The 285,142-nt window shown below is 50.2% G+C and overlaps 6 protein-coding genes, 1 long non-coding RNA gene and 1 pseudogene across 15 annotated transcripts; 3 read left to right on the forward strand and 5 right to left on the reverse strand.

The window, feature by feature from the left end:
- Positions 1-1,003: 1,003 nt before the first annotated feature.
- On the forward strand, positions 1,004-21,425 carry IDUA (alpha-L-iduronidase). The gene is given in 16 exon segments (XM_037829191.1): positions 1,004-1,257; positions 1,918-2,058; positions 14,694-14,779; positions 14,906-15,013; positions 15,186-15,281; positions 15,376-15,578; positions 16,072-16,251; positions 16,323-16,539; positions 16,949-17,161; positions 17,339-17,460; positions 17,599-17,724; positions 17,809-17,885; positions 18,013-18,046; positions 18,048-18,114; positions 18,235-18,415; positions 20,727-21,425. Coding segments are annotated over 16 exon segments (2,028 nt in total). The 5' UTR covers positions 1,004-1,114; the 3' UTR covers positions 20,761-21,425.
- Positions 1,720-9,223, reverse strand: SLC26A1 (solute carrier family 26 member 1). 4 transcript variants are annotated; one of them, XM_037829184.1, is made up of 4 exons: positions 8,867-9,223; positions 7,826-8,031; positions 4,693-5,276; positions 1,720-4,265 (listed from the first exon to the last, which is right to left on the reverse strand). In XM_037829184.1, exons 2-4 carry the CDS (start codon positions 7,920-7,922, stop codon positions 2,760-2,762), a joined length of 2,187 nt encoding a protein of 728 aa, XP_037685112.1. In that variant the 5' UTR covers positions 7,923-8,031; positions 8,867-9,223; the 3' UTR covers positions 1,720-2,759. The 4 variants fall into 4 exon arrangements, with proteins under 4 accessions (XP_037685112.1, XP_037685114.1, XP_037685113.1 ...); XM_037829186.1 differs by having other exon boundaries at positions 7,826-8,080; positions 8,867-9,215; XM_037829185.1 differs by lacking the exon at positions 8,867-9,223 and adding an exon at positions 8,523-8,772.
- A 14,764-nt stretch (positions 21,426-36,189) lies between the features above and the next one.
- Positions 36,190-38,196, reverse strand: LOC119529142. The gene is made up of 3 exons (XR_005215813.1): positions 38,087-38,196; positions 37,312-37,589; positions 36,190-37,125 (listed from the first exon to the last, which is right to left on the reverse strand). It is a non-coding gene; the product is annotated as an uncharacterized LOC119529142 (long non-coding RNA).
- A 1,746-nt stretch (positions 38,197-39,942) lies between these two features.
- Positions 39,943-51,515, forward strand: FGFRL1 (fibroblast growth factor receptor like 1). Of its 4 annotated transcripts, XM_037829203.1 has the most exons (7): positions 39,943-40,027; positions 40,625-40,719; positions 47,606-47,878; positions 48,970-49,071; positions 49,158-49,442; positions 49,511-49,864; positions 50,102-51,515. In XM_037829203.1, exons 2-7 carry the CDS (start codon positions 40,641-40,643, stop codon positions 50,500-50,502), a joined length of 1,494 nt encoding a protein of 497 aa, XP_037685131.1. In that variant the 5' UTR covers positions 39,943-40,027; positions 40,625-40,640; the 3' UTR covers positions 50,503-51,515. The 4 variants fall into 4 exon arrangements, with proteins under 4 accessions (XP_037685131.1, XP_037685130.1, XP_037685134.1 ...); XM_037829202.1 differs by lacking the exon at positions 39,943-40,027 and having other exon boundaries at positions 40,608-40,719; XM_037829206.1 differs by lacking the exon at positions 39,943-40,027 and having other exon boundaries at positions 40,608-40,719; positions 49,158-49,373.
- A 20,716-nt stretch (positions 51,516-72,231) lies between these two features.
- RNF212 (ring finger protein 212) lies at positions 72,232-201,825 on the reverse strand. 2 transcript variants are annotated; one of them, XM_037829217.1, is made up of 12 exons: positions 201,638-201,825; positions 197,095-197,156; positions 140,381-140,455; positions 119,744-119,800; positions 118,027-118,085; positions 103,364-103,416; positions 103,208-103,268; positions 100,909-100,954; positions 95,752-95,815; positions 74,278-74,350; positions 72,864-73,054; positions 72,232-72,420 (listed from the first exon to the last, which is right to left on the reverse strand). In XM_037829217.1, the coding sequence occupies exons 1-12, from the start codon at positions 201,744-201,746 to the stop codon at positions 72,383-72,385; spliced, it is 888 nt and encodes a 295-aa protein (XP_037685145.1). In that variant the 5' UTR covers positions 201,747-201,825; the 3' UTR covers positions 72,232-72,382. The 2 variants fall into 2 exon arrangements, with proteins under 2 accessions (XP_037685145.1, XP_037685146.1); XM_037829218.1 differs by lacking the exons at positions 72,232-72,420; positions 72,864-73,054; positions 74,278-74,350 and adding an exon at positions 90,634-91,227.
- LOC119530660 (protein tyrosine phosphatase type IVA 1-like) lies at positions 166,891-170,484 on the forward strand. The gene is made up of 3 exons (XM_037831542.1): positions 166,891-166,986; positions 167,080-167,374; positions 170,462-170,484. Exons 1-3 carry the CDS (start codon positions 166,891-166,893, stop codon positions 170,482-170,484), a joined length of 414 nt encoding a protein of 137 aa, XP_037687470.1.
- Positions 201,826-202,057: 232 nt separating the features above from the next.
- Positions 202,058-223,809, reverse strand: LOC119529122 (annotated as a pseudogene).
- A 5,798-nt stretch (positions 223,810-229,607) lies between these two features.
- Positions 229,608-252,080, reverse strand: SPON2 (spondin 2). 2 transcript variants are annotated; one of them, XM_037829216.1, is made up of 7 exons: positions 251,633-251,647; positions 251,279-251,365; positions 250,522-250,747; positions 249,951-250,174; positions 249,602-249,793; positions 248,852-249,023; positions 229,608-230,200 (listed from the first exon to the last, which is right to left on the reverse strand). In XM_037829216.1, exons 3-7 carry the CDS (start codon positions 250,742-250,744, stop codon positions 230,016-230,018), a joined length of 996 nt encoding a protein of 331 aa, XP_037685144.1. In that variant the 5' UTR covers positions 250,745-250,747; positions 251,279-251,365; positions 251,633-251,647; the 3' UTR covers positions 229,608-230,015. The 2 variants fall into 2 exon arrangements, with proteins under 2 accessions (XP_037685144.1, XP_037685143.1); XM_037829215.1 differs by lacking the exon at positions 251,633-251,647 and adding an exon at positions 251,751-252,080 and having other exon boundaries at positions 229,982-230,200.
- Between the last annotated feature and the right edge of the window lie 33,062 nt (positions 252,081-285,142).

The raw sequence follows: 285,142 nt of genomic DNA on the forward strand, positions 1-285,142 counted from the left end.
ATTTGGGGGACACAACACACTCAAACCGAAACAGGACCCTACTGGCTGCAGGATGCTGCAGAGACGGAGGTTTTTCACCTCGTTGTGAAACCTGGTTTCTGAGCTATGTGATGCTCTAACCTATTCGGTGTATATGTGATCAGTACACACACAATTTATGTTCGTATTTAAAACAGTTATATCTCTGAGCCCATCTCCCGTGCACCACAAAAGACACGTTCACGTCCCACAGCCGCTCCTGTGGTTGTCAAGGCTTTGTAAACACGTCCTTTGAAGACGCTGTTCCCGGCTGAGGCGTGGCCGGCCTGAGTGGGGCCCTCACGGCAGAGGAAGTTCCCACACGGGCAGGGAGCTGAAGCCACGAGCCAAAGAAGCCGGAGGAGGAAGCCGTCGCCGCGTGACGGAGGCGGCGGGAGCCAGCGCCAGGTCGCTCCGGACTGCAGGGGAAGCGCGGCCCCCGCGCCCTTGGCGGTGGGCTTCCAGGCCCCGAACCGCCCGGCCGCCGCGCGCGGTGTTCGCGCCGGCAGCCCTGGGGCGCGGGCCGGCCCCTGCACCGCTCTTGGGAACCGCCACCCGGCGCGCACAGGGAGCCGGCCGCGCAGACTGCTCGCTCACGAAGTCCCCACTTCGGAAAAGGGTCACCCCTGCCGCCATCCCTCCCTTCCAGCCCGCACATCCAATCCACTAGCGAGTCCCATAGCTCTCCCTCCAAGCTGCGGGACCCCGGCCCCACCGCCGCGGGCGGCCCCGAAGGGCGGAGACCCTGTCTGAGCGCCCGCCGTGCCTCCAGGCCCCCGGCCTCCGCGGCGGGGAGGGACAGGCCGGGAAGACGCCGCCTTTCAGGGCGAGCCGCCGCGCCTGGCCCCCGCCCCCTGCGCCCCTGCCCCCCACGGCCCGCCCCGGCCCCGCTCCGCGCAGGTCTCGCCCCGCCCCGGCCCCGCCCTCGCCCTCCGGGAGCCCCCCCCCACAGGCCCGGCCGCTGCGGGGGTCACGTGGGCGCGCGACCCGGAGGCGGAACCGGCCCCGACGCGGCGCTGACCCGCTGTCCCGGGAACGCGGAGGACTGGGCCGGGCCGGGCCGGACCGCGCCGGGAGTGCGCCCGCGCGCCCTGCCATGCGCCCCGCGCTGCTCGCGCTCCTGGGCGCGCTCCTGGGCGCGCCCCCGGCCGTCCCCAAGGAGGCCCCGCTCCTGGTGCGCGTGGACGCGGCCCGCGTGCTGCGGCCCCTGCGGCGCTTCTGGAGGAGCACCGGCTTCTGGTGAGCGCCCGCGCGGGGCGACTGAGGCTGGAGCGGCGCACCCCACCACCCCCTGCCCGCGGGCTTCCTGGGACGGCCCTGGTCGCACCCCCGTTCCTCGGGGATCTTGTGCCCGTCACCGGCCAGGGGCTCCGAACCCTGGGTCCAGCGCAGGATCGAGGGCGGCGGCCCAGCCCGGAAACAACTCGGACACCTCACGATCGGCCCTTTCCCTGGGGTCCACTCTCAGTCGGGGAGGGGTCTCCCCCGGGCGGTGCGCGGAGTGGGCGCCCGCAGGTGGGGGTGGCTCACCAAGGAACAGCCCCAGGATTTCCGCTGACCTTGCAGTGGAACCACTCCACTCCCCGCCGCCACGCAGCCTTGGAGCTGGAAGCCCAGTCGGGAGTGGGGCCGGTGGGACTGGAAGTGTCCGTTTGTCCTCCAGGAGCCCCGACCCCACAAACACAGGCCTTCACCCAGTCCTGGTGTCAGGGGTCATCTTATTACATCTGGGACTAAATGTGTTCCCAGTGACTCTGACTTGGAGAGGAGACAGGACAGCACACAAGTAGAAGCTGCCAGGGCCGCCTCCTGGAGCCCCTATCAGGACTGGCAGGCTCCGGAGTGGTCCCCGAACTGGAACCTGGGACTCTAGCAGCCCCCCACCCTGTCTGTCCCCAGCCCCCCACTGCCGCACGACCAAGCTGACCAGTATGACCTCAGCTGGGACCAGCAGCTCAACCTCGCCTACGTGGGCGCCGTCCCTCACGGGGGCATCAAGCAGGTCCGGACCCACTGGCTGCTGGACCTCGTCACGGCCAGGTGGGTGGGACCCGGGCTGAGAGAGGAGGATGGGGCTCCCAGTGAGGAGGGTGCAGGGGTACCTGTCTCCTTGAGGGGGCTGTGTGACCCCGGTCCCTGTCGGGGAGGGGAGTGGGAGGACCCCCTGGGCTGCCTCCTGGGGGCCCTGGGGCTGGGCTTGGCTCCTGGATGGTGAGGGGCCCAGGTGGCAGCCCAACAACAGCCTCAGCAAGTGGACCTGCAGCACCTCATGCTGTGTGCCGGGCAGGGGTTCACCGTCCCCAGGGCTGGGCCGAAGTGCGTGGTGGCCCCACCTGCCTTTAGACTTGAGGCAGGAGGGGCCAAGGGCCTGGGCCTGAGGAGCAGTTGGTTGTCGGGAAGGTGGGGCCGGTGCTGGGCAGGCCTTCGGGCGCCTGGGAGGCCTGATCTGTGGGGCCCAGGGCAACAGTAAACATAGGGCTCCTCGTTCAGAGATGAAGACCTTGCAGACAGCTAGGCCAAGCGCTAAGCCAGTCGCGCCCCGTGCACTGTGCCACCGCCCGGGGTCAGGCCCACGGCAGCCATGCTGTGTTCTGGACTGGCGGGGGTCTGGGGTCCCCTTTCCCAGGAGGAGCCGCGGTTGCTCCAAGCGGCACAGCCCCTGGGAAGGAATGTGGTGATCGTCTGTGGGTGTCTGCCCGGGGCTCCCGGGGGTGTGAGGCCTGCTGGCAGGGGCTGCCCTGCTAGAGCGTGGAGTTGGCCACCGCCAGTCCGCTGTGGTGGGCTCGGGCCGCCAGCACGGCTCGGTGCACGCTGAGGAACAGCTGCCCCTCCTCGGCCAAGTCTCCGGGGTCCTCCCCGAGGAAGCCGCCCCTCCTCAGCGTGTCCCGCACCGCCGGGCTGCAGCCGGCCAGGAGCAGGGAAACGCCCAGGGCCTCGTAGTCCCGGCGCAGGTCCTGCAGCGTGGCGAGCCCGGCCGCATCCAGAAACAGCAGCGGGGCGCAGTCGACCACCACCGTGTGGAAGGCAGCCGCGGCGGGCAGCAGCGCGGACGCGGTGCTCGTCCAGTCTGGGGCCCCCTGGCCGGCCCCCGCCCCGGGCCCCTGTCTGCTGGCGGCCGCGCGCCCCGCGTCGAGCCCCGTGAGGCTGTAGAGCGAGCGCAGGAAGAAGTCCTTGTTGGCGAAGTGCAGGGGCCCCCCGAAGCGGAAGACCCGGACCCCCGGCTCAGGGACGAGACCCTCGAACTCGGCGGCGTCCTCGAAGCAGGCGGAGTCCCCGACGCGCGCGAGCAGGGCGGCGTGCGGGCGCCGCGTGCGGCCCGCCAGGCTGAGCAGCGAGAGGAGCGCGCCCGCCAGCAGCCCCGCCTCGATGCTGAGCAGCACGCACGTGGCCGCCGTGGCCACCCAGACCAGCGCGTCGGCCCGGCTCAGCCGCCACAGCCGCGGCACGTCCGCCGCCTTGCGCAGCGCCCCGCGCAGGCTGACGACGATGACGCAGGCCAGCACGCTCCGCTGCAGGTCCCGGAAGAGCGGCGCCAGCACCAGCAGCACCAGCAGCACCACGGCCGCGCTGACCACGCTGGACAGCTGCGTGCGGCAGCCGGTGGTCGTCTTCACCAGACTCTTGGCCAGCGCTGCGCTGGTGGCAAAGCAGTGGAAGAAGGCAGGCACCACGTTGCAGAAGCCGATGGCCAGGAGCTCCTGGTTGGCACGCACCGAGTAGCCATGGCTGCGGGCAAACATCTCAGCCAGCGAGACTGAGAAGGCAGAGCTTACGAGGGCCAGAGCCACGGCATCCAGGGCCACACGTTGCATCAGCATGGGGTCAGGGGCCCGTGGGGCCAGGAAGCCGGTGGGGATGTTGCCGGCCACACTGGAGCCGAAACGCTCATGCAGCCGGCCAAAGTGGGACACGAGCGTGGCCACCACGATGACGGCCAGCTCGGTGGGCAGTGGCACGTGCAGGCGGTGCCGGCAGCGCTCTGAAAGCTCCTTGGCGGCCAGCAGCACTGCCAGGCACACGGCACTGGTGAGCACGTCGCACAGGTTGGCCTGCCCAGCGTGGCGCAGCAGGCTCAGCCATGTGCTCACCACCATGCCGGGGCCCTGGTGCCGTGGCACGTGTACACCCAGCAGGTGCCGGAGCTGGGAGGTGAGGATGGTGAGAGAGGCACCCATGGCGAAGCCGTCGAGCAGGGGCTGCGAGAGGTAGGCAGACACGAAGCCCAGCCGGAGGACGCCCATGAGCACCTGCGGACGGCGCACGGTCAGGGTGGCCTGAGCCTGTGCCCAGCTGTGGCTGCTGTCATCCACAGCCGGTGCCTGGGCTTATGTGCAGCCAGGAGGACACTCCCACCCTCACCCATGCCAGGACTGTGCGATTTTGGGAACAGAACCTGTTTTTTGTGCCCGGGTGGGCTGGCCGTCCTGGAGCAGACAGGCCTAGGACACACAGGGGCCTGGTGTGGGGCGGCCATGGGAAGGGCAGGACAGCCCTGTTGATGCCAGTGGGAGGCCACACTGTTTTGGCCCCTGCGGTGTCTGCCGTTCAATCCTACAGTGCCCCTCACACGGTTGCTCCCACCCTGAGGCTGGGCCAGAAGCCTCTTCTGGGCTCTGCTTCTCTGGGGCCCGTTCCTGCCAGGAGTCCTGGCATGGCAGGTGTGCCCGCCCTCACCTGGTAGATGCCGGCCATCAGTGTGAGGGCCGTGGCCACGCGGATGGCGTAGCAGTCCCGCCCGCACTCCTGCAGCCCAGGTGCCAGCCCAGCGGCTGAGGTGTTGAGGGCACCTGGGGCGGGGTCGAAGCCTGCCAGCTGCAGCTCGCGGTCCACCACCTGGCCCACCATGAGGCAGAGCAGGCTGAAGATGCCCACGGACACGTGGCGGGAGGTGCCCAGCAGGAAGTAGAGGAGGTTGGCGAAGAAGGATGTGTAGAGGCTGTACACGGGCTGCAGCCCCGCCAGCAGTGAGTAGGCGATGGCCTGAGGCACCAGGATGATGCCGATGACCAGCCCGGACATGACGTCGCCCACCAGTGCCTCCCGTGGGCAGTACCGAGGCAGCCAGTGCGTCACGGGGACCAGGGCCTGCACCAGCGCCCAGGCCCGCGCCCAGCTGCACACGCAGCCCCGCCACAGCCTGCCCTTGAGCGCCTCGCGCAGGCCCCGGGGAGCTGGTGGCTGCCGCCGCACCAGCACTGGCCCTCCGCCCTGCGGCACGCGCTCAGACGACATGTCCGTCCCCGGTGCCTCGGGCTGACCTGCAAGGAAGAGGCGGGCACAGAGGCTGAGCGGGCACAGGCCGGAGCCCGGGTCCGGAAGAATTCAAACTGAGGCCTGGGCTGGGGCGGTCCCCCAGGGCACAGGTCAGACCTGCTGCCCGGCGTGGACAACAGTTCCCGCCTCCGCCAGAGTGGGCAGCAGCTGACCCCAGGCTGCCCAGCCTAGCTGGCACCGGTGTTTCCTCTGAAGTTCTCTGCCTTTGGGGGTGGAACGTGGTTACGACAACCACAGGCCAAGGTCAGGGGCACTGAGAGACATGAGGGCGTGAACCTGGCCCTGTTCACTCAGCCTGCGGCTCCTGGCCCTCACTTGGTGTTTGCTGTCCTGCCGTCGGGCGTCTCCTAGCCCCTGCCCCAAGGAGCAGGATGCCCCAGCTCGGGGTCAGGAACGTTCCTGACCTGGACACACAGGTGGGCAGAGCCCAGCCCACCCTGTCCACTGCCCGGCTCAGCGAGGGCCTCCCTGCCTGCCCACCACTCCGGCCCCTTCACACCGTGAGCTGCTGGCCAGGAGCCTGCCTGGCGTACTCCTGCTGAGCGATGTGATGCTGAGACGCCTGGCCATGGCGATTCCTGGAGCCCTGGGAAGGGTGGGCCCGGGTGATGGGCGGGAGCTGGGTGCCTGGGTGTCTGGCAGCCAGGCCCCTGCCAGGCGCCCCCTCCCCGGGTGTGAGCTGAGGTTCAAGCCGCCACTCCCTGGTGAGTCTCGGGAGGCCTCTCTGGAACGGCACGAGGTTGCCCATCAAACACGGTTTGCCGGCCAGGCTGTGCCTGCAGTCCCGAGTGCAGCTGCCGCCCGGGCCGCCCCTCGGTTGGAGGCACTCCTGACCCCGAGTGGTGTTGCCAGGCGGCGTTTAGAGGCCCGGGCTGCTGGGCAGGCTGCTCCAGAGGACACCAGGTTGTCTGCGTCACCCTCGGGCCACATGTAGTGGCATCTCCTGCCCCAAGCCCCGGGCACCCAGGTCTGGAGGGCAGGGCCGTCCCTAGGCTGGGGGTGGGCACCGGCAGGTGGGCCCAGCCCTGAGGGGTTGAGGGTGGCAAGGCCTGGCCCTTCGAGAACTTACGGGGTGCCTTCCCTTTCCCCAGAGTGCCCACCCACGCAGCTCCCAGGGATCCAGTTGTGCAGGGTAAGGGTGGGTTATCAAACCAGGGGTCCCCGCTCCTCCTCCCAGAACCCTGGCCCCGCGGGGTGGGGAGCATTTCCATTCACGTGTCCTGGCCAAGGACGGGGCAGTTTCGGTGTCCTTCTGCCTGTGAGCCGGCCGAGTCCTCTGACGGGAACCCCAGAGCAGCTCTTACCTGTGGGATACCACTCGGGGCTCGGGGGGCACCGGCCTGTGGCCAGCTCTGCGGCAGGCGGCTGAGTGTGAGGCCGTTCCGGGCGTGCGGTTAAATCATTTACCTCGCAGGGAGCTGAGTCACGGCTTCCCCCAGATGGGGGCTACCTGGGCAGCTAATCGGGCGAGTTGTACTGTAATCGGAGGCCCACGGGCCTGGGAGCTCCCAGGGCGTCCCCAGAGCAGGGCTCAGCAGGATGCTAGCGTGTGCACCCCCTCCCTGGCACCCTGGATGAGGCTCAGGGGCAGGCGGTGCACCCAGGGCTGGTGTCCTCGTCTGCGTCCGGCTCCCCTGTCCTGCCAGGAGCTGGGGTCAGTCCTTGAGTGGTGACGGGGCGAGGGCCTGTGACTGAGCCGGCTCAGTGCCGGGTGGGGGGTCCAGCTGGCACCCTCCTTTCTGGTCCGGGTGGCTGCCAGGCGTGCTCTTCCCACGGGGGCTGGGGTCCCGGGGCAGACACCCAGCCTCTGGCCTCATTCCCCACGGTGGCCCCTCGGTGCCCACCACACAGGGCCAGCTTGAAGGTAGACGACCCACAGGCACCAAATCGAGCTGCTCCTTTAAAAGCCACCCAGAGCTTTGGGGGCCCTCATCTTTAAAATGAAAAAATGAAAATAAAACCTGCAACTGCTGGATGCTTGCGGGTTAAACTGGGAGAGTGGACACAAAGGGCCCCTTGTCTAGGGCACAGCCTGGGGAGCTCTGCCATCCCAGGGGCCCACGTGGCTGCCGGACTGGGGACTGGGGATGGGGCCGGGGGCTGCCGGGAACTGCAAAGGGCCTGACATGCTGGCAGGTGTCCTCAGGAGCCAGCTGGGGCAGGGGTGTGGCCCTGACGTCAGCTGCTGGTCTGGGGGCTCCATTCCAGGGCACGGAGACAGCCAGATGTTGAAGGGGAAGTGGGGGGGCAGGGCCCCAGAGGGAGGGGACTCCTGTCGGGGGCCCCTCGCCACTCAGCCAGCTCTTTGCGGGACCCTCCCTCCTCCAGGAGCCCTGTCCCAAGGGGGTACCAGAGCCTGGGAAGCAGCAGCGGCTGAGCTGGGGCCCCAGGCCTGGAGAGGTGGGGTGAGGGCTGGCCAGCGCACCCCACAGCTTTGGGGACCCCCCCAGCTGAGCTGCTCCTTCCACCATCTCTCCAAACCTGCCCCAGGGAACCAGCCCCCTCCCCTCCCTCACTTCAGCCCAGGACCCACTCAGCCCTGTGGGTAGCCGTGGTGGGGTGCGGTCTCGGTTCAGGGCCTCAGGGCCCGCCCCAGGGCAGATGGGGCTCCGGGCGAGGGGGGCGGGCATAAAACGCTGGTCTCCCAGCCCGGCTGCTGGCAGACGGTCACTCCAGAGAGGCCCTGGGCCGGTCCTCCGAGCAGAAGCAGTGGGCCCGGCGGGCTGTGTGTGGAGGGTCCTGGGGGCAGAGGGGGGCCCGGTGTGGACGTGCACACCCGTGGAGGGGGCTGTGAAGGGGCAGTCGCCACTCAGAAAGCAGGACACACACACCTGGCCTGGGGGGGGTGGTCTGGGAGGCTCTTGGTGGGATTTTAGGCAGGTGGGAGAGGCTGGGCAGGGCTGTTCTCCGTGTGCTCAGTCTGGCCCGCCAGCCTTTCAGCTGCCTGGGAGCCCACCCTGGCTGTCCTCCGTGGGTGGCAGGAGTGGGGTCACACACCCTGCCCCCCAGGCTGGCGAGCAAATGAAACGGAGTCATCCTTGCCCTCTGGGAGACTCCTGCTGACCCCTGGGCCCTAGGCCGCCCGGAGCTGCTGTCCCCTGCCTCAGTTTCCCTGTGTGTGCGTGGGCTGGGTGTCTGGGGCCCGCTGAAGAGGACAGCAGACTGCTCCCTCTCGCTGCGCCCCTGTGGGGCAGGGGTCTCGGCCCCAGAGCCCTCCCACCTGCCCCCACCTTCACCCCAGCCTCCCCTGTGCTGGGTCTGCTCCTTGTTTCCCTGCAGCCGCTCTCCAGTGCTCTGGGCTCGGGATCAGACCCGCCGTCCTCCCCAAGGCCCCGCCGCTTTGCGGGGTGGGGTCCCCGCCCCGGGACGAGGAGGCGGCGCCCCCAGAGGCCGGGGGACGTGCGGGGCGGGGGCATCGCCGGCTCGGGTGCTCGGGCCGCACCCCCCAACCCTGAGCCACATTGTCCCAAGCGACGGGGCTGCGGCCGCCGGCCCCGCCCCCCGCCCCCGCCCCCGCCCCGGCGGCACGCGCGGTCCCGGGCACCCCCGGGCACACCCCCCCACACACACTCACCCGCTCCGGGCTCGCGGCGCACGCGCTCGGGCGGGGCCGCGCGGGGAGAGGCCGGGGTGCGGCCGCCGCGGCCCACGTGCCCGCCCGGGAGCAGACGGGGGCGGCCTGCGCGCCTCGGGGTGGGGCTGCGGGGCCGGGGGCCCCCAGGGCAGTTGGAGCGGGGTCGGGGCCGCGAGCGGGGCTTGTGGCGGGCGCGCGCTTCCCGCCGCGGCCTCCCCGGCCCCCGGCCTGGGTTTCTCGGCTTCGGGTCCCGCCCGGACCGAGCTGGCCGGCGCCTTGGAGACCCGGGCGCACGCCTGTCCCCGGTGGCGCTCCCGGCGGCCGCGGCGAGCGGCGCCTCAGGCCCCCCAGGAGGACGGGCTCCCGGGGCGGGGGCAGAACCTTCGGGTCACCCACCCGCGGCCCCACTGGGGCTTTGGAAGCCGCCCAGGGCGCCTTTAATCTTTACCCGGGGCAGGTTAACTTTTGATTGCTTTGCCACTGGTTGTGACCTTTGGACAGACGGAGGAGGCAGCGCGCTGGGGGGAGCAGGAGCAGCGGCTGGGCCGGGCTGGCCGTGACCTTGTGTGCAGGGCCGAGGGAGGGCGTGCTGAGTTTCGGACCGGCCTTGTGTCCAGGGGGCGGCCGCTGGCTGAGGCACGGGATGGGGACAGTGCGGAGGGCTTTTTTAGGACCAAACCCGGTGGCCTGCCTCCCACCCCCACTTCCGCCAGAGTCGAGGTCTTGTCCTCACGCGAGGCTCCGTGGGGCGAGGCCCAGCCCCGCACCCCACCCTCATCCCCGATGACTCCCCTTCCTCTGCGCGGGCCCACGAGTGTTGGTCACTGCGAGCTCTTCTGAGCTTGGAGCCTTTGCACATGCTGGCGCTCAGGTTCCCCAGACATCCTGAGGGCTGGTTCGCCCCGTTACCATGTCTTAGACATCACCTGCTGGGAGAGGCCCTCTGTCGCACCCCAAGAGGGCTGTGCCAGTCCAAAGGCCAAAGAAGACAATGAGCATCCTCTGATACATGAACTTTTATTCAGGGCTTACTGACAGCATGAGAAGTCATGGAGGGATCATGATGGCTCTCTCAGTCCGAGCAGGCATCGTGTTCACAGGGAAGATGACCCAGCCATGCAAAGAGAGCAGAAAGCCTTTATATGGGTTTAAGACAAAGGCTTTCCTAAGGGTGGGGGGAGCATAGCTGCAGGAACAGGTTACTTTGACCTGGGGGATGGTGTGGGAAGGACTAGAATAACACTTGAACAGTTACATTTTGCTCTTTCTTGTGAGACTAAGAGCCTCTCACTTCCTGCCTGCTTGCATAAGTTTATATTTTAAGATCAATTTACCCTTTTTCTCTTCACTGGTTTAGAAAGACAATAGGTTAAACATTTAGCTGCCTATGTCATGCAGGCTGTGCACGAAAGATCTGCAGGCCTGATTTGCTCAGGCCACGGGTTGCTACAATCCACCCCTGCACAACAATTTGCATTGATCATAGGACAGGCTTTACATCTATAATTCACAACAATACATTAAACAACATAGTAATAATACACTGTTACAGAGAGATAATAAACCTATTAGCAAGTGGTACTACGGCCAGGTTAATGAGTTTTACCTTTTAGCACAACTGCCTGGGCCAAAATAGCTAAAAGATAACACTACCAGGCATTCTGCTTTATTCTAATATCTAGTTTTTACCATTTTTTTCAACCTTGATCACAGAAAAAATTTTTCCTGTTCTAGTTTGCTAATGCTGCCAGAATGCAAAACACCAGAGATGAGTTGGCATTTATAAAAGGGGGTTTATTTGGTTACACAGTTACAGTCTTAAGGCCATAAAGTGTCCAAGGTCATGTACCTTCAATGGAGGGTGGCCAATGGTGTCCGGAAAACCTCTGTTAGCTGGGAAGGCACGTGGCTGGCATCTGCTCCAAAGTTCTGGTTTCAAAACGGCTTTCTCCCAGGACGTTTCTCTCTAGGCAGCAGTTCCTCAAAAATGTCACTCTTAGTTGCTCTTGGGGTATTTGTCCTCTCTTAGCTTCTCCAGAGCAAGAGTCTGCTTTCAACAGCCGTCTTCAAACGATCTCTCATCTCCAGCTACTGTGCTTTCTTCAAAGTGTCCCTCTTGGCTGTAGCTCCTCTTCAGAACATCACTCTCAGCTGCACTGAGTTCCTTCTGTTTGTCAGCTCATTTATATGGCTCCACTGATCAACTTAGACCCACCCCGAATGGGCGGAGCGACACCTCCATGGAAATTAGCCAGAGTCATCACCCGCAGCTGGGTGGGGCACATTCCAAAGAAACACTCAAAGAAATACAATCTAATCAACACTGATAACATCTGCCCACACAAGACTACATCAAAGATAATGGCGTTTGGGGGACACAATATATTCAAATGGACACATTTCCTTCTCCACCAACTTTCTGCAACTTTCTATATTTATTCAGGTTTTGTTCCATATCCCCTATTTTTCATTCTGATACAACCATTTAGGAAAAAATGACTTTTTTTTCCTTCAATAATTAAAAAAAAAAAAAGACATCCCTCATATTCTGTACATTCAAGTTATCAAAATGCCAATTTTGGAAATTGTTCTTAAGCATTTCACAACATGTTCTTACCAATAACATTACACTTGTTAGAAGGCTAAACACTAAAACATTTTATTAATACATTTTTTTAACAAGAATTAACAACATGTGTAGGCATTAAATTGGAGAGCTGAGTCTTCATTGTAGATAGAAGGGTTCCAGGTGAAGGGATTTTAATTACCATGTTTCCTCCTCCTGCAGGGAGCCCCTCAGTGTCAGATCTACAGTTAGTTTCCTCCGTAATTCTAATACCCATGGGCTTAGGATTCTCAACCACTGTGGCTGCGTGGGCCAGAACCAGAGCCAACTGACCTTATTTCCCCCAGTTTGTAGTGTCTGTGGCACAGGCAAGAAAGAGTTATTATCATTGCCCCGTTGTTGCTTGAAGGCAGCCGGCCCCTTTATCTGGAGTTAATGCTGATACAGTCGAGTCCATCATTTCTATCATCCTTTAAGTGTTTATGGTGTATTTATGGTGTATTTATGGTGGTGAAGGCGTATTCTGTCCCTTTGGACAGAAGAAAGGGGCCATTATAGTTTACCTGCCACCAGGTGACAGGAATCTGGTGTCCTTGGTGCCCAGTCTTCCAGCACAGCCATTCAGCCTCTTCATGCATCGTTGGTGTTAGGCCGTGGAATTTCGCTAGGGCGTCCGCTTCTGTGCCACCTGGTAATGAATTGGTGTTATGGGCAGAGACATGAAAAACAGTTACCTTACATTTGTGACAGGCAGTCCAGATGTCTGCCCACCAGATGGTGTCAGCGCTGGGCTGGACAGTCACGGCTGCCCAGGTAGCAGGTTGCCCATGTGCCAATCCGTGCAGGGTCAGGTGTGTTTCCTTGTCTGTCAACGGTGGGCACGGGAGGAGCCACCTCGGGAGGATCCACAGGAAGCAGGGCATGCTGATCTCTCACATAGGAGGCCGGTCCTAAAATTTCATGCATCTCTGTTTTTAAAGAGATGTTGTCAAAGATGCCACGTCGTAGGAGGTAGACTTTCCACTCTGTCAGTGTGCTCACCTGAGCACTCCCCAAGTGGGGCTTATTTATAATGTCACATATCTGCATACCTGTATAGATATGGTTATCTGTAAGGTCACTGGGCACCTAAGTTAGACCTTCAACCCTTGCAACAGAGGATTACAAACTGTGCACAATTGCTCTTTTAAAGGGCTATATCTGAGTCCTGTGCCCTTCCATAGTTGGGACCAGAATCTAACAGGTACACATTTAGCTTGTTGCCTTTGCCACAAACCCCACCGAAAGCCAATATTGGCACTGGCCACATCCAAATCACAGGGTATATTGGAGTCCACCCCGCTTAAAGCCTGTGCTTGCAAAATAGTTCACTTAGTCTTTTTAAACACAGCCTGCTGTGGAAAATCCCATTCCCACACTTTTCCTTTTCTAATTAGGGTATACAAAGGTTTTAATATTCATCCTAAATAGAATATAAACACTTTCCAATAACTTAACAACACAAGAAAAGCCATCAACTGTTCAGAAGTAAGCAATGTGGGATAACTTTGCATTTTAACAACAGCAGCTGAAGGAATAGCCTTAGTTTTACCCAACCAGACAAAACCCAAGAACTTGGTAGAGCAGTCAGGCTCTTCTGGAGGTTTCCACATTTGAAGGTATTCTTGGGGAAGCACAGCAAATGTCCGTTGCTGTTTTCCCCATGTGAAGTCTAACACAGGTTGACTGGAAAAAATCTAAAAATATTCTAAATAACATATTAGCAAGGTTTAACACAAAGTTAAACAGGAGCAACCACTTTGCTAATGGCTCTCTAGGTTTTTGTCAATATTGGTTACTAATATCTCCTTATTCCCTTGGGGAAAAGTCCCAGGATGGAATGGGCACCCTGCGGTCAGAAGCTGCTGCCATGCCCCACCTTCCTCCCTCCGTGGGGGGTCAGGGTGCTGAACTTCCTCTGCTTTAAGCCTTTGTTGGACCAGAGGTTGAGGATGTCGCCTGCTTTCCTTAGTATCAATTTCGCAGTCAGACAGGGGCTCATCTTTCGATGAGGAATCAACAGGGTCCTACACTTGACGGTTCCAGTTATGGGAAGCCAGGATACGCCTGACTTGCCCTTTGGGCAGCTTGTGCCCTCTTACTCTAGTGGGCTGGTGTGCCGGTATTTCTACACATTTATCCAGAGCATCTTTCAATCCCGCTTGTGCTGGCCTCACATCTTTTTCTAGCTTTAATTTACCTCCAGGTGGCTTACGGCCACCTTGGCTGCTAAAGCTTCCTCAGTAGCGGCGCATACAGCCTCTAACACCGCAGCCGCAATCTGGCAGCCCTTTTTTTCTTTCTGAATCCCCAGTGGTCCTGTGGCCTGATACAGGATGGCTATTTGTCCAGCCAGAGGGTTATAAACCTTTCCATACTCCCTCGGCAGATTCCACTCATCTAGGAGGGGAGCCACCCCTCCTCACATAGACATCCATTCCGCTGGGAGGGTGGGCACCCCTTCCCACATAGACATCGCAGGCCTCCCTGGTATCCCACCCGGGGCCTTCTCCTTTCCCCTCCCCAAGTTCATGTCATCAGTGCCAGGATCTCCTTAGTCTCTGGCTGACCGAGCAATGCAAAAAGGGCAGAAAGCCTTTTATAAGGGTTTAAGACAAAGGCTCTCCTGGGTGGGGGGAGCATAGATGCGGGAACAGGTTACTCTGACCCGGGGGTGCTGCGGGAAGGACTAGAATTAACACTTGAACAGTTACATTTTGCTCTTTTTGTGAGACTAAGAGCCTCTCACTTCCTGCCTGCTTGCATAAGTTTATATTTTAAGATCAATTTACCCTTTTTCTCTTTACTGGTTTGAATAGGTTAAACATTTAGCTGCCTAGGTCACGCAGACTGCTGTGCACCAAAGATCTGCAGGCCTGTTTGGCTCAGGCCACGGGCTGCTGCACCCCCATTCCTCTTGTGGCATTGACATGTTCTTGTAGGTTCGTGTGGCCGCCTAAGGACGTTGGGACACCTGCACCCCACCCTGTGCTGCTAAACCTTTCCCTCAGCGCTGCCCGGCCCCACCGCATCTCAGAGCCCCCACCCCAAACCTCCCATCTCCTCAAGGCTTGGGGTCAGGGGTCTTTGTGTAGACACGCTGGTTCACACTAGGCTGTGAGTGACTGATAGGCAGCCACGGCTGATGCTTCCAAGGCGGGGGCACAGTTCTGGCTGAGAGGCGCGGTGGCCGCCGCACCTGACCTGGATGTGCTTCCACAGGGCGGCGGCTGGGAGGGGCCTGAGCTACAACTTCACCAGCCTCGATGCCTACCTGGACCTTCTCAGGGAGAACCAGCTCCTCCCTGGTGAGCCCGTCCGGGCCTGGGGGTGCTCCCTGGTTGCCCCACAGGCCTGGCCCGGGGCTGGAGCGGTGGAGGAGTGGGTGCGTGGCGTCGGCGGTGGGCAGCGACAGAGCCCCTGATGTGCTGCAGGTTTTGAGCTGATGGGCAGCCCCTCGGGACACTTCACTGACTTTGAAGACAAGGAGCAGGTGTTCGAGTGGAAGGACCTGGTCTCACTCCTGGCCAAGAGATACATCGGTGGGCTCTGGGTGGGCTCTCCCCGACACGTGGGCTGTTGGGGGCAGGGCTCCGTGCCCCTCGGACGGCCTGGCCCAGGCATCCAGCCTTGGGAGCTGGCGATGGGCTCTGCTCTGCTCCACCCAGGCGTGGGGCCCCGGCGACAGCGGAGCCCCCCGCGTGCCTTCTCCAGGTAGGTACGGGATCGCACACGTTTCCAGGTGGAACTTTGAGACCTGGAATGAGCCGGACCACCACGACTTTGACAACGTCTCTATGACCACGCAGGGTGAGTGGCGTGTCCTGGAGATCACCCTTGGGGGTGGGAGCAGTGCCCGGCAGGCCCCCGGCAGGCAGTGGTCCCCACGGTGCCCTCCCCCCAGGCTTCCTGAACTACTACGACGCCTGCTCCGAGGGTCTGCGGGCCGCCAGCCCGGCCCTGCGGCTGGGTGGCCCCGGCGACTCCTTCCACCCCCCGCCCCGGTCCCCCCTGAGCTGGAGCCTCCTGGGGCACTGCCACAACGGCACCAACTTCTTCACGGGGGAGACGGGCGTGCGGCTGGACTACATCGCCCTCCACAAGAAGGTGCGGCGTCTCTCCTCCCAGGGACCCCTCCCTTTTACTGGGGACCCCTCCTTTCCTCCCTGGGACCCCGCCTTTCGCCACCAGCCATGTCACTCAAACACTGAAACTCACTGCTGCCGTCTGCAGACATGGGGCGAGGCCTGGCTCTGTGTGGGTCCTGTGCAAGGGCGTCTGGGCTTCTGTGGGGTCGGCCCCCTCCTCTTCCCCACCGCTGACAGACGGGCTCACCACCTGGGGTAAAGTTTTCTGCTGGGGCACAATGAGTTCAGAACCTCAGCCTTACCTTCAGGCTACTTCATCCATCAGCTCCCCAAACTTAGCATCCTCCTCCCAGCCCCAGGCTTCCTGAGCCCCGCTCCGTCCTTGAGCTCAGCCTTTGCCTTCTTCACACCACCATCCTCGCGAGGCCAACTCCCATCCATGCCTCTGCTCCGGGACCCTGCCTGGCCCTCGGCACCGGCCCTGCGGGTCAACCTGGCCGCGCTGCCTGCAGGGCGCTGGGAGCTGCAGCTACATCCTGGAGCAGGAGAAGGCGGCCGTGCGGCAGATACAGCAGCTCTTCCCCGGCTTCGCCGACACCCCCATCTACAACGACGAGGCCGACCCGCTGGTGGGCTGGTCCTTGCCGCAGCCCTGGAGGGCCGACGTGACCTACGCGGCCATGGTGGTGAAGGTGGGCCGCGCCCCTGGGGGCTGAGGGGTGCGCGGCCCCGCCGTGGTCCCAGCCGCCCCCACCCCCCGCAGGTCATCGCGCAGCACCAGAACCTGCTGATCGCCAACCGCAGCTCCCCCATCCGCTACGCGCTCCTGAGCAACGACAACGCCTTCCTGAGCTACCACCCGCACCCCTTCTCGCAGCGCACGCTCACCGCCCGCTTCCAGGTCAACAACACCCGCCCGCCCCACGTGCAGCTGCTGCGCAAGCCCGTCCTCACCGCCATGGGGCTGCTGGCCCTGCTGGGTGAGCCCCGCGCCGGCCCCGGGCCCCCGTCCCGTCCTGTCGGGAGCTCACCGCCAGCGGGTGCCGGCCCTGCTGGCGAGCCGTACCTTGGCACCCTGCGCACTAGGCCGGACCCGGGTTGGAGGCATGTGGGTTAGGCAGGGGGTGCAGCAGCTGCGGGGGGGGGGGGGCTGGGCGAGCCCTGCTTGGGGGAGGGGGTAGCTTCTTTCAGCAGAGCCTGGTTTTCAGGGACTGCGCCCTCCAGCCACCCCGCGCCCCCCAGCTCTGAGGCCTGCGGAGGCTGTGATACAGCGGAGCCTTCCGGCCGGGAACCCTTATTACGCACAGCACGGGGTGCCGATGGTGGGAGCCAGGCCCGGGGAGGGTGGAGGAGCAGCCAGCCGCGTGGTGACACCCCCACCCCCTGCAGACGGCGAGCAGCTGTGGGCGGAGGTGTCGCGGGCCGGGTCGCTGGTGGACAGCAACCACACGGTGGGCGTCCTGGCCAGCGCCCACCGCCCTGCGGGCCCGGCCGACGCCTGGCGCGCCTCGGTGCTGGTCTACGCGAGCGATGACACCCGCGCTTACGCCAACCGCAGCGCCGCCCTGACCCTCAGCCTGCACGGGGTGCCCCGGGTCCCCGGTGAGCAGCGCGGAGGAGTCCTGAGCTCGGGCCCGCAGGGGCCGGGGCCTGCGGGAAGGGGCGGGGGCGGACGAAATGGGGGCGGGGGCGGGGCCTGCGGGGCGGGGCGGGGCGGGTGGGAGTGGCCGCGGGTCCCCGGGTCCCCCGCCGGCGCGGCCCCAGCGTGCGGCTCCGCAGGGCTGCTCTACGTGACGCTCTACCTGGACAACCGGCTCTGCAGCCCCCACGGCGAGTGGCGGCGCCTGGGCCGGCCCGTTTTCCCCTCGCCCGAGCAGTTCCGGCTCATGCGCGCGGCCGAGGTTCGCGGGCGGGGAGAGGGAGTCTGCCCGGGAACGGGCGCGGGGGTCTGGGCCTGGGGCGGGGGGCAGCCCCTGAGGTCCGGGGGCGGGACGGCCTCCGCGCCACGAAGGCCCGTGAGGACCGGCCGGTGTCCCCAGGACCCGGTGGCCGCGGCCCCGCGCCCCTTCCCCGCGGGGGGCCGCCTGACGCTGCGCCCGGAGCTCCCGCTGCCCTCGCTCCTGCTGCTGCACGTGTGCGCGCGCCCCGAAAAGCCGCCGGGCCAGGCAAGTGGCCGCCCCTCCCCGCCCGGCCCACCGCCGCCCTGGCTCGCCCCGCAGCCGCGTCACGGTGTCGGCCTCCTCCCGCAGGTGACCCGGCTCCGCGCCCTGCCCCTGACCCGCGGGCAGCTGCTGCTGGTCTGGTCGGATGAGCGCGTGGGCTCCAAGTGCGTGAGTGCGGTGCCCCCCGCCCCGCGCCCCGGTTCCTGCGCCCTGGGTGCCCGCGCGCTCACTGCAGCGGCTTCCCCTCACCCCACCCCCTCCCCTTTCCCGTGCGCACCTGCCCCTTTCCAGGTGCCTGTGGACATATGAGATCCAGGTCTCCCGGGGGGGGCCAGGTGTACACCCCCATTAGCAGGAAGGCGTCAACCTTTAACCTCTTTGTGTTCAGCCCAGGTGAGCCCACCACTGTCCGCGGCCCGGGCCCCAGGGCATCAGGGGGTGGGCTTCGGGCAGGCTGGGGTTAGGGGCCAGGTGGGTGCGCGCTCAAGAACCCACGTGCCTTTGCATCACCAGACACAGCCGCCGTCTCCGGCACCTACCGGGTTCGCGCAGTGGACTACTGGACCCGCTCGGGGCCTTTCTCAGACCCCGTGAAGTTCCTGGAGGCCCCACCCCCTGAGGACTGCTCCGGGACCCCCCAGCACCAGGTGGTGCTGACTGGTGAACCCAGTGGGCCTGGAGCCAAGACCAGCCTGTGAGCGTCAGTTGCAATGGCCCCTGTCCTCCTTACCCCTTAAAGCGCCTACTGTGCACATTTGGACTTGGCCTCAGACTCGTGCACTGAGCTGGGCCTGGGCAGCCAGAGGGTACAGGGCAGAGCCCAAGAGCCTGAGGGCCGAGCTGGGGCAAGGCCAGTTCCTCCCGCCCTTCAGCTCTCCTCTTCCAGCGACCCCAAGTCCCCCACCGACCCGAGGGATCCTGCTGACTGTGCGTCCCTGGGGTGCCGGGTTGGGTCCTGTCTGCCCAGTGCAGGGAGCCCTGCCCCACTCTGCCCACCCTGGGGTCCCTGGTCACCACCGGGTGAGGCGAGCCGCTGCATTCTCGGTTCCCTTGCAGAGCCAAGTGGGGTCCTGGCAAGCCCCTTCCTGAGGCTTCCAGGACTGCCTCTGCCCCGTGCCGTAGCAGAGGGATGGGCATGGGGAAGCAGTGAAAGGACAGCAGTGTCCTTTCCAGCGTGTGTGTCCCTGCTCACTCCTGGTCAGCCTGGGCCGTCAGGGGCCTCGGAGGAAACAACCGGCTCGCTTGGATGTGGAGGAGCCGAGGGGGGTTGAGTAAGGGGCTGTTTCCAGAGATGCGGACAGGCAGGAAGCCATGGGGAGAGTCGGTGCCTCTCCCACCAGGGGCAGGGGAGGGGGGCTCCCGGGGGGCAGACAGGTGTGCCGGCTCCATCTCACACCAGAAGTTGGGGAGTAAAAGACCCTGACTCCCCCACCTCTCCCCAGCGTCCTCCCGGGCACCCCTCAGCTACATTTGGCCAGAAGACGGAGCCTGGGGGTCATCCCCGGAGGCCACTGTCCTGGGGTCCGAGCAGGGAGAAGGGGAAGAAGACCCGGGAGGCCAGGGGAAGACGTGGCACCAACTCCACTTTACCTCTGCACACTGGTCTCTGTCCAGGGGAAGTCCACGTCCCCCACGTGTCCCCAGCAGGGCCGCCAGTTCCCATCAGCTGCCACATCATGTGGGAGACATGTCCGTCTGACCATTCTTCTGTCCAAAACCCAAGGCTGCCATTCCCTGCCCCCTCCGTGCCCTGTGGGGCACCCAGACTGACCCGCCCGGGGACCCTGGCCCCTCGTGCCTCGGCGGCGGCCGTGGCTGCCCGCTGACCATTGCCCCTGGACACCATTAGCAGGTGCCACCCTCCCTGCACAGTGGTGCAGCGGCTCTCTCTCCGTGGTGGTCGGGGCTGGGCACCGCAGCCGGGAACCACCCCTTCCTTGCCTGTCGGTTCAGCAGCCCGAGGAGCCCCAGAGGCCAGGGCCCCTCTATGTCCAGTTTAACGGGCGGGGACTGGGGATCCTTGGTGGGCACATCCCTTCCTTGGGACCTTCAGACCCACAGCTCACGGGTGGGGGGGCCGGGGGCGGGAACCCTGCAGGTGGGCGTTGGGTGGGGTGGCAGCACATGAGGTGGGCACCTCGCTGTGCTCGGGAACAGCTGCCCCGGGGCCCATGTGTGGAGCCAGTGAGCTCTGACATGAGCCTCCAGCCATGGCTGGAGCAAGCCCCTTATCTGGGGACAGCCTGGGGGAGCCACGGAGCCCACAGGTACACAGTGGCACAGCCAGGCCATCAGGGAGGGTGGCAGGCCCGGCCCACTCTACGTTTTCCCCAGGGGGATGCTCAGCCGCCACCCCACTGGTGTAAGGGGGCTCCGGGGGGCACGTGCTGACCCCCACAGCGGCCTCCCAGGGTGGGCACTGGCCAGCCCTTGGGTGCTGCCGTGTTGAGCCTTGAGGTCTGCCCACTGGGACTCGCCCTGTCCCCCAGGGCCTCCCACACTGGGCTGTGTGCAGAAGCCCCCCTGTTCCCAGGTGGAGCTGGCCCGAGGCGGGCCTTCCCTCCCACGGGGCCTGGGCACGGCTGCTGGATGGCCGGCTGGAAGGGGCATCCTGCTCGGGCAACTGGCCTGTCCCCACGGGTGCCACGTTCGTGCAGGCCCTTCAGGCTGCACAGCTCATGCAGTGACTGACAGATCGGACCCTGCGGGGCCCTGGAGCCAGCGAGGGGCTGCTGCTCACCCCGAGAGCTGCAAGCAGGAGGGAGCAGCCGCGGGCCGGGGCTGCCGTGCTCCTCCAGTGCAGACACTCCAGGAGCGGCCCTCACAGGTCCTTAGACCAAGAGCAGTGGCTGCGCCCGGCCTCAGCAGAGCCTCACTGCCGGCGTCACCGAGACCCAGGAAAGGCTCTGCTCTGATGTGGCTGATGTTGCTCCCGAGCCCCCCCAGCGCTGTGCTTCCTGAGAGCAGGCCCCGTACGGTGCAACGACTCACCTCCTTGTCAATAGGGTGTCCCGACAGACCCAGACCACTGGGCCCTAAACCCCACCGAGGGCTCCTGGGTTGCGTGGGCCCCACCGAGCGCTTCACCAGCACACCTGGTGCTGCCACCTTGTGTCCCCGGCTTGGCGTCCTACAGCCACCGTAACAGATGACCACGGGGGTTCATTCTTTCAGTTCCGGAGTCTGAAATCGAGGTGTCAGCGGGGCCGTCCCTTCTGGAGGCCGAGGGAGGAGCAGCCCACCCGCTTCCAGGCTCTGGGGCTGTGGCCGACATTGGATCCATGGCTTGTGGCCCCTCTGTCTCAAGCACCGTCTCTGGTGTCCTCACTGGCCTATTACTGGTTTAGGACCCCCCCGGGTCCCGAGTGAACTGGGTCGTGATGCCTCAGTTACGTCTGCAAAGACCTCGTTTCCAGTGCGGGCCTCGTCCTGTGGCTTCGGTGGACGTGAGCTTTTGGAGGACACACTTCACCCGGGCGCTCTCCAGTCAGGGTAAAGTCTTCAGAAAATCAAGACGCCCGTGGGTTATGGAGCGACCGAGCGCAGGCTGCGGACCCAGTGTCCGCTGGGGCTGGGGTCCTGGTCCGGAGGCAGACAGCTCCCGGTTTTCTCTGCACAGACAAGAACACCTTTGGCAGGTGCTGCCTGCCAGCACCAGGGGCTGGTCGAGTTCTCCAATAAAGATACTTTGTTCAGACAACTCAGAATTGCCACTGGCGACGTTGTGACTGTCTGGCAAGTTCTATGGAGAATATGGAAGGAACCCCTCCTCGCACCTTCTGATTTTTTCTGTTGGCACTGACCCCTGCAGTTTCCCTGGGAAGTGGTGTTACCTTTGTTACCACAGTTCTACTACTGGGGGCAGTTCCGGGGGCTTCCGCGTTAGCACCTGTGCACATCCCCACCCGGGCAGGGAACCAGCATGGGGTTCTGCCGGTGGTGAAGTCTGGGGGCTCCCACTCTACATTCGGGGATGAGGGAAGTACCCCCAGGATGTGGCAGGACTTGGGGGGCTCGGGCCGACCCCCTCGCAGCCACGCTGGCCAGGGGTCCCGGTGGTTCTTGGGTCCCAGGATGCTGCACATTTCCCTCCCTGGAGCAGTCGCCATGGAAAGGGGCTGCAGGTGCGGCTCGCACACCTGGGAGCACGTGGCCGAGGCCAAGCTGCGGGGCCTTCCCGGGAGGGTCGGCCTCCCCCAAAGCCGAGGGCTCCAGGGCCGTGTCCTGACTGCAGCGTGGGTGCCGGGCACTGTGGCCGCTGGCGCCAGGCAGACCCCCAGGCTTGGCTCCTTCGGCCTGCGTGTCTCCGAGCAGCCCTGGCGGGTGGCCCACCTGTTTTATTTCTAGAGACTCCCCTTTAGTCCTCACCCTGGGCCCGGCAGGGTCCCCTGTGCCCTGCGACGACTTCCGAGTCAGCCGCACGGGTCACCCAGGCTCCAGCTAACGGGGTGGGCGGCCGCCACTTCTCCGGGGAACTTGCCCCCCTTTGGGGAGCGCCCTGGGGCCTGTCCAGGCTGGGATCTCACTCTCCTGTTGGTTCTGGGGGGCAGACGAGTGGCAGGCGGGTGGTTGGAGGAGGCACTAGCTTGGGAGGCAGCTGCCAGGCATGACAAGGGACAGGGACCCTGCAAGGCTGTCCAGACACTCAGTCTCCTGCCCGCCTGTCCGTGTGTGTCCGTGTGTCCACATGGCCCGTCCCTGCTCAGCGCCCCCCCCTTTTCTCCTGGCCAACCATGCACCTGGGGGGCAGCACGGGCCTGGGCCTACCTGGCCGGCCCCCCATGTGCTCTCGGCGGCAGTCGAGGCTCTCAATTTCACCGTTTCCTTTCCAAGGGCTGTCAGGAGGAGCCAGGTGACGCCAGTCTTTAGAGGCACTCTTGTTACCATAGCAACCAGGTGCCAGGGCCCCGGAGCCCCGCCCCCACCGTGCACCTGCCCCAGCAGGGGAAACCTGAGTAACCCCGAGGCTGGTTCCCAGCAGCAGGAGTCCCGCCCCGGGCACCTCAAATTTCCAAGTTACCTGATGCCAGCACCCCATTTGGAGGGTCTCCTCCTGGGGACACGTCTCGTGGTGACCCCCCAGGCAGGGGCTGGGCAGAGGCACCTGGCACCCAGCACCCATGGTGCACCCACGGGGAGTTCCAGGGGAGGGACGGGTTGCAGAGGCACAGGAGGCTGCACAAAGCGGCTGGGAGTGCCCTGGAGGCAGAGCGGCAGGGTGGGGGAGCCTCCCCCCAGGTCAGAGGGAGGGGGGAGTGGGGGATCGGGGGCAGGAGGCAGCAGGTGGCTGGACAGGGCGCCCGCCAGCCTGAGACCTCTGACCCTGCAGGGAGGGGCCTGAAAGCACCTGCCAGGCCTGCCCCCGCCCTGGGGGTCTGGGGGAACCTGGCCCTGGCAGACACCCCTGCCCCTGTGGCTGTGTGGGACCCCAGGAGCAGCCACCCGGCAGAGCATACCTGTGCCCCACCCTTAGCCGCACAGGAGGGGAGCTGCTGCCGGAGGCTCAGGCCCATGCAGACCCCCCAGCTCAGTGGCCACGGGGCCTAAAGCCCCTGCTGGCCTTGCCTTCCGGGGCCTCGGGGGTCCAGCGTGGGCCAGCAGGGTTAGGGGGTGGAGGGAGGGCATGGCTCCCCAAGATCACGCCCAGCACTGTACCCCGAGATGGCTCCCCTCATGGGAAGGAGTGGCAGAGAGCACTGGGGGCGCTGGGAATGGCAGCTGGGAGAGGCTGGGAGACACACCCACCCACCAGCGTCCTGGGGGGACAGTCCCCCACGGGGCCCGCCTGCCGGTGTGTCAGCAGAGGCTTTAGGCCGCATGGGGCACCTTTTGAACCCGTTACTGCCTGCTGTCGAGTGACATTACACCACTTCACCTCCAGGAAAAGGCCCTTCGGAAGCCCTCTGTCTCCCCAGCTCCATCCTACCTTGTGCCCCGCGATACATTGTTGCTCTTTGGCTTTAAGCTGTCAGCTGTTGAAAAGAGACTCCACAGCGAGAGGGCAGGACGCGATCATCCCTTGTCTTGGCTGGAGGGACCCTTCAACAGATCTCGTAGTGGGGTCTGCTAGCGACGAATTCTCTCAGCTTTCTAGGCTGGAAAAAGTCTTTATTTCACCATCATCTCTGAGAAACTTTTGCTGGGTAAAGAACCCTGGATTGAGGCCTCCAGGAAGATGGCGGAGTGGGTGAGGCAGAGCAGGCTCCTCCTCTCCATGAGAGAAACCGGAGCGGGGCTGGAGGACGCCCAGGAGCGCGGTTTTGGGATGTGACTGAACATAGAAGGCCCCCCACAGTACACGAGTGAGACGATGATTCCAGGGATGGGGGAGCGTGTTCCTGTCCAGCAGCAGCGAAACGGCCCCCAGGCGAGGGAGTGAGCAGCTCTCCACCCCCTGCACCCACTGTGAGAGTTAGCTGGGGGTGATCCTCCAGCCAGACAGCAGGGAACTCTGTGAGGGGCCCCACCAGGCGCTGACTGCTCCCCCCCACCCCGCCCCGTGGAAGACGGGGGTGGGGAGCGTGCAGGTGAGAAGCAGGCAAGGGAGATGCAACACTCCAGCCACCAGGAGCCCCTCCCACACCCCAGAGACTCGTGGGCCCAGGGCAGGTGGAGAACCAGCAGGCAGGGCCCAAGTCCCACCTGCAAGTGCCATCCATCAGGCTCCCTGCCTACCTGCTCCTGGCCGACGCTGCACCTCCAGGACAGGCAGTCCGCAGGGCACACGGAGATCCCGTGCACTGATTGGTTCCCACCAGTGTGGACTCCGCCCACCACACAGGAGAAGTTTGGGGAAGACCTACTTGAGAGCACCACCTGCTGGTAGGTCAGGGAAACTGCACCTCAGCAAACCAAATTATATGTAAAGGCTCAATTAATTCTGCACTTTCCAAAATGACCCTACCAAGATAAGCAAATGCCCCGAAGCCAACAGAAAATTACAAAGCACTTGAAGGATATATCGACAAGCCAAATAAATAAAAAGCCAAAAAAGACACAAAACCTGGAGCAATTAAAGAAGTGCAAACAAATCTCCAAAACAACTTGAACAAGATGGCTAAAGACATAAAGGAAATCAATAAGCTCTACAAGAGCATAAAGAATAATTTGAAAGAGTAAATTAAAAAATAACAGAACTTATGGAGATAAAAGACACCGTGGATAGAATTAGAAATATACTAGAAACACACGATAGCAGATTTGAAGAGCCAGAAGAAAGGATAAGTGAACCTGAGGGCAGAGTAATTGAATGTGGGCACACAAAAGAAAAAATAGAAAAAATAGAAAACAAAATGTCAAGTGGCGCTCAGAGAAATGATGGACAACATGAAGCAAACAAATATAAGAATCATTGGTGTCCCAGAGGAGAAGAGAAGGGTAAAGGGCTAGGAATAGTGTTTCAAGATATAGTTGGGGAAACTTCCCAACACTTCTAAATGACATAAATATACAAATAAAAGTTGCCCAATGAACCCCAAATAGAATAAATTCAAATAAACTTATCCCAAGACATATACTGATTAGATTGTCAAATGCTGAAGAGAAGGAGAGAGTTCCGAAAGCAGTAAGAGTGATTCACCACATACACGGATAATAACATAAGTCTAAGTACTGACTACTCAGCAGGATCTTGTGACAGAGCCTGAAGAAATAAAAAAGCTCATAAGAGGATACTATGAACAACTGTGTGCCAACAAGCTACACAATTTAGAGGAAACGGACAATTTCCTGGAAACACATGAACAGCCTAGACTGACCAGAGAAGAAATAGAAGACTCCAACAAACCAATCACAGTTAAAGAGATACAATCAGGCATCAAAAATCTACCTACAAATAAAAGCCCAGGGCCAGATGGCTTCACAGGAATTTTACCAAACTTTCCAAAAAGAATTGACACCATTCCTGCCCAAACTCTTTCAAAACACTGAAGAAAAAGAAACACTATATAGCTCATTGTATGACGCTAATATCACTCTGATACCAAAACCAGATAAAGATACTACAGAAAAGGAAAACTATAGGCCAATCTCCCTAATGAATATAGATGCAAAAATCCTAAACAAAATACTTGTAGATTGAACCCAAAGACCCATTAAAAAGTATTATACACCACGACCAAGTGGGGTTCATTTCTGGCATGCAAGAGTGGTTCAAAATAAGAAAATAATTAACGTAATTCACCACATTAACAAATCAAAAAGGAAAAATCAAGTTATCATCTTGATAGATACTGAAAAAGCATTTGACAAATTCAACATCCCCTTTTGATAAAAAAAACTTCAAAAGGTAGGAATTGAGGGAACCTTCCTTAATTTGATAAAGGGCACATATGAAAACCCACAGCCAGCATAGTACTCAGTGGTGAGAGACTGAAAACCTTCCCTCTAAGATCAGGAATGAGACAAGGATGCCCGCTGTCACCACTGTTACTCAACATGAGCTAGAAGTTCTGGCCAGAGCAATTCACCAAGACAAAGAAATAAAAGGGATCCAAATTGGAAATGAAGAAGTAAAACTTTCATTATTTGCAGATGATATGATCTTATATTTGGAAAATTCTCAGAATTCAATGACAAAGCTACTTGAGCTAATAAAAAAGTTAAGCAGAATGGTGGGATGTAAGATTAATGCACATAAGTCAGTAATGTTCCTATACACTACTAATGACCTAACTGAAGAGGCAAGCAAAAAAAAATTCCATTCACAATAGTAACTTAAAAAATCAAGTACCTAGGAATAAACCTAACCAAGGCCATAAAAGATCTCTACACAGAAAATTACAAAATTTTACTAAAAGAAATTAAAAAGGACCTAAATAGGTAGAAAAATATTCCTTGCTCATGGATAGGAAGACCAAACATTGTTAAGATGCCAATTCTACCCAAACTGACTACAGATTCAATGCAATTCCAATCAAAATTCTAACAACCTACTTTGCAGACTTGGAAATGTTAGTTATTAAGTTTATTTAGAAGGGAAAGGGGCTCCAAATTGCAAAAAAAAAAAAACATTGTAAAAAAGAAGAACAAAGTGGGAAGATTTACCTTTCAGACTTTGAAGCCTACTATAAAGCTACAGTGGTCAAAACAGAAATTGGCATAAAGATAGACATATCGATCAATGAAATTGAATTGAGAGTTTGGAAATACACCCCCAGATATGTGGTTGACTGATTTTTTATAAGACCCCCAAATCCACTGAACTGAGAAAGAACAGTCTTTTCAACAAATGGGGCTGGGAGAACTGGATATCCATAACCAAAAGAATTAAAGGGAGCCCTACCTCACACGCTATATAAAAATTAACTCAAAATGGATCAAAGACTTCAATATAAGAGACATCACAATAAAACTCTTAAAAGAGAATATAGGGAAACATCTTCAGGACCTAGTAATAGGAGATAGCTTCTTAGGCCTTACACCCAGTGCACAAGAAACAAAAGAAAAAAAGTAGATAATGGGAACTCCTCAAAATCAAAAGCTTCTGTGCCTCAAAAACTTTGTCAAAAAGCTGAAGAGACAGCCAATGCGGGGACTGAGCTTGTGCCTCGACTTACCAGGCCTGGGCCAGGGGACTTGATATCACCCCCTGGGGAGGGTAGTAGGTACGGGCGTGAGTGCCCTCTGCAGCCCCCCCGAGCCTGAGGAGCGAGGTCAAGGCAGCTCCCTTTTCCTCACCCAAAATGCCACTGGCAGGGGAGGCTTGCCGGAGGAAACCGCCTTTCTCCCAACTGCCCTTTCCCCACTTCCTTATCTTACCCACTCGCTCCCTGGTGCCAAGGCCACTCCTGCCACCGCCAGTGCGCATGCACCGTGGCCAGAACAACCCCCGCCCGCTGCAACGGCTCCTGAATCCTCTCAGAACCAATCCTAGCCCCTCTCCCTTCAATATTGCCATTTTAGGCTACTTCACCTCCTTTCCAGCCCTGCCCCTCTTACCAGCCTATATAACCTGTAATCACCCCTGAATAAATCTCTTTGGCGCATACCCCTACTGGATGAAGAGTGTTTTTGTCCTTATCGCCGCCCTCCTTGCACGCCTCTCGCCGAGGACTCTGGCCAACGTCCTCCGCCTCGCCCTCGCCTCCGGGAAAGAGCCCCCGCCGCCGGTAACCTTTAAGCAGCCCCGAGAGCTGAGGGCTCGGCTACCGGCCGCCACTCCCCCTAGAAGCAGTAACCCCGACCGCAACTGGTGCCCCGTGTGAGGAACGTCTCCACACGACAGTTTGGCAGGTCACCCGCTCGCCCGGACGCCCCTCCAGCTTCCCATTTCCTCGCCTGCAAGGTAGGGCCGCCTCTCCCTCGCCGCTTCCGGAGCCGTGTGAGGTTCCTTGCTCCGAAGCCGCTCCTCCCTTCCCCCACGCTCTCTTCATCCAGTAGGAACTCCTCCCTTCCCCCACGCTCTCTTCGTCCTCTTGTATGCGCACTTCTATGACCCCCGTCCCTCCTAACACTCTCCCTCTTCCCCTCCATTACTTTGCTGTAGTTCTTTGTATCTTTATTTCCTCATTTGGTGCCGTGTGCCTCTTTGCAACTGCCCCCCCTGACTGCTCTCGTTGCCAAAGGGCACTGCTTTCTGCTCTCGCCGTCTCCTTCGGCCTTGCAGCCACAGTTTATCTCATTCTCTCTGCTCAGTAAACTACTCCTCCGTCTCCTCCCTGCCAGCCGGCCGGCCCGGCTCGGGAGCAACTCCCCCTCCTCTCCCCTCAGCTATGGGTAATCGTATATCTACATGTCAGGCACCTCAAGTTCGTGCTCTAGCGGGTCTCCTAGATACGCATCGCTGTAAAGTGTCTGTCCGGCAGCTGCAGATATACTGGGATCTCCTGCTGCCCTTTAACCCATGGCTCACCACTTGCCATCTTTGGGACCCTGTTACTTATGATCGCCTTATTGATCGAGTCACTAATGCCATGGAACATGAGAGCAAGCACTTCCCTCCCGGCTTGCTCCCCACCTTGATAACCATCCGCTCCTGCCTTCAAGGCTCCCTCCCCCCTGATAGAGGCCCCGTTAAATCCAAAGAGGCTCTATCAACCCAGCCAACAGACTCAGATAGCGATACTAATTCAAATCATGACTCGGACACGGAGTCCCTAGTCGAGCAGATTAACAACGCGCTCGAGGTGACTCCCAAAAAGCAAAATAACACTGCGCCACGCCAAGATGGCGAACTTCCTCCTTCTTCTTCCATCGAGGGGAGGAAATGCTCCGGTGATGACATCAGCCCTAAGCTGGGCCGGAAACCGCATACGCTTTACCCCGCCCTTCCACAGGGCGGAGCTAGTCCACCATCTTATGCCTTGAACCCCACCCTTTCACAGGGCGGGGCTGATCCACCATCTTGTGTCTTAGCCACGCCTACCGCGCCGCCATTTTGCGACGCTTGGGGCCTCCCACTCCCGCCTCTCCCTCCGGCGAGCTCCCCCTCGGAGCCGCTACCGGCAGCTGCCGCCGCTCCTTCCACCCTGCCGACTAACAACCCCTGGCTGCCTTCTGCACCTCAAGGCAATCCTTGGGGCAACGCTCCCCCTACCCCCACTCCCGCGCCAAGTCCTCTGCAAGCGTGTCCTCCTTTCTCTCGTGCTTTTCGCTGTTTTCCTCTTAACCTTGCCCCCACCCCACAGAGGCCGCATGACTGGTATCCCATTGACTTAGATACTATCAAGCAGCTTCGCAAGGCCGTCAAGGAGGACGGGTTAGGTAGCCCATATGCTTCCCAAATACTACAGGATCTCGCCATGAACTATTGTATCCCCCAAGACTGGGCCTCGCTTGCCCGTTCAATTTTTAACCCCGGTCAGTTTGTTGACTGGCGTGCTCACTTCCAGGCAGAAGCAGCTAAGCAAAGTGAGCAAGATGCAGCCATTGGAGTCTATCATCCCCCCGAAGCCTATATGGGCACTGGAGCATTTCTAAATGCGTCTGCTTATATTAATGTCCCTGCCACCTTCTGGACTATCCTCAGAGGCATCGCCTTACGCACGTTTGCCAATTGCTCTGCCTGTCGGCCTAATAAATTCACCAAGCTCTTTCAGAAACCGAGTAAGCCTTTCGCCACCTTTGTCTCCAGAGTCGAAGAAACCTGCGCCAGGAAGGTAAGTGATCCCCAAGCCCAATATTACATGTGCCCATCCTCAAATCCTGGAAAATCGTACTGTAATTCCCCCAACAAGTACTACTGTGCATACTGGGGGTGTGAAACATTAGCCACTAATTGGAAGCCTCCTGTTCCTGATCATTACCTTACCCTAAAGTGGGCCCCTACAGGGTGCAAACTCCCTACTGTTAACTGGCTCGGCCAAGAAAGTGAAAAATCCTGCACACATCTTAATCTTACAGTGCAGCTCCCCACTAATCCCTCCTGGTTACTCGGTCAAACTTGAGGCTTCAGAATCTATAAAAAAGGAACCGACCGAGGATCACTTATTCTAATAAAAAAGGAGGCTGTAAACCAACCAGGCCAAAATACTGCTTTAAAAACACCCTCTGGCATAGGTCCCAATAAAGTCATTAACCCCCTTTTTCCACAGCTCTCCAGCCGCACCTTAGTTCCAACTAAACGCACTTCAACTACATCTCAGACTCCACCACCCCAGCTTCCTCTGCCCCCTTCTCGTTATTCCTCTCCCCTCCTCAGCCTCATCCAAGCCGCCTTTGCCTCAGTGAACTTCTCCAACCCCAATTTTACCTCCTCCTGCTGGCTCTGCCTCTCCACCTCTTCCTCACTGTACGAGCCCGTTGCCTCCAACCTCTCCTTTTCAGAAAGCACAGAAGACAGCCCCTCGGAATGCAGTTGGAATACCTCTGCCGTCCCCCTGACCTTTCATTCAGTCTCCTATACGGGAAAGTGCGTCCGCCCTCGCTCCAGTAACTCTCCCGACCTCACTGCCTGTGCCAGCTACTCATCTCCCAGCAGCTCTGCAAAATTTCTCATTCCTCATAACTCCTCCCAATGGCTCTGCTCCTCTACAGGACTTACCCCCTGTCTCAGCACAAATATCATCAGCGAATATAAAGAAACTTGCCTCCTAATTGTCCTTATCCCTAGGGTCTTATATCACAGCGAAGAAGACTTCTTCCTCCGTCTGGAAAGAACTGCAGCTCCTGCCCTTCTGCAAAAGCGAGAGCCCATCACCGTCCTTACAATTGCCTCCCTCCTAGGTCTTGCCGGCGCTGGCACCGGAATCGCTGCACTAGCCAGTCAAGGCTCCGCCCTAACTCACCTCAGGGCGGCTGTTGACGAGGACATTCGCCACTTACAAAACGCTATTTACCATCTAAAAAATTCTGTCAATTCCCTCTCTGAAGTCGTGCTCCAAAACCGCCGAGGTCTTGACCTTCTCCTCCTCAAAGAAGGAGGCCTCTGCGCCGCCCTAGGAGAAGAGTGCTGTGTTTATGCCAATTCCACAGGTCTCGTCGAGGACAGCCTGAAAAGGGTCCGAGAGGGACTGGAAAAGCGTAAAAGAGATCGTGAAGCCACCAGTTATTGGTCCAGTTTTTTCACTCCCATCCTCCCATACATCCTTCCTTTTCTTGGCCCCCTATTAATAATTATTCTAGCTCTCATCTTAGGACCCTGCATCATACGCAAAATTGTCCAGCTTGTAAGAAAACAAACAGATGCCATTTTTTCCTCGTTCGTGCAAATCCAGTATCAGCGACTCGCCACCTCTGACACCCCCCACTCCAAGATGACAGCCAACCCTCCGCGACCTCAACGCCACCGGTCAACCCGCCGACCGCGAGGCCCTTCTCAATCACCTGAACATCGCTCTCACCTCGAGTTCCAGCTTCTCTGAACCCATGAACTTTAAACCCTTGAACTTTAAACCCATGAACTTTAAACCCCTGAACTTTAAACCCCTCACCTTCTCCCAGCCTGCTGCAGCGGAGCCATTGTCAAGCGCCCGGGCACCACACCAACACTGAGCTCCAGCCTCGCTGAGCCACCGTCAACCCCTTTTTCCCTTCCCTGACCTCCCCCTTCCCTCACCCTTAGCGGGCCTCTCCGGTAAAGCCTCTTCCTCTAATTAGAAAAGAAAGGGGAATTGCGGGGACTGAGCTTGTGCCTCGACTTACCAGGCCTGGGCCAGGGGACTTGATATCACCCCCTGGGGAGGGTAGTAGGTACGGGCGTGAGTGCCCTCTGCAGCCCCCCCGAGCCTGAGGAGCGAGGTCAAGGCAGCTCCCTTTTCCTCACCCAAAATGCCACTGGCAGGGGAGGCTTGCCGGAGGAAACCGCCTTTCTCCCAACTGCCCTTTCCCCACTTCCTTATCTTACCCACTCGCTCCCTGGTGCCAAGGCCACTCCTGCCACCGCCAGTGCGCATGCACCGTGGCCAGAACAACCCCCGCCCGCTGCAACGGCTCCTGAATCCTCTCAGAACCAATCCTAGCCCCTCTCCCTTCAATATTGCCATTTTAGGCTACTTCACCTCCTTTCCAGCCCTGCCCCTCTTACCAGCCTATATAACCTGTAATCACCCCTGAATAAATCTCTTTGGCGCATACCCCTACTGGATGAAGAGTGTTTTTGTCCTTATCGCCGCCCTCCTTGCACGCCTCTCGCCGAGGACTCTGGCCAACGTCCTCCGCCTCGCCCTCGCCTCCGGGAAAGAGCCCCCGCCGCCGGTAACCTTTAAGCAGCCCCGAGAGCTGAGGGCTCGGCTACCGGCCGCCACTCCCCCTAGAAGCAGTAACCCCGACCGCAAGCCAACTCAGTGGGAGGAAATATTTGGAAGCTATATATCTGGTAAGAGACATCCTGCATATATACAGAAATCCTACAACTCGTCAACAATAGTTCAAACAGCCCAATTATAAAATGGGCAAAAAATAAGAAAAGATATTTTTCCAAAGAGGAAATATAAATGGCTAAAAAACACATAAAAAAAAAAAAGATTCATCTTCACTAACTATTAGGGAAATGCAAATCAAAACCACAATGAAATACCATCTCACACCAATAAGAATGGTTGCCATTAAACAAACAGGATACAACAAATGCTGGAGAGGATGTGGAGAAATTGGAAATCTTATTCATTGCCTGTGGGGATGTATAATGGTACAGCCACTGTGGAAGACAGTTTGGCAGTTTCTCAGAAAACTAGATATTGAATTACCCCATGATCTGGCAATCCCACCTCTCAGTATACAACCAGAAGATTTGAAAGCAGTGACACAGACAGACATTTGTACACTGATGTTTATAGCAGTGTTGTTCACAATTGCTAAAAGATGGAAACAATCCAAGAGTCCTTCAATAGATGAGTGGATAAACAAAATGTGGTATTGTTCTGATTTGCTAATACTGCCATTTTACAAAATACAAGAAATAGATTGGCTTTAATAAAGGGAATTTATTTGGTTACAAATTTACAGTCTGAAGGCCATGAAAATGTCCAAATTAAGGCATCAACACAAGTACACCTTCAGCAAAGGAAGGCCAATGGTGTCTGGAAAACCTCTGTTAACTGGGAAGGCGCGTGGCTGGTGTCTGCTGATCCTGGGTTGTGTTCCAGCTCTTCTCCCAGCTCCTGTGCATTCTTCAAAATGTTGCTCATGAGGCATTTTGTCCTCTCTTAGCTGCAGCTGCACTGAGTTCCTTTTGTTTGTCAGCTCTTTTATATGGCTCCAGAGATTTAACTAAGACCCACCCTGAATGGGTGGAGTAACACCTCCATGAAATTATCCAATCAAAGGTCTTGCCCACAGTTGATTGACTCACATCTCCATGGAAACACTCAATCAATAAGTTCCAACCTAATCAACACTAATACATCTGCCCCCACAAGAGTGCATTAAAGAACATGGCATTTTGGGGGGACATAATATATCCAAACCAACACAGGTATATACATACAATGGAATACTACGCAGCAGTAAGAAGGAACAAGGTTCTGAAACATATGGCAACATGGGTGAACCTTGAAGATACAATGCTGAGGAAATAAGTAAAACACAAAAGGAGAGCCATTGTATGTTGGCACTATTATGAACTCTTTGAACAACGCAAAATCATTTATAAGGTAAGTGATTGGGGCCTAGGGGTAGAAGCTAGTGAGGGGGAATGATAGTCTAATATGTTCAGATATGCTAATGAGAGTGAATTCAAAGGTATGGAAATGGTCAGGGATAACGATTGTAAGCATCAGAGCAGTAATGAAGGTGATTTGGATTGAAAGGGGTTGTTTAAAGGCATGTTTCCCACAGATCAGCACCACAAATACAGATAGGGGCTTGCCTGATATACTTCTACAGTATGACACTAGCACAGAGAGTTGACAACAGAAGGGCTTATGGAAAAAATCTACCTATTGCATACTAGAGACCTTAATTAACAGGAATACCATACTACTACCACTCAAATGCTAGGGACAAATACTGAAGGACTGACAAGAACTATGAGGTGTTTGGGGTCCTGAGAATTGCTTTACATGGAGAGTGATGAGGAGTGTATAACTAAGTGATGACAATGTGAGATATGGATGGATTATTGTGGACATAACATATGCTATGAACTTAGGAACCCCCTACTTTATAAGTCAAGCCCTTGATCTTGAGGCTTGCTTGGGTGAAACTTATGGCTGTAAAGAGGAGGCTGAGTGTGCCAGTTTGAATGTATTATGTCCCCCCAAACGCCATTATCTTTGATGTAATCTTGTGTGGGCAGATGCTATCAGTGTTGATTAGACTGTAATTCTTTGAGTGTTTCCATGGAGATGTGCCTCACCCAACTGTGGGTGATGACTCTGATTGGATACTTTCCATGGAGGTGTCACCCCACCCATTCAGGGTGGGTCTTGATTGATTTACTGGAGTACTTTAAAAAGAGCCACACAGGCCCAGATGCTTGCTACAGCCAAGAGGGACACTTTGAAGAATGCACTGGAACTGAGAGAGGAGCTTCAGCTTACAGAGACAGTTTGAAGATGGTCGTTGAAAGCAGACTCTTGCTCCAGAGAAGCTGAGAGAGGACAAACACCCCAAGTGCAACTAAGAGTGATATTTTTGAGGAAGTGCAGCCTCGAGAGCATCCTGGGAAAAAGCCATTTTGAAACCAGAACTTTGGAGCAGATGCCAGCCACATGCCTTCTGAGCTAACAGAGGTTTTCCGGATGCCATTGGCCATCCTCCAGTGAAGGTACATGACCTTGGACACTTCATGGCCTTAAGACTGTAGCTGTGTAACCAAAAAAAACCCCTTTTATAAAGGCCAATCCATCTCTAGTGTTTTGCATTCCGACATCATTAGCAAACTAGAACACTGAGCCCAGCTGTAATTGTGCCTAGGAGTCACCTCCAGAGAACCTCTTTTGTTGTCAAATGTGGACTTTCTGTCCCGAAGCCCAACTCTGCAAATAAATTCATCACCCTCCCCCGATGTGGGACAGGACCCCGAAGATGACTGAGTCTCCCTAGTGATGTGGGACATGGATTCCAGGAATGAGCCTGACCCTGGTATCGAGGGATTGAGAGTGCCTTTTTAACCAAAAGCGGGAGAAGAAAGGCAACAAAATAAGGTTTCAGTGGCTAAGAGAATTCACATAGAGTCAAGTGGCTGTCCTGGAGCCTACTCCTATGTGAGCTTCAACTAGATATGCAAATGACCACAGTACGATAAGCCCAAGTCAACAGTAGTCCTGACAACCTTAAAAAATACCCAGATCCCTATCTGACACTCTATAAAAGTTACACTCACCAAATTTATTCTTCAGAAACATAAATCCTTCAGGGAACCCCTATGCCAGCTAAGTCCCAAAACCCAGAGGCAATAGCCTCTTCAAGAACGTCAACCAGATGTGTCCCCTTTTCTCATAAAGTTGACACCCCTTTCCAACATGAGCAGGTTAGGATGGTCACTGCCTAGACATCCATGAATATCAGGAAAGTGATTAAACTAGAGGAAGGGGTAGCAACAGACAAGAAGGAATTCAACAAAGGATGATGAATCCTGAATCTCTATATAATTTTCTTCTTAGTTGCTAGGGTATTAGAATAGCTAGAAGGAAAGAATTGAAATAATGGAACTCTAACCCATAGCATCCTTTGAAATTTGTTTATAGGTACTTGTTAAATTATAATTTGAAAGCTATCACCATTTTGTACATATGTTGTATTTCACAATATGACATTCTTAAACTATTATATTGTAACTCATAACAACTTTGGAAATTTCCTATATAACTATTTGTTAAATCATACTTTGAAGATATCTTTTTGTATATGTTATACTTCACAATAAGGAAATAATTAAAACTTTGAAATTTGCTATTAACTTGTTAAATTGCTGTTGGAAAGTTATTAGTTCTACATATATGTTATAGACTACAATAAAATATATGATTAAAGGGAAAAATTTTTTTAAAGTAAAAAAAAAATCCTAGGTTGTAGGTTTTCTTTTTTCAGTATTCTGAAAATGTTTCTCCATTTGCTGTATTTCCAAGGAAGCATCTTCTGTCTTCCTTATCTTTTTGGCTTTAAACAAAATGCATGCTTTTTTTTTTTTCTGGGTGCTTTTAAGATATTCTCTTTATAACGAATTTTAAACACTTTGATAATGTCATGCTGTGGTATACATATATTTTTTCATGTTTCTTGTGCTTGAGGTTTGTTGAGGTTTTGGAACTATGAGTTTATATTTTTCATCAAATTTGGAAAAATTTGGCCACTTTTTCCAAATGTTCGTTTCCCAGCTCTGTCTCCTTTCCTTCAGGGACTCCAATTATACTTGGATTTCACCACTTAGGTTGTTCTACAGTTCTCTGTTGCTTTCTTCATTTTTTCCAGTCATTTTTCTCTGCTTCATTTGAAAGGTTTGAATCGCCACGTCTTCAGCTTCACTAATCTTTTCTTTTGCAGTGTCAAATCTGCCATGGATCCCATCCAGTGTATTATCTCAGACGTTAATTTTCACCCCTAAACATTCACCTGGAGGCTTTTAAACAATACTTTCTGCGATTCTACTTATGCTGTTCAACCCCTCCTCTAGCATCTGATGCATGTGGAATGTAGTGACAGTAAGTGTGCATAAAGGCCTGTCTACTAAATCTGCCATCTTAGTCACTTCTGGATCAGTGTTGATTGATTTTTATCCTTGGTGTAGGTTATAACTTCCTGCTTCTTTTCATGCTGATAATTTTTAATTGGATTCCAGGCATGAACTTTATCTTGTTGGTGCAAGATGTTTTTGTTTTCCTTTAGATATTCTTATTTCTGGGATATAGTTAAGTTACTTGGAAACTGATCACTTCAGGCTTTTTGAGGCAAAACCAGAACTGCATTTTAATCTAGGGTTGTAGAGGGGAACTCTACAGAGGCAAGACACGTCTCTCTCTCCTCTGGCCGATGTCCATGCGTTGTGAGGTTCTCCACGCAGTCACCCCCCCTGCCCTGTGGGACCTATGAGAGCAAACCCTCTCAGGTGGCTCTTTCCCCGCCTTGGGAGTTTCTCCACCCTCTTGCACCCGCCCCTACCCAGCTCAAGCCTTGAGGGGGCCCGCTGTGGATCTCGGGTTCTCTTTGCAGCTCTCTCGGGCGCTGGCCTGTGGATTCCGGCTGCCTGGACTCCCGCTTCTGTCCCCTCACCTTGGGCAGGTGGCTGGCTCTGCCTGGGCTCCACCTCCCGGCCAGGACTCCACTCTCTCCAGGCCAGGACTCGGAGCAGCTCCCCGCGCGCTCCCCTCTCTCAAGGACCACGATCTTGCTGCTCAGGTTAGGGTCCTTTTCCGTCCGTTCTTTTAGCTGTGAGCACTTCATCTTGAGGGGAAGCGGGTGTCACTTCTCACGGCGCTTTTCACCGCCTGCCACTGGCCTTGTCCGGCCCTACACCCCCATCTCCAGGGAGAGGGGCGCTGCGAAGGGCCCTGGGGGAAGGAGACCCGCGTGACGCCGCGCGATAATCCCCCCGGCAGCCCCGCCCTCCGTTTCGGTTCGGAAGGGCAGGGGCTGGCCGCGGGCACCCTCGCTCCGGATTCCGAGCCAGTTGCGGCGAAGGGGCAGCGGGGCGGAGGGCGGCGCGGGGCGCGGGGGCTCCGACGTGGCCGGGGCGGGGCCGGGCACCCTCGGGAGCCGCCGCGCCCCACGCGACCGCCAGAGGGCAGCGGGTCCCCGCGCAGGGAGTCCCGGAGCGTCTGCGGTCCCGCGGCCCGAGGCCCTCTGCGCCCCCCGCCCCGCGTCGGCCCTGGCGGCCACGCACACCTGGGGCCGCCTCCCGCCCCCGCCCCCCTCCCCCAGGGCTCACCTGCCATTGCGACGGCCACCCTCACCGGCCCGCGACCCCTTCCCCACTGCCCGCCTTAGCCCTCCCCACTCCCGCCTCACCCGCCTGTTGCTGACACCTCAGAGCCACCTTTTCACACACCTGCCCTTCACAGCCTCGCGCACCTGTCGGACCTCTTCACGCACTGGTGGCCTGAGGTTTGTGAGGTCTGCAGCTGCGTCTGCGTCAGCCAGGGGCCTCCTTGCCCACCTGCCCACTTTGCCGTGGAGCACCTGTCTGCCAGCCCAGGCCGTGCCCAGGTGGGCCCTGAGACCCTGTTCTGGCTGCTCCAGGAGAGGCCTTGGCTTCCAGCTGCCCTGCCACCTGCTGGGACCCCCACTCTCACCGCCTGTGCTGGGGGGTCTTGAGGTCTCCCGGCCGTCACCCTGGTGCAGAGCAGCAGTAGCAGGGACTCGCGGGGGCTGTGCTCTCCTTGACCCACCTGTCCACACTGGCCCAGATTTGGGGTTGAAGGGACCGGTCTGGGAACCAGCTTCTCACCGCTGGACCAGCTTGGGGTGGGGGCAGCTTGGGCCTTGGTGGGCCTCAGGCACAGGGCAGCTCAGTTCTCTTCTGCCCCAGAGGCACTGTCCCGCCAGGCCCTCCGATTTCCATCTTCCAGGCAGGGTCTCTGACAGCCCAGCATCGGCACAGTTCTGGAGAGGAAGGAGAGGGTGCTGCGGGGGTGAGGGCTGGGAATGTGGCCATAGCTGAGGGGTGAGATGTGGGAGGTGAGCAGGCAGGGATCCCGAGGTTCCCAAGCTGTGGGCTTTGTGGTGAGGGCACAGGTTTCAAAATGACAGCTCTTAATTCGGGTGGACAGGTGATGGTGGAGGAGGACCCCAGGTTGAAGAGGGGGTGGGGGTGTCAAGCGGGGGTCAGAGAGACCCTTGTGGGGGGAGGTGGGGAGGTGGGGAGCGAGGGGGACGCTCAGGGGAGAGGGCAGGCTGGGCCGGGCCGGGTCCTGTGCCTCTTCTGTGCCCGGCTCTCCCTGCGCACCTGGGGCGTGAGCACACCTGCCTCTCAGGGGTCACGGAAGTGGCGCGGGTGTCGGCTTCTGCTGTTCTTACTAGCATCACAGTTACTATCGCCGGCGGGCGAGAGCCCAGGGAAGCTGCCCGGTGGGCGGTGGGTACAAATGCGCCCTCGGTCTAGGCGATCGAGGGGGCGGCGGCGCCCGGGGTGCGGCCTCTTTGTTCTCCACCCCCCGGCCCTGGAGCCTTGGGGGTCAGCGCGGGGTCTTGATTCTCCAGGCTGCTCCAGATGGCCCCCGGGGATAGGGGGAATCTCGGGCCGGGGACGCCCCTGGGGCGGTCCAGTCCCACCTCCCGGTCCTGGGGAGAAGGCCCGGACTGGGGACGGGGCTGGCCGGGGGCTGGACCTGGGCAGGCACTGGGGGCCGGTCTGAGCCCCAGGCCCGCCCCCCTCCCGGTGCGGGGTGGACTCCGCGACACCGGCCGGGATCGGGGACTCGGAGAGGCCGCGCTGGCCGGGGGCAGAGGCGGGACCGGGGGCGGGCCGGGGTCGCGTCCTGGGCAGCCGTCTCGCCCCCGCCGGGGCCGCCCGCGCCGCGAGGGTTAAGGCCCGGGAGCCCGGCGGGGCGGGGGCGTGCGCGCGCGCGGATTGGAGGAAAGTTTGGCGGCGGGGCGGGGTGGGGGGCGGGCCGGGCCGCGCGGGTTGGCGGGGCGCGGGGCCGGGGGCGGGGCGCGCGGCGGTCTCGGCGCTCGCTCCGGGAGAGTTGACAAAGCCCCGCAGGGAAGGACGCCTCGCGGCGCGGCGCCCCGGGCCCCTCCGCACCCTCCGCGCCCCCCGCGCCCCTCCGCGCGCTCCCCGGCCCCCGCCCCAGGTCCTGCACCCGCACCCGGATCCCCGGCCGCACCGCACCCGCGCCCAGGTAGCGCCCCCCGCCTCCCGAGGTCGGGCCCGCGGGGCGCGGGATGCGGCGTCCGGGGCGGCGCTGAGCGCGGGTGGCGATGACGGCCGAGCACGCCCCGCGGGCCCGGCCCTGAGGCCCGCCGGCCCGCCGAGCCCCCCGCCACCGAGGTGAGCCCCGCCGCGCGCTTTTGCGACCCCCCGCCCGCCCGGCGCCCGGGGAGGGCACCTGGAGGGGCGCGGAGCCCGGGGGTCCGGGCGGGGAGCGAGGAGGGCTTCCCGGGCCTCGGGGTCCTGGGTGCGCCGCGGCCGCTCCGGCCGGGCCCCGCGGTCCTGCCCGCGCCCCGCCCCCGCCCCGTGTCCCCCACGTGGGTCTCCCCCACCCCCCGGCGCAAATTTGTCCGCTAATGGCGCAGGCGATTATCTGCGGGGCCGCTCGGTGTTGTGTGTCCCGCGGGCAGGGCCCGAGTTACAAGCGCCAGGAATCCAGACGGTGTTTGGAGAGGGGGGAAGGGGGGCGGTAATTAGTGTCAACCCTTTGTCTGCCTTTGATACCCGCAGCTTCTCCCCGCCGCGGCTTCCTCCGCCCGGAGCGCGGCCCGAGGTGGGGTAGGGGGCGCAGGGGGGCCTGTCCCGCGGCCCAGAACGGGGGCGGGGCGGGGGCAGGAAGCGGAGGCCCGGCCCCCTGAGCGCCGCGGCCCTGAGCCCCCGGGCGGGGGGTCTCCTTGCTTCCAGCCCCCGGTGACCCCCGTGCCCCCCGCCCCCCAGGTCCGCAGACGCCGAGATGACTGCGAGCGTCGCGCTGCTGCTGCTGCTGCCGCCGCTGCTGCTGGGGGCCCTCCCGCCGGCCGCCGCCGCCCGAGGTGAGCCCTGGCGCCTGGCCCGGCTCCGCCAGCGCCGCCCCTTCCCGCTGGCCGTGAACCCTGCCACAGTGCCCGCGCCCGCCCCCGACCGGCTCTGCTCACCCAGGGGACACTCAACCCCTCGCTGGGACCCAGGGCTGCGCCCCGGCCCCCAGCACCCCTGGGCTCTTGCACATATGTCCGTGCGTTTCCCAGCACCTGGGGGCCCTGCAGGTGAGGGTGGTGGATCTCCCTGGGGATGTCTGGGGAGTGGGCTGCCTGTGGCCACACTGGGCCCCAGGAGGCCCCTGGAAATCTGCAGAGCCCTCAGTGGGGCGGAGCCTGGGGGCCTGGTCGCGGCCCTGGTGGTCTTCCCGCCGCACCCGGAGGGTCTAAACAAGGGGACCTGGTCCTGCCCTCCCAGCCCACTCCCAGGCGGGCATGCAGGGCGGGCTGGGGGCCAGGACATGTCCCTGCACGGACCCCCAAGGCCAGCCGCTGCCAAACACTTGTAGGCCGTGTGCTGTGTCCGCTCACTGGACACCCAGGTGGGCGGCCTGGGGATGCTTGCGGAGGGACCCCTGGGCCCAGACCTCAGGGTCGCCCCTGCTCCATCCACCTCGCCACTGGCACCGCGGCACCCCTCCCCTGTGCGGCGGCGCGCTGAGCCGGACAAGGCCTTATATGGCCACGTTCGGGTGCTGGGTGGCGGGCGGCGGCCCAGGTGGGCCTTATGCCACAGCACCCCCCCGCCCGCTGGGGACTGGCCGGCTGGCTCCCGGGCGGCGGCTGTCCCGAGTGCCTGTCCTGCCCACTGCGGGCACTCGGGCCGTGCCAGGCGAGCCCCCCCGCGGCGGGCGGGCCGACTTTGATTGCTCTTTTATCTACTTTGGGTCTCCCATCCCTGCACCTGCCTGTCCCCTGGCCTCTGGGCGGAGGGTGGCTTTGGAGGCCGCCGTCCTGCCCGTGTCGCTGGCCAGGGCCCAGCCCGCGTGGGGTGGGGGCGGTGGGCGGGCAGGGCCTGCCTGGGCACCGATGGGCCTCGGCCGCCGCCCCTGCAGCCCTCGGTCCCCCTTGGCCGTGGCCTTGAGGCCGGGCCGGGTACTGGGCCTCCGGCCCCGCGTGCGGGCCCTGGCGGCAGCAGGAGCTGCTTTCCAAGGCCCTCTGCGGTTTGGGGTGGAGGTGGGGAGGGCAGAAGGGGCGTTTTCCCTGAATTGTGCTGACTTTTTCCCTCCAGGCCCGGGTGGCCTGGAGGGGCCAAGGCGTTGCAAACACCTCTTTCCCCGCCACCAGGCAGACGCTTGGGGCCTCGGTTTGGGCCGTGGGACCCGCGTGCGGCGTTGTGGTTGTTTTTTGGAAGCCGTTTTCCAGCGGTGTCACAACTGCTGGAAGCAGCACATCTTCAGACTCAGAGCACATAAAAAACGTTCCCTTTTCCCCAAAGTTACACAATCTGGTGGATTGGTTTTTAACTTTTTTTTTTCTACTTTAAAAAAAGTTGGGATTTGGCTTTCTGCATTTCCATCTTGTTTCTCACTGTGGGGACTTGAGAGAGTCAGAATGAAATGCCCTTCGGGAGGAGGTTCACAGGAAGCCGTTTCAGGGTTTTCTGAGGAGCGCCACGTCCAGATGCCTCCAAGGAGAGCTCCTTGGCTTGGTGTCCGAGCGGCCAGCCGGGGTCACTGCCCTGGCCGCTGGCCCCGGTGCCGAGCCCCCTGGTGAGCTGGTGGGTGGCAGCCGAGGGCAGGGGCTGGGGCACCGGGCGGCATCCAGGCATCATCGGGAGATGGTGGGGACGATGGTCTCGGGGGCTGGCTCGGCCTGAGGTGAGGCCGCTGGGTTGGGAGGGAATCTGAGGCCCGAGTGGCCTGGGGGGCCGCGGCAGCCTGTATGCCACGTGCTGGTGGCCTCAGTGCCTGACCGGGCGGCCGGGACCCCCTCCCTCCCCCAGGCTGGGTTTGTGGGGTGCGTGTGCTGGGGCTGAGGTGGACTAGCGGGAGCCTGGCCCCTCCTGGAAGGGAGAATAAATCACTGTCCCCTCTGGGGGGAGGGGGATCTGCGAACAAAGTCGCCTTTGGCCGGGGCTGCACATCCCCCACGGGCAGGGCCTGCTCTCACAGTCGCCTTTCAGCCGCCCCGCAAGAGCAGAAATGTTGGTTTTGCCCCCGCCGGGGCCCCTGGCCTTGGGCTTCCCCAGGCCTGGTCCGGCGCTGCCGACGGTGCGGGAGAGGCGGCCGCAGCGCCCGGCTGGACCCTTGCTGTCGACTCGGCTGTCCTGTTCTGCACCCACCAAGGGGCCCTGGGCGTTGTCCGGGCACCCCCGGTGGTCCCCCCCGTGGGCAGGCGTACAGCCTACGGGTGCTGGGTGTGCTCGGGCACTCTCCCCAGACCCCCGGTGCACACTGTACTGCCCTCCACCCGCCGTCCCTGCTGCCTGCCCTTGGTGGTGCCCCCGGGGCCCGGGCAGGCTGGGGCCACCTGCGGGACCCCGAGGGGAGCAGAGAACAGTCATGGGCTGCTCCGAGGTGAGGCTACAGGCTGGGGTGATGGAGCAGCGTGGAGAGGGCAGAGGGCCTGCCCGGGGTGGGGGACAGCGGTGGGAGAGACCACCGGGTGGGGTGGCGGCTCGCCGTGCTGGTGGACGTCCAGGGGTCTGGGACAGGCAGTGGGTGTGGGGCAGAGAGGCAGGGTAGGGCCTGGGGTGCAGCCTCTGCCAGCCCTGGGATCTGGGCACCGGCAGGCCAGGGGGTCCCCGCACGGCCCCTCGCTGGCCTTGAACGTCCACCCTGCTGTGGCGTCAATGCAGCCGAGGTGGGAGGGCACGCTGGGCTCCGAGCTGTTGGGAGTGGGGCCCCCTGTCTTGGCAGGAAGCAGACACTCTCCTGCCTGGCAGCTTGTTTTGTGAGAGGTTCACAGGAGCCATGCGTCTCGTCGGGTGGCTGAGGAGTGGACAGGGCGGCTGGAGCGGGGAGAGGGGCTGTGCTGGGCCCAGGCCTCCTGTGCTGGGCAGGGGACAGTGGGGGTCTGTGGAGGCGGCTCCTTGGCCGAGGCCTCTGGCCTTGGGCTTCGGGGACGATCCCAGACGGGGAGTGACCAGGACCGTGGGCTTGTCCCCGAGCCCATCACGGACGCGATGGCTACGTCTCCCGGGTGGTCTAGGCCCTGTGGTGTGGGAGGACCCTGGGGGTTGGGGGGATGGCTGTGGCACGGGGACCTGCCTCCAGGTGAGGGGCTGCAGATAGGGAAGGCAGATGGCACCTGCGGGAGCGCCAGGGGCCCCGTGGGGACAGGGTTCACAGGGTGGCTGCGTGGCAGGGCCAGGGGTCGCTGGGAGCACAGTGATCTGCGCGATCTGGACACAGCACGGGGCGGCCAGGGGTCATTGCTGCTTGGCGGCCCTCGCTGAGGCCTTGCGGAGGAGGCTGCGGGTCTGGAGGGGCAGCCGTGTCCCCAAGGCCAGCTCTGTCTGCCTCCCTTCACAGGACCCACTTGTCTTTTGGGTCCTGCCCCTGGGTGCCGTGTGGGAGCCTGTGTGTGTGAGAGTGTGCGTCTGTGTGTGCATGTGTGTGTGGTGTGCCCCTGCCCTCGTGTGTGTGGTAGGGACCTGAGCCCTGGGGGGGGAAGTCTCTGTTCTCTCCCCCGGGCGCTGGCTCTGGGCAGAGGGCCTGGGCGGGCGCAGTCAGCACGTGTGGGTGCCACCCTCCACATCGGTAAACGGGGTGAGGGGCCGAGCGGCACGGACCTGGGGCGTTGGTTGCTTTGCTCTCACCACGGCCCCCGCCCCGAGACGTCCCCACCTGCCCAGCTGCTCCCGCCCACTGCCCCCACTGCCGCGGCCAGGCCCATCCCGTGAGCTCTGCTGGAAGTGCCTGGGGTGGGGGTCCTGGTCCCAGCCCCTCCATCGAGGCTCCTCGGTGGCCCCTGGGCAGAGGGCAGTTCACCCTGGCCCCCTGCAGGCCTGGCCCCGGGGCTGCCATCATGTCCTTACCATGTCCTCAGCAGGTCCCTGAGCTGATGCTGCAGCTGCCGCGTGGGGTGCGAAGACCCCATGCATCTTCCCCCAGGCCACTCCCTGGCATCCCCACCGGATCAGGGCTCCTCTGGGTCCCCAGCGGGACCACTGGAGCTCTGCAGAGGGGCCAGCCAGCCGGGCTGCACCTGGGAGGCTGGTCGGCGTGTGCCCCCGGTGTGTGGCCCCCGCATGGTGAGGGCCCTGAGCCCCTGAGCGGATGAGCAGGCGGCTCCAGAAGAGCATTACAGGGTTTGCGGCTGCCTGGCTGCACGTACGTGAATGTGTGCGTATGCGCACGCAGGTGTCTTTGTGTGCATGTGTGTATCCGTGTGTATGTGCGTGTGCAAGCGTTTTGTGTCTGCACACATACGCTGGTGTGTATACGTGCCTGCAGGTGCACTCGTGTGTGTGCTCGTGTGCGTGAAGGGGACGTGTGCACACGTGTGTGCATGTGTATCTGTGTACACACACTTGGGCACCCCCTTCCTCGTGTTTCGGGTGCCATGTGTTCTAGGCCCCAGACCAGGCCGTGAGCACAGCGAGGGCCTCGGTGGGCTGCTGCCTGCTGGGTGGGCACGGGCGGCACGTAGACACGTGGGGGGGATGGGACGGGGGGGCCTCGGTGTGCAGGGTCAGCTGCACTGGCGGTGGGTGTCCCTGCCCCCCAGCACCCAGCAGGGCCCGGTGGGGGGTGCTGGCGCGACAGGGCCTTGTTTCCCTGAGCCGGGCCCGAGTCACGGGTGCTCCAGGCCAGGGGGAAGAGGGCACAGAAAGTGGGGGCTGCCAGAATGGGTCCCCCCATGTTCAGAGTAGGTTAGTGTCGGCAGGAAGGGGTCAGCCTCCCTTGGCTGTGCGTGTGCAGTGTGGGTGTGCGCTGTGGGGCCAGTGTGTGCGTCGGTGTGTGTGTCACGGAGAGAGTTGGGGCAGTGAGTGTGTCGGGACAGTGTCGAGTGTGTCGGGGCACAGTGAGCGTGTCTGTGTCAGGGCAACAAGTGTGTCGGGAGACTGTGTCAGGGGACAGTGAGTGTGTCAGGGATGGTGAGTGAGCCTCGGGACTTGTGCACACGCCAAGCCCGTGTGGTGGGAAATCCTGCCCCATTTTCAGGCGCCGGGGCCTGTCCTGTGGCCCCTGCCCCGCGGCCCTGGCCGTTCCACAGCTGGGTGGGGGTGGCAAGGGCCCTCCCTGCTTGCCCCCCTCTTTTCCACCCCTACTGCCCCCCCATCAAGAAGAAGGAGGCCTGCCCCAGCCTCAGTTTACCCCTGCTGGCTGTGCGTGTCTGTTGTCTCCATTTGGCCGTCCATCTGTTGGTATCTGTGGCTTCCCAGGGCTGTGGTTTGGGCTTGTGAAGGGCTGGGGACTTCCTGGAGGAGGCAGCCTCGGGCTGGGGCCTAAAGTGCTATCAGGGCCCCCCATGCCACCCCAGTTGTCTCCCCCACTGGCCTTTCCTCCAGGGGTGGGGTGGAGAACCAGCTGCCCCCTCCCTCATGCTCCAGGCCCCGCTGGCCTCAGCTCCTGCCTCAGTTTCCCTCGGGCTGGGTGGCCCAGAGGCCCCTCCCAGGTGGACCGGTGGGGCCTCTGTTTCCCAGGCTGACCGAGCCCCCGTGGCCACCGCCATTCCCGGGCAGCCTGGTACCAGGGTCCCCACGCAGAGCCGGGGCCTGCCCAGCTGTTTGCTTTAGGATAAGGCGGCTCCAGCCGGGGCCTCCTGCACAGCCGTCCCGGGCAAGCTTCCGGCCGCGCCTGGCGGTCACTCACTGCGCCCCCGTCGGCAGCGGCTGTGGGGGGCGCCCCGACTCCCTGCCGTCTCCCTGCGGCCCCCGGGTCAGGAGGGGCCGTCTCAGACCCACCGCCCGTGGGTCCCCCCAGCTGGGCACCCCAGGATGGCACGGGGGACGGGCACACCCCGCAGGGCCTGCCCTCCCCCTCCGCCCTGTGTGTCCGGGTGTGGCTCAGGTCGCGGCTGTGTCTGTGCCTGGCCGCTGCCCGGGAGGCCCTGCTCCCCCCGGCCCTGGGGCGGGGCCTCGGGTGCCCCTCTTTGTCCTGGCAGTGACAGGTGGTGGATGGCGTCTGCTTGGGAGTGGAGCTGGGGCCCGGGGTGGGTGTGTTGGGGCCACACTGCAGCCGTGCACCCCGGACCTGAGCAGGGACAGGGAGACTCTGGACCCAGAATTTCCCTCTCCACTCCAAACCCCAGAGAAACCCCCACTCTCGGGGGCCGACAGTCACTCCACCCAAATAGGGGGCTGCCCTCCCCCCAGCACGCCCAGTTCAGAGACTGGGTGAGGGTCCTGCCCAGTGCCCTGTTTCCGAATGCAGGAGGGAGCACGCAGAGAAGCGGTTCCTTCTGATTCTGGGGAGACCTGCGGGAGCACCTCGGACGAGGCTGGGGCAGCGTGAGCACAGCTGGGGAAGCACCGGCTGCCTGTCTCGGACCCGTGCTGGGCTGGCCTGGCAGTGGCATTGCAGCCTTGCCCGGCGCCTCTGGACGCTTGTGCCCAAGCCCCAGGGCCAGCGAGGCTGGCAGGCGGGGGTCCTCGGAGCCCCGCACCCCTTGGGCTGCCCACGACGGTCTCTGGTTCGGGGAACTCAGTTCACTGGGGGACCCCTGTGTGGCCTTGGTCTCTGCCCCTGCGGCTGCCACGGCCACTCGGGTCAGAACGTGCTGGTTCCAAGTTCTGAATCTTTGTCTCCCAGCTGGGCTGTCCCCACTGCACCTGGCCCAACCCCAGAGGCACCGGGCAGGGGGTCAGGGGTTGGGCCTGGGTCTGGGCACCCGGGGAAGGCGGGGGGTGCTGAGCCCGCACCCGCCTGGGGGAGCCCTGCAGCCTGGCCCCCCGGGCTCCCGCCCCGCCCGCCTGCACTGCCCTCCGCTGACCACACCCTCTGACCCGCAGGCCCCCCGAGGATGGCGGGCAGGGTGCTGCCGCGGCAGGTGGCCTGGCTGGGCCGCACGGTCCGGCTGCAGTGCCCCGTGGAGGGGGACCCGCCGCCTCTGACCATGTGGAGCAAGGACGGCCGCACGGTGCACAGTGGCTGGAGCCGCTTCCGCGTGCTGCCCCAGGGGCTGAAGGTCAGGGAGGTGGAGCGTGAGGACGCGGGCACCTACGTGTGCAAGGCCACCAACGGCTTCGGCAGCCTCAGTGTCAACTACACACTCATCGTGATGGGTCAGTGTGCCCCATGGGTGGCGCGGGGGCAGCGGCCGGGCGGGTGGGAGCGGAGGGGGCCGTGCACCCACCTGGGTTTCAGGGCCCCTCACCTGGGCAGGGCTGGGCCTGGGCCGCACCCTGAGCCAACCTACACCTCTGACCCCAGGACTCAGCCAGGCTTGTCACCACCCAGGGGTGGGGTCCCCAGGGCAGCAGCCTCCAGCCTTGGGCCCCTCCTTCCTCGAGCCCCCACCCACCACAGGTTCCTGCTGACCTGGGGGAGCCCAGGCGGACTTATGGGCAGCAGGAGTAGGGCCGGGGGCCCCCGTGGGGTGGTCCCATGTGGGGGTGGGTGGGGCAGGGGCAGTGGGCAGGCCTGGCAGGCTGCACCCTGGCAGCAGCCAGGGCTTTGAGGCTCAGGTTTCAGAGTTCAGAGGGGCCGCTGGGAAGTGAACGGCCTCTCTGTTCTCTGCTGTCCCCTGGGCTGGGTGCTGGGGACTGGACAGGTGTCCCCACTGCCCCACCTGCCCCACCATGGCTCCAGCCACTGTCCCGGCCCCTGCCCTGGGTTCTCCACGGCCCTGTGGGGGGCTCGGGGAGGCCTTTCTGGGCACCAGGCCCATTTCACAGAGGACCCAACCCCAGGCCGGCTGTGTCCCTGCTCTTCCCTGACCTGAGCCAGGGCCCAGGGCCTGGGTCCCCAGCCCGGGGGTGGGGCTGCATCACGGGGTCCCCCTGGCATGCTTGCCCCCCCCCGCCGTGGCCTTGTGGCCTTCCCAGGCGTGTGTGCACCACCCAGGGTCGCGGCCCCTTGATGTGGGCTAGGGTTACCGCAGCTGCCGCCAGCCCCTTGTCCAGGCCCTGCGGACCCCCCGGAGCCAGGGGGAGGGGTGGGGGGTGGGCACCCGCCTGTCCCCCTGCCTGTTGGGGTCACCTGCACCGGGGAGAGGCTGGTGGTGCTGTGGCAGCTGTCTCTGGGATTCTGGGCAGGGCTCAGGGCTGCGGCTTCCTGGGCTTTCCCAGTTGGGCCAGGGCTGGGCCGGGGGCTGGGGTGGGACCCCGTGCCGGGCTCCTGGGCCTGAGCTGTGCTGCCCGGCCCCTCCCTCCAGCGGGTCCTTGCCTCCCTGCAGATGACGTGGGCACTGGGAAGGAGGCCTCGGGGCCCGGCGGCTCCACGGGGGCCCAGGAGGACCCGGCCGGCAAGCAGTGGGGTGAGCCTGGGGTCGCCGCGCTCCGGGGCGGGGGTGGTGAGTGTCCCTGGGCTCCAGGACACCCCCTGATGCCGTGCCCCCCGCAGCGCGGCCCCGCTTCACTCAGCCCTCCAAGATGCGGCGCCGGGTGATCGCGCGGCCCGTGGGCAGCTCCGTGCGGCTCAAGTGCGTGGCCAGCGGGCACCCGCGGCCGGACATCACGTGGATGAAGGACGACCAGGCCCTGGTGCAGCCCGAGGCCGGCGAGAGCCGCAAGAAGAAGTGGACGCTGAGCCTCAAGAACCTGCGGCCGGAGGACAGCGGCAAGTACACGTGCCGCGTCTCCAACCGCGCGGGCGCCATCAACGCCACCTACAAGGTGGACGTGATCCGTGAGTGCCGGGCGGCGGGCGGGCGCGGGTCGGGGCCCCGGGCGCGGCTGACGGCGCGCCCCTCGCAGAGCGCACCCGCTCCAAGCCCGTGCTGGCCGGCACGCACCCGGTGAACACGACGGTGGACTTCGGCGGCACCGCGTCCCTGCAGTGCAAGGTGCGCAGCGACGTGAAGCCGGTGATCCAGTGGCTGAAGCGCGTGGAGCACGGCGCCGAGGGCCGCCACAACGCCACCATCGACGTGGGCGGCCAGAAGTTCGTGGTGCTGCCCACGGGCGACGTGTGGTCGCGGCCCGACGGCTCCTACCTCAACAAGCTGCTCATCGCGCGCGCGCGCCGGGACGACGCGGGCATGTACATCTGCCTGGGAGCCAACACCATGGGCTACAGCTTCCGCAGCGCCTTCCTCACCGTGCTGCCAGGTGGGCGGCGCCGGGCCACGCCCAGGCCGCCAGGCCACGCCCCCACGTCAGCCCCCGGCCCCACCCTCTGGGCCCTGGCCACGCCCGGATCGCCCCCGCCAGGTCACGCCCCCGCCCCGCCCCACCCCTCCGGGCCCTGGCCACGCCCACCCTTCCCGGACACGCCCACTCCCTTCCCCCCCGGGCCCCGCCCCGCCTCACCGCCGCCCCCTCCCCGCGCTCCCCGTCTCCCCGCAGACCCGAAGCCGCCCGGGCCTCACGTGGGCCCCTCGTCGCCGAGCAGCAGCCTCCCGTGGCCGGTGGTCATCGGCATCCCGGCCGGCGCCGTCTTCCTCCTGGGCACCGTGCTGCTGTGGCTGTGCCAGGCCAAGAAGAAGCCGTGCGCGCCCGCCCCGCCCGTGCACCGCGCGCCCCGCGACCGCGGCGGGGACAAGGACGCGGCGGCCCTCGGTGCCGGCCTCGGGCTGTGCGACGAGCACGGGGCCCCGGTGGGCCCCCAGCACCTGCTGGGTCCCGGCGCTGCCGCTGGCCCCAAGCTCTACCCTAAGCTGTACACGGACGTGCACACGCACATGCACACGCACACGCACTCGCACACGGAGGGCAAGGCTCACCAGCACGTCCACTACCAGTGCTAGGGGCCGGCGGCTGCAGGGGGAGCCCTGGGCGTCACCTCTGGGTGCCACTGGGGTGGGCCTGGGGGCCCCAGGGAGGAAGGTGGAAGGGAGTGGGGAGACGGGACCCCAGGCGAGGAGATGCAGCCAGCACTGGGGCTCCCGTGAGGACACGTCCACACCTGGCCATGTGCCAGGACACGCATACACACAGACGGGCCTCCTTGGACACACACACACATGCACACACACACACACATCTTCATGTACACACACAGGGATGCACACAAACACGCCACACATGCAGACATGTCCGGAAACCCCCCAGGCTCACAGGCAGGCACACCGGGACACCTGGACAGACACACACGTACCTACACGTGCCCCAACACGCACACACACATGCACACACGTGCCAGGCCAAGGGCCACTGTAGAAGGTTTGTGTTTTGTGACTTTGCAGTGCAGATGCCGTGGTGGGCAGTTGATGAAGGAATTCCCCACACCAGCCCCCACAAGGAGGTTCCCGGGGCAGCCCTCCTTGCGGGGAGCCCTGGGAGCAGCACCCTGGCTTTGCAACCCCCCAGCTCCTGCCCAGCACCTCCCACCTGTTCCTGCCCAGGCCCCGGCAAGCGGGCAGCTATTTTTGCCACCACGTGTCCAGGAGCCCGTGGGCACCCCGGGCCCGGGGGGCATCAGGCAGGTTCTGTCCTTGAGAGGTGGGAGCCCCCTGACCTGCCCCGCCAGGCCCCCCAGTGCCAGAGAAGGAGCCCCTTGGGTATTTATATTTAAGAAATTAACATAATAATGAAAGGAGGGACAGCCTCCATGAGGGCTGGGTGGGGGGCTCTGGCCCCTCCTGAGCCCGGGGGACCCCTTGTCCCTGAGGCTGCGGCAGGGTGCCCGTCCCCCTTGGGGCCACCCGCTGTCCTGTGGCCCAGGGCGGACCCACACCTCCGCAATTTTATAGAGTCTAAGACGAAGCCTTGTATATTTAATTTATTTTGTTAAACAAAACCGTGCGTCCTTTTCCTCTGAGCTGTGCCTTGCCCCTGTCTCGTGTGTGTGTGTGTGTGTGTGTGTGCCTGTGTGTGCGCATGCGTGTGTGCACGTGTGCGTGTGCGTGTGTGTGTCAGCCTGGCGCCCCTCGGGCCTGTTCTCCCAACCGCAATGAGAGGCTCCTGGGGGGCCCATGGCTGGGCTGAGCCCCGAGGGATTGAGACGGGGTCTCCAGGACTCCTGCAGAGACCTCAGTTGTTCACAGTGGACGGCCACAGTTGGGGGCTCACGGGGGGCCCGGGCTGGCCTGGAGTGCGGTTGAGCTCCAGGTCTGGTTGGGGGGCGGGGGTGCCAGGTGCCCTCCTGGCATGGCTGTGTGAGGGCCCCATAGCCCTGTGTGCACCCCCCTTGTCCCCAGAGCCCGAAGGAGACTCGGGCCCCCAGACCCATGGCCCCTTCTGCCCTGCCCAGCTGGCGTGGGGCTGCGGAACTGGGGAGACACAGGGACCCTGCAGGGGACATGAGACCCACCCACCCCCACCCTGCTCTCAGAGCTGCGTGCTGCCTCTGGAGTTGAAGCTCCCCCATTGCCTCTCACCCCACGCCCCTAAATCCCTGGGCTTCTGGAGCTCGGACTCCTGGAGCCACCAGCCCCCCACTCTCCGTTCGTGCTCCTGCCTGTCTCTGGGACCCACCCTGGTGGCCTTTTCAGGGGTGCCTGGGGAGGGATCTCTTTGTCTCCAGCTGGAACCCCACTGCTGGCTTCAGCCCCTCCCGTTCTCGCTGGCCTCTGGCCCGACCCTGCAGCTTCTCGGAGCCCCGGTGGGTCCCCAGCACCCGCGTCCCACCCCCACCAGTCGACTGTGCCTGCCCTGCGGCTGCCACCCCTTGTGCCTGTGCACCCCTATTTTTCACGTCTAGGGTGGCTCTCGGAGCCCAGCCCTCACCCCACATGCAGAGGGAGCAGCTGAGGGGACGGGGGGAGGGCCCGGCCGAGGACTCGGGAGGCACCATGGGGTCCTGGGGCGAGGCAGGGGGTCAGGGGGCAGAGAACGGGTTCCCCGGGTGTGGAGGGCACGGCCCAGAGAGCCTCCCCAACCTCCACGCAGCCCGTCCGCTCCCGGGGGGGGACACGTGCCTGCCCCCCGACGCCTCTGCACCTGACCAGCCCGGTGCAGGGCCGGAGGGCGCACGGCTGCCATCTTCCGAGGGGGCGCGGGTGGGTGCAGGGCCCGGAGAGGCGGCTGGCGTGTCCCCGAGGGGCTCCCTGCCACCCCTCATGAGCCAGGCCCAGCCAAGGCCGGCGTCAGCTGCCAGCACCCCGACTGGGGACAGAAACACGAATGCCTGTGTGTCCCCAGCACCGCAGCAGGGAGGCTGCCAGGGCAGGGGGGGGTGGAGCCAGGCGAGTGGGGGGGGCGGGGGGGGAGCAGAGCCGGCCGCGATGCCGCCCTCCCTGCCCCCGCCCCACGTCCTGGGCTCTGATAAGCCGGGCCCCATAAAGCCCAGAGAACTTGAAAGGGCCGCAGGCTCTGACACCCTTGGGTGTGACCGTCCCCCCACCCGGCCCCAGCTTCAAAGGGGTGTCCTTGGAGCCAGCTCGCAGCTGTCCCGGGGGGGCGGTGGCCGCATGAGCAGGGCGCGCCGAGGGGTGTGGGCCGTGGTGCGGGAGGGGCCTGGCAGGACATCAGAGCCTCCGGGGCCTGGGGAGGGGCAGCGGATTTGGGACAGGAACCCAGGGGGAGCGGCCCCGAGGGTCCAGGACAGGGCCGGGGACACCACAAGGACGGGGGCCCAGGCCTCTCCACACAGGTGACCCTGGCCACGTGCCCGAGACGCCCATTGGCTGGTGCTGTGTGGGGCTCGCAGAGGCCTGGGCGGAGCCGGAGGGACGGACCCCTGTGAGGAGCTGAAAGGCCAGCACTCGGGGTGACCTGGCCGAGCCCACAGGGCCCAGCACCAGGGAGTCCCACGTGAGGGGACCGACGGGCCATGGGGGCTGCCGCGAGGGGCGGACAGTCAGGGCAGGCTCCCCGCTGGGCAGGAGTGTGGGAAGCAGCCCCCGCCCCACGCTGGGCTCTGGCATCTGGTGAGGGGCTTCAGGGCCCCCCTCGGGCACCTGGGGGTGGGGCCGGGGCCGGGGGCCTGGCTGACCCTGTGGAGGATCTGGACAGGCTCAGGCCTTCGCGGGGAGCTGGGAGAGGGTGACCCCTCGGTGACCCAGGCATGGCATTTTGGGGAGTCACAGGACTGTCCCCGAGGAGAGAACTATTTGCTTGAGGGGCGTTTTTCCTGCCCAAGACTGGACTCTACCAGTCGCCGTCCTGTGGGCAGAGTGGGCTGCTGTCCCTCCCTGTCTCAGGGCCCCCTGATGATCCCCCATTCCAGGCCCTGTAGCCCAGCACCCCCAGCCCAGTGCCCCCTGCCCCATCTCCCGGGTGGCCCCCCTCTGGCATCCCCTGCCTCGCCCCTGTGTGTGGGTGCTGCCTGGCCCGGGCCAGTTGTGGGGGGCGGGTGTCCTTCCTCGCACCCCCTGCCCAGCACCTTGGGCAGCCCGGGCCTGGGGGGTCCTCTCCTGGTGCAGGTTCAGCCCTGCGCAGGCTGTTGGGGTCCTGGGAGGCCGTCCCTCGGTCCCCTGCACACTGGGCCCAGCAGCCGGGGTTCACTCCAGGTGACAGACCTGACACCCTGGGGGACTGGCCAGTGGCCAGCTGAGTGGCCCGAGGCTCCGAGGCCGCTCCGCCCCAGCCCCACCCCGGGAGCAGGTCTCCCTCCTCTCGGTGGCAGGGGCCAGTCCGCCCCCCGAGGCCACAGCCACCCACCCCCACCGCACCTGTCATGCTCAGTGGCGCTGAGCTCACGGAACACCTGGTTCTGAGGCACGACCCCCCCGACCCACCCCACGTGCCCAGCATGGGCCTGTGACATGGAGCCAGCCCCTGGGGACCGTGCCTGGCAGGAGGGCGGGGGGAGATGAGGAGGGGTCCTCACCCTCCAGACCCTCAGCAGCGCCCCCTGGTGGCTGGTGGGGGTGATGGATGTGCAGCAGCTGAGGGCTGGGAGGGTGGGCGAGGTGAGGAGGGGGCTCCGCTCCCACGGCCCGGCAGCTGCTCATCGGCCCCTCCCAGGCAGCCGCCCGGCGTCTGTCCCAGGCCGGCAGGTGGTGACAGCTGCCAACAGCTGGCCAGAGGGGCCGGAGCCGGGTTTATCCGGAGCCAGCGGGGAGGGGTCCGGGCCCGGCTGCAGCCCCCAAGGCTCTGTTCAGAGCTGAGAGGGACGCGGTGAGTAAATGGGGCCCAGGAGGGGGGGTCTGCCCCGCCCCACGTCCCGGAAATGCTCACCGCACTTGGCCTGGAAGCACCTTCTCAGAGAGAGGACCCCAGGGACCGGGGACGGCCAGCGGCTGGGGTCTCCGGAGGCTTCTGCTCCTGGGGGCTCCCCGGGGCTGGGGTCCTCGGGCAAGGTGAGGGAGGTCTGGGGGCTGAGAAGTGCGTGGCATTGAACGGAGAGCAGGGTGGGGGGACAGGGTCCTGGTGCCCGCCCAGCAGTCTTGGCTAGAAAGCAGCAGCCCACCCAGTGGGGTCACGGCCGGGGGCGGAGCAGGGCAGGGGTGAGGGGAGGGGGCACAGGGAGTTCTGGCCACCCCTTATCACCCACCCGACCCCTGACCTTCCGGAAAGCTGTTCCTTTCAGGCTTGGGGCGCGGCAGGGACACCAGCCGTGGGGCTCCTGCCGCCTGCCCCCAGCCCTGCCCCAGAGGGTCCAGCAGCCACTTCCGGAAGCCCCCAGCCCAGGGCAGCCTGTCCACCAGCTGGCTGCACCTGAGGACTAGGTGGGGGGGTGGGCTGGTTCCTCGGGGAACTCGGGGCCCCCGACTTTAGCAGAGACCCAGCGAGTGAGTTGGGGCCGTGCTCGGTCCACTGGCCCGTCCTGCTGGCCGCTCGCAGCCGGGGCCTCCTCTGCAGGACAGGACTTCACAGCCCGTGCCCGGGGCCTGGTGAAGGGCAGCAGACGAGCCTCCGCTCTGGGGCTCCGACGTGTGGGGAGGAAGCGGGAAGGGCCTGGAAGCTGTCCCCTCACCCCGGGCCTGGGCTGCAGGGGAGGACACGACTCAGCCCCCCGTGCGCTCGCTGCTGGCCTTGCCCGAGCCCTGGACGGTGTGGGCGGTTCCCCCACCACTCTGACCCTCCCTCAGTCTTTTCATCTGCGATGTGGAGGTGGCTCGGGACCGTGGGAGTCCTCAGTGACTGCATGGACCCCCAGAGGGGTCCTTCCTGGGGCACAGGAGGGGTACACGGAGCAGGCCCAGGCCCCCGGCTCTGGCCCCGGCCGGGAGGGGCGGGCCAGGCGGGCTCCTCAGAGGCACATTCCTTCTCCGCTCACAGCTTTTTCCTCTATTTTTCCCACTTTCTTCCAAAAGCCGTTCTCCACCGCTCCTGGAGCCCCTCCAACAACAACCCCCGCTGGCCCGGCAGCGACACACAAAGCCCCTTTGACGGCGGCCGGCGGAGGGTGGGGGGGTTAAACCAACAGCAGCGGGCAGGGGCCGGCGTGGGGAGGGTCTGGGGGCGGCTTCTAGGCGGCTCCCGCAGGGGTGCAAAGGGCCCTGGGGCAGCCCCGGACGTCGATGGGGTGAGGACCCCCTCCCCTGGCTGTGCAAACTCTGCCCCTGCCCCGCCCTGCCTCGGAGCTGCCTGCTGGGGCCCCGCCCCCCCCAGCAGCACCAAAGTGCAGCCAAACACACACACAGAACTGTGCTTACACGTGTGTGAGCGTGTGCAAGGCGTGTGCACTCAGCACCTGTGTACGTGGTGGGCTGTTGGGGTGTGGTCAGCGTGGCCCGAGGCATGTGCACGTGTGGTGGGTGGCCTGTGTGCATGCATGCACTTCTGTGTGTGCATGTGTGCACGTGTGTGCATGAGTGGGAGGGCACGTGTGTGTGTGCATGTGTGTGCATGTGCACGTGTGTGCTGAGTGCGTGTGTGCACGTGTGAGCATGTGCATGTTTGTGAGTGCACGTGTGTGTGCGTGGTGTGCCCTTGCAGTACCTGTGCTCGCACACCCCCACCCTGCTGGAGTCGGGTGAAGGCCCCAAATGCTCCCCAGGGAAGCGGGCTGGGGGCTCTGGGGAAACGTGCCCTTTTTTCTGTCCCTTGGGTTGTCCCCACGCCTGAAAAAACACTGCAGAGGCAGCACCAGCAGGGGCAGCAGTGTGGACAGGCCGAGGCCCAGCTGCGGCCACCCCTCCAAGGGCTTCCAGGGCCCCAGGTGGTTTGGGGTTCATGCTGCCCCCACGAGATGGGTACTCCGTGCGGTGCAGCCACAGGCCCCAGCCGCCCTGAGGTACGGGTGTGTGTGCCCGTGAGCCATCTGTCCCACACTGTCCCCCAAACTCCCCCTGCCCGTGGGCTCTGCGGGCCGGTTCTGGTGCCCTCCCAGCGCCACAGTGAGCCAGGGGCGCCCCAGAGCAGGCAGCCTGCGATGGACGGCCGAGAGTGGCCCATGGGGCCAGGGCTGGGCGCACAGTCCAGGCTTTGTTCCCGCGCCGGGCTCAGCCTCAGCCAAGAGGAAACGGGCAGTGCCGCCCTTGGCTGCCAGGGCCCAGCACAGCCACAAGCCCGCCTGGGGGGCAGCAGGCCTGGTCCTGCCCCAGCCCCCAGCCCGGTCGGCACTGCGGGGCCCCCATGAGCCGCCCATGTCCTGGGGCTCAGCCTCCCAGGGGCTCTGTCGCCAGCAAGGCCCCGACTGTGGCCTGGGGGCCTGACCCACCCCGGCCCCTCCTGGGCCAGACCCTGCCCAGCCTGTCCTGGGCCGGCGAGGAGCTTCTTCTCTCGGGGGTCCTCAGCTGCAGAGTCCCAGCCCCCAGAGGGGATGGCAGAGGCAGGACAGCCCAAGAGCCCCCACCCCAGCCTCAGGATGCTCTGAGGTCACGGCCTGGTGCGCTGTACCCCACCCCCCCATGCCCAGGCCCCCAAACCCCCCACAGCCCGTCCCTTCACCTGCGGCCTCCCTTTGCCCCTCCCCACTTCTGGCAGCTGCCCCTGCAGGTGAACAGGGCCCCCAATCTGAGGGCACCCCCAGTCTGGTGTGGCCTCTCACTTCAGAACCCCTTTTCCTGCCCCCTGCCCTGATAAGCGCCTGCGTCTTCCCAGGCTGAGAACACGGGGCGGTGGGAGATCAGGGGTCTGGGGTTGGGGAGGTCGCTCAGCCGGGAGGCCCTCCTCCTGCCTCCCCAGGGCCCCCCCAGGGTCAGATGCCAACAGAGCCCTGAAGGGCTGAAGGGTCAGCCAGCCGCCTCCATGGCCAGCCGGGCGCCTCTGCTGACCGTCAGCCTGTCCTGGACGGGGAGACCCTCCCACACCAGCCCCTAGGCTGCCGTGAGTGTGTACACATGTGAGCATGCTGCACGTGTGTCTGTGCACATGCATGTGCGTGTCTGTGCGTGCCTAGGTGTATTTACATTTCTGTTAGTGGGCGTGTCACTGTGTGTACACCTCCTCCCCTCCCCCAGCCCTCCCTTCACTGCCCCAGGCGGTCTTTGGGTGGGGCCTGGGGCTCACCGGCGGGAGGGGCAGGGTGCGGAGCCCCTCACACTGACCCAGCCCCAGGCCCCACCCAGTGAGCCCACCCGGTGGGGCAGCCAGGAGGGGAAGACGCGGTCAGCCTCACCTGCGCAGGTGTGCACCAAGCTCCGGAGCTGGCAGGCCCGCTGAGGGCTGGGGCCGGCCTTGGCCGTGGGAACCGAGCCGCACGAAGACCGACTGCCACGGCTGTGCCGGCCCGGCTCGGTGGCCACATCCCCGCCGGCTGGGGACAGAAACCCCGGCGCCCACGGCCCCTCGCAGGGGGCACAACTGGCTTCCGTGTCTTCAGCCAGGAGACCGGTACAGACCCTCTGGGCAGCCTGGGCCCGACGACCCCAGCTGGTGAAAGGCCGGAGCTGGGGCAGCGTCACAGGCTGGGGACACACGCTGCACGGGGGCCTCCGCGGCAGCCTCCAGGCTCAGCCACAGGGACGCGGCTGCACTGCGCAGGCCGGGACCAGCCCCGCTGCCGAGGGCACCCCGGGGAGGGCGGGCTGACGAGCGGCCGGCCCCATCCAGCCCGGACACAGGCAGCTGGGGCGCCGCCCACTCGGTGCTGGCCCCACGGCCGGGTGGGGTGTCCCTCGGGGTGGACCGAGGGGCCGGGGCGCCAGGAAGCGGGAGGAGGGGCCCTGGGGTCTGCACGCCTGGCCCCGACTGGGGCTGTGGAAGGGTCTGCCCTGGCCTGGGTGCCCCGGGTCCCCCGGGTGCTTGTTGAGTGCACGTGCCAACGGCAGCTCACGGCCCCGGACCCTCGGCCTCGGGCTGCAGGCCGGCCCCGCTGAGCAGGCCTGAAACGGGGGCCGGGGGCTCCCTGGGGCAAACAGCCCGGCCCATCCTGCCCCACCCCTGGGAGGTGCTGTCCTAACCCAAGACACAACCGAGCTGCACACAGAGGCCCTGGGGTGCAGGCTGGTGACTGTCCCACTCGTCTGGTGGCTTCTTGCCTGGGCAGGGCCTGGTGACGTCCCTCCGCACTGCAGGGTGCCCACCTCAGGCACCGCACTGGGGTCCCTGGGAAAAGCCCCTCACCCCCGGCTCCTCCCACCCCGGTCGCGGTCAGGCCACGTCACTCAGTGTCCGTGTTTGTGACGCGGCCCATTAGCTAAATTTACTTGCACCCCCTGAACCGACGCTGCGGCGAGTCTGCAGTCTCCGCGGGCACGCACCGTGGGGAAACCGAGCCCGCCCCGCCCGCCGCCCCGCCCAGCTCGCATCCTGCAAACAGGTGTCCCCTGGCGGTGCATTCGGGGCCTGGCTTTGGCATTTTGGGGCCTTTTGTTTTGATTTTGCTGTTTGAAATGGCCCCAGGCGTGGGGCTGTCTCGGGTTCCTGAGTGGGGGACGCTGTGAGGGCCTCATGAGAAGACGCACGTCAGGCGAGCGCCGTCCAGGCCCAGGGCTGCCGCTCCCTCTCCTGAGCCTGCAAAGACCCCGAGACCCCCGCTGGTGGCTGCAGAGCGCAGCGCCCGGGCGCCCAGCCCACGTGGGGTTTCGCGTCAGTGAAGGGGGCGTCTGGCCGGGCAGGTGAGACGAGGGAGCGGGGCTGCCCCAGCGTCTGTCCCGGGCCCGTGAGGGGAGCCTGCGGGGCGGGGCAGGGCCGCCCACCCCCCTGGAACCCTCTCTCTGGTCAGACTCACTCGTCGCAGGCCCCCCGTCCGGCACTGGCCTTCCGGAAGCTCCCAGCCCCTGGCTCAGCTGCAGAGTAGCTCGTTGTCTGTTTCTGTGGAAGCCGAGCGGCAGGACAGGCAGCGGCTCTCCAAGGGGTGCGAGCGCAGGCAGGGGAGCCGGGCCTGCTGGGCGGGGCCTCGGGGAGATCCCGCGGCCGAGGGTGGGCGACAGGGCAGGACGTGAGGACAGTGCGCTCGGGCCGACGAACCCACTGCCCGGGACGGCTGGACGTGGCCGCCCACCCAGGAGGCAGAGGCGCTTGGGACACAGCCCCACCCGTGAGCAGGTCTCACGGCTCCCCCTGCATGTCTCAGCCACGAGGTCACAGGTCACGGCCACGAGGTCACAGGTCACGGCCACGAGGGCGCAAGGTCATGGCCACAAAGTCACGGCCACGAGGACGTGGTCACGAGGTCATGTCCACAAGGGTGCCTAGGTCACGAGGTCACGGCCACGAGGGCACCCCGGCCACACCCGAGGAGTTGGGGCCCAGCTGGACGGGACCCTCGGGGGAGGAGCCTCTGTCTGGTGCTGGTCAGCGAGGCCTGGGGCCCAGGTGGCTCTGGACTTCTCGGGCGTGTTCCGGGTGGAGGTCGGGCTGGAGGTCGGGCCCCGCGGCACAAGGGCTGTGGCCTGGGAGCTGCCTCTTACCCACGTGGGCAGCCGGGCGAGGGTGCCGGGAAGGACGGCCGGACGTGGGCTCCACTGGAGGGCAGGCGGCGGGGGAGGCGGGCGGCGGAGGGGCAGCCTGTGGTTTCCGTGCGAGGAGGGACGGCTCTCACATTACAGTTTCCACTGCAAAAACAGCCCGTTTCTTCTCAGGTTGGCTCCAAGTTGTTAAAGAACTGCAAACAGATCCAGTTTCTGGAGCTGCACTCCCAGCAGAGGCCGTGGACGCTGCTGGCTGCCGGGTGCGGGCGCCGTCCCGGCTGGAGAGACTCGCGGGGGCGGGAGGGTGCGGGGGCGCCGCCGGGGAGCGCGGGAGGCAGCGGCCCACACAGGGCAGGGCCCGGGGGCAGGGAAACCAAGGCCACCATGGCCCTGGGGCTGAGGGCTGGCCCCGAGGGTCCTCGGTCCTGGGGTGCTATCCTGGGCGTGGAGGTGGCACCCCAGTTCCCGGCATTTCCCGGGCATCACCTCTAGCAGCGTCCCCATAGCTAGATGTGCTCCTGCCTCAGACCCCAAGAAGACCCTTAGCCTCCAGGGACCCAGGGGTCTCCTGACACAGCCCAGGGGCCGGGGGGGTGGGTGTGCATGGCTGAGGACAGGGCCAGCGCCATGGGCAGCCACGTGGGGACCCTGCTGAGAGGGTGGGAAGGGGTGCGGAGGGGGCCAGGGGCGGCAAGAAGAGCCAAACATGGGGACAGTCTCAAAAGATGCTCGGGGCTCGATGCAGGCCCCTGGCCCGGAGGCAGGGGGTCCTGCCTGCTCCCTCCCAGGACAGAATTCCACAGAAGGCAGGTGCAGACCCCCGGGGAGGAGCCAGCCTCCTGCTCCTCACGTGGAAAAGGCTGGGAGGCTCTGAGCAGCAGCTCCCGGGGCTGCGTACTGAAGCTGTGTGTGTGCATGTGTGGGCACACACACACGTGAGCATGAGTTTGTACGTGCACATGTGTATGCAAGTATGAGTGTGCACATGCATCGAGTGGGCACTGAGCATGCATGTGTGTGTGATGTCAGCATGTGTACAAGCACAGTGCGTGCTTAGATGTATACACAGGTGTGTGCAAGTGTGCAATGTAAGCGTGCACACGTGAGCATGCACACATGTATGCATGAGACTGAACACGGTGACGTGTGAACGTGTGTGCATGCATGCACACACAAGCACGGCAAGTGTGTGCACGCGATTGTGTACATGAACAAGCATGTGAATGCACGTGTGTGCATGTTAGGGGCCTGTGTGAATGAGTGTGCCCAGGTGTGTGCATGCACACGTGTGTGTGTGACTCCTGCCTCCCCCACTGCTCAGGGGCCTGCCGGGGTGGTGGCATGGCCTGGATGGAAACCTGACTTTCCAGCCCTGCATGCGCAGGAAGGGGCCCAGGGCCGCCCCCGCCTCGCTGGACGCCCCCTCCAGCCGTGCCCTCCCACCCTCAGTGGCCTGCTTTCCTCGGAAAGTGGGGAACATTCTTTGGGCAGGACCAGCAAGCGCTCCAGCCCCCTACTCAGCCAGCGCCCCGGGGTCCCTGGGAGGTGCTTTCTGATGCCGGAAGCCTCTGCAGACAGCTCCAGGGACTGGATTTGAGCTCTTGGCACCTGGAAGTCCCGGCAGCGCCCAGGCGGCCGCGAGCCACTCCTGGCCAGAGCTGCTTTCTCGGGGCGTGCGTGGTCAGAATCATCGGCTCTGGGGTTCTTGGCAGGCGGGGAGCATGGTGACTCAGCTTAGAAGGTTCTGGCTCTTGGCAGAGGCTCTTCTGGGGCAGAAGCTTGAGATGGTTCTAGAAGGTCAGACCTGCTTGCGGTCGGGGAGGCTGAGGCCTTCCTTCTTTTGGCCATTTGTCCATCCGCAGTTCTTGGCGCCAAAGACTCCTCTCAGGTCTTCCAGGTGAGGGGGCAATTCCGCGGAGAGTTCTAGAAGTCACGGTTGACTCCTCTGCTGTCTGCCCCACCCACCAAGGGGCTGAGGAGGGGCCAGGCCACAGGGAGGTGCCCCCAGCCCCGGGGTCGTGCGAAAGGGGCCCTGCTGCGCCGGGAAACTGCCCCCGCCCGAAAGCCATCCCAGCACCTTTGTGCTTTCCCACAAAGGGAGAACATGATCCGCCTCGTCTTCCTGCGCTCCCACGGCCGCCACCGCCCAGGGCTCTCCGCCAGCGCCACGCAGACCAAGAAGGGGTCCTGGCTTGGAGAGACCCTCATGCAAATCGTCTTTCGCTCAAGTTCAGTCTAAGATGAAACCGCACCAGCCCACGCGCGCTGGGGCTGCGCCGCGGGAGGGACAGAGGCTCCAGGCCCTCGCCCCGCGGTGGGGTCCCGGCCACACCCCTGCTGCCGGCCCAGGAAGCACGCGACACGGCCCCCCAGGGGTGAGGCCTCGGGCTGCCGGCCCCCTCCTCGCCCAGGCTGTGCTCCAAGCCCACGTCACCCGCACTGCCCTCAGCCCCGCCTGGGCCATGCCGCGCTGACTCTCGGGGCACGGGGTTGGCAGGAGAGAGCCGTGCCCCAGCTCAGGCCGACACTGTGGGCCACTCATCTTGCCACGCAGGGCTGTCATGCGGCCGAGGGGATGTCGGTGACCAAATCCGACGGCGGGCGTGGGGTGGGGTGGGGAGCCGGGACCCGGCTGTGTGGGCCCTCGGGCTGCGAGGCTGACAGGGTGCCTGGAGTGTCCTGAACCCATCCGGCAGGTGTGCGGCCGGCTCCCCACTTCACTCACTCATTCACTTGCTCATTCATTAACTCGGTTGCTTGCTCATCTGCTCACTCATTCTCTCGCTTGCTCGTTCACGCATTCACTCACTCATTCACCCACTTGCCCCCTCCCTCACTGGCTGACCTTTGGCTTCCCATTTGGGATCAGCCTCCCAGGGGGAGATGTCCGACATGACTTTGAGGACTCAGAGCCTGCCTCGAGGCTGGTGGGGACCCAGGTGCAGCTGCAGGGCGGGAGGGAGGAGAGTCCCTGTGCACAGCCAGGCCACGGTGGGATGCGTGGAGTGCGGGTGCACTTGCAGAAACTTCTCCTGCAATTTGCCAGAGCAATTTTATGCCTGTTGAATCTACTAAGAAAAAAACTTGGGTTCACATTTTGTATCTTTTTACATTTTCATTTTTTTGGTAATCCTTTCTTGCTGTTTTCCAAAAGTATCAATCAGTACGTGGCAGGGTGGAAGTGTAGACGCACGGCCTCGGCCGTGGTGTCCGGGGAGCAGCGTCAGGGCATCTCAGGGTGTGTCTGAGGGTGTGCATGGAGGGTGTGTGCGCACACACACGTCAGGGTGTGAGCATGTGCACACACGTCAGGGTGTGAGTGCAAACGTGAGGGTGTGTGAGCATGTGCACACGTGTGTGAGGGCATTGTGCGAACGTGTGAGGGCATGCATGTGTGTCTGAGCATGTGCACGTGCATGACGGTGTGAGTGCGTTGTGAGGGTGTGAGCATGTGCACACGTGAGGGCATTGTGTGAACGTGTGAGGGCATGTATGTGTGTGTGTCTGAGTGTGTGCACGTGCATGACAGGGTGTGAGCATGTGCACACGTGTGTGAGGGCATTGTGTGAACGTGTGAGGGCATGCGTGTCTGAGCGTGTGCATGTGCATGACGGTGTGAGTGCATTGTGAGGGTGTGTGTGCACACACGTCAGGGTGTGAGTGCAAACGTGAGGGTGTGAGCACGTGCCCACGTGTGTGAGGGCATTGTGTGAACGTGTGAGGGCATGCGTGTCTGAGCTTGTGCACGTGCATGACTGTGTGAGTGCAAACGTGAGGGTGTGAGAATGTGAGGCTGTGCCATGTGGGGGTATGTGAGTGTGTGCACACGTACGTCAAGGTGTGAGTGCATGTGTGAGGGTGTGAGCAGCACAAATGGCACACAGCACATTGGCACACTGTCCACAACAGGCCAGTGATGGTAGATGGTGTTTACTGCATCAATCTTGTAATTTTTCTGTAAATTTGAAATTATTTCCTGATTAAAAGTTGACGGGCACCAAGAGATAAAGGGACGGACTCCGGATCAGGCCTCTGTGCCAGGTGGCACCCGCCACCCAGGCTGGCCGGGCGAGCTCTGCGTGACAAGTTTGGTGGACACCAGGTCTGCCCCGAGGGACCCAAACGACACGGAGGTCACCGCTGGGCTTGGAGCTCGGGTGCCAGCGTGGCCGTCCTGCTGGGCCTTGGAGAACTGGTCTGTGGATGGGGAGAAGGTGGGAGGAGGAGCAGCCCCAACGCGCCCCCCAATGACCAGCCAGGCTCGCCTGGGCCTCCGCCGGCCCGAGGGGGGACACAAGCCGCCGAGGAGGACGGCCGCACCCAAACCTCCCCACACCTCCGCGAAGCCCACGTGGAGCCGGCACAGTCTTGGATTTACAACCTAAGAATTTTAGGAATTTCCTCTCAGTCTGAAAAGAACACTTGGTCAAAACATCTCTTCGTATTTATAATTTCTTGGGATGGGGGGAATTTCTGTCCTCTCGGAAGCTGCCGTCTTCCTGGCAGTGAGCCTGCAACGGGCGCTGCTGCCTGGCTCCCGTCCGGCTGGGGGCCCCAGGAAGGCGGCGCTGCCCGTGTGGACGCCTGGTCCCTCCCCGCCAGCTGGGGTGTCCACACAACCTTCTGATAGGATCCACTTCTGCCAGCCGGGGGCCACCGGGACACACTGTTGGGTTAGGGCAATGCAGGCTCGGAGCTGCCCGAGCAGGTCCGTGGGGGTCCCGATGGCAGAGAGGCAACGCGATTCCGACTAAACCACAGCGCCCGGCTTGGGGGTTTCGTGATGCAGAGCTTGGGGTTGGAGCCAGCCCCCAGGTGCCCCGCCTCTCCTGCCGTGGCCTCCCCCCCCAGGAACCCAGGAGCCCCTTCCCAGCTCCCGTGTCCCCGGCCATCAGGATCCGGAATAACAGTTGAGGGGTCCAGGCTGCCCTGTCGGCAAAGATATCCGAGAAACCTTTCTCCACATCCCCTTTGTCTGTCTGTCCATCCCTCCCTCCCTCCAGCTGAGGAGTTGCCGGGCAAACCCAGAGGGGAGCAGCCACGTGTCCAGCCCCAGGAGGGAGGCCCCCAGCCCTGGCACAGAGACCAGCAATCCCAGGAGAAGCAGCTGAGCCGAGCCTGGCAGTGTCCTCAAGCCGCGTCTAGACAACTGACAAGGAGCTGCACAGGCACCGAGGGAGGTGGCTGGACGAGGCCCCTGCAGCAAGGGGGGCTCATCCAGCAGCAGCATGTGCAGGGCTGCCGGGCATGGGCCAGGGCGCCCCGAAGGCTCCATGGAGACACACACGAGAAGCAGCAACGCTGGGGCACAGGGCCGGGCAGCGGGGCTGGGCAGGACGGCGGTGTGGGCCAGAGCCCCTGTGCGAGCCCTCGTTGGCCTTGGGGTATCCGGTCTGCACCCCAACCAGGGCCCCTGCATTCTGTTGTCCTCTGGACCCCTGTGCACCTTCCACTCTGCTGCCCACCGAGGGTGCCTGGGCCTGTGCCGGGGTGTCCCCTGAAGGGGCTTGTTTGAGAGGCAGTGTGAACAGGGAGAAGCCAGAGGCTGGGGCTGGGGACCAGGTCCGAGGAAAGACCTCACAGGGCAGGGCGGGAGACACCAGCCCCAGCTTCCCCAGGTCCCCGGTGGCCGGGGCTCTGTCCCCAGCCTTCCCCATCGCCCCGGGCTCCCTGAGCGAGTTCCCACCTGGCAGGGTTGGAATCCTTACCACCCCAGGGGCTCTGTGAGGAAGCACCGGGAGCTGGAGCCCGAGCGGGAGCTGGTGGGTGGTCCCGGAACCTGGTGCCCGAGGGAGGCAGCAGGCAGCCAGGACACACTTTGCAACAACCATGAGGGCATTTCTCAAACCTACACACGGATGCAGGATTTGGGAAGATGATGCGGAGGTGGCTCAGCGTTTGGAACTTCTGAATCCCCCACAGAAACCGAGGGAGCAATGGGGACGTGAGACAGGGCCACGACACGCCTGTCACCCAACGGGGGCACAGCATCCTGCGGGCCAGGACCAGGGCACGGAGAGCGGCGGGCACAGCGCGTCCAGCTCGCGGCTGCTCAGGGAGGACGGCTGGGAGCACACGGGTATCCCGCATTTTACACCCAGAAGAGCAAACATGAGCTTCCAGCTCCTCCGGGAGGACGGGACAGGCGGGCACAGAGACGATGTCAGCCTCTTCCTTTCGCAGACTGGACTCTGAAACTGTGTAAATGTATTATACAATTATAAAGGAGATTCAATTGAAAAGTGACAGCCGAGAACGGACAGTAAACGGAAAAAGAGAAAAAGCCGCCACTCTCCCCGTGGACCTGCCGTCTGATGTGCAAACTTCCCCGAGGTGCAAGGGGCCCTGCGGGTGCTGGGGAGCGAGAGGAGCCCCCAGAGCTGACCACCGGGCCAAGGCCCAGCCGTTCTCCCACCCTGGGACACACCCCACATTCCCCTCCAGCCTCTGCCCCGTCCTGCCCTCCGGGAGCCCCATTTTCTGCCTGGCCCCTCTACTTGTTGCCCCCCAATGCCACGCTCTTCAGAGCCCTGTGCCCCTTGTGCCTCCGCTGCGCCCCCTTTGCTGGGCTGGGCGCCTCCACCGGCCCCTCCTTGCCTTCCCTCGTGTTTCCTGCCAGCAGCTCCGGGTGGGCCTGGCTGTGAAGCCCCTGCAGTGGCTCCCTCAGGGCCCCCACGGGCACCCCGGCCCCCATACTCCCAGGCCATGCGCCGGACGACGCCCAGTCCCCCCACCCCGGCCCCGCCTGTGGCACCCCCCATGGGGACAGGCCGAGCCCCCGCCGCCCCCACGGGCATGTTGGCTCATGGCCTCCTTCTCGGGCGGCTGCAGGAAGCAGTTTCACGTCCCTGTGACCCTTTGACCGACACTGTCCCCTCACCAGGATGTGAGCTGGCAGGTAAGCAGACAGGTGTTCATTTAGCACTTAGATGGATTCTGTGTGCACTGGGAGGACAGTAACTGGCACATCTGAACATAGCAAGCGGAACGCGCTGTGAGCGGCGGAGAAGGTGGCGGTGTGTCTCATCTGATATTCTCATTCGCCCCGGTGCCTGGGGGGAACTTGGGAGGTTTGCCCTAACCCGAGGGAGGAGAGGGGAGGACACCGAGGCCCTGGGCACCGGGCTCAGCCCGGATGATTTCCTGCCTGCCACGGACACCTGCGTGCTGGGCGTTCCGCACCAGTCCCGCGCCCTCTTTGCTGCCTGGAGCCCCGTTCCCTCCTGGAATCGCCGACCAGACGCAGAGACGTTGGCCGACGGACGTGCTGTCTTTCTCCAGTGTGAATCGAGCCTCCAAGTCCTACCATGTGGGCCAGTTTGTCTTGGTAGCTTTCTTCACTCGCTCAGTGGTTTTCCAGACGCCATCAGAGCAGCTATGAATAGACGGCTTGTTTCCCATAAACTGGAAACCGGTCGAGGCTCCGGGCGGCTGGGAAGCTCGGGGTCTGCCGCCCTCCAGTGGGCCTCGGCGGGACTGCAGCCGGGCGGCTCCAGGGCTGCGCTGCTGCGGGGAACAAGGGTGCAAGGGCGGGCCGGGCCGCAGCCTTTTCCCTGCCGGTCCCGGATCGCCAGAGAGCTGTCAAGGCGACCGTCTCACGCTGCACCTAAAGAGCATCGTGTGCCGTCCGCTCGTGTGCATCGGGGGCACTGTTCATAGCAGACTCTTTGGGAAAACAATGTTTGGCCGATCTGCCCTGGAATGATGCTGTTTTCCCCAGGAACGTTTGATGCACGGCTGATCTTGCTCCACCCGCCAACCACTCCGCGCGGCTGGTGGCGGGCACCCCTCCCGGCTGAGCCCACACGGCCGCCCGTGCACACTGATTCTCAGCACACTGACTCGTTTCCCGGGTCCCACTGCAGTCACAAGGACGTTCACCCTTCCTGGCACGCCTGGGAGGGTTTTGTGGGATGTGCCACAGGGTGTGGAGGACAGACGCCAGGTTCACCCTTCAGCGGCTGCGGGGGCCCTCTGCCCTGCAAGTGGGAGGCCGGGCCCCAGGCCCTCGGGCACAATTGACATGGTGGCCATGGGATGGCCTCCAGCACCCACAGGGCCACCCCCAGCGACACTGGTGGGAAGTTTAAAGACTGACTAGGTTACAGTCTCCAAAATGGTCCAAAGGACACACAGCAAATGCAGAAACATGAATTCCAGGAAATCTACCCCGTTTTGGTGAGGAGAGCGTGTGCAGTATTTGAACTGAGACCCTCCCTCTCTCGGTGCAGTGAGGGGACCCTGGCTGCGGCAGGACACCGGCCCCTTGCCCGCTGCCCAGGCTGAGTTCAGGTCCGTGCAGGCTGCGCTGCTCTGCCAGTCCCTCTGCCCGCTCGTCGGGGTTGCTCCACGCTGGGGAGGGGCCACTCAGGGAGCAGCTCAAGCTGCAGGGGTCTCTGGTGGACAGCGGCCGGAAGGAGGCTGCAAGGCTCAGGGAAGACGCAGGCGAAACCACAGGCCAGCTCCCTGGAAGGAAAGAGCCGGGAGATACGGCAGCTGGAGGAGCTCTCCCAGGTCACAGCACACCTCAGACAGCGACCTCAGGAGCTGCCCCTTCAAATCTGATTGAATTAGTCTGTACAGCAATTTATGCCCCACTAATAACAGAGCAGTCGGCTGGGAATTAGCAGAGCTCAGCAGCTGGATGTGGTCAGGAAGGAGCGGAGCAGAGGCCGGGACCACTGCTGTCCCAGGGTGACTGCCCCGCGGAGCAACATCAGGGACCCAGTGCTGCGTGTGCAGGAAACGGCTCCACAAGGAACCGGCGGCCTCTCCAGCCCAGCACCCTCCGCCTCGCCGCACACCCACGGCGCAGGAGCCCAGGAACCGGGCAGGGGGAGCGCAGGCGGGCGGAGGGGCTGACACTGCCGTGGGGCCGCCCACTGCCCGCAGTGAGCCCCTAACCTGCAGCCGGGCCTCTCCGTCTCCACACGGCACGTGCTCGCACACATGGCCTCGATGCCCCTGGCCTGTGGTTTCGTGGCTGAATCTGGGCCTTCATCCTTCAACTCATGAAAGAATGTTCCGGCCTGACGTCTCTGCTGTCGGCCGAGCATGTGGCCGTGGGGGTGCTGCCACTGTGGTCTATGCAGCACGGTCGCTGCAAGCATGTGAATTTGCAATTCAATTTTCCCCTTTTCAAAAAAAATAAGAAATTGAAAATACAGATGTGCTGTTGTCAGTGACAACAAATTGAGATAAAAGAGAAATTATTCCAGGTGCTGAATGTGGCAAATGTTTCATCTCTGCAAACACTCATAAGTCTTAGGCTGGCTGAAAAGAAGCTCAACTATACGAAAAATAAAAAAAAAAACAGAGAACAAGAAATGCTAAAAATACAGTGTTCTGGTTTGCTAGTGCTGCCATTATGCAAAACACCAGAAATAGATTGGCTTTTATAAAGGGGGCTTATCTGGTTACAAATTTACAGTCTGAAGGCCATGAAAATGTCCAAATTAAGGTATCAACAATAGAGTACTGCTCTAGTTTGCTAATGCTGCCGGAATGCAAAGCACCAGAAATGGATCGGCTTTTATAAAAGGAGGTTTATTTGGTTACACAGTTACAATCTTAAGGCCATAAAGTGTCCAAGGTAACACATCAGCAATCGGGTACCTTCACTGGAGATGGCCAATGGTGTCTGGAAAACCTCTGTTAGCTGGGAAGGCACGTGGCTGGCGTCTGCTCCAGAGTTCTGGTTTCAAAATGGCTTTCTCCCAGGACGTTCCTCTCTAGGCTTCAGCTTCTCTCCAAAATGTCACTCTCAGTTGCTCTTGGGGCGTTTGTCCTCTCTTAGCTTCTCCAGAGCAAAAGTCTGCTTTCAAAGGCCATCTCCAAAATGTGTCTGTAAACTGCAGTTCTTCTCTCAGCTCCTGTGCATTCTTCAAAGTGTCCCTCTTGGCTGTAGCAAGCTTGCTCCTTCTGTCTGAGCTTATATAGTGCTCCAGTAAACTAATAAAGGCCCACGCTGAATGGGCGGGGCCACACCTCCATGGAAACTATCCAATCCAAGTCATCACCCACAGTTGGGTGGGGCGCATCTCCATGGAAACAAAGAATTACAATCTAATCAACACATGTTGGCCCACACAAGAGTACATCAAAGATAATGGCGTTTTGGGGGACATAATACATTCAGACTGGCACAGGTACCTTCACCAAAGGCAGGCCAATGGCGCCCGGACTCTGTGAGCTCAGAAGGCACATGGCTGGCGCCTGCTGATCCTAGGTTGTGTTCCTTCTCTCTCAACTCCTGTGCATTCTTCAAAATGTTGCTCTGGGGATGTTTTGTCCTCTCTCTGCTTCTCTGGAGCAAGTTCTGGACTAGCAACTCTAAAGTTTCAGCAAAAGTCTGCTTTCAGTGGCTGTCTCCAAAATGTCCCTCTTGGCTGCTCTGAGGTCCTGTTTGTGAGCTCTTTTATAGGACTCCAGTGATTAAATCAAGACCCACCCTGAATGGGTGGGGTAACACCTCCATGGAAATTATCCAATCTCAAGTCACATCTCCATGGAAATACTCAATCAAAGGATTCTAACCTAATCAACATGAATATGTCTGCCCCCACAAGACTGCATTAAAGAACACAGCATTTTGGGAGATATAATACATCCAAACCAGCATATACAGTCTCAACATTTCTGTCTAAAAAGCAGGTGACACAGTGGGAGGAATAGCAAAGTTTTTGAATTGGGGATTGAATTACGTACTGAATTATGGACTGGCAATCAATTACCACCCCCCCCAACACCCCACAATCCAGCTCTCCCAGTGCAGAGAAGAGCAGATGGACCAGACTGCAACTGACGGTGAAATATTTTTTGGCAGATTTTTCTAGAAAGGTCCGTAAGTCCTATCACAGTCACCATGTCAGTTTTCCATCTGACACCCTCAGACCCCTTTGCAAAATCACTACCAGCAAGTCTACCTTCCCAATCTCAAAACTGAGTTTTCTGCTGCTAAATGCACAATGTGATGAAAACAAGAGAACTAGAGTTTGAGGTAGGATATTATTTTAAAATTTAATTTTTATTGTCTATGTTTCAAATTTAGTCTACATTTTAATGTTTGAAATAATCACGTCTACATTATATAATACGCTATGATCAGGGGCTTTATGGCATCCTGACTTACCTTCTGGGGATGGAACTGGCTTACACGGTGTCCATGGACCTCCCTGAGGTTTCTGGGCCCCTGACATCAGCGTCTCCGGAGCCTGGTGAGCTCACAGGTGGGCACAGCCTGTGCATGTGCTGTGTGCCTTCTGGAAGGATGGCCCCTTCCTGCCCAACATCCCCTACTGTGGGGCAGCATCCTGAGCACCTGGCGGGGGCGGCCGCAGCTGGACTCGGGCAGGATGTGTCACCTGCAGTGAACGCACTGAAGAGCACCTGCCCGAGCCTCGGGCCTGAGGTCTGCAGGGCTGGACGGCCCTCTCCTGTGAGACTGACCCAATGGAGAGAATGCAGAGAAAGTTCTGTGCCCATTTTCATGTGAACGCAGCACACCAGGTTCTAATGAACCAACCAGTTGTCACCTCAACGACTTGGGGGACGCAGCCCTGGCTCAGCGCGGGACGTGGGGGGCTGAGTGGGAGGCCCCTCTGCAGGGGCTTCCCACCTGCCTGGCGGAGAAGAGGCTGCACCTGGGCGGGTCTCACCGTTGGCGCCACAGCCAGGGACGAGCGCTTCTCTGGAGGAGACTCTGGGCCCTGAACACCAAGGTGAGGGCCTGCGTGCGGGACGGGGCGTGACATCCTTCCCGGGAGGAGCGGTGGGACCGACCCAGGGGGCATTTAAAGAAGTTCTACAGCGTCAAGAAGAGCAAAGTTCAAATGGTGCAGACGCGCTATGCCCAGAGAATCAGAAAGACACTTTAATTATATTACTTAACTATTTCATCAAGAAAAAAGCCGTATAATTCTGTCTTCTATCTAACGTGCAGGTCGGCAGGCTGGCCACAGAGCCCGAGGAGAGAGCGGGGAGCGTGGACGTGGGAACCTGCTCATCTGTCCTGCAATGATCCCCCAAGGCGGGCGAGTCCTAGAGAAGCATCAAGTCACAAGGAGAGTCAAGAAAAAGGACATTTACTCGGCCTCTGAAAGGACTTCAGAATTTCACACTCTTGAAGAACATGAGAACAAAAATGTCAAACAAGAAAATAAGCTGGGGAATAGAGTTAGTTTAAATATTTATATATTTAAATGATCAATGTTTGGTTTTGAATATGGGATTTAGTAAAATAGCGTCTCAAATGATAAATGTTAAAGTATATATTTTTAAAAACTCACGTCATGTTAATCTTTGGAGTATTACTGAGTACTGTTTTACATCATAATTTAACAATCCATAGTGAATAAAAAAGCATTACTCATTTTCTGAACGACTAACAAAAGCCCACAAACACAATTCTCGAGACTATTCGGTGTTCTGTGCCTGATGTCCTGCCGGACGTGTATCTCTCTACAAGCTGGCGGAGCACTTGCCTGGGTGCTGCCTCTGCAGGAGGCCCGAGATGCTGATGGGCTGCCTGGCCCCTGGGCCCTGGGGGGCCAGGCACGCCTGGGGGGGCTGGGAGCCCCGGGGGCTGGGTGGCTCCACTCCTGCCGCTCGGCCGGGAACCTGGGAGGCTGGAGTCGGTGGCGTTCCCTTGTAGGGGACTTGTAGAGACGGAGGCCTAGGAATAAATCCAACATACACAAAATCGTGAGCACTCCCAAATGCCAGTGGCCGCACGACAGTTCAAGCCCTGACTGCTTTCAGCCTTAAGGCCTGTCTGAGTCTCCGGGACCTGCCCCCGAGCAGCCTGCACAGCGGGGCTCTCGCTGGGCCGCTGGACGCCTCCTGCCACTCCAGGGCCCCTTTCCCTGCCACCCTGATCTGCCAACACTCTCCAGCCTTCCGCCCTCCGCCCTCCGCACTCCTGAGGTGTCCACTGGCTCCTTCCCACCACGCCGTCCGGGCTGCCAGGTCCTGACCAGGCGTCCCACCCAGGCCCCCCCGACCTGTCCAGGGCGGGTCTCTCCACCTGGCCCACTTCACATAGAACCCACTCTGCTTGCACTGTCTGTCCGTCCACCAGGCACCGGAGGACAGACCGAGGACTGTGCCCCGCCACCTCTCCAGGTGCTGCGAGGTCAGCAGGCCCGGCCAGCACGCTCGTGGGCTGGCGGAGCAGGAAGGGCAGCATGAGGGGGTGCGGAAGGGCGGGGAGCCGGCTGGGACCTCACGTTGTGGTGGCAGGGGTAGCCCCCCTCTCCGAGAGCCCACTGTGTAAAAAGGGCTGACCCTGGCCCCACCTTTGCAGGAGCTCTGCCTGCAAAGACCCAGAGGCGCTTCACTAGGAGACAGAGAAGTAGGGGCGCCCAGTGTCCAAGCACAAGGGCACGGGGAAGTAAACTGCGGCCTCTGCTGGGGTCAGCAGACACGGCCCATGTCCCAAATCCGGCCACCACCTGCTTCTGTGAATACCGCTGCATGGGAACACGGCCATGCCACTCACTCATGCTGCCTCTGGCTGCTTCTGCAACACCAGGCAGAGCAGAGCGGCCGCGGCGGAGCCCGCACAGCCTTCAGAGCTGGAAACATTTACCATCTAAGCCTTTACAGAGAAGGTAAACGCGGCTGACCCTGGGCCCTTCCTGTGATAAAATATCATGCAGCCAAAAAACGGATTTTTAGTGTTTTCAGTAACAGGGAAAATGCCTGTTATATTTTAGCTTTGGAAAAGGCAAAATAAAAAGTGGTATCACGATATTATCTTGCCCCCCCAAATATAAAGATAGGATTAAAAAGAAACGCATAAGTCTTAACAGCAACTATCTGTAGGGAGTCGGGCTGAGTGTCTCACTCGGTCTGTTCCCTTCTCAGCTTCTGGAGGCAGCGGCGATGCGCCCCTACCTGAGAGCCTGCAGTGTGCCCGTCGGGCCGGGCGTCAGTCCCACGTGCTGGGGGCCTCGGGAGGAGATGCTTCCTGCGGGGCAGGGGGTGAAAGCCACGCTGGTCACTGCAGATCCCCAGCCCTCCCCTCCGCGAGGGCCGGCCGCACTGCCAGCATGCAGACCCTGCCCCCTTCACCCGACGTCCACGTGGACAGACACGGCCTCCGCCCGCTGACACCTCGGAGCCACCCAATGTGAAAGCGGCCCAAGGTGCCACACGCTCATCTTTCCCCCTTTACGCACCCGAAAAACCTGGAAGATACGTAAAGCATCTGAGTAAATTCAGCAGCCCGATCCTCAGACCTGAGCTGGGACCCGAGCAGTTGAGCCGCGGGTGTCCTCTGGCCCAGGTGCCATCACCCGCCTCCCCGGGCCAGGGGCTTGGCCGCAGCTTGCTGTCCGCTCGGGAAACCACTGGAGGACACAAGCCCTGTGCTGCCAACAGCCTGGCGCCTGCTCCCGGGAAAACCAGGTCCAGAGCGCTCCCGGCCCCGGCGCGAGGGCAGGAGAAGCTGGCGCAGCAGCGGGCTGCCTCAGGCGGCTGGACGAGCGGCTCCCTCCTAATGAGCCTCTGCACTGCCCAGGATTCGGTTCCCTGGGATGTTCTGGGTTAACACAGAGCTTCTTTTAAAAGTGTCAACCGTCCTTACCCATCCGCATCAGTCACGCTGCCTCACGCTGCACGGCAGCTTTCCTAATACCACGATGCCTCTGATGCAGGTTTTGAGAACTTTAACAGAAAAAAGGCAGAGCAAGACGGCAAGAAAAGCACTTAAGGGCTCAGCTTATGTGCCGCATCAGTTAGGGCCCTACATGTTCTTTCAAATTCTGCCCCTTATAACTGAAAAACCTGGACCAGAGAGGGTGAGCGGCACTTCCAAGGCTGCACAGCGGCAAGTGGCCAATCTAAGGGGCTGTCCACGCGGACTTTCCCTCACACACCCTGCCTGTCAGAAAGGGAGGACGGGAGCAGATGCTCTCTGGAGTGGATACAATCAGGAACCACCTCGGGGATGAGTGGGCAGAGGAAATGCTACTCAGGACCCAGGAGACCAGGAGAGGACAGAATCGGGGACAAGCTGCACGGTCTCATCTCACTCACCCACGGACCACCTCGCTACAGAAAACACAGAGAACCCCCTGCCATCCAGGACACTGCGGGCACAAGCACCAGCAGGACCAGCCTTCCTCTCGCAGGAGATGCTGGCCTCTGGCTCGCCTTCTCCCTCAGTCTCCCTGGCGACCTGACATGACAAATGGGCTGCGTGGCAACACGGCTTAAGGTGAAAAGGAACCCGCCGGGTGGGGGCCCTGCTGTGGCCCGAGCCAGGGATGTCCCGGAGGATGCTGGCTGTGGGGCAGGGGCCTGGGTCTCACCTCCACCCAGTGGCCCAGCCAATGTGCACTGTGCCAAGTGGGCCTGTGACAGGCCTGGGGTCTGCAGGGGTAGGACAGACCCTGGAGGGAGTCTTGGAACTGCCGAGAGGCGGGAAGGCAGCCCTGTCCCAGCAGGCACGACGTGCTGCGCTCTGCCGGGACGTTCCCTATTCGTGAGTCTGTGTGGTAACTGTCACCCTCCGTGGAGAGGAGGAAACTGAGGGCCTGAGAGGGCTAGGGCGCACCCAAGGCTGGGGGCAGTGCCGTGAGAACCACCACGTGGCCATGGCCCCCGACCCAACCCCAGGGACCAGGAGCCATCAGCCCTGCATTAGGATCCGGTCACACTGGGCTGCAGATTTCACTCTGCTGGCGGTGACTCGAAAGGAGACGGCTGGGGGCGTGAGAGGAGGGCACACCAAGGCCGCACGACGCTGGACAGCACCACAGGGCCGTGGCACCAGCGCCTTCGGGCCAGGTGCAAACAGGTGGCCGGAGGGTGCCTGTCACCAACAGACAGCCACAGAGGATGCTCAGTAATTTCCCCTCGGCACAGCCATGCTATTTCATGTACTGTGGGAGGATCTGTGTTGGAAAATTTTGGAAAAAGCATTACGGCACTTAGAAGAAGTTTCACTATCTGGGATAAGGAAACATGTCACCCTGTGCTGGCAGTTAAACAAGGCTAACATTTTGGATGAGATAATGCGGTAACACCACAGAAGCAACTGCTGCTGGAGAGGACTGGGGAAAGGTGGCGGAGAAGGGAGCTCCAGGAAGCAGCGCCTCCACCAAACAACCACCGAACCAGCAGGAACTGTCCAGATCAGCTACCGTGTGCGGTCGCAGTTGATTCGTCTGGGGGAGGGTGGCGGCCGGTTGCTAAATCCTAGGCTCCCAGGATTGCTCCGAGGGTACCGGTGGCGGGGGCTCTTTCCCGGAGGCGAGGGCGAGGCGGGGGACTTGGCCAGGTCCCCGGCGGGAGGCGTGCAAGTATGGAGGGCGGCGAGAAAGGAACAGGCGGGACACGTTTCTTTTAGGATGATGAAACCAAGAGAGAGAGAGTTTATTAGGGGAGAGTACAAGCTTATATTGGGCGGTTTAGAGGGCGGGGTAGCTGTAAGGGTTAAAGGCTTGGATTGGTTCTGAGAGGATGCGGAAGCTGTTTGTCACGGGCAGGAGTTGCTCTGGCAACGGTGCATGCGCACTGGCGGTAGGGGAGTTGCTCTGGCAACGGGGAGTGTCCGGGCAAGATAAGGGGGTGGGGAAAAGGCGGTTCCCTCCGGCAAGCCTCCCCTAACACTGGTATTTTGGGTGAGGAAATGGGGCCTGCCTCCGGCCTCACTTTCCCAGGCCCGGGGGGCTGTGGAGGGCGCACTCACCCGTACCCACTACCCTCCCCAGGGGTGGATCCGGTCCCCCAGCCCAGGCCCGCCAAGTTAAAGCACGTAATCAGTGTCCTGCAACCGTGGAACTCGGGAGCCTAGTGGGGCACCGTGTGGCATCCAGGGAGAGCTGGAGGAAGAGGCTGGAAAATTGTGGTAAACACCCATGAATCTCACCCTCTGTGCAGGGGCGATAACCCAGATGAAATGGACAAATCCTAGAAACATGAATTATCTGAACTGACTCAAGGAGTAAAAGAAAATCTCATCAGAGGTGCAGCAAGTAAAAAGACTGAGTCAGTTAGAAAAACCTCGCACCAAAGAAAATTCCAGGACCAGATGGCTTCACTGGTGAATTCCACCAACCATTTAAAGAAAAATTCACAGCAATTTTCTGGAACTTTCCAAAGAAAGTTCCCTACATTAATGTATGAGGCAGGACCCTGACACCAAAGCCAGAGAAAGACAGCTCAAAAAGGAAATTACATACCAACATTCCTTATGAATAGATGCAAAAATCCTCAACAAAATACTGCAACAAAATCCAACAATAAGTTAAAAAGATTATATGCCATGACCAAGTGTGATTTATTCCAGGAAAGCAAGGATGATTCAAGATAAGAAAATCAACCGACGTAATACACATTAATAGAATGGAAAGGAAAAAACCACATGATCTTCTCAACTGATGTAGAAAAACATTTGACAAAATCCAACATCCTTTTATGATAAAAACATTCAGAAAACTAGGGATAGTAGGGAACTTCCTCAACATGATAAAGGGCATATATGAAAAACCCATGGCAAACATCACACATGATGGTGGAAGACTGAAAGCTTTCCCCCTAAAATCAGGACCCAGCCAAGGATGCCCACTGCCACCACTGCTCTCAGCACTGCACTGGACGTTCTGGCCAAGCAATTAGGCAAGGCAAGGAAATAAAAGCCATCTAAATTGGGAACCGTTATTATTCACAGATTGTCACAGAAAATCCGAAAGAATCAACAAGAAAGCTACAGGAGGTAATAAGTGAATTCAGCAAGTGTCAGAGTACTTGGAAAACCTGGAAAAAGCAGCTGATCTGAAAAGAAAATAAAGAGAAAACTCCATTTACAATAACACCAAAAAGAACAAAATACCTGTGAATAATTTAACCACGGTGTCGAAAGATATGTTCACTGAAAACTACAAAACACTTCTGAAAGAAATTAAAGACCTTAATAAGTGGAAAGACGTCCTGTGTTCATGGATTGTTAGACTTAATATTATGATGTCAACACTACCTAAAGCAATCTACAAATTCAATGCAATTTCTATCAAATTCCAGTAGCCTTTTTTTGCATAATGTAAAAGTTGAACCTCAAGTTCATCTGGAATTGCAAGGGGTCCCGACTAAACAATCCCACAAAAGAACAAAATTGGAGGAATAACCAAAAACTTATGGTAGAAGATGGCGGCATAGGGAGGAGTGGAATTTAGCGAGTCTTCTAGAGCAGCTAGTGAGCAGCCAGGAACAGCTAGTAAATAGTCTGGAACAACTGTTGGGGGGCTCCGTGACCGGACACACACCGTACACCAGCCAGGAATGAGATCGCAGCACAGAACTGTAAGTGAAGCTCCCAAAACTGGGGAGCCAGTGCCCCTCCCCCACGGGCACTGCAGGCTGAGTTGGAACACTTCCCTGTGGGAAAAAGAAGCAGACTACTAGGAGCAAGGGAAGGTAGCTCAACCAATTTCCAACTGCAGTTTTAATGAACAAATCTGGACTACTGAATACAGCTATGAGCACAGATAAACCCAGAGCAAGCAGGAAAGGAACTGGAGGTTTGTCCCAGCAGAGAGAAGGCAGGGCTGATGGACAAAAAAAAACACAACAAAAACAAACAAACAGAAGTTTTTGGAGTCAGCTGTGTCAGAACACTGGAAAGGGGCTGTGCCCCAATAAAAGGGTCACATGGAGCTAGGTACCAACTCTGGCTCTTGATTGGTAAACCTTGAGGGCTGGGGACTGACTCTGAAAAGGGAATTTCTTTTTTTTCTTTCTCTCTTTTTTTAAACTATTGTAAGTAGTTCATTAGAGAAAACCTCAGGTATTTTCAATTATCAGCACTGACCCAGGCAAGGGTGGAGTTAAGATAGTTAGAGAGAAGGAAGAAGTAAAGTGCAGGAGACAATACCCTAAAGGGCTTATCTTCCCTAAGAAAAGGTGCGGGGGGGGGGGGGTGCAGCTCAAGTGGCAGCCCTGCCTCAGAGAATTCAGACCCGAGGGCCTGGGCAAGGGGGGACAAAAACAGCCTAAGTTTGGCTTCTGACACCCTCGGCCCCTGAAAGGGACAGGGTCTGAAGAAAATTAAAGGCACTGCACCTCTTTACGATGGTGGGGAGCTGCAGACTGACAACCGCCCCCTGCTGGGCAGGACAGGAAAAGCACAGACTCTAGAGGCCCCACAGAAAAGTCTGACAACCTGCTGGGTCTCACCCTCAGGGAAACCTAATACTGAACACAGCCTCCTCCTGAGACCTGGGCACATCTGGTCTGGGAAAATCTGTTTGGAGTCGATCATATCTGGGTAGACCTTCCTTAAAAAGGTTCCACATAGGCAGGGCAAGAACCAGAACAACAAGGGCTGAAAAATTCTGATCAGTTAAACAGAAGCTATGTTAGAGGTCTAGAATTAGTTGATCTGAATGCCAAAAACCAGATAGAGAACAAAGCCAACCAAAAAGAACCCTAGGTAAAAGAGTGAAAATGAGTTCTAGAATAAACTAATCAAGGAAACCAGATGCCTAGACACCAACAAAAAATTACAAGTCACACTAGGAAAAACAAAGATATGGCCCAGCGAAAGGAAAAAACTAACACTTCAAATGAGATACAGGAGTTGAAACAACTAATTGAAGATGTTCAAACAAATATGCTAAATCAATTAAAAAATCAAACCAGTGAGTTGAAGGAAGACATGGCACAAAGGATGAAGGATATAAAGAAGACATTGGGTGAAAATACATAAGAACTCAGAAGGTTGAAAAAACAATTGGGAGAACTTATGGGAATGAAAGCCACAATAGAAGAGATGAAAAACACAATGGAGACATACAACAGATTTGATGAGGCAGGAGAAAGGACTAGTGAACTAGAGGACAGAACATCTGAAATACTACATACAAAAGAAAAGATAGGGAAAAAATGGAAAAATATGAGCAGAGTCTCAGGGAAGTGAATGACAATATGATGCACATGAACATATGCATCATGTGTGTCCCAGAAGGAGAAAAGAAGGAAAAAGGGGCAGAAACAATAATGGAGAAAATAATCACTGAAAATTTCCCATCTCTTCCTATGAAAGACATAAAATTACAGATCCAAGAAGCACAGCATATCCCAAACAGAATAGATTTGAACAGACCTACCCCAAGTCACTTACTAATCAGACTGTCAAATGTCAAAGACAAAGATAATTCTGAAAGCAAGAGAAAAGTAATTCATCACATACAATGGAAGCTCAGTAAGACTATGTACGGATTTCTCAGTAGAAACTATCAAGAAGGCAGTGGTATGATATATTTAAGATACTGAAGGAGAAAATCTGCCAACCAAGAATTCTATATCCAGCAAAACTGTCCTTCAAAAATGAGGGAGAGTTTAAAGTATTTTCAGACAGACACTGAGAGAGTTTGTAAACAAGAGAACAGCTCTACAAGAAATACTAAAGGGAACACTACAGGCAGATAGGAAAAGACAGGAGAGAGGTTTGGAGAAGAGTACATAAATGAAGACTATCAGTAGGGGTAAAAAGAGAGAGAGAGAAAGAAAAAAAATAAAACAGGATATATAAAATCCAAAAGACAAAATGGTAGATGGTAGCACAATATTGTAAGCACACTGAACAAAACTAAGTGTGAGTGTGGTTGCATAAGGAAGGCTAGGGGCATGTATGACACCAGAAGGAAAGACAGAAGATAAGGACCGGGACTGTATAACTTAGCGAAACCTAGAGTGGACAATGATAGTGATTAAATGTACAAATATAAGAATGTTTTTACATGAAGGAGAACAAATGAATGCCAACATTGCAAGGTGTTAAAAATGGGATGGTAAATGGAAAAATACAATCAATGCAAATTAGAGTCTATAGTTAACAGTAACATTATAAAATACTACTGTGAAATGTACAAAGGCAATATACAAAAGCTAAATGTCAATGAGTGGGATACAGGGAGAGGTACAGGATTCTTGATGTTATTGTTGTTTATCCTTTCTATTTTATTATTCTTCATTTCTTTTTCCTCCTCTTTGTGGGAGAAATGGAAATGTACTCATATAGATTGTGGTGATGAATGCATAACTATGTGATTCTACCAGGAACCATTGATTGTTTACTTAGGATGGATTGTATGGTATGTGAATAAACTGTTTAAAAAATAAATAGAAGGATACAAGTGCTGGAGAATATGTGGAGTGAGGGATGTACCTATTCACTTTTTGTAAGGAAGCACAATGTTGCAGCTCATCTGGAGGGCAGTGTGGTGGTTCCACAGAAGGCCAAGTGTAGGGCTGCCACATTATCCTACACCCTGTTATTAGGAATATACGTGGAAGAACTGAAAACAGGGACATGAATGAACATTTGCACACTGGTATTTATGGCAGCAGTATTCATGATTTGCAATGGATGGAGGTGGCCAAAGGGTGCATCCACTGATGAATGGAAAGGTGAACTGTGGTGTATACATAAAATGGGATACTGAGTGGCTGCAAGAAGGAACGAAGTTGTGAGGTACGCAACTAGGCAAACGGGTCCTGAGGACAGTATGTTGAGGGAAATAAGCCAGAAACAAAAAAACTAATATTATAATGCCTGACTAATATGGACTAACTACAATGTGCAAACTCAGAATAGAATTTGAGAGCATATGGTCTCAGGGGAAGTCTTATTGCAAAGGTTCCTAGATGGTAAGCTTTTATAGCAGTCACAGCTATTCCTAAGTTGTTACAGTTTTTTTTTAAATTCTGAGGTGATGAGCTGTTTGTGTATAACCTGGTCATTCCCTGTAACTTCGGGTATCTGTGTGACACCTGAGACTCAGAGCTAGAGTTCTGCAGCTAGGAAAGTCAGTATTACTCCATATAGCAACTGTTAAAGAGGCTAAAAAAGAGATCAGACTTCAATTAGAGATATGAATGAAACTGATCTGGTTAGGATGAAGGCAAATCAGACTAAAGGATAAAGGATATTGACGGTGTCTTAAAACTGCAACTTCTGTTTGAGATCAAAGGAAGAGATGTTTATTTGGTACAAAATTTATACTTTCCGTAGCACACTATCCGATTTAAACTTGTATGGTCAGTTTATTTGAACACTACTATTACATGGGACCTTGAATAGGAAGTGAGATCTGACTGGTTTGTACCAGTTAGTATAATACCCTGATACATCCCAGAGTAATTTGGGCAGAGAATAAAAATGTATTTGCATGGCCCCCTTGAGGGATTGGGGGGAAAATGTGGAAATACTAAACTTCCCCACCTGGGAAATTCCTGATATTCTTGCAAGCAGTGGGGACTGCCAATTTAGAAGGCCAAGCCCTCGCTCCCGGGGCTTGCCCTTATGAAACCTATACCTGCAAAGGACAAGTTAAGCCCACTTATAATTATGCTTAAGAGTCACCCCGGAGAGAACCTCTTCTGTTGCTCAGATGAGCCTCTTTCTCTCTACTAACTTTTCAAATGAACTCACTACCCTCTGCCCTATGTAGGACATGACAACAGGGGTGTAAATCTCCCTGGCAAAGCGAGACATGACTCCCGGAGATGAGCCTGGCCCTGGCATCATGGGATTGAGAAAGTCTTCTGGACCAAAAGAAGGAAGAGAAATGAAACAGAACAGTTTCAGTGGCTGAGAGATTTCAAACAGAGAGGTCATTCTGGAGGTTATTCTTATGCCTTATACAGATATCCCTTTGTGGTTTTTAGAGTACTAGACTAGCTAGTAGGAAATACCTGAAACTGCTGAACTGTAACCCAGTAGCCTTGATTTGTGATGATAATTGTGTAACTACATAGCTCTTAAGGTGTGACTGTGTAATTGCAAAACCTTGCGACTGACACTCTCTTACCCAGTGTAGGGACAGATGAGTAAGAAAACAAAGACAAAAATAAATAAATAATGGAGAGGGGGGAGATAAGGGGTATGGGGTGTTTGGGTGTTATTTTTTATATTTTTATTTTTATTCTTATTTTATTTTTTTAGTAATGAAAATGTTCATAAATTGATTGTGGTGATGAATGCACAACTATATGATGATACTGTGAACCAGTGATTGTACACTTTGGATGATTATCTGGTATGTGAATATATCTCAATAAAACTGCATTAAAAATCTATGGTAATGGTACAAGGACACACACAGCTCGATGGAATAGAATTGAGAGAAAAGAAATAAACCCAACTGTGCCAGTTTGAATATGTTATGTCCCCCCAAATGCCATTATCTTTGATGTAATCTTGTGCGGGCAGAACTATCAGTGTTAATTAGATTGTAATTCTTTGAGTGTTTCCATGGAGATGTGCCCCACCCAACTGTGGGTGATGACTCTGATTGGATAATTTCCATGGAGGTGTTACCCCACCCATTCAGCATGGGTCTAAATTAAATCACTGGACCATATAAATGAGCTGACAAACAGAAGGAACTCAGTGCAGCTGAGAGTGACATTTTGAAGAGGAGCTACAGCCAAGAGGGACACTTTGAAGAATGCACAGGAGCTGCAGATGAGAGACAGTTTGAGGATGGCCGCTGAAAGAAGACTCTTGCTCCGGAGAAGCTAAGAGAGGACAAACAACCCAAGAGCAACTAAGAGTGACATTTTTGAGGAACTGCAGCCTACAGAGGAATGTCCTGGGAGAAAGCCATTTTGAAACCAGAACTTTGGAGCAGACGCCAGCTACGTGCCTTCCCAGCTACAAGAGGTTTTCTGGACACCAATGGCCATCCTCCAATGAAGGTACCTGATTGTTGATGACTTACCTTGGTTACTTTATGGCCTTAAGAGTGTAACTGTGTAACCAAATAAACCCCCTTTTATAAAAGCCAATCCATTTCTGGTGCTTTGCATTCCGGCAGCATTAGCAAACTAGAACACCAACCATCTATTTCCAATTGAGTTGACATGGGAGCCCAGTCCACTCAATAGAAGTCTCTTCAAATAACGGTTCTGGGGAAACTGCATATGCAAAATGCAGATGAGTGGATATGTATTACCTCACATCATACACAGACATTAATTCAAAATTATCAGTGACCTAAACATAAGTGCAAATCTGTAACAGTTTAGAAGAAAATCTAGGGAAATATCTTCATAACCTCATATTTGGCAAGGATTCACAGAATTTACACTGCAAGCACAAGGAAACAGAAGATTAAAGGCAAAGACAAATTGCACTTCCTCAAAACTTTTGTGTATCAAAGGAAATAAAAAAAGTGAAAAGATAACCTATAGAATGGGAGAAAATATTTGGAAACCATATATATGATAAGGGTGTAATTCCCAAAATATATAAAGAACTCCTAAAATTCAACAAAAAGATAAACCAATTAAAAATGTGCAAAGGATTTCAAAAGACATTTCTCAAAAGAAGATATACAAATGGACAATAAGCACATGAAAAGATGCTCAACAGCATTAGCCACTAGAGAAATGCAAATTAAAACTACAAAAGATACCACTTCACACCCACTAGGATGGTTTTTATTGAGTGAATGGAAAAGAACAAGCGTGACAAGGATGCAGAGAAACGGGGACCCTAGAGAAATGGGGCAGCAGCTGTGGAAAATATTTCGTCAGTTCCTCAAAATTTGTGACCTAACAATTCCACTTCTAGTTATTTATCCGAAAGAATTGAGAGCAGGGACTTGAATGGATACTTGTACATCAATGTTCCTAGCAGTATTTTTCCCAATTGCCAAAAGGTAGAAGCAACCAACTACCTATCAACAAATGAAGGAATACACAGATGTTTCCATCCACATAATGGAATAGCAGTCAGTCATAAAAAGAAATGTGGTGCCCACGAGGCCAAAACATGGACAAAGTTGAAGACATCGTGTTGAGTGAAATAAGCCAGATACAAAAGGACAAACATTGCATGATCTTGCTGATATGAAATTAGAAAAAGGAAATTCACAGAATCAGAATCTAGACTACGAGTGACCAGAGGCTGGCAAGAGGTTAGGAAATGATGACTTGATATCTAGTTGGTACGAACTTTGGGTGGATGGAAAAGCTTCTTTAAAAATTTTTTTATTAATAATCTTATTAGAGAAGCCATAAGTTTACAGAATATTCAGGCAGAAAATACACCCTTCCCCTACATGCCCCCCCCCAAGTTATTAACACTTTAGAGCAGTTCCCTTATTATGTGGTAACCTTGTCACAACTGATGAAAGAACATTCACTGTCTGGTAACTACAGTCCACAGTTTACATGGGGGTCACTGTGTGTCCTACAGTCCTACGGTGTATTTAAACATTTTTATTCTCCTCTCCAGTGCAGGGCCCACTGACTCTGCCCCAAGCTGGGTGCCTCCTGGGACACCAGCCACGGTGGGGTCCCTTCCCCTGCTCCTTGGCCCCTCTGAGCTGTGTCATAACACGGTCACCTGCTCAAAGTTCCTGTTGTGCCTGAGCCTGTGTTCCCAGCTCACTCTGCAGATCCTGGTGTGGTGAGCAGGGAGCACAGGGGAGGAGTGGGTGGGTTTTTGGTGGGTCTGTTCACTGCTCTTGTGTTCCTTTTGTACAGGAGCATCTCGGGCAACAGCGGTCTCACATCTCTGTGGCCTAACTGAGGGAATGCCCCTGCCCTACCAGCCTGGGTGGGACCTGGGGCGGGCTGTCTCCGTCCTCTGGGGAAAGGGTGATGATCAGTGGGGCTCTGAGAGTCCCCCAGGAACGTCAGGGTGTTGGGCAGCTGCTTCCGCTGAGATCAGTGAGGCTGGGGCTTCCAGGACCCGGTGAGCGTGCCCCTGGCTCCCGGCCTCTCAGGTCTCTTCTCATCCTGGAACAGGCAGTCCCGCACTCGGCCACCCAGACTGCCCTTGTGGTCCGTGGGAGGCCGGACATCGTTCAGGAGACTGTCGGAACTGAAGACGGGGACCCAGAAGTGAAAACAAAAGTGTGATCTTTCACAGAAGAGATGGGGGTGGACAGAAGCCTGGAGGGACCTCCTCTCACGGCGGTCCCAAAGTCACGGGGAGGACACTGCCGTCACCCTGATCAACCAGGCTGCAGGTGGAGCCGGAGGGAGTTGGGGGGGGGGGTGTGGGGAGAGGGAGCAGCCGACGGTGAAGCTGCAGAGGCGATGCAGCCCCTCTCACTGGGTGCTGCAGGGAGTCTGAGACGCATATCCCACTCCAGGGTACCCTCTCCAAATCCCAAGCCTTGGAGCAATGAAGAGAAGTTGCGGTCACCCTGCAACAGCTGCATGTAGGTGCATGGATGTTCTACCCCACCGGAGTAGGTTTAGTCCCTGACCCCGCTTCGCAGCAGGACATCGATGACTTGATCAGGAAGGACCCCTGCATTGGGCGACCATCTGGTTCTGCTCCTCACCTCAGGGTTTCCCCTGGGGAATTGACTGAGTGGGTTTTGTACCCTCCTGACTTGGGCCAGGGGCTCCCAGATGAGGAGGGCAAAAGAGCCCTTCTGGAGCAGCCCCTGCCGGCCTCTCGATGTGGTGGGCCCTGAAAACCAGGGCAGGGGCTGCCAGCCACTCGTTCCTCTCGGGGTCCCCACCTGTCAAGCTATCTTCTTGTGGCTACTAGAGCAGGGATCCCAAAGGATGTCCCAGATGGGATCTCCAATGGAGAACTTCGGGGGACATGTAAAAGAGGAGGGCCATGGGCTCAACAGGGGCCTCTTTACCCAGATGTGACTAAACTGAAAATGACCTTGGGGTGCGGACAAGGGCAGCAACCACCCTCCAGGGGGGCACAGTTCGGAGGTAAGGAACAAACCACTACAGTGCTTGTGGATTCAGGTCACCGTCATTCTGGAGATGCAGAGGTGGGGGCGCTGAGTGGCGCTGGGAAGTCCTGGGCATCCACATGGGTGTGGGGACGAGGTTGCTGCCACCCCGTTGACCCCTCTGGCCCCGTGGCCACCTCTGTGGTCGTATTCCCACTGGGGAGTGCATTATAGGGGCTGACAGCCTGCTCCTCTCCCCGTGGTGACTGGAGGACACGCTTCCACCCCAGCAAATTCTGGCCATGGTGGTCAGGCTAGTGATGGAGTGCGCACCCCCAGTGCTCCCCTCCTCGCCGCGGGGCCCAACAGCACAACACTGCCTCTCGGAGGGGAAAAGCACATACAGGGCCTTCTGTCTGCAGTGTCCCCTGCTCCCCTACCAATGTGGCCAGCAAAAAGAGTGTGTGGAGCCAACGGCTGACCACAGACGACCAGGGCTTAACTGCACAAGTGCCCCCTTGGTGACTGTGGTCCCAGACATTGTGCTATTTGCACATCGGCACCAGCCTACTCCTTATCTTGATATCCTCCTGGCACCCCCGTATCAGGCGACACAGAAAGCAGGTGCTTTCCACTGGGAACAGAGGAGCAGCAGGCCCAACAGAAGTTAAAAGTGGCTGCTCCGTCCGTCCGCCTCTAGGACCTCTAGAGCCAGGATCTTCTGAGCTACAGGCTGCTGCCCCTGACTGGTCCCTCTGGCAGGAGGATGGGCTCCTGGGGCATTGGACCAGGAAGTTCTCAGGTGCAGCCCAGCACTGCTCCCCGGCAAGCAGCAGCCTGTGGTGTGCCACTGGGCCCTGGTGGCAAGAACCCCCGAAGCCCTGGGTCCTCCTGAGCCCAGAAGGGCCCCTTGTGTCCTGGGTGCCGGGAAATCATCTCCAAATGGAAGGGGAGTGCTCAGGATGGGTATCCTGGGGACCCCAAGTCAAGATGCCCCCCAGACACTCAGCTGGTTCCCCGATGGGTTGGCCAAGCGAAGGCGCCTGGCACTCACTGGGCAGCCCCCTGCTCCCCTTGCCTCAGCAGACTTGACACCACCTCTGGCCCTGGAAAAAGGCACCAGCCTGAACTGCAAGCTGCCCTCGTAACACGGGACCCAGCACCCACAGGCACCTGGCTACTGACTCATGGGCTGTCACCAAAGGCTGGGTGGTCTGCTCGGGCTCACGGACAGAACGCTCTCGAGAACCAAAGGTTCCCCAGTGAGAGGAACGGATGATGAAGTGATGTCTGCCCAGCATGCAGTGACATGAGGTCAACTACAAGCCAGAGCCTGAAAAGGGCACAAAGGGCATTTGGTGGCTGGCCCCGAGGGGCTGCACCGGCCCTCCCCCACCACCCCAGGTGAGGCCTAGGCCTTGGCTGCAGCAGACGCCTATTCGGGCCGTGGCCTTGCCTCTCTAGGTCATCGTGCCGACACAGGACACACACGGGGCACCCGGGAAAAGTGGCCTGTCCAGCCCTTCAAGTACCCAGGTGACACCTCCTCTGCCCAAGGACCCCACTAGATGATGGGCTCGGACCCAAGGACCAGATAGTCTCCCACACCAGCCCCACCCCCAGGCAGCCAGCACTGGGGGGACGTCAATGGAATCCTGAAAAAGGAGATCTGGTACCTCACCCTGACAACTCTTACTGGACAGACTGACCGCCTTCCTCGGGCCCTCCGGAAGCTGGACTCAGCAGCTCCCCGAGAGGGGAACCCGGCCCTATCCCGCTTCCCGGCACAGGGAGGGCGAGGGTGGGGAGGAACCCAGGCTTTGCTGCACGTCCGCAATTACACCCGGAAAGATGAGGATTGGCCCCGAAAGGGGGACCAAGGACACACCACTTGTCTTCTCAGCCCATCAGGGGATCGTCCTTTTACCTCATTACACCTTCCGCAGGCCTAGCCCGTGGGTGGCAACCAGGGGGCGGGGCCCGCAGCCCTGACCCACACATGCTGGAGGTTAGGGGGTGATGTCCGTCCCTGGTGGGCCACCAGTCCCCTCGGGGACAGTCACGGACACCTCTGAGCCGTGCCGACAACATCATCCGCTAGGTCTGGCTCCACACCACACAGGGAAGGGTGCCATTAGCTTCCACCATTCAGAGCTCTGTTTTCTTGATTCAGCACTCAGTCAGTTACCGCAATCCTTTAATAGTTTCCAGAGTTTGAAGGAAGACGGCTCTGCCAGTTTTTGCTAATTGCTCCAAGATTCTGCGGCAGACAGCACCTTGGAGTGTGTAGAGTGCTCAGGCCTCCGTCTGTGTTGACCAGGACTCCAGAACGGGTGTGGAATGCTGTGGGAATGGACGGTGGCAACGGTACAGCAACATCGTGAATGTAGTTGACATCACTAAATTATATGTCTAAATGCAGTTAAAAGGGGGAAATTTCAGGTTTTATATGTTACTAGAATAAGAATTAAAGCAAACCATAGGATTGTACAACAGAAACAGCAAAGTCTAATGAAAACTATGGACTGTGGTCAACAGAACAGTTGTAATATTCCTTCATTACTGTAATAAAAGCACCACAGTAATGCAAAATGTTGATAATGGGGTGCATGACGGCTTGAAGCTGTTTGTACCTCAGAAAAGCCTGTTCTTAAACCTAATCCATTCCTGTGGGTGTGGACCCATTGCAAGTAGGACCTGTGGAGGTTTGGCCCAGCCCAGGCAGGACGGGTCTCAGTCCTCTTACTGGAGTCCTTTATAGGCAGAATGACATTCAGACAGACACAGAGAAAAAACCACAGGAAGCAAGAAGCTGAAATCAATGAAACCCAGAAGAGAAGGACCAGGAGATGCCACCATGTGCTTTGCCATGTGACAAAGGAGCCAAGGTTCGCTGGCATCCGGTCTTTGGGAAGAAAGCAGTGCTTTCATGATGTCTGGATTTGGACATTTTCTGGACCTCAAAACCATGAATGAATAAACTCCCATTGTTTAACCAAGGCCATTTCATGGTATTTGTTTTGAGTAGCTTAGGAAACTAGGGGGTATATGGGAGCTCTGTATTTTCTGCACACTTTTCCTGTAAACCTACAACTTCTATTAACACAAAAAAAATTAAAAAAAGTAAAAAAGAGTGATTGAGAATTGGCTGAATGCTGAATGCACTCCCCAGCACCGTGTGGTAAGAGAGGTGGAAGCTTGAGGGGAGCTACACATTTCAGCACAACCTTGGACCAAACCACTGGCTGACCACTAAGTTATCAAGACATAGGAGAATGGCCAGGAAGTAGGCTAACATATAAAAATTTGAGCAGAGACATCAGTAGACACATATCATGGTAGAAACAGATTCTGCAGGTTAGGTCCAAGATAGCTACAAGCTCAGATAAAACAACAACAAAATCCCAAAAAGAATCTAAAGTTGCTATTGTGTGTTGTCTAAACTGTCCAGATTTTATCCCAAAATTATGAGACAAGCAAAAAAAAAAAAAAAAAATAGGTACATGTGAGCCATAATCTGGTAAAAAAAAAAAAAAAAGCAGTCAATAGAAAATGCTCTGAGGGGGTCTCCATTTACTAAAGACTTCAAACAAGTTCAAAGAATTAAAGGAAAAGATGATGACAACAATCCAATGGACAGGGAATATTGAGAGAAACAGAAAATATAAAAAAAGATTCAAGTTTGGAACACTTTCTAACTAACTCATTTCATGTGTTAGCCTAATCCCAAAACCAGACAAAGACATCACAAGAAAAGGAAAGTACAGATCAGTATTCCTTAGGAGTATATATACAAAACCGTCAACAAATACTATCAAACCAATTCAGTAGCATGTATAAAGGATTATAAACCACCAAACAGGACTTATTCCAAAAATGCAAAGTTAGTACAAAATACAAAAATAAATCAATGCAATATACCATATTAAAAGAATAAAGGGCAAACACGATATGATCATCTCAATAGAAGCAGAAGTCATTTGACAAAATCTAATACCAATTCATGATAAAAACACCAAACAAATTAGGAATAAAGGAACATCCTCAACACAGCAATGCTGCCTTTTACTGGGGTGTGCCTCGAGGCCCCTTCTTGGTGGAGCAGTCTGTGTGGGAATTCTTCTGCATCCTTTGCCTGCAATTCTCTGAAAATTATGTTCATAATCATCAACGCTAATGTCACCTTAAAAAAAAAAAAACAAGAGAAGGAGAGTGGGAGGGCATTTCAGGAAGAGAAAAACATTTGATCAGGGCATAAGAGTGTTGGGATACATCAACTAGTGGGAATTGGTTAGACGATGGGTTTCTGTAGGGAAAAGTAAGACCACAGGGTTCCTGGGGGCAGTTTATGGAGTTTCCTTCTCATGTGCTGCAGGTCCCACCTCTCAAATCCTGTAAAACTAACCCTAAAACCCCCAACTTCACAGGTATGGTGAGAGCCCAAGGCAAAAGGCAAGGGAAAGAGCTGGGGTAGCCGCAGGGCCCACTCCCCACCCTCCCACCTGGGCCAGTGGCAGCACCAGGGTTACTGGCCTCCAGGCAGGACAGGGCACCTGAGAGCAGGTGTCGGAAGGCCAGGGCAGTGCCCAGGAGCAGCCCGAGGGCCAGGTCCCCAGGTGAGGGCACCCCAGGAGAGCTTTTCTGGCGACTGTGCAGACAGTATCAGCTCTGATAGGACTCTCACAACGAAGGTGAACACACAGCCCAGAACCACCCAACACTGTAAACGGCAGCCTCAAAACACCAGGGAGATGGTGTTAACAGGAGAGGCTGGGCAGGCCTCGAGAACAGCTGTCCTCGCAGAGGTGGGCTGGGGACGCCACAGTCATGAAAACCAACTAAAAATGGAAATGAAACATCTGGTCATGAAGATGGGGAGTCAACAAATGGGGTGGATGGCTGAACAGACATGAGAAAGATGAGCTCAAGTTCTCTCACAGCCAGCACAACAGGACTGAGATGAGAAAGAAGAAAGAAGAGCTCACCGACATGGAGGAGATGACAGGGAACCCAAAAGGAAAGGACGGAGAATGGAGGCAAGGAAGAACCCAAAGAATGACAGAGAAAACTTTGCAGGCCAGCAAAAAGCTGAGTGGTCACCCTGAAAGGGCCCTGCGCTGCCCTCTCTGTGGGGCAGGTAAGAGCTGACACCGAGGTGTGTTACGGCGGAGCTTCAGAATGCCAAGGTGAACACATACCCCACGGCTCCCAGATGAAAACCCATCACCCAAGGATGGCAGAGGGAGACGCTTCAGGGCTCCGCTCCCCTACGGAAGCTTTGAACAGTGAGTGAGAACTGACAGAAACGGCTTCCTCACAGCTCTAGTTAAAGGGCCACAATCACAAAGCGAGTGCCGAGTCGGAAAAAAGGCCACATAAAAGCGGGAGGACCGTGTGGCACCCCATCTGGCCCGTGCCCTACCCCTCAGCGGCTCAGCGTGGAGCTGGCCTCATTCCCAGCGCAGATCCCTGGTTCTGGTTCCAGAGAGTGCAGAGCAGCCCCCGTGCACACGCTGGGAGCACGCCTGCCGGGCCCAGTCTGTATAAAGGATTATAAACCACCAAACAGAACTCGCTGCCCAGAGCTTCTGCTGCATACGTAAGGTGGCCCCAGAGCTCTCCTACAGAACCCGGTGGGGAGCAGCCAAGTCGTGCATGCCTGGGCAAGGGACTGGTGGCTGTAGGACACAGTGACCATGAGGAAACTGTTCCCCAGGGAAAAGGGGACATTTGGGGGAATTCCAAGGGCCACGTGTGCATGCTCAAGACAAGGTGCATGCTCGGAAAGGACCAGGGAGGCCCCTGCGCTTTGGCCTAGAGCTATTCTCTAAACTCATCATAGGGATAAGCCCCAAGGAGAGCACTCACACAGGTCAATATGCAAACACTGGGAAAGGTGTTTTCTTTTTTTCTTTTTTGTTAGCTCCTGGCATTCCTGGAAAGCTCTCTCATAACACTAGCTGGATACAAGCTTAAGGGAAAAATGCCTCATAGTCTAAATTCCAGTGATAACACATTGAGATAAAATGTTCAGGTTTCAACACAAGATTACAAAACATACACAGAAACAGGGAGTGATGGACAAGGCAAAGAAGACTAAAGCATCAGAAACCATCAGTGAGGAAGACCAGACCTGGGACATTCCAGACAAAGAGGTTTTTTAAAATGGTCCTAAATATGCTCAAAGAACTAAAGGAAAACATGGACAAAGAGCTAAAGAAAACCAGAAAAATAACAAATGAACACAAAGAAATTATCAACAGAGATGTGAAAAACATGAAAAGGAACCAAACAGAGCTGAAGACCACAGTAAAAGAAATTAAAAATTCCCCCGAGGAGTTCAATAGCAGATTTGGAGCAGGGGGAAGAAAGAATGAAAGCACCTGAAGGTAAGATAATTGAAACCATCCAGTCTGAGGAGCAGAAAGAGGAAAGAATGAAGAAGAGTGAACAGAGCCTGAGAAACCTATGGGACACCATCAAGCATAATATATGTATTGTGGCATCCCAGAAGGAGAAGAAAGAGTGGAGTAGAGTGAATATTCAAACAAATCATGGCTGAAAACTTCCCAAATTTAGCTGGTGACATGAATATACATACCCAAGATGCTGAACGAGTTCCAAACAGGATAAACCCAAATAGACCCACATCATGCCATGTTACAATCAAACTGCTGAATGCCAAAGACAAAGAGAACTCTGCAAGCCACAAGAGAGAAATGATGTGTCACGCTCAAGGGAGCCTCTGTAAGATGAAGTGCCAATTTCTCATCAGAAACCACGGAGGTAAAAAGACACATTTAAAGTGCTGGAAGCAAAACCTGCCAACCAAGAATTCTATATCCTGCAAAACTGTCTTTCAAAAATGAGGGAGGGATTAGGACACTCCCGGATAAACAGAAGCTGGGGACTCGTCACCACTAGAGCAGATCTACAAGAGATGCTGAAGGGAGTTGTGCAGGTTGAGAGAAAGGACAACAGACGGTGGACTTGGAGCCACGCGAAGAACTAAAGAGCCCCAGTAAAGATAATGAGAGGGGCAAACACAAACACCCATATGCTTTATTTGTGACTCTGCTTTTCACTTCCTACAGGATCTAAAGGGCAAATGTACAAAATGTAATGATAAATCAGTGGTTTTGGACTCAATGTATAAACGTGTAATGTGCGACAAGAACTGCATAAAGGTGGGGGTTGAGGGGATGCAAGCACGGCTGGTTTGTGCTAATGAAGTTCAGTTGGTATCAAAGCAGAAGAGACTGTTACAGATTCAAGATGCTAAATTTAAGCCCCAAAGTAGCTACAAAGAAAATATCAGAGAATACACAAGTTCTCAGATTCAGAAAATAGAGGACAGGTTACCAGGGGTGGGGGACAGGGGCAATGGGGTTAATGCAAAATGAGCGTAGGGTTTCTGTTCAGGAAGAAGGGAAAGTTCTAGTAATGGATGCTAGTGGGGGCACCACTAAATTGTGAATTTTATTTACCCCCTCGAATAGTATGCTTGAGACAGTTGGGAAAATTTTTGTTTTAAATATATATATATATTTCCACAATTTAAAAAAAGAAAGAGAAATTAAAGAGATAGTAACAATTAAATACAATACATGGTCCTGGATGGGATCTAAGGACGGAGGAGAAAAGGCTCAAAAGGACATTACTGGGACATAAGAAAAAACTGGAATACAGAATGTAAGCTTTAAATCAATGTTAAATTTCTTGAATTTGTTAACTGCACTAAAGGTGATTCCAAGTAAGCGACTATCCTTGTTTGTAGGAAATGTACACGGAGGCATTATGTGTTCAAGGAGTATGATGCATGTGACCTGCTCTCAAATGTTCAGAAGAAAGATGACAGATACACAGATAGACACACAGACGGATAGATGGATACGGCAGAGGTGGCAAAACAGTAAAGTTGGTGGGTCTGGGTATCTGTGGGGGAGGTAGGGTAAGCTGTAATTCTCTGTATGGGGTCAATCCTAGTTTTGGAAGTGTCTTGTAATTTTGAAATTATTTCAAAATACAAAGCTAAAAATATTTTTAAAAAACATAATACCTACAAAGGAATGAGATCAGGCTGCTCTCAGACTTCTCAACAGAACAAAAGTGCAACAGGACGGTGGCGCAGTGGCTGCAAAGAGCTGAAGGAAATCACTCTGACCCAAGACTGTCTCCGCACACCCAGGGTGGCCCAGCCTGGGGGCGAAGCAGAGACACCATCAGAAATGTCATCAGAACATCCACCACCTGCTGACTCGGCAAGAATAAAAATACACCCGAGAAGTGGGATGCAAGACACAATGGTGGGAAAGAAAACAGGAAATCTTAATAGTTGAGGCTATACAGGCTTTATTCTAAGTATAAACGTTTCCACTACGACACTAAGGTCAAACTCCCAAGGGTGGGGTGCCGGCTGAGGGTGCACCGGGGAAAGGAGGGCGTGTGTGGGAAGGCCGCGGCGGGGAAGGGCCCAGGGAGGGGGCGAGCCGCCAGGCTCCCCGGCCCCCTGCCCTCCAGTGGAAACAGAACCATGAGCAAAGCCGGCCATCTGATTTCTGTTCAAATCCAGGAGGGCCGCCGAAGTGGGACACGGTCCTTAGGAACGCTCCCCATCCCGGTAAACCCAGAGCTCCGGGAGCTTGGGTGGAACCTCACCTTTACGGGCTCTATCTTAATGAGCGTCCACCTCGGGTTGTCTACTCACCCATGCGTCCATCCTGCGGGGGACTGATCAAAGAGATCCTTGTCGGGCCAGCTGCTGTCTCAGGCTGCATCGTGGGGAAGGAAACCGAGAGGTAAAGTTGCCAAGCTGCCATTATGAGAAGCGCCGTGGTTCTCAGGCGCAGCCCGCCCGGGACCTGCAGTCCCCGCCCAGCCTGCAGTCCCTGCCTGGTCCGCACACCCCGCAGGGCCACGCGCCTCTCCTGCCCTGAGGGGAGGACAATTCTGGGGGCCCGCAGGCCTCACACGGTGAGGGATGGAGGAGGCCACCGCTCAGAAAACAGAAGTTCTTGACTGTGGCCAGATATTTGAAAATCCTGAACAAAGCTTCATTTTGGGATCATGATTCTGTCACTGTAAGAGCCAGATGCCGACAGCCATGGACGCGGGGCAGTGGAGCCGGGGCCTGGCGTGAGCAGCTGGCACACCAGCTCTTCCCACTCGCTCAATACCCCAGGGGCTCCCAGACAGATTGGGCACCCATCCTCCACCATCCACCTCCACAGCCACAGCCCTGTCCTGGCATCCTCCCCCGGCTTCTGCCCACACCCAGCCCCTCCACCTGAGCCCCCGTCCCAGCAGACCCTCCGCTGCTGCGCTCCTTCCAAAACACTGCTTCCCAGCATCCACCCCAAGGCCCTTCGGCCCTACAGGGGGCCTCAGTTCAACAGTCCTCCTGTCCCCCCAGCTCCGAGACCGCCCTCCGCCAGCACGTTTACCCCAGGCCTGCCCCTGGGCCCACAACCCCAGCAAGGCTCTAACCCTGGTGAACCCCGGCTGCCTTCCATGCTGTCCGCATGACAGCGGCTGCCACAGATGCCAAAACCACACAAGGTTCTGCGTGGCCTCGCTTCCCGCTGGGGCCATGTTTTGCAAATGCCGCCTGCACTGCTGGACAGTCAACATCAGCTGCTCATAAATGAGCTTCCCCACTTGGCACTGCCCCAGCCCTCCTCAAACTTCCACACCCGCTCTTCACCCTCCACTGATGCCCTCAGCACACGCCAACCAGACAGGGGCCTCCTACTTGCACCTGGGCACCTCCCTCGCCTGCTACCCACTGCAGATGGCAGAGGCATCCATGTTCACCAGGCAGCACCCTCCTCGGGCTCTGGAAGCTTCCTCATTTGTATGCTCAGAACTGCTCCATCCCATTGTTTCTGGATGATCCCTGTCTGCTAGCACGCCTTCAATTAGCTCATCTTAATGAAACCTCCCTGACCTCACATCCCTTCCAGCTCACGTTCCACGTTGCAGCTCCATTTTGGAGTAAAGCTCCTTGAAATCCTTGTCTGCTCCTTGCTGTGTCAGAGGGCCTGGCCAGCCATGCCCACCACAGGGGCTCCGCCTTTGTGCTGACAGCCAGGTGCCCAGGGCAGCTGCTGCTCACCTGGCAACCAGAGCACTGCGGACGGGCCCTGGACATGGATGGTGACATGCTCAGTGCCAAATGCACAATGGCCACTCACACCAGTCTGGACACTGGACAGCGATCACCCTTCCAGCCCCGTGTGTGCATCACTCGCTCACACACCAACCAGCTTCCTATCTGTGTCTCCTCCTCAGCGGCCTCCTGCCTGGGTGCCCACTTTGAGACCCTCCTCTCCGACTTGCTCTCACATCACCCCTGGGTATGTAAAGTTCATGCCAACTTTAATCAACCTGATACATTGAAACTTTAACAGAGAAAAATTATTTCCATGAAGTGAGGACCAAAACCACTCAAGTATGAACAGATTAGCTAAATTAGTTAATCCCCTCCTCTCCCTTAGCCGCCACTAAGGAAGGATTCCCATTTGCCAGGCGAGTTCCTGAGCCGTGTTTGGGGCAATGTGGTAATGGGTGAAGAGGGGGTGGTGCCCGAGCTGCCCCAGGCTGCGGGGGCTCCCACAGGCCTTGCAGAGCCCCGGCCACGGGGCAGACCCTGCGCAGGCGGCAGTGGGCAGAGGGACTGAGGGTGCACCCGTGAGCGCTGCATCACCCCTCATCGTGCTGGGCTTCCACCCTGGGCTTCGTGGAGTAGGATACTGCGTGCAGGCTGTATACAGGAGTACGTTTTGGGAGTTACCATCTAGGATTTGGGGGTGTCAGCCGTTGTGCTTGGCTGCACCCGGAGTTCAGTGGCTGCTCTAGGCCCACATTCAGAGATTTCGCTCTCACTGCCAGGCGGTGAAGAGCAGGACCAGCTGCGATCCTACACCGGGGTGCCAGAGAGGCCCCAGGGGATGCCCCAGCATCAGGAGGCTGTTTTGGGGTGAGTAGACATGCAGTGAGAGAATGAGCCTCTCTGAGATGACGCCACACAGCCAGCTCCTGACTCAATTCCAAAACACATCCTCAATGCACAACAGACCTTCCCGAAACCCTCTTCCTCCTGGCGCCTTCACATGTCGCCATAGGATGGCAGCCGCCCCGCAACCTCTCCCCTGCCCTTGGCTGCCAGCCCCATGTTCGGCTCACCCTGACACCTCCCTGACCGTGTGTGCAGCCAGCACAGTGAATGGGCACGGTTCGCAGTATGGAATCGAAGGGCAATTTTATTGTTGTCTCCCACTGTCTATTTAAAACTTAATCAGTCAAGGACGTTTACCCACACCAGAGAATGAAAGTTCTGGCTCCCGTGACTTTTCTGATGTCAGGAAAAATTGTGAAAGACTCTGAAATGGGCAAGGAGGTTACTGGGCACTCCGGCAACGGAAAAGGAGGTGCTGTCTAAAGCAGCCCTCAGGGTTACTGGATTCCATGGGGCTTGTGTCTGTCTTGCAGCGACTTCACAGAAAACGAGCAGTGACGCAAACGCTTCTTGTCCACCGAGCACCAAGTGAGCCGTGTCTGGTGATGCAGGTGCCCACCACTCTGAGGAGGAAGCCAGCTTTGCACCCGCCAGCACTCTCACTCCAGCATTCCCGACGCCGTGACGGGTCTGCTCTTTGGATTCTCCTTGGAACCTGTTTTCACGTTTTACTGGCTTCCTTCTTTAATTAATGAGTTAAATAAAATCTGTGACAAGCGTTTACTTATGTTTGTATAACTCAGAGCTTTACCTTTTAGAAAACTCTGCAACGCTGGTCACCTGGACAAAGTGGAAAGGCCTGTGCTCCGAGGAGCCTGACCCCGAGGCCGTACGGCCAGGCCGGACTCTCCATCTCCGTGTCCACCTCCACAGGACAGAGGCCTCCTCTGCCTCGGCTTGGGCCTGTAGGTGGCCGCCGCTTCCAGGCAGGATGGTGCAGGGGGCTCTGCTCCCTGAGCCGCCTCTCCTGTGTGCTGGGGGCTCCCCACCAGGTGGGCATGGCCCCTCCTGGGGCTGGCTGCTTGCGCCCTCACCTCCGACAGGCCCCCCTTGGGCAGGAGCCCTGGCACTCCCTCCCAGGCTGCCCCTCCCGGGGCACGACTCCCTCCCCTGCAGCAGCAGCTCACGTCCCTGCTCTGCTGCCGAGGGCCCACCGCCACCCCGGCCCCTGGTCAGAGGGTGAGCCCCAGTTCCCTGCGCCTCCCTGACACCCACGCTCAGGCCTGGGCTGCTTAGGGAGCCCCTCTCATGCCACGCTGTCAAGGGGGACCCCCGGCAGAGAAGCAGCTCTCGTCAAGGAAACCTCTCCATACACCCACTCCAGGGGTGAGACGGAGTTTCAGGAGGCGAGCAACTGGTTTCAGACACTTTCTTTAAAAATGTACACTTTGGTCTAGCCCACTGCCTCCTTCTGCTCACCAAGTTCTACAGAACTCGGCCACGGCCATGGCCACTTGTTTGCACAGCCCACGGTGCATCTGCGCGTCATGGCACAGCCTGCTGGCTGCAGCCAAGACTGTCCAGCCAAGTCTAAAACAGCTACTCCCTTCCCCGTTACAGAAAATCTCTGCTGACTTCCGGTCTAGCTCTCACTTTGGAATTTCAAAACACTGAACAGCTTCCTGGTCTCTGCCTGAGATTTCCGATGTGACACCCGGGACAGGCGACTCATCTGGCCCACAGTCTACAGGGCCCGTCCTACCCCAATCGTGCACCTTCTCGGAGGAAGCCAGGACGCTGCCCCGCGGGAGAAAATTACTCCACACTACACCAGGGACAAGGACGCTGTGAATGCTTCTCACCCTCCAACAAGGCCACGAATGGCGCCCACACTCGGTCCCAGCTGGTGCTGAAGTACAAACACAGGCAAGAAGGCGCCCCAGTGGCCTGCAAGCTCCCGGCAGAAGCGGAGTGTGGGGGTGGGCAGGGGTCCAGGGCCAGGGAGGGCAGGGGCGAGGCCGGGTGCCTCCCATCGGGAGGCTTCAGGGCTGGCCTGACTCGGACCTGGGGTGGGGTGGGCAGGCGGGGAGTGGGCGGGAGGCTCAGGAGCTCTACCCTCCTTTTCGATAGCGCCCATCCCCTGCCCTGGGAACCGGCCCAACTCCCCCCGCTGCGCCTGCATAGCAGCGTCCACTCTCGGCTCCCGGGATGACCAGCTGAGCTCACCTTATGAGATGCCCGGACAGTGCGGCCAAGAAGCAGTGAGCTATGCAACGTGACCCCAAAGGAGAGTACAAATTAAACACAGACACAAATGACCAACAGCTGAGTGTGCACCAGACACCCCTGGAGTTCAGAACACACTCCCCCGCCTGCGCGACATCTGGAGGCACCTTCCCCTCCCTGACTCGCTGTCTGAGGCCAGCCCGAGCTACCCCTGCCTCTCTGGGTTTGGGGCCTGGGTCTCTCTGGCCCCATCCTCTGCAGTTGGAAGCTGCCTGCCTACAGCTTTCCCAAGAGTCCTTTCCTTTCAAACCCACTTCCTTCTCTGGGCGATAGGGTTTTGTTCTGATTTTCTTTGACAGGGTTTTGGTTGTTCCTCGAGCTGCAGGTGAGGGCAGGAGCCCATGGGCCTGCCCCACTCGACCCTGAGGTGCCGCTCCTCCGGGGTCCTGGGCCAGGGCAGCTCCCAGCAGGGCGGCTGGCACGGCCCACCTGCCCTGGCTCCCCCTGTGCCCACCGCGCTGCGGCTGCTCCAGGTACTGTCAGGCCGGACCTGGGTTAGGCACCAGCTCAGCCGCCAGTGAGGAGACCAAGCCAGGGAGGCGGTGCACGGAGGGCGCAGAGGAAAATCACCACCACCACCCACTGGGGCCTGGGAACAACTGAGGAGACGGCTCTACTTACTTTTCTCACTGGGGAAGGGGTAAGATCAACGTCCATCATCTGTACCCTGTGGAGCAGACAGTGAAACATGTTAACCCAGCTGGACCTTGTCCAAATGGCCTAACATGGCCTCAGGCACACCTGGATGTACCGAGATCTGGGAACGTCCTGAGGCAGCCCCTGGCTCCACGGCACTGTCAGGACACACGGGGAGGCAGCCGGGCCGGGGCACCGTGCCGGGTACGCTGCAGCCACGGGACAAGGGACAAATTGGGACACCCCCATGTCCCTTCTTCTCCTTTTTTTTTTTTTTTTTTTAGCTTAATTTACTGCTATTTATAAAACTTTGGGACCAAAAGAGAATGGCACATTCTTTTCAATCATCCATGAAACATTTACAAAAATGACCCCTCTTAGGTAATACACACCCACACTCATAAAATTGATAAATTCCAAAAAGTATGGAGGTAAACTACAAGAAGAAAGAGCCAGAAGAGATGAAAATGGTTGTCGAGGCCACAGTATAAAATGAAACAAAACAAAAAACTAAAACTTAAAAAACAAAAGCATATCCAAACTTAAGTACTTGGAAAGAAAAAAAAAAATTCTTCCAAAGAATTCCTGTGATAAAGAAGAAATAAAACCTGAAATTACTGAAAATTTAGGAAAGAATGATAACAGGAGCATTACTTACTGCGACCGAGAAATTAGGATTTAAGGGCTGCTGATGATGACCGACATCATTACAGAGACATTCCTTTTTACTTTCTGGTGTACTAGAGTAGACAGAGGGAAATACCTGGAACCTGAAATGTCATCCAGCTGCCTCAATCTCTGATAATGACTGTATAGCCTTTATCTTGTGCCTTTGTGATTGTAAAAACCTTGTGACTGACTTTCACTTGTACCCATTTATCCAATTTTTTCACTTTAAAGTCTTATGATCTAAGTCTTAAGCCCAGAACTAACCCACCCCAAGTCCAAAGTTATCTTGATAACTGAAGCCGTATCTAACCAAAATGGGCCGCCTGACATGCGCAGTAGCTTAGACTTTAACCCACACGTCCCCTACACCTCATTATAACACTAAAAGTGACGCCCATCATCACAGTAAAGCCGTTTTCTCACGTACTTTCTGTGACTCTACATGTAACCAACCGGTGCCTGCTCAACAACTGCATCACCTCTAATTACATCATCTGGCCCATCTCCCTTCCTAAAACTCTAGCGGAGACACACTGTCTTTAAAATTAAACACAAAACCCCCTCCAGAGCACGGAAGCCGCCCACCTGCCCGACTGGCCCCCTCCCCTGCTCCCCCTCTCCCCGCCTCCTCCCTTCCCCGACGCTGCAGCTCTCACTCCTGCAGGAGGAACTTCTGACTCCTCTTGGCTGCACTCACGGCCTGGCCCACCAGTGCTGAATGAGACTGAACTCCTTCGTTCACCAGCACAAAGCTTGGTGGGGAGACGTCATTCGGGCATCCCCACAGGGGAAACAAGGCAGAAAGAGGAAAGAGAACGAGGGAAGAAGCGAGAGAGCACTTTCCAAAAGCAGGTGCAAAGCAAGTGCCCAGGTGTCAGGGAAAGGGCGGGCGAAGCAGCAGCAGAGCGCGAGGGACACCACCACCAGCTGCCTCGAGTGACCACAACCCAACTCACTCTGAGGAGGAATAAGGAGGAGGAAGGCATTGGCTCCCACAGCAGAAAGCTCCATGGATGGAGCTCCCCCACCCTGCAGAGGGGGGACCGGCCGAGTCCAGCTGTCCTGGAGCTGGTGGGTCTCTCTTCTCTGACGGCTCCACATCCCCACATGGGCCACATGAAGGCCCCAGGCCACCCACTCTGGCCACAGGGCTGGCTGCTTGTGCCAGGGGAGGGGAGGCCAGCAGGCCACAGGGAACCATGTCCACTGGGCCACGGTCACCCCAGAGGCCCTTGAAAGCTCACACACACGTCTTGTGTGGCATTTTAGCAGCCTTTTCTCTCCTTAGCGTTCCTTCTACACTGAGAAATGAAGCAGCACCTGCACAGCTCCCCCCGAGTCCCAGAAGATGCCCCCCAAGCAGCTCTGCCTTCCCTATTCATTCCTCCAGCCCCCCTCAAGGTAGGTACTCAAAGGGGCTGGAATCCAGGTACATGACTGCATCACTGAATGTCCAGCGAACCGTCTGATATCTGGGTTCCTTAGGCTCAGGGATCTGGATCGTGGACTAATGGGATGCGAAATGTAGGAGGGTCTGAAGGAAGGACCCATGAAACACAGACGCTGGAGCAAGGGCTTCGTAAACAAAGACCAGCCCTACCAGACACATACACACCTTCCGGACGCTGGCAGTTTAGGTGGTGGGAACACATGTCCATTTGACTTTGCTGAAGGAGCTATGATAAAAAAATCTTAATGTTAGGCATTATTTAGTGTATTTCAGCAGCATTAACCTTTAAATTCTTCCCCTTTTAGGCACTATTTCACTTACCCGATACCGAGGTTTTTATTGTGTTGAAAGCTGTTTGTTGCAATGGTCTCATACTAAATAGATGGAGAAAAGGAATTGAATTAAACCATAAAAGTTTACTTTCAACTAATTTATTCCAACTGAAAATATAAGAAGACTCTGAAATAGCTCAATGTATTTATCAGTCTTGCATAAGGGCATAGCAAGTTGGCCAGTTCTCCAAAATGTTCTACAAGTCTGACTTCCCCACCCTCCCCAACCTTGAGAGCAAAATGAAACCCGCACTCTTACTATCGACATGACTCGTTCTGCAAAATGGAACTGTCGCTGGGAAAATGGCCATCTGCAGGTGTGAAATCTACAAAATGAACTCACGAGTGCAGGAGATGCCAAGTTGTTAAACAATTTTTAAAAGTCACGAATGAAGTGCCGCCGTGGAAAGCCTACTTGGTTGCTTTCTAAAGTCTATGGAAGTTCTGGATCTACCTCCGTGACACAGTAGGGAGTGGGGATGGTGGCAGAGACGCCTGCCTGAGGCCAGGGGCTGGCACCCCAGCTCAGAGCCTTGCTGCGCTGCCCAGAAAGCTCCTGCCGTGGGTGCCCCATCCTGGTCAAGGGCATGCCCCTGCGTGGTCCCCTCTTTTGTTCAATGCTGTCACACGAGGGGGATGCAGCGATGTGGAGGAAAAACTCTCCTGGCCCCTGGGAGCCCAGTCTGGGGATCACCCCGGCACAGAGCAGGTAAAACAGGGGTTCGCTAACTCACATCTTCAAGGGCCTTCCAGGCACCTTTTCCCGCTTGCACCCCTCACCAGCTTCATTTCTCCCTACTGCGGCCCTGTCCGTCATGTGGATGTTCACCCTCTAGCCCTCGCTCAAAAAAGGTGAGCTTGCTGAGGATGGGGAGCTGCCAGTTCTGCTCACTCTGAATCACCAAACTGGGAGCCACCCTGGGAATACACGAGGTGCTCAATACAGGCCTGAGGGAGCCACCCTGGGAATACATGAGGTGCTCAATAGAGACCAGAACGGAGCCACGCAGGGAAGACGCTAGGTGCCCAACAGAGGCCTGAGTGGGGACTGGGCGGTGAAGGGCCACCGGCAGCCTGTCTTCAGGAGAAAGATACTGTGTTGATGCCGCCTTGATCTGGACATTTTCAGACTCGGAACCGTCAGCTTGTCGCCTACGCAGTTCCCACTGCTAAAAGCCCGCCCATTTCTGGGGTATTGCGTTCCGGCAGCCAAGCTAACTAAAACAAGGGTGACAACTGGCATCCTCGCCTTGTAGCTGATCTTAGGGGAAAGGCTTCTAGAATTTTAACCATTGTGTATGATATCTGCTGTGCGTTTTTCATAAATTCCCTTTATCATGTTGAAGTTCCTTTCTATTCCTAGTTTTCTAGTGCTTTTATCACGAAAGGATGGTGGACTTTGCCGAATGCTTTTTCTGCATCAACTGAAATGATCACGTGGTTTTTTTCTCTCATCCCACAAATGTAGTATATTACATTGATTTTCTTATGTTGAAACATCCTTACATTCTTAGAATCAATCCTATCAGGTCATGGTGTATAATCTTCTTGACCATACTGTTGGATTTGGGTTGCCAGTTGTGCCGGTTTGTATATATTATGTCCCCCAGAAAAAGCCATATTCTTTGATGCAGTCTTGTGCGGGCAGACGTATTCGTGTTGATTAGATTGTAATTCTTTGATTGAGTGTTTCCATGGAGATGTTCCCCACCCAACTCTAGGTGATAACTCTGATTGGATGATTTCCATGGAGGTGTGGCCCTGCCCATTCAGCATGGGCCTTGAATAGCTTACTGGAGCCCTATAAAAGCTCAGACAGAAGGAGCCAGCTTGCCACAGCCAAGAGGGACAACTCTGAGGAATGAACAGGAGCTGAGAGAGTAGCTGTAGCTAAGACAGACATTTTGAAGACAGCCGTTGCAAGCTGATGCAGACATTTTGGAGAATGCCATTTTGAAATGCAACCTGGGAGCAAGCAGACACCAGCCACGTGCCTTCCCAGCTAACAGAGGTTTTCCGGACACCATTGGCCATCCTCCAGTGAAGGTACCAGACCGTTGATGCGTTACTTTGGACACTTTATGGCCTTAAAGACTGTAACTGTGTAACCAAATAAACCCCCTTTTATAAAAGCCAATCCATTTCTGGTGTTTTACATTCTGGCAGCATTAGCAAACTAGAATACCAGTAATTTGTTGAGGATTTTTGCATCTGTATTCATAAAGGATACTGGGCTGTAATTTTCTTTTTTGTGTGCTGCCTTTGTCTGGTTTTGGTATCAGGTTATCATGGCCTCACAGAACAAGTTAGGAAGTAATCCCTCCTCTTCTATTTTTTTGGAAGAGTTTGGGAAGGATTGGTGTTAAACCAATGTTTGATAGAATTCAGCAGTGAAACCATCTGGTACTGGGCTTTACTTTGTAGGGTGGTTTTTAATTATTGATTCAATTTCTTTTCTTGCAATAGGTCTGTTGAAATGTTCTATTTCTTCTTGCATCAGATTAGGTTTCAAATACTTTGTCCATTTCATCCAGTCTTTCTAATTTGTTGGCATATAATGTTCATAGTACCCTTTTATAATCCTTTTTATTTCTGTAATGTTGGTAGTAACGGCCCCATTTTCATTCCTGATTTTAGTTATTTGTATTGCCTCTCTTCTTTTTGTAAGTGTGGCTAAAGGCTTGCAGATTTCATTGATTTTCTCAAAAAACCAATGCTCCAGTTTGTTAGAGCTGCCATTACGCAAGATACTAGAAATGGATTGTTTGTTTTTGTTTTTTTTTTATCTTCATTTTATTGAGATATATTCACATACCACGCAGTCATACAAATCGTACTTTCTATTGTTTACAGTACCATTACATAGTTGTACATTCATCACCTAAATCAATCCCTGACACCTTCATTAGCACACACACAAAAATAACAAGAATAATAATTAGAGTGAAAAAGAGCAATTGATGTAAAAAAGAACACTGGGTACCTTTGTCTGGTTGTTTCCTTCCCCTATTTTTCTACTCATCTATCCATAAACTAGACAAAGTGGAGTGTGGTCCTTATGGCTTTCCCAATCCCATTGTCACCCCTCATAAGCTACATTTTTATACAACTGTCTTCGAGATTCATGGGTTCTGGGTTGTAGTTTGATAGTTTCAGGTATCCACCACCAGCTACCCCAATTCTTTAGAACCTAAAAAGGGTTGTCTAAAGTGTGCGTAAGAGTGCCCACCAGAGTGACCTCTCGGCTCCTTTTGGAATCTCTCTGCCACTGAAGCTTATTTCATTTCCTTTCACATCCCCCTTTTGTTCAAGAAGATGTTCTTCGTCCCACGATGCCAGGTCTACATTCCTCCCCGGGAGTCGTATTCCACGTTGCCAGGGAGATTCACTCCCCTGGGTGTCTGATCCCACGTAGGGGGGAGAGCAGTGATTTCACCTTTCAAGTTGGCTCAGCCAGAGAGAGAGGGCCACATCTGAGCAACAAAGAGGCATTCGGGAGGAGGCTCTTAGGCACAACTATAGGGAGGCCTAGCCTCTCCTTTGCAGCAGGATTGGTTTTTATAAAGGTGACTTATGTTACAAATTTTAAAGTTCTAAGGCCATAAAAGTGTCCAAATTAAGGCATCAACAAGAGGTAGATACCTTCACTGAAGAAAGGCCAATGGCATCTGGAACACCTCTGTCAGCTGGGAAGGCCTGTGGCTGGTGTCTGCTGGTCCTTTGCTCCCAAGTTCTGGTTTCCAAGTGGCTTTCTCCAAAATGTCTCTGGGCTTCTATCTCTCTTAGCTTCTCTCTCTCAGCCTCTGTGCATCCTTACTTGCCTCCCAGGGCATTTCTCTCAAAGCATCTGGAGGGTCCTCTCTTAGATTCTCTGGGGCAAACTCTGGTCATCATATGTTATCTTAGCATCTCCAAACGTCCTTCTGTCTATATCTCCAAGCGTCTGGGTCTGTACTGGCTCTTAAATTCTCTTGGGGGCAAACTGTGGATTATATATCTTAGCTTCTCTCCAAAATGTCTCTCTGGGCTCCTCTGAGCTTAACTTCTCAGTGAGCTCTCTTAAAGGACTCCAGTGATCTAATCAAGACCCACCCAGAATGGGTGGGGTCATACTTCCATGGAAATAACTGAATCCAAGGTCTCACCCACATCTCCATGGAAATGAGCAAAAATTTCCATCAAATTAGACTGGATTGAAAGATCATGGCTCTTCTGGGGTCAATAATAGTTTCAAACCAGCACAACCAACCTTTGTTTTTGTTGTTGCTCTACCTTTTTTTTTCTTTTTCACTTCATTCATCTCTGTGCTAATCTTTACTGTTAACTTCCACTGACTTTGGGTTTAGTTTGCTCTTCTTGTTCCAGCTTCTTTAGGTATGAAGTTAGGTTAATGATCTGCGAACTTTTTTAATGTAGGCATTTAGAGCTGTAAATTTCCCTCTGAGCATTACCTTTGCTTCATCCCATAAGATTTCATATGCTGTATTTTTGTTTTCATCTGACTTAAGACAGTTCCCAATTTCCCTCGTGATTCTTCTTTGACTTACTGGTTGTGTAATACTGTGCTGTTTAATTTCCACATATTTGTAAATTTTCAGCTTTCCTTCTATTATTGATTGCTATTTTTATTCCTCTGTGGTCTGAGAGGATACTCTGCATGTTTTCAACATTTTAAAATTTATTAAGATTTGATTTGTGTGTGTCCTAAAATGATCTATTTCTAGAAAATGTTCCGTGTGCACTTGAGGTGACTGTGTACTCAGCTGTTGCGGGTGGAGTGTTCTATATGTGTCCATTAGGTCTAATCAATTAGCACTGCTCTTCAAGTCCCCTACTTCCTCACTGATATTGTTTTTAATTTTAGTCTTTTCTCTTACCCTTATTTTTTATACTTTACCAAATAATAAAAATACAATTCAAATAAAACAACACAAAGGAATAAGAAAAACAAATAACCTAAAATAACTACATTGCTTCCAACATGTTCCTACCATACCGCAAGAAGATTAACAAACCATAGTCATTCCTGAGCATTCCCATATCATTAACATTACTCCCCATATCTTATCTGTTCTTATTAGATTATCATTCCCCCTTCACTAGTTGCTGTCTATCTCTAGGTCCCTTACACTCTATAATAGAAAACATTTATTTTACATTTTTCACAGAGTTCACATTAGTGGTAACATATATATCCCTCTTTTTGTGTCTGGCTTATTTCACTCAGCATTATGTCTTTAAGGTTCATCCATGTTGTCATGTTACATGACCTCGTTCCTTCTTAACTGCCATGCAGCATTCCATCATGTGTATATACCACATTTTGTTTATCTACTCATCTGATGAGGGACATTTGGATTGTTTCCATCTCTTGGCAATTGTGAATAATGTTACTATGAACACTGGTGTGCAAGTACCTGTTTGTGTCACTGGTTTCAGATCTTCTGGGTATATACCAAAAAGTGAAATTGCTGGATCGTAGGGTAACTAGATATCTAGTTTTCTAAAGAACCATCAGACTGTCTTCCAGAGTGGCTGTACCATTATATAGTCCCACCAGCAATGAGTAAGAGTTCCAATTTCTCCACATCCTCTCCAGCATTTGTAGTTTCCTGTTTAATGGCAGCCATTTTAATTGGTGTGAGATGATATCTCATTGTAGTCTTAATTTGCATCTCCCTAATAGCTTGTGAAGATGGACATTTTTTTCATGTGTTTTTAGCCATTTGTATTTATTCTTAAGAGAAATGTCTGTTCATATCTTTTGCCAATTTTATAATTGGGTTGTTTGTACTATTGTCCTTGAGTTGTAGGATTTCTTTATATATGCAAGACATCAGATACATGGTTTCCAAATATTTTCTCCCATTGAGCTGGCTGCCTCTTCACCTTTTTGACAAATTCCTTTGAGGAACAGAAGCTTTTAATTTTGAGGGGTTCCCATTTATTTATTTTTTCTTTTGTTGCTTGTGCTTTGGGTGTAATGTCTAAGAAGCAACCTCCTAACACAAGCTCTTGAAGATGTTTCCCCACATTATCTTCTAGGAGTTTTACGGTACTGTCTCTTATATTGAGGTCTTTAATGCACTTTAATTTTTGTGTAGGGTGTGAGGCTCCTCTTTAATTCTTTTGGATATGGATATCTAGTTCTCCCAGCCCCATTTGTTGAAGAGACTGTTATGTCCCAGTTCAGTGGGTTTGGGGGCCTTAAAAAGATCAGCTGACCACAGATCTGGGGGTCTATTTCAGAATTCTCAATTTGATTCCATTGATCAATAAGTCTATCTTTGTGCCAATACCATGCTGTTTTGACTACTGTGGCTTCATGGTAAGCTTCAAAATCGAGAAGTGTTAAGACCTCATACTTTGAATTTCTTTTCTAGAATGTTTTTAGCAATTTGAGGCATCTTTCCCTTCCAAATAAATTTGTTAACTAGCTTTTACAAGTCTGCAAAGTAGGTTGTTAGAATTTTGATTGGAATTGCATTGAATCTGTAGATGAGTTTGGGTAGAATTGACATCTTAATGACATTTTCCTTTCTATCCATGAACACAGAATATTTTTCCATCTCTTTAGGTCCCCTTCTCTTTCTTTAAGTAAAGTTATGTAATTTTCTATGTATAGGTCTTTTACATCTTTGGTTAAGTTTACTCTTAGGTACTTGATTTTTTTTTTAGTTGCTATTGAGAACGAAATCTTTTTCTTGAACGTCTCTTCAGTTAGGTCATTTCTAGTGTGTAGGAACATTACTGACTTATGTGCATTAATCTTGTATACCACTATTTTTCTAAATTTATTAGCTCAAGTAGCTGTGTCATTGATTTCTCAGGGTTTTCCCAATGCAATATCATATCATCTGCAAATAAGGACAGTTTTACTTCTTCTTTTCCAATTTGGATGCCTTTCATTTCTTTGTCTTGCCAGATTGCTCTGGCTAGCAGTTGTAGCACAATGTCGAATAACAGTGGTGACAGCCAGCATCCTTATCTCATTCCTGATCGTAGAGGGAAGGCTTTCAGTCTCTTGCCATTGAGTACTATGCTGGCTGCGGGTTTTTCATATATGCCCTTTATCATATTGAGGACGTTTCCTTCAATTCCTACCATTTGTAGTGTTTTTATAAAAAAAAGGATGCCGGATTTTGTCAAATGCTTTTTCAGCATCTATTGAGATGATTGTTTGGTTTTTCCCTTTTGATTTGTTAATATATTGAATTGCATTGATTGATTTTATGTTGAACCATCCTTGCATGCCTGGAATGAACCCTACTTGGTCATGGTGTGTGATTTTTTTAACGTGTCTTTGCATTCAATTTGCAAGTATTTTGTTGAGAATTTTTGCGTCTATATTCATGAGGGAGATTAGCCTGTAGCTTTCCTTTCTTGTAGCATCTTTACCTGGTTTTGATACTGGAGTGACACTGGCTTCATAAAATGAATTAGGTAGTGTTCCATTTTCTTCAATTTTTTGAAAGAGTTTAAGTAAGATTGGTGTCGGTTCTTTTTGGAAAGTTTGGTAGAATTCCCCTGTGAAGCCATCCGGCCCTCGGCTTTTATTTGTGGGAAGCTTTTTGAAGACTGATTGGATCTCTTTGCCTGTGATTGGTTGGTTGAGGTCTTCTATTTCTTCTCTGGTCAGTCTAGGTTGTTCATACATTTCCAAGAAATTGCCATTTCCTCGAAATTATCTAGTTTGTTGGCATACAGTTGTTCATAGTATCCTCTTATTGTCTTTCAAATTTCTTTGGGATCCACAATAATGTCCCTTCTCTCATTTATTGTTTTGTATATTTGGGTCTCCTCTATTTTTTATTTTGCCAGTCTAGCTAAGGGCTTGTCAATCTTGTTGACCTTCTTAAAGAACCAACTTTTGGTTTTATTTATTCTCTCTATTGTTTTTTTGTTTTCTACGTCATTTATTTCTGCTTTAATCTTTGTTATTTCTTTTCTTCTACTTGGTTTAGGATTAGTTTGCTCTTCATTTTCTAGCTTCTTCAGTTGTTCCATTAGTTATTTGATTTTAGCTATTTCTTCCTTTTTAATGAATGCACTTAGAGCTATAAATTTCCCCCTCAACACCACCTTCACTGCATCCCATAAGTTTGGTATGTTGTGCTCTCATTTTCATGCATCTCTAGATATTTAGCAATTTCTCTGGCAATTTCATCTTTAACCCACTGATTGTTTAGGAGTGTGTTGTTTAGCCTCTACTTATTTGTCAATTTTCTAGATCTTTGATGGTTATTAACTTCTAATTGTATTCCATTGTGAACAGAGAATGTGCTTTTAATAATTGTGATCTTTTTAAATTTATTGAGGCTTGTTTTATGCCCCAGCATATGATCTATCCTGGAGAAAGTTCTGTGGGCACTAGAGAAGAATGTGTATCCTGGTGATTTGGGATGTAATGCTCTATATATGTGTGTTAAATCAAATTCATTTATCACATTGTTTAGTTTTTTAATTTCCTTATTGATCTTCTGTCTGGTTGATCTATCTATAGGAGAGAGTGATGTATTGAAGTCTCCCACAATTATCGTGGAAACATCTATTGCTTCCTTCAGTTTTGCCAATGTCTGTCTCTAAATTATCTAGTTTGTTGGCATACAGTTGTTCATAGTATCCTCTTATTGTCTTTTAAATTTCTTTGGGCACCTTGATTGGGTGCACAGAAATTTATGATTGTTATTTCTTCTTGTTGAATTTTCCCTTTTATTAATACATAGTGTCCTTCTTTGTTTCTCATGACATCCTTGCATTTCAAGTCTATTTTATTTAAGATTAATATTGCTACCTCTGCTTTCTTTTGGCTGTAGCTTGCATGGAATATTTTTTCCCACCTTTCACTTTCAATTTCCTTATGTTTCTCAGTCTATGATGAGTCTCTTGTAAGCAACATATTGATGCTTCATATTTTTTTATCCATTCTGCCAATCTATATCTTCTAATTGGGGAGTTTAATCCATTCACATTAATGTTATTACTGTGAAGGCAGTTCTTGAATCAGCCATCATATCCTTTGTTTTTTATTTGTCAGATGTATTTTTCCTTCTCTCTCTTTATTTCCTTTAAGGTACCCTTAATAAAGCTCTTCTGTTCTGTGCCCTTCTCCAGACCTCTCTGTTCTTTCTTTTTTTCTCAGCTGGTAGAGCTCCCTTTAGTACTTCTTGTAGAACAGGTCTCTTGCTCGTAAATTTGCTCAGCAATTGTCTGTGAAAATTTTAAACTCTCCCTCAAATTTGAAGGACAGCTTTGCTGGATAAAGAATTCTTGGTTGTCAATTTTTCTCTTTCAGAATTTTAAATATGTGATATAACTGCCTTCTCACCTCCATGGTGCCCGCTGAGCAGTCACTGCTTAGTCTTATGTTGTTTCCCTTGTATGTGGTGAATTGCTTCTCTCTTGCTGCCTTCAGAACTGTCTCCTTCTCTTCAGCATTTCATAATCTGATCAGAATATGTCCTGGGGTGTGTTTATTTGGATTTATTCTATTTGGAGTCCGTTGGGCATCTATGATTTGTGTATTTATGTCATTTAGAAAGGTTGGGAAGCTCTCCCCAACAATGTCTTTGAATCCTCTTCCTAGCCCTTTACTCTTATCTTCCCCTTCTGGAATGCTGATGATTCTCACATTTGTGCACTTCAAGGTGTCCACTGTTTCCCTGAGATCCACTTCAAATTTTTCCAGTTTTTTCACCATCTGTTCTTTTGTGCTTTCACTTTCCATCATGCTATCTTCCAGTTCGCCAATTCTTTCCTCTACCTCTTCAAATCTGTTCTTACGTGACTCAAGAATCTTTTTAATTTGATCACCTGAATCTTTTATTTACACAAGATCTGCTGTATTTATAATTTACTCTTTCAGATTCTTCTTTATGGTCTTCTTCATGTCCTTTATATCCAGAGCCATGATACTGATGTTGGTGAGTACTTCTTTGACTACTTGCTCCAAACTATGTGTCTTCTCTGGCTTTTTGACTTAGGCATTTGGATTATCCATATCTTCTGGTTTCTTCATATGCATTATAATTTTCTGTTGTTTTTGGCCTCTTGGCATTTGCTTATCTTGAGAGGGTTCTTTTAGGATATGTAGACTTATTTGAATACTTATTTGTAATTTAACAGAACTGCAGGTTGCATTTTCCCTGAGCTATCAGCAGATGGAGCTCCCGAGCCACCTCTTACCCTCAAGCCAGTTTTCCCCAACTTCATCTATGCACTAAATGGGGGTCCAAACCATGTGGGTGTGCAGTGGGGACGGCCAGCCCTGTGAGTGGGAGGTGTGCCCTGTGCAGTTTGGCAGGGAGACCACTTCAGGACACAGTGATCCCAGCCTTTCCAGGGGCTGCAGGTGGTGTACACTGAGGCTGCAGACCTGTGCATCTGCCCCTCCAGTTCAAATGCCCTGCAGTCCCTCTCTGTGGAGTGCCCATGCATCCCTAGGATTAGGGGAGGGTTCCTGGCACTTCCATGTGGCCCTCCTGCCTCTAGGCTGTGCACACCACAGGCTCCCGTGGAGGAAGGGTGGACACTGTCGCAAGCCTGCCAAATCCCAAATTTCCTTTAGGAGGCTTTCGGCCCCGGCACTGTGCAGAGGTGTCTCCCAGCCAGCTGCAAAGATGGCTGCATAGGGTGTGGAGAGCTACCCTCTTTTACTCTTCTCTGCCTGCTGCAATGGCCTGTCCCTGGCATGGGAGTTCTTGGCTGTGGGTCTGCTGGTCTGTGGCTCAGCTGCCCTTTCCCCCTGCAGCTTTCCAGCCCAGACCCTCACCCACTCGTCTACAGCTTGGCTCCCTGCTCCCCTGGCGGCTTTCCAGGATGAACACTCACTCACCCATCTGCCTGATATGATATTTCTTCTCTTTCTTCAATATGGCCTTTGTAAGGTCTTCCCCAGTCTATATCCTCCTCTCGAGTTTCAAACAATTAAATTGTACTTTTCCTCCTTGAATCTCTGGAGAGAAACTTTCAGTAGCTGTTTACATTGCCATGTTGATGACGTTCTCTTTGGTATTCTGTTTAGATGTTCTATCAGTTATTGAAAGTGTACTGAAGTCTCCAACTATTGTAGAAATATATGTTTCTCCCTTTGATTCTGTCAATATTTGCTTCATACATTTTGGGACTCTGTTGTGAGGTGCATATATTTACAGTCATTACATTTTCTTGCTGGATTCAACTTTTTATCGATATACGATCTTCTTTGTCTCATATAATCATTTTTTGACTTAAACTCTTATTTTGTCTGACAATAATATAGCCACTCCATTCTCTTTAGATTACTGTTTGCATGGAATATATTTTTCCAATCTTTTACTTTAAACTCTTTGTGTCTTTGTACCTGCAATGTTTCTTGTAAACAGTATATAGATGGATCATCCTTTTCATCCAATCTGTCAATTTCTGCCTTTTAATAGGGGAGTTTAAGCCATTGACATTTAAGGTAATAACTGAGAAGGAAGCATTTACTTCTGCCACTTACCTATGTTTTCTGTACGTCTTTTTTCATCACTAATTCCATTTCTGCTTCTTAAATATTTAGTTGATGTTTTGTAGTGTGACATTTTGATTCCCTTCTTTCCTTTTTCTCTATTTTTTTTAAGTTATTTTCTTAGTGGGTACCTTTGTAATTACAATTGACATATTAAATTAACACCAGCCTAGTGAGACTAGCACCTATATAGTTTCAGTAGTATAAAAACTGTCTACCTCCATATATCTTCATCCCTCTCCCTTTATATAGTTACTGTCTTAGATACCATCTTTGTTCATTGTATGCCCTTTGACATCAGTTTTTATTATTATTTTACATGTTTGCCTGTTAAATCATATGGGGGGGAGCAGTTATAAATCCACAGTACAATAATACAGTAATTTGTATTTACAGATGCAATTACCTTAGCAATGTTCTTTATTTCTTATTATGCCTTGAAGTCACTGTCTACCGTCCTTTTGTTTCAGCCTGGAAGACTCCTTTTAGCATTTCTTGTAGGGCAGGTCTTCTCATAACAAATTCTTTCAACCTTTATTTGTAAATGTCTTAATTTCTTCATTTTTGAAGGATATAAATATAGAACTCTTGGTTGGAATTCTTCTCTTTAAAGACTTTAGTCTTCTGTCCTCCATGGTTTCCAATGAGAAATCAGCTGTTAGTCTTATTGGGGATTCATTGTATATGACAAGTAGCTTCTGTCTTGCTGCTTTCAAAATCTGTGTTTTTGGATTTTGACACTTTTGCTATGTGTCTTGGTGTGGAACTCTTAAGAGTCTATCCTGCTTGGAGTTCTTTGCACTTGCTGGGTGTGTATATTCATATCTTTCATCAGATTTAGGAAGTTTCTTCCATTTTTTTATTCAAACCCAGTGTTCCTATCCCTTTCTCTTGTCCTTTCGGAACTACAATGCATTTGTTAGTACGCCTGATGGGGTCTCACAGGTCCCTCAGGTTCTGCTCATTTTTCATTTTTTTTCCTTCTGCTCTTAACACTGGATAATTTCAATTGTCATATCTTCAAGTTTACTGATCCTTTCTTCTGCCTGTTCAAATCTGCTGTTGAATCATCTGTCTAATGAGTTTTTCATTTCAATTACTATACTTTGTAGCTCCAAAATTTCTGTTTGGTTCCTTTTTATCATTTCCATCTCTTTATTTTATTTGGACTAATTTCCTTTAGTTCTTTGTATATGGACTCCTTTAGCTCATTGTACATATTTAAGACAGTTGATTTAAAGTCTCTGACTAACAATTCCAATATATGAGCTTCCTTAGGGATGGTTTGTGGCAAATTCTTTTTTTTCCTGTGAATGGACCATGCTTTCCTGTCTGTGTGTTTTGCAATTTTTTTGTTGAGTAATGGACATGCTGTGTATTATGCTGTTATAACTGGAAATCTAGCTCTCCCATTCTTTTGGGATTGTTAGTTTTTTAAAAAGTTTCTTGTTGAGGGCTGGAGCCAAGTTTTCCACATTATTTTTGCTCCCAAACAGAGAACAGAGAGACAAAAGAGAAAAGAGGGAGGCGAATTATGGCCTTGTTGAGACTCCTCTGCTGCTTCTGTCTGAGGAGGGCTGGAACCATGGCCGCCCTCAGAGCCGACCCAGCGATCTGAAGCAGCTGATCCACAGCAGTGTTCAGACCACAGTCATCTCCCTCCCCGCCCTGGCCCTGGACTTTGGAGGTCGAGGTCCGCCCAGCCCACCCTGGCACCAGCAAGCTGCACAGGGGCCGGGGCTGCTGTCCCCACTGCTGCCTGCCACGGGACTGGGGGATGTGGTGTGGCAGCCTCTGCACCAACAGTGAAATTCACCAGTATTTACCACAATTTACCAGCCTCTGCATCCGGCTCTTCCTTGACATCTGCACGTGTTCCACTAGACTCCAGAATTTCAAAATAGTCAATTCAGACAGCTCCTGCCAGTTCACAGTTGTTTCAGTGGAGGGACTGGTTCCTGGAGCCTCCTACTCTGCCATCTTCCCACAATTCTCTGTTGAATATTTTATTTTATTTTTTTTAACAACCCTTTAAGAATGTAAAAGCCATTCTCAGTTTGGCTGAGGTGGATCTGGCCTGCAGTTTGCTGACTCATATTCACAGAGAAAGTACACCGCAACTCTTGAAACCCAAAATAATGATGGCTGAAACCAGCTTTTTCATCCCAGACAGGCTAATTCTTTCCCAAAGCAAAGGCTCAGCCAGCAGCAGGGGCACTATCTACGGGGTCTCCTCCTGACCCCGGCTGATGTGTGGGAGGCCCACCGACATCCTGGGGGGCACCGATGCAGTGCAGGCAGCAGCAGCCCCAATAGGGACATCGCCATCTGTGACCTTCAAGTTCAGACTTGACCTTGAACCTACCCAATTCGGACTTCCGGATGTTGAACACATTAAAAAATGTTTAACTGAAGATTATACCGTATTTCATAAAATCTAAGACATCACAGACTCCTTAAGATTTGCTGTATTTATGTAGCACTATGGTAACTGAACTATGTCATGTTTCTGATCCAAATTTCAGGGATGTTAGATGAAAAAAAAAAGTCCATTAAGAATAGATACAATGTGGTAGACTCACTGATTAGCTAAAATGGACAAGTGAGAATTTGAAATGGGTCGATTTTCCAGATATTGGAACTTAATACTTCCAGTCACTGTGTTTGGTTATTTTTAGCAATGTCTGATGTGTCTTTGTAGAATGTATCACCTACTCACTGCAGTGCCTGTATGAAGAGAGACTGGATGTGTGGCTAACACTGCTAACACTGCTGGCAGGAGACGGGCCTGTCCCCGCCTCCCTCTGGACTCCCAGGTCCACCAGCTGGGCCCTTCCCACGGCTTCGGGGATCACTGGGGATCCCGCACATCCCCAAAAGGGGAACCGTTCACCTCCCTTTCCTCCCCTTCAGCTTTCCCACAGCACTTCTGCTCTGACCAAAGTTTCTAGTAAATGAAAAAGCTGTTTTCTGCTCATTTGGTGCATGGCCAAGGCTGCCCTTTGGTTCTTCTTCATCAGCTCAGGGAGGCCGCCCCTGAAGACGATCTGTTTTCATTCTGGACCATGTGGTGAGACAGGGGCCCCAGATGCCATGACCAGCGTATGAACGGCTCGTCTCGTGCCCACTGCTGCCCCCGTGCACCCCGCGGAGCACCTTACCTCCGGAGCTGTTCCACCTGGAGCACCGACCTCCTGAGGGCCTCCTCCAGCCTGGAGATCTAGACGCAACAAATGGTGCTGGCTGTCAGGGTGGCGACGTGGAGTAACAGCTTAGAGAAGACATTCTGGCTGTTTAAACTCCCTGAACCCTGCGCCAATGGGTGAGCTACATCAAAGCCACCCCCAGGCTGTTTATAAATTCCCATCAAGCCCAACGCATGAAGCACTCATGAAAGTGACCTTTGGACCCACCGCTGCAAGGCACACTCGGCTTCCCACCCTCCATGCCAGTGCACCTCCAAGGTGGGCAAGGAGAAGCCAGGTGAGCCTCCCTGGTCAGGGTTTTATTAAAGCTCATGAAACGGCCTCAGAATCTCAGAGGCATCCAGACAGAGCAATCTCAGCAGCATGTCTGCACACACATCGGGTCTGGACCCTGGCTCTGCCACTGTGTAGCTGCGGGATTCAAGCAGCTCCCTGGAGTCTGCTGTGTGTGTCCTCATCTGCCGAATCGGGTGGGCAGCGTCTCCCTCTCAGGCCTGCTGTGAGCAGATAAAGATACAGACGTAAAGCTCTCAGCCCAGGCGTGGTCCATGGCAAGAAGCCAGCAGGAAAGCAACATGCTCAGGATGCCTGCAGGTTTCCAGGCTGCAGTGCTGCAGCAGGGCTGGACTGGGAACGGGGGCAACCAGCAGGGGCAGGGCAAGCGGAGACTGTCTCCTCCTGGGAACTCCTTCCGCTGCAGGTCCTCCCGACCCCAGCTCGGCCTCAGGGGGGCCGGCAGGAGGCAGGAGGCCCGGGGCTGGCTGTGCTCAGAAGAGCAGTGTGGACATGCGGTGGCCTCAGACCTGGGGGCCCAGCCCTCGCAGGGTCACATCCCCACAAACAAAGGGCAGCGCAGCCCTCAGGACAGAGCCCAGGCCGGGGGGACAGGGACGTGGCCACTCAAGAAAGTGGCCCCAGGATTCTATGGCTCCAAAGCTCATGTCCTTAACTTTTCTTATTCCAAATCCTTCAAAATTCTCACAAAAAGAGCTTTTATTTCAAAAAACAAGCAAAAAATGGTTGACTAGAGGAGAGTATAACTCATTCTGGGGCTCCCTCTGCCCAGGAGAGAGGACGGGAAGCGTGGGGTGGCTCTGTGCCCACCCCCCAGCCCGGCTCAGCCTCTCACCTGAGCTCTACCTGCCGCTCTCTCAGTCTCTGTCCACATGCCCCGCCCCCCCCCAACCGCCAGAGCACTACAACCCGAGTCCTGGGGACTGAGGCACGCTGTACTGAAGTTCATCAGCTGTACTCAAGTTCTATCCTCCCTCTTCTGGCTTAAAAATCAAGTAAGGAGGATATTTCATAGCACAAATGAATAGGTATTTCTAATTTCCTTTTGCAATGATTAGCCAGAGCATGAAAAAGTATCTAATGAGTTTCAGCTGTAATGGCGGGTCAGTATTCCAAAGAACTAACATCCCTGCATTCCCATGGCAACACCGTGCCCAGGTTACCATATTGTAGGGGAAAACCAATGGGGTCACCCTTGAGACGTGGCCAGCCCCAGACGGGTACCACGCAAACAGGCTGACGGTCTGGAGCCAGCCTGGGGGAGCAGGAAACAGACTTTGTGGCGCCGGCCCATCACCTCAGGGGCATAGCATTAGATAACACATCTACCATCAAGCCAAAAAGCCAGGGGATTCAAGAAGCAATAAACCAGATTTACCTTTTCTCTGTAGAAGGTTAACAACCTCTTCCTGTGCTTTTCTTGAAATTCTGAAACCTGAGAACAGAACACACTTCAGTGGCTAAAACTGTACATCTCTCCTGCAGATCACCTTGAGCCCCATTTGATAGACCCTCCTCCCTCCCCCCAGCTGCGGGCCCCCGGGACAGGGGCTGCTGCCTCGCCACCGCTACCAGCACCTGGCCCAGAGGAGGCGGGTTTACTGGCTCAACACGGGAGCTGATGAAACGCCTGTGCCCACTCTCCCTCCCCTCTGGGTGGTGGGAGCCGTGGCCCTGACCCTGGCCCGGGGCTGGGCCAACAGGGCACGCTGCCCTCTGGCAGCAGCGACTGCTCACGGAATGAACAGCCTCCTGGCCAAGCAGTGCCCAGTGGAGAGCAGAGCTGGGACTGACCCACAGACCTGCCCCAGCCCCACCCTGGCCTCCCACCACACGAGCCCGAATCCCACTTTTGCCGTGTATGCAAGTTTGCACTGGGATTCTGAGAGCACCAACATAGCTAGAAAAGTGCTGTACTCAGAAGAGGAAGGAACTTCTTCATGTCAGTTTTTGAGTCACAAAACTTACCCCTTGAAATACCACAGGGTCACTTCTTAAGCCTCATTCCTGCCGTCTTCTGCCCACAGAGCGCCACTGCGGCCCTGCCGGCTGGCGGCAGAGCTGACGCAAACACCCCACACACCTGTCACCCGCTGCAACCCAGTCCAGGAATCGGCTCATGAATCCTGAACACTGAAGAACAGTTTGCATCTTTCCCACGACTCTCTGGTCTAGTACAAACAGAGGGAAAAAATGCCCCTTTGGAAAGAAAAACAGCCCAACAAGTGACAGAATTTCCATTCCCTACTCTTCCGGCACGCGCAAAGCACGGTCTCCAAAGCAGGGGGACCGCAGGCAGAGAAACCGTTCCAGACAAGGGCAGCCAGCACCATCTTCACATCTTCCTTCCCGAGCTGCTTGGCGTCTGCATTTTCAGGACTCCAGAGCTCGAGTGTGCACAGTAAGCTGCATCTTGCTGCTCGATGAACCCTCCCCACTCTGCTAACAAAGGTGAACACACCCTCCGGAGTGGGGTGACTGGGACCCCAGTGCCACCCAGTCTGGGGGACCCTCGACCAGGGAAGGACACTAAAGGACTCCTCACTTTCACTCCACGGGTCCCCGTCCCCAGGAAACCTCCCCTGACTGCACCAGTGTTCTCGATGCCTGTCCTCACCAAGTGAAGAATTTCTACTCCTCCTTCAAACCGGCCTGGACACCACTTCTGCCATCAAGCTTCCCAGCAGCGCCCGGGGCAGAGCCAGCCACTCCCTCTGCGGGGGCAGGGACACACGGGGACTTGAGCGGCAGCGCCCGCCCGCTTCCTTAGCAAGACTGCTCCCCCGGTCTTTGGGGGACGCCGCACAGTCCTGTCTGGACTGGTGGAGCTCATCCACCTTTGCGCCGTGACCTTCCCTTTCCACCCAGACCCGCGCACGGCAGGCGGGCCCCCGGGCGCGTGCTGAGCTCTCCCTCAAGAGGACGCCCGCGTTCCGGAGCTCAGGCCGGTGCGACCGGCAGGAGGGCCACAGCCACGCTCCCAGCTGCCTCTGGCGACAGGGCTGATGGCGAGGCCCCCACTGCCTCCTCCGTCTCCTTCCTCAGTGGGTTCCACGCCTGCGCGGGAAGAAGGGAGGGCTGTGCACTGACTTTAAAACCTGACGCCTTGGTGCGGGCTCCAAACCCTGAGGAACAGAAAGCACCAGCGCGGAAGCGCTCACGGAGAGCGAGGTTCTGGTGGGCCCGGAGCGCGGCATTTGTGCCGTGCCTCGGTGAGCGCGCGGGGTCTTGCCACCGGGGCGCCGCCAGGCTCCCTGGCCGGGATGGTTCTTCTCACGCAGGCAGGTCACCCCCCGGAGCAGCGGAGCCCAGGGACGGAGTCCCCTCGGCCGCAGGTGGAGGCACCCACACTGGGCCCTGGGTTCCTCCAGGCGGGCGTGGGGTTTGACTAATCTCGGGACAGGGCCTCGGGCTCAGAGGCTGCAGACGCTGGCTTTACCTCGGAAGGGGGACAGATTTTATTATTACAACAAAACAAAACCCAACAAGACAAGGGACCAGGGGCCTTTACTTTAGAGAATACTCCTTCTGGGAATGGGACAAAGGAACCGCTTAATGGAATTACTACAAAACCTAAAGGCAGGTAAGTGAAAGGCTGAGTCTGAGCTCGGCCTGGGCCAGGCCTGCGGGGACGTGCAGGAGCTCGGGCTGCTCTTACCGGGAAACCGGGAGAATGAGCAGAGAATCGGGCAGTGAGCTGACGGAGCTGGGGGAGGAGCAGCGTCCCCGGGCAGCGTGGGAAGAGGGTGTCACTGCGAGTGGAACGCCGGTGGCCTCACCCATGAAGGCTGCCGTGGTGGATTCACATCCTGACGCGCACACCCCACCTCCTGGGAGCAGCTCCTGGTCTGCAGACCCAGGGCTGTCTGGCCATTTTCGGGCAGGTAAGAAAGGGAAAGCAGGTACTTCTGTACTGTAGAGAGGCTGTCAGCAGCAGGGAACACTTTAAATTGTTCTAAACCAGATCAGAAAGGGTGATTGGGGCCCAAAAACATCTAATAGCTTCACGTAAGAACTGGGGAGTCTTTGGCTAAAACAAATGTGGAGTTAAGCAGACACTGTCCTCAGGGGCAGGCCCATGGGCCTAGACAGTGACGCTCACTTTTCACTTTTTAATTGACTTTATTTACAAACACTCCATATCCCCCAACCATACACAACCCTTTCCTCCATCCTCAGGTAGCCTCTAATCTCCTTACTGCCTGAAAATTTCCTATTTCTAGACATCTCTTGTAAGTGACATCATACAATATTTGTCCTTATGTATCTTGCTTATTTTACTGAGCGTAATGTTTTCAAAGTTCTTCTACGCTGCAGTGTGGCTCAGAACTTCCTTCTAATGGCAGAGTAACATTCCATTGTGTGTACAGACCACATTTTGTTTATGCACTCACTCAACGATGGACACTTGGGTCGTTTCCACCTTTTGGCGATTGTGAATAATGCTGCTAAACACTGGAGAACAAGTATCTATTTGAGACCCTGTTTTCACTTTCCATGGGCATATACCAAGAAGTGGAATTGCCAGCTCATACGGTAATTGTATATTTAACTTTCTGAAAAACTACCACTCTGTTTGCCATGGTGGCTGCATCATTGTACATTGCCACTAATAATGTTCTAGAGTTCCAATCTCTCAGCTCTTGTTATTTCCTGATTTTTAAAAATACTAGCCATGCATATGGATGTGAAGCAGTATCTCATAATATATATAATAATATATTATTATATTTTGATTTGCATTTACCTAGTGGCTGATGACGTTGAGGATCTTTTCACATGCTTATTGATCATTTGTATATCTTTGGAAAAATGTCTACTGAAATCCTGAGTTTATTTTTAAATTGAGTTGTGTTTTGTTGTTGAGTTGTAGGAGTTCTTTATATTCTAGATATTAAGCCTTATCTAATATATGGTTTGCAACTATTTTCTCCCATTCTGTACATTGTATTTTCACTTTCTTGATGATTTCTTTTGATGCAAAAAGTTTTCCATTTTTATGAGGTTGAATTCATCCACTGTTTCTTTTGTTGACTGTGCTTTTGGTGTCATAGCTAAGAACCCATTACCAACTCTCAGGTCATGAAGATTTGCCCTTATGTTATCTTCTAAGGGTTTTATGGTTTTAGCTGTTATATTTGGTCTTTGATCTACGTTGAGTTAATTTTTGTATATGGTGTGAGGTAGGGGTCTAATTTCATTCTTTTGCATGTGACATCATTTTCCCAACACCATTTGTTGAAAAGACAGCTCTCTCCCCATTGCACAGACTTAGTAGCCTTGCTGAAAATCACCTGGCCATAGATGTGTGGGTCTATTTCTGGATTTACAGTTGTTTCATTGGTCTGTGTGTTTGTCTTTATATCAGTCCACACTGTCTTGATTACTGGAGCTTTGTAGTACAATTTGGAGTCAGGCAGCATGAGTCCTCCAACTTTATTCTTCTTTTCAAAACTGTTTTGGCTATTTGGGGTTCCCTGCAGTTCCATTATCAATTTGAGGATCGACTTTTCCATTTCTGCAAGAAGGCTTCTGGGATTTTGATAGAGATTGCACGGAATTTGTAGGTCACTTTGGGTAATGCTGACATCTTAATATTAAGCTTTACAATCCATGAACATGGGATGTCTTACCATTATCTAATTTGCTTTTTTTAATTCAATTTTTGAGGATATATTCACATACCATGCAATCATCCCCACTGTACAATCAGTTGTTCACAGTACCATTATATAGTTGTATGCTCATCACCACTTTCAATTTCTGAATATTTTCATTACCATACACACACAAAAAATAAGAATAAAAGTGGAAAAGAACACGCAAAACATCCCATCCCCTATTATTCATTTACTTTTTGTCCTCATTTTTCTATTCATCTGTCCATACACTGGATAAAAAGAATGGGAGCCACAAAGTTTTCATAATCACACAGTCACACAGTGTAAGCTATATGGTTATACAATCTGCTTCAAGAATCAAGGCTACTGGGTTGCAGTTCAACAGTTTCAGGTATTTCCTTCTAGCTATTCCAATTCACTAAAAACTAAAAAGGGTATCTATATAATGCATAAGAATAACCTCCAGAATAACCTCTTGACTCTATTTGAGATCTCTCAGCCACTGAAACTTTGTTTTGTTTCATTTAGCTTCCCCCTTTTGGTCCAAGAAGATTTTCTCAATCCCTCAATGCCAGGGCCAAGCCCATCACCGCAAGTCATGTCCAACATTGCCAGGGAGTTCCACACCCCTGGGAGACATGTCCCAATGTAGGGGAAAGGGCAATGAGTTTACCTGCAGAGTTAGCTTAGAGAGAGAGACCACATCCGAGCAACAAGAGGTTCTCTGGGGGTGACTCTTAGGCACCATTTTAAGTGGGCTTAGCCTCTCCCTTGTAGTAACAAACATCATAAGGACAAGTCCCAAGGCTGAGGGCTCAGCCTTCTAATTTGGTAGCCCCCAATGCTTGTGAGAATATCATTAATTCCCCAGGTGGGGAAATTAAATATTTCCACATTTTCCCACAGTCCCTCAAGGAGTGGGACTTCATTCTCTGCAAGACTTCATTCTCTGCCAGACTTGTTCCAGGATGTACTGGGGCTTCACACTAACCTGCACAAACCAACCAGACCTCACTACCCAATCAATGCTCCATATAATTATGTTGTTTGAATAAACTGACCATACAAGTCAAATTATATAATGTGTTACAAAAAATACAGATCTTGCACCTAACAGCTATCTCTTCCTTTGGTCCCACACAGAAGCTGAACCTTCAAAAGTGCCATCAATAACATCCTTTACCCTTCAGTCTGATTTACCTTAGTCCTAAGCAAGTTCATTCTGTTTATATCTCTAATTGAAGTCTGATCTCTTTTTTTCAGACTCCTTAACATTTGCTGTATGGGGTAAAGCTGATATTCATAGCTGCCGGACACTGGCTCTGAGTCTCAGGTGTCAAGTCACACAGATGCCTGTAGTTCCAGGGACTGACCAGGTTATACACAAACAGCTGAGCATCTCAGAGTTTAGAAATAACCATTAGAGCTCAGGGACAGATGTAACTGCTGTAAGAGCTTACAGTCTAGGAAACTTTACAGTTAGCCTTCCCCTGATAACCTATACTCTCAGACTCAATCCTCAGTTTGCAGATTATATTTAGTCTATATTAGTGAGACATTATAATATTTTTCTTTTCATTTCTGGTTTATTTCACTCAACATACTGTCCTCAATGTCCACTCACCTCACAACTTCACTCCTTCTTGTAGCAGTTCAATATTCCATTCACAGATTGCCATTTCATTGCTCAATGTACCTTTAGGTCATCTCCATCCACTGAAAATTGTGAATACTGACACCATAAACCCACTGTGCAAATGTCCCTTCATGTCCCTCTTTTCAGTTCTTCCAAGTATATACCCAATAACCAAGTTGCAGGACGATATGGCAACCCCATGCTTAGCTTTCTGTGGAACCACCACATTGCCCTCCAGATGGGCTGCACCATTCTACTTCCCCACCAATGGTGATTAGGTACATCCCTTTCTCCACATTTTCTCCAGCATCTGTATCCCTCTGTTTGTTTTTTGGATAGTTTTATTTACACACCATACATTCTATCCTAAGTAAACAATCAATGGTTCCCTGTATAATCACAGTTATGCATTCACAACACTATCTATATAAGGACATTTCAATTTTTTCAACAAAGAAAGAGGGAGAGGTGAAAAAAGTAAAAAGAAAAAAGAAAAGAAAGTAAAAAGGTGACAACTAAAAAGCAATAAAAGAAAAATTAAAATACAATACAGAAGTCAAGTCACAACACCAATACCAAGAATCCCCATACCCCTCTCTTATATCCCCCTCTTACAGACATGTAGCTTTGGTATAATGCCTTTGTTACAACCAGTGGAAGCATACTATATTACTGTTAACTATAAACTCTAGTTTGCATTGATTGTAATTTTTTCTCCAACACTATCCCATTATTTTATTTATTTTTATCTTTTTATTGAGATTGTTCACATACCATACAATTATTCAGAGATCCAAAGTGTACAATAATTTGCCCATGGTAGCATCATACAATTGTGCATACCTCACCACAGTTAATTTTTTTTTCAACTTTTAGAATTTTCATTACTCCAGAAAAGAAATAAAGACACACAGAAAAAGGAAACTCAAATCCTCCCCATACTCCTAACTACACCCCCTCCATTATTGATTCATAGTATTGGTATAGTACATTTGTTACTGTTGATGAAAGATTGTTAAAATACTACTAAGTGTAATACAAGTTTGCAATAGGTATGTATTTTTTGCCTATATGCCTCTCTATTACTAACTTCTAGTTATAGTGTCATATTTCGGTCTAGTTCATGAGAGAGATTTCTAATATTTGTAGTTAATCACAGACATTGTCCACCACAAGATTCACTGTTTTATACATTCTGATATTTTAACCTCCAACTTTCCTTCTGGTGACATACATGACTCTGAGGTTCCCCTTTCCACCACATTCACACACCGCTCAGCACTGTTAGTTATTCTCATAATGTGCTACCATTACCTCTGTCCATTTCCAAATGTTTAAGTTCACTCTAGTTGAACATTATGCTCATAATAAGCAACCACTCCCATTATTTAGCCTCATTCTATATCCTGGTAACTTATATTTCATGTCTATGAGTTTACACATTATAATTAGTTCATATCTGTGAGACCCTACAAAATTTGCCTTTATCTGTCTGTCTTATTTCACTCAATATAGTGCCCTCAAGGTTTCTTTATCAACCACTTTCTTTTAAGATGGTTTTGTTCACGCACCAAACGTTCCATCCTAAGTAAACAATCGTTGGTTCCCTGTATAGCCACATATTTATGTATTCAGCACCATCGCCACTATCTGTATAAGGACATCTCCATTTCTTCCACAAAGGAGGAAGAGTCAAAGAAGGTAGAGAGACAAAAGAAAAAGAAAAAAAGAGAGAAACAAAACAAAACAAAACAAAACATGACAACAGCTAGGAAGCAACAAAAGGAAAGACAGTATTAAACTAAAGTAGAATAAAGAGTCAGACGACATCACCAATGCCACGAGTCCCATACCCTTCCACTAGGTCCCCACCCCCCGCCATATGTACTTAGCTTTGGTATTTTGCCTATGTTATATTAAAGGAAGCATAATACAATGTTTCTGTTAACTATAGTCTCTAGTTTGCATTGGTTGTTTTTTCCCCCAATCCCACCCCATTTTTAACACCTTGCATGTTGACATTCATTTGTTCTAACTCATGTGAAAACATTCGTATCTTTTATCACAATTGTTGAGCACCCTACGTTTCACTGAATTATACAGTCCCAGTCTTTATCTTTCCTTTTTCCTTCTGGTGTCCCACGTGCTCCTAACCTTCTTCTTTCAACCATACTCAGTCATCTTTGTTCAGTGTACTTACATTGCTGTGCTACTATCTCCCAAAATTGTATTCCAAACCTCTCACTCCTGTCTTTTCCTATCTGTCTGTAGTGCCCCCTTTAGTGTTTCCTGTAGAGCAGGTATCTTGTTCACAAACTCTGTAATTGTGTTTGTCAGAGAATGTTAGGCTCTCCCTCATATTTGAAGGACAGTTTTGCCAGATATAGGATTCTTGGCCAGTAATTTTTCTCTTTAAGTATCTTAAATATATCACACCACTTCCTTCTTGCCTCATGGTTTCTATTGAGAAATACACACATAGTCTTATCAGGCTTTTTTGTATGTGATGGATAGCTTTTCTCTTGCTTCTTTCAGGATTCTCTTTTTATCTTTGATATCTGATAATCTGATTAAGTGTCTTGGCATAGGCCTATTCAGATCTTCTCTGTTTGTGTGCTTCTTGGATTTGCAATTTTATGTCTTTTGTAAGAGATGGGAAATTTTCATTGATTATTTCCTCTATTATTGCTTCTGCCCTAGTTCCCTTCTCCTTCTGGGACACCCACGACACACATATTACTGCATTTCGTTTTGTTCTTAAGTTCCTGGAGACGTTGCTCATATTTTTCCATTCTTTTCTCTCTGTTCTTTTGTGTGTAGGCTTTCACATGCCTTGTTCTCCAGTTCCTGAGTGTTTTCTTCTGCCTCTTGAGATCTGCTGTTGTATGTCTCCATTGTGTCTTTCATCTCGTGTGTTGTGCCTTTCATTTTCATAGATTCTGTCAGTTGTTTTTTCGAACTTTCAATTTCTACCTTGTGTATGCCCAGTGTTTTCATTATATGATTCATCTCTTTTTCCACATCTTCCATAAACTTTCTGAATTGATCTAGCACTAGTTGTTTAAATTCCTGTGTATCAGTTGAAGTGTAAGTTTGTTCCTTTGACTGGGCCATAACTTCGCCCCTCCTAGTGGAAGTTGTAGTTTTCTGTTGTCTGGGATTCTGGCCTCCTTGGTTACCCCAATCAGGTTTTTCTAGACCAGAATGGGCTCAGCTCTTGAAAGAAGGCAACAGTTTCAGGTTTCCCTGAGTGTGTGTCTTAGAAGATTGACACACCCTGTGAGGCCTCAAGTCACTGTGCTTTTCTGCCCAGCAGGTGGCGCCTGTCAGCCTGTAGCTCCAGACTGATGTAAGGAGGTGTGGCCCATGGCTGTTTTCCCCCAGACTCTGGGTTCTGGTTCAGAATGGAAGGTGGGTAGTAGAGCTTGGCACCACCTCTTTCCTCTTAGGGAAGATATACCCCCTGCGCATTTGAATCGTCCCTGACTCTACTATCTCCACCCTTGTCTGGGTCTGAGTGCTGGGAATTGAAAATGGCTGAGGCTTTCTCCACTGAGGCAAAAAAGGGACAGAAAGACTCCCTTCAGGGTCAGTCTGCAGATCCCCTCAGTTTCACCCACTGGCCAGACATAGCACCCAGTCTTCTGGGCTCCCCCTCCCTCCCAGAGAGGTCCTCTAGCTCTCCAAGGTCAGTCATCACCAAAAGCCTCTGTCTCTTTGTTGGGGATTCATAGTTTGCTAATTAAAACCCCAGATGGAACTCAGCTGAGCTATATTCACTTGCTTGGAGAGTGCTGCTCTCTAGCACAATGAGGCTTTGCAGTTCAGGCCATGGGGGAAGGGGGCTCCAGGCTCAGATCCACAGTTTCTACTTACAGATATTAGGCTGCAATCTTGGGCATTCCTCCCAGTTCCGGTTGGTGTATGATGAGTGGACTGTCACGTTTGTCCCCCTGAAGTTATCCCAGATTATTTACTATTTGTTCCTGGTTGTTTATTAGTTGTTCCAGGGAGACTAACTAGCTTCCACTCCTCTCTATGCTGCCATCTTCTGTCTCCCAGGATGGGCTCTTAATCCAATATGTTACTACCCCATTTTTAACACCTTGCAAAGTTGACATTCATTTGTTCTCCCTCATGTAAAAACATATTTCTACATTTAGTCACAATCACTGACCACTCTAGGTTTCACTAAGTTACACAGTCCCAGTCTTTATCTTCTACCCTTCCCCGTCATCCTACCTACCCGTAACCTTCCTCCCTCAACCTTACTGACAGTTGTCTTTGTTCAGTGTACTTACATTATTATGTTACTGTTGCTCAATACTGTGCTCCAAACCTCTCTCTCCTGTCTTGTCCGATCTGTCTCTAATGCTCCCTTTGGTATTTCCTGTAGAGCAGGTATCTTGTTCACAAACTCTCTCAGTGTCTGTCTGAGAATATGTTACACTCTCCCTCATTTTTGAAGGACAGATTCACCAGATATAGAATTCTTGGTTGGTAGTTCCTCTCCTTCAGTACATTAAATATATCATACCACTGCCTTCTCGCCTCCATGGTTTCTATTGAGAAATTCGCACACAGTTTTATTGAGATTCCCTTGTATGTGATGGATTGCTTTTCTCTTGCTGCTTTCAGAATTCTCTCTTTGTCTCTGACTTTTGATAATCTGATTATTAAGTGTCTTGGTGTAGATCTATTTGAAACTATTCTGTTTGGGGCATGTTGCACTTCTTGGGTCTGTAATTTTATATCTTTCATAAGAGATGAGAAATTCTCAGTGATTATTTCCTCCATTATTGTTTCTGCCCCCTTTCCCTTTTCTTCTCCTTCTGGGACACCCATGACATGTACATTCATGTGCTTCATGTTGTCATTCAATTCCCTAAAATGCTGCTCATATTTTTCCATTCTTTTCCCTATCTGTTCTTTTGTGTGTAGGATTTCAGATGTCCTGGCCTCCAGTTCATGAATCTTTTCCTTTGCCTCTTTAAATCTGATGTTGTATGTCTCCACTTTATTTATCTCTTGTATCGTGCCTTTCATTCCCGTAAGTTTTGTCAATTGCTTTTTCACTCTTTTGATTTCTTCCTCATGTTCATCCAATGTCTTCTTTATATCCTTCCTCTCTTTTGCCATATCTTCCCTCAACTCACTGATTTTATTTTTTTTTTTTGATTTTATTTTTGAACTGAGTAGGAGATTTGTTTGATTAATAATCAGTTGTTTCAATTCCTGCATTTCAGTTGAAGTGCAAATTTGTTCCATTGATTGGGCCATATCTTCACTCTTCCTAGTGTGATCTGTAATTTTTTGCTGTCTAGGAATCTGGTTTCCTTGATTACCCCAATCAGATTTTCCCACACCAGAGGGGCCCAGGTCTCAGGAGGAGGATGTAATCAATATCAAGTTTCCCTGAGGAGCAGGTTGTCTAACTTTCCCATGAAGCCTCTAGACTCGGTGCTTTTCCTATCTTATCCAGCCGGTGGCACTTGTCAGCCGACAGCTCCCCACCAGCATGAAGAGGTGTGGTCCCTTTAATTTGCACTAGACCCTTACCTGGCAAGGGACTGAGGGTGTCAGAAGTGAAGCTTAAGTTGTTTCTGGTTTGTTTGTTTTCCCCTAGGCCCTGGGGTTGAGTTCTCTGAGGGACAGCAGCCAGTTGAGCTGGGCTCCACCCACTTTTCTTAGGGAAGATACACCCCCTAGGGAGTTATCTGTTACACTTGATTCCTCCTTTTTCTCTCTCTCTTAACTCCACCCTTGCCTGGGTCAGCTGCCGCCAACTGAAAATGCCCAAGGCTTTCTCTAATGAGCTGCTTAAAATGAGAGGAAAAAAATGGAAAAAGAGCAAAAGCCCTTTTTCAGAGACAGTCTCTAGCCTATCAGTTTTGCCAGTCAACTGGAGTTCGTACCCAGTTCTCTGTGCCCTTATTTTGGGACACAGCCACTCTCCAGCACTCTGAGCTCAGCTGTCTCCAAAAGCCTCTGTTTTTATTTAGGTGTTTGTGTGTGTGTGTGTGTGTGTGCGTGCGTGTATTTTTTTTTTTTTTCCTCCTTCAGCCCTGCCTCCTCTCTGCCAGAAGGAACTACAGATTCCTGTTTGCTCAGGACCTACCTGCTTGTATGTTGTATTCAACAGTCCAAATTTGTTAAATTAAAACCACAATTGGAGCTTGGCTGAACCACCCCTCCTTGCTCCAACAGGGACTGCTTTTTCCTCACACAGTGAAGTTTTGCAGCTCAGCCTGCCGTGCCAGGGGGAGGGGTGCTGGTCCACAGGTTTTACTTACTTTATGCTGCGATCTAAGCCATTTCACCCATTCCTAACTGGTGTACGATGTGTGAACAGTCATGGATGTCCCCCAACAATTGTTCCAGACTATTTACTAGTTGTTCCTGGCTATTCACTAGTTGCTCTAGAGGACTAATTAAATTCCACACCTCTCTATGCTGCCATCTTGCCCTGCCTCCAACTAATTAGTTTTTAATTTCTTTCACCAGTGTTCTGTAGTTTTTAGTGTACAAGTCTTCTATAGTGTTAGCTAAATTTATACTTCATTCTTTCAGATGCTATTGTAAATGGAATTGTTTTCTTAATTTCCTCTTTGGATTTTTCAGATTGTGTATAGCACAATAAATCTGTTTGTGTTGATCTTGTACCCTGCCATTTTGCTGAAATAATTTATCATTTCAGCAAAATAATTTATTATTTCCAAATCCTTTGGATTTTCTATATAAAAGATCACATACTTTGTAGAGATAAGTTCACATCTTTCCTTTTCTTGCCTGATTTCTCTGGCTACACCTTCTACTACCAAATTCAATAGCAGTCATGAAAGCAGGCATCTTTGTTGTGTTCTTAATCTTAAGGGCGTATTCATCACCACTGAATATGATGTCTGCTGTGGATTTTTCATAAATGGCCTTTATCATGTTTAGAAAATTCTCTTCTATTCCTAGTTTTTTTATCATGAAAAAGTGCTTGATTTTATCAAATGCCTCTTTTGCATCTATTGAAATAATCACGTGGTGTTCTCCCTTCATTCTATTTATGTGGTGTAGTAAACCGACTGATTTTCATATTTTGCATCCCTAAATTAATGCCACTTAAGTAATCTTTTTAATATGCTGTGTATTTAGTTTGCTAGTACTTTATTAAGGACTTTTGCATCTATACTTATAAGTATATAAATTGGCCTGTAATTTTTTTTTCATGTGCTGTCTTAATCTGCCTTTGGTATCAGGGTAATGCTGACCTCATAGAATGAGTTAGGAAGCAATCCCTCCTCTCCTTTTTTTGAAAGAATTTGAGAAGAATTGGTATTAATCCTTCTTTAAATGTTTGGTAGAATTCACCAACTAAGCCATCTGGTCCTAGAGTTTTCTTTGGTGGAATGTTTTTAATTATTGATTCAATAGCTGTACTTGTTACATGGTTTGTTTGCTTTTAGGTTTTCTATTTCTTCTTGAGTAAATTTAGGTAATCAGTGTGTTTCTAGGATTTTTTCTAGATTTTGTCTAGATTCCCTTATAAACCTTTTTATTTCTGTAATGTCAGTAGTGATATCACCATTTTAACTTCTGATATTAGTTAATTTGCATCTTTTCTCTCTTTCTATTTGGTCATCTGGCTAAAGGTTTCAGTGTGATTGATTATTTTCAAAGATCTAACTTTTTGTTTTGTTGATTCTCTCAATTCTTTTTCTGTTCTCTATACCTTGTATCTCTACTCTATTTATGTTGGTTAGATCTAGTTTATATATCATATTATTCAAAGTCTCTGTTTCCTCAATGATCCTCTGTATAAATGTTCTATCTATTGATGACAATGGTGTATTGAAGTCACCAACTTTTGTTGTAGAGACGTCTATTTCACTCTTCTATTTTCTTTTTTTAAAAGCATTTTTAGTCAGATACATTCATACAGCATACAATCCATTAAAATTATAAAATCAGTGGCTCACAGTATAATTAGAGTTGGGCATTCATCATCACAATTACTATTAGAACATTTTCTTTACTCCAAAAACAAAAATGCCATCCACCCCACCCCCACCCATTACTGACCCTTAGCATTGGTGTGGTACACTTGTTATAGTAGTATTTTTCCATATACCACTCTATTATTAACTCCTTGTAACATACATTAAACATACATTTGTTCTAGTTCAGAGAACCTTCTTATATTTGTACTATTAATCACAGTCACTGTCCACCACAGGGTTCATATGTTTTTCTTCTAGCTTCCCTTCTAGTGACATACACGACCCTAAACTTTCCTTTTCAACCACAATCACACGCTTTATTCAGTGCTGTTAATTACACTCACCATAATGTGCTACCATCGCTCTATGCATTTCCAAATACTTACATTCAACTTCATTAAAGATTGTGCACACATTAAAAAACATCTGCTCTCCACTCTCTACACTCATGCTATCTCATGGTAACCTATTTTCTACATTTTGACTCTATGAGTTTACTTATAATTAGTTCAAGACAGTGAGATCATACAATATTTTCCCTTTTTGTTTCTGACTTATTTCACTCAACAGGTTCATCCATATGGTTGCACGTATCATGACTTCATTCCTTCTTTTGCTGAATAATATTCCATTGTATGTGTATACCACATTTTGTTTATCCATTCATCAGTTGATGGACACTTAGGTTGTTTTCATCTTTTGGAAATTGTGACTAATGCTGCTATGAGCATTGGTGTGCAAAAGTCTGTTTGTGTCCCTGTCTTCAGCTGTTCTGAGTATATACTGGGTCACATGGCAGTTCTACACTTAGCTTCCTGAGGAACCGCCAACTGTCTTCCACAGCAGCTGCACCATTTTATATTCCCACCTACAGTGAATGAGTGTTCCTACTTCTCCACAACTCTCCAAGACTTGTTTTCTGTTTGCTTAATAGTGGCCGTTCTAGTAGGTGTGAATGATATCTCACTGTGGCTTTGATTTGTGTTTCCCCAGCAGCTAGTGATGCTGAGCGTATTTCCGTGTCCTTTTAGCCATTTGTATTTCCTATTTGGAAAAATGTCTATTCAAGTCTTTTGCCCAGTTTTAAATTGGGCCTTTTTACCGTTGAGTCTCCCTTCAGTTTTGCCAGTGTTTGCCTCTTGTACCTTGGGGCACCATGGTTAGGTCCATAAATACTACCGATTGTTATTTCTTCTTGGTGGATTGCCTCTTTTATTAATAGATGGTGTCCTTTTTTCGTTTCTTATAACAGCTTTGCATTTAAAGTCTATTTTGTCTTATATTAGTATTGGGGTAGCCCAGCTCTTTTTTGGTTGCTGTTTGCACAGAATATCTTTTTCCAAACTTTCACTTTCAACCTTTTTGTGTCCTTGGGTTTAAGGTGAGTCTCTTTTAAGACACTGTATAGATGGATCATACTTTTATATCCATTCTGCCAATAGGTGTCTTTTGATTGGAGAGTTTAATCCATTAATGTTCAATGATATTACTGTATAAGCAGTATTTACTTCAACCATTTTACCCTTTGTTTTTATGTGCCATATCTTCTTTTTGGCTTTCTTTTTACCCTTTTAGTTACCCTTACCAATAATCTTAATTTCCACACTCTCCTCCAAACCTCTCTCTCCCATATTCCCTTCAACCTGCAGAACTCCCTACAGTATTTTTTGTAGGGCAGATCTCTTATTGACAAACCCTCTCAGTTCCTGTTTCTCTGCGAAATTTTAAACTCTCCCTCATTTTTGAAGGACAGTTTTGATGGATAAAGAAACTTTGGCAGGCAGTTTTTCTTTTTCAGCACCTTAAAAATATATTGTACCACTGCTTTCTGTCCTCCATGGTTTCTGATGAGAAAACTGGCACTTAGCTTTATTGCATTTCCCTTATATGTGTCAAATCATTTTTCTCTTGCTGCTTCCAGGATTCTCTCCTAATCTTTGGCATCTGACATTCTTACTAGTACATGTCTTAGAGTAGATCTATTAGGATTTATTCCGTTTTGAGTATATTGAGCTTCCAGAACATGTAGACTTATACCCTTTTGTAAGAGTTGAGAAATTTTCAGCCATTATTTCCCCAAATATCCTTTCTGCCTCTTTTCCTTTATCTTCTCCTTGTGGGACACCCATATTGCATATGTTTGTGAACTTTGTGTTGTCATTCAAATCCCTGAGACACTGCTCAAATTTTCCCATTCTTTTCTCTATATGTTCTTCTATCTTTTAGATTTCAACTGTCCTGTCTTCTGGCCCACTGATTCTTTCTTCTGCCTCTTCAAACCTGCTGTTGTGTGCCTCTAATATATTTTTAATCTGTTCTATTTTGTCTTTCATTTCCATTATTTCTGTTACGTTTCCAAATTCAAATTCTTCTTTGTGCTCGTACATTGTCTTCTTAATATCCTTTATCTCTTTAGCCATATTTTCCTTCATCTCCTTGAATTGATTTAGATTGGTTTGAACATCTTTATTTCCTTCCAAATTTGGGTCTCCTCTGAAGTTATAATATGTTCCTGACTGGACCATGTCATCCTGTTTCTTTGCATGGCTTGTGATTTTTTGCTGGTGTCTAGGTATCTGATCATCTTGCTGAGTTTACCCTGGAGGTCTGTTTCTCTCTCTTGTCTAAGGTTTTCTTGTTGATTGGCTTTGTGCTAAGACACTTCTTTGACACTTGGTTCAACTTATTATAGACCTTTACAACAGTTCGTGTTTAACTGATCATATTTTTTCAGCTCTTATTCATCTGATTCTTGTTCTGGATATATGGTACAATTTTTAAGACTGCACTATTTGTGCAGTTGTTTCATCTCCAGGAGAAAGCTTCCTATCCCCTGTTCCTTCTCTTGTTTTTTATTTGCCTCTATAGTTTTTAACACTCCTTTCGCTGTCTCCAGCTGCTTTTGTCTGGACGGCAAATTCTGGGAAGAGGGCACCCCAGAGCAAACTTCCCCAAGTCAGCATTTCCAGGTCAAAACAGGGCCACAGACCCATGAAGAGGGTGTAGGTTGGGTCCAAAGTGCCCTGGGGAGACCGGGGGGGGGGGACTTCTCTGTGACGGCTCCCCGAATCTGTGCTTCCCTGGCCTGCCCCCAGATGGCACTCTTCAGCCAGCCGCTCCCCACAGTCCTCAGTGTCCCTGTGCCTTTAACTCTCAGCCGACTCTGCCCCATCTGGGGCATGGTTGAGACAGAAGCTGCAGCTGAAACCCTGGCACGAGCAGGGACCCAGCGATCTGAATTTGTTCATCAAAAGCTGCAATTGTGCTTAGCTGTGCCCCCCCAGCAAACTGTCTGCTGCAGCCCTAAGGAGGCGCTGTGCCTCTAGTCACCCCTGCTTCTACCCCTGCTGGTGCACGCTTGACACAGAGGCTGCTTTTTGTCCTGGGACGGTTGAAACTGTAGCTGTCCTCAGAGCCAGGACTCAGCGCTCCAAATTCATTAATCAGAAACCACAGGTGGTGCTCGGTACATGGGATAGGTTTTATTTTAAAATAAGAGAGAGCTGCCTGCCCTCCCCCGAGCTGTGCATGTACATACATACATAATCAGACACGCTCCTATAAAATATACCTAGCCTATAAAAAAATAAATGTTTTAAATGTTCTCACTTTAATTTCTAATAAGATAAATATAAATAGATAAAACTCATGGGGAAAAGCCCTATGAAGTCCATACTGAGTGTACAGCAAGCCTGAGATAAAAAATGTGAATACTAAAAGCACAAATGCACATGGAGTAGGAGGCTTTACAGTGTGCTCCTTCTACCAGGAAAACCGACGAACTGGAAGAAGGGACTGGAATTACCTGGGTGGTAACCCTGGAAGCATAATGGACATTTAGAACAGCAAGTCCTGGGTGAAGCAAGGGGCTGCCTGGAGTGCAGCTTTTGTTGGTGAAAGCTCAAACCAGTGACCAGCCCCCACGCTCGCCTGGACTCCACAGCAGCTGTGGGAGAGGCTAGCTGGGGTCAGGGCAAGCAGAGGACAGCTCCTCTTCCAAAAGGTGGGGTTGAAGGTCGCTGCCGGCTGGGACCCTTGAGGGAGTAGCCCGGAAGCTGGTGCTGAGCTCTACCCTCTGGGCAGCAGTGGCTTCCAGCCTCCCACCAGCATCCAGGATGTAACGAGGAAGTGCACATCCCCTCGTTGTGTTTTTGGTCTTCTGTGTGGGTCTGTTTCTTGGTCTGGAGGATTGCAGATGGCCTGGTGCAGATACTGGCCTTGGGTTTGGCCCTCTGGGCAGCAGCGGCTCCTGGCCTCTCTGGGAGGACACACCCATGGGGCATGCACCTGCCAAGATGGCAGAGTCCCGGCTTCTGTAGTCTTCCTTCCCCAGACACTGCCGGCCGCATGTCTGCTGAGTGCACTGTGGGAATTCCACTTCCCTTAACAAATCTGTTTCAGAAGCCAGCTGATGAATGATGTTGGTGTAAAGCAAGGGCTGAGATGATTCCATACATCCCATGAAAGCAGAAGAATTTATTCGTGTGGCGATTTTGGGCCTGGGGACTCGAGGGTGCAGTGAGGATGCTGGTGCACACGCAGCAAGGCCCGAGGCTGCAGCTGGGCTGAGCGAGCAGTGGGCATGGGTGCTTGTCATCCTGGACAGTGCAGCAGTGAGCAGTGTGTGCGTGTTCTCCTCTGGGCCTGGCTCTGCCAACACCCTCTGGAGCATCTTTTGCCACTGCGTGATCCTAGTGCATGCCCCCGGGGAGCCTGAAGGACCATGCTGCGGACAGGACGGTCAGGCTGAGAAGGTGCTCTCCCTGCCCCTGTTCTCATGGGAAGGGCCTCAGCTGGCTGGTGGCTTCGACTGCCCTCCCCATCATGCTTCCTCTCCTTGGAGGGTGGCTGGGACACCGTTCAGCTACCGGCTGAGAGGCAGCTGCTAAAGGGCCCAATGGCAGGGAGGTGACCACTTCTGGCAGAGGAGAAGGCTGGAGGCCCAGGGAAGGGTGCCTCCTTATCCCTTTCCTGACTGCTCCTCCACCCACCTGGGGACCTGGGGCTGTCAGTGAGGAAGTCCAGACGGCCAGATGCGCAATGTGAAATCTGGGTGGCACGGAGCTGCCATCAGAGTTTCCAGGATACCGATGTTCAACAGTAGAAACTGGGGTCAGGGGAGTGTGCAAAGGAGCAGAAAGTGGGAGCAGAAGAGAGCACAGGACACCACGTGGAAGAGTGTAAACCCCCCTATTAGTTACTATTGATCCAAAACATCTCCTTAAATCCAAAGCAGAGTGACAGATACAATTTCACTGATGTGTGCACGGGAACTCACCAAAGGAATGCCCAAGCAATACTCTTCCGGTTCCCCTGAGCCCAGAACACACACGAGCGGCGTGAGGTAATGGCGAGTGAAGAAAATGTGGCCTGATGTGGCTTTTATTACAACAGCAAGTCAGCACTGGCCAATGCGCTTTTGGCACCAGCGTGCTTTCTGCTAACATTTTTAAGTGAGAGCTTTTATGACATGTGACCACAGATGCTGAGGACAATCATGCAGGGATTAAATCTGACTCTGGAGAAGCTTCTGATGGTTTAGATTTGAGCACATCAGAAACATTAAGGCATGAAATTTATTTTTTTTTAACTTCATTTATCAAAAAATTAAAACAAACAAACAACAAAAAACACACATTTGAAACAAAACAAAGGAATAAGGAAAACAAATAAGCTAAAATAACTACTTTGCTTCCAAAATGTTCCTACCATACCCCAAGAAAATTAACAAACAAAATCAAAGGTATAAAAAAAACCAAATAACCTAAAATAACTACATTGAAGCTAATTTTTTTATGCAATAGCTTTTTTTAACTTTATCAAAAAATTTAAAAAAAAATTCAAACAAAAAACAAAGGAATAAGAAAAACAACCCAAAATAATTGTATTGCTTCCAACAGGTCCCTACCATACCCCAAGAAAATTAACAAACCCTAACAAAACAAAGGAATAAGAAAAACAAATGACCTAAAATAACTACATTGCTTCCAACATGATCCTCCCACACCCAAGAAAGTCTGCAAACCATCATCATGCCTGAGCGTCCCCGCAACATTGCGATTACCCGCAACAGCTGACCTGTTCTCACCAGATTATCGCCCCCTTCCCTAGCTGCTGCCTCTCTCTAAGGCGCGGCCTGCAGTGTGTCTCCGGTTTGTTTCCTGGATTAACCTGCTCAGCTCATGGTTCTCAGTGGAACAGACAACATGCTCGCGTCTTCTACCCTGTGAGCCCAAGAGAAGTCGGAGGGAGAAGAAACCCCGAGGGAGCGAGCAATGGGGGAGAGTTCTGGGGGAAGGAGGCCACGGCATCAAACGCTGCCTCAGACAGAACGACGAGCACTGAGGAGGGATGTGAGGACCTGCTGGTCTGGTGGTCTCAGAGGCCACCAGGAAGGACCCTTTCAAGAAGAAACCTGCTGCTACGAATGCAGAGTCCCGTCTTGGGAGGCCCTCTCCAAACCCCAAACTCTAACGCAGAGCTCCCTGAGGAGGCACACCAGCGAAGGATCTCGACCAAATGTCTGAGAACTGAACCGAGACCACTTGATTTAAAATACATTGTCTTGATATAACACCAAAACCACAGACAACAACAACAAAATAAACAAAATGTCTCACCACCCAGAAAACGAAAGCCAGTCCACAGGAGGGGACAGAGTATTTCCAGCTGTCGGTCAGAGCAGGGGATGACTCCAGAACGCAGGGAACACGTGGTCTCGGGGGACTCTCTGCCCATCCCAAAGAGAAAACACCACGCCCACCACTCACCTGGAAGGTTTCTTTCGAATACTTCTTACACAGGCCATCTATGCCCATAAAGTACGCCTGAATATCTGAGTCAGTCTGAAAAACAGAAAAGGATTGTCCATATTTACTGCTTCCACTAAATGCTTCCTGTTAAAAAACTGTACTTCGAGATTTAGCACTGGAAAACCACGCACTGGGGTGTGTGTGACACAAATGTACAGCACTTGGCACTCTGTCTCGGGTTCAGGCTGGCTGATGAGGCAGTCACACACCGCGGTCCCCCCCGGCAGCGGTGGCAAGCGAGGGGCACACCCGGGGCGGTGGAAGGGCCCTGCTGGCCTGGCAGGTGGCTGAGTCCCTCCCGGCCATGGCCACGCAGCCTCCCCATCCCTCCTGAGTGAGTGCACAGAGCACAGGTTGCACGACGAGGGCTCATAACTAGGAGAGAGAAAAGCCCATCAGCGTTATGTCACAGTCACAAGAACACATTAGGAGTTACTTGGAAAGGAAGAAAGAACCCAGACAAAAGGATAAACAAAATGTGGTGTAGCCATCCAACAAAGAGTACTCAGTCATACAAAGAAATGAAGTTCTGAGGCATGCTACGCCACCAATAAAACTTGAAGACTGAAATACATGATTTATGTTATATGTGGTATCTGGATTAGGTAAATTCACAGAAGTAGCAGGTGGAGTAGTGGTTTTCAGGGGCTGGGGGTGAGCGGAGTTCTGCTTAATGGGTTGGAGTTGCTGTCTGGGGTGATGAAGAGGTTCTGCTAATAGTGAGGATGGTTATACATTATTGAGAATGAAAATAATGCTACTGAATTGTATATTTAAAAACAGTTAAAATGGCAAATTCTAAGTTAGGTATATTTTACTACAATAAAACATTTAAAAAGCAGGCATTTCACTGTTTGCAGATGACATGATCCTATATGTAGAAAATCTCAAAAAAGCTACAACAAAGCTACTAGAGCTAATAAAAAAGTTCAGCAAAGTGGCAGGATACAAGGTCAACATGCAAAAATCAGTAGTGTTTCTATATACTAGTAATGAGCAATCTGAGGAGGAAATCAAGAAAAAAATTCGGTTTACAATAGTAACCAAGAGAATCAAATATCTAGGAATAAATTTAACAAAGGACGTAAAGGACCTATACACAGAATACTACAAAACATTGCTAAAAGAAATCAAGGAAGACATAAACAAATGGAAGGACATACTGTGTACATGGATTAGAAGACTAAATATAGTTAAGACGTCAGTTGTCGCCGAAATGATTTACAAATTCAACACAATACCAATCAAAATTCCAATAATTTACTTTGCAGAAATAGGAAAGACAATAAACAAATTTATATGGAAAAGCACGGTGCCCCAAATAGCTAAAAACAACTTAAAAAAGAAAAATGAGGTTTCCCTGACTCTAAAGCGTATTACAAAGCTAGAGCAGTCAAAACAGCATGGTACTAGCATAAGGATGGATATTCTGACAAATGGAATCATATTGAGTGTTCAGAAGTAGATGTATGGACAATTGATCGTTGATAAGGCAGTCAAACCAACACAACTGGAACAGAGCAGCCTCTTCAATAAATGGTGTTTGGAGAACTGGACAGCCACATCCAAAAGAATGAAAGAGGATTCCTATCTCATACCTTATACAAAAATTAACGTGAAATGGATCAAAGACCTAAACATTAGAGCTAAGACCATAAGACTCTTAGAAGCAAATGTAGGGAAACATTCTCAAGATCTTGTGGTAGGGGGTGGTTTCCTAGACCTTCCACCCAAAGCATGAGCAATGCAAGAAGAAATAGACAAATAGAATCTCCTCAAAACTGAACCTTGTGCATCAAAGGACTTTGTCAAGAAAGTGATAAGACAGCCTACCCAGTGGGAGAAAATATTAGGAAGACATATATGTGATAAGGGTTTATTGTCCAGAATATATCCTACAACTCAACAACAAAAAGACAAACAACCCAATTTAAGAATATGCAAACAACATGGATACTTTTCCAAAGAGAAAATACAAATAGCTAAAAAGCATATGAAAAGTATTGACTTCACTAGCTATTAGGGAAATGCAAATCAAAACCACAATGAAATACCATTTCACACCTACTAGAATGGCCATTATCAAAAAAACAGAAAGCTTCAGGTGCTGGAGAGCATGTGGAGAAAGAGGCACAATTCACTGCTGGTAGGAATGTAGAACGGTGCAGCCACTCTGGAAGGCAGTGTGGCAGTTCCTCAGGGAGCTAAGTATAGAACTGCCATGTGATCCAGTAATCCCCTACTAGGTATATACCCAGAGGAACTGAAAGCAGGGCGTGAACAGACATTTGCACACGGTTGTCCATGGTGGCATTATTCACGATTGCCAATGGGTGGAGGGTGCCCAAGGGTCCAGAGACTGCTGAGCAGAAGGACAAACTGCGGAGTACGCATACGATGAACCACTGGACAGCCGCAGAGAGGAATGCAGTTGTGAGGCATGCAATGAGGTGAATGAAACTTGAGGACATTATGTTGAGCGAAATAAGTCAGAAACGAAAGGACAAATATTGTACGGTCTCACTAATATGAACTAACTATAACAAGCAAACTCTGAGAGTTAAAATCTAAAGCACAGGTTATTAGGCGATAGAAAGAGGGCAGAGACTGGGGCAACCAATGCTTAACGGATACAGAATGTTCAATAAGATTCAATGTAAATGTTCAGAAATGGATAGCACAATACAGTGTGATGGGAGCATAACACGGTAAGTGCAATGAACAAAGCTGAGTGTGAGTGTGGTTGAAAGAGGAAGGCTAGGGTCGTGAACGTCACCAGAAGGAAAGCTAGAGGATAAAAACTGGGACTGCATAACTTAGTGAAACCTAGAATGGAAAATGATCGTGGTTAATTGTACAAATATACGAAAGTCCTTACATGAACTAGAACAAATGTATGTTGCTGTTGTAAGATGTTAATAATATGGTAGTTTATGGGAAAGATACAATTCATGCAAACTAAGGTCTACAGTTAACAGTAACACTATAATATTCTCTCATTAATTGTAACAAAGGCACTATACTAAAGCTAAGCATCAATAATTGGGGGGTGTAAGGAGTATGGTATTTTTTTTTTGGAAGAAATGAGAATGTTCTCATATTATGACAGTGGGTGATGAATGCAAAACTATGTGATTATACCAAGAGCCACTGATTGCCCACTTAGGATGGATTATATGGTGTGTGAATAAAACTGTCTGAAAAAATCAAAAGAATGCAATACACCTGCAGCACAGTTAGAAAATACAATTTGGGGGAAAAAAAGCTTCCATTATGATAGCAACAAAAAGTGCAAGGTACTCAGGATAAATTTCTCAAAAGGTATGTTTGACCTTAGAGAATAAAATGATAAAATGTTATTGAAGCCTTAATTAAATGGAGAGTCATATTCATGAAAAAAAAAAAAAAGCAAGCACAAGGAAAGCCACAGGATTAAGAGAAGGTGTTTGCCCACTTACAGTCCCCAGTGCAGAGGCACCTGTCTTCCTTCTCAAGCCCCCACATCCCACCCTTCCCAGGACCACTCAGCACAAACCCAAGGGGCAGAGCTGTGTCGGGGCCTGGATCCTGCAGGAGCTTCCAACAGCCAGAGGGCAACGGATCGGTGCAAATCACAGATGTGATTCCCACATCTGATCTTTAGTTCAGAACATTATCTGGGTTTAAGTTCCAGGATGGTAATTTGAGCCCATCCGTTTATCTGCTCGAGCTCTCCAAATACCACTGAAATGATGACATTAAATTTCAGAAAAAAAGAACTGGGTAAGTGGCAGAAAAAGGAAAGTGCACCTTTAAGGCCTGCCCTCTTTGGAGAATCTCTTGAAGATGAATACAGAGAGGCCCAGTTTAAGGCAATGAATGTCTTGGGGATGGAAGCCCTCCCTCCCCCAAGGCCAGGAAACTCCCAACTCCGGTAAGCAGGGCTTGGAGTGCCCCAAGCAGCTCTGGAGTCTCCCAGCAATGCAGGGACCCAGCTCAGCGTCACCCCCAGGCCTTCAGGGCACAGGTGAGGCAGGCGGGTCAGGGAGGTGGGTTCCCTCGGAGGGGACAGACCCGGTGGACTGGAAATCAGGCCGGGGTGAGGACGGTGGCCGAGGCTACTACACAACACTCACCAACTGCGGGGGCCCGAGCAGCGATGTGGGAGGACAAGTGTCAGGAGCTGGCTCACGGGCACCGGCCCCAGCTCTGCACGCGCCCGACTGTGAACTGCACACACCACCCACCCTCCGTGTGCCTCCACAGAGCAGGAGCTACGAAGGCACTGCCGTGGAGGCCGTGGTGAGGGCTCAGGAACACAGACGTGGAAGGTGCACCCAACCACAAGATAAACAGCCACACAGACCAGAAATGGAAGCAAAGGGAAGCTGCCGTCACAGATCTACTGGGGCCCGAGGCCATGACACAACAGCTATTCCATTCCCGGCTCGTTCAGACAGGAATGGAGCACAAGTGGAAACGTGAAATATTCTGAACTGAAAGATAATGAAAATATAACAAGGTCAAACATACTTAAAACAGGCAAAGATGAACATAGAGAGAGTTTTACAATCTTAACATGTAAATATCAGAAAGTAAAGGTTGAAAATTGATACTAGGCACCTATCTTACAGAGAAAATTAACAAAACAGAAAGCAAATGTAAACACGAGATAGTTAATAGATCCAAAATTGGTTAAAATCAGTAAACACTTGGTAAGACTGTTCAACCAAAAAAAGAGAGAGGCAAATAACCACTATTAATATGTAAAAAGGACATCACTACAGGTCCTACATTTGAGACATTAGAGGATTATAAACATGCTGATGAGACAAAATCTGAACATTTATATGAAGTACACAAATTCCTAGAAAAATACCTCTTACGTGAACTGACCCAAGAAGAATTAACTCCCACAGTCCTATGTCTAAGAAAGAAATCAAATCCCTATTTACAACCTTCCCACCAAGACCCTTCTAGGCCCAGATAGTGTCTCTCCTGACTAGACATTTAAGACATAATCCAAATATTATTAAAAAAATATCTTCCAGAGAAGGGAAAAAGAAAAAATAATTTTCAACTCTTTCTACGAAGTCACAAACTCTGATTTACCAGAACTTTAAAGGGCATTATAAGAAAGGTACATTACAAGCACAGCTCTCACATGAACACAGGCAGAAAATCCTCAGCAGAAAAGTAGCAAACTGAAATCATCTATTTATACAAAAATACTACATCATGACCAAGTTAGATTTGTTCCTGGAATTTAATGTGAGTTTAAAATTAAAAATGCAATTCAATACATTAACAAAATAAAGTAGAAGAATCAAATGATAATCTCCAGAGCTAGAGCTCAGCAGATATGAATGTCAGTATTAGTGCATACAGCCACTGTCAAAAAAAAAAAAAAAAAAAAAAGCTGAAAAAGAGCGCAGACTTCAATTAGTGATATGAATGAAGCAGGTCTGGTTAAGACCAGGGCAAGCCAGGCCAAAGGATAAAGGTTGAAACTGACTGTATTTTAAAACTGATTGTGTTTTAAAACTTCAACTTCCATATGAGACCAAGGGAAGAGATATCTATTTGGTACAGGATCTAAAATTTCTAAACGGTACAACTCTACAGTCGATTTGTTCAAACACCACAATTGCATGGAACTTTGAATAGGAAGTGAGATACGGTAGGTTAGTATAGGCTGGAGTGAAATAGTGACACATCCCAGAGTAATTTGGGCAGATAATAAAAAATATATTTACAGCCTCCCCCTCCCCAGCCCCGAGGATCTGGGGGAAGGTGCGGATGTGTTGGACATCCTCACCTGGACTGGTGTTGATGTTGTCACAAGCATTGGGACTGGTGGTTTGATGTGCTGACCCTCGAGCATGGGACTTGCCCTTATGAAGCTCGTTGCCGCAAAGGAGAGTCTAAACTTGCATGTAATTGTGCCTAAGAGTCTCCCCCTGAATACCTCTTTGTTGCTCAGATGTGGCCTCTCTCTCTCTAACTGAGCCACCTCAGCAGGTGAACTCGCTGCCCTCCCCCCTACGTGGGACCCGACTCCCAGGGGTGTGAATCTCCCTGGCAATGCAGAATATGACTCCCGGGGATGAATGTGGACCCGGCATCGTGGGACTGAGAGTATCTTCTTGACCAAAAGGGGGATGCAAAATGAGACGAAATAGTTTCAGTGGCTGAGAGATTTCACATGGAGTCGAGAGGTCACTCTGGTGGACATTCTTATGCACTATACAGATAACACCTCTTAGGCTTTAATGTATTGGAATAGCTAGAAGTAAATACCTGAAACTACCAAACTCCAACCCAGCAGTCTGGACTCCTGAAGACAATTATATAATAATGTAGATTACAAGGGGTGACAGTGTGATTGTGAAGACCTTGTGGATCACACCCCCTTTATCTAGTGTATGGATGAGTAGAAAAATGGGGATAAAAACTAAAGGACAAATGGGGTGGGATGGGGGATGATTTGGGTGTTCTTTTTTCACTTTTATTTTTTATTCTTGTTCTGGTTCTTTCTGATGTAAGGAAAATGTTCAGAGATAGATTGTGGTGATGAACACATAACTATGTTATCATACTGTGGACAGTGGATTGTATACCATGGATGATTGTATGGTGTGTGAATGTATTTCAATAGAACTAAATTTAATAAAAAAAAAATGATAATCTCAACAGTTACAGAAAATGCATTTAACAAAATTCAATTCTATTCACGATGAAAACCCTCAGTTAACTGTGTATAACTCGCACAGTGAGGCCCGTCTCTGAAGTCCGGAGACCGAGGGTGCCCGCGGCCACCCCACTCCCCTCAGCGCTAGCTGAGGTGGACACGATGGACAAGACGGCTGAAGGCCACACAGGGCAGCAGCGGCCTCTCATCTCGTACCTTGTACCGACCTGATCTTAGGGTGACAACTTTCAGGTTTTCACCGAGGACGAAGCTTCTGCTGTGGGCTTTTCATATACATCCATTTTTATGTGGGAGAAATTCCCCTCTATTCCTAGTTTTCTGAGTGTTTCTAGCATGAAAGTGTTTTGGATTTTGGCAAATACCTTTTCTGCATAATTGAGATGATCACGTGGGTTTTCCCCCTTTATTCTATTAATGTGGTGTTTTGCAGTGACTGATTTTCATGTTAAAACACCCTTGCATTCTTGAGACAAGTCCCACTTGATCATGGTGTATAATCCTTTCAATATACCGTTGGATTTGGTTTGCCAGTATTTTGTTGAGGATTCATACAGGTTATGGGCCTGCAATTTTATTTTCTTGTGATATCTTTTTTCTGGCTCTGATAAATTAATAGGATGGCTTAATAGAGTGGGTAAAGTAGTAGTCCCTCCTCTGCTATTTTTATTAGAGAAGTTGTAGGTTAACAGAAAAATCACGCAGAAAATAGAGTTCTCATATACCCTCCTCACACAGTTTTCCCTATTATTAACACTTCGCATTAAGGTGGTACCTTTGTTACAATTAATGAACAAATACTATAATCGAACTATTAACTATAACCCATAGCTTACAACAGGATTCACTGTTTGCGTTGTACAGTCCTGTGTTGTTTTTCCAAGTTTTTACTCTAGTTACAAATATACAACCTAAAATTTCCCCTTTTAACCACATTCAAATATATAATTAAGTGGTGTTAATTACATTCATAATGTTGTGCTGCCATCACTACTACCCATGACCAAAACTTTCCATCATCCAATCAGAAATTCTGTCCCAGCAAATCATCAACTCCCCATTCCCTACCCCCACTCTGGCCCCTGGGCAAACCGTCTTCTAGTTTCTGACTCTTTGAATTTGTTTATTATGATCATTTCACATCAACGGAATCACAGTATTGTCTTGTTGTGTCTGGCTTATTTCGTCACCAAGGCTCGTGAGTAACATCACTTGGAACGTCAGTGTGCGAGTATCGGTTGAGTCCTTGCCTTCAATTATTTTGGGGTCTATGCCTGGGCATGGGATTGCTGGGTCATATGGGAATGCCACCCACAGTGACGGTACCATTTTACATTCCCATTAACAAACACGTGTTCCTGTTGTGCACAGCTTCTCCAACACTTGCCACTTTAGTTTTTGAAACAGTAGCCTTTCTGGTTGGTATGAAATGGTATCCCATTGTGGTTTTGATTTGAATTTCCCTGATGGCTAATTTTTTGAAAAAGTTTGAGAAGAATTGTTAATTCTTCTAAAAATATTTGGTAGAATTCAGCAGTGAAGTCACCAAGTCCTAGACTTTGCTTTGTTAGCAGGTTTTTAATACTGAGTCAATCTCTGTACTTGCTATAGGTCCGACCAGATTCTCTATTTCATCTTGAATTAATTTAGGTAATCTATGTGTTTCTAGGAATTTATCCATTTCATCTAGATTATCTAATTTATTGGCAAACAATTGTTATGGTATTTTTTTTTAATGAATTGTCATTTTATTCTCCTGAGATAATGTGCATGATACATGACAAAACATACAGGCAATACAAAATCCTGTCATGCTATGTTCATGAAATAAACTCATGAAAGTAAACTCCATAACACTGTGTGGAGAAACCATGGCTTCATTTATTTTCATAAGAGGCAGGTTAGAAGAGCAGGACGTAAAAGCTTAAAAACCACCACCAAATTGTGCTAAGGTTAATGCAATTATCCTTAGGGAGAAAGCAGTGCAAATTCTTTTTACTCAGAATTAGATAGTAGGGGGAAAAAGACAATATTTTTTTAAATAGTCTTGCTTATACTCATGCAAGAAACATTTGAAAAATTGAACAAGTAGACATCTGCCCCCTCTTTATGATCAAATAACAATGCCAATGAAGAAGAGTCAAAACAAAAAACTGAGATAAAAAAATCCAAATAAAAGTCAACACTGCTATTAAGATTTTTCTTTTAGTATGCCATCGAGCTATCTTGAGTATATATTTTCCAAAGTACTTTTCCAGCTGCATCTTCCCAACCAGAAGATTTTGCTGGTTTCTCCAATGAAGTAACAGGTGCTGGATATGGTGGTCTACCTTCTCTTTTTGAAAGAAATATAATACTTACGACTTCAGTGGTTGTGCTGGTGTGGAGCTGTTACGTACGCAGAAGAGGCCATGGCCCTGTGGGTGCAGACCTCCCGGGGCTGGGTCCTTTTGGTTAGGTTGTTTCAATGGAGAGGTGGGTTGTAATTCTTTACTGGAGTCCTTTATGAGAGGATAAAGGACAGAACACTGAGAGAGATCATAGAGAGAAATGCTCCGGAGATGCCAAGCGAGGACCCACTGATGCTCAGAGAGGAAGCCACTGGAACCAGAAGCTGAAGGCAAGGAGACCTGGGAGAGACAGATCAATGGAGGCCAGCCACGTGCCTTCCCATGTGACACAGGAACCCTAGACGCCATCGGCCTTTCTTCAGAGAAGGCATCCTCTTGTTGATGACTTAATTTGGACATTTTCACAGCCTCAGAATTGCACAACCGTAAGCTAATAAACCCCCTTTGTAAAAGCCAACCCATTTCCGGTATATTGCATTTCGGCAGCTTTAGCAAGCCAAAACAATGATCATAAATTCTTACCTAATAAAGAAAACATTTATAAATACAGAAACCCAGTTCTGAAACATTTTTATTACTTCTGAGCTGAATCAGCATTTTGTGGGTTTAAAAACAAAACAGCAGTTTGAACTCACAACTGGCTCTGCTGCAGGAACGGGGAGGAGGGGAGTGAACACTGCATTTCTCCACTGGCCCCAGGAGCTCAGTTCACAGAAGGGTACGGCAGAAGCAAACGTGCAATGGTTGTTTAAAAACTTTTACTGCAATATAACAATGAAGTAATTAGACACCTACCAATTTTTCCCCCAAAACAAACAAAAAATGTAAACAGGAAAGTAACTCTGCCTACACTTGTACAGCTTCTCAGATATGTTAGAAGGGTCTCAATACATTCAATGATCAAGAATTTTAAAACAGCAGTAATTCTTTTCATTTTAAGAAAAGGTACCCTTCTCCCCCATCGCCCCAAGTATTTAATACAAAAGAACGGACTTCATCAACATTATATTTATTTGAAACAGCAATAATAACCATCAATAATTTGGCATTTCTGTGTACAGCTGCTTCAAACTTCTCCTAATTTCACGAAGCCATTATCCAGTGTGAGTAGCCATGAAACAGACTGTAGAGACAGCAAAGATTCTTTCTGAAACCAATGTTAAGTCAAAAAAATATAAAGCAGAGCATTACACTAAATTTCTGCATCTAGTACATTATAAAGAGTAAAACCTAGGGAAAGGCACCTATGATTTTATGGAAGAAATAAAATCCTGCAAAGGCTGATTTTTGGTTGTATAATATTTTACAAACCGTGTGGATCCGCAGCATCTGCTAACAAGCAGACAGGCCCTCTACTGGCCCCTGCCCTGTGGCCCAGATCCCTCCCTCCGCAGCCCACCCCAGCGATCCACTGCCTTCCTCGCAGGACTGTGGACAGGAGCCCCACGATCCCAGGCAATCCAGTGAGCAAATCCAGGGTAATGCACTGGTCCCTTTCAATCGTCATCAAAGTTCTGCTGTAGAAGAAAACTGACAGCCAAATTCTCATTCTTCCTATAAGCAAAATATGGTGTATCACAAGTCCTTCAGGAAACCCTGATGCCCTTGACCTTCCCACAGCTCCTTTTCTCAAGGCCTTGCTTGAATGTGGTCCACAGGACCTCTTCCCACTTCGGCCTTGCCTCCACCCATCCACCCTCTCCCCCATGGCCACGGCTTCTTGGATGGGTCCATGTAACAACTGAATAAAATGCTCCTGGTGTTGGCTGCTTCGCTGTAGTAACTGAGGATTGCTGCAGCAATGCTGGAAGTGGGAAGGATGCTGATGAACAATTTGCTTATCTGATCCAACTGAGACTGATTTCATAAAAACTCAAGTGGACATCCTTCAGAACTTGCTGGGGCTGCCTGCCAGGAAGCTGGAGACAGGGAATAGCAGCTGCTTCTACAGAAAACATGAAATACAGCAAAATTTAACAGCCACTTCATGAGCTCTTCCCTGGAAGACACAAGTGTTCCACTGAACTCCAGAATTCCAAAATAGTTGAATCAGACATTTGCATCCAGTTCAATCCTTATTTTGGTGCAAACACTGACTGCTGGAGCTTCCTACCCCCATCCTCCCATAATCCTCTTCCAAATATTAATTTTGCCGCATCCTTTACATCATATTCAGTAGAGATAGGACAAAAGAGAAAACCCGTATTAACATTCTCTAGATAGATGCAAAAATTCGGAATAAGCAAGACTGTTTCATTACCTCTTCTTGCCCCTTTCAATTCTTTTTTTTGTACTTGAATTTCACTTTTCAGGGATTAAAATGACCAATCCTATCTTCTTTTGGTCTGCACTTGTCTGGCCATCTTTGCCCAATCAGTTCTTAATACATAGTTTGCCTTATTTATGTAATATTTCCACATTTGAAAGAAAGAGTTATGTACTTGGCAGGCAGACACCAGTAATACATAAATATACCTGAGAAATGATTTTATGAAGGTCAAAAGGTTTTGACGAAATTAAGGAACCATACCTAATACACAGTCTTAACTAACATAAACGGAATGGATGTACATTCAGTTTTCATGATAAATGCTATTTACCAAAATCCAAAAGGCAATTTCACATTAAAGAGCAAAGTACTAAAGCTATTTCCATCATCAGGAAATTACCAGTATTCTTCATCATTGTTTTTATTGTTCAGTCATATTTAAGGTAAAATTTGTAGTAGTGTAAGTATCGGAAGAACAGAATTATACTTATTTACAGATGTTATTTATGCCTAGAAAAAGTAAGGATCTAGAAATCTAAAAAGCCACTAGAACCAATGAGCAAATTTGGTAAGGGGGTTGATTCAAGGAAAATAAAAATAAGCAATAGCTTTTCTTTATAGTAGCAATAAACAGAAACAGAAATAGGAAAATATATCATTTTCAAAGTAGTAATAAGATGATAAAATGCCTAAGAATAAATGTATTAAGAAAGACCCAATACCTCTGAAAGTAACTAAAAAATTTTCTAGGACATAAAACAAGACAAACCACACATGGAAGTGCTTAATACCACAAAAACTGTGGTATCTTTGCCAAGTGAATTTGGCTTTTTCCATCTAAAACCATGAAAAAGTAAATCAAGATAAATTTTAAGATGACTCCCCTTCTGAACTCTCACAATCCACTATCCAAAATTCAAGAGCCAAATACATCTGGAATGCAATACAGCGTATCTTACTATTCATATTTGCTATGTATACTCTCAATATCTGAACCTAGCAAAGGAATAGATTTAGAGAAGAGATAGTTGTAAATTTAAAGTAATTCCAATCAGAATCCCAAAGAAGATGTTTTCAGAAATGTATTTAAAAAAAAAAACAATTTAAAGTCACTGAGAATAATAAAGAATATTTTGAAAAAGAATAAGAAAGACTTGACTTACTAGATATCAAAACTTATTTTAAACTCTACTGAAATAAATGAGAACATAGTATTAGTATAGGAAACGAGAAACACATCCCAGACCCCAGCAGTTCTGAGACCCCCATAAAGAGGCAGCACCATCACTTGAGGGGACGAGCAGTTTCATCAGCAGTGCTGGCATTACCGCTGCCCGCCTGGAAGAAAACAGCCAGATCCCACCTCACACTCAACAGAAAACAAACTCCAGATGGGACTAAAGATAAAAATGTGACAAAAAACACAATAAACACTATTAGAAGAAACTTGGAGCAGGAGACGTCAGATAAGACAGGAAAGACAGAAGCCATAAAACAGATATGGACATATTTGATAATCTAAAATGAAAATTAAAAGGGTTTTGGAGCCTATAAACACATTTGGAAAAGTCAAGTGCGTGTGTGCATAAATGTCCACTCCATGGCGAATACTCACTGAGCACCTCTTTGTGCCAGTTCTAGACAAGGAAGCTACGGCGGTGCACGAGACAAACCTGGTCTCACGAAGCTTGTTCTAATTGGCGGAGACAGGTGTATTACCGTAAGCAAACTTCCGTAACAAACAATTCCCAAGTATCAGGACTTGACGTGGTGGACACGCGTTTCCTGTCTGAAGAACAGTCCTGACAGTGCTCAGACGCAGCCTTCCACCCGGGCAGCCGGAGACCCGGCCCTCCTCGGTCTGCTGAGCCTCAACGTCCGGCCGGCAGAGGCACACGCGAGGGTGGAGGCCTGCCGGGCGGCTGGCTGGGAAGTGCGCACCACCCACCACACAGCTGCCCACCAGGGGAAGGCAGGCAGGGAGACAGCTTACAGGTGGGTGCCTCGGAAGAAGCAGAGTGGTTCCAGGGGACATACCCAGCCTGGCCAAAGGCTGTCATTCTGGTCATCAACTCCACTCCTTCCCCTAGCAGAAAAGTCACCCCCTCCCTTGCAGCAACCCCACATGCCTCCAGTCACAGTGTCCATGTCCATCTAGGTTCTCTGAGTGACGTGTGTTCCTCTCCCTGAGGTCTCAACTTTGTCCCACAAACTGTGAAATAGGAAGACAAGTAACATGTCCCAATGGGACATGGTTTATTAGTTTCCTTGGCTGTTCAAGCAAATACTTTGAAATGGGTCTGGGAAAAAGACCAAATCACGGCGTCCACAAGGCGATGCTTCCTTCCTGAAGACAGTGGGATGCTGGGGCTGGCTGACGGCCATCCTTGGTCCTCAGCTCGTCACACGGCAAGGCACATGGCGGCTTCTCCTCTGCTGGGTGCCGCTGACGTTCAGCTGTTCCTGTGGCACTCTCTCTCTGTCCATCTGAATTTAATTCTCTTATAAAGGACTCCAGTAATAAGACCCAGCCTGAGTGAGGTGAGCCACACCTTAACTGAAGCAGCCTCATCAAAAGGTCCTACCTACAATGGCTTCACACCCACAAATATGGATTAAGTCCATGAACATGATTTTCTGGGGTGCACCATGACCCAACATCTGGTGGTGACAAGGACAGAACAACTGCCACACACACTCCCACAGACAAAGGCGAAACTGCAGAAATGATGATTCAGGTCATGGCAGACCCCGGCCGGGCAGGCCTCCTGAAGGGCCCCCCTGGGGAGGGTCTTGTGAGCTGCCACCCTGCTCTCTGAGGAAGGCCCCTGTGCACACGCTCCAGCCCGATGCTGCCTGCTGGAAGGTTCTTCCCTTTCCTCTTCTCCAGGCCCCAGTTGCAGTCGCACCAGGAAGAGTGCCCAGCTTAGGGCCCGTCCAACCTTCACAGCCCACTTCCTGCTGCTGCAAGTTTAGGGATCCATAGACTCAAGGTTTAAACTTTTAGAGTCAGGTTTGTCACCAGAAATTCTCTCAGCAATAAAGAAGGCTGCCGATCTACTCTTTTAGAGCCACTTCCATGTGCCAGTTAAAAAAAAACACTCAAAATTCTTTCCTAGATATAATTCCGAAGCCTTATTTTTCTGTGCTTCCTTGATTATTGCCCTCATAAGCTAAATGAGGCATTAATAACTTTAGTTAGAAAAGCTGTAGGTTTACAGAAATGTCATGCATAAAATATATAAAATATAGAGTTTCTATATACCACACTATTAACACCTTGCACTAGTGTGGTACATTTTTTACAATTCATTAAACAACATTTTAATAGCTGTACCATTAACTATTGTCCATCGTTCATAATAGGGTACATTGTGTTGCACACTCATGATTTGTAATTTTTATCCTCGTAATGTATATATGACCTAAAATTTCCCCTCTTAACCACATTGATATGTATAATTCAGTGCTGTTAATTACATTCATAATGTTGTGATATCATCTCCACTCACCCGTTACCAAACCTTTACAATCAACCCAAATAGAAATTCTGAACAATTAAACATTAACATACCATTCCCTACCTCCATCTGAGCCCCTAGTAACCTACATTCTAGATTCTGACTCTATGAGTTTGCTTATTATATTTATTTCATATCCGTGAGATTATACAGTATTTGTCCTTTTCTGTCTGGCTTATTTCACTCAACACGGTGTCTTCAAGGTTTACCCACACTACTGCATGAACCAGGACTTCATTCCTTTTCAGTGCTGCATAATACCCCATTGCATGTATATACCACATTTTTTGATCCATTATATTGGTTCACAGGCCCTTGGGTTCTTTTCACCTTTTGACAATTGTGAATAATGCCACTATAAACATCGACGTGCAAATGTCTGACTCTTCGAATCACTGCTTTCAATTATTCAAGTATATCCCAGTAGTGGGGCTGTCTGGTCACATGGTGATTCTATACTTAGCTTCCTGAGGAACCGCTGAACTGCCTTCCACAGCACCTGCCCCATTTCACACTCCCACCAGCAATAAGTGTTCCTATTTCTCCACATCCTTTCTAACTCCTGCAATTAAAAAAAAAAAAAAAAGCAGCTATTCTAGTCGGTGTGAAATGGCATCTCAGTGTGGTTTTGATTTGTATTTCCCTAATAGCTAATAATGTTGAGCATCTTTTCATGTGCATTTTAGTCATCTGTATATCCTCTTTGAATAAATGTCTGTTGAAGCCTTTTGCCCATTTTTTTTTTTTTTTTGTTGAGTTCTAGGATTTCTTTATATACTCTGGATATTGGACACTTATTGGATATTTGGTTTCCAAATATTTCTTATGATTGAGTAGGCTGTCTTTTTCATTACAAAATTCTTTGATGGGCAAGTTTTAAATTTTGATGAGGTCCCATGTATCTGTTTTTTATCTTTTGTTGCTTGTGTTTTGGGTGTAAAATCTAAGAAACCATTGCCTAATACAAAATCTTGAAGATGAGTCCCTACATTTTTTTCTAGTTTTATAGTCCTGGTTCTTATATTTAGGTCTCTGATCCATTTTGAGTTAATTTTTGAATATGGTGTGAGATAGGGGTCCTCCTGCCTTCTTTTTTGATATCCAGTTCTCCCAGCACCATTTGTTGATAAGACTCTTCTTTCCCAATTGAGTGTCCTTGCAGTCATGTCAAATATCAGTTGGCCATAGATGTCAGGATCTATTTCTGCAACACGCACTTTTGGATTCCGTTGTCCTACATATCTAACCTTGTGCCAGTACCATGCTGTTTTGACTACTGTTGTTTTGTAATAAGTTTTAAAATCAAGAAGTGTGGGTCCTTCAACTTCATTCTTATTTTTTTAAATCATATTTTTTATTGTAGCATATAACATATATACACAGAAGTGATAACTTTCCAAATACACTTTAACAAACAGGCAGAGAGCAAATTTCAAAGAATATTATGGATTACAGTTCCACAGTTTCAGTTATTTCCTTATTGTGAAATGTAACATATATAACAAAAAGGTGATAGCTTTCAAATTACAATTTAACAAGAAGTGTTCTTTTTAAAGATGGTTTTGGCTATTCAGGACCTTTTACCCTTCCAAATTAATTTAATTGGTTTTTCCATTTTTGCAAAGTAGGCTGTTGGAGTTTTGATTGGGGATGCCTTGACTCTGTAAATAATTTTGGGTAGAATTGGCAACTTAATATTTAGTCTTCCAATCCATGAGCAGGGAATGTCCTTCCATTTATTTAGATTGTCTAGCAACATTTTGTAGTTTTTCATGTGTAAGTCCTTTACATCCTTAAATTTCTTCCTAGATATTTGATTCTTTTAGTTGCTATTGCAGATGGAATTTTTAAAATTTCCTCCTCAGGGTGCTCATTACTAGTGTATAGTCACAGTACTGCTGTTGATCTTGTATTCTGACACTTTGCTTAACTCATTTATTAGCTCTAGTAGCTTTTTCATAGATTTTCCAGGACTCTCTAAGTATAGGATCATGTCATCTGCAAGTGGCAAAGTTTTATTTCTCTTTCCAATCTGGATGGCTTTCATTCTTTTTTTCTTGCCCAACTGCTCTGGCTAGAACTTCCAGTACATGTCAGAAGACAGTGGTGACACTGGACATCCTTGTCTTGTTCCAAATCTTACAGGGAAAGCTTTCAGTCTTTCATTATAGAGTATGATGTTAGCTGTGGACTTTTCATATATGCCCATTATCATTTGAGGAAGTTTCCTTAAATTCCTATTTTTAAAGTGGTTTTATTAAGAAATGATGATGGTTTCTGTCAAATGACTTCTCTGTGTCAACTGAGATTACGATGTTTTTTTTTTTCTGCCTATGTTTTATTTATGTGGTGTATTACTTTAATTGACTTTACTTTGTTGAACCACTCTTTCATAACTACGATAAATCCCACTTGATCATGGTGTATAATTCTTTTAATGTGTGCTAGATTTGGTTTGCAAGGATTTTGTTGAGGATTTCTGCATCTATGTTCATAAGAGAAATTGAACTGTAATTTTCTTTTCTTGTAGTATCTTTATCTGGGTCTGGTATTAGGGGTGATGTTACTCTCATAGAATGAGTTAGGGAGTGTTCCCTCCTTTTCAGTTTCTTAGGAGAGTTTGAGCAGGATTGGTATTAATTCTTCTTAGAATGTCTGGTAGAATTCACCTGTGAGGCCATCTTGTCCTGGGCTTTTCTTTGTTGGGAGGTTTTTGATGACTAATTCAATCTCTTTGCTTACAATTGGTCTGTAGAGATCTTCTATTTCTTCTAGAGCAGTGCATGTTATTCGTTATTTCTAGGAATTGTCCATTTCTTCTGGGTTGTCTAATTTGTTGCTATAGAGTTGTTTTATAGTATCCTTTTATGATCCTTTGTATCTCTGTGGGGTCAGCAGTTAATGTCCCCCCCCTTTCATTTCTGATTTTAATTATTTTCATCTTTCCTCTTTTTTATTTGTTGGTCTAGCTAAATGTTAGCAATTTTATTGCTCTTTTCAAGTGTTAAATTGCACTTGGAAAGTTATCACTTCTATGTAAATATGTTCTATTCCACACACACACAAAAAAGAACCAACCTTTGGTTTTGTTAATGCTCGGTATTGCTTTTTTCATTCTCTGTTTCATGTATATCTGCCCTAATCTTTGTTATTTCTTTCCTCTGCTTGCTTTGAGTTTAGTTTGTTTTCTAGTTCCTCTTGGTGTTGTATTAGGTCTCTGATTTGAGCTCTTCTTTTTTAATGTAAGCACTTACGGCTATATTTCTGTCAGCACTCTCTTGGCTGAGTCTCGTAAGTTTTGGTATGCTGTATTCTCATTTTCATTAATCTAAGCTATTTTCTGATTTCCCTTGGGGTTTTTTTCTTTGATTCATTGGTTGTTTAGGAGTGTGTTGTTTAATGTCCATATATGTGTGGATTTTCCAGTTTTCTGCCTTGATTGATTTCTAGCTTCATATCATTACGGTCAGAGAAGATGCTTTGTATAATTTCAATCTTTAAAAATATTACTGAGACTTGTTTTGTGACCCAACATGTGGTCTAGCCTGGAGAACAATCCATGAACACTTGAGAAGAATGTATATCCTGCTTTTTTGGGGTGCAATGTTCTGTATATGTCTGTCAGGTCAAGTTTATCATATTATTCAAATTTTGTCTCCTTATTGATTTTCTGTTCTAATAGATGCTCTATCTATTTAGAGTAGTGTATTGAAGTCTCAAATTATCACTGTAGAGGTGTCTACTTCTCCCTTTGATTTTGACGGTGTTTGCCTCATATATTTCAGGGCACTGGGTTTAGGTGTGTAAATATTTGTGGTATTTCTTTTTGCTGGATTGCCACTTTTATAATGTCTTACTTTGTTTCTTGTAACAGCTTTCACCTAATGTCTATTTTGTCAGATATTAGTATATCTATTCCAGATCTTTTTTGGTTACTGTTTGTATATATGATCTTTTTCCATCATTTCAATTTCATCCTGTTTCTGTCTTTGGGTCTAATGTGAATCTCTTGTAAACAACATTTAGCTGGATTGTGCTTTTGTATCCATTCTGTCAAGCTATCTTTTGATTGGTGTGGTAATTTGAAGCTGTATGCAGAAATTATCATGCTCTTTTAATTCATTACTGTGGGTATAAATATATTGTAGGTGGGACCTTTTAATTAGGTTATCAATTGAGATGTGACCCATTTTCATTCAAAGTGGGTCTTAATGCTCTTACTAGAGTCCTTTATAAGAGGATAAAAGACAGAAAAAAGCCCCCCAGAAGAGCTGAGAGGAGACACACAGAAGCCAAGAGAGGAAGCCACTGAAACCAGAAGCTAAAAGCAGTGAAACCCAGGAGAGACTTTGCCATGTGCCTTGCTATCTGAGAGAGGAGCCCAAGCAAGTCAGCAGCTGCTCTTCAGAGAAGGTATAGTCCTGTTTGTGCCTTAATTCAGAAGTTTTTTCACGGTCTTAGGACTGCAAATTTGTCAGTTAATAAATCCCCACCGTAAAAGCCATTGTAAAGCCCCGCTGGTACATGGCATTTCATCAACTTTAGCAAACCAACACAAGTGGCGAAGTGTAATCCACTAACTACTATAAAGACAGTAGATACTTCACCCATTTTGTCCTCTGGTTTTTATGTCACATCTTTTTTGTCTCTTTCCCTTTATTGCAGCCTCCTTTTCCACAGTTTATCTTTTGTTATGTATCTAATTTATCCCTTTGACATTTCTGTTTCTGTCTATATTTTTTAAAACTTTCTTCGTGGCTATCCTGGTTTATATTACCCAAACTATGTTCATAACATACTAATTTGAAAATATCTAACTTAGCTTCAATATCATGCATGTTCTCTGTACCCATATGCCTCCATTTACTCTCTTTATGTTGTTTTTGCCCCACATTACCTCTTTATATGTTGTATGCCCATTATCAGGAAATACAACTTTCTTGGTCAATTTTATTCTGACTTATAGGAATTAAACAGTAGACCTTGGCGCCCAGGCCTCTACCAATGGTGCAGGCAAAGGCCTCTGGGCTGTGGAAATGGCAACAGGGAGTAGACAAGCCCTAGAAACCCGGGAGCTAAGACGGTGGCACAGAGAGGAGTGGAAGACTGTTAGTCCCCCCCACCGCGGAACAATTCATAAATGACCAAAAAACGAGTAAATAACCTGGAATAACTGCAGGGAGACAAATGTGACTGACCACTCATCATCCACCAACCTGAACTGGGAGGAATGCCCGAGATCACAGCATAAAATCTGTAAGTAAAACTGTGGACCCGCGCTGAGAGCCGAGAGCCCCTCCCTCACGGAAGCCGCGCGGTGCTAGAGAGCAGCCCTCTCTCAGCCCAGCTCCAACTGGGATTTTAATGTTAACTGCTCAACACAGACAGCAAATCCTCAACAAGCAGACAGAGGCTTTTGGTGACAACTGACCTTGGGAGAGTCGGGGGGCATATTTGTCTCAGGACAGGGAGCCCAGAGGATCGGGTGCTATCTCTGGCTGACGGGTGAAACTGGGAGCTTTTCTGCCCTTTCTCTGTGGAGAAAACCTCAGCCATCTTCAGCCTGCAGCGCTTTGCAGTAAAGACAGCCTCAGCCATTTTAAAATCAAAACACTTTGATCAGCAGAGTCAGAGAAACAAAGAACTTATTGATATGCAGATGACCTCTCTGGAGGGGGCATAGCTTCCCAAGAGGAAAGGGAGGGGACCAGCTCTACTGCCTGCCTTACCGGACCCAGACCCCAAAGCCTGGGGGAGGAGAGCCACAGGCCACACCCTCTTACACCAGCCAGTGACAGGCTGACAGGTGCACAGGCCAGAGAGAAAAGCACAGGTATGTCAATCCTCTAAGAAAAACCATCAGGGAAACTGGATACTGAATATTTCCTCCTTCTGAGACCTGAGCCTGTTCTCATCTGGGAAAACCTGATTGGAGTGGCCTGGGAGGTCAGATGCCTAGACAACAGAAAACTACAACCTACACTAAGGAAAATGAAGTTATGGCCCAGTCAAAGGGACAAACGTACACTTCAACTGAGATACAGGAATTTAAACAACTAATGCTAAATCAATTCAAAGAATTTAGAGAAGATTTTGCAGAACAGACAGAGGCTGTAAAGAAAACACTGGGCATACATAAGACAGAAATTGAAAGTTCAGAAAAACAACTAGTAGAATCTATGGAAATGAAAGGCACAACACAAGAGATGAAAGACACAATGGAAACATACAACAGCAGATCTCATGAGGCAGAAGAAAACACTCAGGAACTGGAGAACAAAACACCTGAAAGCCTACATGCAAAGGAGCAGATGGAGAGAAGAATGAAAAAATATGAGCAACATCTCCAGGAACTTAAGGATGAAACAAAGTACAAGAATGTATGTATCACTGGTGTCCCAGAAGGAGAAGAGAAGGGAAAATGGGCAGAAGCAATAATAGAGGAAATAATCAATGAAAATTTCCCATCTCTTATGAAAAACATAAGATTACAGATCCAAGAAGCGCAGCGTACTCCAAACAGAATAGATCTGAATAGGCCTACGCCAAGACACTTAATAATCAGATTATCAAATGTCAAAGACAAAGAGAGAATCCTGAAAGCAGCAAGAGAAAAGCAATCCATCACATACAAAGGAAGCTTAATTAAACTATGTGCAGATCTCTCAGCAGTAACCACGGAGGCAAGAAGGAAGTGGTGTGATATATTTAAGATACTGAAAGAGAAAAACCACAAACCAAGAATCCTATATCCAGCAAAGCTGTCCTTCAAATATGAGGGAGAGCTCAAAATATTTTCTGACAAACAGACAATGAGAGACCCTGTGAACAAGACACCTGCCCTACAGGAAATACTAAAGGGAGCACTACAGGGTGATAGAAGAAGACAGGAGTGTGTGGTTTGGAACACAATTTTGGGAGATGGTAGCACAGCAATGTAAGTACATTGAACAAAGATAACTATGAATACGGTTGAGAGAGAAAGGTTGGGAGCATGTGAGACACCAGAAGAAAGGAGGAAAGATAAAGACTGGGACTGTGTAACTTGGTGAAATCTAGTGTTCAACAATTGTGATAAAATGTACAAATACGTTCTTTTACGAGGGAGAACAACGAAATGTCAACCTTGCAAGGTATTAAAAATGGGTAGGCATTGGGGGAGGGACACAATCAAAACTAAAGACTGTAACTAACAGAATCATTGTATTATGCTTCCTTTAATTAACAAAGGTGATATATCAAGGTAAATGCAAATAAGAGGGGGGGATGGGGAGGCACTTGACATTGGTGGTGTTGTCTGACTCTTTACTCTAGCTTGATTTAAGGTTATTTTTTCCTTTTGCTGCTTCCTAGCTGCCATTTTTTTTCCTCTTTCTTTTGCCTCTCTCTACCTTCTTTGACTCTCTCTCCTGCTTGTGGAAGGAATGCAGATGCCCTTATATAGATAGTGGTGAAGTTGGTGAATACATATATATGTAACCACAAAGAGAACCATCGATTGTTTACTTAGGATGGAATGTATGGTGTGTGAACAAAACCATCTTAAAAAAAAAAAATGGGTTGATGACAAAACCTCGAGGGCAATATACTAAGTGAAATGAGCCAGACACATAAGGACAAATATTGCAGGGTCTCACTGATAGGAACTAATTATAATATGTTAACTCACAGACATGAAATATAAGGTACCAAGATACAGGACAAGGCTTAAGAATGGGGAGCGGTTGCTTAGTATGAGCAGAATATTCAACTAGGATGAACTTAAATGTTTGGAAATGAACAGAGGTGTCAGTAGCAAGATGTGAGAATAACTAACAGTGCTGAATGGTGCGTAAATGAGGTGGAAAGGGGAAGCTCAGGGTCATATATGTCACCAGAAGGAAAGTTGGAGGTCACAAGATGGGAATGTATAAAACTGAATCCTATGGTGGACAATGTCCATGATCAACTGTACAAATATTAGAAATCTCTTCCATGAACCAGAACAAATGTATGACAATACAATTAGAAGTTAATAATAGAGGGGCATATAGGGAAGAAATATATATCTATTGCAAACTATATACTACAGTTAGTATTTCAACATTCTTTCATAAATAGTAACAAACGTACTATACCAACACTACGAGTCAACAATTAAGGGGGGTTGGTTAGGGATGGGGAGGATTCGAGTTTCCTTTTTTTTTTTTTCATCTTTCACTTTATTTCTTGTCTGGAGTAATGAAAAGGTTCTAAAAATTGAACAAAATTAAGTGTGGTGATGGATGCACAGCTGTATGAGGGTACCAGGGGCAAATGATTGTACACTTAAGATCTTTGGATAATTGTATGGTATCTGAACAATCCCAATAAAAATTAAAAAGGAAAAAAAAAGAATTAAACAGTAGAGGTATATGCTGAGGATACAGTACTATTGGGTTTTGCATTTACCCTTTTAGTTACCTTTAATGAAGATCTTCACTTCTTCACTCTACTCCAAACCACTGTCTCCTGTCTTTTCCTTTCAACCTTAGAACTCTCTTTAGTAATTCTTGTAGTGCAAGTCTTTCGTTGATGAATTCTCTGTTTCTGTTTATCTGTGAATGTTTTAAACTCTCACTCATTTTTGAAGGACAGTATTGCCGGATAAAGAATTCTTGACTGGAGTTTTCCTCTTTCAGTACCTTAAATATATCATATCACTGCCGTCTTGCCTCCACGGTTTCTGAGGAGAAATAAGCACTTAGTCTTATTGAGGGTCCCTTGTATGTGCTGAATCACTTTTGCAGCTTTCAGAATTCTCTATCTTTGGCGTTTGATATTCTGATTAGTATGTGACTACAGAGTAGGTCTATTAGGGTTTATTCTGTTTTGGAGTATGTTGCACTTCTTTGTCGTGTATACTTATGTCTTTCATAAGAAGTGGGAAATTTTAGGCCATTATTTCCTCCAATATTCTTTCTGTCCCTTTTTCCTACTCTTCTCCTTCTGGAACACCTATGATGCATATGTTTGAATACTTCATGCTGTCACTCAAATACCTGAGACACTCAATTTTTTTCTATTCTTTTCTCTATTGGTTTTTCTGACTGTATGATTTCGATTGTCCCGTCTTCTAGCTAGCTGATTCTTTCTTCTGCCTGTTCAAAAATGCTGTTTTATGCATCTAGTGTATTTTTAACCTCCATTGTCTTGCTTTTCATCCACATAGTTTCTGTTGTATTTCATTTTTAAATTTTCAAATTCCTGTTTATGCTCACATATTATCTTCTTAATATCCTTTAGCTCTATATCCACCATTAGTTTATTTCTATCCATATTTTCTTTCATCTTTTAGAATTGACATAGGAGATTTGTTTGAACTTTTTTGATTAGTTGCTCCAAATTCTGTGTCTCCTCTGAAGTTTTAATTTGTTCCCCTGACTGAGCCATATCTTTCATTCATAGTATGGATGATAATTTTTTTTTTGGCTGCTGTCTGAGCATCTGGTTATTGTGATGTGTTAACTTGAAGGTCAGGTTCTCCTTCTACCCTATGGTTTCATTGTTGACTGGCTTTGTGTTAAGGTTCTTCTTTTACACTTGGTTCGACTTACTCTGGACCCTTAGAGTAACTCATGTTAAAGTGTTCAGATTTCTCAGCTCTTATGTGTGAGATTCTTGCCTTGGAATAAGCGGTACAATTTTTTTTAACACTCCTCTTTATTGTGCAATTGTTTCAATTCCAGAAGAAAGTTTCCTTTCCTCTGTTTCTTTCCCCAGGAATCTTGTTCTGTTCTGCTTGTTTCAGTGTAGAATTTTTCTCCCCAGCTCCTACCAATTTGTTTACATTCTCTCCCTTATTTGGTGCTCCCTTTTCATTAAACTTTTCAGCTCTGGGACATTCCCTGTCTCACAGCTGTTCAGTTCACCACCCCCTTTCTTTTTTTTCTGGGAGGACTTTGTGCCTCTAGTTTCTTCCCTGTTAGGGTTTGTACTGCCCTGGGAAGCCAGATGGTCAACTGAGAAAGGTCACTTTCGCATTCAGGTGGTTCAGCAGAGGCTGGATTGTGTACACACCTCTTGCCAACAGTTCTGCTGCTGTCTGTCTGTCTCCGTCTCTTCCTCTCTCTCTGTCTCTTTTTCCTCCCTGGGGGCACTTTCGTATGTGGCATCCTCAACCATTTCTGTTCCACTCTGAGTTTCTGCGGATGTGGTCCCTGTGCCTGGGTTTGTATAGGGTTCTACCTGGCTGCTGTGCACGGGTCTACAGTCTGCATCCGCGCAGGACGGCCCCAGACCGTGCTGCCTCCTCATGACGCTTAAGCTGCGTGGGACCGACTGAGGGAGGGGGGTCTGCACTGGTCCAGGATGCAAATCTCCTACCTGGTTTTCGGTGTTTTATTTTTTCTCCATTTCAGCAATCCTGGAAGCTTTCTCCAGTTTCTACTGTACTCCAGAGTTCTGAGTGTGATGTGTCCTTTTTATTAGTTGATTTTGAGGTGAGATTTTTCCAGGGGACATCTTACGTTGCCTTGTTGATGACATCATCTACCGCCTCATCAGATTTTTGGGGCAGAGCTGAGTTACTTTAACTGACGTCTTCCTGGAATCTAATCTGCTCCCACTGGGATCATAAAAGCCACTGGCTGCCCCAGTCACCGGGTCCCCATGAGCTCTGTGCTGCATCCCTTTCTTTCCATCTCTGCTTGAGAACCAGCGCATGCTGATACCAGTCCGTTCTTTGTGGCGCCTTGGGAGGCAGGTGCCACCTTTCCCAGTGTCACACCCAACAGGCTCTCCAGGGGCCAGTCTCCCGGCCACACGCTACTGGATCCATGCGGCAGTGATCTATTTTGTGTGCATGACGCTTAATGACCCATTTTAATCACAAACAAATCAACAAATAAATAATCCCAGCGGTGAAATACTGTGGGAATACTGAAGCAATACAAAGCAGGTTAGGATGACAGGAAGTAAGTGGGGAAGAAGGGGCACTTCTTAAAAACATAACAACTTATTTTAGTTGTGGTAAAAAAATATATAACAGCACTGCATGGTAGAGCCTGGTGCCACCGCCGACTCCAGCTCCGCTGCCACCTCGCGACAACCACCGCCGCCCCCTGTCCTGCAGCCGCTGCCACCGCCACCCCGTTTCGCCGCCGCCTCAGGACCGGCTGTATGATTAGGCCACAATCTTCAATGAGTAAACATACTCCTCAGTTCTGTGGTGTTCTTGGTCACACGTTTATGGAGCTTCTGAAGGGCAGTGGAGGTCACTGCCAGGCACAGCACGACCCCTATGCAGACAAGTGAACTGTAGAAACTTGTTACTGCTCCACCGAGAAACCCCCATAAGAGTGGATAACCTGGACACAGAAGTGCAGAATTGAAATCCGCAGAGCATTTTACAAGAGTTCTGACCTGGATGGGATAGGCCTCAGGGCACTTCTTTTATATTGCCTCAGTATTACTGGATTGAAGAGTCGCTGCTTCTTGTTAGGAGGTTCATTTCACTTCCCATTACTCCCAACTTCACACTCAAAGCACTGAGAATTTCAAGTGGAGTGTATTGAAGTAGACTTCGGTTTCTTTACATCATTTCTGTATTTAATTTTTTAATTTTTTAAATTCTTTCATAACCCTTTTGAGTGTTTTTTAACTAAATCAACATGGCTCGAATGAACCACCCAGCTCCTGTGGAAGTCACATACAAGAACATGAGATTTCTTATTACACACAATCCAACCAATGCAACCTTAAGCAGATTTATAGAGGAACTTAAGAAGTATGGAGTTACCACAATAGTAAGAGCATGCAGAGCAACTTGTGACACTGCTCTTGTGGAGAAAGAAGGCACCCATGTTCTTGATTGGCCTTTTGATGATGGTGCACCACCATCCAACCAGATTGTTGATGATTGGTTAAGTCTTGTAAAAATTAAATTTCATGAAGAAACTGGTTGCTGCATTGCTGTTCATTGTGTTGCAGGTCTTGGGAGAGCTCCAGTGCTTGTTGCCCTAGCACTGACTGAAGGTGGAATGAAATATGAAGATGCAGTACAGTTCATAAGACAAAAGCGGCATGGAGCTTTTAACAGCAAGCAACTTTTGTATTTGGAGAAGTACCGTCCTAAAATGCGGCTGCGCTTCAAAGACTCCAATGGTCACAGAAACAACTGCTTGCATTCAATAAAACTGGGGTGCCTGACGCTATTGCCTTGGAAGTGGAACTTGAGAGAGGAAGGATCTTAATTTGTCATACACATTAGCCAACGTGTTGGTGAATAAGTCTTAATTAAAGCTTCCATAGGAATACTGAAAAGCAGGTTTTACCATGCTATGAGTTTTGTCAGAACTGCAGCCTCTATGTTGGGTACAATCAGCCTATTTGGACACTTAGCAAAAGATCCTTGCCGGTCAGCTTTAAAGTGGGCTTATTCATTTGTAACAATTGACCCTTTCTTGAATCATGAAGTTATTGAGTTATAAATCTTCTTTACATCTTTCCCATGCCCAGAATCTTATTCAATACATAAAAAATTTAAAGAGATTAGGTGCCAAAATACCCAGCACAATACTTGTATTATATTTTTAGTATCATACAGAACTTTAAGTTCCGGGAACTATGAACATTCTAGACTTTATGTAGTTTATTCCTTCAGTCATTTCAAACACTGAAACTAGGGCCTGTGTAGTTATTTGCCTGTTCACTTTGTTTGCATCTCCCACATTCGTACCAGTATGCATCATGTTTGCTCAGCCATGGAATTTTGTTGGATTTTAATGTCATGTCTATAAATCTCATTTTGTGACATTAGAGAAAACCTCCATTTTGAAAATCTACATTGTACAGAAGCACATGTCTTTAATGTCTCCAGACAAAAAAGCCTTACAGTTAATTTAATGTTTGCACTTTGGGGTGCAACTTAACCGGGAGGGCCCGACAAATGAATGGGAGGGGGGCTGTTAAATATTTTAGTAAAATGTTGCCTTTGTCTTGTGCAGAACATGTAGAATATGCTCTTTAATTTAGTAAATATTTTTTTAAAAGGTAGAGATGCTTTGTTAGGGTAGCTACAATAATTCTTAATCAAAATTTCTGAAATTCTTGTAATTTTTTTCCCGTATCTATTGGAAGCTGTTTACCAACCATTATTTTTGTTCAAAGTGTGATTTTTTTTTCCTTCTCTTCCCAACCTCTATTGCAAAAAAAGAAAGTAGGTTTCTGCTAATGATTCAGCAGACATCTAATATTTTATGTGCCTTTTGAGCTGTGTAACTTAATATTTGGGTACTTGATAATTTGTTTTATTATGTAATTGATAAAATGGTGATGTGTATTAATGTTAGTTCGACCATATATTTATACCGTCTGGGAATGTGTGGTTATAGTTCTGTGGGAGAAATAATTTGTCAGTGTTCACCAGCTTGTAAAAACCTAGTGCGAGAGCTTAAACATCTAAATAAATAATGAACTGCAAAATATATATATATATACATATATATATAACATAAAAATCATTTTAGCCATTTTAAGTGGACAATTCTTTGACATTAAGTACACTGACAATACCGCGTAAATTTCCCCATGACCTATTTTAATCATCCCAAACCAAAATCCACATTCATTTAGTGATAACTGCCCATTTCCCCTTCCCCCCACCCTGGTAACCACTATTCTGCTTTCTGTCTCTATGAATTTGCTTATGCTGAATATTTCATTTAAGAGAAGTCATACAACACTTGTCCACTGGGCCTGCCTTATTTTAACTGACATGTCTTCAAGGTTCTACCACATTGTAGTATGTACCGGCATTTCACCTCTTTTTATGGCTGAATAATATTCCGTTGTGTGGATATACCACATCTGTTTATTCTTTCATCTGTTGATGGACACTTGTGTTGCTTCCGTCTTTTGGCTATTGTGAACAATGCTGCCATGAACACTGTTGTGCAAACATCTGTCCATATCTCTGCTTTCAATTCTTTATATGACATACCTCAGACAGGTGTTGCCAGATCATATAATTCTATATTTAATTTTCTGAGGAAGTGGAAAACTGTTTTTCTGGTGGCTGCACCATTTTACTTTTCCACCAATAATCTACAAGGTTCCCACGTCTCCGCACCCTCAAACGCTTATTATTTTCTTCTTCTAAAATAATACCCATCCTAGAGGATGTGAATTCATACCTCATAGTTTTAATTTATCTTTTTCTAATGGCTAATGACATAGAGCATCTTTTCATATACTTATTGGCCATTTGAATATCTTCTTTGAAGAAATGTCTATACAAATCCTTGGCTGCTGAATTAATTTTTGTATACGGTGCGATGTAAGTGTCCACATTTGTTCCAATACAAATGGATTTCCAGTTTCCCAGCACCAACTGTCAAAGAGACTATTATTTCCCCATTGACTGGACTTCGTATCCTTGTTGAAAATCAATTAACCATAGATTTGGGTTTAATGCTGGGCTCTCAATTCTACTCCTTTGGTCTATATGTGTATTCTTAAGCCAGGACCACTGTTTTAATTGCTGTAGCTTTCTCCTTCACTTTTGAAAGATAATTTTGCCAGACACAGAATTTTTTGTCGGCAGTTATTTTCTTTAAGGACTTTAAATATGCTATCCCATTGTCTTGTGGCCTCCATGGTTTCTGATGAAAAAAATCTGCTGTTAATCTTATTGAGGATCCCTTGTATGTGACAAGTCGCTTCTCTCTTGCTTTCAACATCTTCTCTTTGTCTTTGGATTTTGACATTTTCGGTATAATGCATCTTGATGTAGTCTAACTCTGCTTGGAGTTCGTTGAGCTCCCTGGAAGTGTATATTCATTTCTTTCTTCAGATTAAGGAAATTTTCAGGAATTATTTCCTTAAGTACTTTTTCTGTCCCCCCCTCTCTCTTGTTCTTTAGAACTCCAGTGATGTACGTGTACATTGGTACGTACACTTGATGGTGTCCCAAAGGTCCCTCAGGTTCTGTTCATTTTTCCTCATTTTTTCCTTTCTGCTCCTCACTGGATTTCAATTGTCATGTGTTTTGGTTTGCTAAAGCTGCTGAAATGGGTTGGCTTTTAACTACGGGGATTTAAGTTACAAATTAAAATTCTAAGGCTTTGAAAATGTCCAAATTAAAGCATCAACAAGAAGATAACCGTCTCTGAAGAAAGGCTGCTGGCATTTGGGGTTCCTCTGTCAGATAGCAAAGCTCATGACCAGCTTCTGCTGGCCCTTTGTTCCCAGGTTTTGCTGCTTTCAGCTTCTGATTCCAGTGGCTTCCTCTCTGAGCATCTGTGTGTCCTCTCTTGGCATCTCTTTGGGCATTTCTCTCTAAGCTCTCTCTCTTGGTATTTCTGCTTTTATCCTCTCTTAAAGGGCTTGAATAAAGTACTAAGACTCACCTTGAACTGGGTGGGTGACATCTCAATTGAAACAACCTAATCAAAAGGTCCCGGATGAAAAGAACATGGCCTTTTCTGGGGTTCAAAACAGCTCCAAATTACCACATCATGTCTTCAGGTTCAATGATTCTTTCTTCCTATTCAAATCTGCTGCTGAATCCATCCAATGAGCTCTCCATTTCAATTACTGTGTTTTGTAGCTCCAAAATTCTGTCTGGTTCTTTTCCACAATTTGTATATATTTTACTTATACAGTGTTTTCCTAATTTCCTTTAGTTCTTTGTATATGAATTCCTTTAGCTCACTGAACACACTTTAAACAGTTGGCTTAAAGTCTTTGACTAATAAGGTATCAGGTTCTTCTGAGATGTTTTTTGGCAAATTCCTTTTTTCCTGTGAATGGCCTATGATTTCCTGTTTCTTCAAGTGTTTGTAATTTTTTTGTTGAGAACTGGACATTCTGATTAGTATGTAGTCATTACTCTGGAAACCTATTTCTCCTTCTCCTCTGGGACTGCTAGTTTTTGTTGTTGTTTTGTTGAGGGCTGGAGCTGTCAATTTGTGACTTTCCCAAACCACTTTTGTTTCCAAATGGGGAATGGAAGGAGAAAAGAGAGGGCAAAACCAGGGCCTGCTTCTTTAAGACTTTTCTCGCAGTTTTCCCTGAAGGGGGTTGGAGCCAGCCCATCAGAGATCCAAAGTCGCTGATCCAATGCAGTGACCAGCAACCAGACCACACAGCCCTTGAATTTAGAGGACCAGGACTGACTGCCATCCCCACTGCTGCCTGCCACACACCTGGAGGACTGAGGAAGGGAGCATCTGCACAGAGGGTGAAATTCACTGATACCGAAATGTACCAGCCTCTTCCTCCAGCTCTTCCCTGGGTGTTGCACAGTGCTCCACTAGACTACAGAGTTCCAAGAAGCCAGTACAAACAGTTCCGCCGGTTCAATGCTGTTTTGGCAGAGGAACTGATTCCTGGAGCTTCCTACACTGCCATCTTTCCACAATCCACCAGGAGGGGCATCTTTTTAAATGGAATGTTCACTGCACTGCAGGCCATGGGAAATCAACTCAGTATATTACAAAACTTGCTGTGTTTTGTCATAATTAAAAACAATGGATCAGAATAGACACTACTGGGGAACGGCATTTAGTCAGGGTGGGCACTGCTTTGTGCACGCTGTGTCACAATGTCGCATGTGCTTCCCATGATCAGAGGAGCCACTGGGACAGACGGCAGTCAGGGATGGTGCACCAGTGCGATGCGTGAGGGAGTGGGCCTGAGGCCGGCTGGGACGGGGAGGGTCAGGCGCTGAGTTGGGTCTCCAGATGGGATCTAGGTGGCAGCCAGAGGACACGCCACAGGACCTTACAGGCCATGAGAGTCTTCAGTTTTTATTCCTAGGAAGGGGGATGCCATGAAGCAGCAGATCTGACTTCCAATTAAACAGATCCCCCCAGCTGCTGGGTGGAGAACAGATTCTAGGAAGCAGAAGTGAAAACGAGAAGAACCAACCACTAGGAGTCAAGCAATGACAAGAGCTTAAACAAGGAGATGTGCTGAGGGAGGAAGAAATGGATTCTGGATACAACGTGCTGTTGGCTTACAATGTAGGGCATGGGTGGAAGAGGAAAGTCAAGAATTACTTCAGTGATTTTAGCCAGAGCGATTCACCCACTCTTTCTCTGTGACATACACACTTATACAAAGAGGACTGAACAAAAGAATACATATTTTTCAAACTCCACAGAACATTAACAATTACTATGTATGAAGCCACAATGAAAATCTCAATAATTAAGAAAGAAGCCATATAGCCATATTCTCTGACCACAGTGCCATAAAACAAAAAATTAACTCTCAAATTATAGTGGACATAGAATCTAATTTCTCAGTAATTAAAAAATATTCTTCCAAAGAATTCTTGAGTTAAAATGAAATAAAAACAACGATTTGAGGCTATTTAGAACTTACAGAGAGATGAAATACTCAAAATGACTTAGAAAAGTAGTGCACAGAAAGAACTGATGGAATTTAATGTGAGTTTAATTGACTTACTGTTTAAATTGAGATTAGAGGGGCAAGATGGCAGCATAGAGAGGTGTGGAATTTAGTTAGTCCCCTGGAGCAACTAATAAACAACCAGGAACAACTAGTAAATAATTTGGAACAACAGCTGGGGGACAACCGTGACTGTCCACACATCGTACACCAACCTGGATTGGGTGGAATGGCTGAGATCGCAGCATAAAAGCTGTAAGTAAAAACTGTGGAACTACACTGGGAGGCCCCTCCCCCCACGGCAGGCTGCGCTGCAAAACCTCGCTGTGGGAGAAAGCAGCAGTCCTGGAGCAAGCAAACACAGCTCAACCTAGCTCCAACTGTTTTAATTAACAAACGTGGACTGCTGAGTACAAGCTACAAACATAGACAAACCCCTAACAAGCAGAAAAGTACCATGAGGTCGCTTCCAGTGGAGAGGAGGGGGACTGACGGGAAAAAAATTAAACTAAAAATAAAACAGAGGCTTTTAGAGACGGCTGACCTTGGAGAACCAGAAAACAGTTGTGCCCCGGGAAGGGGAGCCCAGAAGACCGGGTACTATCTCTGACCGATGGGTGAAACTGGGGGCCATGGACTGGCTGTGAAAAGGGGTTTTCTTTCCCTTTTTCTCTCTTTCAACCTGAGTGGCTCAGTGGAGAGAGCCTCAGCCATTTTCAGTTCACAGCACTCTGACCCAGAAAGGGGTGGAGTTAGCAGAATCAGAGAGACAAAGAGGTAATTCAAATGCAGAACATACCTCCCTAGGGGGTGTATATTCCCTAAGAGGAGGGAGGGGGGGCCCACTTCTAGTGCCTGCCCTCCCTTCAGAACTCAGACCCCAGGGCTTGGGGGAAAAGTCAAAACAGAAACAACCTAAGTTGAGAACTAAAGGGGCCACAACTCTTTACACCAGTCAGGAGCTACAGGCTGACAGGTGCCACTGCTGGGCAGGTTAGGAAAAGCACAGCGGCTAGAAGCCTCACAGGAAAGTCTGTCAATCTAAGACACATCCTCAGGGAAACTTGACACTGAATACAGCCCCACTCTGAGACCTGAACCCCTTCTGGTCTGGGAAAATCTGATTGCGGTAACCAAGGAAACCAGGTGTCTAGGCAACAGAACACTACAAATCACACTAGGAAAAACAAAGATATGGCCCAGTCAAAGGAACAAATTTACACCTCAACTGAGATAGCTGAGATATTGTTTCACTTTAATGAAACAATCACTTAAAGATTTCCAAATAAATATGCAAAATCAACAAAAAACCAAGTCAATGGGTTTAGGGAAGATATGGCAAAAGAGATGAAGGATATAAAGAAAACACTGGGCAAACATAAGGCAGAAATCAAAAGTTTGAAAAAACAACTGGCAGAATCTATGGAAATGAAAGGCACAACACAGAGATGAAAAACACAATGGAGACATACAACACCAGATTTCAAGAGGGAGAAGGAAACATTCAGGAACTGGAGAACAAGACACCTGAAATCCTACACACAAAAGAAGAGCTAGGGAAAAGAATGGAAAAATATGAGCAACGCCTCAGGGAACTGACTGACAACATGAAGGCACATGAATATACATGTCATGGGTGCCCCAAAAGGAGAAGAGAAGGGAAAAGGGGCAGAAGCAATAACAGAGAAAATAATCAATGAAAATTTCCCATATCTTATGAAAGACATAAAATTACAGATCCAAGAAGTGCAGCGTACTCCAAATAGAATAGATATGAATAGAACTACACCAAAACACAGTTCATAATCAGATTATCAAACATCAAAGACAAGGAGGGAATCCTGAAAGCAGGAAGAGAAAAGCGATCCATCACATACAAGGGAAGCTCGATAAAACTATGTGCAGATTTCTCAGTAGAAACCATGGAGGCAAGAGGGAAGTGGTGTGATATATTTAAGACACTGAAAGAGAAAAAAACGCCAACCAAGAATCCTATATCCAGCAAAACTGCCCTTCAAATATGAGGAAGAGTTTAAAATATTCTCTGACAAACAGACAATGAGAGATTTTGTAAACAAGATACCTGCTCTACAGGGAGTAATAAAGGGAGCACTACAGACAGATAGGAAAAGACAGGAGTGAGAGGTTTGGAACACAGTTTTGGGTGATAGTAGCAAAACAATGTAAGTACACTGAACAAAGATCTGTGAGTATGGTTGAAAGAGGAAGGTAAGGGGCATGTGGGACACCAGTAGGAAAGAGGGAAAATCAAGACTGGGGCTGTATAACTTAGTGAAATCTAGAGTGCTCAATAATTGTGATAAAAAGTACAAATATGTTTTTAATGAGGGTGAAGAAATGAATGACAACCCTGCAAAGTGTTAAAAATGGGGTGGTACTGGGGAAAAAATGTAATCAATGCAAACTAGAGACTATAGTTGGCAGAAACATGGTATTATGTGTCCTTTGATGTGGCAGGGGCAAGGTACCTAAGCTGGATGCCTGTGAGAGAGGGATATAAGGGAGGGTGTGGGACTCTAGGTATTGGTGATGTTGTCTGACTCCTTTATTATACTTTATTTTAATTCTATCTTTCACTTTGTTGCTTTTTAGCTGTCATCTTTTTTCCTTTCTTTTTCTTTTGTCTCTCCACTTTCTTTGACTCTTCCTCTTTCTTTGTGGAAAAAATGGAAATGTCCTTATATAGATAGTGGTGATGGTGGTGAATGCATATACATGTAATTATGCAGGGAACCATGGATTATTTACTTAGAATGGAATGTATGGTGTGTGAACAAACCCATCTTATAAAACAAAACAGGGTGGCTTCTGGAAGATGGTGGTTAGGAGAGACAGGACAAAAAAAAATCTCAGTGAAAAATACTAGATAAAAGACAGAAAGTGACCTAGAACACCAGTTCCAGTGATGTACCAGCTGGACAAGGTCTGCTAAATCCACAGGGGCTATGCACTTGGTGAAACTGGGAGTCTGCATTCTGAAATGACTGAGTGAGCCTGCTGAATAACCAGCAGCCATACTGAGATCTGGGGAAACTGTGGGTTGGCGTTTGGTGTCGGACTAGCTTAAAAAACCCCAAAGTGGCTGCGGATACAACAGTGAGAACCTCACAGTGAAGCGTAGCGGGAACTGGATCCCCACAACCTGTGGGCATGCCTCAATATCTGGCATGGATGATAGCCTTTTGCGTACCTACTGCTAATTGTGTCTGTTCTAGTTTGCTAATGCTGCCAGAATGCAAAACACCAGAGATGGCTTGGCTTTTATAAAAGGGGGTTTATTTGGTTACACAGCTACAGTCTTACGCCATGAAGTGTCCAAGATAACACATCGGCAATTGGGTGCCTTCCCTGGAGGATGGCCAACGGTGTCTGGAAAACCTCTGTTAGATGGGAAGGCATGTGGCTGGTGTCTGCTTCAAAGTTCTGGTTTCAAAATGGCTTTCTCCCAGGACGTTCCTCACTAGGCTGCAGTTCCTCAAAAATGTCACTCTTAATTGCACTTGGGGTATTTGTCCTCTCTTAGCTTCTCCAGAGCAAGTCTGCTTTCAATGGCTGTCTTCAAAATGTCTCTCATCTGCAGCTCCTGTGCTTTCTTCAGCGTATCCCTCTTGGCTGTAGCTCCTCTTCAAAATGTCACTCACAGCTGCACTGAGTTCCCTCTGCCGGTCAGCTCATTTATATAGCTCCACTGATCAAGGCCTACCTTGAATGGGTGGGGTCATGCCTCCATGGAAATATCTAATCAGTCATCACCCACAGCTGGGTGGGGCACATCTCCAAAGAAACACTAGAAGAATTACAATCTAATCAACACTGATAGCATCTGCCCACACAAGATTACATCAAAGATAATGGTGTCTGGGGGACACAATATATTCAAACTGGCACAGTCTCAAGAGCTGGGAAGGCAGAGGTTAGCCAAAAGGGGAAAATAACCATGCCCTCTACAGCCATCTTCCTGGAGGGCTGGGAACACTCCTGCCTGGCACCGGTACCACAGCCCAGAGCTGCCTCAAACAACCCAGTGCGATGGGAAGCATTTCAAGCAACACAAGCACACGCCACAATACGTGACAGGGACGACAATCTTTTGCCCACCCTCAGCTAAACTGTCATGGAGCTAGGAAGGCAGAGGGGTGCAATAAAAGGGGGAAATTAACATGCCCCATACAGCTATCCTTTCAGCAGACTGGGAACACCCTTACACAGCCCAGTAGCCCAGAACTTCGCTTGGGGGATGGCGCGCACCTGTGACGTAGCACAGCCTTCCCTCAGCAGAGGCCCTAAGAGGGCACAGCTTGGAAGAGGGACCCACTCGGAAATCCCAGGGACCCTAAGCCAATACCAAGGATTTGTGGGTCAGCGGCAGAGACAAACTGTGGCAAGACTGAACTGAAGGTTTAGACTCTTGCAACAGCCTTAAATCTCCAGGAACACCTGGAAAGTTTGATTACTAAAGCCACCCTCCCTCCCTAACCACTGAGACACACACCCCGCATTCAGGGCAGTCAGCACCAACTACACACACAAACTTGGTGCACCAACTGGACCCCCACAAAATTCAGATCCCCACTTACCACAAAGAAAAAGTTGGGGAGAACTGGCTTGAGGGGAATAGGTGGCTCATGGACACCACCTGCTTGTTAGTTAGAGAAAGTGTACACCACCAAGCTGTAGATCTGACAAATTAGAGATAAGTGTTTGAATAAGTCTACATATCCTAAAAGAACCCTATCAAGTTAAGCAAATACCAAGAGGCCAAAAACAACAGAAAATTTTAAAGCATATGAAGAAACAAGACAATATGGATAACCCAAAACCAAACATCCAAATCAAAAGATCAGAGGAGACACAGTACTTGGAGTAATTAAACAAAGAACTAAAGAAAAACAATGAGAGCATGGCACAGGATATAAAGGACATGAAGAAGACCCTAGAAGAGCATAAAGAAGAAATTGCAAGAGCAAATAAAAAATAGACTATATTATGGAAATAAAAGCAACTGTCGACCAAATTAAGAAGATTCTGGATACTCATAGTACAGGACTAGAGGAAGTGAACAGCAAATCAGAGACCTCGAAGATGACAGAAGGGAAAATGACTGAACAAAAGAAAGAACAGGGAAAAAAATCAAAAAAATTAAAATGGACCTCAGGGATTTGAAAGAAAATATAAAACGTCCAAATATAAGACTCATTGGTGTTCCAGAAGAGGAAGAGAAGGGTAAAGGTCTAGGAAGAGTATTCAAAGAAATCATTGGGGAAAACTTCCCAAATCTTCTACACAATATAAATACTCAAATCATAAATGCCCAGCGAACTCCAAATAGAATAAATCCAAATAAGCCCACTCTGAGACTCATTCTCATGAGATTGTCAAATACTAAAGAGAAGGAAAAAGTTCTGAAAGCAGCAAGAGAAAAGCAATTCACCACATACAAAGGAAATAGCATTAAGACTAAGTAGTGACTACTCAGCAGCCATAATGGAGGCAAGAAGGCAGTGGCATGACATATTTAAAATTCTGAGACAGAAAAATTTCCAACCAAGAATACTTTATCCAGCAAAGCTCTCCTATAAATTTGAAGGAGAGCTTAAATTTTTCAGAGACAAACAAATGCTGAGAGAATTTGCTAACAAGAGACCTGCCCTACTTGGGATACTAAAGGGAGCCCTATGGACAGAGAAACAAACAAAGGAGAGAGAGATATGGAGAAAGGTTCAGTACTAAAGAGATTCAATATGGGTACATTAAAGGACATTAAGAAGGAGAGGGAAAAATTTATCTGACAAACATAAACCAAAGGACACGATGGCTGATTCAAGAAATGCCTTCACAGTAATAATGTTGAATGTAAATGGATTAAACTCCCCAATTAAAAGCTACAGATTGGCAGAATGGATCACAAAATATAAATCATCAATATACTGCACACAAGAGACTCATCTTAGACACAGGGACAGAAAGAAATTGAAAGTGAAAGGATGGAAAAAATATTTCATGCCAGCTACAGCCAAAAGAAAGCAGGAGCAGCAATATTAATCTCAGATAAAATAGACTTTAAATGCAAGGATGTTATGAGAGACTAAGAAGGCCACTACATACTAATGAAAGGTGCAATTCAACAAGAAGAAATAACAATCATAAATGTTTATGCACCCAATCAAGGCGCCACAAAATACATGAGACAAACACTGGCAAAACTAAAGGAAGCAATTGATGTTTCCACAATAATTCTGGGAGACCTCAACACATCACTCTCTCCAACAGACAGATCAACCAGACAGAAGACCAATAAGGAAATTGAAAACTTAACCATCTGATAAATGAATTGGATTTAACACATATATAGAACATTATATCCCAAATCACCAGGATATACATTGTTATCTAGTGATCACAGAAATTTCCCCAGAATAGATCATATGCTGGGACATAAAACAAGCCTCAATAAATTTAAAAAAATTGAAATTATTCAAAGCACATTCTCTGACCGCAATGAAATACAGTTAGAAGTCAATAACCATCAAAGACTTAGAAAATTCACAAAAACCTGGAGGTTAAACAACACACTCCTAAACAATCAAGGGGTTAAAGAAGAAATAGGAAGAGAAATTGCTAAACATATAGAAGCGAATGAAAATGAGAATACAACATATCAAAACCTATGGGAGGGGAGGCGGGGCAAGATGGCAGACTGGTGAGCTGTATGTTTTAGTTACTCCTCCAGGAAAGTAGGTAGAAAGCCAGGAACTGCGTGGACTGGACACCACAGAGCAATCTGACTTTGGGCATACTTCATACAATACTCATGAAAACATGGAACTGCTGAGATCAGCAAAATCTGTAAGTTTTTGCGGCCAGGGGACCCGCGCCCCTCCCTGCCAGGCTCAGTCCCGGGGGAGGAGGGGCTGTCAGCTCCGGGAAGGAGAAGGGAGAACTGCAGTGGCAGCCCTTATCAGAAACTCATTCTACTGATTCAAACTCCAACCATAGATAGACTGAGACCAGACACCAGAGAATCTGAGAGCAGCCAGCCCAGCAGAGAGGAGACAGGCATAGAAAAACAACAACACGAAAAACTCCAAAATAAAAGTGGAGGATTTTTGCAGTTCTGGTGAACATAGAAAGGGGAAGGGCCCTGAGGCGCATATGCAAATCCCGAAGAAAAGCTGATCTCTCTGCCCTGTGGACCTTACCTTAATGGCCCTGGTTGCTTTGTCTCTTACCATTTCAATAACCCATTAGATCTCTGAGGAGGGCCCGTTTTTTTGTTTGTTTGTTTGTTTTGTTTTGTTTTGTTTTGTTTTTTAATCCTTTTTTCCTTTTCTAAAACAATTACTCTAAGAAGCCCAATACAGAAAGCTTCAAAGACTTGCTATTTGGGCAGGTCAAGTCAAGAGCAGAACTAGGAGAGCTCTGAGACAAAACGCAATAATCCAGTGGCTGAGAAAATTCACTAAACACCACAACTTCCCAAGAAAGGGGGGGTGTCCGCTCATAGCCATCATCCTGGTGGACAGGAAACACTCCTGCCCATCGCCAGCCCCATAGCCCAGAGCTGCCCCAGACAACCCAGTGTGACGGAAGTGCTTCAAATAACAGGCACACACCACAAAACTGGGCGTGGACATTAGCCTTCCCTGCAACCTCAGCTGATTGTCCCGGAGTTGGGAAGGTAGAGCAGTGTGAATTAACAAAGCCCCATTCAGCCATCATTTCAGCAGACTGGGAGCCTCCCTACACAGCCCAGCAGCCCAGAACTGCCCTGGGGGGACAGCACTCACCTGTGACATAGCACAGTCATCCCTCAACAGAGGACCCGGGGTGCACGGCCTGGAAGAGGGGCCCACTTACAAGTCTCAGGAGCCATACGCCAATACCAAGGACTTGTGGGTCAGTGGCAGAGACAAACTGTGGCAGGACTGAACTGAAGGATTAGACTATTGCAACAGCTTTAAAACTCTAGGGTCACCAGGGAGATTAGATTGTTGGAGCCACCCCCCCCTCCCTGACTGCCCAGAAACACACCCCATATACAGGGCAGGCAACACCAACTACACACGCAAGCTTGGTACACCAATTGGACCCCACAAGACTCACTCCCCCACTCACCAAAAAGGCTAAGCAGGGGAGAACTGGCTTGTGAAGAACAGGTGGCTCGTGGACGCCACCTGCTGGTTAGTTAGAGAAAGTGTACTCCACGAAGCTGCAGATCTGATAAATTAGAGATAAGGACTTCAGTTGGTCTACAAATCCTAAAAGAACCCTATCAAGTTCAGCAAATGCCACGAGGCCAAAAACAACAGAAAATTATAAAGCATATGAAAAAAACCAGACGATATGGATAACCCAAGCCCAAGCACCCAAATCAAAAGACCAGAAGAGACACAGCACCTAGAGCAGCTACTCAAAGAACTAAAGATGAACAATGAGACCATAGTACGGGAGATAAAGGAAATCAAGAAGACTCTAGAAGAGCATAAAGAAGACATTGCAAGACTAAATAAAAAAATGGATGATCTTATGGAAATTAAAGAAACTGTTGACCAAATTAAAAAGATTCTGGACACTCATAGTACAAGACTAGAGGAAGTTGAACAACGAATCAGTGACCTCGAAGATGACAGAATGGAAAATGAAAGCATAAAAGAAAGAATGGGGAAAAAAATTGAAAAAATCGAAATGGACCTCAGGGATATGACAGATAATATGAAACGTCCAAATATAAGACTCATTGGTGTCCCAGAAGGGGAAGAAAAGGGTAAAGGTCTAGGAAGAGTATTCAAAGAAATTGTTGGGGAAAACTTCCCAAATCTTCTAAACAACATAAATACACAAATCATAAATGCTCAGCGAACTCCAAATAGAATAAATCCAAATAAACCCACTCCGAGACATATACTGATCACACTATCAAACACAGAAGAGAAGGAGCAAGTTCTGAAAGCAGCAAGAGAAAAGCAATTCACCACATACAAAGGAAACAGCAGAAGACTAAGTAGTGACTACTCAGCAGCCACCATGGAGGCAAGAAGGCAGTGGCACGATATATTTAAAATTCTGAGTGAGAAAAATTTCCAGCCAAGAATACTTTATCCACCAAAGCTCTCCTTCAAATTTGAGGGAGAGCTTAAATTTTTCACAGACAAACAAATGCTGAGAGAATTTGCTAACAAGAGACCTGCCCTACTGGAGATACTCAAGGGAGCCCTACAGACAGAGAAACAAAGAAAGGACAGAGAGACTTGGAGAAAGGTTCAGTACTAAAGAGATTCGGTATGGGTACAATAAAGAATATTAATAGACAGAGGGGAAAAATATGACAAACATAAACCAAAGGATAAGATGGCCGATTCAAGAAATGCCTTCACGGTTATAACGTTGAATGTAAATGGATTAAACTCCCCAATTAAAAGATATAGATTCGCAGAATGGATCAAAAAAAAATGAACCATCAATATGTTGCATACAAGAGACTCATCTTAGACACAGGGACACAAAGAAACTGAAAGTGAAAGGATGGAAAAAAATATTTCATGCAAGCTACAGCCAAAAGAAAGCAGGTGTAGCAATATTGATCTCAGATAAAATAGACTTCAAATGCAGGGATGTTTTGAGAGACAAAGAAGGCCACTACATACTAATAAAAGGGGCAATTCAGCAAGAAAAAATAACAATCGTAAATGTCTATGCACCCAACCAAGGTGCCACAAAATACATGAGAGAAACACTGGCAAAACTAAAGGAAGCAATTGATGTTTCCACAATAATTGTGGGAGACTTCAACACATCACTCTCTCCTATAGATAGATCAACCAGACAGAAGACCAATAAGGAAATTGAAAACCTAAACAATCTGATAAATGAATTAGATTTAACAGACATATACAGGACATTACATCCCAAATCACCAGGATACACATACTTTTCTAGTGCTCATGGAACTTTCTCCAGAATAGATCATATGCTGGGACATAAAACAAGCCTCAATAAATTTAAAAAGATTGAAATTATTCAAAGCACATTCTCTGACCACAATGGAATACAATTAGAAGTCAATAACCATCAGAGACTTAGAAAATTCACAAATACCTGGAGGTTAAACAACACACTCCTAAACAATGAGTGGGTTAAAGAAGAAATAGCAAGAGAAATTGCTAAATATATAGAGACGAATGAAAATGAGAACACAACATACCAAAACCTATGGGATGCAGCAAAAGCAGTGCTCAGGGGGAAATTTATAGCACTAAACGCATATATTAAAAAGGAAGAAAGAGCCAAAATCAAAGAACTAATGGATCAACTGAAGAAGCTAGAAAATGAACAGCAAACCAATCCTAAACCAAGTAGAAGAAAAGAAATAACAAGGATTAAAGCAGAAATAAATGACATAGAGAACAAAAAAACAATAGACAGGATAAATATCACCAAAAGTTGGTTCTTTGAGAAGATCAACAAGATTGACAAGCCCCTAGCTAGACTGACAAAATCAAAAAGAGAGAAGACCCATATAAACAAAATAATGAATGAAAAAGGTGACATAACTGCAGATCCTGAAGAAATTAAAAAAATTATAAGAGGATACTATGAACAACTGTATGGCAACAAACTGGATAATGTAGAGGAAATGGACAATTTCCTGGAAACATATGAACAACCTAGACTGACCAGAGAAGAAATAGAAGACCTCAACCAACCCATCACAAGCAAAGAGATCCAATCAGTCATCAAAAATCTTCCCACAAATAAATGCCCAGGGCCAGATGGCTTCACAGGGGAATTCTACCAAACTTTCCAGAAAGAACTGACACCAATCTTACTCAAACTCTTTCAAAACATTGAAAAAAATGGAACACTACCTAACTCATTTTATGAAGCTAACATCAATCTAATACCAAAACCAGGCAAAGATGCTACAAAAAAGGAAAACTACCGGCCAATCTCCCTAATGAATATAGATGCAAAAATCCTCAACAAAATACTTGCAAATAGAATCCAAAGACACATTAAAAAAATCATACACCATGACCAAGTGGGGTTTATTCCAGGCATGCAAGGATGGTTCAACATAAGAAAATCAATCAATGTATTACAACACATTAACAAGTCAAAAGGGAAAAATCAATTGATCATCTCAATAGATGCTGAAAAAGCATTTGACAAAATCCAACATCCCTTTTTGATAAAAACACTTCAAAAGGTAGGAATTGAAGGAAACTTCCTCAACATGATAAAGAGCATATATGAAAAACCCACAGCCAGCATAGTACTCAATGGAGAGAGACTGAAAGCCTTCCCTCTAAGATCAGGAACAAGACAAGGATGCCCGCTATCACCACTGTTATTCAACATTGTGCTGGAAGTGCTAGCCAGGGCAATCCGGCAAGACAAAGAAATAAAAGGCATCCAAATTGGAAAAGAAGAAGTAAAACTGTCATTGTTTGCAGATGATATGATCTTATATCTAGAAAACCCTGAGAAATCGACGATACAGCTACTAGAGCTAATAAACAAATTTAGCAAAGTAGCGGGATACAAGGTTAATGCACATAAGTCAGTAATGTTTCTATATGCTAGAAATGAACAAACTGAAGAGACACTCAAGAAAAAGATACCATTTTCAATAGCAACTAAAAAAATCAAGTACCTAGGAATAAACTTAACCAAAGATGTAAAAGACCTATACAAAGAAAACTACATAACTCTACTAAAAGAAATATAAGGGGACCTTAAAAGATGGAAAAATATTCCATGTTCATGGATAGGAAGACTAAATGTCATTAAGATGTCAATTCTACCCAAACTCATCTACAGATTCAATGCAATCCCAATCAAAATTCCAACAACCTACTTTGCAGACTTGGAAAAGCTAGTTATCAAATTTATTTGGAAAGGGAAGATGCCTCGAATTGCTAAAGACACTCTAAAAAAGAAAAACGAAGTGGGAGGACTTACACTCCCTGACTTTGAAGCTTATTATAAAGCCACAGTTGCCAAAACAGCATGGTACTGGCACAAAGATAGACATATAGATCAATGGAATCGAATTGAGAATTCGGAGATAGACCCTCAGATCTATGGCCGACTGATCTTTGATAAGGCCCCCAAAGTCACTGAACTGAGTCATAATGGTCTTTTCAACAAATGGGGCTGGGAGAGTTGGATATCCATATCCAAAAGAATGAAAGAGGACCCCTACCTCACCCCCTACACAAAAATTAACTCAAAATGGACCAAAGATCTCAATATAAAAGAAAGTACCATAAAACTCCTAGAAGATAATGTAGGAAAACATCTTCAAGACCTTGTATTAGGCGGCCACTTCCTAGACTTTACACCCAAAGCACAAGCAACAAAAGAGAAAATAGATAAATGGGAACTCCTCAAGCTTAGAAGTTTCTGCACCTCAAAGGAATTTCTGAAAATGGTAAAGAGGCAGCCAACTCAATGGGAAAAAATTTTTGGAAACCATGTATCTGACAAAAGACTGATATCATGCATATATAAAGAAATCCTACAACTCAATGAAAATAGTACAGTCGGCCCAATTATAAAATGGGCAAAAGATATGAAAAGACAGTTCTCTGAAGAGGAAATACAAATGGCCAAGAAACACATGAAAAAATGTTCAGCTTCACTAGCTATTAGAGAGATGCAAATTAAGACCACAATGAGATACCATCTAACACCGGTTAGAATGGCTGCCATTAAACAAACAGGAAACTACAAATGCTGGAGGGGATGTGGAGAAATTGGAACTCTTATTCACTGTTGGTGGGACTGTATAATGGTTCAGCCACTCTGGAAGTCAGTCTGGCAGCTCCTTAGAAAACTAGATATAGAGTTACCATTCGACCCAGCGATTGCACTTCTCGGTATATACCCGGAAGATCGGAAAGCAGTGACACGAACAGATATCTGCACGCCAATGTTCATAGCAGCATTATTCACAATTGCCAAAAGATGGAAACAACCCAAATGTCCTTCAACAAATGAGTGGATAAATAAAATGTGGTATATACACACGATGGAATACTACGCGGCAGTAAGAAGGAACGATCTCGTGAAACATATGACAACATGGATGAACCTTGAAGACATAATGCTAAGCGAAATAAGCCAGGCACAAAAAGAGAAATATTATATGCTACCACTAATGTGAACTTTGAAAAATATAAAACAAATGGCTTATAATGTAGAATGTAGGGGAACTAGCAATAGAGAGCAATTAAGGAAGGGGGAACAATAATCCAAGAAGAACAGATAAGCTATTTAACGTTCTGGGGATGCCCAGGAATGACTATGGTCTGTTAATTTCTGATGGATATAGTAGGAGCAAGTTCACAGAAATGTTGCTATATTAGGTAACTTTCTTGGGATAAAGTAGGAACATGTTGGAAGTTAAGCAGTTATCTTAGGTTAGTTGTCTTTTTCTTACTCCCTTGTTATGGTCTCTTTGAAATGTTCTTTTATGGTATGTTTGTTTTCTTTTTAACTTTTTTTTCATACAGTTGATTTAAAAAAGAAGGGAAAGTTAAAAAAAAAAAAAAAAAAAAACAAGGAAAAAAAAAGATGCAGTGCCCCCTTGAGGAGCCTGTGGAGAATGCAGGGGTATTCGCCTACCCCACCTCCATGGTTGCTAACATGACCACAGACATAGGGGACTGGTGGTTTGATGGGTTGAGCCCTCTACCACAGGTTTTACCCTTGGGAAGATGGTTGCTGCAAAGGAGAGGCTAGGCCTCCCTAAGGTTGTGCCTAAGAGCCTCCTCCCGAATGCCTCTTTGTTGCTCAGATGTGGCCCTGTCCCTCTAGCTAAGCCAACTTGAAAGGTGAAATCACTGCCCTCCCCCCTACGTGGGATCAGACACCCAGGGGAGTGAATCTCCCTGGCAACGTGGAATATGAGTCCCGGGGAGGAATGTAGACCCGGCATCGTGGGACGGAGAACATCTTCTTGACCAAAAGGGGGATGTGAAAGGAAATTAAATAAGCTTCAGTGGCAGAGAGATTCCAACACGAGCCGAGAGGTCACTCTGGTGGGCACTCTTACGGACACTTTAGACAACCCTTTTTTAGGTTCTAAAGAATTGGGGTAGCTGGTGGTGGATACCTGAAACTATCAAACTACAACCCAGAACCCATGAATCTCGAAGACAGTTGTATAAAAATGTAGCTTATGAGGGGTGTCAATGGGATTGGGAAAGCCATAAGGACCACACTCCACTTTGTCTAGTTTATGGATGGATGAGTAGAAAAATAGGGGAAGGAAACAAACAGACAAAGGTACTCAGTGTTCTTTTTTACTTCAATTGCTCTTTTTCACTCTAATTATTATTATTGTTATTTTTGTGTGTGTGCTAATGAAGGTGTCAGGGATTGATTTAGGTGATGAATGTACAACTATGTAATGGTACTGTAAACAATCGAAAGTACGATTTGTTTTGTATGACTGTGTGGTATGTGAATATATCTCAATAAAAAAAAATAAAATTGAAAAAAAATGGCTTATAATGTAGAATGTAGGGGAACTAGCAATAGAGAGCAATTAAGGAAGTGGGAACAATAATCCAAGAAGAACAGATAAGCTATTTTACGTTCTGGGGATGCCCAGGAATGACTATGGTCTGTTAATTTCTGATGGATATAGTAGGAGCAAGTTCACAGAAATGTTGCTATATTAGGTAACTTTCTTGGGGTAAAGTAGGAACATGTTGGAAGTTAAGCAGTTATCTTAGGTTAGTTGTCTTTTTCTTACTCCCTTGTTATGGTCTCTTTGAAATGTTCTTTTATGGTATGTTTGTTTTCTTGTTAACTTTTTTTTCATACAGTTGATTTAAAAAAGAAGGGAAAGTTAAAAAAAAAAAAAAAAACAAGGTAAAAAAAAAGATGCAGTGCCCCCTTGAGGAGCCTGTGGAGAATGCAGGGGTATTCGCCTACCCCACCTCCATGGTTGCTAACATGACCACAGACATAGGGGACTGGTGGTTTGATGGGATGAGCCCTCTACCACAGGTTTTACCCTTGGGAAGATGGTTGCTGCAAAGGAGAGGCTAGGCCTCCCTAAGGTTGTGCCTAAGAGCCTCCTCCCGAATGCCTCTTTGTTGCTCAGATGTGGCCCTGTCTCTCTAGCTAAGCCAAGTTGAAAGGTGAAATCACTGCCCTCCCCCCTACGTGGGATCAGACACCCAGGGGAGTGAATCTCCCTGGCAACGTGGAATATGACTCCCGGGGAGGAATGTAGACCTGGCATCGTGGGACGGAGAACATCTTCTTGACCAAAAGGGGGATGTGAAAGGAAATGAAATAAGCTTCAGTGGCAGAGAGAATCCAAAAGGAGCCGAGAGGTCACTCTGGTGGGCACTCTTACGCACACTTTAGACAACCCTTTTTAGGTTCTAAAGAATTGGGGTAGCTGGTGGTGGATACCTGAAACTATCAAACTACAACCCAGAACCCATGAATCTCGAAGACAGTTGTATAAAAATGTAGCTTATGAGGGGTGACAATGGGATTGGGAAAGCCATAAGGACCACACTCCACTTTGTCTAGTTTATGGATGGACGAGTAGAAAAATAGGGGAAGGAAAGAAACAGACAAAGGTACCCAGTGTTCTTTTTTACTTCAATTGCTCTTTTTCACTCTAATTATTATTCTTGTTATTCTTGTGTGTGTGCTAATGAAGGTGTCAGGGATTGGTTTGGGTGATGAATGTACAACTATGTAATGGTACTGTGAACAATCGAAAGTACGATTTGTTTTGTATGACTGCGTGGTATATGAATATATCTCAATAAAATGAAGATTAAAAAAAAAAAACCTATGGGATGCAGCAAAAGTGGTACTGGGGGGAATTTATAGCACTAAATGCATACATCAAAAAGGAAGAAAGAGCTAAAATCAAAGAACTAATGGAGGAACTGAAGAATCTACAAAATGAACAGCAAACTAATCTTAAACCAAGTAGAAGAAAAGAAATAACAAGGATTAAGGCAGAAATAAATGACATAGAGAACAAAAAAAAAAAAACAGAGAATAAATAACAAAAGTTGGTTCTTTGAGAAGATCAACAAGATTGACAAGCCCCTAGCTAGACTGACAAAATCAAAGAGAGAAGACCCATATAAACAATATAATGAATGAGAAAGGTGATATTACTGTGGATCTCGAAGAAATTGAAAAAAATTATAAGAGGATACTATGAACAACCGTATGCCAGCAAACTGGATAATGCAGAAGAAATGGACAATTTCCTGGAAACATATGAACAACCTAGACTGACCAGAGAAGAAATAGAAGACCTCAACCAACCCATCACAAGCAAAGAGATCCAATCAGTCATCAAAAAACTTCCCACAAATAAATGCCCAGGGCCAGATGGCTTCACAGGGGAATTCTACCAAACTTTCCAAAAAGAACTGACACCAATCTTACTTAAACTCTTTCACAACATTGAAGAAAATGGAACACTACCTAACACATTTTATGAAGCTAACATCAATGTCATACCAAAACCAGGCAAAGATGCTACAAAAAAGGAAAACTACAGGCCAATCTTCCTAATGAATATAGATGCAAAAATTCTCAACAAAATACTTGCAAATCGAATCCAAAGATGCATTAAAAAAATCATACACCCAGGGACTGATTTAGGTGATGAGTGTACAACTATGTAATGGTACTGTGAACAATCAAATGTACGATTTGTTTTGTATGACTGCGTGGTATGTGAATATATCTCAATAAAATCAAGATAAAAACAAAAAAACAAACAAACAAAAAAACCATACACCATGACTAAGTGGGGTTTATTTCAGGCATGCAAGGATGGTTCAGCATAAGAAAATCAATGAATGTATTACAACACATTAACAAATCAAAAGAGAAAAATCAAATGATCATCTCAATAGATGCTGAAAACGCATTCAACAAAATCCAACATCCCTTCTTGATAAATACTTCAAAAGGTAGGAATTAAAGGAAACTTCCTCAATATGATAAAGAACATATATGAAAAACCCACAGCCAGCATAGTACTCAATGGTAAGAGACAGAAAGCCTTCCCTCTAAGATCAGGAATGAGACAAGGATGCCCGCTGTCACCACCGTTATTCGACATTGTGCTAGAAGTGCTAGCCAGGGCAATCCAGCAAGACAAAGAAATAAAAGTCATCCAAATTGGAAAGGAAGAAGCAAAACTGTCATTATTTGCAGATGATATGATCTTACATCTGGAAAACCCTGAGAAATTGATGACACAGCTACTAGAGCTAATAAACACATTTAGCAAAGTAGCGGGATACACGATTAATGCACGTAAGTCAGTAATTTTTCTATATGCTAGAAATGAACAAACTGAAGAGACACTCAAGAAAAGATACCATTTTCAATAGCAACTAAAAAAATCAAGTACCTAGGAATAAACTTAACCAAAGATGTAAAAGACCTGTACAAAGAAAACTACATAATTCTACTAAAAGAAATAAAAAGGGACCTTAAAACATGGAAAAAATATTCCATGTTCATGGATAGGAAGTCTAAAGGTCATTAAGATGTCAATTCTACTTAAACTCATCTACAGATTCAATGCAATCCCAATCAAAATTCCAACTACCTACTTTGCAGACTTGGAAAAGCTAGTTATCAAATTCATTTGGAAAGGGAAGATGCCTCGAATTGATAAAAACACTCTAAAAAAGAAAAATGAAGTGGGAAGACTTTCACTCCCTGATTTTGAAGCTTATTATAAAACCACAGCAGTCAAAACAGCATGGTACTGGCACAAAGACAGACATATTGATCAATGGAATCAAATTGAGAATTCAGAGATAGACCCTCAGATCTATGACTGACTGATCTTTGATAAGGCCCCCAAAGCCACTGAACTGGGACATAACAGTCTTTTCAACAAATGTGACTGGGAGAGTTGGATATCCATATCTAACAGAATGCAAGAGGGCCCCTACCTCACACCCTACACAAAAATTAACTCAAAGTGGATCAAAGATCTCAACATAAAAGACAGTACCATGAAACTCCTAGAAGATAATGTAGGGAAACATCTTCAAGACCTTGTATTAGGTGGTCACTTCCTAGACCTTACACTGAAAGCACAAGCAACAAAAGAGAAAATAGATAAATGGGAACTCCTCAAGCTTAGAAGTTTCTGTATCTCAAAGGAATTTGTCAAAAAGGTAAAGAGGCAGCCAACTCAATGGGAAAAAATTTTTGGAAACCATGTATCTGACAAAAGACTGATAATCTTGCATATGTAAAGAAATCCTGCAACTCAACAATAGTACAGACAGCCCAATTATAAAATGGGCAAAAGATAAGAAAAGATAGTTCTCCAAAGAGGAAATACAAATGGCCAAAAAACACATGAAAAAACGTTTAGTTTCACTAGCTATTAGAGAGATGCAAATTAAGACCACAACGAGATACCATCTCACACCATTAAACAAACAGGAAAATACAAATGCTAGAGAGGATGTGGAGAAACTGGAACTCTTACTCATTGTTGATGGGACTGTATAATAGTTCAGCCACTCTGAAAGACAGTCTGGCAGTCCCTTAGAAAACTAGATATAGAGTTACCCTTCAATCCAGCAATTGCATTTCTCGGTACATACCCAGAAGATTTGAAAGCAGTGACATGAACAGATATCTGCACACCAATGTTCATAGCAGCATTATTCACAATTGCCAAGAGTTGGTGTTCCAGTTTGCTAATGCTGCCTTTTTGAAAACACCAGAAATGGATCGGCTTTTATAAAGGGGGTTTATTTGGTTACACAGTTACAGTCTTAAGGCCTTAAAGTATCCAAGGTAACACATCAACAATCAGGTACCTTCACTGGAGGATGGCCAATGGCGTCTGGAAAACCTCTATTAGCTGGGAAGGCCACATAGCTGGCAACTGCTCTAGAGTTCTGGTTTTAAAATGGCTTTCTCCCAGGACTTTCCTCTCTAGGCTGCAGCTCCTCTTCAAAATGCCACTCTCAGTTACTCTTGGGGCATTTTTCCTCTCTTAGCTTCTTCTAAGCAAGAGTCTGCTTTCAACGGCCATCTTCAAACTGTCTCTCATTTGCAGCTACTCTCTCAGCTTCGGTGCATTCTTCAAAGTGTCCCTCTTGGCTGTAGCAAGCTTGATCCTTCTATCTGAGCTTATGTAGTGCTCCAGTAAACTAATCAAGGCTCATGTTGAATGGGCGGGGCCACACCTCCATGGAAATTATCCAATGAAAGATCTCGCCCACAGTTGAATGATTACACCTCCATGGAAACATCCAATCAAAAGTCTGCAACCCAATCAACACCAATACATTTTCTGCCCACACAAGACTGCATCAAAGATAATGGAGTTTTGGGGGACATAATACATTTAAACCGGCATAGATGGAAACAACCCAAATGTCCTTCAACAAATAAGTGGATAAATAAAATGTGGTGTATACACACGACGGAATACTATGTGGCAATAAGAAGGAATGATATCATGAAGCATAAGATAGTTTGGATGAACCTTGAAGACATAATGCTGAGCGAAATAAGCCAGGCACAAAAAAGAGAAATATTATATGCTACACCAATGTGAATGCTGAAAAATATAAAATAAATGGTTTATAATGTAGAATGTAGGGGACCTAGTGATACAGAGCAATTAGTGAAGGGGCAACAATACCTAATAAGAACAGATAAGCTATTGTGGGTAAATTTAATGTTCTGGGAATGCCCAGGAATGACTTTGGTTTGTTAATTTCTGGTGGGTTTGGTAGGAACAAGTTCACAGAAATGTTGCTATATTAGGTTATTTACTTGGGGTAGAGTAGGAACATGTTGGAAGTAAGGTATTTGTTAGGTTAGTTGTCTTTTCTTATTCCCTTGTTTCTTTCTTTGAAATGTTTTTTTTTTTAATTGTATGTTTTTTTAAATTTTTTTTTGATACAGTTAATAATAAAAAAAAAACAATGAAAAAATATGCAGAGCCCCTCTGAGGAGCTGGTGGAGAATGCAGGGGTGTTGGGCTTCCCCACCTTGATGGTTGCTGATGTGCTCACAGACATAGGGGACTGGTGGTTTGATGGGCTGAGCCCTCTACCATGGGACTTGCCCTTGGGAAGACTGTTGCTGCAAAGGAGAGTCTAGGCCCCCTTATAATTGTGCCTAAGAGCCTCCTCCCGAATGCCTCTGTTGCTCAGGTGTGGCCCTCTCTCTCTAGCTAGGTCAATTTGGCAGGTGAAATCACTGCCCTCCCCCCTATGTGGGATGTGACACCCAGGGGTGTAAATCTCCCTGGCAATGTGGAATATGACTCCTGGGGAGGAATCTAGACCCGACATTGTGGGGTGGAGAACATCTTCTTGACCAAAAGGGGGATGTGAAAGGAAATGAAATAAGTTTCAGTGGCTGAGAGACTCCAAAAGGAGCCGAGAGGTCACTCTGGTGGGCACTCTCACACACAACACAGACAACCCTTTTTAGGTTCTAATGAATTGGAATAGCTAGCAGTAAATATCTGAAACTATCAAACTACAACCCAGAACCCTTGAATCTTGAAGACAAATCTTGAAGCTTATGAGGGGTGACAATGTGACTGGGAAAGCCATATGGACCACACTCCCCTTTGTCCAGTGTATGGATGGATGAGTAGAAAAATGGGGGGCAAAAAAAAAAGAAGAGTAAAGGAAGAATGTGGGGGACAACAATGTAGGTGTTCTGTTTTTACTCTTGTTTTCTTAATTCTTGCTTTCACTTTTTCTGGTACAAGGAAAACAGTGAAAAAAGATTGACCGGGGTGGTGGGTGAACAACTATATGATAGTAATGTGATCAATGGATTGTGTACTTTGGATGATTGTATGGTATGTGAATAAATCTTTAAAAAATTTAAAAAAAAGAAAAAAATGATGAGGTCTCCTTTAAAAAAATGAAAGAGAAAAAAAAAACAGGTTGATGAAGAAACCTTGAGAGCATTATATTGAGTGAAATGTCAGACACAAAATGGCAAATATTGTATGGTCTCACTGATATGGATTAATTATAATATGTAAACTCATAGACATGAAATATAAGTTACCAGGATATAGAATGAGGCTAAAGAATGGGAATCAGTTGCTTTTTATGAGTAGAATGTTCAACTAGGGTGAACTTAAGTGTTTGGAAATGGACAGAGCTGACGGGAGCACATTGTGCAAACAACTAACAGCGCTGAAGGGTGTGTGAAGGTGGTAGAAAGGGGAAGCTTAGAGTAACATATGTCACCAGAAGGAAAGTTTGAGGTTAAAACATGGGAATGTATAAAACAGTGAATCTTGAGGTGAACAACGTCCATGATTAACTGTACAAATATTAGAAATCTTTCATGACCTACAACAAATGTATGACACTATAACTAGAATTTAATAATAGAGGGGTATATGAGGAAAAATATACCTACTGCAAACCATGTACTACAGTTAGTATTTTAACATTCTTTCATCAACAGTAGCAAATGTACTATACCAATATTATGAGAAAATAATGGAGGGCAGTGGTTAGAGGTATGGGAGAATTTGAGTTTCTTTTTTCTCTTTATTTCTTTTCTGGAGTAAGGAAAATGTTCTAAAACTTGAAAAAAATTGTGGTGATGAATGCACAACTATATAATGGTAGTGAATAACTGTCTACTTTGAATGATAGTATGGTATGTGAACAATCCCAATAAAATTGAATTTAAAAAACTGAGTTTAATGTGAGTTTAAATTGGCACATTTGGAGGAGAATAAAGCAATTTCTATTTAAAATACAGATGTTCAAATCTTTTCCCCTGACTTTTCCACTCCTAGGAATTTATGCTACTGAAATATTTGTATAAATATGCACAGATATTGGTAAAAAAATCTTCACTTTAAGATTCTTTGAAATAGTGAAAAATTAAAAAAAAAAATCGAGGTTCATCAATACAAAAATAATGAAATATCATGCAGTCATTTTAAAAGAGTGTGCATGTACCCAAACTATAATGTTGACTGAGAAAACATCATTTTTGTAAAAATATAAATAACATAATAACACATACAAAACAGGTACCAAACAACTGGCTGTTGTCATCTCTGAGAAACAGGATTTGGGGGACCTTCACATTCCCATCGTGATTTTCTGTATGTTCAAATTTTGTGCTACTTAGTATTATAATTGTTATCAGGAAAGAAGCAATTATGAATTCTTGCAAGCACTGGGGACAACCAATTTAATAGGCCAAGCCCTCAACCTTGGGACTTGCCCTTATGAAGCTTGTTACTGCAAAGGAGAGGGTAAGCCTACTTATAATTGTGCCTGAGAGTCTCCCCCAAAGAACCCCTTTGTTGCTCAGTTGTGGCCTCTCTCTAAGCCTACTCTGCAGGCAAACTCTCTGCCCTCCCCACTATGTGGGACATGACTCCAGGGTGTAAATCTCCCTGGCAATTTGGGACCTGACTCCCAGGGATGAGCCCGGCCCTGGCATTGTGGGATTGAGAAAGCATTCTTGGACCAAAAGGGGGAAAAGAAATAAAACAAAATAAAGTTTCAATGGCTGAGAGATCTCAAATAGTCGAGAGGTCATTCTGTAAGTTATTCTTATGCGCTATATTGATATCTGTTTTTAGTGTATTGGACTAGCTAGAAGGAAATACCTGAAATGGCTGAACTGTAACCCAGTAGCCTTGATTCTTGAAGATGACTGTATAACTATGTAGCTTATATGATGTAACTGTGTAATTGTGAAAACCTTGTGACTGACATTCCCTTTATCCAGTGTATGGACAGATGAGTAAGAAACTAAAGACAAAAATGAATAAATAATGGGGGGGGGAGCGAATAAAGGGCATGGGATGTTTTGGGTGTTCTTTTAAATTTTTTTTTTACATTTTTTTGGTGAAATTTAACATATATACATAACAGTGATAACTTTCAAAGTATGATTTAACAAGTAATTAGAGAGCAAATTTCAAAGAATGTTATGGGTTATAGTTCCACAATTTTCGTTATTTCCTTATTGTAAAACCTAACATATATACAGAAAGGTGATAGCTTTCAAACTACAATTTAACAAGTAGTTATATGAGTAATTTCAAAGAATGTTATGGGTTACAATTCCACAGTTTCAGTTCTTTCCTTATTGTGAAATATATACAATACGGTGATAACTTTCAAAGTACAATTTAACAAGGAGCTATAGAGCACACTTCAAAGAATGTTATGGGTTATGATTCCACCTTTTCAGTTATTTCCTTCTAGCTATTCTAATACCCTAGCATCTAAAATACATATTTATATAAAGTTTCAATATTCGTAATCCTTTGTTAAATTCCATCTTGTCTGTTGCTACCCTTTTCTCTCATTTAATCAGTTTCTTGATCTTAAGGGATGTCTAGGCAGTGACCACCCTAACTTGTTCATATTGAAAAGGCATGCTGACATTATGGGAAGGGGCTGCATCTGGTTGTTGTTCTTAGAGAGGATGCTGCCTCTGTGTTTTAGGACTTGTCTGGCACAGGAACACTCTGGTGGATTTAAGTTTCTGAGAGATAAACTGAGTGAATGAAACTTACAGAATCTCATATGGGGATCTAGGTATTTTGGGACCACTGTTGGTTAAGGCTTGGCATACTGTGGCCATCTGGGATATTTAGCTGGAGCTTGCATAAGAGAAACCCCCAGGACAGCCTCTTGACTCTATCTGAAATCTCTTAGGCACTGAAACCTTATTTTGTTACCTTTCTTTCTCCCCTTTTGGTCAAGAAGGCACTCTCAACCCCTCTGTGCCAGAGTCAAGCTCATTCATAGAATCCATGTCTCAAGTTGCCAGGGAGATTCACTCCCCTGGGGGTCATGTCCCATGTAGGGGATCTTTTTTATTTTTATTTGGAGTAATGAAAATGTTCAAAAATAGACTGTGATGATGAATGCACAAGTATATGATACCATGAACCAAAGATTGTACACTTTGGATGACTATCTGGTATGTGAATATATCTCAATAAAATTGCATTAAAAAAAAGAAGCAATTATGATATTTTAAAACGTCAGATCAAATATACATATTTTGGAGGCTAGTCTCTAAGAGAATGATCATTTTTAACAAAGTAAGTTTACAACAAGCAGCATGTTAAACTGATGCACTTTATAGATGGGGAAAAAGGCACTGTTTTAAGCCTACTGCAGCAGAATTCATTTTAAACATACTTTCTGAACAATCTTAATTCTATATAACCCTTATTTTAAAAACCAGACCCTATCACCCTGTAAAGGAGTTTATTTATATTAAAGAGATGTACCTAACTTCATTTTCATTTTCAGGAATGTACCACAATCCAGCCAGCTAAGAATAAGGCCAAATCTACGGCTAAACAGAAAGTTTAAAAACGAAAAGGAAATACTACTGTGATTTATACTCAGATACTACAGATTCCAACTTACATGTTTTGAAAGTAAAACTGTGCGACAAGGAACTCTGCAAATCAAGCATTCATCCTTTTTACCTATAAAATAAAAACAAATATTATATTACACTGATCAGTGCTTTTAAATACAAATAAACACAGGCTTTAAATTACAATGGGTCTTCAACAAATACACAGGATTATGGCACTTTAATTTTCTCATGTTCAGACACTAGATGAGACTCTGGGCACAGACACAGTTGAAGAGATCTATACATCCAACAATTTTTTCACTGCTTTGAAAACAAGACCCAAAATAGTGATCACAAAGATACTTCATTAAACTCAAATCTATCCCAGATGCTTTTCAGGGACAATTAGATTTTACAGTGATATTTTAATTAAACATTTTTAATTATTCAAAATGAAAACAGCTCCTCAACACCCACCCACAGATAAATCAGGTTTGTTCTGCCCTTTCTGTCTCATCCTGCAACACCGCAGGAGGCATCCGAATGGTCTGGACAGACTGACCATTCTGGACAGACCGACCGTCCACTCCAGTGTGCTGAGCTCCTGCTGTGGGGGCAGCGCCAGCGCCACAAGGAAAGGGCCGTGTGCTCTGCCTCCTGGCACCCGGCGGCCTCCCGTCTCCAGGGCCTTCCCCCAGACCCAGAGTGACTCCAGTTCCCACTTCACATCTTCCTCTCCACACGATTCCAGGAAAACCTCGGCCACAGGCCGGCCCAGTGCCCTGGCCTCACACTTCTCATCTCCCCATGCACAGGGATGGCACCTGCACCCCACTCCACACCTTCCCCTGCAGCCACACGCAGGACAGACCTCTGTCACCCTAGCACCCTCAAATCCTACTCTTCTTCCTCTCATTCTCTATTCCAGCTAAACGGCTCCTTCTCTGAGAACAGCAAAACCTCTTCTCGCGGCCTTGCCATTCTTCCCATGCCTTCCAAGCTTCCCCTCTTTACCACCCTGCTGGACCCCAGGGCCGACTCACGGGCACCAGAGTTTCTCTGTCTCTTGTCCTCCAGGGAACAAACCCGTCGATGCACAAACCTAGCTAAGTCCAACCGTCTGCTTTTCTCTCTTTTGGTACAATGCAGCTGAGAATGGGAAAATATCAACTAACCAAAAGGTGGATTTACAGATTTATGGATTCCCATATGGCTGAGCCCTGAATGCAGTGCATTGGGCCATCCTTCCATTCCTCCCTCCCTCCTTCCCTCATGGGGTAGGATGTTCAGACAAGCCCCTCACACTACCTACAGAGAAAAAAGAAGCCCCCAGTTGTGACCTACCTCAATTTCCCTGCTCTCCCCTCTAGACATACCTACCACAGAACCACAGAATCCTCTGCCTCTCCCTACCTGTCTGGGGAAGGCGCCTTGCCAGCCCACGCCAAATCCCTTCTTCGGTGTGTTCAGACTTCTCTTGTATCCAGAGCACCTCACACACAGAAGGTGCCAAAATGGGGTCCTTTTCGCAGAATGAACGGGTTCTAATGTCCCTTCCTCTCTTCCTACAAAGATGTTCAAGCTTCCCCCATCCTAGCAGCCTCTATTCTGATGGTGTGCTCCTGCCCCTGTATTTCTCTCTATTGCTGATTCTGCTGAAAGCTGGTCTGAAGCAGGGAAATCCCTCCAATACACAGACACAATCAGAAACCAGGGAGGAAAAGATGAACACAGCCGACTCATAAAAACCCACACATTCTGTTGGGGGAGGAGGGATTAAGAATATGACAGAGAAGAAATTATTTAATAGGCAAAAGAATTGACACAATATATGGATAGCACTTACAAATCAATTTTAAAAACCTCTTCAATAAAAGGATGTGAAAGGACCAGAACAAGCAATCAGCAAAAGTGCAAAGAGCCAATAAATATGTGAAACAAATCAAGGTCACCAATAAAAGAGATGCAAAAGGGGGAGGGAAACAAGCACTCCCATACTTATGCTGGGATCATGAAGCAGCATTCTCTCTCGGCAGGGCGGTTTGGTAGTATGTGTCAGTTTTCATGCGTACCCCCTCAGTCTAGCAATCCACCTCAAGAATATATCCAAACAGAGAAAGTGAACAAATATTTCATGCAGGACTGTTCACTTAAGGGTGTTTTAATAGCAAAATATTAGTAAATATAAGTGTATTTTAATGGGAGATCAGTTAATTAAGTATGGTTCTGTAACTATGCCACCTTAAAAAACATGATACAGATTTATTTTTTAAATCTTTCCCTTTTTTAGTACAGATGTATTTCAATATGGAAAGACAGCCATATCCTATTAAGAATTAAAGTAGACCGCATAATGTTATTCAGGCAGTATCATTTTTGTTTAAACCTGTCAATCTATGGGGAAAAGTCTGGAAGAAAATCTGAAGAAGCTAAACGAGGCCTTATCGCTGAGTGATGGATTGCGGGAAAGCCCCCACCAGTGCCTCCCACAGAGTCCCCATCCCTCCTCACCAGGGCCATATGTCCTCTCCTTCGGTGTGCTTCCAACGGCTGTGAGTACTGAGAATCCACTCCGCTGCCTCAGGTCCCCAATCAACAACCTGCCAACACTGGGCAATACCACTAGCTGCCTCAAAGAGGCACCACAACTGAAACTTCTCTTTCTGCATGCCAGCGCTATTAACTCACTCCCATACCCACCATTCCAACAAGGTTACCTAAGGTCACCATGACCTGGGCATCCCTAAACCCAGCAGATACTCTCAAGCACCTCTGAGACTTTGACTTCGCTGGGACATCTAGCTCACCAACAACGCCACTTCCTTTTTCCCCCAACAACCTTCTCCTATCTTCACTTTGTTTCTTTAAAAAATGCTCTACCACTTTCGTCCACCCTCAGCCCTCAGCTCACTGCAATAGCTTCACTTATGATCTACCTGAATAAGTTGGCTGCCCCAACATATTCTTGGATGTCTTCATGCCCAGACCCAGATCCTCAACAGCCTATTATCTCTCCACTTGGATGGCTCTCAGGCACCTCAAGCAGTGCCGACAGATGAGTGCATCAGCCTCACCCTCCATCCCACTGTCCCAGCTCCTGTGAAAACCACAGTCTTTACCCAGTTCAGTTCTGCCACTCAGAAACCGAGCTTCCCTTGTTGACTCCTCAGGTCTGCTGAATCCACCTAAATTCCTCCAAACTTATCACCTTTCTCCATTCCCACTGTTCCATTCTTTTCAGCTCCCCATCACCTCCTATTTACTCTAGTGCAAACCTCTTCTGCCATGTTTATTTCCTTCCACATTGTTCTTCACCCAGCAGCCAGAGAGACTTTTTAAAACAATACACACCTGAGACTCAGCAATTCCATTCCTAGGTTTATACACAACAGACCTGTGTCCCTATGCTCACCCAGTGAACAAGAATGTCCTCTGCAGCATTAGTGGTAATCGTCCCAAACTGGACACAACCCAAATGCTCACCAACAGATTTGATAAATTAGAGCATTTTCATGCAACAGAAGACTATACAGCAGTGAAACTATCCAATTATGACTGTATATAAATACATGGATAAATCTCATTGATAATGTTGCATTAAGAACCCAGATACAGAAAAAGTCATTTTGTATTATCCCATGTATGTAACATTCCATACAGTCTCAACTAATCTACACTGCTGGAAGTCAGGATAGTGGTGATCCTATGGGGAGAGGGAGCAGGGTGTCTGACCTGGAGAAGGCAGAAGTGGTCAAATACTGTTACTTAATCTGGGAGGAGGTTTCACAGATAAGTTCACTTTGCAAAAACTCACGGTGCTTTGTATTTATGCTTTACTCAAAAAAGAATAAATGATTTTCCGTTGCCTACAGGAATAGGGCCAGGGTCCTTTATAAGGCTCAAAGCCTGGCACGTTCTGGCTTACTTAGCCAGTCTTTACTTCAGCTCTTGGAATTCTTTCAGCTCCTCAGGCCTCTTTACCCACCCCCACCCCCACCCCCGGGCATGTGCATTTGCCCGCCACCTGTGCCCGGGATGCTCCACCCTCCCCCTACTGCATCCCACTTCCCTCAGGAGCTCACATTTATTCCTGGAGTCTTCTTTGCCTGACCCGGTGAGGATGTGCCTCCTAAGCATCTGCACTTGTCTTTCAAAGCATCATCATACTGCGATTATCCGTTTAATGTCTGCCTTCCCAGCAGGGCAGGGAATACATCTGTCCTACTCACTGCCATATTTCTGGTGCTAAGACCAAAGAGTGGTGGGCCGACAGGTTCCCTGGCTCAAAGAGCGCAGTTTCCAGCCACAACACTCCCCCACTAACTGCCGTGCTAGCTTCGACACCCCGTGAAGCCCAGAGGCAGCGGCTGTATGCTGAACTGACCAGGCACCCCGACTTCCCAGCCCGGGGACAGCCCCCACCCTGGAGGTTGCAATCCTGCTGCTCTGCCAACACCCTCACCGCAGGCCGCCGCCACACCGCCCTTCCCCGCGCAATCCCCTCATGCCCACCCAGAGGGCCGCCCCCGCCACCCCACCAACCCGTGCCCCGCCTCGGCTCCCACAAAGGCCCCGGGCGGCTGGTACGCGCGGCCTCGCCCGCCTGACCTTTGCCCAGGCAGTCGTCGCAGTACACGTGCCCACAGTTGGTCAGGCTGAAGCTCGAGGTACTGCAGGGAGGCTGAAAGCAGCGATTACAGAACACCCAGCTGGCCATTCCCCGCCGGGCGCCCGAATTCGAGAAGCTTGAAACCGGCCGAAAAGGCGGGTAACCCCACACCTGCACACACGCTAGTAGGCGGTACCCTGCGCCTGCGCACAGTGTTGGTAAGACCCCTGCGCCTGCGCACTCGGCCGCCCTCACACCACTCCGCGCCTGCGCAACAGCTTGCTAGCCAGTTCCCGCCAAACCCTGCGTGTCGGAATGTACCAATCCAGGAAAGGGGGAAGGAGTGGCTTTGGTTTTCCTCCCACGCGTTGTTTTGGCAGAAGTAGGGGAACCAGGAACACCCAGAAGAGGACGCGCTGTCATCCCAGCATCATAGTCCTCACCGACTCTCCCAGGAACAGACTGTGGGAATGCGAGCCCCAGGCCTGGCTCCCCCGCAGGACGCTGCTGGTGGGGCACGCTGGGAGGGCAGGTGAGGCCTGAGGGGACGCGGCGGCTGAGGAGGGTCCCCACTCGGTCCCCGCGGGCAGGTGAGGCTGCGCGGACCGCGGTGGACACGCGGGCCCGGGCGGGGCGTCAGGGCGACAGGGTGGGCGAGGTGGGGTGCTGTGGGGGCTGGCGGGCTGGGGCCGGGGAGGGGGGAGGAGAGGGAGGGACCCGGGAATGGCGGGAGGCCCGGAAATTGGGGGGACCAGGGCGGTGGTGATGAGGAGCTGGGAATGGGGGGGGGGCGTGGGAAGGCGGCCAAGCTGGGTGTGTGGGGGAACCGGGAAGGGGTGGACCAGGGCGGGGGTGGGAAGACCACGGAATGGGGGGGGGGACGTGTAAGGGGGGGACCTGCCGGGGGTTGGTGGTGAGGAGAAGGGAATGGGGGAGACGTGGGAAGGGGGCGAACCTGGGCAGGCCGGGGGGTGGGATGGGACCTGGGAAGGGGGGAGCCAGGAAGAGGACGGACCAGGGCTGGAGGATCCGGCAAGTGGGGGATCAGGGCGGGGTGGGGCGGAGACCCGGGAAAGGGGGGACGGGGAGAGGGGCTTGGGAGGGACGTGCAAGCGGGGGGACCTGGGCGGGAACATCAGAGGGACCCAGGCCCACCAGGCCGAGCACCGGGGTGGGAGGAGCGGGCGCTGGCTGCAGCGTCCAGTCGGGGTGGACCCGGGCAGGGCAGAGGCGGCCCCTTGCCTCTCACATACCTGCGTGAAGGAGCCCGACCTAGAAGGGATTATTTCCCTCTTAAAAATAATTTCCTCAGTGTGGGGAAGGGACCCTTTGTACTCTGAGAGCAACTTCCTGGGGGTATCACCGCTTCAAAATTGAAAGTTAAAAAAAGTAGATAGAACCTACTTATAAAATTTGTGCTCTTTGTTTGAGGCTCCCCACCTCCCACTGGTTAGGAAGGGCGGCGTTTCCACCCACGGACATGGATCAGACAGTCTCTAGCCCAGGGGGCCCATCGGGAGCAAAACCTGGTTCAGGAAAACCTCCGGCCATTTAGCTTCCTTGGAGAGAAGCTGCCCTCCTTACAGGGAAACTGTAGGAAAAGGCAGAGTGTCAGGGTGACGGTTCCCGGCCGAGTGCAGTAGGTAATCGGGGTTACCCGCTCTGCCCAGGCCTGTAGCCACGCGCACGTGTGGCCACTGAACCCCTGAAATGTGGCTCGTCCCACCCAAGATGTGCCAGAGCGTGGAACACGCATGAGGTTTCCAAGGGTTAGTCTGAAAAAAAGAATGTAACTGTATCAGAATTTCCAGGTTGATTACGCCTAAAATGGTATTTTTGATACATTGGGTTAAATGTAAGTCACTAGGGTTGACTTCACTTTTTTTTCTTTTGTTTGCCTTTTTCACATGTTGACTGGGAAATCTAAAATTGCATATGTAACAGGCATTTCATTTAAAATAGTAATTAGGTGATGTGCTTATTCTGACAAATTCAGAAGCCACATTGTTAAAATAACATTTTGTCAGTGTTGCAATGCCGAACAGTTTGAAATTAATTTCAGCTGTTGATGTATTTGAGATCACATAAAAATAAATTAATACGTATTTATGGTCATATTTTGATTATTAACTCAGGTATGCAAATTAGCAGGTTCCTCTTTGTCTTTATTAATAATTCTTAAAAATCTTCTTAGCTATAAAGATGTCTCTAAGGTATTTCATTTGGAAAAGGCCAACTGAGATAAGGATTAATGTTTGTGCAAAAGCCCAGCATAAAACCGGCCATTGGTGTATTCACTGGTCATTAGAAAGTTTTCTTCCTAGTCCTTAGAGAAGAGAAATGGGCAAGATTAGTTTCTAGAAGTACTTCAGTATTTCATTTACTTATTTTTAGCCAGAGTGCTTTATTTAGCTAAGTATCAAGAGAGGAAAAATCAACCTTACAAAACACATTTTTACATTTTGGTAAAAAATATCAAGATTGTGACTTAATTATACATTTTATTTTGCCCCATCAGACAAAGCAAACATTTGCATAGCCCACTGTCCAGCAATGATGGATTTTGATCCTGCGAGTCCTTCACCCACTCTCTGTCGGGCACTGGACCTGCCTTATTGAATGATCACACCTGTCTTCATTTATTTTCCAGGTGAGGAAATGGAGGCTCGGAGAGGACTTGAGGGTGACTGAGTGGTCTGCCCAGACTCCACTGAGTGCAGTGAGTCGTAAACTATTGATAATGACGGGGTTGCACTCGAGGAGTCTGCACAAACCTCGGGGTGGCGTTTGTGATGCTGGAGGCTGTGTCCAGAAGCATTTATCTATCAGTTCCATAATTGACATTTATCAGCTCCCACTTGCTGCTGCAGACACTTTCCTGGCTCTGGGGATAAAAGGGTGAATGAGGCCGAGGCCCCTTTCCTCGAGGAGCTCTCAGTCCAGCAGACAGAGGGACAGACTGCTGTCTCCACCCGGTGTGTGTCTGCACAGTTCCAGCTCAGAGGGAGGGGCCCAGGAACAGGCAGTTCACTCTTTCCTTGCTCCAGTGGCTTTGTCCTGGGAAACACGTTCCCTGGCATGAGGAGGAATGAAGAAGTGAAATAAGCTGACTAGGCAAACTGGCCCTTTAATAGTTTTGTTCTTTGACTCTCTGCTCCATTTGCTCAATCAGATGTTCAAGCTTAAGACTAACTTCATTAACTTTGTCCTTTGCCTGTACCTCGGCTGCATCAAGGTTGTGTTCTCCAACTCGAACATCTAAGTGGACCCACTGTTCAGACCCTAAAAGGAAGAAAGGCATGTTGTCAAAGCAGATCTGCTCTTTTCCTTCCTTTCCCCCTTGTTCATTCTTCCCTTGCCCTCCCCTTTCTGTCCCTTTCCCGCCTTTGGTGAACCGGGCTTTGGGGTCCTGGGGTTCTCTGCTCTCTCACTTTTCCTCACTGCTGTTCTGTTCCCTATTCTGCTCAGTAGTTTTTCTTTGTAAAAATAATGTATTAATTGGTAACCAGGACGTCAAATTTGCTATTAGGCAAATGCCTTTGGCACTGCAAAATTTTGATTAATGCTCCCAGGACATTTTTATTTATAAATAACTAAATGACTCATGCTAAAGTGGAATTCTCTTAGAGTGTTGTCAGCACATTTAGAGAATGACCTATCACCACCACTGCATTTGCGTTTTATTTATTAGAATTCCTTACTAATCCACCCCTCAGTCTTACTTGTTTTCAAGCCTGGGTAATCACAGTTCATTTATCCTTCCCTCACAGTTGTTATTTTCAAACCCTTTAATCAACTTCCTGGCTCCCCTTTGAATCCCTTCCAGGCTCTCCCACTCCCTCTTTTGTTGCTGCGCCCAGATCTGGACATGGAACCTTCATGAGCTTTGGCCAGTCCGTGTGTCAGGGTTCTGCAGGCCAGTGTCAGGCTTGGATGGACGCTGGGTCCATCTACAGGGACATGGGAGTCGCAAACTCTGCAGCTCACTCCCTACAAATGACAGGAGCTTTGTCCAGTTAGACTGTGAGCAGATGATGTCTCACCAGGTGAATGGGAGGTAAAATAGAATGTTCCTTGTGGGCCTTATGACTTTGACAGCAATACCTAAAATTGGAGGATTTCCATAGTTCAAGTTTATTATTCTCATCTTTAAAAATAAATTTCCTCTATATCATCTAGGGAAAATTGTGCAGTTCCTAAAGAAGAAATCAAATGGCAAAAGAACATATGAGAAAATATTCAGCCTTGCTTGTAACCAGGGAAATATGAACAGCAGTAAGACATCCCTTGTTCTTTATCAGATTGGGGAAGTTTAAAATGTACCCAGAGATAGTATGCAGAAATAAGCACTATCCACACACTTGTGGTGGGAGCATGTAAGCTGGAAGAGCCATTTTGGAGAACAGATTGGTCACATGTATTAAAAGTAAAATGTACAGGAGTCAGGGCAAGATGATGGCAAAGAGAGGTGTGGAATTTAGTTAGTCCTCTAGAGCAATTAGTAAGTACCCAGGAACAACTAGTAAGTAGTCTGGAACAACTGTTGGGGAATATCTGTGACTGAACACAGATCGTATAGCAGGCTGGAGTGGGTGGAATGGCTGAGAGTGCTGCATAAGAACTGTAAGTAAAGCTCCCCAAACTGCAGAGCTGGTACCCCTCTCCCGCCACACAGCAGGCTGAGCTGAAATATTCTCCGTGGAAAAAAGAAGATTACCTGGAGTGAGAGAAAGTAACTCAACCAAGCTCCTATTGTGGTTTTAGTTAACAAATTTGCACTACTGAATACAAGCTACAAGCACAGATCAACCTGGAACAAACAGGAAAGGAAACTGCGGTCCCTCCCGGCAGAGAGAAGGCGGAGCTAGTGGGAAAAAAATACATAAATAAGTAAAAATAGAGGCTTTTGGAGATGGCTGAGCTCAGAAACTGGGAAACGGCTGTGCCCCAAGGAGAGAGGCACAGAGAACCAGGTACAAACACCAGTCAACCGGTGATACTGGAAGTCTGGGGACTGGCTCTGAAAAGGGGTTTTCTCTCTTTTTCCTTTTTTTTTTTTCTCTCTCAATGTAAGTAGCTCATTAGAGAAAGCCTCAGGCATTTTCAGTTGTCCACGGCTGACCCAGGCAAGGGTGGAGTTAACAGAGTCAGAGAGACAAAAGAGGAATTCAAGTGTAGAAGACAACTCCCTAAAGGGTGTATTTTCCCTAAGAAAAGGGGGTGGGGCCCAGCTCAAGTGGCTGCCCTCCCTCACAGAAATCACATCCCAGGGCCTGGCAGGGGAAAAAAAAACAGAAACAACTTAAACTTCGCTTCTGATACCCTTGGCCCCTGGCCAGGACGGGGTCCACTGAGAACTAAAGGGACCACACCTTTTTACACCAGCGGGGAGCTGCAAGCTGCAAGTGCCACCTGCCGGGCAGGATAGGAAAAGCACCAAGTCTAGAGGTCTCACAGGAAAGTCTGACAACCTGCTGGGTCTCATCCTCAGGAAAACCTGACGCTGAATACAGCCTTCTCCTGAGACCTGGGCCCATCTGGTCTGGGAAAATCTGTTTGGGGTAATTGAGGAAACCTGATGCCTATACAACAAAACATGAATCTCATTAGGAAAAATGAAGATATGGCTCAGTCAAAGCAACAAACTTACACTTCAACTGAGGTACAGGAATTGAAATAAATTATTATTAATCAGACAAATCTAAATCAAATCAATAAGTTGAGGGAAGATATGGCAAAAGAGATGAAAGGTATAAAGAAGACATTGAGATATAAGGAAGAACTTGAAAGTCTGAAAAAACAATTTGCAGAATTTATGGGGATGAAAGGCACAATACAGGAGATGAAAAACACATGGAGACTTACAACAGCAGATTTGAAGAGGCAGAATAAATGATTCATGAACCTGAGGAAAGGACTTCTGAAATCCTACACACAAAAGAACAGATAGGGAAAAGAATGGAGAAATATGAGCAGGGTCTCAGAATTAAATGACAACATGAAGTGCATGAATATATATGTCATGGGTGTCCCAGAAGGAGAAGGGAAGGGAAAAGGTGCAGAAAGAATAATGGTGAAATAATCACTGAAAATTTCCCATCTCTTATGAAAGACATAAAATTACAGATCCAGGAAGCGCAGTGTACCCCAAACAGAATAGATGCAAATAGACCTACTCCAAGATGCTTAATAATCAGATTATCAACTGTTAAAGACAGAGAGAATTCTGAAAGCAGCAAAGGAAAAGCAAGCCATTACATACAAGGGAAGCTCAATAAGAAATATGTGTGGATTTCTCAGTAGAAACCATGGAGACTAGAAGGCAGTGGTATGATATATTTAAGATACTGAAAGAGAAAAACTGCCAACCAAGAATTCTATATCTGGCAAAACTTTCCTTCAGAAATGTGGGAGAATTTTCAGACAAACAGGCACTGAGAGAGTTTGTGAAAAAGATACCTGCTCTACAGAAAATAGTAAATGGAGCACTATAGACAGATAGGAAAAGACATGAGAGAAAGGTTTGGAGCACAATATTGGGTGATGGCAGCCCAATAATGTAAGTTCACTGAACAAAGATGACTGTGAGTGTGGATGAGAGAGGAAGGTTAGGGGCATGTAGGACACCAGAAGGAAAGATAGAAGATAAAGACTGGGACTGTATAACTTCATGAAACCTAGAGTGGTCAATGGTTGTGATTAAGTGTACAAACATGTTTTTACATGAGGGAGAACAAATGAATGTCAACTTTGCAAGGTGTTAAAAATGGGGTGGTATTAGGGAAAAAATACAATCAATGCAAACTAGAGTTTATAGTTAACAGTAACATTGTAACATGCTTCCATTAATTGTAACAAAGGCAATATGCCAAAGCTAAATGTCTATAAGCGGGTGATAAAAGGGAGGGTTATGAGATTCTTGGCATTGGTGGTATCTGTCTTTTTTATTGTTTTATTTTAATATTGTTTCTTTTGTTGCTTTTAGGTGTCATTTTTAAATTTTTTTCTTTTTTTCATTTTAGTTTTTTCACCTCTTCCTTTTTCTTTGTGGAAGAAATGGAAATGTCCTCATATAGATAGTGGTGGTTAATGTATAACTATGTGATTATACAGGGAACCATTGATTATTTACTTAGGATGGAATGTACAGTGTGTGAATAAAACCATCTAAAAAATAAACAGGGATACAAGTGCTGGAGGAAATGTGGAGAGAGAGATGTACCTAATCACCATTTTTGGGGAAGTAGAATGGTGCAGCCCATCTGGAGGGCAGTGTGGTGGTTCCACAGGAAGCTAAGCATGGGGTTGCCATATGGTCCAGTAACTCAGTTATTGTGTATATACTTGGAAGAACTGAAAAAAGGGACATGAATGGACATATGCATAGTGGGGTTTATGGTGTCAATAGTCAGGATTTGCAGTAGATGGATGCAATGAACAACTGTGGTGTATACATACAAGAAGGAGTGAAGTTGTGACATTGGACATCAGTGGACACTGATGACAGTATGTTGAGTGAAACAAACCAGAAATTAAAAAAAAAACACATTATAATGCCTCACTAATATGAACCAACTGTAATGTGGAAATTCTGAGAATTGAATCTGATAGCATAGGTTATCGGGAAGGCTTATTGTAAAGCTTCCTAGACTGTAAGCTCTTACATCAGTCACATCTATTTCTGAGTTGTAATGTTTATTTCTAAATTCTGAGATGCTGAGCTCTTTGTGTATAACCTAGTCAGTCCCTGGAACTCTGGGTAGCTGTGTGATGCCGAGACTCAGAGCCACAGTCCAGCAGCTTTGAATGTCAGCATTACCCCATAAAGCAAATGTTAAGGAGTCTGAAAAAAGAGATCAAACTTCAATTAGAGATAGGAACGAAATGGACTTGGTTAGTAAGGTAAATCAGACTGAAGGGTAAAGGACAATACTGATGGTGTTTTTAAAACTTCAACTTCTGTGTGAGACCAAAGGAAAAGATGTTTATTAGGTGCAAAATCTATATTTTTTGTAACACAAAAAAACTTGTCTTTAACTTGCATGGTCAGTTTATTCTAGCAACATAACTACACGAGATGTTGAACAGGGAGTGAGATCTAGTTGGTTTGTACAAGTTAGTGTGAAGCCCCAATACATCCCAGGGTAATTTGAGCAGAGAATAAAAATGTATTTGCAAAGCCCCCTTGAGGAACTTGGGGAAACTATGGAAATATTAAATTTCCCCACCTTGGGAATTTATGATATTCTTACAAGCATTGGGGGCTACCAATTTAGAAGGCCAACCCCTTGATTTTAGGGCTTGCTCTTATGGAGTTTGTTACTGCAAAGGAGAGGCTAAGCCTATTTAAAATTGTGCCTAAGTGTCACCCTCAGATAACCTCTTTTGTTGCTCAGATATGGCCTCTCTGTCTAAGCCAACTCTGTAGGTAAACTCATTGCCCTCTCCCCTACATGGGACATGACTCCCAGTGGTGTAAACCTCCCTGGCAATATGGGACATGACTTGCATGGATGAGCTGGGCCCTGGCATCATGGGATTCAGAAAACATTCTTGGACCAAAAGGGGGAAAAGAAATGAAACAAAATAGAGTTTCAGTGGCTGAGAGATCTCAAATAGAGTTGAGAGGTCATTCTGAAGGTTATTTTTATACATTATATAGATACCCCTTTTTAGTTTTTAGTGTATTGGAATAGCTCAAAGGAAATACCTGAAACTGTTGAAATGCAACCAGTAGCCTTTATTCTTGAAGATGATTATATAACTATATAGCTTACACTGTGTGATCGTGTGATTGTGAAAACTTTGTGGCTCCCACTCCCTTTATCCAGTGTTCGGACAGATAAATAGAAAAATGAGGACAAAAAATAAATGAATAATAGGGAGGGATCAGGGGTATGGGATGTTTGGGTTGTTCTTTTTTACTTTAACTTTTATTCTTATTCTTGTTTTGTGTGTGGTAATGAAACTGTTCAAAAACTGATTGTGGTGATGAATGCACAACTATATAATGGTACTTTGAACAACTGTACACCGTGGATGATTATATGGTATATGAATATATCTCAATAAAATTGAATTTTAAAAAAGTAAAATATACATAAGCATTGACTCAGTGGTTTTACCTGTAGACATTTATCCTTGAAAATGCAGAAGTAGACAAAGTTCTTTGTAAAACATTCAGTGTGATGTCATTTGTAATAGCAAAACTGAAATTCTGAAATAACTTCAATGCCTTTGAGGAGGGAATTAATTAAATACATTTAGGCAAAGTGTTAGATCTATATCTACTATTATGGAAAGGTATCCCTTTCCTTTTGTACAGCAGTCAGTAGAGTATCCTATTTTTATAATACACAGAGTTTAAAAAAATACATGTATATATCTATGTCAGTATCTGCTTATCTTCTATTTATGCTTAGAAGAATGTCCCAAAGAATATATCTAGGCTCTTCATAGTGGCTATATTTGTTGGGGAACTTTGATTTTCTGCTTAATATATTTCTATATTGTTTGGAATTTTATAAACAGGTATATATTATGCATAATGAGAAAACAATAATCTACTTTAAAAAAAATAAGTCAATTTTTACTTGGAGAAAGCAGGAGACTCTTGCCATGTTCTCAGTTCTGCTTTGCACACTGCCTCTGTTTAGTGCTGGACACATTAAGAATTACAAACACTGTTTAACTAGTGTGTACGTTATTTATCCCTTTCAAAACTTCGTAGGTTGAGACCTCCTACAACACTTCCATTGAGGAAATGCCCCCGATGTTGCTGGCCTCACTTACGGGGCTGCCTGTTACCCAGCCCCAGCAGGGCTCATTCCTGGAGGCTGAGGAAGAGCAGGAGGGGCAGGGAGAGGGCCAAGGGGTGGACATCTTATCATTTTCTTTCTTTTTTTTTTTCTTTGAGTAAATGTCACTTTTTAAGGCAAAACTTTGTAGGGATGCAAGGCACATTCATATTTAGCAAATGAATGTCCCACTGCTGCACCTTGAAAGTCTCTTTCTCAAAACATATAAGACATTTCTTACACAATAAATGTAAGACAAAGTGGTAGAATTTTGATACTGGTATCCTGTGATTTTCATATGCATATTGTAATGTCTCAAGCAACCACTAACAAAAACTATACAAAGATATACTGAAAAACACTATAGATAAGGCAAAGTGGAATATTACAATATGTTCTACTAATCACAGGAAGTAGGAAAGGGAAATTGGAAAAATGAAGAACAGGAAATGAAAATAAAGTTCCTAAACTTTCCCATATTGATAATTACATTACATGTAAATGGTCTAGACAGAAATTAGACAAAGTTTGTTAGAATAGTTACAAAAGGATTCAGTTGTCTGCTGCATACCAGAAACTCACTTTAAATATAATGATATGGTAGGTTAAAATGTAAGAATGTAAAAGATAAACCATTCTGGCATACATCAAAAGAAAGCTAGAGTGACCATATGTATTTCAGATAAAATGACCTCGGAAAAAAGTAAATTACCAAGGACAGAGGAACATTACATAGTAACAAAGGGGTCAGTTCACCAGGAAGACATAACCATCCTAGGCGCACCAAACAACAGTGCTTCAAAATACATGACGTACAGGTGGCATGACTGAAAGGAGAAATAAGTCCACAAGTATGGTTGGGGACTTCAACCCTCCTCTTTACTGTGCAGAAAATCAACATATAGAAGTGCTGCACAGCACCACCAGCCAGTGGGATCCACTTGACATTTACAGAACACTCCACAGCAGCAGGACACGTGCTCTTTTCAGGTGTACACTGAACATTCACCAACTTAGGCAACTCGGATAGGCCCAGCTAGCCAACATTGTGCACCTTCCCTGAAGCACCTCGGCGTCCCTGGGAAAAGCACTCGGCCAAGCTGGATGGCTTTCTAAATGTAGCACCTCTTGGCCATGTCTGGTATGTACATTTCCCTGTCTCCAGACCAGCTGGCTTCCTCCCGGGCCTCTTCTGGTACCCGCCCTCCCACACACACTCCTCAGGTGCTTACCTTGCCTTATGTGGAAAAGTCTGACAGGCTCTCCGCCTTTCCACCACATGTCCTCACCCTGAACTTGCTCATTCCTCCTGCCTCCCTTTTGTTGGAATGGTTGGGGTGCCCCTGTCCCATCGGTGGCCAGCTTCTCCCCCCACTTCTGTGCCATTTTGCTCTCACCACTTTGCCCACCCTCACACATACTGGCTGCACCTGTCAGCAACAACCTGTCCTAGCAGTCCCTCTCTTGTCTACATTCTGTAAGATAGTAGAGCACAGGGACATGTTTTATTTCTCTCTTGGGATCTCTAGGGCCTGGCCCAAAGTCAAGGGCAGAGGATAGAAGCTCCATAAATGTGGGATGAATGAAAGCGTGTCCTATAGTGTATGTGCAATAATGGTTTTTGAATGAGTGAGTGCTAGTTTGGGTGCTGGTTTGGCCCCCGTTTAAGATGGCTGTGTTCCTGGCATGTTCCCTGGAGCTATCAGAGTGGATAGGGTCGTCTCTGACTGCTGTTGGCATGATCCCCCAGCCCTTCCCGCCCCCACAGGCCGGAGAGGGAGGTGTCCTGCCCAGCACTGCCACCAGATGGCAGAAGAGAGGCTTGGCTCAGAGGCCACATAGGCCTTGGAGACCCAGAGAGAACTTTTCAGTAGTCAGTACAAGTGAATAAAATGTTCCATGTGACAGAAAGGCACACACACAGGACACAGGCACCAACACCACAAGCCTGGCCATGTCTGAGAGAGCCAGCAGGCTTCACCCTGCAAGCACAGCCACTCGATGGAAGCCTGACTCTGTACTTACTAGCTGTGCTGTCTACAGCAAGGTGCCTCAGTTTCCCCATCAGCAAACCAAATGTGATAATAGTGCATTTCTTAGGCTGTGATGATTCCGTGAGTTAATGATTGTAAACTACTTAATGGAGAGCCTAGCATGTGGCAAGCTCTGTGTAAGTGCTTGATAAATAAGTCTTTACATTGTTACTAGGCTGTTAATTTGCAGCATGTTTTTGTGTGAACTCTTCCATTTCATCTACAACCCTATACAGCAGGTATCTTAGTTTCCTCAGGCTGCTATAATGAAGTACTGCAAACTGAATGGCTTAAAACAACAGTCATATATTGTCACACAAACCTGGAGGCCAGAAGTCTGAAATCTGTCCTTGCCTCTCCTCAGCTTCTGGTGATTTCCATAGTCCTTGGGCTTTAGTCTCTGCCTCCATCGTCACTGCCTCTCCCGTGTGTGCTTGACCGATTCTCCCCTTGCTACAAGGACACTGGCCATGTTGGACCAAGACCTGCCTAATTCACTTTTGCCTCATTTTGACAAGTAACAGCTTTGAAGACCCTGTTTCCAAATAAGTCCACTTTCACAGGGCCAGGACTTGGGACCTAAACACGTCATTTTGGGGGACACAATTCAATCCATAGTAGTAGGTAAAATAATACCCAATTTACAGATAAGGAACTGAGGCCCAAGGAGGCTAAGAAACTCACTGAAGAGCATCCGGTGAATAAAGAGCACAGCCAGGATTAAAACCAAGCAGGCTTGGAAGAAGCACACTGTCTCTATTCCCGGATGACATGGTCTTGTATATAGAAAATCCTGAAGAACCCACCAAAAAAACAGAACTAATAAATGAGTTCTAGGCTTCAGAATATAAGATCAATGTAGTAAAAAGTCTGTTGTATTTTTATACATTTGCAGTGAACAACCTGAAAGGGAAATTAAGAAAACAATTCCAATCACAGTAACATCAAAAAGAATAAAATACTTAGCAATGAGTTTACAAAAAGTGCAAGACGTATACCCTGAAAACTACAAAACATGGTTGAAATGAATTAAAGTCTAAATAAATGGCAAAACATCCTGTATTGACGGATCAGAAGACTTAGCATTGTTAAAAAGGCAGTAGTCCCCAGACTGATCGACAGACGTAGTGCAATCCCTATCGGCATACCAGTTGAATCCTTTGTGGACGCTGATAAGGTTATTCTGAAAATCACAGGGAATTTCAAGGGACCCTGAATAGTCAAAATGATTGTGAAGAAGAACAAAGTTGGAGGGCTTACATTTCCTGATTTCTAAACTTACTATGAAGCAAAAGTGATCAAGACAGTATGGTATTGGCACAAGGACAGACATGTAGATCATTGGACTAGAATTAGGAACCCCATTACATCTGTGGTCAACTGATTTGCTACAAGGGTACCAACACAATTCATTGGGGGAAAGAATAGTCCTTTCACAAAATGGTTCTGGGACAACTGAATGTCTACATGCAAAAGAATGAATTGGGATCCTTACCTCACCCCTTATACATGACAATTCAAAGTGGGCCTAAAAGCTAAAACTATAAAACTCATAGGAGAAAACATAGGGATAAATCTCCATGACCTCAGATTTGACAACATATTCTTAGATATGACACCAAAAGCATTAGCAACAAAAGAAAAATTAGATATATTGGACTTCATCAAAATTAAAGCATTTATGCATCAAAGGACACCACCAAGAAAGTGGAAAGACAGCCCACAGGATGGTAGAAAATATTTGCAAATCATATAGCTGATAAAGGGCTGCATCTATAATGTATAAAGAATTCTTACAACTGAATAATAAAAAGAACCCAATTTTTAATTTTTAAAAGATCTGAATACACATTTCTACAAAAGAGATATACAAATGGCCAATAAGCATATGAAAACAGGCCCAACATCATCAGTTACTAAAGAAATGCAAATTAAAACCACAGTGAGATACCACTTCACATCTACTAGGATGGCTAGAATCAAAAAGTCAGATAATGGGGGGATCCAAAATGGCAGATTAGGAGAGACAGAGGACAATTCTCCTCTGTGAAAAACACTAGATAAAAGTCAGAAAGTGCTCCAGAATCCTGGGTCTAGGGCTCCACTGGCTCGGCAGGGACTTATATATCCATAGTGATTGAGCAATTGGAGAAGCCAAGAGCCTATGTTTAGAGTCATTTAAGTCTTTGATCAGGAGAGCCACTGGGAAAACGGCAGGTTGGATTGGGACCTGGGGAGCAGTCAGGGCAGAGGGAGCTGCAGTTGAGCATGTTGGGGAGTGCCTTCCATGCCCTGGGCACCTGGCATGGGTGATAGCCCTTTGCCCACCTGCAGCTGAAGGCCTCCAAGTTCGGGACAAGCCACTGCAGCAAGCAGGCAATTGCAGAAGTGGGTTATTTTCCATGCCCCATGCAAGCATCTTTGAAGCAGTCTGGGAGCCACCCTTTCACAGCACTGTGGCCAGGAGCCTCCTCAGGGGAGCTCAGGATTTGGCTGGCTTGTGACAGCACAGCTCCTCTTCCACAGAAGTCCATGGGGTACACAGACGAGAGGTGGGGGAGCCACATGGAAGTGGCAGCATCCCTACACCAAGCCAAGGGACTTGTGGGTCCATAGCAGAGAGGGACTGAGGGGAGTCTGAGCTGAAGGGGAGGTCACCTGCCACAGCCCCAGGTATCACAGCTGCAACCCCAGGAATGGCTGGGAGTACTGGGTCTTAAAGCCGTCTTCCCTGCCAAACTGTACAGGGCACAACCCCCAACTACAGGGCTGGTGGTCCCCATGGCACACGGAAAATTGGTGCACCGATTGGACATCCATATGATTTGGACCCCCACTTGGTGTATAAACAAAGTGGGGGAGATCTGGATTGAGGATAAGGGGTGGCTCGGGAGTGCCATCTGCTGGTAGGTCAGAGAAAGTGCACTCCACCAAGCTGTAGCTCTGGCAAATTATAGGTAATTGTTTAAATAAGTCTGTATATCCTAAAAGAACCCTATCAAGATAGACAATTGCCAAGAGGCCAAAAACAACAGAAAATTATGAAGCATATGAAGAAACCAGAAGATACGGATACCCCAAACACCCAAATTAAAAAATCGGAGGAGATACAGAACTTGGAAAAATTAATCAAAGAAGTAATCACAAACACCAATACCATGGCTCAGGAAATAAAAGGATATCAGGAAGACCCTAGAAGAGCATAAAGAAGAATTTGCAAGAGTAAATAAAAAAAATAGATGATCTTATGGAAATGAAAGAAACTTGATCAAATTAAAAAGATTCTTGATACACACCGTACTGGATTAGAGGAAGCTGAGGAAAGGGTAAGTGAACTGGAAGAGTGCAAGTTGGAAAGTGAAAGCACAAAAGAAAGAATGGAGAAAAAAATTGAAAATTTTGAAATGGGTCTCAGGGATATGATGGGAAACATGAAGCACATGAATATAAGAATCAACTGGTGTTCCAGAAGGGGAAAAGAAGGGTAAAGAACTAGGAAGAGTATTCAAAGACATTGTTGGAGAGAACTTCCCAACCCTTCTAAATGACATAAATATGCAAATCATAGATGGCCGAAGAACTCCAAGCAGAATATATCCAAATAAACCCACTCCGAGACATATTTTTACCAGATTGTCAAATGCTGAAGAGAAGAAGCAAATTCTGAAAGCAGCAAGAGAGAAGCAGTTCACCATATACAAGGGAAACAACATAAGACTAAGTACTGACTACTCAGTAGCCACCATGGAAGCAAGAAGGCAGTGGTATGACATATTTAAAATTAGAAAAGAGAAAAATTGCCAACCAAGAATTCTTAATCCAGCAAAGCTCTCCTTCAAATCTGAGGGAGAGTTTAAAATCTTCACAAACAAATGCTGAGAGAATTTGCTAACAAGAGACCTGCCTTGTTTTATGAAGCCAACATCACTCTAATACCAAAACCAGGTAAAGATGCCACAAGAAAGGAAAGCTACAAGCCAATCTCCCTCATGAATATAGACACAGAAATTCCCAACAAAATACTTGCAAATCGAATCCAAAGACACATTAAAAAAATCATATACCATGACCAAGTGGGGTTTATTCCAGGCATGCAAACATGCTTCAACATAAGAAAATCCATCAATGTGATACAACACATTAACCAGTCAGAAGGGAAAAATCAAATGATCATCTCAATAGATGCTGAAAATGCATTCAACAAAATTCAGCATCCTTTTTTTTTTTACTGCCTGTCTCTGCCTTTTTTTTTCAGCAGTTTTACTGAGATATATTCATGTATCATAAAGTCCATACAAAGTGTACAATCAGTGGTTCACAGTATGATCACAGTTGTGCATTCCTCAAAACAATAAATTTTAGAACATTTTCATTTCTCAAACAAACAAAAAACCCCAACATATCCCAGACCCCTTATCCCTGCCTATTCCTGAGCATTGATGTGGTACATTTGTTACTGCTGATGAAAGAATATTAAAATATTACTGCTAACTATAGTGCATAGTTTGGAGGAGATTTATTTTTCTCATTTACCACTGTTATTAACTCCTTGTAACATTGACATGCATTTGTTCTAGTTCATGACAGAACATGTTTATATTTGTATTATTAATCAGTCATCATCCACCGTAAGATTCACTGTGTTGTACAGTCCTATGCTTTATCCTCTAGCTTTCATACCACTGACTACTCTACTATAAACCTCCCCTTTCAACAACAATCACACACATAATTTAGTGTTGTTAATTACACTCACCATATTGTGCTACTATCAGCTCTGTTTCCAAACATTTAAATTCAACCAAGTTAAAAATTCTGCACACAAATAAGTATCCACTCCCCATTCTCTACACACACTCCATTTCCTGGTAACCTCTATTCTAGATTTTAACTCTGAGTTTTACTTATTATAAGTAGCTCATATCAGTGATATCATGCAATATTTACCTTTTGCACCTGACTTATTTCACTCAACAAAATGTCCTCAAGGCTTATCCATGTTGTTGCATGCTTCAGAACTTCATTCCTTCTTACAGCTGAATAATATTCTATCATATGTATATACCACATTTTATTTATCCATTCATTGGGTGATGGAACATGGGTTGTTTCCATCCTTTAGCAATTGTGAATAATGCTGCTATGAACATTGGTGTGCTACTGTATGATTGAGCCCCTGCTTTCAGTTATTCTGAGAATATACCTGCTAGTGGGATTGCCATGGCAGTTCTGTACTCAGCTTCCAGAGCAACTATCAAATGGTCTGCTACAGCATTGGCACCATTTTACATTCCAACCAGTGATGAATTAGTGTTTCTATTCTCCACATCCTCTCCAACACTTGTAGTTTTCTGTTTTTTTAATAGTGGCCATTCTAGTATGTGTGAAATGATATCTCGTTGTTTTGATTTGCATTTCCATGATAGCTAGTGATGTTGAGCAACTTTTCATGTGTTTTTTACCCATTTGTATTTAATCTTTGGAAAAATCCTATTCAAGTCTTTTGCCCATTTTTAATTGGGTTGTTTATCTTAGAGTTATAGGATTTCTTTACATATTCTCGATATTAACCTCTTATCAGATATGTGGTTTCCAAACATTTTCTCCCATTGAGTAGGCTACTTTTCCACCATTTTGACGAAGTCCTTCAATGCACAAAAGTATTCAGTTTTGATGAGGTCCCATTTATATTTTTTTTTCTTTCACTGTTTGTGCTTTGGGTGTCAAGTCTAAGAAACCTCTGCCCACCACAAGATCTCTTGAAGATGCTTCCCTATATTTTATTCTAGGAGTTTATGGTCCTGTCTGTTTTAGTTAGGTCTTTGATCAATTTTGAGTTAATTTTTGAATAAGTTGTGAGATAGGAGTCCTCTTTCATTCTTTTGGATATGGATATCCAGCTCTTCCAGCATCATTTGTTGAAGAGACTCTTCTGTCCCAGTTGAGTGGACTTGTCTACACTATCAAAAATCAACTGAACTCTTAATTCAGTTCCATTGATCAAGATGTCTATCCTTATGCCAGTACCATGATGTTTTGACCACTGTAACTTTTTAATATGCCTTAAAGTCACGCAGGGTGAGTCTTCCAACTTCATTCTGCTTATTCAAGATGTTTTAAATTTGGCTTTAATTTTTGAAACATATTTGCTGGTTATAGAATTCCAAGTATGCCATTCCATTTTCTCTTTACTTTCATAATCCAGAAGTCTGTGAATTCTTTGTTCTTGTATATATATTGTATCTTTTTTCTCTGGCTGCTTTTAAGATTTTTCTCCTTGTCACTGGTTTTTAGGTACTTATGATGTGCAATTGTGTGGCTTTCATTATGTTTATCCTGCTTGGAGTTTGATGAATTTCTTGGATATGTGATTTTTAATTTTTCATTAAATTTGGAAAACTTCTGAATATACACATATCTTAGACACTTTGATATTCTCCTACAGTTCACAAAGGTCTGGTCCTTTCTATCCCCCAGTATTTGTTTTTCTAAATCTCTGTCCTTCAGGCGGTTTCTTTCCAAACTATTTGGCTAGGTACTGTTTCCTCAAGTGCGCTGATTTTTTCTTTTTCTTCAGTATGTAATCTGCTGTTTATTTCATTCATTGAAAGTTAGATTTGGTTCTATTTTGTATCTTTCATTTCTTTCCTTATTATGTTCCTTTTTCCTTTTAAATCCTTGAGAATATTTATAATATCTGTTTTAACGTTCTCATCAGGTAATTCTTTCATCTCTGTCATTTCTAAGTCTGTTCCCATTGACTGCTTTTTCCCCCTTGGTATGAATTCCATTTTCCTGCTTCTTTGCATTTCTAGTGAGTTTTTAATTGGATGCTAATACTATGAATTTTACATGGTTGTGTGCTGAATTTTGTTATCTTCCTTTATAGAGTTTTGGTATTTCTGTGATAAGCCATTGAATTACTTGCAGTTCAGCTTGATCTTTTAAAGGCTTGTTTTTAAGTTTTTTGAGGCAAGGCTAGAGTTCCTTTACTCTAAAATTAGTTTACAATGAGATACTCAATGAGGACCCAACATTCAGGCTGGGCAGAATAGAAACATCTCCCATTTGTATATGAGCTCTGGAAATTATTCAGTTTAAAGCTCCTTTGTTGATTTGCTGTCCAGATTTAAGCATTGTGTTGTATTTTCACTCTAGCATGCAAGGCTTCCTACTTAAGAAGAGGCTCAAGAGAATCCCTATGCTAAGTTCTTTCTCTGAGTAGCTCCTTCAACTCTGATATTATTCTTCCCTTCAAATTCTAGTTGACTCAGCCTCTCAGAAGGCCAGTCTCTGTCTTCTGCTTGAGGTCTTCACTGCACCACGGTGCAGGCAGAAAGCTGTGTTGCAGTCAGATAGGCCTCCTTTTGTTAGCTCAACCACCAAATCAAGTTTCTTTTCCTCTACAGTCTTCACTTCTGGTTCAACATCAGGTAAATCACTGGAATTTCTTGATGTAGCATTTCCAGTATCTGTTGGATTTGATGCAATTGGAGTTTCAAATTAGGACTTGCCACAGAAAGCAGCACATCATCATCATTGTTACGTTCAGAAACTGACTCAACATGATCCAGTGACAAATTAGTCTTTTCACTTGCTTTCTCTGGAGGTTTAGACAGGTCATAGTTCACAGAAGTCATTTTTTCATCTGGACTATTAACTGACTCTTGAATCTTATCCAGATTCATAGTCTCTGAATTCACAGGCTTACAGGCTATATTACTGGATACCACATTCAGTTCCAGACAATTCCTTTGAGATAATACTGTTTTAATACATCTTTGAAGTTTTGCTGTTCTTCCAAAGAGTTCATCAGCTATTGCTTCATGTTTCTTCCTGCCCTGTATCTTCCCAATGCGTTTATTCAATTCTTTTACTTTTTGGTCAAATACTTTGTAATTTCTACTGCAGATCTCCTGCCAAATAAAATGTTTGGCCTGTTCCAGCAATGTTCTTTGCCCTTCCAGAGCTACACAAATATTTTCATTAATTTGCTCTGAAGTTTTCATGCGCTTAAGATTTTCTTTGTTTCTGAAAACTTCCTCTTCTTTTGATTATGACTATAATTATCAGTGCCGAACGATGAATGCCACCTTGAGTCCATACTTCCACAAGCTGAAATGCTGAAATGACAAGTTCACTAGATTCTTCAGTTTTCAAAATGTCAGCATCACGGTTGCTGGAACTAACTGAATTTACCAAAGTAGGTGCTTTTCAACAGGCACAAAACAGGAGTCTGAACATAAGGTATTGTCATTTTGCCTTTTATCATGTGACTCTGAATTGGAGTTTGTTTCTAAATAGGAAACCATCTTGTCATTTCTCTGATTGTTTTTCTTGGCTCTTAATATCTTCTGGATACTTCTATCTGGACTTGCTATCTTTCATATTTTCAAGTTTCCTTTTCCTATATTCTTTTTGTTCAGAATATCATCTGATCAGGAGCAGTTCCAGGTTTTGCGAGACCTACCTGAGCAGCACTGCGCTACCTCCGCCGCTGGGAGCACCACTGCGACCACAGCCTCCTCGCTCACCAGACCTTCTCCAGCATCCTTTTTTGATAAAAAAGGTAGGAGTTGAAGGGAACTTCCTCAATATGATAAAGACCGTATATGAAAAACCCACAGCCAACGTAGTACTCAATGGCGAGAGACTGAAAGCCTTCCCTCTAAGATCAGGAACAAGACAAGGAAGCCCGCTGTCACCACTGTTATTCAACATTGTGCTGGAAGTGCTAGCCAGGGCAATCCGGCAAGACAAAGAAATAAAAGGCATCCAAATTGGAAAAGAAGAAGTAAAACTGTCATTATTTGCAGATGATATGATCTTATAGCTGGAAAACCCTGAGAAATTGATGACACAGCTACTAGAGCTAATAAACAAATTTAGCAAAGTAGCGGGATACAAGATTAATGCACATAAGTCAGTAATGTTCCTATACACTAGAAGTGACCTAACTGAAGAGACACTCAAAAAAAAGATTCCATTCGCAATAGCAACTAAAAAAATCAAATACCTAGGAATAAATGTAACTAAAGATGTAAAAGACCTATACATAGAAAATTACATAACTTTACTAAAAGAAATAGAAAAGGACCTAAAAAGATGGAAAAATTTTCCATTCCTAGGTGTATACCCAAGAGAAATGAAAACATATTTCACACCCAAATTTGTTCTCAATGGTTATAGAAGCATTATTCACAATAACCAAAAAGTAGAAACAACCCAACTGTCCATCAGCTGATGAATGGATGAACAAAATGTGTTAATAACCATACAATGGAATATTATTTGCCCATAGAAAGAATGAAGTATGTAATGTGGTTCCATAGCAGATATCCTTGTTCTTAGAAAATATACATGGAAGTATTGAGTGTTCCAAAGGCACGATGTATACAATCTACTCTCAGTGTTTAGAAAAATAGATGATAGACGGATAGTGGATGGATGCATGGATGGATGCATGGATGGATGGATGGATGGAGCATAAGAAAGGAAGGGAGGGAGGGAGGGAAGAAGGAAGGAAGGGAGGGAGGCAAAATGTTCAGAGTTGGTGTGTCTGGATATCTGGGTGGGGGTATTTTGGAGTTCTCCATGTGGTTGTGTGTTTTTGTTGTTTTGTTTGTTTGTTTTTGCAACTGTCCTGTAAGTTTGAATTATTTCAAAGTAAGAAATTAAAAATAAAGTAATACCAAAAAAAGGAATGAAGTACTGATACATGCTACAACTTTGATGAACCTAAAACATTATGCAAAGAACAATAAGCCAGTCACAAAAGTCCACCTGTTACATGATTCCATTCACATGACAACCAGAATAGGGAAGCCGATAGAGGCAGTAAGTGGAGTAACAGTTTCTTGGGGCTGGAGAGACGGGGGTAATAGCCAAAGGGTATGGAGTTTATTTCAGAGGTGATAAAAATCTTCTAAAACTTGACTGTGGTTGCACATATCTGGGAATATACTAAAAACCATTGAATTGCACACTTTAAAAGAGTGAATTGTGTGGTATGGGAATTATCTTAATAGGGTAGGCTTGATCCCCAAATTAAAGGCCTTGCCCCCTTATCACAAACCATACCACCACTCTGTGATGGATTTTTCAACTGTGTGTTTGTTTTAAATCCCAAATGTCGTTCTCGGATAGCCTCCTGGCAGAGGCCTCACTTCCCAAGCCCTGAGCTGGGGAGAGCTGCCAGGTGCAGGCAAATGCCGCTCCCAGGCCCCGGAGGCACCTCCTCTGGTCTCCCTGGCACCTGGGCACATACACCCCTGTTCAGGAATTCAGTCCCACCCTGCGTCCCTTCTGCTGCAGGCTAGGAGTCCTGGAGGCTGAAGCCATGGGGCGTTTGGGTTGATATTAGAAAAGTAAAGCATATTCATTTTAGAAATTTCAGACAGTAAAATCTCCTCTAAGAGTTTTTGGTGTCTAGCCTTTTTCCTATAATATACATATTATCTATTTTATTAAAAATGAGATCATACTGTGCTCACTGTCTGTAACCTGATTTTTATTTTTGTACTGGCGGTCAAAGGATCCTTTACTGAAATATTTTCCTCTGTAGGTCTTACCTGGCTGGGCATTCTACTGCACCACTGCTGCATCATCTATGATGTCACTATTTATTTTTATTTTTCTAATTTATTTTTCTATTATGGGGGATATAGCCAAACTGGCACATCTGAAAATGTCTTTATTTTGCCTCATTCTTGAAAGATGTTGCTGAGTTCACAATTCTGGGCTGGCAGTTATTTTCTTTCAAAACTTTACAAATATTATTCCACTGCCTTCTAACTTCTTTTGCTGCTGATGAGAAGCACTTATCCACTTAAGTAGTTGTTCCTTTATAGGTGACCTGTCCGTTCCCTCTGGGTCTTGTAAGGACTTCTCTTTGTGTTGGGTGTTTCAATATGCTACGTATGAGTATGGGTTGTTTTTCATTTGTCCTCTTTGGGATATATTTTGCTTCCTGGTTCTGAAGATACTTTAAACATTTTAATCAGTTCTGGGAAATTAGCACCATTTTCACCTTAAATATTATCTCTTCTCCATTCTCCCTATTAGCTCCTTCAGAGTCTCTGATTAAATATTTTAGAAATTCTCATTTTATCTCCCATATCTCTTAATGTCTCTTTGGAAATTTCCACCTCCTTGTCTCTCCATACTGCACTGTGTAGTGTATTCAGCTGTAACTCCCCGTTCACTAGTTCTTTCTCCAGCTCTAATAATCCATTTAAGCCACTGACTTCAGTTTTGTCATTTCATACAATTTTTCCCCAGTATATCTGTTCACATCTAATTGTCCCTTTTTGATCAGTCACTTTTATTTATTGCACCTGTTCAATATCCTGCATCTGACACTTCCATTGTCTGTGATCTCGCGTGTCTGTATTTCTCCTAATTGACTTTTGGTCAATTACAGTAACTTATTTTCTGGTTTATCTGGTGATCTTCCTGTTGTATTCATTGCTTGGTTGTAATTGGTTGGGCACCTGGGGCCTAACTGGGGCCTGGAAAGTCTTCCCCACAGAGGTAACGTGCTTCTGCCCTTCCGTACAGCAAGGGGTCCCAGTGACCCGGTCCCGGTCCAGTGTCCCTGGAGGATCCCGCCTCTCCCAGCAGCTCCCTGGCTCGCTTTCTTTGGCCTGACTCCACATCCGCTCAGTTGGTTTGTTTGCTTAATTTTGGAAGTGGGGGGAGGGCACGAGAGTCCCCAACAGTGTGTCCACGCAGAGTTTAGACTCAGGTTTTGCCTGTGTGTGGAGGGCGTCCCCTGGGAGTGCCTGGCTGCGAGAACACCAAGCAGGGCTTGCTTCGTGCCTCTTCCACATCCCTGTTCTAGCCTTAGCAGATTGGGAGGGAGTGGGGTCAGAGGTGCGTTCACTCCACTCAGTTAGCCGAGGAGTTGTCTCCTGGTTCCAGCCGCAGCCCTGTCCCTGCCAAGTGGCCGCTCTCATGACCTCCTCCTCCAGGGCAGTCGGTGCTGCTGGTCACTTCCTCCTGCTCCCCCTTGGAATGCGGGCTTCTGGGACACCAGCCGCCCCCTGTGTCCAGCCCAGAAGCCCCCTTTCACCCAACCGTGTTTCCTTCTGGCCTGCACAGGAGGCACGCACAAGTCCAGGATAGGTGCTGGTGACAGCCTCCCGTGGGTCAGGTGCACCTCGTCTCCCTGGGGCTGCCCGGACGGGGCCGTCTTCCCTCGGCAGCCTTGGCCTCCTGAGCTGCCGAGCCTGGGCCCAGACGTTCCAAAGACTTGGGTCCACAGGTCATGTTCAGCGCAGGCCTGCGGTGTGTGTACTGCCTTTTCATTGGAACAAACCCAGACAACGCACTTCTGACCATGTCCCGATATCACTGGGGCTCATCCCCCCGTTTGCTGGATTATTGCAGTAGCCTTGCACCGTTCTCCCTCCCCTGCCTTTGCACTCCCCCCCACACACACACACACATTCTCCTCTCAAAATAGCAGTCAGATGGCACTTTAGAGTTGACCTGCTGTCCTTTCTTTGCCCAGAGCCCTCCAGGCGTCCATGCCTCACTCGGGCAGAAGAGTTCCTGGCAGCCTTGGCCTTTCCAAGCAGGCTGCTGCCATCCCCATGCAGCCCCGGGCCTCCTGGTGTCTCCAGCCTTTTCCCTGCCCAGACACTCACCATGCGGGTCTCCACATGGCTTCTTCAGGCCCCAGAGGATGCCCCGACCCCCACCTGAAACACCCCACCCCTCCATGCCCCTGGCACTGCAGCCCCTCTTCTCCAGCTCTACCCCCAAGGCTCAGGGCCTTGGCACAGCTTGCTCATGTTCACTGCAGGTCCCGGTGCCTTATGGGGGACATCCTCAGTGTGTGGGCTCCCCTGCTTCTGCTGAGGCACCCTCACATCACCAGCAGGCATGAGCACCGCATGCCCAAGGGCCAACCCCACTGGCAGCACTTGTTGCTCTGCCTGCCTCCTCCCGAGTGCCAGGACTCGGCATCCCTGTCTTGTTGCAGCCTCTCACACTCCCACGGGCTTAGAGGCGTGCACAACGCACTCTGATTTATGGGCACAGTGGACATTGATGGTGAGTCCGTGCTGCTTGGGCTTTCCCTGCAGGATTCTCCGAGTTCTGAGCTGCCCACTGTGCCTTGGAGCAGACTGACCCGGCTCTCTCAGGCTTCTCGCCATTGCCACCCCAGGAGCCTTCCAGCGAACCTTGTACCTGGGGACGCAGGTCCCCACTTCACACACAGACCTCAGGCCTGTGTGTCTAGGCTCACAGTTAGGAACTTTCAGGGGGAAATGTGTGTTTTTCTGCTCTATGCAGAGCCATGTGCCAGGCAGGGACATGCTTGTGGGGCCAGCAGTTTTCTCACTCACCCACAGATGACCCCAAGGGTCTGACTCCCTTACAGCAGCGTCTCCAGGGTGTCCCTCCTGCTATCGGCAGCAACTGCACTACCCTCACCTTCCCACCACTTCATCACGCGTTATTTTTAAAAGGTGGCTCCTGTTCCATCTGGAGTTCTTAGATGCACTGAATCAGGACTCCTGCAGAACGGGCCACATGACCGAGCCAGTCATTGGCTCAACAAGTCCCTGCTGCTGGCTCTGCAGCCCTGGCTGTGCCCCTGGCCACGCCGGCACCGTGAGTGTCCACCAGGCAGCACTGACCCCGCAGCCAGGACCTCTGCCTGCGCCTGCCTGGGTGGGGGTTCCTGCGTGGCCCTTGCTGATGAAGGGCCAGCCCATCCGAGGCCACACCCAAACCCAATCGGCTCTCAAGGTCGCCGGCGCCCTGCCCTTGTCAGAAGTGCCAGGACCGCGGGGTGTCTGCATTTTACCACATGGGGTGCCCCAGGTCATGGAGGATGGCCCGCTGAGACTCCACAGGCAGGGCGTCCTCTCTCAGCAAACGCGGCCAGCCTGCGTGCCCCAGGGTCCCACCTCAGTGGGCATCCGAGGCCTTCCACGGGCGCCCTCCCCTCCCCAGCTAGGAGAGAAACGGGTCATGGGGAGGAGGGTGAGGGGAATGGGGTCAGGATGACAAGGAGGCAGCAACAATGGGGGGAGAAGGAGCAGCGTGGCTGGGGTTGGATAGGGTCAGCGGATGTGGGGCCTGGGGGGGAGGTGCACACAGTGTCTGGCCCCAGAGGGTGGTGGGAGGTGAGGGCTGAGTGGGAGCCCTGAGGGTGGATGGGGGGTGTGCCAGTTTGAAGCTATTATGGACCCCAGAAGAGCCATGCTTTATCCCAGTTTTGTTGGGTGGGACCTTTAGATTAGGTTGTTTCCATGGAGATATGACCCCCCCCAATTGTTTGTGGGAACTCTGATATATTATTTCCATGGAGGTGTGACCTTGCCCATTTAGAATGGGTCTTGATTAGTTTTTTTGGAGTCCTTAAGAGAGCTCAGGGGCCAACACAGACCCAGACACTAGGAGATGCAGACAGAAAGATGTTTGGAGATGCTAAGCTAAGAGATGAAGCCCAGTGTTTGCCCCAGAGAAGCTAAGAGAGGACCACAGATGCTTAGAGAGAAACATCCTGGGAAAACAAGCAAGGATGCACAGGAGCTAAGAGAGAGAAGCTAAGAGAGACAGAAGCCCAGAGATGTTTTGGAGAAAGCCATTTTGAAATCAGAATCTGGGAGCAAAGGAGCAGCAGACATCAGCCACGAGCCTTCCCAGCTGACACAGGTGTTCCAGACGCCATTGGCCTTTCTTCAGTGAAGGTATCCTCTTGTTGATGCCTTAGTTTGGACACTGTTATGGCCTCAGAGCTGTAAATTTGTAACCAAATAAACCCCTTTTATAAAAGCCAATCCATTTCTGGTATTCTGCATAATAGCAGCTTTAGCAAACTGGAACAAAGTCCATGCCTGGAAATGCCAAGACAGGACACTCACTGGGTTGACATCTGAGATGTGCTCCCTGAATTGCAGTTCTAAGACCCCCAAATAAACACCTTTGTTGTCTTGCAGCTCCGTCTGTTATTTCTTGGCTAATGGAAGGGTGGGTGTGGAGAACTCTTTCCTGCAAAGAAACCTGGGGCCCCCTGGGGAAGGTGAGGCCCAGTGGACAGCTCCTGCAATGGGAGAACCAGCAGGTGTGCTGGCCGGACCCAGCCGGGACCCCATCGCTGGTGTGTGGGTGTGGGGTGTTGAAGGGACGTCCTTGATCGTGGGTGAAATAGTGGGATCCGCTGCACACCTGGCTCTCCACAGGAGCGGAGGCAGCGGGCGGTGAGGGTGCCGGGTGCTGGCAGGAGGGTGTGTCCGGGAGCCCCTGGAGCCCCTCTGACGACCTCCGATTCCCCAGGGCAGAAGGAGGCCAGGTCTGCAGCCTAGGGGCAGAGAAGCGGCGGGGTGGGGGCTCCACGGCCGTGACCCTTCCAGGAGCTGGTAGGAGCTGAGCTGAGGGAAGCAGCCGATGCTACCCGGGGCAGCCCTGAGAGGCTGCCGGCCGCCCCTCCGTGCCCACCAACGGCCAGCCCACTCGAGGGCCAAGCTGGAAAGGGGAGGCTCTGGGCCCTCGAAGGATGGAACGGGAACCCCCGGGCACCCGGGGTCCTGGGCACTCTGCTCTGGGCCCTGGGAGCATCTGCTCCTGGCTCAGCTGGCGTCAGGGGCTTCCGGGAGCAGCGGCCACACCGAGCAGACCACAGCGGGGACAGCAGCCCGCTCCCTGGCACAGTCACCGGGAGCTGGGACACCGGTGAGCACCTCTTCAAGGCTGTTCAATGCCCTCCATGTTCCCTCCCCACCCTTGAAATCCAGGTGCCTCCCACTGTGCCCAGCACGCAGCGACCCCTCTGGGAGTCGGCCCACCTCCGCCCGGCCCCAGTGAGGGCCCCTGACCACGCCGGGCTGGCGGCCGTGAGCTCTGAGAGCGGGTGAGCCTCTGTTAATGTGCCCTGGGTCCCCCCCACGCAGTGTCCCTCACCCCCAGGGTCCCTGTACACCCAGCCCTCCCCCAGTGTCCTCTGCATGCCCAGTGTGGCCCCTACCCTAGTGCCCCCTGGGAACACCCAGTGTCCCTCCTGCTGTGTCCCCCCGTGCCCAGTGTCGCCCTGCACACCCTTCGTTAAAGGTGAGAGGCGCCGCGGATGTTGGTGGCGAGTGGGGGGAGCCTTTATTGTGTGCAGAGACGAGCGCCCCGACCCGCCAGGGCCCCCCGGCTCCTCCGCCCGCCGCACCCTCCCCGGCCGCCAGAGCGGGGCGCGCCCAGAGGCCCGCGGGGCGGGAGCGGGGGAGGGCGGGTGCTCCCGGGCGCCTGCAGTGCATGAGGACCTCGGCGTGGGCGCTCACGGAAGGCCACCTCCCGGCCAGTGGCGCACGCCGCAGGGCCCTCCAGGGCGGACACGGGTGGAGCCACCAGGACCACCGGGTCTGAAGCAGAGACGCGGGCGGAGGGGGCCGCCCAAAGGGCGCCGCGCTCCCGTGCAGAGGGTCGGCCCGGACCCCGGCCCCCGGCCCTGCCTCGGGGTCAGGAAGGTCGCTGCGAGCAGAAGACAACCAAACCACCTCGCGCCGCCGGCCACAGCCGCGTGTGACCCAGACCCGCTGCTCGTCTTAGACGCAGTTATCCGGGAAGCACTCCGCCTCCTCTTGGAGCTCCGGGCAGGGGGTCCCCGCGTTGGCCGGCTGCACGCGGACGTAGCGGGTCCTGCGCTTGGCGCCCAGCTTCCCGCACGGCCCTCCGCACAGCCCCCAGGGCGACCACAGCGAGACCTCGCAGTCCAGCGGCGTTTCTAGAACTGGATCAAGCACAAAAGACCCCAAAGTGAGCGAAGGAAACAGGGGACACCGCCCCCGCCATAAGCGAGTTCCCCGTGGGCGGCCGTTCCCAAACCCAGACCTAAGGTGAAACCCCCGCGACCTTCCGTCCTTCCCGGAGCGGCCCGGAGCGCCCCAGGGGCCGCGCGCCCTCACCCCGGCCGCCGGCGGGCAGAGCGGGGAGGGCCCCTTGGGTGAAAATACGCGACCCTAAGGGTTCACTCTGGTCAGGGCACCGTCATGCCCTGAGGCACAAACATTTTCCGTGTGGTTCTTTTTCTTTTCCTATTTCCTATTGGTTTCCATTGTGTCCATGTATAAAAAGTGATCAGTTCTGTGTTACGGTTAAATCATCCTGTAATTTCCATTTTTCCAAAAAAGGTGAAAATGCTGATAACGCAGAGCCTGATGCCCAAGCAACCCCACTGACAGGGTATGGGGGCAACCACGCCCCCCGAATGTGGGTGGCACACCAGGGGGAGAGTGGGGTGCGGTTTCTGCGGCTCCCGCCCCTGAGGGCTCACCAGCCACAGACCAGGGAAGGGGCCTGTGCCCTGGCGGCTGCCTGTGCAGGCCAGTCAGGTAGAGGGCTCAGGGCGCCCCTCAAACCCTGCCAGCATCCCCGGCACGAGCTCCGCGACCTCCAGAAATAAGTCATGAGTGTTTGAGGGATTCAGGAAGGAAAAGAGAAAGCGCAGGGAGGGGTCGGCGGGAGCCTTTGGGGCAGGGCCAGGGGTGTCCCAGCAGCGACTCCCCTGACAGCCCTGCAGGCCCCACACCCTCCCCGGTGGAGATGCTGAGCAGTGGGAAGCTGTGTCTATAACTGGCTGAGAGCAGGCACTCCGGCAGGAACCCCAGATCGTCCCTTGCTTGACGGCTCAGCATATCAAACCGCCAGTCCCAATGTTTGTGACATCAACACCAGTCCAGGTGAGGATGTCCAACACATCCGCACCTTCCCCCAGATCCTCGGGGCTGGGGAGGGGGAGGCTGTAAATATATTTTTTATTATCTGCCCAAATTACTCTGGGATGTGTCACTGTTTCACTCCAGCCTATACTAACCTACTGTATCTCACTTCCTATTCAAAGTTCCATGCAATTGTGGTGTTTGAACAAATCGACTGTAGAGTTGTACCGTTTAGAAAATTTAGATCCTGTACCAAATAGATATCTATTCCCTTGGTCTCATATGAAAGTTGAAATTTAAAACAGAATCAGTTTCAACCTTTACCCTTTGGCCTGGCTTGCCCTGGTCTTAACCAGACCTGCTTCATTCATATCACTAATTGAAGTCTGGGCTCTTTTTCAGCTTTTTTTTTTTTTTTTTTGACAGTGGCTGTATGCACTGATACTGACATTCATATCTGCCGAGCTCTAGCTCTGAGTTTCAGGTGTCTCAGAGATATTCATTGTTCCAGAGACCAATCAGGAACCCCAGATCTGGCGCCCAGCAGCTGGAGGCCTTGCGCCAGTTTCCAACATCCAGTGTCTCAGTGTCCCCAGCTGCGAAATCGGTCGAGCCCAGTGACCATCCCTCAGGGCCGTTCTGGGAGCAAGAACACAGCGAGTGCTTGGGGGGCCTGTTGCACTGCAAGTCTTAACAAACGTCTCCATTAGATTGCGTGGTCACCAGGAGCAGGCCTGCAAGCAGGGCGGGGAAGACGGGCCCTGAGTCCAGCTGGCTCTGGCGTTGTCACACGGAAAGTGCCATGTGCTTCCTGGAGCACCTGCCTCCAGCAGGCCCTGGCCAGGCCCCGCCTCTGCCCTCGGGGAGCTCTGAGTGGTGGGGAGAGACCTATTAGAGTGCTCGCTGTCTCCGAACGGCGAGAGGAAGGGTGCTGTAGGGGACATGCGGACGTGATGGCTGATGGGACACTGAAGCGGTGGCCCCACCAGGCACAAAGAACGGCTCTCACTCAGAAAGAGAGGGCGCAGGGATCCACAGGATCTGGCTGGCGGGCAAGTGCCGTGGGACACCTCGGGCATTTGAAGCAGGGAACAGAGCACTGGTTTGCTTTCTTCCCAACTCCTTTGGATGTTGGGTAGAGCATGGACTCAACTCAATCCCGTGCTGACATGGGTGGAAATGCTGAACACAGATTAGACGGCGTTGCTCCCCGACTCCACATGGGCTCCCCATGACCAGGCTCCAGGGGGTGGCTCTGGGTCTTCGCAGCCTGCTCGGTGCCTTCCACCATTCCTGCCCCAGGCACACTGTGCTGCCGTGCCCTTTCCCTACTGCCGGCCCTTCCTCCTGGGACAACCCCTGCTTCGAGCACTCTCCTCGGACCCCCTCTTTTTCTCCTGGCACGCCATCCTCTGTGCTCCTGGGACCTGGTTCTCCTCTCCAGGGAGCAGACCCCACACCCTTTCTAACGAGGTGCCAGACTGGGCGTTCCTTGGGGATGGGGACATGGCTCTGGTGCCCAGCAGAACACCTTGTGCATTGGTGATGCTCAATAAATGTTTGTGGGTAGAATGAATGACTCATGCATATCCATCTGGAACGGTGCATTCATGTGGGCAGATGAGAGCACAGTGCGAGAGCTGGAGGAGCAGAACGCCAAGCCGAGGTGGTCAGCAACACAGTCGGGTTTCTGAGGGTTTCTCTTCCAGGTGGCCCAGGACCAGTGAGGAGACTGCCAGGAGACCAGCTCTGACTCAGTGAGGGAGGGCACTCAACAGCGGAGTGGGCTTCAGTCTCCTCTGTCCATGTTTCCCCTTGGTCATGTGGGGGTCACCCTTCCCCAGGTAGCCTCGCTGTCCTAGGGTCAGGGAACCTGACCCTGACCCAGACCCAGCCTGCCTGAGAAGACTCCAGGGTGTCTGAGACAGTCCCCTGAGCCGTCCTGAACGCCCCCCATCACAGTGGAGCAGGGTCTGCATGAGTAGCAAGAACCAAGAAGATTGGGCCCCTTGCCAATGGGGCTCATCAGTGTGCCAACCTTTGGTTGAATCCAGTTCTTCCACAGAAAATACCTGTGCTATTATAATGTCAAATGAACTATGACACCAATTTTTAAAGGTTTGCACAATCTATGTAACCAATTGAATTTTCATCTTTCATCCCGGTGCCTTTTCAGTATAGCAGATGTGAAAACTAATCCTGAGCCCTCCCACGTGGATGACACCGTCACAAAGGGTCCTGAGTGGGAAACTCAGGTCCTCGGATAGCAAACACACTCTCAAGTCTGCCCTCACAACACACGAGGAATTGCCCCAGGCCTGCTGATGGCCTGAAACCAACAGCAGAGGGGTGTGCTGGCTTGAAGCTGTTAATGGACCCCAGAAGAGCCATGATCTTTTAACCCAATCTTGTTGAGTGGGAACTTTTGATTGAGTGTTTCCATGGAGATGTGACCCACTCACCTGTGAGTGAGAACTCTGATTAAATTATTTCCATGGAAGTGTGGACCCTGCCCATTCAGAGTGGGTCTTGATTAGTTCACTGGAGTCCTTAAGAGAGTTCAACAGCTGACACGGATGCTGCTGTTTGCTGACACTTTAGAGATGCTTGAAGATGCGGACAGAAGGACACTTGGAGATGCTAAGCTAACAGATGAAGCCCAGAGTTTGCCCCAGAGAAGCTAAGAGAGGACTCCCAGATACTTCGAGAGAAAGCCACTGGAATCAGAAGCTGAAAGCAACACAACCTGGAAGCAAACGACCAGCAGATGCCAGCCATGTGCCTTCCCAGCTGACAGAGGTGTTCCAGATGCCATTGGCCTTTCTTCAGTGAAGGTATCCTCTTGTTGATGCCTTAGTTTGGACATGTTTGCAGCCTAGGACTTTAAACTTGTAACCAAGTAAATCCCCTTTATAAAAGCCAATCCATTTCTGGTATTTTGCATAACAGCAGCTCTAGCAAACCAGAACAGAGGGTCATTCCACAATGGGGGAGCAATGGCTTTCAGTTGAGGGGCTTTGTCACTCAGCCTTGCTGATGCAGCCAGGTTGCTCTCACTCAGTCTCCAAATGATGCTCACAGACGGGTTTAAACTGGACTTTTACTATGCACAATAAGTCAGAAGTTGCAGAGCCCTAAGTGACAGGAAACATATCCATTGTTGAAGTGAGGCCTTTCCACAGGGTCTGGCAAACAAAACCAGAACCTACATCCAGAAACTGAAGCACAGGTCCTAACCTATGGGCAGCAATGCCTCCACTAAAACCCACTGCTCACTCTGAAATGCAGGCACAGATGGGATCTGCCTTAGGAAATGTTCTACATTTCTTCCCTATTGACTAGATTCTGGGAGACACATTTCTGACAAAGCCATTGTTTCTGGAGACTCTCTGGAGCCTCCTATGACTGTTCACCTTAAGGATGTTAGTAGAGTGAAATGTGTTCAATTTCAAGTATTGTGGAAGAGTTAAATCATTCAGTCAGGGTTTCAATCAACCAAAGAGTGAATCCTTAAAAAATTAGGAGGATTGTGGGAAGATGGTGGTGTAGGAAGCTCCAAGAATCAGTCCTTCGTCTAAAACAGCTATCGAACTAGCAGCAAATGTCTGAATCAATGATCTGGGGACTCTGGAGTCTGAATACTTGCATCATGTAGTAAAGAGCTGGATGAAGACTCTTGTAATTTCAGTAAATTTTGGTGAATTTTGTGTTTCACACAGTGGCCACCATCCCCACCCCCAACACGTGGTAGGCAACTGTGGGGACTGCAGCCAGCATTCTTGTGGCTTGTTGGTGCCAAGGTTGGCAATAAGGAACTTGTCCTTTGAAAATCAGGTTTATGTGTTACTTTTGACCACTGGGTGGCCAATACAGAGGATGGCCATTGTTTCAACCCCACAGGCTGAAGAGGCAGGCAGTAGAGAACATTTTTTTTTTTTTTGGCTTTTATAAAGGGGGTTTATTTGATTACATAGTTACAATCTTAAGGTCATAAAGGGTCCAAGGTAATGCATCAACGATCAGTTAACTTCACTGGAAGATAGGCAATGGTGTCTGGAAAACCTCTGTTATCTGGGAAGGCTAGTAGCTGGTGTCTGCTCTGGAGTTCTGCTTTCAAAATGGCTTTCTCCCAGGGCGTTCTTTTCTAGGCTTCAGCTCCTCAAAAATGTTACTCTTAGTTCTTCTTGGGGTGTTTGTCCTCTCTTAGCTTCTCAGGAGCAGAAGCAGTAGAGAACATTTAAAGAGATCGTACCTCTCTGTCCTTTCTCCATTCCAGAGTAAAAATCATTTGGAAAAACTACAAACAGACAGCCTCCAATCCCTCAAGAAGCAAAAATCGCAATCTCCATGGAGTAGGAGAATTGGATTTCCTAAATTACCACAAGATGATATGCAGAATGTCAAGTTCTCAAAAAAAAATAAATAAATAAATAATTACAAAACATACCAAAAAAAAAGAAAAAAAAAAGAAGAAGAAGAAGAAGAAAAAACCACATAGGAAGTTATAGTCCATTCACAGAAAAGAAAGAGAATTTGACAGACACCATCTCTGAGGAAACTCATACATTGGAGTCAGATGTTAAATCAACTGTCTCGAATATGTTCAATGAGCTAAAGAAAGCCATGACAAATAGTTAAAGGAAAATTTTTAAAGTTGTCTTAATAAAATAAAGAGATATAAATTTAAAAAGAAACCAAACAGAAATTATGGAGCTGAAAAGTACAATAATTGAAATGAAAGCTCATGAGAGGTGTTCAACAAAAGATTTGAGTAAGCAGAAAAAAGAAACAGTGAACTGTAGGATAAGACCATTGGAATTATCCAGTTTGAGGAGCAGAAAGAAAAAAGATTCAATAAAAATGAACAAAGCCTGAGGGACCTGTGAGACACCATCAATCATACAAATACATATATCACAGGAGTCCTAAAAGGGAAAGAGAGAAAGGGCCAGAAAGAAATATCTGAAAGAAATATTTGGAATAATGGCCCCAAAGTTCCAAAATCTGATGAAAGACATAAATACAGACATACAAGAATCTCAAAGATTTCCAAGCAGGGCAAACTCAAAAACAACCACACCAAGATGCACAATAGTCAAACTGTAAAATCCCAAGAGAGAGTGAGAATTTTGAAAGTGACCAGAGAGAAGCAATGTGTCATATACAAGGGATCCTCAAAAAGATAAGCAGCTGATTTCTCATCAGAAACCATGGACCAGAAGGCAGTTGTATGTCATATTTAAAGTCCTGTAGGTAAAAACTGTCAACCACGTATTCTATATCTGGCAAAAATATCCTTCACGAAGGAGAAATTAATACATTTCCAGATAAAAGCTGAGGGAGTTCATTACCATAAAAGTTTCCCTACAAGAAACACTGAAGGGAGTCCTGCAAGCTGAAGTGAAAGAACACTACAAAGTAACTTGAAGCTATTAGAAAAAATACAGAACAGCAGTGAAGGTAACTTCACAGAAGAACATGCAAATCAGTCCCTGTAACGCATCGCATTAATGGAATGAAGGTAAACACACACACACACACACACACACACACACACACACACACACACAACTGACAAATCCCAACACTGGTTCATGACAAAAACAATAAACTAAGAATAGAGGGGAACTTACACAACGTAATAAAGGCATATATGAAAACCCCACAGATAACATCATACTCAATGGTAAAAGATGGAAGCTTTCCCTCTAAGATTAGGAGCAAGACAAGGATGCTTACTGTCACCAGTTATTCAACATTGTACTGGAAGTCCTTGCCAGAGCAAATAGGCAAGAAAAAGAAATTTAAAGCATCCAAATTGGAAAGGAATAAGTAAAGCTATCCATTCACAGATGATCCTTTAAGTAGAAAATCCCAAAGCATAGATAGAAAGCTTCTGGAGCTAATTAATGAATTCAGCAAAGCAGCAGGATAAGTTTCAGCATGCAAAAATTAGTTGTGTTTCCATATTCAAGTAATGAGCAACCCAAAAAAAGAAATTAAGGAAATAATCCTACTTACAATAACATCTAAAGAAATAAAATACCTAGGAATAAACTTAACCAAGGAAGTAACAGATGATACACAGAAAACTAAAATACTGTTGAAAGAAATTAAAGATCTAAATAAATGGAAATATATATCATAATCATGAATTGGAAGACAATATTGTTAAAATGGCAATACTCATCCAAGTAATCTACAGATTCAATGCAATCCCTATCAAAATCACCATGGAGAAAATATTTAGAAACCATACATCTAATAAGGGTTTACTATCCAGAATATATAAAGAACTCCTACAGCTCAACAACAGAAAGACAAACAACCCAATTTTTAAAATGGGCCATGGAAAGAATAGACAGTTCTCCAAAGATGTTATTCAAATGTTAAGTAAATGAAAAAATGCTTAGCATCACTAGCCATTACAGAAATGCAAATTAAAACTAAAGTGAGATACCATTTCACAGCCTCTAGGATGGCTAGTATTAAAAAAACAAGTGTTGGTGAGGATGTGGAGAAATAGGAGCCCTTATACATTGTTGGCAGGAATATAAAATGGTACAACCACTGTGAAAAACAGTTTGGTGGTTCCTCAGAAAATGAAACATAGAATTACCATATGACCCAGCCATCCCACTCCTGTGTACATACCCCAAGGAACTGAAAGCAGGGACTCAGACAGATGTTTGTGTACCAGTGTTCATAGCAGCGTTCACAATAGCAAAAAGGTGGGAGCAACACAGGTGTCCATCAGCAGATGAATGGATAAACAAAATGTAGTGTATCCAAACAATGGAATATTGAGCCATGAAAAGAACTGAACTAATATGATTAAAAGGGGAAATGTTAGATTGTATATATGATAACTGAATAAAAAAATTTTTAAAAGGCATGGAACTACACTACACAACAGTGAACCCTAAATTAAACCATGGACTTGAAATAACAGTACGATTATTAAAATGTGCTATCATGAATTGTAACAAATGTTCCACACCAAAGCAGGGTGTTTGTGGTGGGGTGGTATATGGGGATCCTGTGTTTTATGCATAATTGTTCTGTAAACCCACTTCTCTAATAAGTGTGGGAGGAGATATAAATAGGCTAAAAAAAAAAGTAGTTCTGGCCCATGCTACAAAACAGAGAACCTTGTGTGAGTGAAATAAGCTAGACACAAAAGGACAAATGTTATGTGATTTCTGTTATATGAAATACTTAGAATAAGCAAATTTGTAGAGACAGAAAGCAGAGTAGTGGTTATCAGGGGTGGCAGGAGGGGAGAAAGGAGAGTTATTGTTAAAGGAATATAAGTTTTTATTTAGGATGATGAAATAGATACTGGGGAAAATTCTACAGTATTGTAAATGTATTCAATGTCAAAGAATTGTCTACCTAAGATAGTTAAAATGGTTTTTATGTGATGTATATTTTACCACAATTAAGAATAAATGTGAGACAGGACCCCCCCCCCAGATGACAGCATCTCCCTGGTGATGTGGGACATGGATTCTGTGAATGAGCCTGACCCTGGCATCAAGGGGTTGAGAGTGCCTTTTTGGCCAAAAGTGGGAAAAGAAAGGCAACAAAATAAGGTTTCAGTGGCTAAGATAATTCAAATAGCATCAAAAGGCTGTCCTGGAGGTTACTCCTATGCAAGCCTCACCTAGATATGTCAAATGACCACAACAGGACAAGCCCAAGTCAACAGTAGTTCCGAAAACCTTAAAGAATACCCAGGTCCCTATCTGAGACTCTATAAAGGTTTCACGCACTAAGTTTATTCTTCAGAAACTTAAATTCTTCAGAGAGCTCCTATGCCAGCTAAGTCCCAAAACCCAGAGTCAAAAGCCTCTTCAAGAACCTCAACTAGAGGTGTCCCCTTTACCCATAAAGTGGACACCCCTTTTTAACATGAACAACTTAGTGCCTAGACATCCCTGAAGATTGGGAAAGTGATTAAACTAGAGGAAGAGGTAGCAACAGACAAGACAGAATTTCACAAAGAATGATGACTGCTGAATCTTCAGGTAATTTTCTTTTTCTTAGTTGCTTGTGTATTAGAATAGCTAGAAGGAAAGAGTTGAAATGGTGGAACTGTAACATCCTTTGAAATTTGTTCTATAGCTACATGTTAAATTGTGATTTGAAAGCTATCACCTTTTTGAATATGTTAGATTTCACAATAAGGAAATAACTGAAACTGTGGAACTGTAAGCCATAACATTCTTTGGGAAATTTGTTCTTTAACTACTTGTTAAATTTCAGTCTAAAAATTATCACTTCTTTGTATATATGTCACATTCTACAATTTAAAAATATGAAAAAAAGCAAAGAAGAAGAAGAAATGAATTGGAGATTGTGGGAGGATGGTGGGTAGGAAACTCCAGGAATCGGTCCTTCCACCAGAACAACCATTGAAATTTCAGAATCTGTCAACTATTTTGAAACTCCAAAGTCCAGCGGAGCACTGCGCAGCATCCATAGACACGCTGGAGGAAATGAATGGTAAATTGCGATAAAAACTGGTGAATTTCACCCTCCCTGTAAGGGCTACCATCCCCATCCCCCAGCCCTGTGGTAGGCAGCAGTGGGGCAGCAGCCCAGGCTCCTGGTGCCACTGCCTGATGCCCGGGTGGGACATAAAGACCTCGTCCCCCAAACTAGGGGCTTGCGGGGTGTGGTCTCATTGCTGGTCATTGCTTTTGATCAGCTACTTCAGATTGCTGGGGAGCCAGCACAGAGGGTGGCCACTGTCCCAGCCTCCCTCGGGCAAAAGCTACGGAAGAATCTTAAAGACAGCACCCTTCCTCAAAACCGCAGAAGACAGTTAAAGAGCTGCGGTAAGTGGGCAAGTGCTGAGTGAGAAAACAACTTCAAAAATGCGTTTGAGGTTTTTCACATGTGTGGTGGAAACAGCATATAATGGCGAGCTGCCGGGCATCTCCTCAGCTCCCCGCTCAACGGCATCGTGCTGGTGGCCATAAATCAGCCACGGTGAGAGCGTTGCACCACCGGCACTGGCAAATGCTGCACATCAGGACTTGAGTCATTGTCTTCCTGATGGTATAGACTTAAGAAAGTGATGGGAGAGAATGTTAATGCAGGTTAAAGTTAGAAGTGTGTCATGTCTATAACTGTTACATTATGAATAGCACCAAAAAACTGAGGAGATATTCTTCCCGGATTCCAGACGTATTCTCCAATTCAGCAAAGAATTCACTCACATCACTGACAAATGAGCGAAGTTCTAACACATGACTTCATTGTTTCACTTTCCTCTTATTACATAAATGAAAATATTAGCCAATATTCATGTCAGAATTCTGCTTTCTCCAATTACAACCATCAGTCAGCTACAGACATAAGAGTTTGGCAAAAGTCACTGGAAGCATTTTATGAGACTCAACTGGCCATATGGAATTTACAATAAAAAGAATTGTATACTTTAAAAAAAAAAAGCATAGGAAGAGCTCCTGGCACCCTTTCTGGCCTTGTGCGGTGTGGAGCCAGCTGCCATGTGAGTCCCTGGTCCCATCCCAGAGGGAGCAGAGTGGCCTTATGCACATACTGGGGTGCAGGGGTGTCAGAGCCAATCTACCAGATGGAAGCTCGAAAGGCTGAACCAGGAAACTTGTCCCAGGCTCACCCTCCAAGAGTTTGTCCTGAAGGCAAAGAAGCAGCTTGCAGACAGCTACAGCAGTGTAAGAAACAACTAAGCCAAAGTGGCCTCAGGCAAAGGACTACCTGCACCCAGGAGAGGTGAAAGTCTATTTCAGAGGGAGCAGAGGGGGTGTTCCAACTCCTGTAAACTCTAAATGGGGAAATTCCTAAGGCCACAAGCAAACACAAGCCCAGAAAAAGCAGGATCCATGGCTCCACAGAGGCTAAGGTAGGACAGAGGAGACCCTGCTTGTCACACTCACCTTGAACCAAGCTCTGAAGGACCCCAGCAAAGCAGATCCAATTTGAAAAGAGACTGAAAGGTGCTTTTAGCTTTGGTTTGTTTTGGTTAGTTTGTGGCACTCAAGAAAATCTCTATCATGTCACTATATGCATACAAACATAAAGAACAGACAGCACAGGGTCCAAATCCCAGAGTTCACACATTAAACTATTAAAATATACAGTGTGCAATAAGATTACAAGACAAACAAAGAAACAGGAAACAATGGCCCCACCAAAGGAACAAGATACAAATCCAGAAACCCACAGCAAAAACTTAGGACATACCAGACAAAGACGTTTAAGACATGATCCTTGTGCCAGTTTGAATATATTGTGTCCCCCAAACGCCATTATCTTTGATGTAATCTTGTGTGGGCAGACATTATCTGTGTTGATTAGATTGTAATTCTTTGAGTGTTTCTTTGGAATGCGCCCCACCCAACTGTGGGTGATGACTCTGATTGGGTAATTTCCATGGAGGTGTTGGCCACCCATTGGGTGGGTCTGAATTAAATTACTGGTGCACTATATAAGATCAGACAGAAGGAGAGAGCTTGCTACAGTGCAGCTGAGAGAGACATTTTGAAGAGGAGCTACAGCCAAGAGGGACACTTTGAAGAAAGCACAGGAGCTGTGGATGAGAGACATTTTGAAGAAGGCCGTTGAAAGCGGACTCTTGCTCTGGAGAAGCTGAGAGAGGACAAATATCCCAAGTACAACTGAGAGTGACATTTTTGAGGAACTGCAGCCTAGAGAGGAACGTCCTGGGAGAAAGCCATTTTGAAACCAGAACTTTGGAGCAGACACCAGCCATGTGCCTTCCCAGCTAACAGAGGTTTTCCGGACAGCATTGGCCATCCTCCAGTGAAGGTACCCAATTGTTGATGACTTACCTTGGACACGTTATGGCCTTAAGACTGTAACTTTGTAACCAAATAAACCCCCTTTTATAAAAGCCAGTCCATTTCTGGTGTTTTGCATTCTGGTAGCATTAGCAAACTAGAACAATCCTCAATATACTTAAGGAGATAAAGGAAAGCACAGAGAAAGAACTAAAGGATATGAGGAAAACAATGAATAATAATATGGGAATGCGAATGCTCCAGAGGGTTTCAAAAGCAGATTGAAGATGGCAGAAGAAAAAAATCAGTGACCTTAAAGACAAGACAATTGAAATGATTCAGGCTGAGGAGCAGAAAGAAAAAAATTAAAAAGAGCCAGCAGAGCCCAAGAAACCTGTTTGGATGCCATGAAGCACACTAATATGTGCACAGCAGGAGTTCCAGAAGGAGAAGAAAGAGAAAAAGGGGCAGAAGGGATATTCAAAGGAATAATAGCAGAAAGTTTCCCAAATTTAAGAAAAGACAGGAATATGCACATTCAAGAATCTCAACGAACCCCAAACAGGATAAACTCAGAGAAGTATGCCCAGACACATAGTAATAAAACTGTTCAATACCAAGAACAAAGAGAGATCTGAAAGTTGCAAGAGAAAAGCAATGAGTTATGTACAAGGGAGCCCCAGTAAGATTAAAGTTCTGATTTCTCATCAGAAATCATGAAGGCAAGAAGACAGTAGGACAAAATATTTAAAGGGCTGAAAGAAAACAACTGTTGAGCAAGAATTTTATATCAAACAAGACTGTCTTTCAAAAATGAGAGAGATTAAGACCTTCTAAAATAAACAAAAGCTGAGCAAGTTCATCAGCACTAGACCTGCCCTATGAGCAACGCTAAAGGGAGCTCTTCAGAATGAAAGGAAAGGACACTGGACAGTGTTTCAAAGTGACAGAAAGAAATAAGAACTCTGGTAAAGATAACCATAAGGGTAATTATAAATGCTAGTACTATTGTGTTATATTTTTAATATGTAACTCCACTTCTTCCTTTTTATTTTTACAGGTTCTAAAATGCACATGCATAAAAAGCAATGATAATTCTATTGTTCTGGAATATAATGTACAAAAATATAATTTGTAGCAAGTCCAAAAATGTGGGGATGAGGGGACAGAGGGACATAGTGGATGTGTATCTACTGAAGTTAGGTTGATATCAAATCAAATATTATTGTTATAGAGTCACGATGGTAAATTTTAACCCCATGGTAACCACAAAGAAAATACATGAAAAATACATTCAGAAAGAAATGAGAAGGGTCTCAAAATAGTACAATACAAAAAAATCAAATAAATATGAAAGTAGGCATAGCAGAAGAATAGGTGGTCAAAAAAGGTTTAAGACTTACGAAGTAGCAAAATGGCAGAAGAAAGTCTTACATGGTAAGAGGTTACTTTAAATGTAAAAGGATTAAATTCTCCAGTCAAAAAGCAGAAACTGGTACAATGGATAAAAAATATTACCCAGTGATACGCTGTTTACAAGAGACTCCCTTAAATTCAAATACCCAAGAGGCTGAAAGTACAAGGATGGGAAAGTATATACCATGCAAATAGCAACCAAAACAGAGCAGAAGTAACTATATTAGTTCAGATAAAATAGACTTTAAGTCAAAAACAGTTACAAGGGATAAAGAAGGTCACTATATACTTGTTCCAGCCCGACTCCACCCAAGACCAAAGAACACGCCAGGCAAAAGTTCCCATGGATTTTAATAGGGACGGACTTACAGGAGCATTTTCCCAGTGGCGGCCAGTTGGGAAATGGAAGTCAGTGATCCGCAGACAGAAGGGAGAGGAGGGTCACACATAGCTCAGCAGGGCCTCCGGGATTTGGTTACAGAGAAGCCTCAGCTGAGTCTCCTGAAAGTTGATCACCCACAGAGACTGGGCTCAGTGACCAACAAGTCTGTGCTCTGCTCACACGGCCGCTGCATGCTCAAGGCCCCCCCTTTTCCCTAAGGGAGGGGGTGCTGACCCCTGGCGGCCACACTAGTGATAAAGGGTCAGTGCAACAAGAAGACACAACAATTATAAATATATATGCACCTAACAGCAGAGCCCCAAAATATATGAAGCAAATATTGACAGATTTGAAAGGAGAAATAGATAGTTCTGCATTAATAATAAGAGACTTTGAATATGGATAGAATATTAGACAGAAGATAAATAAGAAATAGAAGACTTGAACAATATTCTAAACCAACTGGACTTAACAGTCATATTTACAGCACTTCACCCAACAGCAACAGAATACACATTCTTCTCGAGTACACATGGATCATTCTCCAAGATAGACCATATGTCAGGTCACAAAACAAGTCCCAATAAATTAAAAAATATTGAAATCATGCAATGCATTCTCTTCAACCACAATGGAACTAAGCTAGAAATCAATAACAAAATAAGAAATGGAAAAATCAAATATATGTGCAAATTAATATACTCTTAAACAACCAGTGGGTAAAGAAGAAATCACAAGGGAAACCAGGAAATATCCTGAGGCAAATGAAAATGAAAACACACCATACCGAAACTTAGAGAATGCAGGAAAGGCAGTGCTGAGAGGGAAATTAATAGCTCTAAATGCATACATTAAAAAAGAAGAAAGATAAAATCAGAGACCTCACTTCACAACTGGGGACTCTAGAAAAAGAGGAGAAAACTAAACTTTACAAAGTGAGCAAAGGAAGGAAACAACAAAGATTAGAGAGAAGATAAATAAAATAGAGAATAAACAAAGAAAAAAATGATAGAATCAACAAAACCCAAAGTAGGTTCCTTGAAACTATCAATAAAATTGACAAACTTTAAGCCAGACTGACAAATAAATAGAAAGGACACAAATAACTAAAATCAGAAATGGAAGAGGGGACATACTACCAATCCCACAGAAATAAAAAGGCTTAAAAGAGGAAACTATGAACAATTGTACACAAATTAGATAACCTAGATGAAATGGACAAATTCCTACAAACACGCAAACCACCTCCACTGATTCAAGAAGAAATAGAAGATCTCACCAGAAGAGTAACTAGTAAAAGGGTTGAATCATCATCGAAAGCCTCCGGACCATGGTGGGTGGGACTCTGTAGCGCCCAGTCGGGGTGAGGTGTGGTTGGCTCAGGCCCCTGCCAAGGTGGCCGTCAAGCCAGAGACCAAGGTTTAGCGTGAGTGGAGGATCACATCAGAGCTGTTGGGGCAAATTGGGGGAGCAATGAAATTTACACTTCTGGTACTTCACCTTTCAGGAAATATTGTCATGAATAATGACAAACTAAAACTACTTTTGATTTGGAAACAAATAGAACACTGCTTTTTCCAAAAACATCTTATGCACACTCGGCTTTCTTTTAAGACTAACCCATGTGTGCATGAGCTAAATTAGTCAGAGCGACCCCAAAAGCCCCTTTATTTCTATTCTTTGCCCACTGCCCACTGCTTAACAACCTAAAAATGTTTTGAAAAAATATTAAATTAACTATTATTGTGCAAGCTCATATGTTAGTGGTAGCAGGATACACAAAAATTAGACAAAACTGTTTTTGTTTCTGAGGAGCATATTAGAATGTAGTAAAGAGACAAATCTGTGAACAAAATAAACATATTTGGAGAATGTGGGGAAAAAAATCACACCTCCCAACCAAGAAGAGGTTGAGGTTGGATGGCTTCACAAGTAAATTTTACTAAATATTCCAAGAATTAACACCAATCCTGCTCAAACTCTTCAAAAAAATTTTGAAGAGAACACTCCCTAACTCATTCTATGAGGCCAATATCACCCTCATACCAAAGTCAGAAAAAAGATACCTCAAAAAAATAAAATTACACACCAATAGCCCTTATGAATATAGATGCAAAAATCCTCAACAAAATACTAGCAAACCGAAACCAACAGTACATCAAAATATTTGTGTACCATAGTCAGGTGGGATTTACCCCAGGTATGCAGAAATGATTAACAGAAAAAAATCAATTAATGTAATATATCACATCCACAGACAAAAGGAAAAAAAAAAAACCACATGATCAACTCAATTGACACAGAAAGGGCATTTAACAAAATCCAGTACCCCTTCTTGATAAAAACATTTAGAAAACAAGGAATAGAAGAAAACTTCCTCAACATGATAAAGGTCACAAATGAAAAGCCCACAGCTGACATCATACTTGATGGTGAAAGACTGAAAGCTCTTTCTGTAGGACCAAGAGCAAGACGAGGATGCTCACTGACCCCACTGTTATTCAACATTGTGCTGGAAGTTCTAGCCAGAGCAGTCAGGCAAGAGAAAAAAAAAAAGGAGTCCAAATTTGAAAGGAAGAATTGAAACCTTCTCTATTTGCAAATGACATGATCCTATATACAGAAAATCCTGAAAATCTTCAACAAAGCTCCTATAGCTAGTAAACAAATTCAACAAAGTGTAGTAAGATCAATGTGCAAAAATCAGTAATGTTTCTATATAGTAGAAATGAAAAATCTGAAGAAGAAATCAAGAAAAAAATGTCACTTATTTATAGTAGCTAAAAGAATGAAATATCGAGGAATTAAATTTAAACAAGCATGTAAAGGACTTAATACAGAAAACTACAAAACATTGCTAAAAGAAATTTAAAAAGACCTAAATAAATGGAAGGACATTCCATGTTCATGGACTAGAAGATTAAATATTGTTATGATGTCAATTCTACCAAAAGCAATTTACGGATTCAATTCAATCCCAATCAAAATTTGAACAGCCTTCTTTACAGAAATGGAAAACCAATCATCAAATTTACATGGAAGGGTAAGCTGCCCCATATTACCAAAGCCATCCTGAAAAAAGAGAATGAAGTTGCAGGACTCACACCTCCTGATCTTAAAACATATTACAAAGCCACAGTAATCAAAATAGCATGGTACTGGTACAATGGAATTGAAATGAGAGTTGAGAAATGAAGCCTCATATCTATGGCCAATTGATTTTTGATGAGGGTGCCAAGATCACTTGATTAAGAAAGATTAGTTTCTTCCACAAATGGTTCTGGAAAAACTGGATCTGCATATGCTAATGATGAAGGTGGACCCCTATCTCACACCATGTAGAAAAATTGACTCAAAATGGATCAAAGACCTAAATAGAAGAACTAGAACTATAAATCTCCTAGAAGAAAACATGGAAAAGTATCTTCAGGACCTTGTCTTGGGCAATGGTTTCTTAGACTTTATACCCAAAGCACAAGCAACAAAAGAAAAAAATAAAGGGGACCTCATCAAAATAAAAAATAAAAAAAAAAACTTTAATACATCAAAGGACTTTATCATGAAAGCAAAAAGACAACCTACAGATAAGAGAAAATATTTGGAAACCACATATCTGGTAAGGGTTTAATATCCAGAATATATAAAGAAATCCTCCAACTGAACAACAGATAAACAACCCAATTTTAAAATGGGTAAAAGACTTGAATAATATCACTCCAAGAAGATATACAAATGGCCAGAAAAACATGAAAAGATGCTCAACATGATTAGCCATCAGGGAAATGCACATCAAACTACAGTGAGATACTATAAACCACTGGGAGGGCTATTATTTTTTTTAATGGAAAATAAAATGTGGAGAATTTGGAACCCACGCGCACCACTGGTGGGGATGTAAAATGGCGCAGCCCTTATGGAACAGTTTGGTGGCTCCTGGCAAAGTAAAACATGGACTTACCATGTGACCCACAAAACTCACTCCTATGTTTATGGAACCAAAAAAGCTGAAAGCAGGGACTCAGAACAATATTTGCACTGATGATCATGGCAGCGTTATTCACAATTGCCAAAAGATGGAAGCAGTCCACGTGTCCATCACCAGAGGAAGAGAAAGGCAAAACGTGGTATATACAGGCCACGGAATCTTATTCCACAATGGAAAGGAATTTCAGACACATGCAACAACAGGGATGAGCCGTGAAGACAGCATGTTGAGTGAAATGAGCCAGACACGAAAGGACGGATGCTGTATGATTCCACTTATCGGAAGAATGTAGAGTAGACAAGAGCCTCGAGACAGAGCTGGGGCCACGGAGCTGGCAATGAGGTTGTGGCTTACCGGGTGGGGGGTTTCTTTTGGGGATGATGGAAATGTTCTGGAAATAGGTAGTGGTCACGATCACGCAACACTGTGAATATACTTAATGCCACCGAATTGCAAATTTAAATGCGGTTAAAATAGAACACATGTATATTTTATCACAATAAAAAATGTTCAAAAGTTATTGTGATGAATGCTGTGAATCGCCTGATTGTGAAATTGCTTAGAGCGACCCAGGTCCGCATGGCTTGGAGCGGGTGGTACCCCTGGGGGCCTGGAGGGGCTTTCGGGGCCTCTGCCCTCCGGCCTCGGGCGGCCTGGCCCACGGGCCGGCTTTGGGCCGCTCACATCCCGGAGAAGCCCGGGACTGGAATCAGCGCCGGGTCTGTTTCTGGGGCGGCCGGGAGCTCAGAGCGGGGCTGCGCGAGGTGCGGGCGGGCGAAACCGACCGTAGAGGCGGCGCCGAGTTGGACCCGCCCCCGCCCACACCCCCTCCCCGGGGTCGTCCAGGGGCCTGGCGAAGGCAGCCGCGGCCGCCGCCCGAGGGGGGTTGCACTTTGTTCTCAGCCGTCTGAACGTGGGCTCCTCTTGGCGCAAACCCCTAAGGAAATGTGCGCGCCCGGACGCCCTGCACGAGGGGCTCAGTGGGGGCTCCTGCCCGAGAGCCCTCGCCCCGGGGGGCCTGAGCCCGGCCCCGCCCCGCCCCGCGCCCGGGGCTCGCTCGGAGCCTCCACGCTGGACTAAGCCCCGGCTCCGCGCCCCTGAAGTCAGGGTCCCACAGAGAGGACCTCGGTGGGCGCGGCGCCGACATTACCTGGAAGGGTGTTGATCTCGTTGTCCCTGCCACCCAGGTCCAGGGTGGGGGGCACGAAGGCTCGGGGGCTCTGCCGGAGCCGCACCAGCGTCACTCTGGCGATGGGGGGCAGGGACTTCAGCCGGGGGTAGTAGAAGGAGTTTGCTGGGTGGCTTGGAGAGGAAGACGTTATCTGGGACGTGAAGAAGGAGCAGCTGGCACCAAGCGCTGAGAAGCCCAAAGCCCACCTGCGTGCGGCGGGGACCCACAGGGCAGTGGGGAACCACAGACCCCAGGCTGGGCTCCGGACACGCTCCACACCCCGCCGGCCCGGGGGAGGGGGCGTTTCCCCGCCGGCACCCTGCGCAGGGGCTGCGACGCCAACCGCGGCAGCCGCGCTCTCGGGCCCTCGGAAGCGGGGCCTCTGGGAAACAGGGCCCAGTCAGGGTCGGGGACCTCTGCAAGCTGAGAGCCGGGAGGGACTGTGGCCCGAGGGGGGCTGAACCCGCCTTTCTCCTCCACCACCCCCACCCCGGAGTGGAAGCGCCCCCCAGCTCCCACCGGGTTCTTCAGGGGCATAGAAACGGGGGTGTCTTCCAAAACAAGAGCCTAAGGCTCGAGCACCCAGAGGGCTGCCGGGGGCGCAAGAGCTCTGCCCAGGGTCCTCCAGGGGCCGTGCCTGTGGTCCCTCCAGCTCTCCCGGGCTCCCCAGGCCCCCCCGAGCCCGCACCCAGGTGTTAGAGCGGCTCCTGGAGCCGAGTGGGCCCCCACCTCAGTCACCGGGGCCTGTGGGATGGTCGCAAAGTTGGGGGAAGAGAAGGTGAAACCACTGTCGGTCCCCGCGTCGTAAGGGTGAAGGTCCAGGGCCGCCTCGTCCTTCCAGCGGTCCCCTTCGCACAGGTCCAAGCTGTCGACCCCCACGAACCAGTCAGGGCTGGGGACGATGCGCACCACGAAGGACACCTGGGGGGGTGCGCAGAGCACCATGAGCGGCTCCTGTGCACTCTGACCGCGCAGCTGGCCGGGCCTGAGAGGCCGTGAGGGTCCCCTCTGTGTCCCCTGGGCCACCCGGACACGCTGCCCCCTCCCTCCTGCTGCCCAGGGAGACACGCTTGCTCACCAGCGAGTGCCGGTAGTGGGCCTCCATCTCCGTGGAGGTCTGCCCGGTGCCGCTGGGGACGGCGGGGGCGGAGAACACCCCGTGCACGCTCTGGATTTTCTCTCCAGCTGCCTCGATCTCCCTCATCAGGGCCCAGGCCTCACCCTTCTCTGCAAAGTCCCTCAGCCCGTTGCTGACGTACTCATCCTTTTTCCACATGCTGTAGTCGGAGCTGTGGGTGGCCCCTGGGGGTGACTCAGCACATGTGAGAAAGCCCCCGGGTCCCTCCTTCCCTCCCAGGAAAGCAGGGGTCTGCGCCCACCCCCCTCCACCACACGCCCCCTCTCCCGGGGCAGCACTGCTGGCGCCGCCTGCAGGGGAGCAGCCACCTGCCGGTCACCACATCCCAGAGCCCAGGGCTGCGGGCGGCTGGGGCCTTAGCCAGTCCCTCTTGCCTGAAGTAAATGGACCGTTAGCAGCCGCCAGACTGGAGTGCTCAAGAGGTCAGGGGAACGGCGCGTGCTGGGGCCCTCCCCCAGGGAGGAGGGGCTGAGCCCACCCGGAGCAGGGGGGCAGGGAGGAATGCGCTTACCCAGCAGGGAGGACCACTGGGCAGGGGGCCGGAACAGGGGGTACTGCTTGGGGAAGGTGGCCTGGCTCCACTTCCCTGTGAAGGTGACGCGGTACCTGGCCAGGGGCTGGGCTGTGCAGATGGCATCTCCCCCCCGAGGGAGGCTGGTGGCCCGGCCCAGCGGTGCCAGGAGGAGAGCCCAGAGCACCCTGCCTAGGGGGGCAGCAGGCCTCAGGGGTCCCATCACCTACAAGCAGAGAAGGGCATCCACACACTGGCACCTGCTGGTTCCGCCTCCCTCGACGCCCCCACAACCCTCCTCTGGCTGCCAGGGCCTCGGTGGAGGACGCAGAAGCCACCTACCCCATCACTCAGGGAAGCACCCTGTCAACGGGGCTAGCAAACCTCCCTGCAGGCCCAAAAGGATCCCCGGTGTATTTAGAGTGTGGGGGCTGCAGGCACCCCACTTTGCCAGGCCCGTGGTGGGTTTTACAGTTTGGCTCCGGGGCTCCAGGCTGCGACGTTGCTGCCTTAACGGCCCCACACGGGCCTCCCCTGCTGCCCTCTGAGGCTGGGGGAAGCGCGGTAACCTTGGAGCGCCCGGGAGACATTTGCTTCCACCGAGGACCCAAGAGCAAAGCTCGGGCAATGGCGGGGCGTCGGGGCGGGGCTTCCTGGTGGGGTGCGCGGTTCTGGTCCAGGGGGAAGGTGACCAGGGGGCCCAGAAACCCTTTCTGGCTCTGCGCATCCTGGGGTCAGAGGTGCAGCCGCTACTCACCAAGCAGGAGCTACCAACGCCGGGCACTAGGGGCAGGGGCGCTGGGAGCGGCGCGGGAGAAGCGGCGCGGATCGTCCCGAGGAGCCGCTGGGGAGGAGAAGCCGGAGCCGCCTATTTATGTCCGCGGAGGGCGCGGGCCAATGAGGCCCCAGCCCTTCCCGGCCACCCCTCCACAGCCCGGCCCCGCAGAAGGGCCGCGGCTCCCAGGCTGGGCGGGCGGGACGGCTGGAGAGGAGAGCGGGCGCCCCGCGCGGCCCCCGGCGCCCCCCGGCCAGCCCCCCGCTCTCTGCCTCGGGAGGGTCCCGGCCGCGCTGCTGCCGGAGGCCCCCGGGATCCCTCCTCCACCCGCCGCACCCCTTTCTTTGTCTCTCGCTTCTCGAAGTCTCCTCCTCCCCGTCCCGCCCTGCGCTCCTCTCCCCTCCTTCCCCTTCCCCTTCCCGGCCCTTCCCTCTCCAGGAGAGCCCTCTCCGACCGGCCTTGGTGCTCGCCGACCGCGGGTCGCGGAGCCAGGAGCCGGGCCCCTCGCCCGCGCGATCCCCGACCCGGAGCCCGGGACCCCTCCGGGCAGCGAGGCAGAGCGGCCGAGCTCGCGGGCCCCCTGTCGGGGAAGAGCCGGGGAAGCCGAAGCGCCCAGCGGGGAGGCGCTGGCTTCGGGGATCGGGGGGCAGCGGCCAGACCCCCGGACCTCGTGCCTGTCAGGGTGCGGCCAGGGCTGGCGGGCGCAGCGCTCAGGCCGAGGGCGCGGGGCGGGGTGCGCGGGGAGCGCGGGGCGGGGGACGCGAGGGGCGCGGGGCCGAGGGCGCGGGGCGCGGGGCGGGGACGCGCTCTCCCCGGGCAGCCGCGAGACGCTCCGGGGCGCCAGCACGTTGGGAGCTGACCACTGGCGGGGTCGGAGAAGCAGCACATTCTGAGTTTGGGAAGCTTGTTAATGTTTCACATGTGCAGAGAGAGAGAGAATTAATGGAACCAACAGGCGGAATGTGAAGATAAACCACTTGTATTTCAAATGCACGGCACAGCCCCTGGGCCCACCCGGCCACCGGAACGCTGGGTCGCGGCATTGGACCCTGTGTCCTCAGAACCAGGCGGAAAGAGCTGAAAATCGAGTTCTCAGACTTGGCCTCAGGACCCCTTCACACTCATAAAAGCCCCGGGAGTTTCTGTTCATGTGGGTTTCGTCCATCGATAGTCACCACATTTGAAATCATAACAGAAAGGTTTGGAAATCATAACAGAAAGGTTTGGAATACTTATTAATCTGCAAAAAGTAACAAAAACAGCATAATGTCTTATGAAATTACCTGGATTTTTTCAAAAGAAAACAAGGAGAAAAGTGGCCTTGTTTCCCAGTTTTGCGAATCTTTTTAACACCTGGCGTAGTGACAGGCAGCTGGGTCTCCTGCCGGCGCCGCCTCTAACCCGGGATGTGTCAGTTGAGGTCTAGGAAGAAAATCCAGCTCTCCGTGGACATGTGGTTGGAGAGGGAGGGCACTTGAACAGCTTCTCGAGGAATTGTGGACGTGTCCACAGGCTCTGGGTGACTCCACTGTACATTCTCCAGAGGATGCGAGTGGAAAAGGCAAATCCCAAGGGTGCTATCATGAAAACAGTTGTGCCTCACAAAGCCCCTCCAGTGTCTCAAGGCCCTGCGAGGGTCACGCTTTAAGAACTGGGCTGAAAACAAACATGAAACTCTACTTAGTGGGCGTCTTGCTCACCAGGCCCAGGCTAGCAGTGCTGCCTCTGCTCTCTGCAGCTTCGGGGGCCTCTCCCTGTCAGAGAAGGGGCTACACAAGGAGTCGGCCGCGGGGGCCGGAGGGCAGTCGAGGCTGTCGGTAGCACGTCTGTCAGGTGGACGTGTGTGTGTGCACATTGCACCTGGGAGCACACATGCCATCTGTGTCCCCCTCCGTCCTCTCAGGGCCCGGACAAGACGACGTCCCAGCAGCAACGATCCTCTCACCCCATTCTCTCATCAAAGGAACCAGGGCTCCTTGGAGAAACAGCTGATACTGGTCTGAGGAGGGAAGGTTCTAGGCGGGCCTGGAACATCTCATGCAGGAAACTGGGAAATGTGCCAGGTGGCCGTCCCTGCGTCTCACTCGGGAGCAGTCCAGGTCTCGTCCCTCGTCCAGCAGCCGTCCAGCTGGAGATGACAAAAGGCTCAGGATGCGCCTCTCGTGCCCACCCCCTCCCACTCCGTCTGGGATGTTCGGCTGCTTGGGGGTCCTGGAGCCCCTCCCGGCAAGGCGGAGGCTGATCTGCCCAGGGCTGCCCAAGGGAGGGGCCAGGTCGGCTTGGAAGGCGGCAGGGAGAAGCTTCCTTCGTGGGGTGGGCGTCCCACAGAGCACACCTGAGAGGGTTCCTGGGAGGCAGTGGGACAAGGGAAGGGGTCCTTACCTTGCTGTGTTTGGAGAGGGGAGTAGGGAGGAAGGCCTGGGGGCAGGAGGACTCAGCCCCCAGGAGCTGTGCCCCCTTGGGCTGGGCTGGGGTCTCAGCAGAGCCATTTCTGTGCTGGGGCAGGAACCTGACTACAAGGGAATCAGCTTGTGCTGCAAACCTCTCTGACCTTCGGGCTCCTCTTCTATAAACCAGGATGTTATATCCTACCCACTGACAAGCATCAAATGAGATAGATTTTGGGAAGCACTCTGCAGGGTGTCCCTCTACAAATTGAAGGGGTTCCTCTGAGCACACAGGTGTGTCCCCAACACACACACACACACACACACACACACACAGTAAATTCATCCATTCATTAGACTTGTGTGGGCACCTCCTGTATCTCAGCACTGGGAACACAAGCCCTGCTCCCCAAGGACAGAAGCCCTGCTCCCCAAGGCTGCAGGGTGGGGGTGGGGTGCGTCTTGTCGATTGGATTCCGGATTCTGTTAGTCAGAGTCTGGTTGCTTGGCTGACAGTGGCACCAGGTCCTCCAAGTGCCAGCCCCTAGGAGGTTCTCCATGGGGTGACCAGAGCCCCCCGAGGTGGTTTCCAAGAAGGAGGCTCGGGGCTGGGGCTCAGGCCAGGCCTCTGCAAACCAGTGCCGCTGTGCCCCTGCCCCTCGCCCCGGGGCAGTCCTCTGTCTGTACCCCAGCAAGACCCCAGGTCTCCCCATCACCAACCCCCCATCTCATGCCCCAGTGGGGACACCCTTACCCCCCCCCTTTCCTCTGCCTGAAAAGTTTGTGTTTGCTCAGTGCCAAGCATGACCGCCCTCTCGACTGGCCTAAGTCTCCTGGACGCTTGCAACGCTTCAAAGGCGTCTGTAGCCCTCTGAGCTGCCGATGGGGGACTTTTCAGGGAACTGTGAGGTGCATGCCCTTCCCAGTTTGGAATGGGAGATTGGGGGTTCTGCTGCTCAAATCGGGCCTTGAGGGGCTGGCATGGGGTTCCCACAGGGCTTTTTTGTGAGCTCCCAAGCACAGGCCTGGCAGCTCCTAGCTACTGCAGAGGCTCTCCCTTTCCCTGTAGCTCTTTCCTCATCATCATACTCTGCTGTGGGCCCTCAGGGAGTGCTAGGGCTCCCCTAGAAAGCAGGGAGGCCTTCCCTGTCTTGCCGTCTGGCTTCCGACAGCAGAGCCCCTCTGGCCTGGCAGGAAATACGGCCCTTTCAGACTTGGCCATGGCGCCCTCCCTGGGGTCAGAGAGGCAGAGCTGACCACGGAGGCCACGTCTGCCGACCCGGAGTGGGACCCCAGCTCTGCTCCTGCTCGCAGGCCCCAGGGGTCTGAAGACCACCCAGGCCCTGCACACACCAGTTCCCACAGGCTGATGCCTTTGCTGTTCATCCAATCAGCAGACACTCACCAAGGGCCTCGTCTGTGCCAGACCCATGAGCCCTGCACACACGTGCCGTGAAAAACTGCTTCAATTCTGAGCGTTTGGTGTCCCCAGGAACAGTCCAACACCCCACGCCCCTGTCCCAGCTGCAGCACTGACCTCTGCCTGTCCTGGGCACCTGCCTGCTCCCACCCCTGCAGCTGCCTCCACCCAAGGAGCCCACCCCACGCTGCCCACGCCGGCTTCTCCTGACTGCCCAGCTGAGGAGCACCCGGCCACACCGTGCCATGTCACCGTTTCGTTTTCTTGCTGGCGATTTGATCAGTCAGGGCTTCTGCAAAGAAAACCTCTACTCTGACTAACGTAAGCAGAAAGGGATTTATGACAATGCAGCAAAAGCCCATAGACTCGTTAGGAAGGCTGAGGAGAGCCTTCCAAGAATGACTTCCAGAATCACGCAGAGGACTGGGCCGCACTGGTCAGGAGCCGACCACCTCCGCCGCACGCACAGTGGCTGGAGGCTGCACCCCACCCCACCCCCTCACCTCCATTCTGGGATCAGGAGTCTCGGAATCAGCTCTGGAGTTGCTCAGCATTGCAGCCACTGCAGCCCAGGGAGGCGCCTGGAGGAGGACAGAGCTGAGAGCCACAGCCCCTGAGCAAGCCTACTCGGCGACCCTGGGTTCCAAGCAACCACTGCCTGGCTGATTTGACCCGTGAACGTGACCCCTGCAGCTGGCCTGGCCACCAGGAGGGTCAGCGAGCACATCACTCTCCCCAGGCACCATGGCGGCCCTCCAGGAACTTTACAGAGGAGGCCAGGCCATGGCTGGTGAGCCACAGAGCTGGCTCCAAATCCAGACTTCCCCGCCTCGGTGCCACTGTCTGCCTCCTGCAAACACAGGTCCGTCTGTTCTCACAAGCATCTGCCATAATGTTCTTTTTCTAAAATTCAAATTAAGACTCCAGGACATCAACAAAAATGGAGGAAGAACCTCTGAAAATCCTTTCCTTCATAAAAGCAATGAGAAAATTGGCACACACACAAAAAATGGTCAGAACCAACCTTTTCAGCACTTTTCAGACTTGAAGCAATAGAGGGAGGGCTAATTCAAGAAAACGGTGAAATGTTGGTAAGAATAGAAAGGTTTGTGGCATTTTAACTTAACTCTAGTCCACCCTCCACATTCCAGCTCTGCAGTAGCTTTGAAAAATAAGAGCCCATGTTCACAGTGAAAACTTGTAGCCTGGCAGCTGCCGGAGCCAACAGAATGGGGCTGGAGCTGTTTCAAAGCCTAATTACCAGAAAATTGCCATTTGACCTTCCCTGGAAAACCCCACTTGCAAGGCCATCTGCACTGGCCTAGATTCACTCACCCAGTGGGAAAAGCCTTTTCTCCAGGGGCAATTGTTGAAAACAATTACAGTCAGCTGACTAACTACAAAGGTGCCCAAGGCTGTGGACAAACAACAGACTAGCCAAAAATCTTAAAGGGAAAAGCTGAAGAGTGGGGGGTCCATGGATCTCTGAAAACTCTGACGTATTCCTGGGCCTCTGAGGGCCACCTGCATGCCCGGAATGGCCTGAGAGGGCCCTGAGTGCCCACCTCTGGCTGACTGGAGGCTGTGCCCAGGCAGGAAGTGAAGGCTAAGGCAGAGCTGTCAACTGCCTGGCTGAGTACGGAAAGCCCCCCCACACACAGAGCCCCTCCCCCAAAACCAGGAGGTGTACAGGCTCCAGGCAGTTCAGGAAAGCTCTGCCCAATTACTGACTGACCACTAAGCTAAACAAGCAGAGACTTCAGTGTCCACACAAAGTAAGGAATATGGACTTTACAGAATACATTCAGAAACTAAGCCCAAAAAATCCTAACTACTAAAACAAGCAGCAAAAATACAAACCATGGGGAGGGGGGAGAATCTGATTTCCAGAGTTGCCAAATTATATTACTTAATTAGCTGGGGGTAAAGCAATCAACAGAAAGTGTCCCTGAGGGAGCTCAGATGCTGGACTTACTAGACAATAACCTTTAAAAAGCTATTTTAAATATGATCAAAGAATTACAGGAAATCATGTCTAAAGAACTAAAGAAAAGTTTGAGACCAATGCCTCACAAAATGGAGAATGTCAATAAAGAGATAGAAATTATATTTGTTTTTAAAAAAGCACCTAGTAGAGTTGCAACGCACAGTAACAGAAATGAAAAATTCACTAAAGGGGCTTAACAGCAGATTTGAAAGCAGGGAGAATGAAGGATCAGTGGAACTGAAGACAGGTCAATTGAGTATCCAGTCTGGGAAACAGGATAAACAATGAAGAAAAAGGAACAGAGCCTCAGAGACCTGTGGGACACCCTCGAGACCAAGAAGCAGACCAATTTATGCATAATTGAAGTCCCAGAAGGACAGGAGAGAAAGGAGGGCAGAAAACACATTTGAAGAAATAAAGGCAGAAACTTCCTAATTTGATTTTTTTTTTAAATCTACACATTCCAGAATCTTGAACTCCAAGTGGGATGAAGTCAAAGAGTCTACAACAAGACACACCATAATTGAGCTGATGAAAGACAAAGGGAGACTCTGGAAGCAGCAGGGGAGAAGCGAGTCATCACTTCTCAAGGGATCCTCAGCTCAGACTGATCTACAGATTCACTGCAATTCCCGTCACAATCGCAACTCCCTTTCTTTGCAGAAATGGATAAGCTCATCCTAAAATTCACATGGAATTTCAAGGAACCCCAAATAGCTAAAATGAACTAAAAAAGAAGAACAAGGTTGGAAGTCTCACACTTCCTGATTTCAAAACTTACTACAAAGCTACAGGAATCAAGACAGAGTGGAACTATGATGAAGATAAACATACAGATAAATGGAATGAAGTTGAGAGTCCAGAAATAAATCCATCCATCTCTGGTCAATTGATTTTCAACAAGGGCGCCAAGACCATCCAATGGGGAAAGAATGGTCATTTCAACAAATGGTGTTGGGACAGCCGGAGAGCCACATGAGAAAGAATGAACACAAACCCCTGCCTCACACCATGTGGTGGTGTTATGTGTCAACCTGGCCAGGCTATGTGCTCAGTTATTCAGTCAAACCCTGGTTTAGGTGTTGCTGTAAGATATTTTGTAGATGTGATTAAAGCTGACTTTAAGTAAAGGCAATTAACCTTGATAATTTCTAATCGACCGAAAGGCTGTAAGAGCAAAACTGAGGTTTCCCTGAAGATGAAATTCTGCCTCAAGATGTCAGCATCAGCTCCCGCATGGGGGCTTGCAGCCTGCCCAGCCAGCCTTGTGGATTTTGGAATTACCAACCCCCACAGTCACATACACCGATTCCTTGAGGTAAATTGCTCTCCCTACCCACATGCACATATGTATCCTACTCTTCTATTTCTCTGGAGAACCCTGACTGATAAACCCACATATAAAAATTAACTCAAAAGAGAGCCAAGGTGAACCCCAAACCCAGTTTCCGGAGTTCCCCGCATCCTCTCCTTGCTGTGGCGTCTAGACGTCTGGCTGTGAGGACAGAGCACGCGTGTGGGTGGGGTGACTGGCTTTTCTGGTGCTCGAGTTGTCTAAAGCTTTGTCTGCCTCCTCAACTGGACGGTGCGCTCCTGGGCGTGTCCTTCCACCTGCGTGCCCCAGGACATAGCACACAGCCTGACACAAGGAAAGAGCCAGACATGACCCCTCAGAAGGGAGGTCCAGCCCCACTGCCCCACGACCCTCAGGGGGCCTCCGTCTCCCAAGGAAGCTCAGGTACCAGGGCACCCTCACCAGGGCGCAGGAGGAGGGGCAGCAGGGCATGCTCATTTTGACCCTTAAGAAATGTCTTGGTGAAGTAAAACAGAAAAGTGCATGAGTTGGTGCGTCTGAGGAAACCAGACCTGCCACGAAACCAGCACCCAGGCCAGGAAACAGAAATGGCCAGGCCCCGGAATCCCCTCCCGTCCTCTAGACACACCCGCTCCTTGTTTCTCTGTGTTTGCACTTGGTGGGCGTGGAACCCTCTGTCTCTGGCATCTCTCGCTCATCGCCGTGCACACATCTTGCACATCCTTCACTATCTTTGCTGCAGAGACTTCCAGAGTGTGACCGGCCATCAGCAGGTGTCCAGCTCTTATGGACAGGTTTGTGGTGACCCCGTGCCCCGTTTCGTTAGATAGATGCCTAGGCGCGAGGACGGGATTGTAGCTGCCCCGGCTTCGGCAGACGCTGGCGTGTCCAGGCAGAGTCACACACCACCAGCGGGCTGAGCAGTGTGCCAAGGCCGCCGCAGCCTCCGTCCGTGCAGTGCCCGAGTGTGACCCCAGCTTTAATGTGCTCCTCCCCAGTGACATGGTTTGGCTCGAGCATCTTTTCATAGTTGTATTGGCTTTTTGGAAAATCTCTTTCATATTTCTTGATCATTTTAAAAATTGAGTTGTCTCTCATTTTCTGATGGATTTGTAATTCTTTATATATGTGTATTTATATACAAAGGCATGGGGATCCCCAAGGGCACAGGCTGCCTCCTCCTTGTGGATTTCTTGGGTGACAGGAACGGCAGCAGGTGCAGTCAGTGCGGAGGCCCACCTTGATGTGGGGTCCTCAGAAAATAGGTTGTGGATGAGGGGGGTGGGGGGGCTCCACAGTCTCACCCAGGAGCCCAGCTCAGCCCCCGCCCCGCTGGTGATTCATCCATCTCTTTCCTTGTCTATCCCAAACACGGTGGCACAGGGTCGTCCCGGGGGTGGGCATGCCCAGCACCCAGCAGGCAGGGCCACCTGCCCTGGACACAGCCACACTCCCTCACGGCCAGGACACCCCCCGGCATGCTCAGCGCTGACCTTTGCTGGGCTGGAGGCCTGGGAGAAGCTGAGCGCTCCGCCCACCCTCCTCCGCCCTTTCCCTGGCTCCTCGGCCGCCCTGAGGTGCCCCAAGCCGCCCCCCTCCTCCAGGTCTGGCCTCACGCAGGCTTCCGGCGCGGGGTGGGGGTCTGAGCCCAGCAGAGACGGCTGACGCCATTGCGACCACACCAGCAGATAACCACAGGCCGAGTCGGGGAGCGCAGCAGCGGACAGACGTCAGAGCCGCGGGCCCTGCGCGAGGGGCTCAGCTCCGCCTCGTTGCCGCCCACCGGCCCCGGGCCCCGGGAATCCTCGAGGCCTCTGCGGGGAGCAGGAGCGGCAACCGGGGAGGGGCGTGCCCGGCTCCGGCTCACGTCGCCATCCCCGGCCCGTGCGCCCCGCGCCCGCCAGCCACCTCGAGGTGACCAGAGACGGCCCCGGGGCGTCCACACGCCCGGATCACGCCAGGGCCCTCCGTGCTTCGGCAGGGACTGGGGGGCTGGAGCTATCCTCCCACAGAGGACAGGGCGCCAGGGGCGACCCCGGGACTGCGGAGAAAGAAGAGCCCCGGGTCCTCGCGCGAGGTGGGCGTGGAACCCTCTGTCTCTGCCAGGCGCGGAGACGCAGACGCGCCCCGTCGAGCCCGGGTCCTCCCGGTCCAGGAACGAGCCCGGACGGGGTCTCCCCTGGCTGGGCAGGTGGGCGTTGCGCGGGACGGACTCGCCGAGGCTACAGGGCGCGTGAGCCTCAGCGCAGTGGGAGCGCGTGGCCGCAGGTGCCGGGGCCCCGCGGGAGGCGGGTGGGCTGCAGGAGACCCTCCCCACCACGCCCGGTGACGTCCGTGAGAGGGAAATGGCCCAGTGCTGCTTGTTCCCACGCTGCGCCCCGCGCTGCCGATAGGTCCCGGAGAGAACAGCAGCCGCGGAGGGTTTTCAATTCGCCAGGTGTTCTTGGAAGGGATTTTCAGATGATCGGCTCATTCCTTTCTCACAAAACCCCGTATGTGGTTTTAATCCCATTTCACCATGAGGAAATCAAGGCAGAGAGAAGCTGGGCATCCAGCCAAGGGCACAAAGCCAGGAGCCAGGCAGGCGGGAGACCCCACACCCCCGGGGTGACGCCCACCACCTTCCACCCTCTTCTCCTGCAAGCGGAGACCCCACTACCTGGGAGCCTCACCCCACCGTGGAGCCGGGTGGAGTGGAGCAGAGGACCGGGGTGAGCAAGAGGTGCCCACGAGGGGCTTGCACAGAAGGAACAGGATGGGCCTGTCCGAGGGGGAAGGAAACAAATGGAAACTTTTCCCCCGAGAGAGAACTGTTCCTCGCATAAAGGAAGCCCCGGGTCTCCAGGTCAAAGAGCACACTGGGTCCCTGGAATAAAGATGACCAATGGCTAAGACATCTGGAGGAGATCCAGGGCCCTGGAGAGTGAGCGCCTGGGCAGGAGGCAGGGAGGCTTGGAGGCGACCCCACTGTCTCATGCCCCCAGCAGTGTGGAGGGGATCAGAGCAGTGCACGGTCCACGGCGGGTCCTGGAGTCCCCATGGCAGCAAGTTCCGGTGGTCCGGTTTGCTAAGGCTGCCATTATGCAAAATACCAGAAATGAATTGGCTTTGACAAATGGGGTTTTATTTGGTTACAAAGTTACCATCCTAAGGCCATAAAGTGTCCAAGGTAAGGCATCAGCAATCGGGTACCTTCACTGGAGAAAGTCCATGGGTGTCCGGAAAACCTCTGTCAGCTGGGAAGGCACGTGGCCGGTGTCTGCTGATCCCAGGTTGTGTCCCAGCTCCTCTCTCAGCTCCTGTATGTTCTTGGTTCTTTCTCCCAAGACATTTCTCTCTAACACCTGGGGTTCCTGTCTTAGCATACCCCGGGGCAAACTCTGGGTTTCATCTTGTAGCTACATGTCCTTCTGTCTGCACCTCCAAGCATCTCTAAGCGTCAGTGTCAGCAAGCGTCTGGGCCTGTGTGGCTCTTATCAGACTCCAGTAAACTAATCGAGACCCACCCTGAATGGGCAGGGCCACATCTCCATGGAAATATTTAATCAAGAGGACACACCCTAATCAAAAAATCAATCTGCCACACAAGATGGCCTTAAAGAATACGGCTCTTTCTGGCGGACATAATATATCCAAACCAGCACACCTGGTAAGCCCCAGGTTGTCTTACCTAGTGTAACCTCCTGACCCCCAGGCCTGTCAGTACCACTCGACCCCAGTCAGGGCAGCACCCAGGGTCCCTCTCAGGGGTCTGTCCCAGGACCTGTGGCTGCAGCTCCAGAACTTAATGCCTCAGAACAATGGCATGTGTTTGCTCCTGAACCCACGTTGAGCAGGGCAGGTGGGCATCTCATCTCCCACAGTCTCTGGGCTCCTTACCCACTGCCAGGTGGTCTGTGAGGCTGGGGCTGGGGCTGGGGCCAGGACACCCTCTGTGGCCCGGGTGAGAGCCCGGAGGGCACGTGTGGAAAGGGAGAAGCTGGCTCCTCTTCCAAGGAGAAACTCGAGCTCCCCAGTAGAAGTGGGGGGTGCTCAGGGGAGAACTTGGCCCAGCCCTGGGGACAAGGACAGGGGCCGGGGCAGGGCATGCCCAGCTCCCTCGCTTGCCCCTTCTTTGGAGGTGGCTGCAGGTGGGTGGGCCTGGGACGCGGCCCCGGGTGGAGCGGCAGCTGTCCCATGTCCCCTCCGTGGCCGTGAGCCCCGCGCTGCAGGCGTTGGCCTCGGGTCTGCTGGCCGGACCCAGCACGTGGGGCTCCCCTCCTTCCCCAGGGACCCAAGGCTGCGGGCTCATCTGAAATGATTCACTGGGGGGTGAATTCATGGGTGCTCCATGGCCCCCACCTCCCACCCGGAAGTGGGTGAGTTCCAGGGCCTTCCAGGGGTGACCCCCACGTCACTGCCCAGGGCTGGGTGGCTCAGCTGAAGGGGCCCTAAGGAGGGGACGCGGTCAGCGGGTGTGAGCCCCGGGACCAGCCCCAGGCAATGGTGGTGGGACAGGCCCCCACCCAGAGCAGGGCTGGGGGTGGGGCAGGGGGCAGGGGGCAGGGTCGGGGGGGAGCACAGATGGCAGCCCCCCCCCCCGGCCTCCCCCACCCCCCGCAGGAACACCTCCCAGCCTGGAAAGTCTGAGCAGGCGCCTCCCCAGGCTGTGGCCAGACGCCCGGCTCCAGCCTCTCCCGTGGCCGAGTTTCCGCCTGGCTCTGTGGGAATGTGGGTCAGCATCTGCTCTCCGGGCCTGGGGCCGCGCCCCTGGAAGGAAAACACCAGCCCAGGGCTGCCTGGCGGGGGTCCCGGGCTGGCAGTCAGCTCGTCCCCGGCGCTGCCCCTGCGCCCGCCCCGTGGCCTCAGAGCCCAGACCTCGGGCCGTCTGTGGGTGGGGTGGGGGCTGCCTGGCCGGACAGTCCCGCTCGGGCCTCTGAGGGCCGCCCGCGCGCACGCCTGCATTCTCTCTGCGTGGCTGCTGCTGCGGGTGGGAGACGAGGTCCGGCCGGCGTGTCTGGTTCAGGCTTGTCCGTTTCGGTGGAAGCCGCCTCTCTCCCCAGCGTCCGTTTCTCCCCTGCAGCAGCCGGGCCCAGAGCCCACGCAGAGCCCGCAGGCCCCTCGCCACCCCGCAGACATGCGGCGCTCACGCTGGAGGTCTCCCTGCCCAGGGGCGCCCTGTGTCCACAGGCTCCGCTCCAGGGGGCAGTGCCCTGAATTCAGCGGGGTGCCTGGGAGTTGCGTGGTGCTGCAGCCCCAGCCCGGAGTGGGAGTCTGGGTGGGATTGCCCACACCTCCCGTCTGGGCAGAGGGGTCCCAGGAGGGCCTGCAGTCACTGGGTCCGCGGCTCTGCGTGCTGTGCTGTGCGATGTCCGTCTTCCTTTCCTTCTGGGAATTCACTAAGGGTGTTTTTAAAGCATGGGAAATAAGTCTTGTTCTTAACGACTTAAAGAAATGACATGCCGTCACCTTGCCCCCTCAAGCCCCAAAACTGAATGAATGATCAAGTAGATGCCTCTGCCAGGCACTGTCTTGACGGGCCAGGAGGGTGGCAGGGTCCCTCGGTGGGGGAACGGGGTGTCTGTCCTCCATGAGCTCCAGTGAGCCCGGGCGTCCTCCAGCAGCCCAGCAGGGCCCGGCAGCCTGGAGGGAAGTGGGGAGAGAAGGCCCTTCTCCCAGACCCCCACGGGGAAGGCGCTGGGGGAGCCACACCCCACACCACTCTGCTGCCAGGACATCCCTTTTTTAAGACTTTGCTTCTGACATAATTTTAGGTTCACAGAAGAACTGAAAAACGTACACCCTGCACCCAGGGTCTAATGTCAACATTTTAGGGAACAGAGTACAGTCACCGGCTTGCTCTCAATCACTATTTGCATGGATTTTCTTTTCCCATCCTTTCGCTCTCAACCTCTTTGTGTCTTTGTGTCTAAAGTAAGTCTCTTATAGACAGCATATAAATAGATCATGTTTTTTTTTTAATCTGCTCTGCCAATCTCTGGCTTTTAATTGGAGACTTTAATCCACTTAAATTTAAAGTAATTACTGATAAGGAAACATTTACTTCTGTTGTTTATCTATTTTATATGTGTTTTATATGTTTTTTGTTTCTCGGTTCCTTCATTCCTGCCCTATTTTGTATTCAGTTGATTTTTTTATAGTGTGCCCTTTGATTCCTTCCTTTATTCCTTTTCTGTACTTTTTAAATATATTTTCTTAGTGGTTACCTTGGGGATTACATTTGACATCTAAATTTATATTAACCTAGCATAAAGAATACAACTTAGTTTCAATATTGTACTATATTCTACTCCTATATATCTCTGTCCCTCCCCTTTTATACTGTTAGAGCATCTCAGATTAAACTTTCATACACCATGTGTCCATGAACAGATTTATATTGTTGTTTTATGCATTTGCCTTTTAAATCATATAGAGAAAAAAGAGAAGTTACGAAGTGAAAGTACAATACTGGCTTTTAGTTCTCCCTATGTCATTATGGTTACCAGTATTCCTTATTTCTTCATGTGACTTCCAGTTACTGTCTGGAGTCCCTTCATTTTGACCTGAAGCTGTATGTACCCCCAGAAGAGCATACTCTTAAAGCTAATTCATTCCTCTGAGTGTGGACTATTGTGAGTGGGACCCCTTGAGTAGGTTACTTCAGTTGAGACTTGCCCAGGTGGGTCTTAGTCCTCTATTTGGAGTCTTTTATGAGAGGATGAAATTAAGAGACAGAAAAAGAGAGAAAGACAGAAGCTAAGAGACACCACCACAGAAACGGAGAGGAAGCCACTGAAGCCAGAAGCTGGAAGGAACAAAACCCAGAAGAGAAGGGAGAGACCAGCAGACGCCACCATGCACCTGGCCAGCAGCCAGTCTTCAGGAAGAAGGTGTCATCTTGATGATGCCTAGATTTGGACATTTTCATGTTCTCAGAACTGTAAGCTTGTAGACTAATAAATTTCCATTGTTAAAAGTCAACCTGTTTCTGCTATATTGCATTTTAGCAGCTTCACTAAACTAAAACAGATTTCTTTTAGCACTTCTTGTAGGGCAGATCTATAAGAGGAGTAATGAACTCCCTCAGCTTTTGATTATCTGTAAATACCTTAATTTCTCCTTCATTCTCCAAGGATAGTTTTGCAGGATATAGAATTATCGGTTGACAAGTTTTGTTTTTTTGTTTTTTGTTTTTTTCTTTTCAGCACTTTAAAATATGACATCCACTGTCTTCTGGTCCATGGTTTCTGATGAGAAATCAGTAATTAATCTTGTTGAGGATCCCTTCTATGTGACAACTTTCTTTTCTTTTGCTGCTTTCAAGATTCTCTCTTTGGGTTTTGAGAGTTTCACTATATCATGTCTTAGTGTGGATCTCTTTGAGTTTATCTGCCCTGGAGTGTGTTGAGCTCCTTTCATGTCTTTCATCAGATTTGGGAAGTTCTCAGGTATTCATTCTTCAATTTTTTTTTGTCCGTCTGTTCCAACTCACCTTAGCCTCAAGACTGAAGAACACACCAGGCATGGAGTTAGACATGAGCTTAATAAGACTTACTGACAGGAGATGGTTCTTCTTGGTGGCAGCCAGCTGAGGAAAGATAGAAGTTAGCGCATTGCGGTCGCGTCTACTGCTTCGGGGGGGGGGGGGGGCGGCCGGTTGCTGAACCCTCGGCTCTCGGCGTTGCTCGGAGGGTACCGGCGGCAGGGGCTCTTTTCCGGAGGCGAAGGCGAGGCGGGGGACTTGGCCAGGTCCCTGGCGGTGGCGTGCAAGGTGTGGAGGGCGGCGAGAAGGGAAAGACAAGACACTCTTCCTCCAGTAGGGGTAGAACAAAAGGACAAAAGGACCTTTATTCAGGGGTGAGCACAGGTTATATAGGCTGGTAAGAAGGGCGGGGTTTGTTACAAGCCAATGCTGAGGGGATAAAGGCTAGGATTGGTTCTGAGAGGGTGCGGAGGTTAGGATTGGTTCTAAGAGGGCTCGGAGGTTGTTTGAAAAGGGGCGGGAGTTGCTCTGGCAACGGTGTCTGGCAACAGTGTATGCGCACTGGTGGTGGCGGGAGTTGCTCTGGCAACGGGGGGTGTGCGGGCAAGATAAGGGGGTGGGGAAAAGGCGGTTCCCTCCGGCAAGCCTCCCCTAACGGTGGTATTTTGGGTGAGGAAATGGGGCCTGCCTCCGGCCTCACTTTCTCAGGCCTGGGGGGCTGTGGAGGGCGCTGTCGCCCGTGCCCACCACCCTCCCCAGGGGCTGATCAGGTCCCCCAGCCCAGGCCCGCCAAGTCGAAGCACGTAATCAGTATCCCGCAGCGCATGTGCTAGTTTGGATTACTATGTCCCCCAAAATGCCATGTTCTGTAATGCAGTCCTGTGGGGGCAGATGTATTAGTGTTAATTAGGTCAGAACCTTTGGATTAGGTTGTTTCCATGGAGATGTGATCACCCAACTGTGGTCCCACCCATTCAGCATGGGTTTTAATTAAATCACTGGAGCCATATAAAAGAAGGAAGTTAACAGTGCTGCAGCTGAGAGAGGCATTTTGAAGACCGGCATTGAACGCTGATGTTGACATTTTGGAAGGTGCCATTGTGAAATGCAACCTGGGAGAAAGCAGATGCCAGTCACTTGCCTTCCCAGCTAGCAGAGGTTTTCCAGATGCCAATGGCCTTTTTCCAGTGAAGGTACCCTATTTTTGATGCCTTACCTTGGACACTTTATGGCCTTAAGACTGTAACTATGTAACCTAATAAAATTCCCTTTATAAAAGCCAGTCCTTTTCTGGTATTTTGCATACTGGCAGCATTAGCAAACTGTAACAGTGCCCCACAAAAAGTGGAGTTTGCCAGGGGGTGGTTTATAAGGGTTAGAACAAAGACATCCCATCGGGTGTGAGGACAGAGTTTCAGCAGGGTCTTGTGGCACAGGGGTGTGGAGATTTGTTATCAACAGTGATCAGGGAGGGGAGTTTCAGTGCTTTGTTTATCATCAGTCTTAACCCCCCTGGGGAGGTCTGATGACCTTTAAGTCTATCCAGGTCAAGTGGGCGGCTACATGAAATAACTCACTTTCACTATGGAGGGGAGGGGGCCCGGGCCCTGGGTCCCCACACCCCCTTCCTTTTCCTGGGGAACCTGTGATGTGTATTTTGGCATGCTTGATGGATTCCACAGTTTCCTCAGATTCTCCCATTTTTCTTCATTCTTTTTCTTTCTGCTTCTCAAACTGGGTAATTTTAATGACCCTCTGTTCAAGTTTGGTGATTCATTCTTCATCCAGATCAAATATGCTCACTCCCTCCAGTGAATTTTTCATTTCAGCTACTGTACTTTTCACCTCTGGAATTTCTACTTCATTCCTTTTTATAATTTGTTCCTCTTAATTGACATTTCCTATTTTCTCATACCTTGTTTTCCTTATTTCCTTTTGTTCTTTGTCCATGGTTTCTTTTTTGAGCATTGTTCCAGTTTGCTAATGCTGCCATTATGCAAAATACCAGAAATGGATTGGCTTTTACAAAGGGGGGTTATTTGGTTACAAAGTTGCAGTCTGAAGGCCATGAAAATGTCCAGATGAAGCCATCAACACTAGTATACCTTCACCAAAGGAAGGCCAATGGCATCTGGAAACCTCTGTTAACCAAGAAGGCATGTGGCTGGCATCTGCTGATCGCAGGTTGTGTTCCAGCTCTACTCTCAGCTCCTGTGCATTCTTCAAAGTTTCTCTCTTGGCTGCAGCACCTCCTTCTGTCTTGAACAGTTTTATAGGACTCCAGTGATTAAACCAAGACCCACCCTGAATGGGTGGGGTAACACCTCCGTGGAAATTATCCAATCAAAAGTTTCACTCACAGTTGATTGAGTCACATCTCCATGGAAACACTCAAAGGATTCCAGTCTAATCAATACTAATATGTCTGCCTCCATAAGAGTGCATCAAAGAACATGGCATTTTGGGGGACACAATACATCCAAACTGGCACAAACATATTTAAGGCAGCCAATTTAATGTCTTTGACTAGTAATTACAATGTTTGGATTTCCCTGGGGATAATTTCTGACACATTCTTTTTTTTTTTTTTCCTGTGACTGGGCCATGCTTTCCTGTTTCTCTGTACACTTTGTTTGTAACTTTTGTCTAGAGCTGTACATTTTGAATCTTATAATGTGGTAACTCGGGAAATCAGATTCTCCCCCTCAGGGACTGACTTTTGCTTGTTGAAGGCTGTGGTCATTTATTTGTTTGGTGACTTTTCCAGACTATTTTTGTAAAGTCTATATTCCTTGTTGTGTTTTGTCACTGAAGTTTCTGTTCTGTTTTCTCTGTGGTCAGGCAGTGACCTGAAAGGATTCTTTAAATATCTTGTTCCAAAAAAAGGGTGTCTGTCTGTTTGAATCATCTGGCACCACCACCCACTCCTAAGGGAGTCACCAGACCAACCAAAACACACAACTCCAAACGTCTGGAGGACAAGGGCCCAACTGCCCCCGGCACCAGCCAGCCATGCGGGCTGCCGTCCCCACGGCCACGGCAGGGCTGCGGAATGGGGACGGCACTGTCCTCTCCGTTAGGGGACACCAGTGGCCTGGCCCTCCATCATGCATGCCCCTTCCTGTTAGAAGTGTCTGATCAGGTCTCAGGGTTCTGCAATGGTTGATTCTGATAGTTTTTTCCAGTTAGTGGTTGCTGGTGGAGGGACTGACCCCTGGGGCCTCTGACTCCACCATTTTCCGTGATGTCTGTGGAGTCTACGCCCTTTTGAGGGAAGACAATAGCTTCAACCGAAGCCCCATCCAGCTCACATCTCATCGGCCAGGACTGCTTGCACGTCCACCCTACTCCACCCTAGCTGCAGAGGAGTTAGGGGAAATGGGTACTTTTAATGGGCACATGTCTCCAGACATTGAGCTCTTTTGGTGAGGAAAATGGGGTCCTGGCAAGTGGCAGAGTCAGCGCCTGTGTCCGTCAGCGTCTGACAGGAGAGTCAGGGCACTCAGGCAGGATAAGAGACGACAGCTAGGGAAAGGGCTTCACGGAGGTGGGGGCAGGGCCGAGGGGGAGCAGGGAAAGGGGCGACTGCAGTGGCCGGGGTCCCTGGGCCCAGGGCCAGCCGTAGAGGGTGAGGAGCCCAGGTGGGTACAGCTGCTGTGGGTGGCCCTTCCCTCGGGCCTCCAGAGCCCTCCCTCCTCCCCGTCCCACAGCTGTCCCAGCTCCCTTCCTCCGTCCCACCCCCTCAAGGCAGTCAGGGGCCCACCCCCGATCCTTTGGGTGAAATTTGGGTGGAAAGCTGCAAGATTTCTGGCTCTGCACCCTCATCCTCCTCCTTCCCACCCTGTGGAGACAAATTCCGAGGGCAAAGCCCACCCCGGTTAAGCCCACCCGAAGCCCACCCCCGGCGAAGCTCTGGGTCTCAGCCTTCCCCTCTCTGTAGCACAGGGGTCGGCAAACCTCTTCCAGAAAGGGCTGGGGGTCTCTGCCCCGGCCACCCGCCCAAGCGCCACGGAGAAAACGCAGACAAGCGGGTGGCGCAGTGGACGAGGACCCTGCCCCCCGCGCCAGCCCGAGGCGGTGGACACGCAGCGCTGCGGGGAGCGGCCGGCCTTCCCGAGGGGCAGGGGCAGGGGCTGCGTCCTCGGGGCGCCCACCCCGCGCTGGCACCTTCTCATCGCAGCGTCGTGGGTGGACGACGGGGACAAAAGAGACAGCGGAGGAGAGAAGAGTGTGCATGCCACAGACAGGAAAAACAAATGATCTCAGCAGAGAAGAGATACACAAGGCCTGGAGTTGTCATCGGCAGCACAAAGGCCGTGAAATATCATCCGTGAGTCACCGGCTCTGCCCGGAAATTCCACCCGCCGCCCAGACGCGCTCCCCTGGGGGCGCCGGCCGGGGCCCTGCGTGGCCGCTCGCACACGCCCTGTGCGCCCCGGGACCGGCGCTCGGGGCTGTCGGGGGTCCCCACAGGGCCGGGGTCTCCGGGGCAGGAACAGAACGGAAGGGCCCGGGGCCGCCACAGCCGAGCGGGTGCCGCGGGGCCTCGCGCTCCTCGGGACAAACGCAGCCTTTCCGAAAGTCCGAGTGTGACTTAAAAAACAGATGAATTTACATCATTTTATTATAAGCTATCAAAATTCAAAATAAATGGTAAAACGGCGCCTGCCCCAATCCAGAAGCACATCCCCGGGAAGCCGGGGGTCAGCAGGAGTCAGCGCGGACCGCGGCTGGGAGCCCCTCCTGGGCCTGCTGGAGAGAGAAGGACGAAGCTCTCGGAGAAAGCACAAGGAGGAACCGGGAAGGCCAAACCAGAAATCAATGACGTAGGAAACAGGTAAGGAGAAAGGGTAAGTGTAATAGAAAAGGCACTTTTTTCCTAAAAGAAGAGAAGATAGAAACCCCTTCCTCCGACAGAGAGTTGAGGTGGGTGTTTAGAATCCCTGTGGTCTGGAATTTAGAAAGTCACACTGATTAGGAACAGGAAGGGGAACCCACAGACAGAGGAGATCGGGGAAACAGCGTGACGCCACGGCTCGCAACTCTGTGGCCACTGTTTGGAAACCTCGAGCAAATACGTAATTTTTTTAGTGAATATTAATCACCAAAACAACTTAAAGGAAAACCATGAGTGTATCAGTACAACAGGCTGGAAAGGTGATTAAAAATGAACCAGGAAACGAGCTCCTGGAAGATGTGCGTGGCCGAGCGCTGTCTTGTGGAAGGAAAAGTAACTCTGCTGTCAGTTCAACTTTTCCAAGACCCGTAAAAAGATGGAAAACTCTGTAATCCATTTCGTGAACCCAGTAAAACTTAATACTAAGATCTGATATGCTACAGAAAAAAGAAAATGAAGATGAAAACAAAATTTAAAAGAATAGCAAATAGAGTCCAGTAAAATATCCACAGTTATAATATGGCCAACTGGGAAAGAACCATAAACCTCCGTGCAGGGCAAACGAGGAGCTGAACAAACGGGACGCCTTGGTAAGTTTGGGGGGGACTTAATATCCTTCCCATGCGAATTCTGCTGAAGTTAGTATGTACATTTACTGCGATTCCAGTTAGAATCCCAGCGCTTTAAATTGGATAAAATAATCTTGAAATACCATGGAGGGATAAGTGTGTAGCATGGAAAGGCAAGTCACCCTGGGTGGCCCTGGGCCGTGACTCGCCCTGTCTGCGCTCAGTTTCCACCTCTGTGAAGTGGGGCGAAGACTGTGCCCTCCTGGGGGTACGGTGAGAAGTGATTAAGCAGCCGCTGGCCCGTGACACCGGCCTGAGCCGCGATGGCTCCTGCGGCCAGTCGTGTCTGCAGGGTCACGAGCGACAGGGAACCACCTGCTGTCGGCCTGGTGAGCCCCAGCAGAGCCGGGGCTGCACTGTGGAAGATGTGAGCCGTTAATGAACGACAAAGTGGACCTTGAAATCAGCAGGAAAATGGGGTGCATTGAGTGACAATAAATAACGGCATCTTAGAATGTGCGAAGAAAGGACGGGTCACTCAGTCTCTCAGAGGGGACGTGTGGGGAGCCCCAGGGAGCTTGTGACGGGGTTTCCTCCTCTGGGGGGTCGTGGGCACCCTAAATGCAGCTGGGCTGAGGGCAGAGGAGGGGGTGGCTGCTGGGGCGGGGGGCAGCTGGCCCCACACAGGGCTGAGGGAGGATGGAGGAGATGGGGGGCGAGCTGGGGGGCCTGCCCTGGGAGCAGTGGGGTGAGGCCATTGGAAGGTGGGGGCACCAGCAGGGATCCAGCCTCAGAAGGAGCTGCCCTGGGGGATCCCGAGACCAGGCGACCCTGGAGCCTGAAGAGAAGTTTCCGGTATCTGTGCCCCTGGGGAAGTGTCCAGCGCTGAGATGCTGTCACTGCAGACTGTGCCCTCCCTGTTGGGCACTGTGGGAGCCACGAGCTGTGGCCTGGGCAGGTGCTTTCCCGGCTGTGCCCGACTGGCAGCTGCTCCCCTCAGGGCAGGAACCCAAAGGCTGGGCAGCTGTGGGCCAGGCGAGGACACCTGCTCCCGTCTGGAGGGCGGCTGCCAGGAGGACAGGCCAGCCCGTGGGCAGGGGCACACTGTGATCCTCAGGGCTCTGGGCCCCTCCGACAAAGTCTGCCACTGCATTTGAGGGGTGTCCTGTGGGGTCAACTGCCAGGTTAGCCCCTGTGGTTGTGCAGCTGCCCCTTGGGGGACCACTGGGGTTTCAGCCCCAGAACAGCCTGCCCACCAGAGGCAGCCTCCAGCAGGCCTAAAACTCGGCTCTGGGAGACGAAGACAGGGCCGAAGAGCCCTGGGGGGCGCCAAGGGCAGGAAGGCGGGGTGCTGGCTGAGGTAAAGCTCCGGGACGTGCACCAGGGGCTGGCAGGAGCCCCAGAGAGGCCCCCTGTGCCTTGGACATCACCTGGCACACAAGTGTCCATGCCAATTTCTTCACCGCCCACTGCCTGACTGCAAAGCCACTGCCATGGATTTTTGTGCTTAGTGGGTTTTTGTCACATCCCCCACTTCCGGTACCAGCGTCTGCACCCGTCGGGAGAGTTCGCACTGTCCCCGGGGCAGAAACAGACCTGTGTGCCCTGTGACCCCCAGGCAGAGCAGACGCAGGCCTGGGACGGCCGATGCACGCGAGCAAGCGTCCAGGACAGCAAAGCCCTCGGGTGGCGCCGGCCCCACGCGCCTTCAGCTTCCGCGGAAACGCCGTCTCCACGCGCGGCCGCCACGCTTGCCGCCCAAGGTGGAGCGAGACGTGGGGGAAGCATATTTGCTTTTTGATAGCTTTATCAAGATACATAATTCACAGACCTAAAATTCACCCTTTTAAAGTGTGTTTCAGTGGTTGTGCTGGTTTGAATTTATGTACCCAGTAAAGGCCATGTTCTTTTAATCCATTTTTGTGGGGGCGCACCTATTAAGGGTGGGACCTTTTCGTTAGGTTGTTTCCATGGAGATGTGACCCGCCTCATTCAAGGTGGGCCTTTCTCCTTCACTGGAGTCCTGTATGAGGATAAAAGGCAGGTGGAGCAGGAGAGCTCAGAGAGAGACGCCCACAGACATTTGGACACAGCCATTGAAACCAGAACAGGAGAGACGGACCAGCAGACGTCGCCATGTGCCTTCCCACGTGACAGAGGAGCCCCGGATGCCACTGGCCTTTCCTCAGAGAAGGTATCTTCCTCTTGATGCCTCATTAGGACATTTTCATGGCCTTAGAACTGCACATTTCTAACCTAATAAAACCCCATTGAAAAAGCCAACCCATTTCTGGTATACTGCATTCTGGCAGCTTTAGCAAACCAATACAGTGGTTTTTCAAATGTTCACAGATATCTGTCTAATTCCTGAGCATTTTCATCACCAGAAGTTCAGGCCTCATACTCCTTTCCAGCAGAGACAAGCAGTCTGCTTTCTGTCCGTGTGGAATTGCTTACTCTGGACATTGTCCATAAATGGAATCATACAATATGTGGCATTTGGGTCTGGCTTCTTTCACTCAGCATAATGTTTTCAGGGTTTGTTTGCATTGTAGCCTGTGTCACAGCTTCATTCCTTTTTATGGCCAATGAATATTCCATTGAAATATCCATTCCAATATTCCCATAAGCCACATTCTGTTTCTTCATTCATCTGTTGATGGACATTGGGCTGTTTCTACTTTGGGGTTATTTTGAATAAGGTTGCAATGAACATTCATGCATAAGTTTTTGTGTGACCACATGTTATCACTTCTCTTAGATGTGTGCCTCAGACTGGAATTGTGGCTCATACGGTAATTCTATGTTTAACTTTTGGAGGACCCACCAAACCTTTCCACAGCGGCTGCACCATTTCACATTTCCACCAGCAATGCACGGGGCTCCGAGTTCCCCACATCCTCGCCAGCACTTGTTATTGTCTGTCTGTTTTGTTACAGCCGTCCTCGGGGTGTGGCGTGCTGTCTCCCTGTGGTTTTGCTGTGCTTTTTCCTGATGGCTAATGTTGGTGTCTTTTCATGTCTCATTGGACATTTGTGTATCTTCTTTGGAGAAATGTCTCTTCAGAGCTTTGCCCATTTTTTGTTGAGTTATAAGAATTCTTTAGCACATGCGTTTCCACTGCTTTGCCCTGGCAATGGCACGCATCCTGTGTGCTCACTGGCAGTGCCCAGACACGTCACTTGACCTCAACTCAAGGTGAAGGGAGCACAGGGAGCATTTGACGAGCGTTAGCGGTCTTTGCCATGACGTCTGTAAGACAGAAACCTGAGTGGACGGCCTGACCGCTTATTTGACAATTTACCTTTTTCCCCACCAGATCCTTCCAAAATGTTGCCTTTACCATGTTCTTAATTCTTTGCGGGTTCTGCTCTGGACTTTGTATTTTGTCTTGTTCACACACCCACATGATTAAGATTCAACCACTAGTGGCCTTGTGCTGTGTTTTAACATCTGGGCAGGAGTATCCCCTTATTACTTTTTTACTCTGGAATTTTTTAAGCTATTACTACTTATTTTCCATATTAACCTTAGAATCAACCCACTTAGTTACAGAGAAATTCTGCTCGTGTTTTTAGTGGGACCACGTCCATTAAAGGATCAGCCTGGGATGAAACGGCGTCACTGGTGGGGGACCCCGGCCGAGGCAGGCCCTCTTTCCATCCGTGGAGTGTGGGTCTCCTGGTAGCTGGCCACGTTTTTCCCAAGTAGCTCTGACACCTTAAGCTGATTCCTAGACATTTTATAATCGTCATCCGTGGTGAATAGCGCTTTCTCTTGTCACTGGAAGCCACTTGAGTTTGAAAGATGTTGGCTTCTGACGGCTGGTTCTGTACCCGGCGCCCTCCTGGCCGCTGATGGCCTTCCTGATGGTTTCTGCATGAAGTGCGCGCGTGTGCTGAGCTGTCCCGGGCTCTCGGCCAGGAGACCCAGGCGCCGCGGCCCTCCCCACAGCTGCTTGGATTCCAGTGGGGTGGGGGCGCCCGGGCAGAGCCCAGCTGAGGCCGGCAGTGGGGGAGGCTGGGACCCCGGCCCACCGGGGCGGCAGCCCTGTCCCGGGGTCCTGGCCCAGAGGAGGGCGCGCTCCTAAAGGCCACAGCGTGGGAGGCGCCCACCGCGGACAGAGCTGGGGTGGGGGCGCGGGGCTGTGACAAGCGGGAGCCCTCCTCGGGGGGAGGACTCGGCCCCCGAGTCCCAGGGCCGGCGCAGTCGGAGCTCCGGGGTGGGGCCGGGTCGCAGCCCCCGCCCCGGGGCCGCCATCCCGGCCTTGCTTTCCTCCTGCCAAAGCGTCCGGGTGTTGACCGGGCGCCCGGCGGCCCCGACGGCGTCAGGAAGGGTGGGGCGGCCGCGGGGAGGGGGCGCCTCGGGTGGTCATCTGGCCCCATCCGCCGGCTCAGCCTGACAGCGCCCCCCCCCGACTCACCCCCCACCGCGTCCCCGCCCCACCCCCATCCCTGGCCGCCTCCCCCCCACCCCTCCCCCCCAGCCCGCGTTGCCGGCCGCTCCCACCCCCCACGCTGCTCCCCCAACGCCCCCACCCCATCCCTCTGCGCGGGCCTTCAGACCCCTGCCCAGGGGCTCCCCTCGCGTCTGGTGCAAGGACCCCGGCCGGCAGGCCCCCTGCCCCCCATCCGCCCTTCCCTACAGTTCACCTGGGCGGTGAGCGGCTCAGGGTCCGAGGCCCGGTCCAGACACAGGCGCCCACCTGCGAGCTGCCCAGAACGGCCTCGCCTGGGATTGGGGTCCCCGGGGCCTCCTCTCTCAGGCCTGGGGTGAAGGGGCCGCAGGAAGCGGGCAGCCGTCACCGAGCACACCAGTCCCACCCAGCTCTCCTGGCCCTCGCCACGCGGAGGCAGAGACGCCCACCCTGGCCAGGCGGGGTGGGGTGCAGGACACTGCCGGGAGGTGGGGTGTGGGGAGGGGGCCTGGGGAGCAGCCAGGCCCGGCATGTGGTTCTCATTGGGGCTGCGACATCGCCTCTTGGCCGCAGCTGGGCTGCTCCTCCCCCTCTCTGCCCCCCCAGGGCCTCTGCCTGACCCCTGCAGGGGGGGGGAGGAGAGGGGACGAGGCCTCCCCCCACCGAGGGAGCGTGGCTGCTGCCTCCCAGGGCACCCAGGGCCGAGGGCCGACCCCGGGGCCTCCCAGCCTAGATGGCAGAGCTGGGGGGGGATCAGGTGGGGAAGTGGGGGAGGGCTGCTGGCCGGTGGTCTCCCCCCCCGCCCCCCACGGCCCAGCAGCCAAGGTCACCCGGCTGGCGTGTGGCCCGAGTCGGGTGCAGGACCAGAGTACGGTGCCAGGAGGGAGCTGCCACCCAACCCCTCTGCTGGGCACTGCCCCCACCTGCCGCAGCCCGTCCGTCCGTCCATCCATCCATTCCGGCCACAGAGAATCAGGGTCACCTCAGGGGCTGTGTGTTCGTGGGGTGGGGGGTGCAGCCGGGGCCACCCAGAGGGAAGACGTCCCAGTCGGGCAGAGACAGGCAGATGGGAAAAGCACACATCGAGTGGGGTGGGGCTGCGTGAGGGAACAAGTCAGAAAACAGGGGTGAGGTGTGCGGGTGAGGCGTGGGGTGCTTAGAACATGGGGGGACAAGGAAGCCCCCCGGGAACTTGGGGTGGGGGGACACAGAGGCCCCCAGGAACTTGGGGTGGGGGGACACGGAGACCTCTGGTGCCTAGAGGGTGGGTAAGGCTGGTCTGAGCTGGAGCTGGCTGGCTCCGGAGAGGGCCTGAGGGCTGGCTGGGAGCAGGGCTGCCCCGTGGGCTGCTGGTGGCCCGGCCGTGGCCTCTCCCCGCCGGGGCCTTGTGAGGACTGGGGGGCCTGGGTGACCCCTCTGCTCCGCGGGCTCCCCTGGTGAGCAGCGTCACCTGGAGCCTGCTGGGAAACAAGGGGACATGTGTGAGGCAGGTGAGCGGTTAGTGCTGTCACCATCCTGCCCAAATGCCTCATCCCCACGCTCCCCATTTCACAGATGGGGAAACTGAGGCACACTGAACCCAGCAGCCCAGTCCCAGAGCCAGGCCGCCGACCGGAGCCCTTGCTGAGGGCTGTGCTGACCCCCAGTGCCTGGAGCTGGATGACTTCGGGGCACCACAGCCCCGGGAGGCCCCATCTCCTTCCCAGCGCCAGAGACAAGGGGTGTGGGGAGGGGTGGGGGCTGCACGCCTTTCGGGCAGAGGGTCCCAGCCTCAGAAAGCAGTGGCCTGGACTCGGCCTCGGGCCTGCGCCCCTCCATCCACACCAGGCCGGCCGGGGACCCCGTCCATGCTGCTCCCAGCCCCCAGCACTGGCTGGGCGGCTTGGTTTCCCCCAGGCAGGGTCCAGGCCGCCAAATGTGGAAACACTCGCCACTTCCACCGGGAGGCAGCTCCTGGCCAGAGCCCAGTGTCGGCGGGTGCTAGTGCCCGGGGCCCTGGCGTCACCTGGCAAGACCCCGCCAGCCCCCTGAGACTGGGCGTGCGGGCCGCTCCCGGCCCTTCCCGGCTCCCTCCACCTCCGGGTCCTGTGCCCCTGCTCTCGGGGCCAGGTGCACGGCGGCCCCCTCGGGCGAGCAGGTGGTGCGAGGCCCCGCAGTGGGCGGGCGGAGGGCAGGGCCCCTTCCCCGCGCCCGGCCAGGAGGGGGGACCGGGGCTGGGACAGCTTCCTCCGCTGCAGGGTGAATCGTCGCCTTTCCTGGCCTCTCCGGTCACGGCTGTCGGCGCTCCTGGCCGTGAGAGACAAGGACACGGCACGAGAGGGCCAGGCTGCCCTGGGGAAGACCCGGAGACCTGGTGACCCGAGCCGCCGGGCCGCTGGGCATAAAGGGACCGGACCCCACAGGAGGCCGCACCTCCCAATGACCACTGCCCGTACCCCGGATCAGGAACACCCTCGCGTCCGTCCGCCCGTGACGGCGACCCAAGGACAGGCCGCGAGCTGAGGCCCCGATCCCGACAGCAAGAGACCGGTGCCCTCCCGGGTCGCTGCTGGGAGAAGTCGCGATTCGGCCCGTGGGGAATGTCACCCGGAGACCCGGGGTCGGCTTGCCAGGCTCACCGATCAGTTAAGCCAACAAAAAGCCGAGTGTGCTGCACGTGTGGGCAAGAGAAACCCGCGGCGTCTCCAGGCTTCCGTGTGTAGACAAGCCGGGAAGGGGCCGGGGAGCCGGCTGCCGGGGCAGGCCTGGAGCCTTTTCCTTCCGCCTTTCGGGGCGCCTTGAGCTTCATAGAGTTTTCACCCCGTGGATGGCAGTGAGCAGGAGGCAGCCGCTGTCGTCCAGGCGAGCGAGTGGTCAGGGGTCCAGGCCAGGTGGTGGCTGGGAGGTGGGCAGCAAGCTGGGGGTCACACTCGGCCTCGGTGCCGGGAGGCCTGGGAGCTGCGGGGTTCCGGGACCCCGACTCAGGGCGCTCAGCCCGGCCGAGCCAGGGTCACAGGGCGGTGGGGCAGCTGGCCGGCGTGTGTGCCGAGGGGAGAGGCCGGCGGGGCGGCCGGGGCAGCCGGGGGAGCCGGGCTGGGTGGAGCGGCCTTGCCGGGCATGGGGCCCGCGGCCCAGATGGTTTTCCTTACTTCGAGGAGTGCTGGCAGCTTAGCCGCTGGCCCTCGTCTCCGTTCTTCTCCAGGCTCTTGTTTTTGTTGGAAAATTAGTTCTGTGAACCTCGGCTGAGCTCTGCCTGAGAGGGTGGGGGGCCCGGCACCCCCTCCCCGGGCTCCTGTGAGCCTGAGCAGGCCAGAGGTGGGGGCGGCTGAGCAGGGAGCAAGAGAGGGGTCATGGGGATGGGAGCCTGCCCCCCGGCTGCCCCCAGCAGTGACGCCCCCTCCCCTCCTCCCCACTTCCTGCCCAGGCGGAGCCCAGAGACCCCCAGGCTGGCAGCCCCGAGCCCTCCCCTCCCCCAGAGCGAGGTGTTCGCAGAGAACCAAGGAGAGAAAGCCTTGAGCAGAGCAGGGTAGTAGGGGGTGCGGTGGCCCCCAGCCCTGCAGTGACCATCCCCGAGTGAGCCACTCCCCAGGGATGCAGACAGGCCAGTGCCTTCTCCCCCTGCCGGGCCAGCCGCGGGGGCCCTGGGCTGGGGGTCACCTCCTCACCGCACCTGCACAGGCAGCTTTGGGACACATGAAATCCACCGGGGCTGCTGCAGCCTTGGCTGAGAACCCGCGCCACTGCCCCGCCTTGAAGAGCTGCCGCCCACCTCCTGTTAGCTGGACGCTTGACCTCTCACCTCCGGCCTCTGACCCCTCTGACGTGGCCTCAGGTGGGAATCCACCCCCATCCTTCCCCACCTGGGGGCCAGCTTTCCCAGCCCCACCCACTGAGAACCATTGATCTGTGCCAGAGTTCATATCTCCAGGTAACACGCACACGCACACGACACACGTGTGCACACACATTCACGTGCACATGCAAACATGCCCAAACTCACACACACGTGTTCAGGCACGCATGCACACCCACCCACCCCTGGGCACACTCATATCCCCGTTCACGCGCACATGTGCACCAAACCAGCTCCCTCTGGGTTCTCTATCCCGCTGGTCTCTGTGTGTCTGTGTCAGAACCAGACCATTCGATACACACACACTGTAATAAGCCGTGAAGCCATTCGGGACCAAGTGTACGGCCCCTTGGTATTCTATGTAAGTTTCGGTATTAAACTGTGGAATCTGTTATAAAAAGAACAGCTGCATCGTGGGATGGAGAACATGTTCTTGACCAAAAGGGGGATGTGAAAGGAAACGAAATAAGCTTCAGTGGCAGAGAGATTCCAAAAGGAGCCGAGAGGTCACTCTGGTGGGCACTCTTACGCACACTTTAGACAACCCTTTTTAGGTTCTAAAGAATTGGAATAGCTAGCAGTAAATACCTGGAACTATCAAACTACAACCCAGAACCCATGAATCTTGAAGACAGTTGTATAAAAATGTAGCTTATGAGGGGTGACAATGGGATTGGGAAAGCCATAAGGACCACACTCCCCTTTGTCCGGTGTATGGATGGATGAGTAGAAAAATGGGGGAAGGAAAAAAAAAAGGGCACCTAGTGTTCTTTTTTTACTTTAATTGTTCTTTTTCAGTTTAATTTTTATTCTTATTACTTGTGTGTGTGTGCTAATGAAAATGTTCAAAAATTAATTTTGGTGATGAATGCACAACTGTGTAATGGTACAGTGAATAACTGAATGTACGTTTTGTATGACTGCATGGTATGTGAATATATCTCAATAAAATTGAATTAAAAGAACAGCTGGATTTTGACTGGGATTGCAATGAATTTACATATTAATTTGGAGAGAATGTAGATCAACTCCTCCCATCCACGTAGATTCTCTCTCTACTATTCAGATCTTTTTAACATCCTTTAATGGAGTTTTTAAACGTTCACCTCAGAGGCTGGGGGCATCCTTTGTTAATTGCTAAGCTGTTTATAAAGCTTGCTGTTGTGCTGGGCAGCTCCAGGTCCCCACCCGTTTTATATGCTCATTGTAGAATCAGCTTAGTGGGTGTTTACCTGGATCTTAAGACAGTGGAAGGGAACAGAACAGAACATTTCAACTGCAATTGTTTTCTAAGAATACTTTGTTGCTCTCGGCATTTCTTTCAGTGGTTGGTCGGAAAAGTTTGGGAGCTGCAGCAAAGCCGTGAGCGCAGCCTTGCCAGGCTCTGATTCGTGTCTTTGCTTGTGGATGAGGTTGGGTTTTCTCTACAGGTGACCGTGGACAACTGCTGACAGGGTTGGCTCAGCCTCTTATTTCATGCTCTTGTCCTACAGCTTTGGTCGTGGCCTCCAGTGAGACTCTAGGGAGAAAAACTGGGGCCCTGTTTACAGGTGGGGCCTGGGCTGTGCCCACCTGTTCTGGTTTGCTAATGCTGCCAGAATGCAAAACACCAGAAATGGACTGGCTTTTATAAAAGGGGGTTTATTTGGTTACAAAGTTACAGTCTTAAGGCCATAAAGTGTCCATCAATAAAGGGTACCTTCCCGGAGGATGGCCGATGGTGTCCAGAAAACCTCTGTTACCAGGAAGGCACGTGGCTGGTGTCTGCTCCAAAGTTCTGGTTTCAAAATGGCTTTCTCCCAGGACGTTCCTCTCTAGGCTGCAGTTCCTCAAAAATGTCATTCTCAGTTGCTCTTGGGACGTTTGTCCTCTCTTAGCTTCTCTGGAGCAAGTGTCTGCTTTCAACGGCTGTCTTCAAAATGTCTCTCATCTGCAGCTCCTCTCTCAGCTTCTGTGCATTCTTCAAAGTGTCCCTCTTGGCTGTAGCTCCTCTTCAAAACATCACTCACAGCTGCACTGAGTTCCTTCTGTTTGTCAGCTCATCTATATGGCTCCAGTGATTTAATTTAGACACACACTGAATGGGTGGGGTAACACCTCCATGGAAATTGTCTGATTAGAGTCATCACCCACAATTGGGTGGGGCGCATTTCCATGCAAACAACCTAATCCAAACTTCCATCTTAATCCCCACTAATATATGCCTGCCTCACAAAATTGCATCAAAGAATATGGCTTTTTCTGGGGGACATAATGCATTCAAACCAGCACACCACGGTCACAGAAGGAACTCAGTGTCAAGAGGCCTGTGGGCCACATGAGCCTCCGGGGGCCTTCCATCTGGGCAACTCCTGCCAGGATGTCCCTGCACCCCCAGGGGAGGAAGCTTCATGGGAGACTTGTCTCAGCACTCAGAAGCCTTAACTTTGGGAGAAGATTTTATTTTATTTTATTTTATTTTTGTCCCTTACGACATTGCCAATTTAAAGTCATCTTTCAGCGTCCCCAGCTCCCCGGCACTCGTGATGAGGCGTGTGGGACACTCCTGGTGTCCAGCCCCGGCCTCGGCAGGACGGCGGCTGTTTCTAGTTAGGGCCGGGAGGGCAGCTGAGCTCGGCACAGGACGGAGGCTGCCCGGCCCTCCCAGGCTGCGAAGACCCCACAGACCCAGGCGCATCCCATCCCCACCATCCTGGGGGCTGACGAGGGTGGGCAGAGGGCGAGGGGCCCAGAGGCCATCCCCAGGGCCTGCCTGGTGGAGGTGCCACCCCTGCATGGCCAACCAGGCTCCTGGCCTCGGTCACGCTCAGCTGCTCCCTCCCCTTATTCTGCCCCAGCCCAGCCCCTCAGGGAAGCTGCAGGCTGTGCTCAGGACACAGCTGAGGACAGAGGACGCTGTGCCGCCTTCGCTCCGCAGCCTTGCTGGCCCCTCCCTGCGGCAGCGACAGGCCCTGTCAGCCCTAAGAGGAGTCAAGGACAGGTGCACTCACCCTGGGCAGCAGCAGCACCCGCTGGAGAGAAAGGCCCCAGCAGGACAACTGCTCCGTGGCTCTGCTCTCTGGCCATAGCCTTCTGTCCACCTGAAGTGGGTCAGAATTAGGCAGTGGCTGGCCAATGAGCAAAGGGCAAATTCCAAGAAGCGGTCAGGCCACAAGGAGAAAAATATCCCTGAGAAGAACAGTAATAAGCAACACCTGGGGGCTAATCAACCCCACCCGAGTGAGTCGTCTACAGTCCAGCATCAAGTAAGGAGGAAAAGTGGGAAGGTAGTAAAATAGATAATAAAAATTGTAAGAAGAACAAAAATCTATAGAAGCAGATCGCCCCACGGTGCCGGGGCCTCTCACCCTCACCTTTCTTTGTGAGAGTGCCTGTGTGTTCCTTCTCTGCCTGTGTCCCTAATCAATTTTCTGCCTGCTTGCTCAGTCTGTGCTTTGACTGTGAATTCTTTCTCACAGCACAGCCAGGAACCTAGAAACCTGAATCCAGCAACACATTTTGGCGAGCCAGCCAGGAGGCACTTCTCTCTGACCGTCTGGACTGCTAAGTCACGGCTGCTGCCCAGAGGCTTGGCCATGTGCTCTTGCTTTTTTCTTCTCACTTGGTTCATTGCCGTCTTCTCCTATGTCCTCGTGCAGCTCTGTGCCTAGGAATCTGGGGGCTCTGACCTGGCTCCCCCAGGACATAATCTCGGTCTGCTCTGAGTTCTCTGGCTCCCGCCTCAGAGGTGGCAGGAGCCTGTCTCCACGCTGTGCAGATCCAAGAAGGCTCAGAGCAGCGGGTGATGAGCCTGTGAGACCTGACTGGGAGCTTCTCCCCATGTCAGCAGGAGTCCAGTGGAAGCCAAATAAGTCCCCCTGTCTCTCCCCGCCACCTGCTATCCGAGACTTCCCCACACTCTCTCCTTTCCTCCCATCTGAGGTCCCAGGCCCTCCCTCCTGCTGGACCCTCTTTCCACCTCTTCCACAGGGGGCCCCTCCCGGTCTCCATGAGAATCCCCTCTCCCTCATCTGTCTGGCTTTTGGTGCCTTCTGAGATGTTGTGTCTTCTGTAGCACAGGATTCTGGGCTGAGGACTCTAGCACCAAGCAAGGTGTTCTCCTTGACATTCTAGGAGTCACCTCTGGTCCCTGCTGGTGGAATTGGGCACTTTCCAGTGGGAGTGTCTTCCCCATCCCCAGGCCTTGGTTGCTTAGTCTCTACCGAGACTGAAGGTAAAGCTTCCTTCTTCTAGAGCATGCTCGCCTCTTAGCCCTCAGGAAGCAGGAAACTAGAGGACAAAGGCATTCCCAGGAGCAGTGTCCTAGACTTCTCTCGGGCGGGGTGGGTGCCCACCTTGGGGGTGCAGGTCTAGACAGCACTCCCCATGTCCCCAAGCACCGGGCTGCAGGGAGGCTGTAAGCGCCTCCACTTCCTTTCCCAGAGAAAATGGGAAATGCCAACATAAGCTAAAATACAGGGAAGCAGGACCCCCCGATGGGACTGTCGACTGCAGTACCACCCTCCAGCCTGTAAGGGACAGGGAAGTGGTCGGGACCCCCATGCCCGGGTGTTCATGGCTCTATCCCCCCTCCAGCCTGTAAGGGACAGGGAAGTGGTCGGGACCCCCCACGCCCAGGTGTTCATGGCTCTATCCCCCCTCCAGCCTGTAAGGGACAGGGAAGTGGTCGGGACCCCCCACGCCCAGGTGTTCATGGCTCTATCCCCCCTCCAGCCTGTAAGGGACAGGGAAGTGGTCGGGACCCCCCACGCCCAGGTGTTCATGGCTCTATCGAGGATGAGGACCTGAGGGGGATTTGTCGCTTGTGTTGTGCCCGTGTCTCAGTTTCCGCTAGAGGAGAAGGTCTTCTAAATGACCCCCTTTAAAACTCATTTGCTAAAAGGCATGAGAAACTGTACCACCAAGCTGGTTAATTGTAGTAAGCTAAGAGAGATCACTCAGGAGAAAGAGGAAACCCCAGCCTGTTCCAGGGGAAGCTGGTAGTGGCTCTTAGGAAATATAATCATGTCAGCCCAGACTCCCTGCCGGGCACCCATTTCACCAGCCAGTCTGCCCCTGACTGCTGGAGAAAGCTGCCAGAGCTCTCCACGGGCCTGCAGACTCCCGCTGGTGATCCGTTAGGAGCTGCCTTTTCTGTCTTTAGCAATTGAGAGAGGCCGAGGAGGGGGAGAAGGCAAAGCAAAGTAAGCATAAAACCAGTTGCAAGTGCCCTGTCCACTCAAGGTCACCGCATCGTGGCTCCAAGCCTCAAGGGCCTCTTCAACTGGGGGTCAGAGGGTCACTGGCAGAGAGAGAGCCCGAAACCTCAAGACAACCCTCAACCTCATGACACACTAGGGCCTTGCCCCCGGGGCCACCAACATGAGCTGGGCCCCGGGACTGCACCGTCTCCAGGAGGGGGACAGCCCCAGAGCCCTGCTCGTGGCAAGTGAGGACTGAGGGTATCCGAGGCCACTTATGGCTCTGCTGACTTCACATCTGAGCACCCACCTGGAGGAGCCTCAGGTGACACCTGACACGGCAGGTAAGATTATTAATTTCTACCTTCCCTGTCCTG

Source organism: Choloepus didactylus, chromosome 3 (assembly GCF_015220235.1).
Source record: "Choloepus didactylus isolate mChoDid1 chromosome 3, mChoDid1.pri, whole genome shotgun sequence".
NCBI lineage: Eukaryota > Metazoa > Chordata > Mammalia > Pilosa > Megalonychidae > Choloepus > Choloepus didactylus.

Excerpts from the sequence above, each read along its gene's own strand:
- SLC26A1 (XM_037829184.1), bottom strand. The coding sequence starts at position 7,922 with ATGCCCGCCCCCCTCGCCCGGAGCCCCATCTGCCCTGGGGCGGGCCCT. Across the intron at positions 5,277-7,825 it reads ACGGCTACCCACAGGGCTGA|GTCAGCCCGAGGCACCGGGG; the intron begins GTGGGTCCTGGG and ends TCTTCCTTGCAG. Across the intron at positions 4,266-4,692 it reads TGATGGCCGGCATCTACCAG|GTGCTCATGGGCGTCCTCCG; the intron begins GTGAGGGCGGGC and ends CGCCGTCCGCAG.
- FGFRL1 (XM_037829203.1), top strand. The coding sequence starts at position 40,641 with ATGACTGCGAGCGTCGCGCTGCTGCTGCTGCTGCCGCCGCTGCTGCTG. Across the intron at positions 47,879-48,969 it reads CTACACACTCATCGTGATGG|CGGGTCCTTGCCTCCCTGCA; the intron begins GTCAGTGTGCCC and ends CCCTCCCTCCAG. Across the intron at positions 49,865-50,101 it reads CTTCCTCACCGTGCTGCCAG|ACCCGAAGCCGCCCGGGCCT; the intron begins GTGGGCGGCGCC and ends GTCTCCCCGCAG.
- LOC119530660 (XM_037831542.1), top strand. The coding sequence starts at position 166,891 with ATGAACCACCCAGCTCCTGTGGAAGTCACATACAAGAACATGAGATTT. Across the intron at positions 166,987-167,079 it reads CCTTAAGCAGATTTATAGAG|GATTGGCCTTTTGATGATGG; the intron begins GAACTTAAGAAG and ends ACCCATGTTCTT. Across the intron at positions 167,375-170,461 it reads GCGCTTCAAAGACTCCAATG|GTTTTGCTGCTTTCAGCTTC; the intron begins GTCACAGAAACA and ends CTTTGTTCCCAG.
- RNF212 (XM_037829217.1), bottom strand. The coding sequence starts at position 201,746 with ATGGCCAGCTGGGTGTTCTGTAATCGCTGCTTTCAGCCTCCCTGCAGT. Across the intron at positions 197,157-201,637 it reads CGACGACTGCCTGGGCAAAG|GTAAAAAGGATGAATGCTTG; the intron begins GTCAGGCGGGCG and ends TTTATTTTATAG. Across the intron at positions 140,456-197,094 it reads CAGTTTTACTTTCAAAACAT|ACTGACTCAGATATTCAGGC; the intron begins GTAAGTTGGAAT and ends TCTGTTTTTCAG.
- SPON2 (XM_037829216.1), bottom strand. The coding sequence starts at position 250,744 with ATGGGACCCCTGAGGCCTGCTGCCCCCCTAGGCAGGGTGCTCTGGGCT. Across the intron at positions 250,175-250,521 it reads CCAGTGGTCCTCCCTGCTGG|GGGCCACCCACAGCTCCGAC; the intron begins GTAAGCGCATTC and ends AGTCACCCCCAG. Across the intron at positions 249,794-249,950 it reads CCCACTACCGGCACTCGCTG|GTGTCCTTCGTGGTGCGCAT; the intron begins GTGAGCAAGCGT and ends GCACCCCCCCAG.